Source organism: Bubalus kerabau, chromosome 1 (assembly GCF_029407905.1).
Source record: "Bubalus kerabau isolate K-KA32 ecotype Philippines breed swamp buffalo chromosome 1, PCC_UOA_SB_1v2, whole genome shotgun sequence".
Taxonomy (NCBI): Eukaryota; Metazoa; Chordata; class Mammalia; order Artiodactyla; family Bovidae; genus Bubalus; species Bubalus kerabau.
The window spans coordinates 187,158,283-187,438,501 of record NC_073624.1 but is presented as its reverse complement, the minus strand read 5'-3'; the positions used below and the strand labels follow the sequence as shown (position 1 = coordinate 187,438,501).

The 280,219-nt window shown below is 50.2% G+C and overlaps 11 protein-coding genes, 1 long non-coding RNA gene, 3 other non-coding genes and 1 pseudogene across 34 annotated transcripts in view; 6 read left to right on the top strand and 10 right to left on the bottom strand.

Moving 5' to 3' along the window:
• Positions 1 to 62,201: 62,201 nt before the first annotated feature.
• TINCR (TINCR ubiquitin domain containing) lies at positions 62,202 to 71,477 on the bottom strand. Its single transcript, XM_055566636.1, has 3 exons — positions 71,218 to 71,477; positions 68,123 to 68,234; positions 62,202 to 67,596 (listed from the first exon to the last, which is right to left on the bottom strand). Exons 1-2 carry the CDS (start codon positions 71,475 to 71,477, stop codon positions 68,231 to 68,233), a joined length of 264 nt encoding a protein of 87 aa, XP_055422611.1. The 3' UTR covers positions 62,202 to 67,596; positions 68,123 to 68,230.
• LOC129624931 (40S ribosomal protein S24-like) lies at positions 71,476 to 90,860 on the top strand (annotated as a pseudogene).
• Positions 90,861 to 92,922: 2,062 nt separating this feature from the next.
• SAFB2 (scaffold attachment factor B2) lies at positions 92,923 to 122,862 on the bottom strand. Its single transcript, XM_055546759.1, has 21 exons — positions 122,300 to 122,862; positions 121,107 to 121,191; positions 116,306 to 116,370; positions 116,014 to 116,217; positions 113,712 to 113,774; positions 112,987 to 113,014; positions 111,555 to 112,065; positions 111,077 to 111,126; positions 110,489 to 110,589; positions 107,770 to 107,919; positions 107,569 to 107,681; positions 103,963 to 104,093; positions 102,571 to 102,662; positions 99,787 to 99,923; positions 98,467 to 98,757; positions 97,427 to 97,567; positions 96,284 to 96,326; positions 95,279 to 95,409; positions 93,752 to 93,864; positions 93,564 to 93,630; positions 92,923 to 93,308 (listed from the first exon to the last, which is right to left on the bottom strand). The coding sequence occupies exons 1-21, from the start codon at positions 122,795 to 122,797 to the stop codon at positions 93,164 to 93,166; spliced, it is 3,159 nt and encodes a 1,052-aa protein (XP_055402734.1). The 5' UTR covers positions 122,798 to 122,862; the 3' UTR covers positions 92,923 to 93,163.
• SAFB (scaffold attachment factor B) lies at positions 122,757 to 184,094 on the top strand. Of its 7 annotated transcripts, none has more exons than XM_055546716.1 (37): positions 122,768 to 123,158; positions 126,260 to 126,344; positions 135,613 to 135,677; positions 135,758 to 135,962; positions 139,425 to 139,483; positions 141,971 to 141,998; positions 142,950 to 143,460; positions 143,884 to 143,933; positions 144,708 to 144,802; positions 146,524 to 146,673; positions 146,797 to 146,879; positions 147,185 to 147,324; positions 147,481 to 147,569; positions 149,677 to 149,783; positions 151,482 to 151,712; positions 152,816 to 152,953; positions 153,386 to 153,428; positions 157,774 to 157,858; positions 167,658 to 167,722; positions 167,803 to 168,013; positions 168,834 to 168,892; positions 171,338 to 171,365; positions 172,316 to 172,826; positions 173,250 to 173,299; positions 174,074 to 174,168; positions 175,820 to 175,969; positions 176,048 to 176,130; positions 176,436 to 176,575; positions 176,732 to 176,820; positions 178,427 to 178,533; positions 179,544 to 179,831; positions 180,669 to 180,806; positions 181,277 to 181,319; positions 182,726 to 182,844; positions 183,110 to 183,210; positions 183,574 to 183,625; positions 183,806 to 184,094. In XM_055546716.1, exons 1-37 carry the CDS (start codon positions 122,970 to 122,972, stop codon positions 183,906 to 183,908), a joined length of 4,785 nt encoding a protein of 1,594 aa, XP_055402691.1. In that variant the 5' UTR covers positions 122,768 to 122,969; the 3' UTR covers positions 183,909 to 184,094. The 7 variants fall into 7 exon arrangements, with proteins under 7 accessions (XP_055402715.1, XP_055402695.1, XP_055402691.1 ...); XM_055546707.1 differs by having other exon boundaries at positions 183,104 to 183,210; XM_055546720.1 differs by lacking the exon at positions 183,110 to 183,210 and having other exon boundaries at positions 122,763 to 123,158; positions 183,806 to 183,888.
• TRNAK-UUU (transfer RNA lysine (anticodon UUU)) lies at positions 128,747 to 128,819 on the bottom strand. The gene has a single exon. It is a non-coding gene; the product is annotated as a tRNA-Lys (tRNA).
• On the bottom strand, positions 141,865 to 153,922 carry LOC129627130 (uncharacterized). 2 transcript variants are annotated; one of them, XR_008702435.1, is made up of 3 exons: positions 153,697 to 153,922; positions 153,299 to 153,376; positions 141,865 to 142,544 (listed from the first exon to the last, which is right to left on the bottom strand). It is a non-coding gene; the product is annotated as an uncharacterized LOC129627130 (long non-coding RNA). The 2 variants fall into 2 exon arrangements; XR_008702434.1 differs by lacking the exon at positions 141,865 to 142,544 and having other exon boundaries at positions 147,780 to 153,376; positions 153,697 to 153,918.
• A 2,893-nt stretch (positions 184,095 to 186,987) lies between the features above and the next one.
• MICOS13 (mitochondrial contact site and cristae organizing system subunit 13) lies at positions 186,988 to 188,678 on the bottom strand. 2 transcript variants are annotated; one of them, XM_055546671.1, is made up of 4 exons: positions 188,512 to 188,678; positions 187,683 to 187,860; positions 187,468 to 187,519; positions 186,988 to 187,207 (listed from the first exon to the last, which is right to left on the bottom strand). In XM_055546671.1, the coding sequence occupies exons 1-4, from the start codon at positions 188,538 to 188,540 to the stop codon at positions 187,110 to 187,112; spliced, it is 357 nt and encodes a 118-aa protein (XP_055402646.1). In that variant the 5' UTR covers positions 188,541 to 188,678; the 3' UTR covers positions 186,988 to 187,109. The 2 variants fall into 2 exon arrangements, with proteins under 2 accessions (XP_055402646.1, XP_055402638.1); XM_055546663.1 differs by lacking the exon at positions 188,512 to 188,678 and adding an exon at positions 188,196 to 188,374.
• A 263-nt stretch (positions 188,679 to 188,941) lies between these two features.
• Positions 188,942 to 194,065, top strand: HSD11B1L (hydroxysteroid 11-beta dehydrogenase 1 like). Of its 10 annotated transcripts, none has more exons than XM_055546584.1 (8): positions 188,942 to 189,298; positions 190,981 to 191,067; positions 191,151 to 191,281; positions 191,914 to 192,025; positions 192,427 to 192,518; positions 192,753 to 192,915; positions 193,026 to 193,191; positions 193,294 to 194,065. In XM_055546584.1, exons 2-8 carry the CDS (start codon positions 190,995 to 190,997, stop codon positions 193,487 to 193,489), a joined length of 933 nt encoding a protein of 310 aa, XP_055402559.1. In that variant the 5' UTR covers positions 188,942 to 189,298; positions 190,981 to 190,994; the 3' UTR covers positions 193,490 to 194,065. The 10 variants fall into 10 exon arrangements, with proteins under 10 accessions (XP_055402559.1, XP_055402574.1, XP_055402600.1 ...); XM_055546599.1 differs by having other exon boundaries at positions 190,949 to 191,067; positions 192,822 to 192,915; XM_055546625.1 differs by having other exon boundaries at positions 190,949 to 191,067; positions 193,457 to 194,065.
• Positions 194,066 to 195,368: 1,303 nt separating this feature from the next.
• RPL36 (ribosomal protein L36) lies at positions 195,369 to 196,744 on the top strand. The gene is made up of 4 exons (XM_055546680.1): positions 195,369 to 195,508; positions 195,686 to 195,780; positions 196,401 to 196,535; positions 196,609 to 196,744. Exons 2-4 carry the CDS (start codon positions 195,688 to 195,690, stop codon positions 196,696 to 196,698), a joined length of 318 nt encoding a protein of 105 aa, XP_055402655.1. The 5' UTR covers positions 195,369 to 195,508; positions 195,686 to 195,687; the 3' UTR covers positions 196,699 to 196,744.
• A 125-nt stretch (positions 196,745 to 196,869) lies between these two features.
• LONP1 (lon peptidase 1, mitochondrial) lies at positions 196,870 to 215,391 on the bottom strand. 2 transcript variants are annotated; one of them, XR_008702389.1, is made up of 19 exons: positions 214,574 to 215,391; positions 210,592 to 210,680; positions 209,919 to 210,038; positions 208,305 to 208,536; positions 208,047 to 208,108; positions 207,732 to 207,861; positions 207,271 to 207,354; positions 206,287 to 206,507; positions 204,664 to 204,802; positions 203,960 to 204,138; positions 202,735 to 202,822; positions 202,222 to 202,344; positions 202,026 to 202,142; positions 199,836 to 199,976; positions 199,317 to 199,482; positions 198,426 to 198,646; positions 198,185 to 198,349; positions 197,318 to 197,410; positions 197,074 to 197,206 (listed from the first exon to the last, which is right to left on the bottom strand). XR_008702389.1 is itself a non-coding variant. In XM_055546557.1 (18 exons), the coding sequence occupies exons 1-18, from the start codon at positions 215,201 to 215,203 to the stop codon at positions 197,030 to 197,032; spliced, it is 3,084 nt and encodes a 1,027-aa protein (XP_055402532.1). In that variant the 5' UTR covers positions 215,204 to 215,386; the 3' UTR covers positions 196,870 to 197,029. The 2 variants fall into 2 exon arrangements, 1 of the variants encoding a protein (XP_055402532.1); XM_055546557.1 differs by lacking the exon at positions 197,318 to 197,410 and having other exon boundaries at positions 196,870 to 197,206; positions 214,574 to 215,386.
• A 27-nt stretch (positions 215,392 to 215,418) lies between these two features.
• On the top strand, positions 215,419 to 253,764 carry CATSPERD (cation channel sperm associated auxiliary subunit delta). Its single transcript, XM_055546695.1, has 23 exons — positions 215,419 to 216,078; positions 218,314 to 218,368; positions 220,293 to 220,369; positions 221,178 to 221,250; positions 223,163 to 223,277; positions 226,462 to 226,529; positions 227,983 to 228,096; positions 230,662 to 230,745; positions 231,862 to 232,012; positions 232,736 to 232,831; positions 234,513 to 234,595; positions 235,014 to 235,190; positions 237,495 to 237,608; positions 238,428 to 238,517; positions 239,208 to 239,266; positions 239,954 to 240,032; positions 240,504 to 240,556; positions 240,752 to 240,844; positions 243,682 to 243,756; positions 245,480 to 245,608; positions 246,975 to 247,158; positions 251,753 to 251,910; positions 253,219 to 253,764. Exons 1-23 carry the CDS (start codon positions 215,969 to 215,971, stop codon positions 253,454 to 253,456), a joined length of 2,475 nt encoding a protein of 824 aa, XP_055402670.1. The 5' UTR covers positions 215,419 to 215,968; the 3' UTR covers positions 253,457 to 253,764.
• A 1,596-nt stretch (positions 253,765 to 255,360) lies between these two features.
• LOC129642620 (small nucleolar RNA U2-30) lies at positions 255,361 to 255,432 on the bottom strand. The gene has a single exon (XR_008709874.1). It is a non-coding gene; the product is annotated as a small nucleolar RNA U2-30 (small nucleolar RNA).
• A 144-nt stretch (positions 255,433 to 255,576) lies between these two features.
• LOC129642622 (small nucleolar RNA U2-19) lies at positions 255,577 to 255,656 on the bottom strand. The gene has a single exon (XR_008709876.1). It is a non-coding gene; the product is annotated as a small nucleolar RNA U2-19 (small nucleolar RNA).
• A 1,562-nt stretch (positions 255,657 to 257,218) lies between these two features.
• On the bottom strand, positions 257,219 to 259,333 carry PRR22 (proline rich 22). Its single transcript, XM_055566635.1, has 3 exons — positions 259,185 to 259,333; positions 259,024 to 259,086; positions 257,219 to 258,638 (listed from the first exon to the last, which is right to left on the bottom strand). Exons 1-3 carry the CDS (start codon positions 259,312 to 259,314, stop codon positions 257,539 to 257,541), a joined length of 1,293 nt encoding a protein of 430 aa, XP_055422610.1. The 5' UTR covers positions 259,315 to 259,333; the 3' UTR covers positions 257,219 to 257,538.
• Positions 259,334 to 259,828: 495 nt separating this feature from the next.
• Positions 259,829 to 264,889, bottom strand: DUS3L (dihydrouridine synthase 3 like). 2 transcript variants are annotated; one of them, XM_055546532.1, is made up of 13 exons: positions 264,702 to 264,889; positions 263,654 to 263,942; positions 262,883 to 263,395; positions 262,480 to 262,521; positions 262,185 to 262,337; positions 261,861 to 261,977; positions 261,626 to 261,691; positions 261,438 to 261,548; positions 261,095 to 261,290; positions 260,871 to 260,946; positions 260,322 to 260,510; positions 260,103 to 260,231; positions 259,829 to 259,981 (listed from the first exon to the last, which is right to left on the bottom strand). In XM_055546532.1, the coding sequence occupies exons 1-13, from the start codon at positions 264,797 to 264,799 to the stop codon at positions 259,909 to 259,911; spliced, it is 2,052 nt and encodes a 683-aa protein (XP_055402507.1). In that variant the 5' UTR covers positions 264,800 to 264,889; the 3' UTR covers positions 259,829 to 259,908. The 2 variants fall into 2 exon arrangements, with proteins under 2 accessions (XP_055402507.1, XP_055402517.1); XM_055546542.1 differs by having other exon boundaries at positions 261,095 to 261,191; positions 264,702 to 264,888.
• An 8,963-nt stretch (positions 264,890 to 273,852) lies between these two features.
• NRTN (neurturin) overlaps positions 273,853 to 280,219 on the top strand; it is a 13,967-nt gene continuing 7,600 nt past the window's right edge. Inside the window, exon 1 of the mRNA XM_055566634.1 lies at positions 273,853 to 273,990. The gene's annotated coding sequence lies outside the window, so the exon portion shown is untranslated. The remainder of the gene's footprint in view (positions 273,991 to 280,219) is intronic.

The following is a 280,219-nucleotide window of genomic DNA, read 5'->3' as shown; positions in this document are numbered from 1 at the left end:
CCACCCCCAGCTTTGCATGTCCTGTCATCACATTTCCAAAATTTAAACTAACTTCTTAAAATGTGAAATATACACCTCCCCTGCATGTGTGCTAAGTAGCTTCAGTTGTGTCCGACTCTTTGCAACCGCTTGGACTGTAGCCCGCCAGGTTCCTCCATCCATGGGATTCTCCGGGCAAGAACACTGGAGGGGGTTGCTGTGTCCTCCTTCAGGGGATCTTCCCCACCCAGGGACTGGCAGGTGGGTACTTTACCATTAGCAACAGCTGGAAAGCCCCTAGTGATCCAGCAATTCCACACCTAGGGATTTGCTCAGGAGCAAGATTGAGAGCAACCTCACACTGGAAACCACCAAACTGTCCATCAACAGGCAAATGGATAAGCAAACCGTGGTCCATGTGAACCAAAGAACATTCCTCAGCCGTGCAGAGAAACGAAGCACTGAGACAGGCAAAGACATGGAAGCCAGAAAGAAGAATGCTACCCAGAAATTACAAACTAAAGCAGGGTGACCCAAATCAGATTGGCGGTTGCTTAAAAAGGGGCGGGGCTAGAGGTGGGGAAGAGAGGGAGTAGGGAGAAGTTACAAAGGGACCCAAGAGAAACTCTGGGGGTGATGTGCACCTGCCTGAAAACACATCCCACTCACATCTCGAGTGTTTGTATTTTACTGTACGGAAGCTATACCTCATGCGTAAGTAAGAAAGCTATGGTGTTTCGAGTAGTTATGTATGGATGTGAGAGTTGGATCATAAAGAAGGCTGAGCACCAAAGAATTGATGCTTTTGAACTGTGGGGCTGGAGAAGACTCTTGAGAGTCCTTGGAACAGCAGGGAGATCAAACCAGTCAATCCTAAAGGAAATCAACCCTGGATAGTCATTGGAACGATTGATGCTGACGCGGAAGCTCCAATACATTGGCCACCTGATGTGAAGAGCCAAGTCATTGGAAAAGACCCCGATGCTGGGAAAGATTGAGGGCAGGAGGAGAAAGGAACAACAGAGGATGAGATGGTTGGATGGCATCACCGACTCAATGGACACGAGTTTTGAGCAAGCTCCGGGAGATGGTGAAGGACAGGGAAGCCTGGTGTGCTGCAGCGCATGGGGTCACAAAGAGGCGGACATGACTGAGCCACTGAACAACAGCAACAAACCATAAAGCTATAAAGACGAATGAAATAACCAATAAAAACCAAAAAAAAAAAAAAAAAAGGGCAAGCACTTGGCCCAGAGTACAAGGGGCACGAGCCAGGCTGGAAACTTCCTGGGTGGCTATAATGGGGGAGGGGGAATTTAGGAGAAGTTTCCTGAGGCCACAGTCCAGGGCCACAAGCTTACCCCAGATCCCCATCCTCCCTACCCTCGACCTCCACAGCCTCCATCCCGGGAAAGGAGCCTTGCCAGCCCGCACTTCACCCAGGCCCCGGAAAATAATTTCTTAACGTTTTGCTCTCCGCCAACGAGACACAAGATTAATTACAGCCATAAACACACTGGGCGCCACCTAAATATTTCATAGATGTGTGCGTGCACGCGCACACACGCAGTCCTCTTGTTCTTTTATGTTTTGTTTTTAAAGGAGGCTGCCAGGGGACACATGGGGGAGTTTGCCCTCCCCTCCCCCTCACCTTCCATCCCCTCATGTCCTCTCCTGTCTTTCTTCATTCCTTCCCCTGCTGGAGGGGTCTCAAGGAGATCGGGAGAGTTTGCTCTGGGTTAAGTGGAGGAATGCATTTCCCTGGCTGCCTCCTTGCGAGGTGGTAGCTGTGTCAGGAAGATGTAGGGGGTGGCAATGGGCCTGGGCATGACCTTACACTTGGGAGGAGGGGAACTGGAGGCCCCCGTGTCATTACGGAAAGCGGCCATGAGTGCCCTCCCCCTTCCAAAAGTATCGATCAACACTCATTTATTCATTCAACAGATGTTTCTCGGGGCTGGAGAGTGTGGCAGTTTAGAACACAGACTTGAGATCAGAGAGATCTGGCCCAATTCAGCCTTGACAATTTCTTGGCTGTGTGATCTGGGGTGACTGTCTTCACCTCTCTGAGTCCCAGTTTCCCATTTGCAAGACAGAGAAAATAATAGTATCCTATATCATAGGGTTTCTTCAAAGTTTAAGTTAGATCTAAAATCCTTATAATGTTCTCACTGTGGGGCCAGGTATACAGTAGGTGCTCAATCAGTTTAGCTATCATGAGGAGGCTATATTACTGTCTGTTGAGCTCTGGGCTCTGTCCTGGGAGCTGGGGATGGAGCATCAAAGGAGACCAGTGGTTACCACCCGCCTCATGCTCAGAACTTACTCCTTCTTTTTTCAGCCCTGCACTTTCCATATGAAGGCTCAAAGCCATGAAATGGTTTGGTTAGGGACTCCATGCAGGGTATAACTGAAGGAACTCAGAAACGCCCCCAATGACCTCAAGACCTCTTTTTTTGTTGATGGGGAAACTGAAACACAGAGAAGGGCAAGGAGGGTTCCCACTCCTTCAAGTCTGAGCCCAGCCCTGGCTCTCAAGAGGGAGCCCAGGTAAGTTCCTATCACGTCCCTGCCCATCTCTGGCACTGCAGCATCAGGAGCTGCCTGCTTGCAATTTACCAAATGTGACAGTATCTTGGCTCCAGTGGTCTAGTCTGAGCCAAGACAGACCCAGGACAGACCCAGACCCCGCCCTCTCAGGGCTCATGTCTAGCGGGGAGAATGAGCAACAAGCAAGAAACACTATAAATAATTGTGTGGTGTGTTGGGAAATCAATGCGATGAAGAGAACAAAGAAGCAGGGAGAAGGTATAGTGTGTCAGGGTTGGAGGAGGGTGAAGTTACAAGGGGCTCACCGAAGAGCTGGTATCAGAGCTGACACTTGAGGGAGGTGAGGGACAGAGCCACGCTGGGTCTGGGGAACAGCATTCCAGGTAGAGGACACAGTCCATGCAAAGGCCCTGGGGCAGGACTGTGCCTGGTGTGTTGGAAGAACAGTAAGGAAGCACCTGTGTCTGGAGCGGAGTGAGCCAGGGGAGGGCAGGGAGGGACAGGAGCAGGTGAAGCAGGGCCTTGTGGGGCACTGGGAGGACTTGAGTTTTTAACCCAAGGAGGTGGGACCCTGGAGGACCAAGGGTGGAGGAGGGGAGGAGCCTGATAGGTGCCCACGGGCACCCTCTGGCGGCTGAGGGGAGGACAAACAGAGGTGAGAATGGAAACTGGAGGATTTTGAAAGAAAAGTTATGACCAACCTAGGCAGCATATTAAAAAGCAGAGACATTATTTTGCCAACAAAGGTCCGTCTAGTCAAGGCTATGGTTGTTCCAGTGGTCATGTATGGATGTGAGAGTTGGACTATAAAGAAAGCTGAGTGCCAAAGAATTGATGCTTTTGAACTGTGGTGTTGGAGAAGACTCTTGAGAGTCTCTTGGACTGCAAGGAGATCCAACCAGTCCATCCTAAAGGAAATCAGTCCTGAATATTCATTGGAAGGACTGATGTTGAAGCTGAAATTCCAGTACTTTGGCCATCTGATGCGAAGAACTGACTCATTGGAAAAGACCCTGATGCTGGGAAAGATTGAAGGTGGGAGGAGAAGGGGATGACAGAGGATGAGATGATTGGATGGCATCACTGACTCAATGGACATGAGTTTGAGTAAACTCCAGGAGTTGGTGATGAACAGGGAGGCCTAGGGTGCTGCAGTCCATAGGGTCGCAAAGAGTTGGACACGACTGAGACACTGAACCAACTGAACTGAAAAGGTGAGGGGAGGGAGGAGGGTGGAGGAGCTGAGATTTAGCCCAGGTGGCTTGGGAACGCATCTCTGAAGAGGTGAACTTTGAGTTGTAAGTGAGTGAGAAAATCTAGGGTTAGAAAGAGTATTCCAGGAAGAGACCACAGCCAGTGCAAAGGCTCTGAGGCAGGAACAAATGTGATCTGTGTGACGAACATAATGGAGATGGAGTGAGATGGGGGGAGGGATCTGGGAGGAGGATAAGATTCTGGACCAGGCAGAGCCCTGTGAGCTCCAGGGAGTTTCTGTTCTATTCTAAGGCAATGGGGATCCATGCCTTTGAGAAGGCAAAGGGCAGGAAAGGATGTATAATGTGGGAGACAGGATAATATGTCCACAAAGATGTCCTCATCTTAATGTAACCCATGAATGTGGTCCCTTACATAGTGTGGTGGGGTGAATACTGTCCTCCCCAAATTCATGTCCACCCAGAACCCCAGAATGTCACCTTATTTGGAAATCACCTTTCAGCAGATGTAATTAGTTAAGGATGAATGAAATCATCCTGCATCTATGGTGAACCCTAAATTCAATGACTGTTACCCATATAAAAAAGAATCGAGACTCAGCCATTAAAAAGAATGAAATCATGCCATTTGCAGCTATCTAGATGGACCAAGAGATGATCATACTGAGTCAGAGAAAGAAAAATATCATATGATATTACCTCTGTGCAGAATCTAAAATAATAATACAAACTTATTTACAAAACAGAAATAGACTTAGAGAACAAACATGATTACCGGGGGGGAAAGGAGAGGGAGAGGGACAGACTGGGAGCTTAGAATTGACATGCATACACTGCTTTATTAAAATAGATAACCAACAAGGACCTACTGTATAGCACACAGAACTCTCCTCAACACTCTGCTATAACCAAAATGGGAAAATAATTTGAAAAAGAATAGATACATGTATGGAGAAGGCAATGGCACCCCACTCCAGTACTCTTGCCTGGAGAATCTCATGGCCAGAGGAGCCTGGTAGGCTGCAGTCCACGGGGTCGCTAAGAGTCGGACATGACTGAGCGACTTCCCTTTCACTTTTCACTTTCATGCATTGGAGGAGGAAATGGCAACCCACACCAGTGTTCTTGCCTGGAGAATCCCAGGGACGGGAGAGCCTGGTGGGTTGCCATCTATGGGGTCGCACAGAGTCGGACACGACTGAAGCGACTTAGCAGCAGCAGCAGCAGCAGATACATGTATATATGTATCATTGAATCACTTTGTCGTACAGCTGAAACTAACACAACATTGTGAAACTAACACTCACAATGTGAGTGCTGATGTGTGCACAGGTACTCAGTCACTTCGGTCATGACTCTTTGTGACCCCATGAACTGTAGCCCGCCAGGCTCCTCTGTCCATGGAATTCTCCAGGCAAGAATACTGGAATGGGTTGCCATGCTCTCCTCCAGGGGATGTTCCTGACCCCAGGAATCGAACCCATATCTCCTGCATCTCCTGCATTGCAGGCAGGTTCTTTACGCACTGAGCCACCTGGGAAACCCCTTAATCAACTATACTGAAATGTAAAATTACAATTAATAAAACAAAAACAAAAAAAGAAGAGAGCATAGAGACCCAGACAGAAGACGGCCACGTGAAGATGGGAGACAGAGACTGGAAGAATGTTCCATCAAGGAACACCTTGTGTATTTTATGTGTATTTCACTACAGTAAAAATATTTTTATATTTAAGAAGGAACACTATGTTAGGGGGTACTGTGTTTTCTTTTGGGGTGAAGAAAATGTTTGGAACTAGAGAGAGGGGATACAATACTGGCAATATGTTAAACGCTACCAGATTGGTTAATTTTCTGTGATATAAATTTCACCTCAGTTTTAAAAAGGAAGAATAAAACAAAATAAAATAAAACCCCTTGCTTGGGGTGCCCTCCCTGATGACTTTCTGATGCAGATGCTTCCAGAGCTTTCTCTGCCTGTGTCATAGTCCTGCGGCTTGTGTCCCCAACATCAGTCCACAGCTGCTCACAGAGCTGATCTCATCCTTTTTCACGGCTTTCTCCCCTTATCCAAGGAGCAGGAGTCATCCACCCCTGTGGTGGGCTTCTGGCAGTTTCCAGTCATCTGCCCTTCAATGCCAAAGTGCGGGTGAGTGGACATCGCTCTCTGTCACTTTGGAATGGGGGCAGAGACTGTTTTTGTTGTGGTGGTGGTGGGTTTTTTCCTTTTTTTGGTCATACCACATGCTTTGTGAGATCTTAGTTTCCCCACCAGGGATCAAACCCACAGTGGAAGCTCAGAGTCTTAAACACTGGACCACCAGGGACGTGCCGAGTTTGGCTTATTTTGAATTTCACTGGACGCCGCCCACCCCTCCCTCTGTTTCCAGGCTGTTTGTTCCTTATCCTTCTGCCCTCGAGTCAGAGTGGGTGGCCAGGGCTCTCTTCCTTGGCCTCCATGCCTCCACTCTGCTCCCCTCCAACCATTTCCTAGAGGGATCTATTGACACATAAAGGGGACCACAACCCTCTCCTGCTCAGCATCCTCCCAGGGCTCCCTCAGTTCAGTTCAGTCGCTCAGTTGTGTCTGACTCTTTGCGACCCCATGGACTGCAGCACTTCAGGCCCCCCTGTCCATCACCAACTCCCAGAGTTTACTCAAACTCATGTCCATTGAGTCGGTGATGCCATCCAACCATCTCATCCTCTGTTGTCCCCTTCTTCTCCCACCCTCAATCTTTCCCAGCATCAGGGTCTTTACAAATGAGTCAGTTCTTCACATCACGTAGCCAAAGTATTGGAGTTTCAGCTTCAGCATCAGTCCTTCCAACGAATATTCAGGACTGATTTCCTTTAGGATGGACTGGTTGGATCTCCTTGCAGTCCAAGGGTCTCTCAAGAATCTTCTCCAAAACCACAGTTCAAAAGCATCAATTCTTTGGTGCTCAGCTTTCTTCACAGTCCAACTCTCACAACCATACATGACCACTGGAAAAACTATACCTTTGACTAGATGGACCTTTGTTGGCAAAGTAATGGCAAAGCTTTTTAATATGCTGTCTAGGTTGGTCATAGCTTTTCTTCCAAGGAGCAACTGTTTTATAATTTCAAGGCTGCAGTCACCAACTGCAGTGATTTTGGAGCCCAAAATATAAAGTCTCTCACTGTTTCCATTGTTTCCCCATCTATTTGCCATGAAGTGATGGGACCAGATGCCATCATGATCTTAGTTTTCTGAATGTTGAGCTTTAAGCCAACTTTTTCATTCTCCTCTTTCACTTTCATCAAGAGGCTCTTTAGTTTGTCTTCATTTTCTGCCATAAGGATGGTGTCATCTGCATATCTGAGGTTATTGATATTTCTCCCGGCAATCTTGATTCCAGCTTGTACTTCATCCAGCCCAGCGTTTCTCATGATCTACTCTGCATATAAGTTAAATAAGCAGGATGACAATATACAGCCTTGACATACATTTCCGGATTTGGAACTCCTTATGGCACCCCACTCCGGTACTCCTGCCTGGAGAATCCCGTGGATGGAGGAGCCTGGTAGGCTGCGGTCCATGGGGTCGCTGAGGGTCGGACATGACTGAGCGACTTTACTTTCACTTTTCACTTTCACGCACTGGAGAAGGAAATGGCAACCCACTCCAGTGATCTTGCCTGGAGAATCCCAGGGAAGGGGGAGCCTGGTGGGCTGCCGTCTATGGGGTCACACAGAGTCGGACACGACTGAAGTGACTTAGCAGCAGCAGTAGCAGTGCCCCTTGAATAAAATGCAGTCCTCCTCACCGTCAGTCCTCCCCGCAGCAGCCAGAGGGCGCCCTTGAGCACCTGTCAGACCCCACCCCTTCTCCAATCTTGGCCCTCCAGGGTCCAACCTCTCCCCGGGTAAAAAGCCCAAGTTTTCCCAGTAACCCACAAGGCTCTGCACCACCTGCCTGGTCCCTCACTGCCCTCCACTCCTCCCTCTGGATCACTCTACTCCACACAGGCTCCTCGCTGTTCCTCCAGCACGGCAGGCCGGGTCCTGCCCCAGGGCCTTTGCACATGCCAGCACCTCTCTGCCTGGAGGACTCCTCCCATTCACCTCCTTCTCCAGGCAAACTCCTGATTTTTGAAATCATAGCTCTAGCCTCATTTCCTTCTTCCAGACTCACTGAGTGGGGAGAGGGAGGTGAGGGGTCTGGGGGAGAAAATGGGACTCTCCAGGGGAGAAAGCAGGCAGAGATGGGAGAGGAGTGGGTGAGGAGCCAGGCTTGGGGAAGGTGAGTTAGAGGCTGAAAAGGATGCTGGGGTGGGAGCTGGGGCAGCTGGTTTCCCTTTCGTGGAGCCTCCATTTTCCCACCAAGGCACTGGCTCTTACACATCAACACTCGCCAGAGACGCGGGAAATATTTTCTCTCTGCTGACACTTTTGGCAAAATACAAATCCTCCAGTTTTTTTCCGTGCAAAAAACATGTCCATCAAAACCGTCCCCGCAGTGCCTGCAGGAGAGAGAGACCGCTGGATTTGGTCCGAGGACTGCGGAAAGGGTTCAGGGAGAGAAATATGCAGAGGGCCTCATCATCTCTCTCTGCAGCCAGAGGGCGGCATAAAAGCAGTGAGAACAGAAGTCAAATAGTCCCTCCGCCCCCACCCCCTCCCCCTTTTGCTGAGTGCTTGGTCAGGGCTGAAAGCTCCACTATCTGTAGTCGCTCCATGGGTCTTTAATGCCACAGCTGTTAGCTCCACTTTTCAGATGAGAAAGCTGAGCCAGAGGGGGGAATACACCTCCCCAAGGTCACACAGCAGAGCCAGGATTTGAATGCATAGGCCACTCTACTGCTCAGGGATGCCTAGAAGAGCTCCTTCCCAGAAGGCAGAAGGGAAGAAAGCAACAGAGCTCAAAGGATCAGCATATGCAAAGGTTTCAAAGCAGGTTCCATTCAACAGCTCCAGCTGTAGCCAGCAGCCCTCAGTTAAATCAGCCTGCGACTGTGCGGAGCCTAGAGGGAGGTGTACAAGTTGGGTCCCTCAGCCACAGTGGTGATGAGGACAGGGTGTTCCTGGTGTCCCCTAACTGGCTGGTCACATATTCCTTGACTGCCTGCATTACCTTTGTTGCATCCTAGTCCCCACAAACCCCTAAATCAGGGGTGAGTGTGAGAGCAGCAGCTGTGCATCCCTAAGTAAGTTGCTTAACCTCTCTGTGCAAGTTTCCCTATTGGTTAAAATAGACATAAAAAATAATCCCTAACTCCAAATTAAAACCGTGACTGTCCCCCAAACACTTGGCACACAGTAAGTGCTTATAAATGTGGAATATATTTAGGTAAGTGGTTTCTGACCAATGACTGGGGTGGGAGAGGACATCTTCCTCCCTCCCACCCACCCGCCCACCCACTTCAGGGAAAGGTGCGACCTCTAGAAAGACAGCAGGAAGGAGGCTTTGGTCCCGGAATCCCAGCTGCCGCCTGTTCCCGCGGAGAGGGACTGACTTTTCTAGAATGTTGCCCCTCCTCCCTGGTTCCATCCGGAGCCAGCACTGCCGCATAAATCCCGCTTTACGGCTGTTATTGACGGGGAGCGGGGAGAACAACCCTAGCAAGGCCCAATTAATTTTCCCGTCTGGCATCTGTGCCGGGTGAATTTCTGAGCTCCTGGAGGGAGGGGGGCAGAGCCAGCTGGGGATAGGCCAGGCTGAGGACAAGGTCGTGGGCAGGCCAGGGTGTTCTAGATTCTCCCCACCCCAAGGGGCACTGTTCAGAGAGCTCCAGATTCTGGGTCCCAGGCTTTGGTCTGGAAGGCAGGATAGGTGGTCGTTGTTCAGTCACTGTTGTGTCTGACTCTTTTGCGACTCCATGGACTGCAGCCTGCCAGGTTGCCCTGTCCTCCACTATCTCCTCGAGTTTGCTCAAGTTCATGTCCATTGAGTTGGTGATGCCATCCAACCGTCTCATTCCTCTGCCACCCTCAACCCTGAATATTCATTGGAAGGACTGATGCTAATAAAGCTGAAGCTCCAATCCGTTGGCCGCCTGATGTAAAGAGCCAGCTCACTGGAAAAGACCCTGATGCTGGGAAAGACTGAAGGCCAAGAAGAAGCGGTAGGAGTTCTCTCTAAATTCAGAGTAAATGCTGCAATTTTTAACTAGAATGAAAATGAGGGCTTCACCCAAGAGACCCTTGAGCAAAAACTCACAAGAGGTAAAAGGAGTCATGTAGGTTTCTGTTGAGACATCTTGCCAGCAGAGACCATAGCTGGTACTAATGTCCTGGGGCAGGACCATGCCTGGTGTCTTGAAGGAACAGCCAGGAGGCCCACGTGTCTGGAGCTGAGTAGGCAAGGAGAGAAGGAGCTGAGGGCAGGGAGGGGACGGGGCAGGTGGGGCTTGTGGGCCCTGGGCGAGGATTGGGCTTTTACCCACAAGGAGGTGGGAGCCGTGGAGGACTGTGGGCAGAGGAGGGGCGGAGCCTGACTGTGGTGCTCACAGGCGCCCTCTGGCTGCTGTGTGGGGAACAGTTGGGGATCTACAGTGAAAAACAAAGCTCAATTGTTAACTTCTGCCTGTCCTGCGCCCCAGGCTGTGAGCGGGAGGCCTCCCTGCTCTTTAAAAGGAAAATCAGGGGACTTCCCTGGGGCTTCCTAGATGGCTCAGAGGTAAAGAATCCATCTGTCAATGTAGGAGACGCAGGTTCAATCCCTGGGTCTGGAATGACCCCCTGGAGTAGGAAATGGCAACCAGCTCCAGTATTCCTGCCTGAAAAATTCCATGAACAGAGGAGCCTGGTGGGCTATAGTCCATGGGGGGGTCCCAAAGAATCTCACACGACTGAGCAGGGAACTAAGATCCTTCATGTCATGATGTGTGGCCAAAATAAATATTTTTTTTTTTTAGCAAAAGGAAAACGAGTATATGTAAGAAGGTATTAAAGCACTCTTACTCAAACTTTCTGTGATGATAGAAATGGTCTGTATCTGTCGTGTCTGACGTGGGAACCACCAAGGTTTGGTGTGGCTTCTGAGCAGCTAAGGTGTGCACTGAGATGTGTTCAGTGCAACTGTGGGACTACATTTTAATTATCTAAATTTACTTTAAAATTGTGGCAAAATACACAAAAAAATTACCATTTTAGCCACTTTTAAGTGCAGGGCTCAGTGGCATTAAGTACATTTACATCATCATGTGACCATCCCTGTCATCCATCTCCTGGACTTCCTCATCTTCCCAGACTGAAACTCTGTCCCCATGAAACACCGAAGCTCCACCCCTCCCCCAGCCCCTGCCCCCACCATCTACTTCCTGTGTCTATGGGTCTGGCTCCTTCCTCTAGGTCCTCACATTAGTGGGATTGTCACTGACTTGTTTGAGCATCATGGCCTCAGGTTTCACCCATGTTGTAGCAGGTGTCAGAATCTTTTTTTTTTTCTTTTCTAACTTTTACAATGTTGTGTTAGTTTCTGCCATACATCAACTCGAATCAGCCATAATTATACATATATCCCCTCTCCCTTGAGCCTCCCTCCCCTCTCCCCATCCCACCCTTCTAGGTCATCACTGAATGCCAGCCTGGGCTCCCTGTGTTATACAGCAGCTTCTCACCAGCTATCCATCTTACACATGAGAGTGTATATGTGTTGGTGCTGCTTCCTCCATTCACTCTTTTTAAGGTAGAATAACAGTCCATTGTACGGATGGACCACAACTTGTGTATGCATTCATTTGCTGACGGACACTGGGGCTGCGCCCTAATGCTGCCGTCAACAGGGACGTACAAGTATCTCTTTGAAATTAAAATTTGAAAGTAAAATTTTAATTTTAAAATTAAAATTGAAAGTAAAATTTCCATCAAATTTTACTTTATTTTGATTAATTTAAATAGCCATGGGTAACTAGTGGCTACTGTTTTAGACCAGTGTGACTCTAAAAGGATTCCAAAACGACTTTAAGAGAATGAATTTTCTCTCTTCAGTGTCATTCAATACCCTGTCTGAGCCAACAAACGATGATTTATAATCCACCCATACTTATTATGATCCCACACTACAACCTCTTGTCCAAAGTGGGACACAGCCCAACAGCTCTGGAAATAACAGAAAGAGCCGATGCCCAGGATGCAGTTTCCTAGGCCTACTGCCTTCTCTGCCCCAGGGGCAGGTGGCCTGGACCCCACAGTTCTAGGGATGGTGGGCATTATGTCCTTAGCCACCCTTTCTGGCTATTGCTACCCAGTCAGCCCTGCCTGCAAGAGCCCCAGTGCAGCCACACCCCACCCTATGACCCTGAACCTCATTAGAGTGGTACTCACAGAGGCTGGATGGTAAATATAGAGTTCCCTGGATATTACATGATATGCAGAAGAGCCCTGCAGGAAATGCCTAAGTGAAAATGTATCAGTCAGCTATTGCTATGTAACAAAGTACCCACAAACATAGCAGCTTCAAAGAACATAACTACTATCTCACAATTCCTCTGAGTCAGGAACCCAGGCATGACTTAGCTGCAGTTTTGGTGTCCCTGGGTCAACAGTTCACCAGAGGCTCAGCTGGGAGAAGGATCAGCTTCTAAGCTCCTTCAGTTGTTGGCAGGACTCATTTCCTCATGGCTGTGAGCTTGAGGTCCCTGACTCCTTGCTGACTGTCAGGTGGATGTCGCTCTCAGCTTTGAGAGGCCACCCACAGTTCCTTGCCACATGATCCCATTCATAGACTATACTCAAAATGTCTGTTTTCCAGGAAGAGAAAAAAAGAGTGGCAAGTCTGCTAGCAGGAAAAAAATCTTAAATAAGAAGCATAATCACTGAAGTGACATCCTGCCACCTCTGCCGCACTCTATCACTTAGAAACAGGTCACAATACCTACCCACACACAAAGGGAGGGGGCTGCACAAAGGTATGGGCACCAGGAGGCAGAAACCATGAGAACCAGCTTAGGGTCTGTCTGCCATAGGAAGCAAGAGAAGCTGCAATGGCTCTGGGCCCTGAGGGGTTTCTGGGAGAGAAAGAAGGAAAGAAGGAGCTGAAGGTAAGAGAAGATTGTGAAGACTGGGAGAAAAACATTACATTCCACACACAGTTTTGGTGTCCCTTTTTTGCCCAGTCTTGCATGCAAAATACACACAGCCTTGAGATCTCTTAGAGCAGTACCAATGCTCCCAGCTTGGTGTCATATGTGCTGTGAAGGGTGAGAGGGACGCATAGGACCCTGGGGGAGCCCAGAGAAGGTCCCCGATCCATGATGGGAGGGTCATCAAAGGTTTCTTTGAGGAGGCAGTCTCAGTGCTAGCCCCCAAGGATGAGACAGAGGCAATGGGTGAGTTCGGAGAGTGTATTCTGGGAGCAGAGACCAGCAAGAAGAAAGGTCTGGAAGCCTGAAAGACAGCAGAGTATCACCGTCATGGAAAGAGGTGGATGGATGAGCCATCACTGCCTCTAAGGGAGGTAATGCCAAACCCATTGTATAGATAGGGAGACTGAGGCTCAGAGAGGTGAAATTGCTGTCTCTAGGTCACAAGACTGGGAAGAGGAGCAGTCTCATTTGTCAAAAGGTTATTCGAGGTCCTTCTGTGCTATCACACCCCATCTCTGAGATCCCCTTTATAACCTCCAGATTAAAAACAATAACAATAGTACCAGCATTTATTGAGCACTTTCCTATGTGCTAAATACTACTGTAAATGTTCTATATACGTCAAGAGTCAGCCTGGGGTCAAATGGTGACCCAACACCTGTTTTGCAGGTTTTTAAATGGTTGGGGAAAAAAATAAAAGGATAATATTTTGAGACACACGAAAATGACATGAAATTCAAATTTCAGTGTCTATAAATAAAGTTTTATTGGCACACAGCCACTCCATTCATTTACAAGTCATCTATGGTTGCTTTGAATAACAATGGCAGAGTGGATTATATGGCCCACAGAGCTGAAAACGTTGACCTTCTGGCCCTTTACAGTAAAAGTTCCTGCTGTTCATGTATTAACTCCTGGTAACAGCCCTATGAGCTAGATACTATTGCCTTCCTTGTTTATACAGATAGGAAAACTAAGGCACACAGGGCCAAGGGGCTTGCCTAAGGTCACAGTGGATGAGTGGCCAAGCAGGGATTTGAACCCAAGTCTGTTAGATTCCCTGTACAGTGCTCTCGGCTCTGCACCAAACCTAGCCATGCCCTCTAACTCAGCTCTTGACACTTGGGGATTGGAAGTATCTGGTTCTAGCTCTTTCTGTCCCCAGTCTGGGGAGGGGGTGGCAATCAGCAAGCACCCAGGGCAAGCTTCCTGATTCCACCCACCAGTTGGGACTATCCAATGCGTGCTAAGTCACCCCAGTCATGTCTGACTCTTTGCAACCCCGTGGACTGTAGCCCACCAGGTTCCTCTGTCCATAGAATTCTCTAAGCAAGAATGTTGGAGTGGGTTTCCATAGAATTCTCTAGGCAAGAATATTGGAGTGGGTTTCCATGCCTTCCTCCAGGGGATCTTCCTGACTATCCAGAAAGACAGCCAATTCAGAGCAAATCAATTAAACAAACTCCATGCTGGCTGCTGCCCTGTTTTTCTGACCTCAGCCAAAAGGCTCACATTCTGGCCTCGGCTGACCCAGGCAGAGCTCAGAAGGAGCTGCAGGATCAGGAATCCCTACACAGAACTCTGACCTGGTCCCCCAGGGGCTGTGATATGGGATTGTGTAATCTGACCCCCCTCCCAGGAAGGTAGGGAGAGGGGACTGCACGAACAAACACCGGGAAAGGATACCCTGTGAAAGGAGAGTCTGTTCTGTAGATGATGAGCTTCTCAGTGTGACCGAGAGTGTGAGGGGAGCAGAGGGAGAAGAAGGCTATAATTTGCTCATTTGACCTGTCAATCAAGTGATGAAGGTTGCTGTTTCTTTGTCGCATGCTATTTGAGAGATCTGACACCTGAAAAAGGAGTGTCATAATGCAGGCTCTTCCTGCTGGGCTGAAACCTGGAACAATATGAAGTGAGACATCTTACTGCAGACTTCTTGTTAGGCCCTCTATGCAGAGCCTGAGAACAGAGCAATGCAAAGAAAGCAGAACAGAGGCAGAAATGAGCTGCTGGGTTCAACCACACCTGAAGCTCATATCCACCTGGTCTTTCCACGTATGATCTGGGCATTTATTTATGTATATGGCTTATGCATCGTAACTAATAATGCTCTCATTAAATATTACCTGACCTCCACCTTCTGGATGATGGAAAATTAGATTATTATTCAGCAAATTCCAACTGATCCCTAAATTCTGCAGGAATATACTTTCCTGACCCACTGATAGTGTGTTGAATCTGAGCCGAGGGACTAAGAAGGACTGCATGCTTCAGCACACCCTCTTGTGCTACTGCATTTAGCCATGACATAAGTATGTCGTGCTGAGTTGTGCTGTGCTGTGCTCAGTCGTGCCTGACTCTGTGGCTCCTTGGACTGTAGCCTGCCAGGCTCCTCTGTCCATGGACTTCCCAGGCAAGGATACTGGAGTGGGCCGCCATTTCCTACTCCAGGAGAACATGTCTTAAGTAGTCATTAATCCAAAGAAGATAAACACATGGACCAGATCTGGATACAGTTCACAGATTAGTACTGAGCCCAGCTGACCTACAGAAATGCAAATAAGAAATAAATGCTTGCCGCTGTACGTCAAAGAAATTCTGTGGATGTTTGTCACGCAGCAACAGCTGACTATTACATGAGCACATGATAGGATTGCACTTCCTGGCTTCTCTGGTTGTTGGATAGGGTGGGGCTATATGACAAGTTCTGGCAGACAGACCTGTGACCTGCGTCACTTTCAGGCCAGAGCATTTGTTGCTAGTAAGGGACCCTCCAGAGTTCTCTTTCTCTCTGACACAGAGGCTAACAATATTCCACATGCGGCTGCTCCATCAGCCTGCATTCTTGAGTCAGGCGACATGAGGCAGGCCCCCGGTCCAAAAAAACCACGGTGAACATACAACGTGAGTGAAGACTAAATCTTAGATGTCATTGACCTCTGAGACCTAGGGGCTGTTTGTTACTGCAGCAAAACCAAGCTTGCTCTAATACAAAAAGAATGGAAGTTTTTTTTGATAGTTTGGGCAGAAAGAGGTGATGCAGATTCTAGATAAAAGGGAAGACTCCAGGTAATGATGATCAAGACTTTCCTATGGTCCAGGTACTACACTCAGCACTTTTACGAAGTGATTTCATTTAACCCACTTACTGAGGACTTCCCTGGTGGTCCAGTGGTTAGGACTTAACCTCCCAATGCAGGGGTTGCAGGTTTGATCCCTGATTGGGGAGCTAAGATTCCACATGCCTTGAGGCCAAGACACAAAAACATAAAACAGGAAATACTGTAACAAATTCAATCAAGACTTTAAAAATGGTCCACATTAAAAAAAAAAATCTAAAAAAGAGAAAAACTCACATACCCGGGCTACTAGGTAAGAACTGATACTGTTTCTGTTTTACAGACTAACACACTAGACTCAGGAAGGAACATCACTTGCTTAAGGTCACCCAACCAGGACAAGGTGGAACCAGAATTGGCCCCTAAACCCATCTGACTCAAGTGCCTGTTTCTCGAATCTGGCTCCCTCCAGGGCACGATGCTCTGAGCCTCTGCAGCCATGTGGTTCATCATCTCCATCAGGGAGACTTAAGGCCCTGAGAGAAGCCACGTGTCCACAGGCCCTGAAGTTGCTCCAATTTCAACAAACCAACAAAACCCAGTACTTCCACAGGGCAGCCTCCTGGAGCCACCACCCAATGCTTTCAGCTCCTTCCACAGTCTCACCATGGTCATACCCCAGGTACCTGTGGCTCTGTCTTCAGTGAGACGCTAAATGTGGTTGCCTCTCTTCCAAGCATGTTGTAAGCACGTGATACAGAGCCAGCCACAGAAGGCTTGGATGCTTCCACGGCACCAACAATGCGATGTGAGTGGCAGTGTTTCTCGGCTCATGTTGATGTCTTGGGAAAGCACCGTCTTTCATTTCTTCCCTCCATAGCTTTCCTCACCTTCAAACACCCCCTGCCGTGTACTTATTGACTCCCATGGACTCTGAGATGCCATAAAGAGAAAACCCACTCTTGTTTTATATCCCGCTAAGGATGAAAACAGCCCTGCCGATGAAATCATGGCACAGGGGGTGGGAGAAGACACATCCTGATTTCAGAGAAGTTAAAAACAGGAAAATTGAGCATGTTAGACTCAGTGAAATGTGATGAGTTCATTGTTTGGTGACTGTCTCTTCTGCTAGACCCAGGAGGCAGGAAGTCATTAGTAATGGACAGTGTTGAGCTTCTGGCGCTTAAAACAGGGCCTGGTACCCAGAAGGTGCTCGATAAACATTGGTTGAGTGGATAAATGAGTGGATGACTTGGTTGATAAGATGCTGAGGAGTTTTCAAGCACGCTCTAGTTTTATCCTCACCATGAAGCCATCGCCAATCTCTGTGCATTTTATGGAGGAGAAACCAAAGGCCCATAAAGGGATGATGACTTGTCTAAGTCATGTGGTGAGATTCACCTTCCAGCCCTGAGGCCAGACTCCCGTCCCTGCCCACTGATTCCCCATCAGAGCATCCAGGCCAGCCCAGGGCCAACTTCACCCCAACATCTTTCCCCAGAACCTGTTTTGTTAAAACCTAATCATGCCTGCCCGACGAAAAGTCGACATCGAAATTACTGCCGAGCCCTTGACTCAGGGTAATTAAGAGCGTTTTGGGACGCCTTGCTTGATTAAAAGCAGATCATCCGTTCAGAATGAAAATTCAGAAGGCAAATTGCTTTTGTTGCTGCCACGATGCTATTTTAAACCCACGCGGCGCACGAGCTAATAACGGCCCGTCACTCGTCACTCGGGCTGTCGGCCTGTGCTGGACCCATTTGCATGGTTCTTGACGGCTGTTTACAGTCATCACCCACCCCACGCCCTCACCGATCCTGGCACCCGAGCCTGGAGGGACTGTGTCTGAGCACCAGACCTAGTGGGATCTGGGCCACCCTTGACATCACCCCGAAACCTGCCCCCGACTCGGGCACGCCTAGGTTTGTGTGGTCCCCCACCCCACCCCCATCCACACTGGCCACCACAAGCCTAACCCTCTCCTGCCTGGATCCCAGCTTCTGCTCCTCCCTGGCTCCCTACCTCCCATCCACACCCCCCACAAAGGGCTCCTAAAATCTGATCCAGCTCCTCACTCTCCATCTTCACCCCACTAGCCTCCCCAGACTCTTCTAATCTCAGCTCAGAAGTCACCTCGAACTTCAGGCTGCCAGCTCAGGGACCTTCTCTGGCTCTTTCAGCTGCCTGCACAACCCCCCATCAGAGCGCGCATCACCCGGGTGGTAACTGTCCGGTCATATGTCCATTGCCTTGTCTGAACTGTGAGCTCTGGGAGGACAGACTGAGGTCTGTGTTGGTCACCACTGTGTCCCCAGAACACAGCTCTTTGTGATCCCATGGACTGCGGCACTGCAGGCTTCCCTGTCCTTCCCTGTCTCCCGGAGTTTGCTCAAATTCATGTCCACTGAGTCAGTGATGCTATCTAACCAATCATGCTCTGTTGCCCCTCCTTCTTCTGCCCTCAATCTTTCCCAGCCTCAGTGTTTTTTCCAGTGAGTCGGCTCTTCACATCAGGTGGCCAGTATTGGAGCTTCAGCTTCAGCATCAGTCTTTTCAATGAATATTCAGGGTTGATCTCCTTTAGGATTGACTGGTTTGATCTCCTTGCGGTCCAAGGGACTCTCAAGAGTCTTCTCCAGCACCACAGTCTGAAAGTACAATTCAAAGAGCACTAAGGAGGGGGAGGTAAATACTGAAGGAATGAATGGGGCAAGAAGTGCTAGGTACCCTGTGGATCTCAAGACACCAGGCCCTCAAACAGCCCCCAGCTCTGCTCTGAAGCTCACCATCTAGCGGCCTGGAGCCTTCACTCCTGTTGCGTTGACCCCTCCTTCCCCAACCAGGGACGTGAGCCCACAATCAGAGCCTAGCTAGAAGTCGACTCCTTCCCAATTATTTCTCTGTCAGAGGAAGGGTCGGCCCCATAGTCTAGCTCCCTCCCCAGTGGACAAAGGGTCCAGGTCACAGCAGATGGGAATTCCATCAACCCCCAGGGTAAGGGAGGGGTGGAAGCACCCCCTCGTCAGAGGCTGATGTCAGAGGTGGGGAGGGTGCAGTTCCAATCAAGGAGGAGTGAGAGCCGGAGTGAGAGCTCCAATGGGAAGGCCCTCTTTGCAGTCTCACCTTGGGTCAGGGGGCAAGCAGTCTCCCGAGTCACTTTGTGACCAGCTACAGGGAGCATCATAATTACAACTTGACAATAGTGCCATAAGATTCAGAGGACCAGTGGACAACATCTGTCAATGTTTTGAAACCATGGGCATGTGCTCTGGGAAAGTCACTTCGAAGAATGAACAAGGGAAAGAAAACAGGGACTTCCCTGGCAGTCTAGTGGTTAGGACTCGGCGCTTCCATCACAGGGGCCATGGGTTTGATCTCTGGTCAGGGAACTAAGATCCTACAAGCCATACGTGTCCAGAAAAATAATAATTATAGTGATAGAAAGCAGAGGTTTTCATCTGGGGGCAATCTGGTCCCCCAGGGGCATTTATCTGGAGACATCTGGGGGTGTCACAAGTAAGGGTGCTGTTGGCATTGAGTGGGTGGGAGCCAGGGACCAGCCAAAAGACCCCCTTGCTGTCTCCCTGGTGTCCCCGCAGCTCCTGGGGCAGCTGAGTCCCATGGGTTGGGTCCCTTGGGGATGCAGGAGACTGTAGCTGAAGCTTAACTTCCCTATTGTGGCCGCTGAAAGGCGAGCAGGTGTTGGCAGCTTTGCTGAGGAGGCCCCTCTCTGCCACCTTTGTGCCTCAAGCTGGTCGAATCCTCGCTCGAACTGGCCTCCATTCAACTCGCTGAATTCCACAATCCGCCTTCACCGGCCACGTTCTTCGCCTGAAAATCCCTCATTCTGCCTGCCCGGCCAGCCCGGAATGCAGGCGTCTTTGTTCATCTTTTCTTGGCCTCCTCTGCCGTTAATCGCTTCCTCCCTGAGCTGCTGCAACAGGGGGGGAGAAGGGAGGGCAAGAATAAATAAATATAAAGGAAAAAAATAAAAGAGATTCGCCGGGTGTTCGGCTGAGGTTTGCATTGAAGGAGATTCTCTCGCCTGGCACTTTGAGATATTGACAAAGACGGGCGGGGCCCTGGGCGGTGCGCACTGGGCCCAGGCGGCTGCATTGAGATATTCACAAAAACAAATTCATCGGGACTGTCTTTATGATGGTCTGGCTGCCAGACGTTCATTAACTCGTGCCAGGGTGACCGCCTTCAAGGCTCCCTCATCAGACCCAGAGATGGAAGGAAGGCTGGAGGGCGGGGTGGCGGGGGGAGGTTGGCGGGTGGTGGTGGTATGAGCCCAAAGTTGAAGCAAGGAGTGGGTCGCAGAGACCACCTGGGAGCAGAGACCACCTCTCTCTTTCACTTGCTCTGTGACCTCAAGGAATCCGCTTGCTGTCTCTGGGCCTTGTCAGTAATTGGACTTCTATGGTCCCTCTGGGGAGGGATGTAGGATCTCAGGGTTACTCAGAGGATACAAGAAGCTTGCCAAAGATGATGCCAGCTGTTCAGAGGTGAGCTCCTGGTACAGGGCTCCTCATCAGAAGAAGAAAGAGAGGAAAGGTCCCAGAGACTGGTCAGGGTGTCTGGACGGAGGACGAAAGCCATCATTCCAACATCAGCCTCGGGCTGATCCCCAGAGGGCCTCAGGAGACTTGCCTCCCCTCTCTGGGCCTTTTCGATAATAATAATCCATCTTAGGTATGTTGACTAATTCAGTTATTCAGACCAAAATGTTGGCTGAGCTCCTTCTGTGTGCTGGTCTGTGCACGGAGTGCTGGGGACACTGCAGTGACCGAGGCAGATGCGTGCAGCCCTCCTGGGGTTCACAGACGGTCACATGACCAGGCAGCTGCGGTCCCAGGATGATGAGGGCTTTGACTGAGGACACGGAAGTGCTGTCAGATATACCCTGAGAAACCCAAGTAATCGGAGACCACTTCCTAGACCACTGTCCTGCTGGGTCTTCTGAAAGCTAGAGGTGGTGGCCAGACTTAAAGCCCACACTAGCTTCATTGCAGATGTGTGGCCAAGCCTGGCCGAGGCTGTTTCTGTCTCTGAGCCTCTCCACTGCCCAGTGTGAAGGGCGATCATTTCTCAGATGAGAAAACGGAGGCTGCTCAGTGGCAAGCATGGCAGGGTCAAGGTCACACGGTGAGTGGGGCAGGGCTGGGATCAGAGATCAGAAGACCAACTCCCACTGCCCTTCTATACACACACCCTTTACACGGAGACTTTTCGGAATAAAGCGAGCTTTCAGCGATGTTTCCAGGGGAAAGGGCTTGTATCTGCGGAAAGGCTGTTCGGAGTTGCCTGATATATGAGTTTCCTTGACTGCTGTAACCAATGACCATGAACTTTGTGTGATGCCTAGTAAAGCCCCACAGATTTATTATCTGACAGTCCTGGAAGTCAGAAGTCCTTCGTGGATCTTGCTGGGCTAAAATCAAGACGTGGGCAGGGCCAATTCCTTCTGGAGGCCCCGTGAGAGAATCAGCTTCCTGTCTTTTCCATTTTCTAGAGGTACCCGCAGTTTTTGGCTTGTGGCCCCTTCCTCCATCTTCAAAGTGCTTCACTCCAGCCTCTGCTTCCATTGTCCTATCTCCTGGCTCCGACCCTGACCCTCTGCTTCCCTCCTCTAAGGACCTTTAGGATGGTACTAGATCACTCAGATAATTCAGACTCATCCTCCATCTCAGGGTCCTTACCTTAGTCCCCTCTGCAGAGTCCCTTTTGCCACACAAGGCATCATTACCACAGGTTTTGGAAATTAGAAGATTGGCTTCCCTGGTGGTCCAGTGGCTAAGACTCTGAGCTCCCAGTGCCAGGGGCCCAGGTTCAATCTGTGGTCAGGAAACTAGATCCCAGATGCTGCAACTAAGAGTTTGCAAGCTGCAACTGAAGATCCCACAGGCCATAGTGAAGACCCGAGATCTTGAGTGCCGCAACCAAGACCCAGCACAGCCAAATGTATACTTTAAAAATAGAAATTAGGATGTGGATGTGTCTGGGGAACTGTGATTCTGCCTGTCATGCCCACCCTCCAGGGGTCACAGCCTGAGGGGTCAGAATGGAGAATCTGAGCAAAGTCTTGGGGCAGGGGGCCTCAGTTTACCCATCTGTCAATTGGGGGTCATTCACAGACCTTGACTCTGAGGGTGGTTGGAAAGTTTGGTTCAAGCATTTGACACTAAATATGGGCTTCCCTGATGGCTCAGTGGTAAAGAATCTGCCTGCCAATGCAGAAGACCTGGGTTCAATCCCTGGATCAGGAAGATCCCCTGGAGAAGGAAATGGTAACCCACTCCAGCATTATGCCTGGAGAATCCCATGGACAAAGAAGCCTGGTGGGCTACAGTCCATGGGGTCACAAAGAGTCGGACACAACTGAGCAACTAAACAACAACAATTCAGCAGCAGCCAAGACTGAGCATGACCACTGGACCCAGGGGCGTGATACTGGATGTTAAACACGGAGGAAAACTAGCAAAATGCTGATGGGATGGAGCACGGTGGGGCAAGGGAAAGCTTCTCTGAGGAGAGGCTCTGTGAGCAAAGAGGCATATAGAAAAACAGGGAAAGAGTATTTCAGGATGTAGAAACAGCAAGTGCAAAGGCCCTGAGGCAGGTGGGGACCTCAAGTCCTTGAGAATCAAAGAAGAGACAGCAGAGACTGGAGTGGGTTTCCTGGAAGATGTGGGGCTACAAACTGGGTACAGACTGGGAGTTTGGGGCTTCCCTGGTGGCTCAGTGCTAAAGCAACTGCCTGCCAATGCAAGAGACACGGGTTCAATCCCTGATCCTTAAAGATCCCACATACCTCAGAGCAACTAAGCCCATGTGTCACAACTACTAAGCCTGTGCCCTAGAGCCCGGGGAACTACAGCTATCGAAGCCCATACACCCTAGAGCCTATGCTCCACAACAAGAGACGCCACCACAAGAAGAAGCCCGCGGAACACAACAAAGAGTAGCCTCCTGCTCACTGCAACTAGAGAAAAGTCTGCACAGCAAACGAAGACCCAGTACAGCCCAAAATCAATATATAAAATTATTTTTTTAAAAATATCAGGAGTCTGGCCAGCCTAAAGGGAGGGAATGGAGCAGGGCAAGGGCAACTGGTGGATAGAATGCCACCCAGCCTGCCTGTGTTCGACTCCCAGCTCTGCCAGTCTCGTGCTGTGTGACCTTGTGCAAGTCACTTTCCCTTTCTGGGCCTCGTCTCCCCATCTGTCAAACAGGGATAATGGTAATGGCAACAGCACAGACATGTCTGAGGATGAAGTAAATGTATCAGTGACATGCTCTGGGCTTGGAGCACACAGAGGTCAAAGGCTCATTGACTTCAAGGAAAAACTCACCCCTGGAAGACCCCACAGCCACTTTTGTCCCAGCCTCAGGTTTTATGTTCTTCGATGACACATGTCCACGTCCCTAGGCAGAGAGTCTTGCTCTTGTCAGGAAATGGCCATCACCAGAGCTTGACTGCGCTCCCCTCCCACCCCCTCCCCAGGATCCACTCACGTGGGGGTTCGGGGGGAGGGGGTGCAGAAGCCCCAACGAGGGGGCAGAATTCATCATAGTGCCATTTGTGGGAAGCACCTTGGTTGTTGCAAGTGATGTAGTAACAGGAAAAATTGTACTGCTTCCCAGGGAACAAAAGGGAGGCAATTCACATCAAGCTTTTGTTTCTTATTTTAAGAAAAAGTACAGAGGGACTTCCCTGGTGGTCCAGTGGTTAAGACTCGGTGCTCCCAATGCAGGGGACCTGGGTTCCATCCCTGGTCAGGCAATTAGATAATGGCTACCCACTCCAGTATTCCTGGGGCTTCCCTGGTGACTCAGATAGTGAAGAATCCACCTGCAATGCAGGAGACCCGGGTTTGATCCCCGGGTCAGGAAGATCCCCTGCAGAAGGAAATGGCAACCCACTCCGGTATTCTTGCCTGGGAAATCCCATGAATGGGGTAGCCTGGAGGGCTACAGACCATGGGATCGCAAACAGTCTGACACGACTGAGCGACTAACACACACACACACACACACACACACACACACACGCGCGCGTGCAACTAACACCAGGTGTGGCCAAATAAAAACATACATATATGATATTTTTTTTTAAAAAAAAGGAAAGAGTGCACAATATAGTCCCATTGTCCTTGGACCTTGGTCCCAGGTTTGAGCCAGAAACTTCATTTTAAGGAATGATGTCTCTTTGGACAGGGTCTTCAAACCCCCACCCCCAACCCCCCAAGTCCCATAGGTTTTCTCTCCTTGAGGCACTTCCCATATCTTGCGTCCTGACATCACGCATGGGTCATCCTTCTAGCTTCACCTCTGGGCCTGCCTTGTGCACAGAAGGGACACAGAAATGCTGGTTCCATGGAACTGAGCTGCTGTGAGGGGGCGTGCAGAGGTGGCAGGTGGGGAATCTGACTCTGTGCTGTCTTTCGGGTATTTCTTCCTTCAGGAAATATTTAGCCCACCTATACTGGGTGCTGGGAACACAGAGGAGAGCAAAACAGATTTTTTTTTTAAAAAGTTTGTCCTTGTGGAAGTATTTGGGCAAGCTGAAAAATAGGAACAGAGTGATGGGAGTTATTGGGGAGCTGCACAGGGCAATGGGACGTGACCCAGTGTGGGGAGGCATCAGGGAAGACTTCCTGGAGGAGGTGACTCAGCAAAGACCTGAAGGATGAGATGGGAGCAGTGAAAAGAAGGGATGTTGGGTGTAGCAAAAGCCTTGGGGTGGGGTGGGAAATGAGACTTCTTCAAGCAATTGGAGGGTGCATAAGGGATTCGGGGGACCAGGAAGGAGGTGGAAGGAGGTGGTGGGGGCTACAGTCATAACACAGTCATGGGGCAGAAAGGAAAGGACAGAGCGGAGAGAGGCTTTGGGGGAGAAGAGGCAAGACCTAGGGACTCACGGGCTGTGGTAGGAGGGAAAGTGAGGCAACACAAGGCTGATGGCTGGGTCTCCACCTTGGGGATGCAGGCACCGTGGGACGAGCTCAGAGATGGGGAAGCAAGAGGAAGGGTGGGTTTGCAGGGAAGATGCTGAGGCTAGACTGGCCCGAGGATGGAGGCGCTGGGAGAGGTCCAGGGAAGCTCAGAGTAGAAGGCAGTCCCGCAGGGAGGGGTCCAGTCTGAACAGCTGGCATCAGTGGTGTGCTGCTCCCCTTGCCAAGAAAGGGCCTGGTGGTCAGAAGAATATTCTATCCCTCCTGAGTGATTTGTTACCGTCACATGCACAACCTCATATGAAAAGAAGACCTGTGAGGCTCTCTGGGAAAACAAGATCATTTTTGGCTCCTACATGGCCCTGGTCAGACCCTGGCAACTCCTTCTTGATAAGACCTCCATGCTGAGCCCCAGGATGGCACCACCCCCCATCTTCTAAGGATCACCTGGCTGCTCCCCCATGCTGTTCCACCCTTGTCCTGGCTTCCACTCCACACTGAGAGCTCCAGCCAGAGCTACCCCGCTTCCCTCCCAGCCCCACAGCTGTCTCCACCACCTGGGAGAGAAACCACATCTCTTTGGTGCCCCACTGAGTTTCTGGACACCCAGAGGAAGAACAATCACATCCAGTAAATATTCAAGGAGAACAACGGTGATTGTCACCGTGTCTGGACTCCAGCCCCCACGAGCCTTGTAGATGTCCCCGGGCCTTCCTTTACTCATTCAACAAACACTGGCCTGGTGCCCCCTTTAACACAGGCTGTGCCCTGACTCCAGGACAAGATGCTAGGTTCTGCCCGACTCTGAGCCACAGTTTCTATGTCCATCCTCAGAGGAGGCTGGGCTCCCCCCTAGTCCTGATGCTAAATCCTAAAGTCCCACTGCAGAGCCTGGTTTTGCTGACCCACGCTGGTTAGGTCAGATCCATACAGCAGGGTTTCTGCCCCACCTTCACTCCTCAGAGCCCGCAGGACTAGAAGTGTCCCGGGGCCCAGGGTAGCGAGTGAGCGGGCTAGGGTTAAGGCCCTGGCAATGGATGGGCCTCAAACCTCTCTGCTCTTGGAGGCCCTGCCGGGCGCTCCATCTTCTTCCCAGCGGGGGCCGCATTAGCCGCTCAAAACCCATTCGGGGAAATTAGAGCAGAGGCCTCTGTGACAATCACGGGTCATTCTCGTCTCCGGCTCCCAGGCTCTCCTGCAGTGATGATAGCCCAGCAGCGGGTCTGGGCGGGGGGAAACAGAGGGACTGGGGGGTCCCAGCCGGCCGGCTCCAGCACAGGGCCTTTTCCAAGCCAGCCAGGGAAAGAAGAGTGCAAATCCTGGGCATTTTAAGGGAGTTGCTTCTGTGCTCCAGCACCCTCAATGGCTCCCAGCTGTCAAAGATTTCGGTCCAAATAGTCCAACCCAATAAATAACAGCAAGTTTCAGCAGCACCATTTCACCCTATTTCTGCCTACAGGGTTTGTGGATTCCCTTAAAGTCCTCCAGTCTCAGGGGCTGAAGAGGCAAAGTGGGGTCAGGTTCACAGTTTATTCAGAAGTAGGGTGAACTTCATCGACTCAGTGAACATGAGTTTGAGCAAACTCCGGGAGATAGTGAAGGAGAGGGAAGCCTAGTGGGCTGCAGTCTATGGGGTTGCAAATAGTTGGATACGATTGAGTGACTGAATAACAAGAATGGGTGGGCTTCAGGAATAGTTTGATCCAGCACCTGAACTAGTCATCAAGAATCAAAGTTTACTCCATCTTCTCACATCTAGTTCCAATATCTTCCCCAGACTTCTCAAGCTTTTCCACCCCCAGGTTTTTGCTCACACCCGGTTGGCCTGCTTCACCCCTCCCCAAACCAATCTTCCACCCATTCCTTGGCCCAAATGTCATGCCCACAGACAGCACAATAGTTCAGTCCCTGGAAAGGGCAGTCAGGAAGTCAGCTGCTATCCAGGCTAAGACTTCTTTGCCCTTCTCAAGGCCTCAGTTTCCCACCTGGAATATGAGAGCCTTGAGTCCAAGAATCCTTAAAATCTCTTTGAGCTCTGAGGTTCAGTGAGTCTGGGGCCCCCAAAGGAGGTAGGAGTTAATCACCAGGGATTAGTCCTCTTAGTGACGATTTGGGTCGTGATAATAACAGCCAAATTAGTGCATGCTTCCTGTGAGTAAGGGCCATCCTGGGTCTTTTGGTCTGTGATGAGGTGAGGTTTTAATCCTCACTTCCTATATGAAGTAGGTGCTAGTGTTGGCCCCACTTTACAGATGAGAAAACTGAGGCCCAGAGAGATCAACCTCTTGCTGAAGGTCACATGGCTGGCAGGTGATAGAGCCAAGACTTGACACCTACGGATCTCATTCCAGATTCTACAACCTCAGCCCCCATGCTACAGCACCTCTGGATATCCTGGCCAAAATTTCTAGATTCAGATCTTCAATTCAAGCAACCAGGAGGTGGGTAGAAAGTGGCCTTTTCGCTCATGAATCATCTCCAGGTTTGTAATACAGTCAGGGTGGTCAGTGGCGTCAGGAAGTCCCTCTTTCCACCGTGGTGGCAGATAAACTTCCCTCTCTTTCTGAACCTATGGAAACTCAAGTTCAGAAAAGAGAGGTAATTCTTCTAAGGTCTCCCAGCCAGACAGTGCTATGGTGTCTTATATCAGGCAAGATGGGCTGGTTATGTGGTTACAGCAACCCCATGGAGCCAGCCTCCAAGGTGGTCCCCTGGTCCTTCTGGAGTCTCTCACACCCTGAATCAGGGCTGACCCGTGTGGTTAATGGGACTTCTGAGTCCGAACCATAAAAGACTCTCCAGCTTCCTCTTTGCTCTCTCTGGGATCCCTCGCTATGGGAGAAGCCAGCCACCATATTGCGAGGAGGCTCAAGTAGGGCCTGGAGAGGAACTGAGTCCTCCCACCAATGGCCACAAGAGGGAGCCAGCTTGGAAGTGGCTCCTCTAGCCCCAGTTGAGCCTTCAGATGACGCAGCCCCAGCTGACGACTAGACTGCAATCTTGTGAAAGATTCTGAAGAAGAAAAAAAATCTGGCTAAGCTGTCCCCAGATTCCTGATCCACAAAACCACAAGCAGTAATTATTAGTTTTGAGGCACTAAATTTTCAAGGAATATACACAACCATAGCAATCAGAGCAAATCCAAAAATTGTAGTGTCTGTAAAAACAGCCAGGGCTTATTTATCACTCACACTATATGCCCAACACAGGTTGGCAAGGAGCCTCTGTGTCTACTGTATGTGGGCATCAAGGCAGGTGGGTGGGAAAAGGTGGTCTTGACGGGAGAGGATATGCAGAACTGCACACTTGCTTTTTTTCTTTTTTGGCCATGCCATGCAGCACGTGGGATCTTACTTCCCTGACTAGAGAATGAACCCATGCTTCCCGCATTGGGAGCTTGGAGTCTTAACCACTGAGCTACTAGGGAAGTCTTCTGCACACTTGCTTTTAAAAGGATCCCACCTGATTCCCTGGTGGTCCAGTGGTTAAGACTCCTACTTCCAATGTAGGAGACATGGGTTCAACCTCTGTTCAGGGAACTAAGATGCTACATGCCACTCGGCAAAAAATAAATAAATAAATAAAAGGCATTTCACCTGGAAGTTACACACAACAATTCTGTTCACATTTTCTTAGCCAAAGCAATTCATGGTGTCATGCCTCACTTCAAAAGTCCTGCATGTTAGGTTGCTAGGGCTACCATAATGAAGTACTACCAAATGAGTGACTCAAACAAGAGAAATTTATTATCTCATGGTTCTGGAGGCCAGAAGTTTGGGATCAAGGTCCTGGCAGGGTCATGCTCCCTCTGAAGGCTGTATGGAAAAGTCTGTTCCAGGTCTCCCTCCTGGCTTTCGGTGGTTTCTTTGCTTGTGGCAGCTGAACCCGTCTTCACGTGGTATTTTCCTGTGTGCATGTGTCTCTGTGTCTAAATGTCTCCTTTTTATAAGGACATCGTTTATATTAGATTAAGGACCCACCCTACTCCAGGATGACCTCATGTTAATTAATTACATCTGCAATGACCTTATTTCCAAATAAAATCACCTTCCTTGGTACCAGGGGGTTAGGACTTCAACATATGAATTTGAGGGCACGGAATCCAATCAGTAACAGCAGAGAAGTGCAGTCACATCATGTCCCAAGCAGGAGGCAAACTGAAGTCCTGCAAACAGCCTTAGTAACCACAACACATCCATTTACTGAGACCAACTATGTACTAAATCCTTCACCAGTCTCCCCACATATGCCTCCTTACCCATCTCTCAAACAACCCTGTCAAATAGAAATTCTCATCTCATTTTATGGTTGTGGAAACTGGGCTCAGAGATCCCAAGACACTTAACCTAATGTCACACAGCAAACCAGAGGCAACAGCAGAGAGAAGTCTGTTCCACCAGCTCACCAGTCCCCTTCCCACAGAGTCTGTGGGCTTCCTGAATTTCCTCCAGCCTCAACAGTCTGCCTGGTAAAGTGGGGCTTTGGATTTATGCTTGGATTTAGTGTGGAAGTAGAGTGGGCTTCAGGGAGGGTTTGATCCAGTATTATAACAGATAAGCAAGAATCCAGGTTTATTCCCTCTTTCTTCTGCTATATCCATCCTAAATCTGTTTCTTTTGGGGTTAAAGGGAAGCTGCTGACAGTAACACCTGGGATGGGGTACGGGGAAAGGAAGAGAGAGTAGATTTATGAATTAGGTTGCATTTTAAGCTATCCTGCTCTACTTATTTTCAACATACTAATCATCTATGCCCAATATTAATTTACTGTGAGCATTGTTTTATGTCTCTTTCTCCCCTCACTGGACAGTCAGCTCATAAAGACAGTTTGACTGTTTGGCTCTGTATTAAATCCTAAGTGCCCAAAACAGTGCCCAGCACTTAACAGGTACTCAGTAAATTTCCAGTGAATGAATTAAAAATGCAGGATTGTGTTTAAACAAATCACAAGTCCTTCTTGGGACTGAAAGCTGAGTTAGCCCCCCTGGAAGCATGGAGCATATGACCAAACAAAACTGGGGTTCTGTGAAGTAGCATCAAAGGGCTAGGTGTATATTTCCCTGACTTCTTTTCTGCAGGGCTGCTGGGTCCCTTTCCTAAAGACCCAGGTCTTGACAGGTGGCCCTCTCTACACAGCTCTCTGCAAGGTCATCACCTTACTCCCTCAGATCTCAAGGTCGTGGGGGCTCCCCACTGTTACCAGCCTGGATATTACACCAGGTTAAGGTTAGGAATTTCCCTTAACCTCACCATATCTCCAAAAATAGTACCTTTATTCAACTTACTGGTAATTACCCAAATTCAGAATGGCCAGCTATGTCCTGCTGGGACCCTATATCTCTCCGTTTTTCTCCCTGCTGTCAGTAAGGAGGTTCCTCCAGAAACTAAACATAGAGTTCCCAAATGGTCCAGCAGTCCCACTCCTGGACATATACCTGGACCAAACTCTAACTAGAAAATGTACATGCACCTCAATGTTCATAGCAGCACAATAGCCAAGACAGGTCCATTGACAGATATATGGATAAAGAAGATGTGATATATATGTATAAGGGGCTTCCCAGGCAGCACTAATAGTGAAGAACCCACTTACCAGCGCAGGAGACACAGAGACGCAGTTTAATCCCCGGGTTGGGAAGATCCTCTGGAAGAAGGTATGGCAACCCACTCTAGTATTCTTGCCTGGAAAATCCCATGACAGAGGAGCCTGGTGGGCCACAGTCCATGCAGTTGCAAAGAGCTTGACATGACTGAAGCAACTTAGTGTGTGTGTGTGCATGCACACACACACACACACACACACAATGGAATACTACTCAGCCATAAAAAAGAGTGAAATAATACCATCTGCAGCAACACAGATGGACCTACAGGTTACCATACTAAATAAAGGAAGTCAGAAAGAGAAAGACAAAGACAGTATGGTATCATTTATATGTGGAATCTAAAATATGACCCAAATGAACTTATGTGCGAAACAGAGACTGACAGAGAACAGGCTTATGGTTGCCAAGGAGGAGGGGGTGGGGGGGATGGAGGAGTTTGGGGTTAGCAGATGCAGACTATTACATAAAGAATGGATTAACAACAAGATGCTACTGTATCCTGTGATAAACCACAACGGAAAAGAATTTTAAAAGTTAAAAAAAATTTTTTTTGAGATGGATGATATCAGCCCCATTTTATAAATTTGAAGAATGAGGCCCTGAGAGGGGAATTGTCACAGGCCCCCTGGCTTTCATCTGTGGTCTCATCCTTTTCTTGTCTGTCTGACTTCTAGTATTTTCAGTAAATACTGTCCTCTCTGCCTTCAAAACCCTTCAGAATCTCTCTTCCTCTCTCCTCTGTCTTCACCTGGAAGACGTCATCATCACCTGCCTGGACCACCTGATCACTTCCCCCTCAGCACCCCCAGTCTGTCCTTCCTGCAGCAGCCATTAGAGGGCGCCTGCTCCAATGTCACCTCCTTGCTGAAGCCCCCTGCGGTTAATCTTAAGTGTCAATTACACTGGGCCACAGGGGGTGCCCAGATCTTTGGTTAAACGTTATTTCCGGGTGTGTCTGTGAGGATGTTTTCGGAGGAGAGAAGCATTTGAATTGGCAGACTGAGCATAGCACATGGCCCTCCCCATGGAGGGCCTGAACAGAACAAAAAGATAGAAGCAGGGAGAACTCACTCTCTGCCTGACCACCGCAGGAGCTGGATATCGTCTTCTCCTGCCCTCAGACTGGGTCTCCAGCTTGTGGATGGCCCATTACAGGACTTCTTGTTTCTATAATCACATGAGCCAAATCCTTTTAGTAATAAATCTCTTCCTAGATGTGTGATGTGTGTGTGCATGTATACATATGCATATATATACATACATATATATACATATATATATATATTGCTATTGCTAAGTCACTTCAGTCGTGTCCGACTCTGTGCAACCCCATAGACGGCAGCCCACCAGGCTTCCCTGTCCCTGGGATTCTCCAGGCAAGAACACTGGAATGGGTTGCCATTTCCTTCTCCAATGCATGAAAGTGAAAAGTGAAAGTGAAGTCACTCAGTCGTGTCCGACCCTCAGTGACCGCATGGACTGCATCCTTCCAGGCTCCTCCATCCATGGGATTTTCCAGGCAAGAGTACTGGAGTGGGGTGCCATTGCCTTCTCCGATATGTACATACATATATATATATATACACACACATATACATATACATATACATATTCTATTGGTTCTGTTTCTCTGGAGAAACCAGCCTCTGAAACTGCCTTCTTCTTCCTTGATTTACTCACCAAATCTTCCTCTTCCCCAGCTAGAAAATTTTTTTTCTGCACGTGGGATCTTAGTTCCCTGACCAGGGATTGAATTTGCTCCCCCTTACATCGGAAATGCAGAGTCTTAACCACTGGACTGCAAGGGGAAGTCCCCCCAACCCTCAACTAGAATTTAAATCTCCATCTTGGTGGCTGGATCCTCAATACCTACAACAGGGCTTGGCATACAGTAAGTGCTCAGAATATAACGGCTGGATTGAGTCACTGCCTCCAGGATCTCTGTAGCCCTGCAGAGGGACAGGTGAGGAACCCGGAGACCCATGTGATGGTGGAAGAAACTGAACAGAGCCACTTTTCCCTGGACTATTGTGCCATCAGCCACAGACCCGGAACTTGAGCCAGGGTCTCTCTGTTACCACAGCAAGCCTGGTCCCTCTGAGCTTTGGAACAACAGGGACACAGGGCTCAGAAGTGAAGAGGGGGCAGAGGGAAGGATCCTCCATGTATTAACCCAAAGCAGTGTTTCTCTGCCTTGGCACTGCTGACTTTTGAGTCTGGGTTGTTCTCTGTGGGGGGACCATCCTGGACACTGTGGGGGTGTGGAGCAGCCTCCCTGGGCCCCTACCCACTCAATGCCAGGAGCATCCCCCACTGTGACAAGTCCCAATGTCCCCAGACAACCAGTGTTCCCTGGAGGTGGGGCAGGATCATCCCTGGGTGGAACCACTGCCTTACAGAACTGGCTCCTTGCCCACCTGCCCGCTTCCCCCACTGCTGTATATATGTTCCCGCAGCGTTCACAGGCTGGGTGGGAGACCACGCATCCCAGGATGAGCTCTGCCTGGCAGGCAGAAGGCTTCACCCAGCCGCCCAGTCTCATCCAGACCCAGGGAAATTGGATTAACTCGCAGAAGCTCGCCAAGACGATCCGTCATGCCATCTGAAGGACAGCGTATTGATCTCCAGGTTGCAAAAAAATTAAATGATATCCCTTTTTGTTATTTAAAACGCTGCTTAAGCAATTCCGTAATGGAACAGCCCGGCCCAGGTCCAGGAACTCCCTGGCCGGCCGACCGCCTCTCCAGATTGGGTGGAGGACAGAAGAATGTGAACGCCGTCCTGTCTTCCCCTGGGTAATTGATGACCCTTGGAGAACAGCTCCATTTTGCCGGCGACTTGCACGGCTTTGATTTATTAAAGACACAACAATTATGAAAATAGCTGATTTATAATCAACTCGCCCAGGGTCCTAATTGATTTCTGGGGCAAAATTTAGAATTGGAGAGATTGACACCTCAAGTTGAGGGCCACCAGCCTTGGGGATGGGTTGTGATGGGGGACTGGCAGGGCCAAGAGGAAGATAGGACAGGAAGACAGTGGCCTGAGTTGGACTGCACTGTCATCTCGTGAAGTTTGGGGCTTCTGCTCAGCTTTGCCCGAGATATTCAAGCCCCGATGGACACCACCATTTTCAAATGGCTGAAGTGGTCCCTGGCCCCAACAGGGGGATGTGTGCCATATTGCCCATAAATCTCTCAGCCTGTCCTGTGTTTGAAGAGCCTGGCACCATGTCTGTAAATGAACCCAGAGTGTCCAGAACCTTCTCTTCCTCTAGACCCCTGTGCTGCTGCTGCTGCTGCTAAGTCGCTTCAGTCATGTCCGACTCTGTGTGACCCCATAGACGGCAGCCCACAAGGCTCCCCCGTCCTGGGATTCTCCAGGCAAGAACACTGGAGTGGGTTGCCATTTCCTCCTCCAATGCATGAAAGTGAAAAGTGAAAGTGAAGTCGCTCAGTCGTGTCCGACTCTTAGCGACCCCATGGACTGCAGCCTACCAGGCTCCTCCCTCCATGGGATTTTCCAGGCATGGATGGAGGAGCCTGGTAGACCCCTGTGCTAAGACTACCAAATTTGGCCAGGAAAACAACGGGAGACCCAGTGAAATATGAGTTTCAAACGAACAGCAGGTGAATTTTAGCATAAGCATACCCCATCCCATATTTAGGACATACTTATACTAGAGAGTTGTTCCTGAATCATCTGAAATTCAAACTTGACTGGATGTTTTGTGTTTTATCTGACAAGCTTGCTGTGACATTCGAGACCCCAGTTCTCAAGAATCCTACAGGGTCAAAAAGATACGTGCACCCCGATCAATGTTCCTTGCAGCACTATTCACAACAGTCAAGGCATGGAAGCAACCTAAATGTCAATCAGCAGATGAATGGATAAAGAAGATGTGGTACATATATAAAATGGAATATTATTCAGCCATAAAATGAAATAATGTCATTTGTGGCAGCATGGATGGACCTAGAGATTATCATACTAAGTGACATAAACCAGACAAATACCATAGCATATCACTTATATGTGGAATCTAAAAAAAAAATGATAAAAGACTTCCCTGGAGACCCAGTGGTTAAGACTCTGCCTGCCAATGCAGGCCACACGGGTTCAGTCCCTGATCTGGGAAGATTCCACATGCCGCACGGCAACTAAGCCTGTGCTCCACAACTCCTGAGCCTTCACTCTAGAGCCTGTGCTCTGCAAGAGAAGCTACTGCAATGAGAAGGCCTCGCGTCGCGACAGTGAGTGGAGCCCGCTCACCACAATGAAGACCAAAAACAAATAAATAAATACATTTTTAAAAATGAGATAAATGAACTTCTATATAAAACAAAAATAGACTCACAGACATAGAAAACAAACTTACGGTTACCCAAGGGAAGGGATGGGGGAGGGATGAATTAGGAGTATGAGATTAGCTGATGTACACACACCTCTGTACAGAAAATAGGCTTCCTGTATAGTGCCACAAACTATATTCAACATCAATATATATCAATGTATTTATTATCAATATAATACATTATAATGAAAAAGAATATATATGTATAACTGAATCACTTTGCTGTACACCAGAAACTAACACGACATTGTAAATCAACTAAACTTCAACTGAAAAAAAAAATCTCCCCCAGGGGCCCATTCACCTAATGGGGAGATTGAGGCAAAAAGATATTTAATATCTGCCCAAGATTACACGGTGTCTGACTCAAGAGTCAAACCAGACCCTGAGGTCTGAGCTGTCCAAAGCCTCCAAGATCTCATCTTGCTTTTGGAGGGAAGGAACAGCAGATTTTCTTTCTATTCAGAGACAGAGAATCCTGGTAGCCAGTCTGCCTTGCTATTGCTGTGTGACCTTGAAAAGAGAGCCTGGCCTCTCTGGGCCTCAGTCTCCAGCACTGGAAAATGGGCATAATCATGGAGTCTCCACCACAGGGTGCTGGGGAGATGAAAATGCTTTGTGGGTGACCACAGTGGATGAGCACCTGATACGCAGGAGGGGTCACTTGGGTCTCCCCATGTACTAATAAAGACAGAAAGAGGTAGAGACAGCAACAGACAGAGTCAGAGAGAGAAAGGCAGAGAGACTGACAGAGAGAGGGACGCACTCCATTTGGAGACGGGTGGACCCGGAGGGAGGGGACTGGGTCTGCAAATCAGAAGGCTCTAGCAGTTTCTGTAAGGGGAGGAAAGAGCAGAGCAGGAGCCTGAGCAATGCGCGATCCAGAGCTCAGGGGCCGGCAGCTGCCTGTGCCCACTCTCCGTGACGGCCCTGCTGAGCAGTTTTAAGTGTCGTTAAAGATAAAATAATTTTTCCCTCTCTGAGCCGTGTGATTGACATGATGGGCCCCGCCGACAGGAAGAAGGTCAGGCTTGAATGTAATCAGTTTTTTCCAGAGTGATGCATAAACATGACGGCACAGCAACTAGGAGAGGGGAAGGAACCTGAGGTTGTCCCCAAACCCTCTGGGCTCTAGCCGCAGGGCACGATGGGGCCACAGGGCCAGTGAGGGCCAGGGAGACTTCCTGGAGGAGGCACAGCTACCACTGGGATCGGAAAGGAAGGCATCCCAGGCAAGGAAGACTACAGAAACAGAGGTGTGGGGTTTGGACATGTCTCATCATACATCTTCCTGCCCCCACCTGATCTCAATTCATTAATCCTAACTTTAAACTCCATGGCTCCCAGACACCCACTCCACCTCAGGGTTTAAATCCTGGCTCTTCACCTTATTTGCCATGTGATCTAGGGCATGTCACCTCCTCCTCCCAGCCCCAATTTCCTACTCTGTAAAACAGAATCACTGTAGGGCTGCCTCACCCAGTGGATACGATAAGAACTCAAAGAAAGGAACAAGAGTATCAATCCTTTCAGCTGCAAGCAACAGGAAAACCCAACTTAACTTGGTCCAACATTAGGAAACATTTTTCATCTTATACAACAAATCATTAAGGTCTTTCCTCAAAAGGCACCTCTTCCAAGAGCCTTCACTCAACAATCCCTGTGCTGATTTTTAATATCCTCCTTTATTTTTCTCTCTAGTACTAATAATTTCCTGAAAGTATGTATTTGTTCATTATCTGATCCTTCCTTCTCCAAATGTCAACTCCCCAAGGACAAGAATTTTCATCTGTTTTGTTCACAGGTTCCCCACAGCACACAGAAGGTGCTCATTAAATGCTTGCTAAATAAATGAATGACCTCTTCATCCAAGGAGGATTTAGTTATTCAAGAACAGAGTCCTATCTCTTCCTAAGGATATCGACCATGTTGTTCCTCACGGTCCAAACTCATTGCAAAGCACCAACCATCACAATCTTGTTCTAGCAGCAGGAAGGAAGAAAGGTGGAAGGACAGAAGAGTCCTTCTCCACTGGACTGTCTCCTATGTGGAGCCTTCCATGAAGATCTTCCCCAAAGCTCCTTGGCCAGGACTCATTCCCATGGCCACACCTAGCTAGCTAGCTAGCTGGGGGTGGGGGGTGGGGCGGGGAGGAGGTTGGGAAATGGAGTCATTATCAGAGAGCCAGATGATTTCAAGTTGTGGTGTTGGAGAAGACTCTTGAGAGTCCCTTGAACTCAAAGAAATCAAACCAGTCAATTCTAAAGGAAATCAACCCTGAAGATTCATTGAAAGGACTGATACTGAAGCTCCAAAACTTTGGCTACCCGATGCCAAGGCCTGACTCATTGGAAAAGATCCTGATGCTGGGAAAAATTGAAGGCAAAAGTAGAAGAGGGCAGCAGAGAATGAAATGGTTAAATAACATCACCAACTCAACAGACATGAATCTGAGCAAACTCCGGGAGACCGTGAAAGATAGGCGAGCCTGGCGTCCTGCAGTCCGTGGGGTCGCAAAGAGTTGGGCGTGACTTAGCGACTGAACAACAACAACGTTCCTCTTCTACCACCTCTAGCAATCCAGGTGCGGAAAGACCGGAGGATGGACGTCAGGAGACAGGCAACGAGGAACACACTCCTGACCCTCACATCTGCTCATGCCAGTGATTACCTGTTAGTTTTCTCTGGTTCCTGTATTTTACCCAATTACCACAAACTCTGTGAAACACAGAAAAACAAATGTATTCTCTTACCGTGCTGAAGGTCAGAAGGCCCACGTGGGTCTCACCGAGCTAAAATCAAGGTGTGGGCAGGGCTTGTTCCCAAGAGCGGCCCTAGGGATCCATCTCTTGCCTTTTCCAGCTTCAGGAGGCCTCTGGCATCCTCTGGGCCCTGGTTCCTTCTGCCATCTTCAGAGCCAGCAATGGCGGCTCACGTCCTTCACACGCTGCCATCTCTCTACTTCTCCGTGTCCCCTCCTGCCTCTTCCACGTCTAAGAACTGCACTGGCTCCACCTGGACTTGGCTTCCCTGGTGGCTCGGATGGTAAAGAACCCACCTGCCCATGCAGGAGACGCGGGTTCTATCCCTGGGTGGGGAAGATCCCCTGGAGGCGTGCACGGCAACCCACTCCAGCATTCTTGCCTGGAGAATCCCATGGACAGAGGAGCCTGGGAGGCTACAGTCCATGGCATTGCAAAGACTCGGACATGACTGAGCACGCACAGCACGCACACAGAGACGCACGCACGCACACATGGGCGCACGCACGCATGGACGTACAGACGTACGCATACACGCACACACAGGCGCTCTCTCGTCCATGTGTGTTCATTTGCTCAGCCAAGCCCAACTGTTTGCGACCCCATGGACTGTAGCCCACCAGACCGCACTGTCCATGGACTCTTCCAGGCAAGAATACTGGAGTGGGGTGCCATTTCCTCCTCCACTCTCTCTTAAGGTCTCTTAAAGAAAGACTGGCAACCTTCACGCCATGAGCAACCTTAATTCCCCTTCGTATGTATGTATGGAGGGGTCCCCTTGTGGCTCAGATGGTAAAGAATTCACCTGCAATGCGGGAGACCTGGGTTGGGAAGAGCCCCTGGAGAAGCGAAAGGCTACCCACTCCAGTATTCTGGCCTGGAGAATTCCATGGACTGTACAGTCCATGGGGTCGCAAAGAGTCGGACACAACTTGAGCAACTTCCACTTTCTTTTCATGTATGTACGGATTTGCCACATTATGGAGATGACAACCTTCAACCTCCTGGACCTTCACCCTCCTAGTCCTCCCCAGCTCCTCCTCACAGCCTCCACAAAAGAGAAAATATCACTGTACTCACTGCCCAGATCAGAACATTCAGACCCCGAAGACTGAACAGCTTGCCCACGGTGCCTTTAAGTCTTGCAAATTTCAAAAGCTGGAATTTGGACCCAGGTGTGTGTGATTGCAAGGCCCGGGCTTTCTTCAGCCACGATATTGTTTGTAACCACAGCTGTGGCTTGTATTACTAGTATCATTGTGGTTATCATTAGGTGAGCCCCCCAACGCCAGCTCCAGCCTGCCAGGTCCATGCTGACCCTCTAGAGAAGAGAGTTACAAACAAGGCACAGGGAGGTTGAAGGGCATCTCAAGGTCACCCAGTGGGTGACAAAGCCAAAACTTAAGCCCCAGGCAAGCCCCCTTCTTGTCTGGCTAAGAACTACTGTCCTCCTTACCTCTGGGGAGAAAGTTACTGCCTAACAGAGGCCACGGAGAACCCAGCTTGGGTTTGGGGGCAGCACCAGGGGCTCATAAGCTCTTTTCTCTTTCTAGTGGGAGGCTGGGGCGGCAGCGGTCATGGGGGATGCGGGCCAAGTGCTGAGTCTGCAACATGACATATCTCCGCGAAAGCCACCAGCCACGTGGCCATGGAGGCCCAGCGTCCTGAGGACGATCAATCTCCCCCTGCCCCATCCCTCTCACTGGCTGCCACCCTCCCACCTCCATCCTGGCGCCCTCTGTCTCTCCCTCTCCCTGTCTCTGCCCAGCCTCCTTCATCCTGGAGGAGGCAAGGTTCCAAGGCCATCCAGGCGAGGAAAGTCAGCCCCCCATCATGGAAACACTCAGAGGCAGGAATCACCAGCCAGAAAAAGAACAGAGCACAGGAGCCCAAATTGCGGGGTCCATGGATCAGGGGTCCCCGCCTCAGCTCCTCCTCTAAAGCTGGACCAGCTAATTCATCTTGTGTGTGTGTGCTCAGTCGTATACTTCTCTTTGCAACCCCATGGACTGTAGCCCACCAAGCTCCTCTGTCCCTGGAATTTTCTAGGCAAGAATACTGGAGCAGTTTCCCACTTCCTACTCCAAGCGATCTTCCTGACCCAGGGATCGAACCCACGTCTCCTGCACTGGCAAGCAGATTATTCACCACTAGTGCTACCTGGGAATCCCTAATTCATCTTGCTGTGCCTCAGTTTCCTTGTCTGCAAAATGGATTTGAGATAAAGACCGAATCATAGAACTGACCTGAGGGTTATGTGAACTATGACGAGTACTTTGGTTACTGACAGTAGATAAACCCTGTGAGGAGCTAGATGAAATTTCAAGGGAGTCTGGAAAGGCTTCCTGGAAGAGGCAACATTTGATCTGGGCCTTAAAATACAAGGAGATTTTGAAGGGAGAAGTGGAAGGGAGAGGGAAGGCATGGTGAGTGGCGGAAAGAGTTGGGACTTCCTACAGGTAATAGGGAGCCATAGAAAGTTCTCCAGCAGAAAGAGAGCAGCAATGCAGCTATGATTTTAGAAAGATGAACCCAGCAGCAGATCAGCATGGATCTAAAGACCTAACCCTCAAGGCAGAGCCCATCAGTCACCCCCCACCTCAGCCTCCCTGGCCAGGGTGCCTGGGGCTGAGTAGTGACTCAATGAGGCATCTGAGGTGGGGGGAATAAGATAAATATGTGGATGCTCACAGAGGCACAGAGAGGGTTACTGAAGTGCCCACAGGACAGGCAAGTTCCAGGGCTGGAATTTGAACCCAGGCAGTCTAGCTCCAAGGCCCCCATCGTTAAGCCCTCTGCAGAAAGGGCTTCTACCTGCGGTGCCACAGGGCCCAGCCCTAAAGCAGCTTACTCGGCCGCTCTTGTCCCCATCATCTCCCAGATGCTAGAAGTGGATTCCCTCCTCTGTCACCCTCAGCAGCACCTGGACCCCCCAGCCTCCAGGCCCAACCAAAGCATTTCTGCAGTTGGAGAGGTTCTGCTGATCTCTCTCTCACTCGCTCTCTCTCTTTCTCTCTCTCTCTCTCTCTCTCTCTCTCTCGCTCTCACACACACACACACACCACTTGCTTGGTGCCCATTATGCACTGAATTGCATCTCCCCAAAATTAATATGTTGAAATCCTAACCCCTAGGACCTCAGAATGTGACTGTATTTGGAGATGGGTCTTTAAAGAGGTAATTAAGTTAAAATGAGGTCATTAAGGTGGGTCCTAATCCAATAGGACTGGTGTCCTTATAAGAAGAGATTAGGACACAGACATGTACAGGGGAGGAGGGGCATGTGAGGACACGGGGGAAGACAGCCATCGGTGAGCCAAGGAGAAGAACCCAGTCCTGCTGACACCTTGTCTCAGGCTTGTCTCCAGCATCCAGAACTGTGAGAAAATAAATTTCTGTTGTTGAAGCCACTCCCTCTGCAATGCTTTGTTATGGCAGCCCCAGTAAATGCATACACTGCACATGAGACCAACTTCTCCACCTCAACGTCTTCAACAGTCAGGGCCCTTTGGTTTGCAAATAACAAAACAAACAGACACTTTGGTTTAAGCAAAAAGAGAGCTATTGTAACAAAATATATGGCTTCAGGCACAGTTTGATCCAGGTGCTCAAATTATGATAAGATCATCTGCTTTCCTCTCTATTAGTTCCATTCACCTGGAGATGCTTCCTACATGGTGACTAGATAGCTTCCAGGAAGACCACCTTTCTATTAGCACAGCAACCCCTGAAGAAAAGAGCATCATTTCCCCTTTAATTCCAGCACATGTTCAGGAGTTCATTCTGATTGGCTAACTTGGGTCATGGTGGGAGGCCCTGAGCTGATCACTGAAGCCAGAGGTTCAGAGACCTGATTGGCCAGCCCTGGGTGTTGTTGTTTGGATTTGGGATTTCTGTTTGTTTTGCAGGGGTGGGTGGGTGGTTGGGGTATTGGTTTTTCAACTGTGCTGGATCTTAACTGGCATGTGGACTCGAATCCTCACTGAGGCATGAAGCATCTTTAGTTGCATCATGCAAACTCTTGGCTGCAGCATGAGAACTCTTACTTGTGGCATGCAGGATCTAGTTCCCTGACCGGGACTGGGCCCCCTGAATTGGGAGCTCAGAGTCTTCGTCACTGGACCACCAGGGAAGTCCCCAGTGTTCTTGACTGGGCTCCCCCAGAAAAAGACCCTGAGGCAAGGGTAGGGGGTTGCTGTGTGGGCAACTGGGACCCCCTGTGAGTCTTTAGGATACTGTGCAGAGCATCTCTTGGAGTTATCTCACCAGAAAGACAGGGGAGCTGCAGTATTTATCCACCAACTTCCTATCCATAAAGGCAAAGGGCTGCAATAACTCTCTGTCTTAGCTCCAACAGCCACAAAACACCTTCAGAGACATGGTTTCAGGTGTTCACAGTAAGCAGGCTTTGCATGAGCTCAAGAGGATATGGGTGGGGCTGCGGCACCGTCACAGCCTCCCTCCCTGGAGCCCTGCCTGAACCTCATGAGCCAAAAGCAAGACAGGAGAGGTCCCCCCAGGACCATCCAAGACACTGTTCCACAAGAAGGAAGGATGCAGAAGAGGCTGAAAAGCCAAAAATGGTCTAAATGGGGCCAGTTTTCCTTCATTCTTCCCATGAATCTCCTATGTTCCCACTGCCTGCTTCTTGACATTTCCCTCAAATTTTCCAAGACCCTTGAGCCATTTATCAGTCCAAAGAGGATTCTCTCTCTCTCTCTCTCACTCTGTCAAACATTAGAGAAGGGACCAGGTGGCGGGATGGATGGCCATTCCTGCTGTTAGTCCTGTGGCTGCCACAAGGTGGCGCTGCTGAACAATGGTCTTGAACAGTCTTGTCAGCTTTTCCAGATCCCTGCTAAGCCATGTCCTTGCACTGGACCCAGTGGAACCCCAACTCGGTTCCCCAAGGTTAGAGCCAAATAGCTTACACTCATGAATGAGTTCAGGCCTCCATCCCCAAGCGAGAGCCTAGGACACCAGGACAGGGGGAATGAATGAAGCAGGACTTCCAGCCCTCATCACACTCTTTATTAGAACCAACAAGTTTCTTCCCCCAGCTCCCCTCCCACTTGCTTTATAACAAAATCCCTACTGGGACACCACTGAGTGTTCCTTCCCTGCCTTTATATCTCCCTTGGGGCCACCTCGACCCATTAGAGAGAAACTCAGAAGGGAAGGAAAAGGAATATCAATTCGTTTGCTCCCATGAGTTCCACCTCATCCCCACATGCCCACTCAACACATCAAGGAATTTTGGAAGAGGTGTATTATTAGTCAGCTACTGCTGTGTAACAAGTTGCCACAAACACAGCAGCTTAAACCAACAACCATTTATTACAATTTCTGGGGGTCAAGAGCCCTGACATGGTTTAGCTGGTCCTGCACCCCAGGGTTTCCTGCAAGGTTACAATCGAGGTGCCAGCTGAGGCCACAGTCATCTCTAGATTTGACTGGAACAGAGTCTGTTTCCAAGTTCAACAGGACTTGCACGCTGCTGTTCACTCTCTTGAAACCCAACTGCCATGCACATAACCCCAGGTTGGTTTGCCAGAAGAGCATCCCTGGAAGAAAGCCCACTTGTCCCAGCCAACAGCCAGCTGATCCCCAAATGAAAGAGCCCAGCCAAGATCTGCAGAGCTGCCTGCAAGCCTGAGATGAGTGCAGAGGCAGGAATGAGCCTGGTTGCAATTAGAAGAATCACCGGGCTAATCTGCAGACTCGTGAACCAAAATAAACGCTTAGTGCTCTCAGCTGTCGGATTAGGGGCTGGTTTGACAGATCCTATCTGCTATAGCATCGTCATCACCATTCCCCCACGACTGTGAGCATCCACTTAAATACAAGCAAAACGAGGAGAAATCAGTCGACTGACTCTCTCTAAATAAAGAAGTTCTACTTCATGGAGTTTAGCTGTCTCGACTCTACAAAGGAAATGTGGCTGGCAGCTTTTCCTGATGGAAAAATGTGAAGTTCCACCTCACCAGCCATCCAGTACCCTCCTTTTCCATCCACCTTCCCAGGAAGGCTCAAGAGGGAGGGGAGGCTCTTCCAGGCTTGCAGGCTGGACCAGGGACTGGCCAGGGGCTCTCAGGACCCTTTGGCTGCCCTAATGGGACCCCTCCCTGCCATCCTACTCCTGACTGCTTGCTACAGAGGTTTCCTAAGGATCTGTTAGCCTTTCCTTTCCAAAACCCAAGATCCTGTCAAGAGGAAGGAAGAATCTCTGTTGGATGAGGGTGGCAGAATTGGCTTTGGGAAGCCTCAGACCTCAGCACTGGTAGTTAAAGAGAGACACACACCGTGTTCCAAACTTGGCCTTGACCTTGAGCTTGTCATTGTCCAGGAACACTCAGTAAATGGATAATGTCTCCTGCCCACTCCCCTGACCCGTCCCTAAGTCCCCTGGACCTCCTCCAAGATCTGCCGCTGGCAGCACTGCTAAGGCCTGGCTCCAGCACCTCCAATCTACTGGTCAATGCTGCAGACATCCCTGGAGCTAAAATATGGCTGATATCACCCCAGGAAGCAAGGCTTCTCAGCTGAATAGCTCAGTGACCAAGAGCAAAAACTCTAGAATTAGGATTTCCCTGGTGGCGCGGTGGATAAGAATCTGCCTGCCAATGCAGGGGACGTGGGTTCAATCCCAGTTCCAAGAAGATTCCACATGTCATGGAGCAACAAAGAGTGGCTCTCCGCAACTAGAGAAAGCCTGTGTGCAGCAACACAGACATAGTGCAACCAAAAATAAATGGAAAAATAAAAAAAAAAAAAACTTGAGAATTAGAGCCATGTAGACAAAAAAACCCTTATGGCAGAAAGTGAAGAGGAACTAAAAAGCCTCTTGATGAAAGTGAAAGAGGAGAGTGAAAAAGTTGGCTTAAAGCTCAACATTCAGAAAACGAAAATCATGGCATCTGGTCCCATCACTTCATGGGAAATAGATGAGGAAACAGTGGAAACAGTGTCAGGCTTTATGTTTTTGGGCTCCAAAATCACTGCAGATGGTGATTGCAGCCATGAAATTAAAAGACGCTTACTCCTTGGAAGGAAAGTTATGACCAACCTAGATAGCATATTCAAAAGCAGAGACATTACTTTGCCAACAAAGGTCCATCTAGTCAAGGCTATGGTTTTTCCAGTAGTCATGTATGGATGTGAGAGTTGGACTGTAAAGAAAGCTGAGCACCTAAGAATTGATGCTTTTGAACTGTGGTGTTGGAGAAGACTCTTGAGAGTCCCTTGGAGTGCAAGGAGATCCAACCAGTCCATCCTAAAGGAGACCAGTCCTGGGTGTTCATTGGAAGGACTGATGCTGATGCTGAAACTCCAATACTTTGGCCACCTGATGTGAAGAATTGACTCATTGGAAAAGACTCTGATTCTGGGAGGGATTGGGGGCAGGAGGAGAAGGGGACAACAGAAGAAGAGATGGCTGGATGGCATCACTGACTCAATGGACATGAGTTTGAGTGAACTCTGGGAGTTGGTGATGGATAGGAAGGCCTGGCGTGCTGCGATTCATGGGGTCGCAAAGAGTCGGACACGACTGAGTAACTGAACTGAACTGAACTGAGAAAGCTTAGAAAAAAGGATGGAGTGATGAACATTCCACACGGGAGTCCTATGCAAGTGTGTAAAAGACTAAGGTCTCCCATGACAGGATCACCAAGATACTTTGTGATGATAAAAAAGCAAGCATCATGGATACAGAGTTTTTGTTTGGGGTGATAAAAAAAGAAATTCTGTGGATGGATGGAAGGTGGTGTTGGCTGCCCACTCAGCCAACAAGAGCAATAGAGCCACTCAGTGGTGCCCTTAACCATGATTCAGATGGTAAATTTTATGTCATGGATGTTTTGCCACAATTGAAAAGTGGGGTAGGGGAAGGAAAGGTTTTGTCTCTCAAGGGTTGATCCCCTCTCTGTGCTTTCCACCCTGCAGCCCTTCACAGTCAGCTTAGAAGCAGTGGCAGGAACCAGTTTAGAGAAACCAAGACACAGAGAGGGCAGGGAATTGCCCAAAACCACACAGCAATGAGGATGCTCAGCCAGAACATAAGAGACTCCAACAGAGCCCGAATGAATGAAACAGTTCCCCAAGATCCCTCTCTAGGGAACAGCTGATTTTGCTTTAAGCTTCTGCGGGGTGGCGGGGAAGCCAAATGAGAAGGAAGTTTTGTTTTTTTTTTTCCTGGCGAGAGCCACGGGAATCCCTCCCTGGAGAGAAGTGCCGGCTGGTAAGTCTCTGATCACAAGATTAGGTGATTTCATTATTGTCTGCAAAGCTCTCGGGAGGGTTGGCACTTACAGATAATCGCCCATGATACTGGGCCCCCGAGTCGTCAAGGATTGCTGGCCAAGGTGTCAAGGACAGGAGGGTGCTTGAAAATGGCCCCATTCATTACCTTCATACAGAGGAGGGGGCTAAGGAGCCAAAGGAGGGGGAACCTACCCTTCCTTCGGGAACTGAGCCCTGAAAGAGCTAGAGGTCTGCGTCCAGCCACCTCCCCCTATCTGCCCCCCACAAGAGTCTGCTGAATCCTCAGAACCACTTGGCAGGGTTGGAATGGGGGGAGGGTTTCACCAAGGTTCAGTGCCAGGGGCAGCCCATACCATTAACGTGACATAGCCAGACAAGATACTCCCCCATAGCCAGCCATGGCAAAAGCTGAGTCAAGTCCTCTCCGCCCCCAGCCCTCCAGGGCTCCCAGGTCCCTGGGTAAAAGCCCAAGTCCTCACAACACACGCAGTCCTCCGCACCTACCCTCACCTCTTCCCTCTGCCCCCCTCGCTCCCTCCAGCCCAGCCCCCTAGCACTTGGCAGATGCTCAGAAACACACACACACACACACACACACAATGAAAGAACCCGATGCAGAACTAATGGGCACCTGGAATGCCTCTAGACTCTGAAAGGAACTTCTAGTCCAGAGCCTCTGTTTGCATTCCTCTCTGAATGACAAGGTCACTACCTCCCAAGGCTCCCTTTTCATTCCTGGTCATTAGCAAGGGCCTCTGCAAAATCCAGGCTGAGTTTTGTGCCCTGAAGTGTGTGTGTGTGTGTGTGTGTCTGTGTGTCTGTGTGTCTGTGTATCTGTGTTGAGGGATGAAGGAGTGAAATGAGGTCACGAGTGGAAAATCTGAAATTTTTACAGGATGGTCACTGTTTTGAATACTTGGAAAGCCTTCTGAGGCCTTGGGGGTGAGGTTGGTCCAGACCGACTTTCTCTTTCTCACTCTCTCACACACACAGTCTGTCTGTCTCTCTCTATTTCTCTCTCTCTCTCTCTCTCCTTTTCTCTTTGTGTCTCTGTGTTTCTGTTTCTGGGTCCCTGTGCTGTTCAAAGTCACACAGATACCGACACAGCTTCTCAGTCCCGAAAGAAAATTGCTGGCCACCCCAGCTGCAGAATAATTGAATCAGTGGGCGGCCAGGATTGAATCAAGTGTGAGGGGGTGAAACGGGGAGGCTGGGGAAGGGGGTGCACTTAGCGTTGAGCAGCGGGAGCACAGCCCTGGCGAGGAGGGGCCATGAATTCTCAAGAGCAGTCTCCCCCACAACCACCTCCACACCCACTCCGTTCCACCCAAGACAATCTGAGCCCTGAAAGAGCTAGAGATCTGTGCCCAGCCACCTTCCGGCCCCCCAACACACAGAGTCTGCTGAATCCTCACACCACTTGGCAGGTTGGGATGGGGGTGGTTTCACCAAGGTTCAGTGTCAGGGGCAGCCCACACCATCAACATGGGATTCAATACCATTCATTCATTCCTCCACATAATCCCTCATCCCCCATCCACCCACCCATAGCCCCACGCATCCTTCCATCCATCTCTCACCCCACCCAAGCACCCAGCCACCCTCCATCCCCCACCCTGCATGCCCCACTCACTCACCCACCCATTCATCCATCCATTCCCCCACCCACCCACTCACAGATCAACCATTCTACCAACACTTATTAAGCTTCTGCAGAGCCCTGCCTTTCTGTTCTGGGTCCTTTCTGTGCTGGATAAAAATGACAGCTGAGGACTTCCCTGGAGATCCAGTGGTTAAGAATCCACCTGCCAGTTCAGGGGACACAGGTTCCATCCCTGGTTCGGGAGGATTCCACATGCCTCGGGGCAACTAAGCCCCTGCGTCACAACGGCTGAGTCCGCAAGCTGCAGCTACTGAAGCCCACATGCTCTACTGTTGGCACAGAGCAATGAAGACCCAGCATAGCCAAAAATAAATAAATGTTTTTTAAAAAATGACAGCTGAGGCCCCTGCTCAATTGAGGAGCTTAGTGTCTAGCTGCGAAGATGGATGTTAAACAAATAATTGAACCACTCCATCATGGAAATTTTGACAGTTCCTGGAGACACCCTCAGGCTGGCATATAAGAGGTTGGGGCTGTGGAAGGGCTCCCAGGGCGAACAGTGTGACAGGCAGAGGGAACAGCATAAGCAAAGGAGAAGCCAGTGTCCAATGTCTTGATCAAGGGCAGGGCATGTGAAGTCGACCTGGGACAGAAAGTAAGGACCATGGATGAGATGTGGGTTGGAGGGGAAGTTACTGGCCCCAGATTGAGTGCTGTTGGGACATGTCCTGGGCAGATGGACAGGAATCAAAAGCAGGGGACAGGAAGGCAGAGGAGATGAGCAAATAAAGCCAGAGAAGTGAGAGAGAAACCAGGGGTGGTGAGTGTCAAAGCCGCTTTGCCCAGATGGAGAACTTAAGGTCCAGGGATGGTGGGGCCCCGCCCCCAGTCCAGTCTCCACCAATGACCACCATGTCCCTTCTTCACGTGGGACAGTTGCAGAGGCTCTGAGGACCACTGACAGAGAACTTCAATAGCTGGTTTCTTATTTACTTGGCTGTGCCTGGTCTTAGTTACAGCACTCAGGATCTTTGACCTTCACTGCAGCATGTAAACACTTAGTTGCAGCACGTGGGATCTGGTTCCCTGATCAGGATCGAACCCAGGCCCCCTGCGTTGGGAGCATGGAGTCTTAGCCACTGGACCACCAGGGAATTCCTCAGTAGCTGGTTTCTGATCTCAGCCCTGCCAGCCCTCACTGGCTAAGCCACACACCTAATCTAGCAGCCTCCACATTCTCAGCTGTAAAATGGGAACCTTTCAAGCATTCCATGAGGCCTTGGGAAAACACTGAGGCCAAGGTGACCACAGCAAGAAGCTACTGTGTCCTCTCCAGGGGTCCCCAACCTCCAGGACCTAATACCTGATATCTGAGGTGGAGCTGATGTAATAATAATAGAAATAAAGTGCACGATAAATGTAATACACCTGAAACATCCAGAAACCATCCCCCCACCCCGTTCCCTGGTCCATGGAAAAATTGCCTTCCACGAAACTGGTCCCTGGTGCCAAAAAAGTTGGGGACCACTACTCTCCACCATAACTAGCATGGCCCCTGCATCATTCATTCATTCATTCAACAAATGTTTACTGAGCACCCAGACACTGTTCTGGGTGCTGAGGATACAGCTGTGAGCATGACAGACTCAGTTCCTCTCTCCTCGAGGAGCTGACGTCAAAGTAGAGCAAGACTCGGACTTCCCTGGCGGGTTAGTGGTTAGGACTCTACACTGTCACTGCACGGAGTGAGAATTCAATCCCTACTTGGGGGAACTAAGATCCCACATGCCATGAAGCTTAGTTAAAAAAAAAAAAAAGAAAAGTCATGTAAGACAGAGAATGAGATATCAGTGCCAAATTCCAGGAGGCAGTGAGAATTCTAAAGCAGAGAAGGAATGGGACAGAAACGGTCAGGGGAAATGCCTTATGTCTGGAGTAGTCAAGGAAGGCTTCCCAGAGGAGGTGACATGTTAGTGGAGACTGTGAGAGGAAGTGTTGGTCTGGCCAAGAGTTATTTTTTTAACGTGTATTTATTTATTTGGCTGTGCCGGGTCTTAGTTGCAGCATGCAGCATCTTCATTGTGGCGGCGGAATCTAATGTCTTGACCAGGAATCAAACCCCAGACCCCCTTGTATTGGAAGCTTGGAGTTTTAACCACTGGACCACCAGGGAAGTCCCTGGCCAAGGGTTTTTGGAAAAATGTTCCAGACATCAGGAATAGCAAGTGCAAACGCCCTGAGGCAGGACCAAGCATGGCATTTTAAGAATCAGCTCCATTTTGTACCTCGAGTGGAGGGAGAGAGAGAAAAGAGTCATGACCCCTGGCCCCATCCATCCCTGGCATGGCTTGTTTCTCCTCTGTTGCAGTCCATACCAAGTGCCTTGCTATACATTTAAAAAAAAAAAATCTTGCTTATTTTCTTTGTCTCTAATTGTCAGCTTTATAAGGATGAGGACTTCTTTCCTCTGGGCTTCCTATTTCCTGCTCTGCTTCCAGAGGCTAAAATAGTGCCAGACACACAGCAGTCAATGTGAGATGTTGAATGGATGAGTGAATGAATGAACAGGCATAATCCCCATCGGAACGGCCAGATGGGAAGACAATCAGAGCCTCCGTCCACTTCAAGAGGCCCTGTTAGGAGGTCGGAGCTGAGAGATGTGGGGTCAGGGCCTCCCTTGATTACTGAGATTCTAATTAACTCCAGGGCTGAGAGGGCTGCCCTGCTTAGAGGAATTAGAGATAAGTTAGCATCCAAGTGTTTGAGCAGTGGCTCTAACGGGGGCGGGCGGACAGGCAGCTCCTCCTCTCCCCCCAGCAGCCAGCTGGCCGGGGAGGCGGGTGCTGAAAGAGGTCATTTGCATAGGCAGGTAATTGGTTTTGCAAATAAATCTGGTTCTTGAAATTTGTAGATTAGCAATAATACGTCTCCAGATGAGAGAGAAAGGTCACGGATGAATAAAACAACAATTAAACTTTCGGGAGATTATTAAACTAAACAGAAGCCTGGCACGGGGTGGCCGAGGGAATAGAGAGCAAGGCTGGGAAGGTGGAAAGGGTCTGGAGTTGTAGGTCGGGGTGGGGTGGGGGCGTCTGCAGCCCCCAAGCAGCTAACAGATGCTCTTGACTTCCTGCCTTCTGGGAGCACATTCTATATGTCCAGTTCTGGGCACGGTGGAATATACCCAGGACAGTTATTAGGATCCCATTTCTCAGTAGAGAAAACTGAGGTCTGGGGAGGGAGAGGAGATGCCAAGGCTGCACAAGGCAGGATTCAAACCCAAGACTAGCTTTGTAATGTCATGGGTGACAGTGAGCCTCATCTCACAGGGGACAGGAAGAGAGAGGGTGGACCGCCTCTCTCTGCTGCCTTTTGGCTGTAACCAGTATCAGCCCTTCCCCCTATTGGGGCCTCAGTCTTTCCACTCCTCTAAAATTGGGACTGAGAGCATTTTACGTGATTTTAAATTTGCAAATGCTTTTGTACTTGCGTGGCAATTAAATGTGGCACGGCAGCTAATGGACTGGGCACTGTGCCCAGTGTGATGGGGGTGTCCCTCTGGTCATCCTGGGTTCCTGGCTGCAAGCAACAGAAATGTGTTCCAGGAAACAGAAGCAGAACCAAAATTTACAGATAACTCTCGGTGTGGAGGGGAAAGCTGGAGAAAGAGGCTCAGCCAGAGAGAGAAGAAATGGGAGCTCAGCAGGTAATGCTACCGTATTTGGCCACCCACTAGTTTGTGACCTTGGGGGAATCACCTTTCCTCCTCGAGACCTCAGTTTCCATAGCTTTAAAAGAGGGAATCGTTGTACCTGCTTTAGTCATGCAATGCAGTCATTCAAAATGTTTCCCGAGCCCTGACTGAGCACCAGGCTCTGTCCTGGGCATCAGGAATGCACCTGTGAGAACAAGAGGCAGAGATCTCTGCTCTTAAAGTTCAAAGCCTAATGAAGGAGACAGACAATGAGCAAAGAAATGTGGAAAGTCTCTATTTGGCTTCACAGAGTGCTAAGTGTTAGAGAAGAAACTAGGGCAGGAAAGGCATACAGAAGGAACGAGAATTGGGGAGGGAGGGCGGGGTGCAATTTGGAACAGGATGTGCAAGGAAAGCCTCTGAGAAGGTGAGACTTGAGCAGAGAGCTGAATAGGGGAGAGGACTTCCAAGCATGAGGGGAAGCGCACATGCAAAGGCCCTGGGGCAGGACTGTGCATGGTGTGTTGGCGGAACAGCGAGAGACCTGTGTCTGGAGCAGAATGAGCCAGGGGGACAGAGGCAGGAGGTGAAGCAGAGAAGGCTTGGGGCAAGTCCCGACAGTCAAGGGCACCTCCCTGCTAGGGTTGCCGCAACAGTGACAGATGTTCACTCCTCCTTCCCAACCCATTTGGTTATGGGCTGGTCCCCACATTTCATGCTCTACTTTCTCCTTTAGAAATAGAACCCACCCAGGTTAAAAACTACATTTCCCAGCTGCCCCTGAAGCTCAAAGGGACCATTTGACTATGTGGTGGACAATAGGGTGTGAGCATAAACGATGTGTGTAACTTCCAGATTGGAACTTCAAAAGACAAGGACAGCCCTTCCTTTAGCCCTATCCTCTTGTCTGCCCTCATCTGGAAGGGGGCTGTGATGGCAGGGGCTAGAGCAGCCACTGTGGTCCACGAGACGGAAGCTTGGCTGAGGAGGTAGAACATGGGTAGAAGCCTGGACTCCCGGTGATTGCAGAGCCAGCACCATGACCTAGGCTGATGCGGACTAGGTGAGGACAGCCTGTGAGGACAGGCTGCATTTAAACCATGGCTTCCTCTTTGAAGTCATGGTCATGGTTCCATAGATCCCAAATAATCAAGAGTTCTGAGCACTGCCACTACCCACATGGCATTCCCCAGACTTCCTCTCTTCTTGCTGACACTTGTTGTTGTCTTGCTCAGTCATGATCAATTGTTTGCAACCCCATGGACTGTAGCCCTAGGCTCCTCTATCCATGGGATTTTGCAAACAAGAATACTGGAGTGGATTGCCATTTTCTTCTTCAGGGAACCTTCCTGACCCAAGGATCAACCCACGTCTTCTGCGTTGGCAGATTCTTTACTGCTGAGGCACCAGGGAAGACTTAAATTATATATGCCAGGCACTGTGCTTAGAGATTTACAGATATTATTTCCAAACTTAATGTGTGCTCAGTCATGTCCAACTCTTTGTGGCCCCATGAACTGTAGCCCACCAGGATCCTCTGTCCATAGGATTCTCCACAGCAAGAATACTAAAGCCGGTAGCCATGCCCTCCTCCAGGGGATCTTCCAGACCCAGGGATCAAACCCACTTCTCTTATGTCTCCTGCATTGGCAGCTGGGTACTTTACCACTAGCGCCAACTGGGAAGCCAGAAGCTGACACTGCTCTGCTGCAAATCACCCTTCACTCACCCTCCTCCTCCCAGCTTCCCTCTGACTCTGCTCTTCAGTTTAGTTCAGTCGCTCAGTTGTGTCCAATTCTTTGCGACCCCATGAATCACAGCATGCCAGGCCTCCCTGTCCATCACCAACTCCTGGAGTTCACTCAAACCCATGTCCATCAGATCGGTGATGCCATCCAGCTATCTCATCCTCTGTCATCCCCTTCTCCTCCTGCCCCCAATCCCTCCCAGCATCAGAGTCTTTTCCAATGAGTCAACTCTTCACATGAGGTGCCCAAAGTATTGGAGTTTGAGCTTCAGCATCAGTCCTTCCAATGAACACCCAGGACTGATCTCCTTTAGAATGGACTGGTTGGATCTCCTTGCAGTCCAAGGGACTCTCAAGAGTCTTCTCCAACACCACAGTTCAAAAGCGTCAGTTCTTCGGCACTCAGCTTTCTTCACAGTCCAACTCTCGCATCCATACATGACCACTGGAAAAACCATAGCCTTGACTAGACAGACCTTTGTTGGCAAAGTAATGTCTCTGCTTTTGAATATGCTATCTAGGTTGGTCATAACTTTCCTTCCAAGGAGTAAGCGGCTTTTAATTTCATGGCTGCAATCACCATCTACAGTGATTTTGGAGCCCCCAAAATAAAGTCTGACACTGTTTCCACTGTTTCCCCATCTATTTGCCATGAAGTGATGGGACCAGATGCCATGATCTTTGTTTTCTGAATGTTGAGCTTTAAGCCAACTTTTTCAGTCTCCTCTTCCACTTTCATCAAGAGGCTTTTTAGTTCCTCTTCACTTTCTGCCATAAGGGTGGTGTCATCTGCATATCTGAGGTTATTGATATCTCTCCCAGCAATCTTGATCCCAGCTTGTGCTTCTTCCAGCCCAGCGTTTCTCATGATGTACTCTGCATATAATTTAAATAAGCAGGGTGACAATATACAGCCTTGACGTACTCCTTTTCCTATTTGGAACCAGTCTGTTGTTCCATGTCCAGTTCTAACTGTTGCTTCCTGACCTGCATATAGGTTTCTCAAGAGGTAGGTCAGGTGGTCTGGTATTCCTATCTCTTTCAGAATTTTCCACAGTTTATTGTGATCCACACAGTCAAAGGCTTTGACATAGTCAATAAAGCAGAAATAGATGTTTTTCTGGAACTCTCTTGCTTTTTCGATGATCCAGCTGATGTTGGCAATTTGATCTCTAGTTCCTCTGCCTTTTCTAAAACCAGCTTGAACATCTGGAAGTTCACGGTTCACTGAACTTCAGTATTGCTGAAGCCTGGCCTCTCACAACCAAGCTGTGCCATGACAAATGCGCCACCTTGTGGCCAGCCTGAAAACTGCCCTTCTTGGCTTCTCTGGAAATCCTAAGCATCTGAGGCTGCCCACTGGTTTTCCAACAGACTTAGTTTTCTTCCAAGATATATTCGTGAATGTCCACTTTTCCGTACATCCTCTTCACCTTCATATCTCCCCCTCTCTTCCAAATTATCACAGCTCCACCAAAACTTTTGACCTGTAAGTCCTATGTCTATGGCATTTCTGTGTCTATGGCATTTCTGTAGGGCAAAAGGAGACCAGAGAGGGTGAGTAACATGGAGAGGTCACACAGCTCAGATATCCTGTCCAAAGGGAGCAGAAAAATCAACCTAATTGAGAGAGGATGGACACTGACCTTCTGGCCTGGGAACAGAGGACAGTGGGAACCCACTGAGTGCCCACCTAGGTAAAGCCTCTATCAAGCTGGCTGATTTCATTCTTTCATTCATTCCAGAAACATTTATCAGGCAACTGTTGTGTACCAGGTTCTATTTCAGACATCGGGACCAAAACCCATTCATTCTCTCCCTCTCCGCGCTCACGGGTTAGTGTCCGAGCTGTGAGGAAGGAGCCCAGAAGAGGCTCCTGAGCTGGACTGGAGCCTCAGGCTTCCTGGAGGAGGTGACATGTAAGCTGAGATGAGAAAAATGAGGAGGGAAAGGCAAGGGGATCCACATGAAGGGCACAGCAGGAGCAAAGGCTCAGAGCCCTGAGAGCATCCAGACCAGGGGAAGATGAAGCCAGAGAGGCAATGAGGGTGAAATACCCGGGACGTGGGAGCAAGGGCAAGGGGGCGCCATGGAGGATTTAGAGCAGGGGAGGAGTGTGGCCAAATTTGCCTTTAATGAAGGTCCCGGAGAGGAGGGCCCGGAGGGGCCAAGCCTGGAGGCCAGTCCAGGCCCGAGGGGGTGCAGGACGAGCTGCGCCTCCCGTGTCACATCCCCCTGCAGCCTCGCGCTGCGAACTCGGACGCGAGCAGGAAGGAGAGCCGGGAGAGGGTACCTGGCAGTCAAAAGCCCAGCGGCTAATGAGCCCGGTGCGGTGCGGGCTATTTTTAGCAGCCGCTCCTCAGGACGCCTAATCGCTCAGGCCTGCTCCCGCCAGGCTGCCATGGAAACGCTCAGCCCCGCCGCCGCCGGGAGCTGGGTCCCCGGTCCCGGCCTGCGCTGCCCGCCCCCCAGCTCCTGGCCAGGACGCGGGCGCTGTGGGGGCGATTGCCGCCGCCGCCAGGAGGAACCCGCCCTGCCCTCTCGCACCGCCGCTGTGTGACTCAGGCACACTTGGTGCCATCTCTGGGCCTCAGAGGGTGATGGGGGTCAGCGTTGGAGCTGGAGGCTGAGCCTCAGGTTCGAATCCCTGCTGAGCTCGCAGCTAGTGGTTGGGGCATGACCTCAGGCTTGTATTGGAACCTCATCTTTAAAACGTGACCCACATGACTGAAAGTCAGCACTCACATGACTGCAAGACCCGGAGGCCTGGATCTTGAAGCTCAGTACCTGGCCCCAGAGACTTCAGCAAGGCCTGAGCACCTAGTGTATACAAACATTGCCCTAAGCTTTCCAAGCATTCATTTTATTTCTTTAATCCAGAGGCATTTCCCCAGATTGTGATTCTTACTGATGGAGCTGTTGCTACAGAGAGGTTAAGTGGTCTGCCTAAGGTCACACAACAGGCACGTGGTGGAGTCAGGATTTGAACCTAGGCCAGCTGGCTCTGGAATTCCAGCACTAAACCACTCATCAAACTACACATATATTCAAACTGGAATGAGGTGGGGGGTGTTCTTATCCCTCAAGGAAGGCTTCATGCATGGTGGCCTCTCAAGCAGGGGGAACCTGGTTTTCACCACCTACCTTGCCGGACGGGAAGCCAGAGATGAGGGGCTTCACTCCTTCAGGGGACAAATGGAGACACTGAGGCACAGGCAGAGAGCATGGGTCTCTCCCACCCACTGCGAAGAGCTTTTATGGAGGACTGTGGGCATGTGGCCCAGGGCAGCCTGCCAGCAACTGACACCCAAAGCTATTTTGGGCCGTGTCACTCATTCAAGTTGATGGGGACAGGCTGGGTGTCAGGAAGGAGGGGTCCAAGCTAGGGAAGGGAGAACAAAGCCCTGACTTGGGCCAGGACATGGAGGAGGGGCAGAGCGGGGGAGGAGGAGAGTAAACAAGAGCATGCCTCCTGATCTTCTGTGCCTCAGTTTCCCCATCTGTAAAATGGGATGTTGACCATCACAGTCCCCACCTCCTAGGGGCTGTCAACATGAAAAGAATATCCAGTGTAGGGTCCAATCCACCTATACTTACTATCTGGATGTCTTGTTCCATGTGAGTTTTTTTTTTTTTTACACTGCTTTGGATTCTTAAAATATGCTTAAAATGGTATTTACCTTGCTGGCTGTGTCTGTGGGTGCCTCCTTCAGTTTTGCATCGGAGGTGAGGGAGACGCTCATCTCTGTTTGGTGACAATCATGTAAGTTGCTCAGAACTGTTCTGGGTGCATCGTGAGCACCCAAGCACACCGCCAAAGAGTGTGGCTAACATTGATGGAGGGCTGAACACTACAGTGAGGAATGTCACGTGATCCCAGTGTCAGGTGCTGGCTGGCTCTGCCCTGGGACCTTAGGCTTTGATGGGCCCACCTGGAAGATGATGTAAGCGCCTGTATCAACCCCAATACTAGTGTCAATTCTGATCCGAGGGACAGAGGGAGGAGGGAAGGAAAGAACCATCCTGAGGCATGCACACAATGGCCCTGAGCTGGAATCCCCATGCCTCCTTCCCGTCATCCTGCAGGGCCCCGTGCCTGCCATGGGCGCTGCCTCCATCTTCCTCCGAGGCCACACGCTACAAGGAGGTGCCAGAGGGCTGGCCCAGCAGCCCAGAGCCACGCCCCTCCCCCAGCCTGGCTATAATTAGCCCCAGGATGAATTAAACATGAGGCCAGCCCATCTTGGGCGACATCATTGTTCTGACACTATAATGGTTCCTGGGCGAGAGGCAGAGGATAAGGCTGCTGTGTGAAGCGAGGGGAGGCGGGGAGATACATACCACCCACAGGCACCGGCGTGGTCCATAGGGCGTGCCGTGTGCCCACGTGTGTCCTGCGCTCAACAGTCAGAGGGCAGCAGTGCCCCTTGGGCCTTGAGAAGGCTGAGGACTCAGGGGACCCAGCTGAAGGGTCTGACACCTGCCACCCAGCATCACATCTTTCTGGGGACCCATTACTCCAGTTTCCTGTTAACATGCCTGAGTTTCCACCATTAAAATTTCTATCAGCCTCTCTCACCTGTGTGAGCATGAACACCTGCCCAGGGCAGAGCTCTGGAAGGGGGCAAGGAGAGGCACCCAGATGCGGGGGCTTATGAGGTCAAGAGTCCTCACGCCTGCTCCTTCCGCTCTGAACCTCAGTCTTCTCATCTGGTGTAATGGACCTCTTGTGGCAAGAGGAGGCCTTCAGGTAGGGGGACAGGTGGCAGGCTCTCACTCTGGGGGTCACCTCTCCTGGTCCCAGCCCTGTACCTGCTAAATTAATTCCCTAGACCCTGGACCCCAGGAAGTAATGAAATGTCCACCAAATGAAGCCAGCCAGAAAGTGATGGGCTCCTTTAAATATTTCTGCAGCAGGAGAAGGAGGTGGGAGATGGGGAAGAGACAGAGTGGGGGTTGGGAGCTTCAGTGCCCCCAGTCCGAGGGCACATCCTCCCTGTACCCTGCCGGGCCCCCTCTCTCTGGCCCCCACCCCTCAACCACTCATTCTGGCATCCCCACCTTTGCCCAGGCCAGTTCCCCACACCAGCCCTGCTGTGACCTTGCCTTTCTCACCTTCCATCCAGACTCATTTTCCTTAATATAATTTTACCTATTTACTTATGGCCGTGCTGGGTCTTCATTGCCGTGCGGGCTTTTCTCTAGTTGCAGCAAGTGCGGGCTACTCTCCAGTTGTAGTGTGAGAGCTTTTCATTGTGATGGCTTCTCTTGTTGCAGAGCACCAGCCCTAGGGCTCATGGGCTTCGTCACATGGGCTCAGTAGTTCCAGCTCCTGAGTTCCAGAGCGCAGGCTCAATAGTTGTGGCCCCCCAGGCTCAGTTGCTCCACAGCCTGTGGGATCTTCCCAGATCAGGGATGGAATCCGTGTCTCCTGCACTGGCAGATGGATTCTTTACCACTGAGCCACCATGGAAGCCCTCATCTTCCATTCTGAGGAGGAATCCGTCCCTGACTCCATCGCCAGGACCAGCCACGTGACCTGGGGAAGGCCAGTTTGCCTGTTGGGGATGGTTTCCCTTCTGGCCAGTTTGGGACAGTGGACACAGGAGGCAGTTCATGACACAGTGTCAGAGTTTGTCCCCTCCCTGGTGTGAGAGTCAGGTTACTGGCTCTCTCTCTCAGCCTCAGCTTCCTTCCCTCTAAAACGGGAGGATGATGCTAGTGCTTAGGGGTGAGAGGAGGAACCAAAGAGCCCAGTGTCCCCCCATGACTGAGATCTGACCTGAGCTCAGCTACGCAGGGTTCAAAGGAGGACACAGCGAATCCCCAGATGGGCAGGGGATTGGGGAGGGCCATGGTAGAGTGGGTGAAGTCTCAATTTGGGGGTTCACAAAGAAAGCCTCCTGCAGACAAGTGCCCTGTGGTTTTGTGGGTGAGGTTGTTTGGTTTGGTTGGCTTTTGTTATTTTTATCTTTTGACTGCACAGGGTCTTTGTTGTGGGCACATGCCGCCTTCTCTAGTTGTGGCATGAGGGCTCTAGAGCTCACAGGCTCAGCAGTTGCTGCATGATCTAGTTCCCTGACCAGGAATCAAACCCGGGCCCCCTGTATTGGGAGCTCAAGAGTTTTAGCCACTGGACCCTCAGGGAAGTCCCCTGCCCTGAGTTTTGAAGATAAGGCAGATTCACACAAAGGAAGAAGGGGGCATTCCTGGTTTGGGGAGCAACTGAGGCGAATGCTTGGAGGCAGAAAGCAAAAAGTAGCAAGGAGTGGGCTCAAGTGGAACCTGAAGTAGCTCACAGAACAGCCTGTCAGGGCTTTGCAGGACAAGATCTCAAGTCCCACTCCAGGGTATTCCATGGAGCCCAGAGCACAGATCATAGAGCTAGAAAGCTCCAGCAAAATGAACTTTCAAGGTGGCTCAGTGGTAAAAAAAAAAAAAAAAAAAAAAAAAATCTACCTACAATGCAGGTAGACACAGGTTCAATTCCTGGGTTGCGAAGAACCCCTGGAGAAGAAAACAGCAAGTCTAGCACCATCTCCTCTCTGCCCGCCCGCCTCCTTCTAGCAACCCCGCTACCAGAGCTATTGTGAGGAGAAGGTGAGCTAAGAAGGGTGTATAAGCTCTCAGCACAGGCTCAGTGCTCACAGTGGTTGCCATGGTTCCAACCAGAACCACGTAGATCACTTTTTAACAGTTATATATTTCCTTCAATGTATATCCCCCCAAATTTATATACTATCTACTCTGCTGAAAAAATATATTATCTGTGTTTTCACGATAGGATATAAAGGTGCATTTTTTAAACAAATATATTTTGTTGGAAAAGAATGAGAAGGAAGTGTAGAGAAAAAATGATGGAGCGAATGAGGGAAGCCTGGAGCTGGGAGCCACTCGAGTAATAGATTTCTCAGCCTGTTCCTGGGCCTAGTAATTAATCCTGAGGGGCTAATTAAGTTCCAGCCTCCACTCCAGCCACTCAGCGGCCTCCTTCCTGGCCTTCCCTCTCCCCCGGGGAGGCCCAGCCTGGCCCACCCCTGCCAGGGCCTCCCTCCTGCAGAACTGCCAGGCCCCCAGACCCCTGGGCTTAATCATCTGGAATTAAGGTTTAATCAGAGGCCTTTACTGCAGGGAGGGGAGGCTGGGTGGGAGGGAGGCCTCCCAGGTGCAGTAGCGCCTGGAAAAGGGTGAGGTGAGTGTGAAGGCCGGAGCTATTGCGCGCAGTCAGAGCCTGTCAATATTTAACACTTAGATACTTTGTTCATTGTAGATGTTTTTGCATTTGAGTTTTCTTTCCAATGTTACATTAAAATCGTATTTATCCAGATGACTGAGTTTGACATCTCCTCTAAAGTTTTTTTCCCCACTTTTATTGAGAAATAATTGACATACATCAATGCATAAGTTTAAGGCCATGATGGTTCGATTTACACATATTGCAAAATGATCATCACAATAGGTTCAACTCACATCCATCTTTTCATATAGATTCAACAGAAAGAAAATAAAGAAAAGGATAAAGGGAAACATTTTTTTCTCCTTGTGATGAGAACTCTTAGGATTTATTCTCTCTTTTTCTATTTTCATGGCTTGTGGGATCTCAGTGTCCTGACCAGGGATCAAATGTGAACTCCCTGCAGTGGAAACATGGAGTCCTAATCACCAGACATACAGGAAGACCCTGGATTTCTTGCTCTCTTAACAAGTTTCTTATATATCATACAGCAGTGTTAGCTAAAGTCATCGAGTACATTACATCACTGGTACTTGTTTCTCTTATAACCGGAAGTTTGTACCTTTTGCCTACCTTCCTCCAAGCCTCCTAAGTTTTGTGTGAAGGCCAGGGGCTTGCTGTCTTAACCCTAATCCCTGTCACGGCTGCTTCATGGCACCAGTAGCTCCTCCCTATCCCGAGCTCATTTGAGCCTCACCACTATAATTAAAAGACGCTTACTCCTTGGAAGGAAAGTTATGACCAACCTAGACAGCATTATTAAAAAGCAGAGACATTACTTTGCCAGCAAAGGTCCGTCTAGTCAAGGCTATGGTTTTTCCTGTGGTCATGTATGGATGGGAGAGTTGGACTATAAAGAAAGCTGAGCACTGAAGAATCAATGCTTTTGAACTGTAGTGTTGGAGAAGACTCTTGAGAGACCCTTGGACTGCAAGGAGATCCAACCAGTCCATCCTAAAGGAAATCAGTCCTGGGTGTTCATTGGAAGGACTGATGTTGAAGCTGAAACTCCAATACTTTGGCCACCTGATGCGAAGAGCTGACTCATTGGAAAAGACCCTGATGCTGGGAAAGATTGAGGGCAGGAGGAGAAGGGGACAACTGAGGATGAGATGGTTGGATGGCATCACCAACTCGATGGACATGGGTTTGAGTGGACTCTGGGAGTTGGTGATGGACAGAGAGGCCTGGCGTGCTGTGGTTCATGGGGTCGCAAAGAGTCGGACACGACTGAGCGACTGAACTGAACTATGAGAGGGTGTCCTACTATTGGACTGAGTTTATGGATGAGAAACTGAGGCCCAGAAGGTCAAGTCATTAGGCTCATTGTTGTTGCTGTTTAGTCACTAAGTTGTGTCTGACTCTTTCGCATCCCCAAGGACTGTAGCCCCCCAAGCTCCTCTGTCCATGGGATTCTCCAGGCAAGCATACTGGAATGGGGTACCATTTCCTTCTCCAAGTGATCTTCCCCACCCAGGGATCGAACCTGCATTTCCTCCATTGGCAAGCGGATTCTTTACCTCTGAGCCACCTGGGAAGTCCATTAACCTCAGGCACTCAGCTGGAGTGCCTGGATCCAGAGGCAGTACAACCAGCCTTCGCCAGTCAGAGCTCTTGTTCTTGCTAAGCCCACCACATCCCATCCATCTAGGAGGAAAAGCCCACACCCTCCCCACCAGGTCCTGCCCTGTCTCCTCCCAGCCGGCCCCCCTCCCGCTCCCCTCCCCCTCACTCTGCTCCCACCACATGGGCCTCATTACTGTTCCTCCCACACTAGGCATGGCCCTGCCTCAGGGCCTTTGCACTGCATGTTCCCTCTGCCTGGAACGCTCTTCCCCCCATCATCACTCACCTGGACCAGCGCAGTTGCCTCCACCCTGGGGTCCTGGCTCCCAAACCCAGCCCCCACAGTCGGGCCTCCCAGAAGCAGCCACTGGAGGGCGCCTATGAGCACCTGAGTCAGGCCTCGCCCCTCCTCCGCGCACAGCCCTCCAGGGTCCCGCTTCCCTTAGTGTAAAAGCCCAAGTTCTCCCCTCCGCCCCTGCTTCTATACGACCTCCCCCAAGGGCAATGAGATCCGCGGACCGCTGTGGCCTTCCGAAGTGGCCTGGCCGAGCCAGGCTTTGCAAACCAGCTCCATCTGGCTCCATGCCTTCTGGGCTTCTCCCCCTCGGCCAGCTGCCTCCCAACCTCTAATAAACTCCCGAGAAGTGCTGGGCAGCCGCGACAGTGAGGACACTCTTTATCTGTCCAGATCAGGCCGGCTCGGTGCAGCAGTCAATAATTAATTCTGAATTTCCCCCATTTATCAAAGTGGCAGGAGCCAGAGTGCCTGGAATCCCAATCCCCAGGCTCTGTGCCCTGCAGCCACCTGGAGCTAGACCCAGTGGTGGCAGAAACCAGGGCGGGGGACCCTTATGGAGCCTGAGAAGGGAGGGTGTCCTTGGCTCCCACTCCCTTACTCTGGGTTATTAAATGCTGCACAATTCAGCAGTGACCAGACCAGACCTCATCCCAGCCTTCTTGGTGCCCAGAGGCTAGTGGGGAAAATAACACATTGAATGAATAATAATATAAATAATTAATGCTACAAAGGAAGAGAACAGGATACTTTGTGAATGCAAAACCAGGGGACGCGGTTGTTCAGAGCCTCCCCAAGGAAGTGACATTGAACCTGCAAAGCGGAGAGTGAAAGGTGAGAGGTGGGGAGAGGGTCTTCCAAATGCAGCAACAGCGCATGCAAAGGTCCTGTGGCCAGAAAGAGTTTCTCCCACTCAGAGGTCAGCAACGTGGTTAAGTGGGACTGGAGCTCACAGCACAAGCGTAAGGTCAGTGCCAGGTCTGGAGCCATCACGGTGAGGCCAACAGCAGCCAGGGGCCATCAGGGGAAGAGGCGGGAAGTTTCTCTGATGTTCCAGGGGATGGCAATGAGGCTGCTTCCACCCCAGGTGAGTCAGACAGCAGCCTGGGCAGGTGACTGTGACTTTTTGTTTTCTTTTTTCTTAGAACTGTTTTTCCGTTAGAGGATTCTTTCAAACCCATTTTGGCTTGGGGATGAGTCAGGATCTCTCTGCCTACAGATAGCCCAGACTGTGCAAGCAGCTTCTGGCCCAGCCACCTTAAACACCTCCCTCCCTCCTTGGGCAGGTTTGGAGACTGAGGCCCACAGAGGAACAAGGACCACCCAAGGTCATTCAGAAGAGGACTGGGGGGAAGCTCAGAGGAGGGGTTTCCAGGGTCCCAGGAGCACCGCCCTGTGGCTTCTGTCTCCTCTGCTGGATCTATAACTCCAAGACGGCCAACAGCTGGGTGTCCCGGTCACCATGCTGTCCTCAGTGCCTGCAAACAGGAGGTGCTTCATCCACAATTACAGAATGGGCAGTCTCAGCAGCTTTTGGAAACACCCCAGAGGTTGCGCTCAGAGGATCGGCAGGAAAGGGTATCCTTTCTGAGAGTGGATACGAGAGACAGATACAGGAATATGGAGAGAGAAAGAGACAGAGAAACTGCCAGAGACATGGAGAGAGAGAGAGACAGCAATGGAGACAGATAGACTCGGAATGAGATAGTGGAGAGGCAGAGATCAAGAGACACAGAGAAAGAAGTGATAAATGGGAGGCAGATACATGCAGAAGAGACTGAGTGGATGGAGACACAGGTTGGGGGCAGGCAGGGAGGCAGCAGGATCAGGACCACCACTCAGTGTTATAGGATACTTTGTGTGAATTTCAAAAAGATTCCCCTTCCTGAGGCCCTCTGACCCCAGCTGGATGTTTTTGTGCAGTGAACAGCCTGCCCCGCCATCTAAGGCAGCCAAAGCAAGCTCTGTGTTGGTATCTCCAGCAGCCAGCACCAGACCAGGCACACAGAGCATGCTCAACATGTGCCCGTTGAAGTAATGGACAAAGTTAGATAACGCCAGAATCCAGTCTGGAGTCCCAGAGAGAGAAGGGAAGGGAGGAAGGCAGAACAAAACCGAAGTGGGAAGTCCGGGCACCTGAAGTTTCTGGCTGAGCCACAGATGCCTCCTCTGGGAACCACCTGGGTTTACCTGCCACCCAGGAAAATTCCCCTCCAACTTCTGGGAGCACAAAGCGAGTGGGCAGCCAAGGTGGGAGGTGGCCCCTCCCCGGGACGCCGCGGGCCCCAGCGAGAGATAGTGACTGCCAAGTCTCACCCGAAACTCCTCACAGCCCAGACTTGCTTCTGGGGTGGAGCCAGGAACCTGAGAGGCTCTGAGGCGGGGACCAGGCTTCCCCTATTTTCACAGCCCAGAGATGGGAGGGGGCTGGCTTGGGGTCACCCAGAATAGGAGTCAAGGGAAAAGCATTCCTGGAGATGGAAGAGGGAAGAGAAAAGGATGTGCTTAGGGCTGAACTGTCGATGGAAGGTGAAGCTCAAGGCCAAGTTAGGGAGATTGAACTTGGCTGTGTGTCCAAACACTTAATCTGTTATTCTATACACACTCAATTCGGTCCCTCTGTACCTAGTCCCAGCCTGAGTGATCCTGGGTGACTTAGAGGTGACTCCTAAGACTGGGAGGACAAATAGACCTCCCTGTTCTGTGGGTCAGGAGTGAGCCAGGCGGGCTGGAGGCTTAGGACCCAGAGGCCAACTGGGAGAGGGCTGCTGAACCCAATGGAGATTGGGCGTTAGTGCCAGGACCTTGAAAATGTAGGACTACGTCAGGTGAAAAAGACCTGAAAGCACTTCCTGGGCAGAAAATACAAGTCTGGAGGTGTGTATAAATCAGACAAGTGTTCGACTTCCCTGGTGGTACAGTGGATAAGAATCCACCTGCCAATGCAGGCGATATGGGTTCGATCCCTGGGCCAGGAAGATTCCACATGCTGCAGAGCAACTAAGCCAATGTGCCACAGCTACTGAAACCTGTGTGCCTAGAGCCTGTGCTCCACAACAAGAGAAGCCACTGCAGTGAGAAGCCTGTGAACCGCAACAAAGAGTGGTGCCCATTCACCACCACTGGAGAAAGCCTGAGCACAGCCATTAAGACCCAGTGCAACCAAAACCAAAAAATCATCATCAGAAAAGTGCTGGGAACGATCCAGAGTGTACAATGCTGCTGCTGTATGCAAAAGGGTCAGGGTTGGACCAGAGAGAAAGATCAGACCTTAGACGGATCAGAAATGGCTGCATGACGAAGGGGGCATGAGAGCTGGGACTTTGAAGGATGAAGAGGAGTTTGCAAATAGAAACAGTAAGGCATGCAAACTGAGCAGAGAGGCTGTGGCCCGAATTCAAAGAACATGATGATGGCATAGCAGGAGAAATGACTTGAGGAGTAAGATCAATAGATGTCAGATTTCTCCAGATCCAAGCAGACTGCCATTCAAGGCCAAGAAACCCAAGGAGAATTCCCCCTGGCTTCTCCAAGCTGTATTAGGCCTGCTCCAACCACTGTTATCTCTCCTCGTGGGTCACAGGTACTGTCCACTTTGGTCTATGGCAGCACTTGGTGGGGATGCTTTCCACAAGTGGTGCTGGGATCTCAGGCCAGGCTTGGCCCTCTCTGTGCCTCAGTTTTCCCATCTGGAAAATGGGAATGTCAGAAGCCACTTTTGCTGTTTGTGTTCATCTCAGGACTGGGAGGACTCCAACAAACACTGTGAAGGGAGTAAAGAGATAACAGGAAGAAAGAGAGAGAGAGAACAATGGAAGGGAAAAGACTTGCACCCCTCCTCCAGGCCAATACCAAGAGACAGGTCCAACATTATTATTTTAGAACACGGTGGAGCTGTCGAGGATTAAGAAATGAGTGATGATTTGCATGCGATTTGCATACTGTTTGTTAAATGTCAAAAAAGGCCTGAAAATGCTTTCTCCCACCCCCACCTCAGTCAAGAAGCAGGAAACTCTCCCCCTTCTTCTATCAGGGACCTGTGCATGGGCTAGGGACCCTTCAGTTCAAGGATGGCCAGGGTAGCAGACCTGAGGAGAATGGGGTGACCTTGGATGCTCCATCTGTAAAATGGGTCATAATCCTCACCACCACTGACAATCCTTTCAGTTGGCAGACTAGAGTAAGTGGAGGCCAGGCACAGACCTTGGGACATCGTGAGAACCAAAGAATGGAGCTGGGATGACTATTAAAAGCCCCACTTTCCTGCTGGGTCCTGGGGGTGGGGTGGGGGATGGGGAGTAGGCAGGTCCCTCAGCGTTTGTGTGACCCACTGAGGCTGAAAGCAGGCAGGAGCAGGGGCCTGAGCTGCCTGGCCCCAGCAGGAGGAACGCCGGTCCCGGAGAGGCTTGTCTGAGGGGAGCCTAGCGGAGCCCCGCAGGCCTGGTGTTGTCCCCAGCCAGTGGAAGACAAAGTCCGATCTGAGCGCTACTCTCCCCGTGGCCATGATTTATTATCCATCTGTCCCTACTCTGGGCCCTGCAGCCAACAAAACTCTTAATTAAAACATTATTTCTTTCCAGACTCCTGAGCCTCTGCCCTGTAATGCCAGCACCCAGGGCGTGAATGCAGCCCTCTAGGGTGCACGTGAATGGGCTACCCCAGGCGGTGGGTGGACTGCACAGAGGACCCAATGCCCTGTGGCCAAAGATCAGAAATACACTTGAGTTCCCGCGTTCTACTTGGAGGGCCTTTTTTCTTTTTTCTGTCCCCACACTGCAGCTTGCGGGATCTTAATTCCCCAACCAGGGATTGAACCCTGGCTGGAAGCACAGCAGAAGCAGAGTCCTAACCACTGGACCACAGGGAGTTCCCCACCCAGAGGGTCTTGTACCCAGAATTCCTACAATGCACTGCCTGGAATAGTCCGGATCACCCCCATGATTAGCAACAATGTCTCAGTGCTCTGCCAGGCACAGACCCCCACCCCCAACTCCCACCCATTCAACCAGAAGACCCTGTGCTGCAAGTGAAGGACGCCGACAAGGGACGGGCCTGGGTACAACATGCGGAGAGGTTTGGGGGAGGGGCACAGTGCGACACTGGAGTGCTAAGGGCTGGGGTACTCCACTTTCAGTCATTTGAGATTTCATGAGTAACCAGCCACACCCACCAGCTGAGGCTGTTCACAGTAGAGGGGGATTTTGGGGGCCCCAAAGAAGACAAGGTGCTCACTGGCTGGGAAGAAGGAAATCCAAGATTTCCTGGAGGAGGCTGCAATCCCCGGTGGACTGGAGCTGAAGACAGGGGTGCAAAAAGTGCTTCCAGCAAGGGGCACAGCTTGGGCAGAGGCATGCCTGAGAGAATGTTCAAGGCAGGAGCTGGTGATGCCCACAAGCTCCCCTCCTCTCCGCTCTATGCTTTTCCACGTGTGACATCCTCTGGCTGCCTCCCAAGATGACACTGTGGATCCCCCTGGGCACTTGAAGCTCCAAGGTGGGGGCCATGGCCTCAGGATCACACAGCGTAACTGGAAGGCTGGCTGCCCTGGAGCAGCAATGTCCTCATTCGGTGTCAAGGACTAGGGCTCCGTCAGAAAGGTCCCAGGTGGTGAGCAGCAGCTGGGCAGGCCAGTGTTTCAGCATCTATCCTGGGAGCCCAGAACCTTGGAACAGCAGGAGGGAGGGAATAAGACAATTTCAATCCAGGCCCCAATAAAAGGATGAAAGACCAGCTCTCTGACCAGTCTTCCTTCTTACCTTTCCCCTAATACCTGCCTCCAGCTCCTCCCCTTCCATCACCCTGGTAGCCAGGGTAGCTTGGCACTTGGAGCCACCTGTTGGCAGTCACAGGAATTGCAGGCAAAGAGTGCAACTACACCAAACATGCCAACCAAAGCCCACTCTTTCAATGGCAGGAGAGGGAGTAACAGAACCCAGAGCACATGAGCAATTTGCCCAAGGACACACAGCAAGTCAGGGCAGCATTACTCAGGGCCACGTGTTAGTTCAAAGGGAAGTGAGAATGAGGCCAGTGACCCTACCCCAGGGTCTAGAAGTGTAGGAATATGGAGAGGAGTGATGGTCATCAGAGAGATGAGTTCCTTTTCGTCTCTGGGCCTCAGTTTACCTATCTATGGTCTCCATTATCTCCAAGGTCCCTTCCATGTCCCAAGTACTAGAGAGGCTTACCCTGAGTGAGGTCAAGGCTCCCAGGAGATTCCCCTCCCCATCCCAGCCTGCTCCTTCAGCCAGCACCCTTGGTCCCCTCGGCCATGGCTCCACGTCCTCCAACCCAGGTTACCTGCAGGAGGGATACAAAAAGACACAGGTTACAGGCCAATGTAGCCCTCACCTTGGCACTTATGGCCTCCTTGTTTGCTTGGTATCCAGCCAGTGCATCTTTCTGCATCTGCCATGACTCCCTTCCACCCTAGAGATCCTCTCTCTTGCTTCCAGGAGCCACTAGGACTCCAGGAAGATGTTCTGAGCATCCTCTTCCTCAACTCCAGAAATCATACAGTCAATAAACATTTGTTGAGCACCTACTGTGTGCCAGGCACTGAACTGGGGAGACAGCAGTGAATAGGATGGACAATAATGCCCTCACAGAGTTTACAGTCTAGTGGGGGAGATGGGGTGAAAAGAATTAATATTATATTAGCAAAAATAATCAGTGAAATATAGACAAGTCAGTTCCAGGGAGGAAGATAAAGCAGGTGTTGGTGGGATGCAGTTTTAAACAGGTGGTCAAGGAAAATTACACTGAGGATAAGTGTACAGGATAAGATTACACTGAGGATAATCTACACTGAACTAAGCCCTGAAGGAGCTGAGGGAGGGAAGTGGAAAGCATTCCAGGTAGAGGGAACAGCAGTGCAAAGGTCCTGAGGTAGGACCACACCTAGAGAGTTGGAGGAGCAGCAAGTTGACTGTCTTAGTTCAGCTGCCACCATCATTCTCCATCACCAGACCTCCCCCCTCCACCAGTCTATCCTTCCTGCAGAGGGCGCCTGTGAGCACCCGAGTCAGGCCACACCCCTCCTCTGCCCATAGCCCTCCAGGGCTCCCATCTCCCTGGGGGGTCAAAGCCCAAGTCCTCCCCATTGCCCACAAGGTCCTGCATGACCTGCCCCAGCCCCTCCTTGCCCTCCCCTCCTCCCTCTCTCCCCCTCGCTCACTTTGCCTCAGGCACAGGGGCCTCCTCAATGTTCCTCCAACATACCAGGTCTTGCCTGAGGGCATTTGCATATGTTGTGCCCTCTGCCTCCTGCCTACTCTTGTTCTCTGTTTAATCAGCTCCTTCACATGGTACTCTGAAATGTCACCTTCTCTGAGACACCTCCCCTGGCCACTGTTGATAAAGCAGCAACACCTCCATCACTCTTGACCTTCCTGCAACTATCCACAGCACTTATTACAGCCTGATGTTTTAATCACATATTTATTTGGTTCCTTGTCTGTCTCTCCCACTAGACTGACTGGGCTCCATGAGGGCAAGCCTAGTCTGGGTCCCTACTGAATGCCAGTGCCCAGCACATGACCTGGCATACAGTAGGCAATTAATGAATGCTTATTATATATTGAACATTGATTGTGCAGGCATTTGTGCATCATTCAGCTGCTAGGCTTTGTCTGGCCACTGCCAGGAACATCCTCTCCCAGCGCACCTCCATCTCCTCCTACCCCGAGGCCCTCCCTCGAGAGGTCCTGGAGAGGCAAGCCCTCCTACGGCATCTTGAGCCTTCAGGACTGTCATCTGAGACTACTGCTCTCAAAATATATCCCCCAGGGACTTTACTGATGGTCCAGTGGCTAAAACTCTGAGCTCCCAATGCAGGGGGCCTGGGTTCGATCCCTGGTCAGGGAACTTGATTCCACATGCTGCAACTAAGAGTCTGCATGCTGCAACTGAAAGATCACACATGTCACAGTGAAAATCAAAGATCTCAAGTGCTGCAACTAAGACCCAGTGCGGTCAAATAAATATTTTTAAAAAGCCACCCTGGGCTTGGTGGATCAAGCCTCTAGGGGCCCAGCAAGCATCACCCCCATAAATTCCAAGATTACACAGAAAGTTCCAGTTCCTCCCCCATCCAGCATGTCTATCCTGGGCTCTGGGACCAGCCCCTGCCCATCTCCTCTATCTCACTGTCCATCTAGCCAAGCATCAGCCTTCACCATTTCCCAAAGCTGCCCCAGGGCTCTGCATGTGCTGTTCCCACGGCCCTTCTGCCCAACCTCCACCCTCCTTGAATTGGGAGACCCACTCATCTCAGGTCACCTTGGCCAGGGGACCTCTCTGGATATCCCCAGATGGCCAGATCAGAGCATGGGCAGCAAGGGCAGCAGGAGTTTGTGGGGAAGACAGGAGTAGTGGGGGAAATGGATGAACAGAGAAGGAAGAGAGACATACATACATACATAGAGAAAAACAGCAGAGACAGAAATGAATAGAGACACAGAGAAACAGAGACAGGAAGAAGGAAAGGAAATGAAATTTAACAGGGACAGCATCCCCCAGAGAGGGACTAACAGAAAACAGAAAGATCAAGAGAAATGCAGGGGAGGCTTCAGAGAGGCAGAGTGATAAAAGAAGAAAGCCCGCAGGGGGATCGAGCAGCCCTCATGACCCTTCTTGGCACCTGGCTCCCTCCATCCGTCCTTCCCAGCGGGTTCCCACAATAGCCAGTGCTTGGAGGGGAGAATGGGGGCGGCAAACACAGGGGTGAGAAGGGCCCGTAGTCACCCTCCCCAGCAACCACCATCCCACTCCACCCTATCCCAGCCAAGCTCTCTCCTCGCCTCCCCCCAGCTTGACCCACTTCCCAACTTCCCACCGCACTGGCGATGCCAGCCAGGCCCTGGGATGCCCTGCTATCTTCCCCTAGCACCCCCAGCCAGGACCCCAGCCAGGCCCAGCAGTGCCCCCCCAGGCCCCATCCATCCTGACCCACCTCCCACCCAACCCGGGATGCCAGCCAGGCTCTCAGTTCCTTGCCATCTCCCCCATAGGCGTGACTCACCCGTCGCCTGGGACCCAGCCAGGCCCCCTGTTCTCTCCCCAGCCCTGACCCACCACCTCCCATCTTCCACCCCAACCAGGCCCACCAGTGCCCCGCAGGCCCCGTCAATACTGACCCACCTCCCAACCCATCACTCCAGTTCCCCGTCGTCTCCCCGGAGCCCTGACTCACCCCTCACCCGGAACTCCTGCCAGGGCCACCTGACCCCCGCCCCCAGGCCCCCGCCCCAGTTCCCAGGTCGCCGCCCCAGCCCCCGGCCACCTGGGGTCGCTGACGAGCAGCAGCACCGAGCCGTCCTGTAGGCGCACGTCGCGCACCGTCTGGTGGTCGTCCAGCCGCCGCGCGTTGTAGTAGAAGGTGCGCTTCCAGGAGCTCACTCCCTGGCCCACGAGCTGGGCGCGCAGGTCGCTGAGCGTGTCCCGCGGCCGCACAGTGAGCGGCAGCAGCAGCGCCTCGTCCGCCAGGTGCACCTTGATGTGGTAGCGCTTCCAGCGAGACAGGCCCCGCCGCAGCCCCTCCATGGCCCGCACCGGGCGCTCGGACCCGGCTTGGGGCCCCGCGCGCGCGCGCCCGCCCTCCGCACCCACCCGACCGGCCAGGCCGCCCGCCCCCGCCGCGGCCGCGCCCCGCCCCGCCCTCCTGGGCACGCCCGGCGCGCAGGCTGGAGGCCCCGCGAGGGCGGGGCGCGGCGGGAGACTCGCCGGCCCCGAGCCCTCACCCTCAGACGTCCCTCGGTTTACGCCGAGATGTATTAAGTGCCTACTGCGCGCCAGGCAGATGGAGGCGCCCAGGGAACCAGGGAATGAAATGTACAGAAAACAGCCGCATCATAAAGATCACTATGTAAATGCACACTGCATCCGATCGTGGGAAGTGCCAGGCAGGGACCAGAGCTCCAGACTGGCCGGCTATTTCAGAGATCAAGGTCAAGGGAGGCCCCTCTGTGGAGGTGGCATTTGAATGGAGATCTGACGGAGGAGTGAGCCAGCCAAGCAAAAGGTCACAATCAAGAGTGCTTACTGCATGCTGAGCTGGGGAACAGCCCGTGCAAAAGCCCTGGGGCAAGACCCTGCCTAGTGTCTTGGAGGAACAATGAGGAGGCCAGTGGGGCTGGAGCAGAGTGAGCTAAGCGGGCGGGGGGACGGTGAGGTGGGGGGAATGCAGCAGGTCGTGCAGGGCCTTGAGGGTCCACAAGCAGGACTTGGGCTTTTACCCCAAGGGAGATGGGAGCCCTGGAGGGAAGTGACTGAGGTTTGTATTTGTATCTGACTCTCATTTAGTCCCTTATTTCCTTGATGATACATTCGACCAGTATTTATTCTGTGTCCAGGCTGGGTGAGTGATGCTGTGCACCAGAGAAATCTCAATTTAGAGCTATGCCTTCAAGGGTCACCCAACTGAAGGTCAGGGACACAGAGCTGGACACACAGATTCCCAGTGCTATGCGGTCAGGGTTTGAGTGGTAGAAGAGACCCCAAGCTGGAAAAGGCCAGTAGGGATAGATGGCTTTCCAAATGGGTGGGCATGGAGCACTAGGGCTTTGGCATATGAGTAGGAGTTCAACACTCCCGCCAAGGAGTTACCTGTCCATGATCAACAACTATTTAGTTGTGCGCCTAGTGAGGAGAAGCAAGAGTCAAGGCTTGTGGCCAGTGACGGTCAGGGGAGGCTTGTAAGCAGGAAATCACCTACTCCCAGTTCCATACAGTCTTCCCCCACCCTGGCAACCCCTTTCTCAGGCTCCACCAGCCTCTCCAGTCTTATCCAAGCACCCTCTTCCTGAAAGCCTTCCTTGATTGCTGCTTGCCCCCATCCATCGCCATACCTGCCAGGACAGGACTGACCAGTTCTGGGTGTCCAGAATGTTGACTTGACCTCAGAGAGGCTGTCTGTACTTAGAAGCCAGTTACTGTGGAGCCTCCTGGGTGAGTGACCAAAAGCAGTGACCAAAAGCCGGGGAGGGAGGCTGAAATCAGAACAGGGCAGTGGACAGATGGAGAGTTCTGAGCCCGACCCTGACCCTTGCATGTTTCTTAGGAAGGAACTTAACCTCTCTGGGCCTCAATGTTGCCATCTGTCCAATGGGATTGTTACAAGGAATGAATTACTGCACGTAAGCACTTTGAAATGTTCCTGAAGCATAGTCACTGGCTAATTGGCTATGCGGAAAGAATCGTCAAGTGCAATTAAACTCCTCAAGGAAAAGCAAATAAAAATAGCAAACAGGAAAGAGAGAGAGAAAAAAAAAAAAACCCTGCTCAGTGACAGATGGCCTTCTAAATACTTGATTTTAAAAAAGAAAAGAAAGCTTCCCTGAATTCTCACATGGCACTATTATCTCCCATTATACAGATAAGTAAAGTGAGGCTTGGGCTTCCCAGGTGAAGGTAGTGGTAAAAAACCCATCTGCTAATGCAGGAGATGTGGGAGACACGAGTTCAATCCCTGAGTCGGAAAGATCCCCTGAAGAAGGAAATTGCTACTCACTCCAGTGTTCTTGCCTGGAAAACCCCATGGACAGAGGAGCCTGAGCTCTACAGTCCATGGGGTTGTAAAAAGTCAGACATGACTCAGTGACTGAACAACAACAACAACAAAGTGAGACTCAGACAGGGTAATTTCCTTGAGGATACACGGAGGAAAATGGCAGAGCCAGGATTTGAACCCTAGCCACCTGGCTTCAGCCATCATGCTATTGTCCACTTTCTATGCAGCTTCTTAGACAACCATCAGGTTTCAGATGGCGAATTTAAAGGTGGCTAAGAGCAAATTTAATTGGATGGGGCAAGCAGCAGTGGCCACAGGACAGGTCAATCCTCATCCCAATTCCCAAGAAGGGCAGTACTAAAGAATGTGCTAACCATTGGACAATTGCACCCATCTCCCACGCTAGTAAGGACATGCTTAAAATCTTGCATGCTAGGCTTCAGCATTATGTGAACCAAGAACTTCCAGATGTCCAAACTGGGTTTAGAAAAAGAAGAGGAACCAGAGATAAAATTGCCAGCATTTGCTGGATCATAGAGAAAGCTAGGAAATTCCAGGAAAACATCTACCTCTGTTTCATGGACTATGCTAAAGCCTTTGACTGTGTGTGTTAACAAACTGTGGAAAGCTCTTAAAAAGATGGGACTACCAGAGCATCTTACCTGTCTCCTGAGAAACCTGTATGGGGGTCAAGAAGCAACAGTTAGAATCCTGCATGGAACAACTGATTGGTTCAAGATTGAGAAAGGAGTACGACAGGGCTGTCTGCTGTCACCCTGTTTGTTTAACCTATACACTGAGCACATCATGAGAAATGCCAGGTTGGATGAGTTATAAGCTGGAATCGAGATAGATGGGAGAAACATCAACAACCTCAGATATGCAAATGATAGCACTCTAATGGCAGAAAGTGGAGGAACCAAAGAGCCTCTTGATGAGGGTGAAGGAGGAGCGTGAAAGAACTGGCTTAAAACTAAATATTAAAAAAAGTAAGATCATGGCATCCAGCCCTGTTACTTCAGGACAAACAGAAGGGGAAAAGGTGGAAGTAGTGACAGATTAAATAAGTTAAATAAGCAGGGTGACAATATACAGCCTTGACATACTCCTTTTCCTATTTGGAACCAGTCTGTTGTTCCATGTCCAGTTCTAACTGTTGCTTCCTGACCTGCATATAGGTTTCTCAAGAGGCAGGTCAGGTGGTCTTGTATTCCCATCTCTTTCAGAAATTAAAAGATGCTTACTCCTTGGAAGGAAAGTTATGACCAACCTAGATAGCATATTGAAAAGCAGAGACATTACTTTGCCAACAAAGGTCTGTCTAGTCAAGGCTATGGTTTTTCCTGTGGTCATGTATGGATGTGAGAGTTGGACTGTGAAGAAGGCTGAGCGCCAAAGAATTGATGCTTTTGAACTGTGGAGTTGGAGAAGACTCTTGAGAGTCCCTTGGACTGCAAGGAGATCCAACCAGTCCATTCTGAAGGAGATCAGCCCTGGGATTTCTTTGAAAGGAATGATGCTAAAGCTGAAACTCCAGTACTTTGGGCACCTCATGCGAAGAGTTGACTCATTGGAAAAGACTCTGATGCTGGGAGGGATTGGGGGCAGGAGGAGAAGGGGACGACAGAGGATGAGATGGCTGGATGGCATCACTGACTCCATGGACGTGAGTCTGAGTGAACTCTGGGAGTTGGTGATGGACAGGGAGGCCTGGCGTGCTGCGATTCATGGGGTCGCAAAGAGTCGGACACGACTGAGCGACTGAACTGAGTGACAGATTTCCTCTGCTTGGGCTCTAAAATCACTGCGGATGGTGACCGCAGCCATGAAATCAGAAGACGATTGCTTCGCGGCAGGAAAGCTATGACAAACCTAGACGGTGTGTTGAAAAGCAGCAGTGTGTTGTGTCAGCATCTGCTGACAAAGGTGCGTATAATCAAGGCTATGGTTTTCCCAGTGGTCATGTATGGCTGTGAGAGCTGGACCGTAAAGAAGGCAGAATGCCAAAGAATTGATGCTTTTGAACTGTGGTGCTGGAGAAGACTCCTGAAAGTCCCTTAGACAGGAAGGAGATCAAACCAGTCAATCTTAAGGGAAATCAACCCTGAATACTCATTGGAAGGGCTGAAGCTGAAGCTCCAGTATTTTGGTCATCTGATATGAACAGCCGACTCATTGGAAAAGTCCCTGATGCTGGGAGAGATTGAGGGCAAGAGGAGAAGAGGGTGTTAGAGGATGAGATGGGAAGATGGCATCACTGGGAAACAGGGAAGGACGGGGAAGCCTAGCGTGCTGCGGTCCATGGGGTCGCAAAGAGCTGGACACAACTGGGCAACTGAACAACAACAAGAAGAGGAAATTTAATTCCAGATGGATCATCCCCCACCCAGCAAAAAACGAGAGAGAGAGACAGAGAAACTATTAAACTATTAGAAGAAAACATGGAAGGTTAATAATAATCGCAGTGTGTTGAAGCATGACATTACACCTTTAATGATTTAAAAGATTAATAACTGACTACATACAAATATAGAATTCCTATACACACACACAAAAACTAGAAGGGTCAATAGATTAAGTCAGAGAAACTTTTCCAAGACATGATAGACAATACAACGATTTCCTTAATATGTAAAGAGCTTTCGGAAGTCAATGAGGACCAAAAATCCAATAAAAGAGGCAAATGATATGAACAGTTTCTGAAAAGGGAATACAAATGTCTTCTAAGCATATAAAAGGGAGTTCATTCTCATTTGTCATAAGCTAAATATAAAATAAAACTACCACAAAATACTTTAAAAAATATCTATCAGGTTGCTAATGATGAAAAAGTTTGATAATTCACCATGTTGCTGGGGTTTGGGGAAAAGAGCAGTCTCATGCACTGGGGGTGCATGTTCTAATCTCTCTGATTATATGTGTGAAATGTTCTAATCTCTCTGATAATAGCTATTAAAATGAGAAACTGCTGTATCCCTTCTGGGAATCTACCCAGGTGCCCAAGGACAGATTATAGCACAGCACACAGGCTGAGCAATTTACATGTAATCCACAAGGAATCCTGAGGCTGGTCTCACTGAGCAAAGGAGGGAAACTGAGGCCCAGAGGAGGGAGAGAATGAGGGTGCAGAATGCTGGTCGCACTGTCTCAGGCAGGGGTGGGGTGGGGCTGACTTTACCTGTGGTGCTGGTCACCACAGCCCCAGCCACCTCCCTTGTCAGGCCAGCCTCCAAGTTTCAGGCAACACACCTGTCGGTGTGCAGAACAGACCAGAGCAGAACCAGAGATGCTCAGCTTTAACATATGGAGGCCGAGCCGGCCACGCCGAGCCCTGCAAGTGCTGGGTGCCAGTTCCAATTAATTCTGACTTTCTCATTAAGCCATTAGGAAAAGCCAGGTGGCCTCAGGCGGTAGGCCCTCGGCCTTGGCCTCTGGATTAGAGGGATCATGGTTTCTGCCTCGAGACACTGTATTATCTGTCATGGGCAATTATGGGAGACCGGGGCAGGCAGTGCCAAGCCTGGTGAATCCCTGAGTTCTAGAACCTGGGCAGATCTGAATTGTGGAATCTCTGAAATCATGGACACCCAGAATCTAAGACTGCCTGGCATTCTAGATCTTCAGAATAATCTCCCCTCTTCCTGAACGTTCTAGAATCCTAGTGGGAATTCTCTGGCGGTCCAGTGGTTAGAACTCCACATTTTGTTCACTCCCAGAGCCTGGGTTCAATCTCTGGTCAGGGAACTAAGATCTCCCAAGCTGCACCATGTGGACAAAAAAATAGAATCCTAGAACCAGGATCCTGAGTGGCAATCAACACATCACTCTGCCTGTCTTGGCAGGGAGAGGAATACGTGGGCAGTCAGAGGCAGAGGCCTGAGTGTGGATGGAGGCCTGCACCCCACCAGTTCTGCAGGTAGATAGGGGGGGAGAATGCTGTGCTAGCTTGCCCCAGCCTGTGACATAGTCACTGAACTTGGCATGGCCAACTTACGGAATCACAAATACTTAGCCTCTTGTGACACAGATTTCTTGGCGAAACTTTTCCCTTGGGTCAGAGGGTCTCTCAAACTGGAAGCCCAGGGGCTGAATCTGTTGTTTCTGTTGTTTCTGATGTTGTTTGGTTATTTTGGCCCACATAATGTTTACAAGAACTGGTGAATGAATTTTTTCCATATAAGAGCTCCAGTGCATACAGCGGAATACTACTCAGCCATAAAAGGAATGAAATTATGCCATTTTGCAGCAACAATGGATGGACCTAGAGATGATTATATACTAAGTGGTGATGTAAGTCAGACAAAGACAAATACCACATGGTTTCACTTATATGTGGAATCTAAACAAGTGAACATATCTACAAAATAGAAAGAGACTCACAGACACAGAACACAGATCTATGGCTGCCAAGGGGGAGAGGGGATACAGGAGGCATGGAATGGGAGTTTGGGATTCAGTTCAGTTCAGTCGCTCAGTCGTGTCCGACTCTTTGCGACCCCATGAATCGCAGCACACCAGGCCTCCCTGTCCATCTCCACTCCCAGAGTTCACTCAGACTCACGTCCATGGAGTCAGTGATGCCATCCAGCCATCTCATCCTCTGTCGTCCCCTTCTCCTCCTGCCCCCAATCCCTCCTAGCATCAGAGTCTTTTCCAATGAGTCAACTCTTCGCATGAGGTGCCCAAAGTACTGGAGTTTCAGCTTTAGCATCAGTCCTTCCAAAGAAGTCCCAGGGCTGATCTCCTTTAGAATGGACTGGTTGGATCTCCTTGCAGTCCAAGGGACTCTCAAGAGTCTTCTCCAACACCACAGTTCAAAAGCATCAATTCTTCGGCGCTCAGCCTTCTTCACAGTCCAACTCTCACATCCATACATGACCACAGGAAAAACCATAGCCTTGACTAGACGGACCTTTGTTGGCAAAGTAATGTCTCTGCTTTTCAGTATGCTATCTAGGTTGGTCATAACTTTCCTTCCAAGGAGTAAGCGTCTTTTAATTTCATGGCTGCAGTCACCATCTGCAGTGATTTTGGAGCCCAGAAAAATAAAGTCTGACACTGTTTCCACTGTTTCCCCATCTATTTCCCATGAAGTGATGGGACCAGATGCCATGATCTTTGTTTTCTGAATGTTGAGCTTTAAGCCAACTTTTTCACTCTCCACTTTCACTTTCATCAAGAGGCTTTTCAGTTCTTCACTTTCTGCTATAAGGGTGGTGTCATCTGCATATCTGAGGTTATTGATCAGATGCAAGTTATTATAGAGAATGGATAAATGACAAGGCTCTACTGAATAGCACAGGGAACCATATTCAACTATGCATGAACATGCTCAGTTGCTAAGTCATGTCTGACTCTTTGGGACTCCATGGACTGTAGCCTCCCAGGCTCCTCTGTCCATGGGATTTTCCAGGCAAGAATACTGGAGTGGGTTGCCATTTCCTCCTCTAGGAGATCTTCCCACTCCAGGAAACAAACCCATGTGTCCTGCATCTCCTCGCATTGGGCAGGCAGATTCTTTACCACCGAGTCACCTGGGAAGCCCATATTCAACTATATCCTGCGATAAACCATAATGGAAAAGAATATTAAAAAGAAACATGTATAACTGAGTCACTTCGCTGTACTGCAGAAATTAACACAACTTTGTAAATCAACTATACTTTGATTAAAAATGAAAAAAAAAAAAAAAAAAGACACTCTAAGGACTTCCCAGGTGGTCCATGGCTGAGACTCCTTTCTCCCAATGCCAAGGGCTGGGGTTTGATCCCTGGTCAGGGAACTAGATCCCACATGCTGCAACAGAAGATTCCACATGATGCAACAAAGATTGAAGATCCCAAAGATCTTAATGTGCTGCAGGAAGAGTCAATGCAGCTTTATTTGAGTCTTTAAGACGACCCTCAGATCCCTAGTGGTGAGTGGAGAATTCTCAGGGGATCCCACTGACCCACAGGTTAATGGATGTGCTTGTAGATATAAGGATCAAAGAGATGGTTTCTGAAACTTACTGAGTCCTTAGGCTGTGTGCCAGGCAGGGTTCAAAGAGCTTCACAAACCGTAACTCAATCACTGGACAACAAATCTATGAGGCTGCTATCATATCAGACCCATTATACAGATGAGGAAACCGGGTCCACAGCATGAAAAGCAGCACCAAGTAAGTGCTTGGGTTTAGCAGAACCTAAAATTTGCTCAGTCGCCTCTGTGGACACCCATTCTTGTCTCTCCAGAGAGCGTTGCTTCTGGCATCCCAGGAGATTTTCCTGAATGTTTTGGTTCTCCAGTTTCTTGGGTGACTCCATGAAGAACTGCTGGGAAAGATGAGGGGAGAGGAGAGTGTGGCAAGTTTCTGGGTTCCTGGAAATATCAGACACACAGAGACACCCCCCCAGCCTCTGACACATACACATACACACACACACACCACATACCTTGAGACAACATGAGACCGAGACTGGCTGGATACACACTCCCAAGATAAAACCAGACACACCCATTTCAAAACACTTGTGCACACACACACACCCAGACCAATGAAAACACACCCCGGGACAAGCAGTGCTATGCACAGGAGATATGCACAGGACCTTGGCATGGGGGTGGCAAGGTTACAGGGATTCTGGACATCCTTGATTCCTGTGAAGCCCCGCTGCAGCCTTCATCTCCATCTCCACCCTGGGGTCGGGCCTCCCGCTAACGTGCCAGTGGACCAGTAAGGGAACCGCAGGCAGAGAGAATGGGACTGGGGCTTGCCAAGAGGCCAGGTAGGGACAACCGCGGGGCAGAGTGTGGCTCTCTGGCACCATCCAGTGGCTATGTGGTGGGGGGGCAGGGGTCGCAGCAGCCCCTGAGGTTCAATATCTTTGAGTCTCCGAGTCCCTCTGCATCTGCTTTTGTCTCTGTCTGGATCTGTGTGTCTCTCTCTGCGTCTCAGTCTGTCTGTCTTCTCTGTGCATTGCTGTCTCTTTTTCCTTCTGAGTCTGTCTGTCTCTGTTTCTCTGAAGCTCTGTTCCTTCTTCATCTCTCCATCTTTTTTTCTCTCTCCCACTCTTCCCGCTCCCCCCTCCCCCAACCGCTCTTCCATGAATTAGCCGCCTCTCTCATTAGCCCGCAGCTGTGACTCAGTCCAGGTTGGGCATGAACTACCAACCTTATCAGCTCTGCTAGCCAGCGTGCTCCTACCACCTACGTTCAGGTCTTTGGAGTAGGGGTGGGCGGACCTCATGCCTGGAGTCTGCAGGAGGTTCCCCCTGCTGTTACCTTTGTCCAGATAACTTGGCCATGAGCCCACCTTGGCTTGCCCCTTCTCCAGGACTGGCTGCTGCCAGTTCCCTAGAGACAGAAAGTGCTAGTTTCCTTTCTGGGATAACAGACACCTTTATCCCTACTAGGAGCCTGAGGATCCCTTCAACTGCTAAAGCCTGCCATCCCCACCCCCAGTGCCCTCAAATTGCCTGTGTCTGCTGGCCTGATCCCTGACCCCACTGGGACCTCACAGGTCACTCTGAACCCAACTCACACACATTCCTGCTTGCTAGGTTCCTCCCAGATTGCCGCACCCATTCCTTCCCAGGGGCTCCTGCACATTCTGTTCCCTCTCCTGGGATGTCCTTCCAGTCAGCTCCTTCAGGAAGCCAGGCTCACTCCACCTCCTGCTTGAAACATTCCCCATGGGCTCCACAGAGAAATCTGTCTCGGTCATGGTCACTGCTGTGTCCCTAGCACAGAGCCTGGCACACAGGAAATGCCCTGGAAGCCAATGCTAAACAGAAGAGCTCTCTCCGGCTTCCTTGGTGGCTCGGTGGTAAAGAATCTGACTGCCAATGCCAGGAGACCTAGGTTCCATCCCTGCGTCCAGAAGATCCCCTGGAGAAGGAAATGGCAACCCACTCCAATAATTTTGCCTAGGAAATCCCATGGACAGAGGAGCCTGGCAGGCTACAGTCCTTGGGGTTGCAGAGAGTCGGACACGAGTGAGCGACTATGTCAAGCCCAGGTCACATCTTGTGTTGCTGAGGGTGTGGGCCTTGACCTAACAGACTGCATTTCACCTTATGTCCTGTTTTCCCAGGGACAGGGGGCGAGGAGACTTTTTCTGGGCTGCCTGTGAAATTTGCCCTGCTGGGTCTCATTTCAGCCGAGTCTGTAAATATTCAGTCTGCCGGGGCCGGCAGGGGAAGCTTCAGTGTGTTTTACGAGCCTCCCCGTGGGGGCCCAGCGCAAAGTTTCTGTGGCTGGCTATGTGGGGCGCCCGGCAGTTTCATGGCTGGCTGGCACGAGGTGGGTCTGACTGAGATTGGAGGCAGCCGCGAGGCATCATCAGCGGCTGCTGGCACTTAACCCCTCAGCGTGCGGCTTTCAGACACCTGAACAGGGCCCCTTCTTTGAAAAACTGCTAACGCAAGGTTATAGATCACAGCTGTGGTGGGCATGGGGGCAGATCCAACCCCCTCCCCAAGACTGCAAGGAGGCAGAAGGCCCCAATTTAGACCTGTCTCTTCTAGAAGAATTGACTGCAACCACAATCACTGGCTAAGCACCCACAGATGCTGGGTCCTGTGCAAAGCACTTTATTTTTGACTGTTTAAAAAAATACTTTTATTTTAGAGACTTCCCTGGTGGTTCAGTCACTAAGACTCCATGCTCCCAATGCAGGGGGCCCCGGTTCAACCCCTGGTCAGGGAACCAGATCCCGCATGCCTCAGCTAAGAGTTTGCATATACCTACTAAGACCTGGTACAACCTAATAAAAGAAAATAATAATAATTTTATTTATTTTTGACTGTGCTGGGCCTTTGTTGGTTGATGCACAGGCTTTCTGCTAGTTGCGGCGAGTGGGGGCTACTCTTTAGTTGTGACGCACGGGCTTCTCGTTGCGGGGGCTTCTCTTGTTGTGGAGCACAGGCTCTAGAGTGCTGGCTTCTGTAGTTTCTTCTCCTGGACTCTAGAGCACGGGCTCAACAGTTGTGGCGCAAGGGCTTAGTTGCTCCGCAGCATGTGGGATCTCCCCAGGTCAAGGATCAAACCCATGTCTCCTGCACTGGCAGGCAGATTCTTTACCACTGAGCCACCAGGGAAGCCTGCAAAGCACTTTAAATGCATCAGCTCCTTGCATCCTCAGAAATCCCCTAGCCCGTTTTACAATGAGAAAACTCAGGGACTTCCCTGGAGATCCAGTAGTTAAGACTCTGTGCTCCCAATGCAGGGGGCACAGGTTCCATCTCTGGTTGGGGAGGATCTTATATACTGCATGGCATGGCCAAAAAAAAAGACAGCAGGAAAAAACTCAGGCGTTCAAGGTAACTGGTTCCAGGTCATCCAGGTGGCAAAGGGTAGAGCTGGGATAACATTCTCCAGCATGGCTTGGTCTCACATTAAGTCACCCAGCCTTCACGGAGGCCTCCCTGACAAGGACCATGGTGAGGAGCCCCTGGAAGCCACTTCTCAACAGTCAGTCTCCCAGGGGTCAATGGGTCAGTTGGGGCTGGGAACCTGCATTTTAAAGAAGCCCCTCCCTGGGAATTCCCTAGAGGTCCAGTGGTTAGAACTCAGCGCTTTTGCTGCCATGGCCCAGGTTCTCCCTGGTCAGGGAACTAAGATCCCACAAGCCACCATGGTGGTGTGACTAAAAAATAAATAAGCCCATCCCTCCACCGCCAGGTAACTCCTACTAGAGGTGTTCCTTGGACCTTCCTCAGGAATAGCCGCAGCCTTACTACTGCACGTGTCCGAACATGCCAGGTTCCCTCCCAATCTCAGTGGAGATGGTCTGCCACCTGGTGTTGACTGAAGACACTACAAGGCTTGGTGTCCCCGTCAGACATTCTAAGCTAGCATTCTGCTGGGCCCCAGAAGACCCAAAAGGCCAGACCAGAAATGAAAACACGAAGACAGAGGATTTTAAGGATTTTTTTTTAATGTAGACCATTTTTGGAGAAGGCAATGGCAACCCACTCCAGTACTCTTGCCTGGGAAATCCCATGGACGGAGGAGCCTGGTAGGCTACAGTCCATGGGGTCGCGAAGAGTCAGACATGACTGAGCGACTTCACTTTCACTTTTCACTTTCATTCACTAGAGAAGGAAATGGCAACCCACTTCTTGCCTGGAGAATCCCAGGGACGGGGGAGCCTGGTGGGCTGCCGTCTATGGGGTCACACAGAGTCGGACACGACTGATGTGACTTAGCAGCAGCAGCAGACCATTTTTAAAGTCTTTATTGAATTTGTTACAATATTGCTTTGTTTTATGTTTTGGTTTCTTGCCTGTGAGGCATGTGGGATCTCAGCTCCCTAACCAGGGATCGCACCCACATCCCCTGCATTGGAAGGCAGAGTCTTAACCACTGGACTACCAGGGAAGTCCATAAGATACAGGATTATTGTGTCCTTTCTCTCTTTCTCCTCTGCATAGATTCGATAAGAATTTACTTTGTGTCTACCATGCTGGCTCCTTGGAAGAAAAGCTATGACAAACCTAGATAGTATATTAAAAAAGAGAGACATCACTGTGATGACAAAGATCTATATAGTCAAAGCTATGGTTTTCCCAGTAGTCACGTATGGATGTGAGAGTTCGACCATGAAGAAGGCTAAGGACCGAAGAATGAATACTTTCAAACTGTGGAGCTGGAGAAGACTCTTGAGAGTCCCTTAGACAGTAAGGAGATCAAACTAGCCAATCCTAAAGAAAATCAACCCTGATTATTCATTGGAAGGACTGATGCTGAAGCTGAATCGCCAATACTTTGACCACCTGACGTGAAGAGCTGACTCATTTGAAAGGACCCTGAAGCTGGGGAAGATTGAAGGCAGGAGGAAAAGGGGACAACAGAGAATGAGTTGGTTGAATGAGAATGAGTTGACAGAGAACGAGTCAATGGCATAATTGACTCAATGAACATGAGTTTGAGCAAACTCTGGGAGACAGTGACGGACAGGGAAGCCTGGTATGCTGCAGTCCATGGGGTCACAGAGAGTCGGACAAGACTTAGAACAACAACAACCGCGTTCTGGGTGTATTAGTTAGACATGGATGTGTTACCCATGTCTTTATTTTGTTGTTTCTGATGCTTTGACATCTGGGGCTTCAGCCCCTCCCAGGACCAGCTAATTCCCAGAGACAGCAAACAAGTCACCCTAGGGTGCCTTTCACATGCAAACCAGCCGACTCAGAGCTCACATCCCAACTGGCTCCTCTCACACTCGGCATCACTATCCCCCTGCCCTAATCACCCCAGGGTCAGTGCCAGGCAGCTTTTTCTCGCGTCTGTCATGTCCCTTTGTGACCCTAGGCCATAGCCTACCAGGCTCTTCTCTCCATGGGGTTCGCCAGGTAAGAATACTGGAGTGGGTTGCCATTTCCTCTAAACAGGAATCAAACCTGGATCTCCCACATCACTGGCAGATTCTTCACCATCTGAGTCATCAGGCCACAAGCCTGAGGCCACAGGTAGCCACTGTCTCCCTTCCTTGGTCAGTACTCATGCCTGTGAACCTCCGCCCCCAACACAGATTCCCATCCCAGTGGGACAGGCAAAATAACGCCCTCTCCCCCTACCCAAAGAAGTCCACATCAGAGATCCCTTCCTGACTGTGATCATGTACCAGGAAGGGAGGGAGACCCTACCAGGGCCCGAGAGTGGGCTCTTGTCTAACATTCAGAAGTAAATTGTCTGAGGAGACACACGGGCTGACAAAGCAAGAGACTTTGTTGGGAAGGGGGCGCCCGGGTGGGGGTGGAAAACAGCAAATAAAGGAACCCAGGAGAACTGCTCTGCTACGTGGCTCGAAGGCTCAGGGTTTATGGTAATGAGGTTGGTTTCTGAGTTGCCTCTGGCCAGTCATCTTGTTTGGCCCACATTTAGTCTGAGTCACCAGGCTTAGAGCTTCTCTGGTAGCTCGGTGGTAAAGAATCCACCTGCCAATTCAGGAGATGAAAGAGACTTGGGTTCGATCCCTGAATTGGGAAGATCCCCTGGAGGAGGAATTGGCATCTCACACCAGTATTCTTGCCTGGAAAATTCTCTTAACAGAGGGGCCTGGCGGGCTACAGTCCAGGGGGTCACAAAGAGTTGGACACAACTGAGTGACTGAGCACACACACACACACCCCTGGTTCTTCCGGGTGGTGTGTGCATCTCTTGTTCAAGATGGATTCAAGCATGAAGGATTCTGGGAGGTTGGTAGGACATATTATGGGCTGGCATCTCCTCCCTCCTTTTGGCCCCTCTCAAATTCTTCTGGTTAGTTTTCAGAGGCAGCACCACTTTGCTTTTCAGGACCTGCTGTTTCGAGGCAATTCAGGCAAGCAGGCCTGGCCAAGGCTCATGATTTCAGAAATTGTCCCCTAATAGTCAGAGGGAGATGTGACTGTGGAAAAAGGATGAAAAATATGCTGCATTCCTGGCTCTGAAGCTGGAGGAAGGGGCCAGGATGCAAGGAGTGTGGGTGGCTTGGAGAAGCTGGAAAAGGCAGGGAATCAGATCGCTCTCCTAGTGCCTTGGAAAGAAACAGCTCTGCAGGCACCTTGAATTGGAGGACTTCAGGCCTCCAGACTTTGAGGTGAGAGGTTTATGTGAATTTGTTATGACAGCCAGAGGAAACACACACCTAATTCTCTTGCAGGTATTGTGTGAAACTCTCAAATCATAAAATCAGTGCAATACTGGGAATTCCCTGGTAATGAGTGTTTAGAACTCAGCACACTCATTGCTGAGGCCCCAGGTTTGATCCCTGATCAGGGAACTAAGATTCCCACAAGCTGCATGCCAAGGCCCGCACCCCGCAATCCCCCCCGCCAAAAAAAATCAGCGCAGTACTCTGGGGAGAGAAGATGCTGAGAAACTGGCATCTTGCTGAGCCAATGAGGCCTCTGGCTCATAAGGCTGGACCTGACATAGTCACCCACCAGAATCTGCCCAGCGACCTGGGGTGGAGGCATCATGCCCATTTGAGAAATGACAACTCTGAGAGCTCCAGAGAGGGTAAGTCACTTTCCCAAGGACACACAGTTGACAAAAGAAGAAGAGTCTGAGATGTGAACCCACTGGCCTCACCATCCTGTGATCTTGTGACCAACGAGGGAGGGATGGGCTAACCTCTGGAGGGTTGGGGAGGGGCAGCACTGGGAGGTCTCAGTGGAGACCCCGCCCCTCGATCTGCAAACCAGTGAAAAAGCACCATATCCCCAGGAACCAACAACTCTGTGCCTGTGTTTTTAAAAACTCAAAAGTCCTTTTTAGAACACTGCATGTGAAAATATTTAACGAAGAGGAATGCGTGCAATTTGAGACTGGCAATCATTGTGCAGGCTGGGGAATTCCTGCAAAGTGAGAAAATTTAACCTAGGAGCTGTTTTGAAATGTAATGAAATCTTTATGAATACAGAATTTAGCGGTTGATGGAGTTGACACATTTTTGTAAATGTGGAGACATGTGATAAGGTATTCATTCTGATTCTGCAGTTTTCTCTTTGCATTTTCGGAGCTGATCATTTCTGCCCTCTTTCTCTCCGGGCCTCAGAAAACATTTTATGGGTCTCCCGGAGAACATGAGTACCTTAGGCCCTATTCCTGTAGGCCTCCCAGTGCCTGTTAACATTTATTGAGCACTTAACATTTTCTAGGAGCTTTTTACGTCTATTAACTAATTTAATCTTGGCAAAGACCCTCTATAACAAATACTGTCCTATTCTCAGTTAACAAAGCCAAAACAGAGAGGAACTAGTAACTCTTATGGGCAGACAGGTAGGTTGGATTCCAAGTCTGTCTCCCAAGCCTAATGCCGTGGTTCTCATTCCTATGACACCCAACCGCCCCTATCCTGACCTTTAAAACATTTTTTAAAAATCGTGGCAAAATATATGTAACACAAAAATTTGCCTTTGTATGGACAGGTGCACATTGCTATATTTAAAGTGGATAACCAACAAAGACCTACTGTATAGCACAGGGAACTCTGCTCAATGTTATATGGCAGCCTGAATAGGAGGGGAGTTTGGGGGAGAATGGAGGAGGGCATGGCAACCCACTCCAGTATTCTTGCCTGGAAAATCCCATGGACAGAGGAGCCTGGTGGGCAATGGTCCATAGAATCGCAGAGTCAGACACAACTGAAGTGACTTAGCACGCATGCCTGGTTACCATTAAATACATATGGCTGCGTCCTTCTGCTGTTCACCTGAAACTATCAAAAACACCATTACTCAGCTATACCCCAATAAAAAATAGACAGTTTAATTAAAAACTCTTGCCATCCTATACATGTACCTGTGTTCACAGCAACACTATTTACAGTATCTATGACACAGAATCAATCTAAAAGTCCATCGACAGAGGAATGGATAAAGATGTGGTACATATATACAATGGAATATTACTCAGCTGTAAAAAGAATGAATAATGCCAATAAAAGAATGAAATAATGCCATTTGCAGCAATATAGATTGATTATTATGGAGAAGGCAATGGCACCCCACTCCAGTACTCTTGCTTGGAAAAATCCCATGGGTGGAGGAGCCTGGTGGGCTGCAGTCCATTAAGTCGCTAAGAGGCGGACACGACTGAGCGACTTCACTTTCACTTTTCACTTTCATGCATTGGAGAAGGAAATGGCAACCCACTCTGGTGTTCTTGCCTGGAGAACCCCAGGAACCGGGGACCCTGGAGGGCTGCCATCTATGGGGTCACACAGAGTCGGACACGACTGAAGCGACTTAGCAGCAGCAGCAGCAGAGATTATTATACTAAGTCAGACAAAAAATGAAAATATCATATCACTTATATATGGAATCTAAAATATGACATGCATGTATCTATATAACAGAAATAGATTCACAGACGTAGAGAGCAGACTTATGGTTGCCAAGGGGGAGGGGGATGAGGGAGGGAAGGATTGGGAATCTGGCATTAGCAAACTAGCATATATATATAAGATGGATAAACTACAAGGTCCTACTCTATAGCACAGGGAACTATACTCAATATCCTGTGATAAACCACAATGGAAAAGAATATAACTGAGCGACTAAACAACAAGCAACAACAACATTCCACTGTATGGCTGGACCACAATTTGCTTATCCACACTACTAACACACTCATTGGTGGTGGTGGTCAGTCACTTCAGTTGTGTCCAACTCTTTGCTACCCACTGGACTGTAGCCTGCCAGGCTCCTCTGTCCATGGAATTCTCCAGGCAAGAATACTGGAGTGGGTTCCCATTTCCTTCTCCAGGGGATCTTCCCCACCCAGGGATCGAATTCCCGTCTTCTGTGGCTCCTGCATTGGCAGGCAGATACTTTACCACTAAAGATAAAGATACTTTACCATTAAGCCACCAAGGAAGGCCTAGCACACCCAACAGAATGGCTATTATTTAAAACAAGAAACACACTCAGAAAACAAGTGGTGAAGATGGGAGACACACTCGGAACTCTCGTGCAGGGCTGGTGGGAATGTTAAGATGGGGCAGCCGCGATGGAAAACAGCCTGGCAGTTCCTCAAAAGTTAAATGTCTAGAATTACCATAGGAGCAAGGAATTTCACTCCCAGGTATACATTCAGGATAGTAGAAAACAGGTGTGCAGAGACATCCAGGCACACTCATCTTCACAGCAGCACAAGTGACAGCAGCCGAAAGGTGGACACAGCCTAAGTGTCCCAGGTTCTTTTTTTTTTTTTGGCCACACTGCATATCATGCTGGATCTTAGTTCCCCACCCAGGGTTAGAATGTGCACCCCCTCCATTTGAAGCATGGGATCTTAACTACTGGACTGCCAGGGAAGTCCCTGCAGATTCTTTTTACAACAAGTCTTTTCTTCCACCTCCCTTTTGTCTTCAGAAATAAAAATCAGAGCTAATATGACTTGTGTGCTCCATTGCTTCAGTGGTGTCTGACTCTTTGCAACCCCATGGACTGTAGCCTGCCAGGCTCCTCTGTCCAAGGGATTTTCAAGGCAAGAATACCATGGGTCGCCATTTCCTTCTCCAGGGACTCTTCCTGACCAAGGAATCGAACCTGTGTGTCTTGCGTCTATCTCCTGCATTGGCAGGCAGGTGCTTTACCACTAGTGCCACCTGGGAAGCCCATTATGACTTAACCACATACAGTTAAAAAAACAACAAAACAGCAGCCCAACCATATGATGCTCTATCAGATATAAACAGAAGAAATAAAAAGAAAATAATGTCTGATAAATACTAATTCAGCCTGTGAATGCTGGGCACCAGTCCTGGTTACACTGAGCACAGGATGAAGTGCTCAGACATGTGGGCCTATTGAGACAGCTCATCTGAGGCAGAAGCAGCAGGGGGGATGTTTAGACCCTGCAGGTCTGTTCACAGAAACGGTGAACAACTCTTTGTAAGGTTCTGGACTAAATGACAAGCCATTTTCCTCAATTTTCCCAGAAGTTGCGCTCCTGAAAAATCTGTGTTCTCTTTGAAAACTGTGACCTCTTTTCCCTGCCAAATTCACATGTTGATGTCCTGGCCCCTAGGACCTCAGGAAGTGACTGTACTTGAAGACAAGACCTGCACCGGGGTTGCTGTTGTTCAGTTGCTCAGTAGTGTCTGACCCCACGCACTGCAGCACGCCAGACTTTCCTGTCCTTCACTATCTCCTGGAGTTTGCTCAAATTCATGTCCACAGAAGTAATCAAGTTAAAATGAGGTCATTAGGGTGGGTGCTAATCCAACATGACTGTGAGCTTATAAAAAGGGGAATTTGGACACACAAGCACGTATACACACACACACACACACACACACACACACACAGGGAGAAGGCTGCATGAAGGACGCAGAGAGACATTTACAAGTCAAGAGATGCCAATGATTAGAAACTTCCCTGGTGGTCCAGTGGTTAAGACTTTGCCTCCCAATGCAGAGGGTGTGGGTTCCATCCCTGGTTGGGGAGCTAAGATCCCACATGCCTCTTTGGACAAAAAAATAAAACATAAAAAAAAGTATTGTTTTTTTTTTTTCTCCCTGGCTGCTTGAAGATCAGCTGCCATCGTGAATGACACAGTAACTATCTGGACCAGGAAGTTCATGACCAACCAACTACTTTGGCAGAAACAAATGGTCATAGATGTTCTTCACCCTGGAAAGGCAACAGTACCTGAAACAGAAATTTGGGGAAAACTGGCCAAAATGTGCCAGACCACACCAGATGTCATCTTTGTATTTGGATTGTGAATCCATTTTGGTGGTGGCAAGACAACTGGCTTTGGAATGATTTATGATTCCTTGGATTATGCGAAGAGCGAGCCCAAACACAGGCTTACAAAAACATGGCCTAAATGAGAAGAAAAAGACCTCAAGAAAACAGCCAAAGGAACTCAAGAACAGAATGAAGAAAGTCAGGGGGACTACAAAGGCTGATGTTGGTGCTGGCAAAAAAAAGGAGTAAAGATTCTGCAGTGGCTGTATCTGTGGTGACTGCGCAGATTTTTCTTGAGAGAATAAACTAAGACCTTTTACAAAAAACACACAAAACAGTAATCAATTCAATAAAGACTTAGAAAAAAAAGATGCCAAAGATTGCCAGCGACCATCAAAGTCTGATGACCACCGGAGTCAGGGGGCTTCACAGCTGGCACTAATGGTAAAGAACCTGTCTGCCAATTCAGAAAATACGAGACACAGGTTTGATCCTTCAGTCAGGAAGATCCCCTAGAGAAAGGAATGGTTACCCACTCCAGTACTGCCTGGAGAAGTCCAAGGACAGAGGAGGCTGGTGGGCTACAGTCGATGGGGACACTGTGTTGCCAAGACTCAGACATGACTGAGTGACTAAAGCTTTCACTTTCACTGGACTGGATTGGAGTCTGGGAAAGGGCCTGTAACAGAACCCCCTCAACAGCCTTAGAAGAAACCAGCTGCGCTGACACCTTGATTTTGGACTCCTGGCCTCTACAACTGGAAGAGAATAAATGTTTACATCACCTATCCTGTAGTGTATCCAAGTAACATGGAGTCTGGTGTTAGGTCTGGGTAATGAGGAAGGGGCCTGTCTTTCCTCACAGGCTGTGGGGTGATACTGGCCCACACTCTCCACACTTCCTGGGGCCCCCTCGGGAGCACCAGTTCTGAACTTTAGGACTTGCTCCTACCTTTTGACAAGATCTGTGAACAGGTGACACCTCCAGGTCCCAATCCCAATCTGGCTTCTCCCGGCCAACTCTGAACCCCCTGGACCCTGGTTTCCAGACTAGTTTGTGGGGTGCAATGAAGCTCTCCGTGCAGGAGGAAATATGCCACACTGGGCCCCAGTGCAGCATGGAGATGGCATCCTGTCAACTTGTCATTGGAAAATGACTCTAAAAGCCCCCGTGGTGAGGAAGGTGTTGATTTGGGCAATTCAGACAGACAGGGACCGCCAGATGCGGGCTTCAAGGCAAGCTGGGTCGGGTTTTCAGATTGCTCTTTTAAACCCTTGCTTCACCAACCCAGCAGGAACACAGGGGACTCCAGGAGAATTGGCAATTGTTCTGGGGCCAGTGGGTGGCTGTCCTAGTTACAGAGAAAGGGGAGGGGAAGGAGGGAATCATGTTCCCAGCAGGCTGCACACAGGTTAACTCATCACTCGCCAGTCCAGACCACACAGGCCCAGGGCTGGGACTCAGGGAAGCAGCTCTCCCTCTCTCCTCCAAGCCCTGCACAGGTCCCCCAGGGTCAGCCTTATGGCCACCAGGTCATCTCATCCCTGCCTGAGAAGGGCAGGGCCAGCGATCCTTCCAGAGACACGCCTCGCTGTGGTGTCACACCGCAGGGGCCCAGATGGAGCTGGGAGAAGCTCGTGAACAACCTCTTTGGCGTCAGGGGTTTTCAATGAAGGTTGCTGCTGTGAGTGTGCTAAGTCATGTCTAATTCTTTGAGACCCCATGGACTGTAGCCCGCCAGACTCCTCTGTCCATGGGATTTCCCAGGCAAGAATACTGTAGTGGGTTGCCATTTCCTTCTCCAGGGGATCTTCCCGACCCAGGGATCGAACCTGTGTCTCCTGAATTGCAGGCAGATTCTTTATCACTGCGTTGCCAGGAAAGCCCTTAATTAAGATCACTGCTATTTATAATCACAAATGAGATTTCACCAATGAACTTGCATTTCCAGGAAAACGGGTGGATCCAGTACCGCTGGGCTCGTGCCAAGCAAGGGTTGCCCAACCCTGCCCCTCAGCCAGACCCACAAATCGCACAGATCCGTCAGGTAAAGTGACTGGTCCCAGGGGCCCCGGATGAACACACCCTCCCCATTGGTGAAGAACTCCTAATTCCTTCCCAGCTCTGCCACCTAAGGGCTCTAGAACTCTCGTGAGCAATGTGACCCCTGCACCCATTTCCTTCACTGTAAGATGGGGACAGGAGCTGTGAGAATTCAGGAATGTGAGCTGGCCTCTGCTTTCCGAACAGTGATGCCGCTGAGGGCTGACCCTCTTCTCTGCTCTGTAATCACCGATACATATACACGGGTGAGAACCATAAACTTTTATTAATGGAAAATGGAATGCCTCATTAACAGAAACCTTGTCTTAAAAATGGCAGAACAAGAACACATTTATTAAAAAAAAAAGTGAATTCACATTGGATTGAGCTACAACACGGTGGCAGGATTTGCTTCTGCTTCTTAAAAGATTCCACAAGTTCAAGGTAACTCCGCTAAGAGTTCAACAGTACGTCTGTCCGCCTACCAGGACGCGTGGACGGGTGGGGTCTAGTAGCTGCGGGTGAAGTGGGGGTACTGGTGGGGGTGGGGGTCTCTGTCGCCCCGGTCCTGGCCAGCCAGTCCGTCGCTGTCGAGGCCTCCGGCAGGCACCACATCACCTTGGGTGTGCCCGCTGTGTGCAAAGCCGCCTCGCCTAGGAACAAAGGCACGCATGTGTTCTCACCGTGTCACCTCCCAACAGCAGGCTAAGAGCCCCCTGGCTTTTTCCAGAGGAGAAAATTCACAACCACAGGTTGCCTTCTGGGGAGGACTGTTAGTTGCATAAGTTGTCAAGGGCTGCTATGGGAGTGTTTTCAAAACACTCAACCAGAAAGCTGATCAAGGATGCAGAAAGTGAGAGGAACTGAGGAGCGAGAAGAAATCAGCTTTATGGGCAGATAAAACTTACCCCGATATTCCACCCCGATCTGACATGTGCCCGGGGCCCGAGGGTCCAGACAGGCCCCTCTCACCACCTGGAAGAGAAGGAAGAGTCTGCTAACACCCCCTTCTCAGAAGCCCTAGGAAAGCTGGGGGAACCCTGGCCGCCCCTGCCCAGAAGCCCTACCAGACCTGCAGGCGGGGGTCAGCCAATACCTTGCCACCGCGAGTGCTCCCGGCCCGCTGTGTCCACGTCCACTGTGCCCGGCCAGGTGCGCTCCTGATGTTCCTCCAGCCTCTGGCTGTGCTCCGACCAGTCACGGCCACCCCTTTGCCAAAACAAAAGGCAGACACACAAAGGTCCCACTATGCCTCCAGGGAGAGGTTGTGGCTGTGGTTGGGCGATTGTGCCCTCCTGTCAAGAGTTTCTGAGAGAAGTGGGCAAAGAACAGGAAGCGACACTTCCCCAGAGAAACACATGTGGCCAGTAAGCACATGAGTAGGTCTTCAGCACAGCTAACGTCACAAACACCTCACCCGTCAGGATGGCTACTATCAAAGAGACAGATGACGGTGGCAAGTGCAGGTGAGGACATACAGACACAGGGATCCTCACGCCGGGCTGCTGGCAATGTGAAACGGTGCAGCCCCATTGGAAAATAGCACAGTGGTCCCTTGAAACATTAAATGTAGAATGGCCATGTGACCCAGCGATTCCACTCCAAGGTGTCTGAGACCGGTAAACCTGCACTTACACAAAAACTTGTACACCAACCACCCCAAAGTGGAGACCACCAAAGTGTCCATCAACTAACTCATGAACAGATACAAAAAATGTGGTCCCTCCATAAACTGGGAGATTCATCAGCCTGGAAAAGGAGAAAAGCCCAGACATTCTCTCCAACACGGATGCACCTTGAGAACATGATGCTCACTGAGAGAAGCAGACACAGACAGACAGTGTGTGATTCTACTGATGGGAAACATCTAGAACAGACCAATCCAGAGAGAGAGACAGTGGGTTAGTGGTTGCCAGGGAGATGGGGAGGGTCTGCTGATGGGGGTTTCTTTGGGGGGTGATGTAAATGCTCTGAAATGGGTCGTAGGGATGGATGCATGGCTCCATGGATCAACTGAAAGCCATCCAACTGTGCTGTCGACAACGAACTGCACAGTGCACCCTGAAACAGCTGTTTCAGACAGAAACCCTGGGAGCTGACGATCCAAACCCAGTCCCCACGTGCAGGTGCAGCCACCTGGTCCCAGGCTGTGATAGCCGCCCGGTCCCACGGTGACACGGCTCCACACAGCCTGCTGCCAGAGCACGAGCTCGCCCCTTTACACTGAAGACAGTGGCTGAACAGCCTAAGAGAACTCGGTGTTAAGCAGGTCACTATCTATCCAACTGGCACCCTAGTCTCTGATCAACATCCGAAACACCCCTAGAGATGTGGCGGAGACTTCTGGTGATTGTGACACCAGCCTGACAAGACACCTAGACAACTCTGGAGCACAGGGCCGACTGAAGCTTCTCTACTATTGACAGGGGACAAGCCTTAGATGGCCTCAGGACTACCTGCTTCAGCAGCCAGGCCTGCGATAGGGACCTTCACACCTAGGGCTGACACTGTTCCAGGTGACCTGGCGGGCACATACACCTGGATCCCTTGCACAGAAGCCAAGCTGGGACCAAGTGAGGGCAGTGATGCCCCCAGGGAGGCTTGGCGTGGCCTGCCCGCTAACCTGGGTGGAGGTGGCGGCCCCCGGCCCTCGCTCATCCTCTTGTCGGAGCCGTAGCCGCCCCAGCCGTCTCGGGAGTCGCGGGCGTGGCGCTCTGGTGGTCCTCCATGGCTGTGGCGCTCGTCTGAGTAGTGCTGGAAGGCGCAAGAGGGACAGGGCGACTCCAGCCTCATGGTTCCTGGATAGGCCTGTGGCAGGCCCACCCTCTGGGTCTGGTCAACCTGCAGACCCTGCCACCCAAGAGGACCTGCCCAGGCCCCTTCTGACACTTCTTGATCCCTTCTTCACTTGAGAACCCCGAGGACCCCTAACGCCCTATCACTGATGCACATGAAGGACCAGCAGAGGTCCCCTGGCCCTGTGAGCAAGGAGAGTCCCAGGCTCTGGGTCCACCAAGGCATCACTCAGACCTGTCTTCCCTGAAGACGACAAACACCTGCACCTTGCTGGTGACAGGAAGCTCCCCCTACACCACTAGGGCAGGCCAGCGCCCTCAGACCCCTAGCTCAGTACTGTGGAGGCCTGGAAGCCAGCAATGCTGCTGGGAGTGGTTCAATGCCCCTGGCCAACCAAGTCAGTGCTCTGGAAGCCAGCACATCTTGGGAGCAAGAGATGCTATGTATTCTTTCACCACCCCCTCTGCCCCCCGACCCCATTTAAACAGCCACTACTCTGACGCTGCCACCACCTTTCTCGTGGGGGTGGCATCAGCTCTCCTCTGAGCTGACACCCTAGGGCACCCGCAGGCCCTCAGACAGAGGCACCCACCCCAGTACCTGACAGGGATGCCCTAAAACACAGGCTAAATGACCCCGGCAGCCTGCTAAGCCCGTTTGGGACGTCCCACGTGTCTAGACTGGAAGGCATTCTACATAAGCAGACAATCAATCCTCTTTATTCACTTCCCATTGAATAAGATGAAAAACAAGCCCTATGTATTTAATGTCCACGTCTGCCCACTGCACAGAAGCAGCCACGCTCTCAGCCTGAGGTCTGGCTTTTACTCACCTGCCCATCTCGCTCTCCCATCACTGACCTTGAACCTTCCCTCCTGCAAAACAGAAGTATCTCATTCCAGTGGCAGCTGACGGCTCTCTCTGATACTGCTGCAGACCACATGGAAGAGTCCAACAACTGGGGTACCTTATCCTCTTTCACCACATGAGAACAGTTAATTAACTGACAGGCCTGAAAAAAGAGCTGGCTGGCAGCTCCCTGGGGGTAGGAGTGAAGTCGGAGCCTAAGAAAGTGGGGAGGAAGGTTTTACTGAACTTAAGTCCCTCACAGGGATCTCAGAAGTAGAGATCCAACCCACGAAGCCAATGCCAAATTAATCTGTGGCCTGGTGACAAACTGGGTAATAAGAAAGCCTTGGTGGTCTTAACCTCTGGTATGATCTGACCCATGCGACTAACACATTGGAAACCAAGTCCGGCCATGATTAAATAAATGAGTGGTATCTCAGCCTGTCTTCACCCCCATCTCCCTTCGCTCATGGAGGAGCTAATGAGCAGTGAAATGGCTCAAGGATATGCAGCCTGGGCGAGCGCAATGAGAAACTTAAAGAGAGAATGCTTAAACTGGAAAACCAAGGGCTGCCTTTCTAATAAATGAGATAGTCTTCATTAAAGAGGCACTGGCAAAAAAAATTACACCCCCAGACCCTTAAAACACAAAGCAGGCCTGAGAGGGCCACTGCCACACCCTGCAGTCAGCCCCCTTGGTGCCAGCTGGCTCAGGCCCCATACGGGTCAGTGACCCCTGCAGATGTCTCCAGTGGGTCACGGCCTTTCTCTAAACCACTTCCTCATCCTTAAGAACAAGGAGGCGGGGCCATGGCCTCCCCTCCTCAAAGACCTGTGCTCTAGTGCAACTTCTGCCGGGGGAGGGGCAAGAAGGAAAAGTGGCCACGGAGACCCCAGGGAGCTTCGCAACCCAGAGCCTGGGACCCGCCCATCGTAAGAGGACAGTGCACGAAACACACACCATGAGGCCTTCCCCATAGTCAAAGCGAAAATGCCCTAAGGGACCACCAATTCCCACATCCCGCTCAAGGTCTGTCTCTAAATTCCACATATGGCAGTCACTAGGAACCTCCAGCATGAGAAGAGATGGAGACCCACCCCTGCTGGAGAGGGGTGGGGCACCGACCTGTCAGCTACATGCTCCTGGTACCGGCCCCGGTCACGGTAGTCGAAGTGGTGGAAACGGTGATCAGGCCGAGGGAAGTCCGGGCGGTACCTGTCCTCCATGGCCATGCGCTTTCCTTCTGGCCAATAGGCGTCATCTCGCCTGTTTTTCATTTTAAAAAAGATGCAAATTTCACTTATGAGAGAATGAGCAGAAAAAAAAAGAGGGTGGAGGTAGAATGCTCTCTCCAGACACAGTATCGTTTAAAATGTCCTGCAGGGCTAATCTCTAAACATTCAGTCATTATCGCTTTGACTTGATATATTAAAAACCCCAAACTACCAAAAGGCACCCTGGCATTCTCATTTGACAGTCCTGAAAGAAGAACCACTGTGAACTAATTGTATCACAAGGCTGTTAATACCTTGATCCCCACAAGAGCTCAAATGCAAGTGAAATGAAATATTTGATTCTCCAGAAACAATATTCTGAGTTACCACATTTCCAACTCGTCATCTATGGTAACCCGAACTTCCCTCCGCGCTTTTCAGAAGCAAAGGGAATTAGATCAGGTGACAGCGAACTACACACAATTTGGGATGGTCTCCAGTTATCTTCTTCCTGATTTTTACTAGAAAATTAGGCTCAAAGGTGGTGGCGTGATGGAAGACAGTCAGTTAAGCAGCTCAGAGAAGGCGGAGAGAGAGAAACCTCCTTTCTTAGAGGTAAGGCAACCTTTTCCACAGCACCGACTCTGTGCCTCTCACTCCAGGAGGACATGTGAGCCCGAAGGAGATGGCAGGGAACACAGCCTAACACATGCCTGCCTGTATGTCTCCTCCCCACTAGACAGTGTCAAGCTCCCCCAGGAACCACAGCGCCACCGAAAGGACTGCCAAGGCAAGAGCATCACCAAGCCTCCAGCAAGTGGCAGCTCTGGAGATACTCTATTAGCTGCGGAGGCGGCAGCTACGAGCTCTGCCCAGGTGTCCATCTTCAGCATTCCTGACTCCCCACACCAAGGTGGACGCAGCCACTCCCCACTCTGGCTGCGGCCTTACCGCCCAATGTCGTAGGGCCTCCTGACCACCGACCGCCGCTCCTGCTCATAGCGTAGCTGCTCCTGCTGGTGCCGCAGCTCCTCACGCTCACGCTGGATACGTTCCTGCTCACGCCGGCGCTCCCGTTCCACGCGCTCCCGCTCCCGCTCCAGCCGTTCGCGCTCCAGGCGCTCCCGCTCCAGGCGCTGCCACTGGCGGTCAAGCTGCTCGCGTTCCCGCTCCAGCCGCGCCTTCTCCTTGCCCTCATGGAAGGCTTCCAGGCGCTGCTCCCGCTCCCGCTGCTCACGCTCTCTGCAGACACAGGAAGGCCACCCTGACTTTTCCACATGGTGGCGCCCAGTCCACATGGTGGCACTGAGGTCCTCGGAGGGAGCCTGGACACATCAAGCTCCTGGATGTGACCTGGCTCCCCCCTCACAGGCTCCAACCTGCCCCTTGAACTGCTCTGATCGTCCAGAAACCCCAAACTCCATCCTTTCCCCTTCTCTAACTAGCAAAACCAGGGTGAGCTGGGAGGGAGGGATGATGGCGAGTGGACACAGAGCCTCAGGTCCAGACCAGTAGGACCTGCTCAAAGAGCACCAGAATGAAACCACAGGTAAACAAGGGCAGAAAAGTAAAAAAAGCAAAGGATAACCGCTACCCTGAAGTTCCTGAGCAGATAAAACCCTGGAGACACGGATGACAGCCACTCTCCCTGAGAGGCAACTCATGCTCCTTTTTGTCACCCCTTCCCTCTCCGAGGGTGTACATTTAACATGTGGCATTTTGAAAGGGACCTAAGGTGGTGTGGGGACAGGAGAAAGCCAGGCACCAGTGAAGGAATCACAGGTCTTGCCCCTTGGCCACCACACATAGGAGCTGGCGAGGGAGCTGGGTATGCCCCCCTGCTCTCCTCACTCGCTCCCAGGGTGCCAGGGAAGGCTCTACACCAAGGGCAAGCCAGCTAGAAGTGAAACATCTTCAAATGGGTCAAGAAACTCTGACTTTCTAAAGCCCACATGCAGAAGCTGAAGTCACACTATTTTAGAAAAGCAAACTGGAGAAGCTGGTGATCCAGTTTGGTGGGGAAGACGGAGGTCTCAACCCCAGAGACCCTCCTCTGTCAAAGCCACAGGTGGCCTGGGTACGCGTGCTACCTGGGCCAAGGCACAACTTCAGCCAGAGGAGATGCTGCTAAGCAGAAACAGGCTTGGATGACTGTGCTGGGACAACTACGTCGTGGGGTGGGCGGGTGCAGCACAGACAGCAGGAGGCCAGCAAGCCCAGGCGGCTGGCTTGGGAGGAAGGGCAATCCCCCTGAGAAGAGACCCCGCTCACCGCCGCCTCTCTGTCTCTCGGATCTCCCGCTCCCGCTGCCTCTGGCGCTCTCGCTCCCTCTGTTCTTTGATTTTATCAAACGACAGGATGTCTCTCTTCTCCTTGCTTTCCGACTTGCGATCCTGACTCTTTGAGCTCTGTGGACCAAAACTGGCTTATGAATGTCAGGGAACTGATGATGAGAAACATACGAGGCAAGTGAAATTAGCATGTCTGGACTAGACTGAGAACCTTGGGTCCCCTGGGGTTTACAGGGAGGCCCCAGCATGGGTTGCCTCACACTGCCTGAGTTTGGATGCTACAGCCTTGCTTTCAAATCTTGCAAAGGGCATTAATGAAAGAGAAGGGGTAGGGTAAAACCTCAGCAAGCAGTTTCTCTGGAATCGCAGAGCCAAGCTCTCTGCATTATCTACAGCAAAACCAGGCTCCCCAGAGGCACAGGGCAGGCGCACAAGCCAGGGCAGCAATCACTCTGCTCAGTGGGGTCACCCCTCGACTGCTGGTTCAGGGCTCAGGCAGGAGGCCTCCATACAGAGCAAGCCAAAGGCCTACAAGTGTAAACCAGCACTCCAGATAAAGCAGAGTACTGTGGGCACTTCTGTGCTCTTCCATTTCTGGGAGAAGGCAGGAAACACTGACAAATGACTTCCATTCTGAGGCTTTCCAAGGCTTGGGTTCCCACACTGGCCACAAGCCAGCCTCTCCTGGAGGGTTTCGTGTAACTCAGAACCCAGGGCCTCCTGTGGACCCATTGCCTCACAATTCCCAGGGAAGGAGCCTGGGACACATTTTTTAAAAAGGTCCTCAGCAGTCTTTTCTTAACTGGCTCACAGAGGGGCAAAATATCAATGAAAAACAAAGCAATCCAAAAGAAAGTCAAAGGTCATAACCAAACATTTTACTGAAGAGGGAAAAAAAAGGAGGGGACACAGAGACCTGTCCACGCTCATTACAAGGACACGTTCACAACCCCAAACACAGCAATGATCTGCACGGAGGGCAGAACTGGGAGTCTGAGCACACACTGCAGGCTGGAGAAGGGAAGGACAGACGGCCTGCATCCTGAGGTACAGACATCATCTGCTGGGAAGGGTGGTGTGGCAGTGGCAGGGGGAGAGGTGTGTGTCTCACAATGGGTTCCCAGGTCCACAGCCTGCCCTAGTCACTTCTTAGTGGCCTGGCACATGCCAGTGTCCTCCATAACCTTTCTGAAGGGCAGTCAATGAGCATCTACCACAACAAACAATGTGTCTGCAGCTCTGGACCTGCCCTGACAAATAGTATACCCACAAATGCTGCATCCAGAGGGGACGTGGAGACAGCCAGTGTCTGCCAGCAGGGGACTTGGTCAAAATGACCGCAGTATATCCACAGCTCAGTAATAAAGCTTTACGTGGAAAAGGACACCCCCCCACACACACACCTGGATGGATTTCAGGGATACTATGCTGAGGGCAAAGACCAATCTCAAGGTCATGGTTGTATGATTTCATTCACACACATTCTCAGGACACCATGCTGGTGACAAAAAACTGCTTGCAGGCTTCCAGCATTGGGGATGGACTGGTGGGGTGGGGCAACGTTAGGGGGGTGTCCAGGAGGACATCTTTGTGCTGAGGGACCAGGTATACGTGTGGACTGGAGCAGCGGGACTCAAGTCTACACTGGTGACAGTGTCCTGGTGCTGCCCCACTTCCACAGCTAACTGGGACAGAGCCACCGGGCAGGTGCTTGGGACCTCTGTACCATCTCTGACAACTTCCTAACCATCTATAATCACTTCGAAACTTGAACTTTAAAGCCGACCTTTTTGTCTCATACATAAAGCTCCACAAGACAGCACCAATGTGCACAGCACCAAGTCCCAGGAGCGCAGGCCCCATGGCGCTGTGCGTGTAGATATGCAAGTGGCGGGTGCACTGGCCGCTGAGAGGGGCCCATGCAGAGTGGAGGCTTCCACTTTGCTTACCTCATCTCTTTCTGGACTAGTTGTATTTCTCATCAAGTTTACATTTTTATTTGTTTAACATCAGAGTTATCTGGCTGGTGAGATTATTGGCCTTCCTTGGTTTTTCTCTGTATTTTATGATTCTCCTCAGGGGAACACAGCATTGGGAACTGCCGCTTTATGGACCCCAAGTGCTCATTTCAAAATTAAGCCTCAACATCATAAAGTGCTCTTGGGTGAACACTGCTAGCTCTATACTCACTAAAAGGGAACTGCTCTCCTCGCTAATGTTTTAGTTAGAACCTTCAGCTGGGAAGCAAAGGGTTCAGTTTGCCAGAGTAGAAAAAGTAAAACAAGAAGCAATAAGCTTGTCCTGTGGTGCAGGACACATAGGCAACAGAGCTCACTCTCTGATTGTGGAAGAGAGGCAGGTGGGCTCAACTTGTCTTTTTGGTTAATTTAATAAAAAACTAGAAAAACAGCTACAGAAAATGAGCAGAACCTGCCTTCCAGCCTGACGAGCCCTAGGCCTTGCCCATTCTATCCAGTTCATGAATCAGCTCTCCTGGAAGATTAGGTATAGAGCAATAGGATTGGCAAAGGGTCAACACGTTTACGGGCTACCAACATAGTTAGGGATTGTTTCAGAGGAAGTTTCAGAACTTAATCCGTGTCTGTGCACAGTCTAGTTATTAATAGCAACATGTCTCCTAAGTACTTCAAAGAACCTTAACATTTCAAGGGTGAAACAACGCTGTTCTCCTAACACAAATTAATGTGGTTGTTAAACCATCACTGGAACCGGCTGGACTCGAGAGGGCAGGGGCAATACTCACTCTCTCCTTTGACCTGCTTGTGGTTTTCACACTGATGACAGGCTCCCCTTTGGATTTATCCATCACAACAGTTCGTTCCATTCCTCTGCTTCCTTCAGGAAAAAACACACCGTCTATGAGCGCATGTCGACACCCTCCCTCCCCGACCACAGGTGGGCCCCAGGCTGACTGGGGGCTCTGGACACACCTTCCACGGACTGCTGTTAAGCTCTGGAGCCTTGGTGCCCCCACTCGCCTCTCCGATGTGATAAAAAGCGCTGCTGACATGGCAACATTGGGTGTGAGGTGGCTAGTGTCCCCCGACTGGCCTTTACTCATCTGGGGTGATCTGTTCGAATCTTACGGCATAAATGAGGATCAAAGTGCATTCTGCAATATGGGTGCAAACATTTGCCACCTGCGGGCTTCCTTCACCCCCACACTAAACCCCAGCAGCTTCAAGGTGAACCCACTCGGACGTGTGTTCCGCCCACACATCTTGGGGAGCTCTGCACAACCCAGGGCCCCATATTCCAAGTCATATGCTGTCTGCGGGCTCATGCGCCCTGCCAGATGGGTGAGCTTCCCTCATTCATCTCCCACAATGAAGGCTTCCAAACTGATTTTCCCTCAACGACACAATTAGCAGGCTCTAACCACCCCAACAATTACTGATTTAGGGACATTTACAATACTTGAGGAACGTCTTAAAAAACATGCCTGTCTTTAAACTGCTGGCAAAGTATCCCAAACACTTGAGATGTAACTTGTAATGTGCTGTACCAAATTCCTAGGCTCCAGCTGGCTGGGTTTTATTTGTTTTAATGGGGGGGGGGGGGCGGGGGGGGGAGGGTGCACACGTTGGTTTTATTTTTTCAACAAAGTGCTCTGTGGACTCATGTAAACCCGAAGGTCAGAGCACGATCAACTTTGATAAAATGACAACAGAGGTGACGTGCCCCAAGTGTGGCTGCTGCAATGGTGCAATGGACGTACATCCTCTGAGGTTTCCGTTTTCTGTTTTTTTCTTCTTTTTTTTAAAACTATATCTAGTGTTAACATAAATGCAGGAAAAACTTGATGAGAGAAGAGCAGAATCTCACGGAATCAGTCACAGGAACCCAGGACACCTGGCTCTTGCAAATCCCACACTTTATTCTGCCAGAGACTCAGGGAAAGCAAATACCCAGGTCACTGAGCCACCAATAAACACAGACCCTGACCAGGAAAGCTCTGGATCTCTGATGCTGCAAACTCCCTTCAGCCACTTCATCACCGAGGCTCTGGTGCTCTCAGCGCCTCCTGTACACAGCTCAGCTCAGCAAAGGGCACCTGCTGGGCCCTCGCTCCACACGCCTACTCGCCACCCTTGTCATCTCTTCCCGTCCTGTCAACACATAACAGACTCATCACCTGATTTCGTGACTCTGGACCGATTTTCAGGTCCTGATTTCAGCTCGTTTTCATCTTTCTCTTCCTTTTTAATGTCTTCAGGTTCTTTTTCCTCCTTTTTCTCCATCTTCTCTTCCTTCTTAATGATGGTTCTGTGTACAAAGAAACAAAGTTACCACACCTGAGCTCCTGAGAGTCCCTCAGGGGCAGGTCATACTTCCACACACAGCAAACCTGCCCGCTGGCAGTCAAAGGGGTAGAATTATTTGAAAACCATGGGAAAGATAATACCCTCTTCAGATACAGCCCCTTCCCACTGAAGTTCCCTGCTACACCTAGAAACCTGCTGGATGACACTGAAGGCTCACAGAGTGTTTTTCCCCAAGGCTAAATGCACCAGTACATCAACAGACCCACAAGCAGACACAAGAAACATTCCAACTGTATAAAAAAGCCTGTTAAAGACTAATTTCAAATGCTTCCTTTTGTATTTGTGGAATATTATTTTTATCTTTTGTAGGAAAAAAACACTTTTCCCACTAAGTAGAGTGTAAAACCGAATGGAGGTTCAGCACAAGGATGGGTGGTGCCTGCCGCATGGAGCAGCGGCTCCCACCCAGACCACCTGCATACCACACTCTGGGGGAGGCACAATGCCATGTGATGTGCCAGCAAACATGAAAACCATTAGTGCTATTTCAGCTGAAGGCAATTTCCTGCTAAGCAGTCAAACACATCACGGCTGCCATTCAAACATGTCTCCCATATCCTCTACTGGTGTTTGTCTCAGTCCACGCTTACTGAGTGCCCGCTGCATGCTAGGGTCCAGGCTGGGAAAACCAGGCCCCATGAGGTCTGCTAACAGGCACCCCCTGCCCTCTCTTCCCACCAACCAGGCAGAGTGTGGGAGGCCCGAGGAGTCCTCTCCCAGGTGCCCCTCAGCTCACCCTTCCCTCCTCCTAAACTTCACGCATGAAGCTGTCATCTTTAATTGGAACCATTCACTCTAAATGCTTGTAATGTACAACACAAAACACTATAGATACAGCTCAAGTCTGCACCCTGAGACAGCCACCACGGATGCCTTTACTGTCAATCACGTGGCTCCACCTCTGCTGGCTTTACTGCATGTCCCTATAACCATGATGCCCTCCAGCGATGCTCTAGGTTTCTTAAGAATGACACGGCAGGATGGTCCTTGTGCTGCTCTATCACACCTCCCAACCCATGCTCTGCCCATCAAGCTGTGTAGACACACCGCACAGATGTGGGTCTTTTCACCTGCTGCACCCCAGTCCTCTGTTATTCACCTGGTTCTCCTCTGACAGACTAGAGATTGCTTCCTAGTCACTATGTGACTGCAAGAGAAGTCCCCAGGAAGCACCTTTGACATGCTTCTTCCACTCTTGGTGTGGGAACCCTCTCCCTCCCAGCAGACCTAAAAAACATCTTGAAAGGAGATGCCTCCTACTTCTTCCAAACTCACATGCCACCTCCTAGACACAAAGGGACTTCTCAGTATCACAAAGTTAAATGATTTCTTTTCTTCTATTTTTTTTTGGTTGCGCTGTGTGTCTTGTGGGATCTTAGTTCCCCGGCCAGGGACTAAACCTGGGGCCATTGGCAGTAAAAACACAAGAGTCCTACCCACTGGACCAAGGAATTTCCTAAAAAGCAATTTCTAAAACACTAGATGCAATATACACCAAAAGTGTCAGCCCTGGGTAGTGGGATTATACTTGACACCTGAGTGTACTTTCTAAATGGCAATTTCATAAAAACTCATCCAAGACCAGCCCCCTCTTCAGGAAAAGCTTCTCTATGTCCCTTAGGCTGATTACCAAACCTAGAAATTCTCAAAACGAGAGGTCAACAAGGGTGTCCACTGAAGAAAGAGTAAGATTAAAATCAAATTATAAAATGCTCCTACATCACCTATGTGAGAGCAGTCTGGTTTCAAACAACTTAAGTTTGTCACCCAGTTAAGTGCCCCTATACAGGGGGAAGAGCCCCTGCTTGCCACAGGCCCATTCCACTCCTTTCCCAGCTGCGCCTCCTTCCACGCAGAGCACAGGCCTCACAGCATCATTCCATTGGTTGTGGAATCCACCTGACAAGGGCTCACTAAGGGGGCTTGCACTCCCTTCCTTGCCCCCGTGGCTTCCCGTGTTCTACCAGAATTGGTTTTCAGCACCAGTGACAGGATGTGTCTCTTAGGAGAAGTTGCTGATAAAATTACCATCTCACCCCTAATACAAAAAGGCTCACCTGACATGCATTTCTCCAGGGTTTATGAATTCCAATTTGGCTATTTCATTTCCAATGAAGATCAACAGAACATCTTTAAAAACTAAGTTTAACTTATGAATATAATTTTGCCCCTAAGCATGTTTACTTAACCATAAATTTTCTTAAATGAAAAAAAAAGGAGAAGAATAGAATTGCAGAAGACTGACATTCTCAGCAAAGGATTCAACTTTTAGAGTGTAAGTGGACCTAGAAATGAACATAAATTGTGCTGCCAATACAAACTCACGGCAGATACTCTACCTTCTGAGAAAGGCACCCTGTCAGGCACATCAACAGTCTACCTCCTCAAAAGACATAAACCTACTCTTTTGATAAAAGTATCAACAGGGAATGCCTGCTTTGAAAGATCTGTCCTTGTTTTCATCTTGATTAAAGATGCAGATCACCTCCTTTATAAAAATAGTACCTCAGACCTGCAGTTCCCAAACTATAGTTCAAGGTACACCAGGATGGGTCAACTCACAAGTGCCCTGGGATATTTTAAATTCTGAAGACAAATATTCGCTATATGTCAGATGCGAGGTGAACTAGGAGCTTTTGGTAACTCATCTCAATATGAAATCAGGCTATACTCCTTTGGGTAACACTGGCTTTGCAAAGCTGGGCTTCTGCAGTTACTGTGATAAAATATAAGAACTGCACAAAAATCAATGTGGATCAGGAAGGATTTCAAAGTTTGCAAGGCCGTGCAACAGCTCAGAATGTCAAGAATGAAGTAAAAATATAGCTGACTCTTGAACAATGTGGGGTTTGGGGTGCTGATCCATCACCTAGTCGAAAATCAACTTTTAACTTCATAATCAGCCCTTCCTATCCACATGGTTCCACATTTGCAGTTTCAATCAACTCTGGCCCCACAGTGCTGTCGTTATTTACTCCTGAAAAGGCTCCCCATGTAAGTGGACCCACTCAGTTCAAATTTGCCTTGCCAAAAGGTCTTTCAGTCTGTTATTTGTTTCAACAGATAACTAACTTATTTGAACATAAATCTCTATGCTGTGCTCAATTGTGTCTGACTCTTTGCAACCCCATGAACTGCATGCAGCCTGCCAGGCTCCTGCGTCCATGGGAATTTCCAAGCAAGAATACTGGAGTGGTTTGTTACTTCCTCCTCCAGGGGATCTTCCTGACCCAGGGATCAAACCCTCATCTCCTGCATTGGCAGGCGGATTTTTTATCACAGCAAATCGCTGGCTCAGTGATTTGAACATGAATATTAAGACGCAAGAACTACCTGAGATTTAAATGAGGAGCTGATGACCCTGCGGCTGCCACTTGGTGTCCTCCCAAAAGAAAGGTTTTTAAAAAGCACCTTACTTTTCAACTTTGATCTCCACTGAATGATGTTTGTCAACACTAGACAATTTTTCCTTCTTCACTTCGCACTCTTTTCTGTCAGACAGCTTTTTCCCAGAAGGTTCGTTTTTGGCCTAAAACATAACATAGATAGAAATGGCTCAGGGACCAGGTCTTCTGGCCTGTGAATCCTGCAAGTTCCAGCGGCAAGGACGGCCTTACCTTCTCAACAGAGATCATCCTTCCATGAAGCTCAGTTCTGTGGAGATGGCTGATACACTTTGTGGCCTCGTCAGATGTTGACATGGTGACAAACCCATAGCACCGGGCCCCAGGACTGCGGGCATTGGTCACCACTTTGGCTCCAACAACCTTCATGAGAAAGGGTACTCTAATTTTCTCATAAAAATAACCACACTATGTGTCAAAAATTACCTGCAATTAATTGATCATCAGAATTATTTCTACTTGTTTGCACTTTTCTGAAACTGTTGTTCCTTGCAAGGATTTATTAAAGTACTTCTAATTAATCCTGACCTATCAAAATACAATTGCTTTTGATACAAGATCAACTCTCACAGTGACAATATAAATAAGAAAAGCTAAAGACAGACATCAGTAACCACAACTTCAGTAACCTCGAGACAAATGAAACTAGAAATACAACAAGATGCAGCAAAAGAAGTTCTAAGGGAAAAGTTCATTGCAATGAATGCCCACATCAAGACACAAGAAAAAACTCTAATAATGAAAGGAATCAGAATGCAAACTAGTCACATATACCAGATACAGCTAATTAGCCATATATCATCAAAAACACGTAATGCAAAGTCAAGCAGATAAAACAAGTACAAGCCACCCCCCCACCAAAAAAAAAAAAGGGGGCACAAAGCAAGATGACAGATTTAAAGCCCACTATACCAATGTGTCAAATGTAAATATTCCCAAAGGACATTCAAAATGAGGGTTGGGACACACAGAGAGCCTGAGACACGTAAGCCTGGGCTTTGGCTCTGACCTCCTCTGACTCAGCTGGTCAATGAGAGCAAGTTCGCCCCTCTCTGGACCTCCTGTATCCAGCTGTAAGATGATGAGGGGACCCATGCTTCCTAGGGTCCCAGCACACCCTGACATTCATGGTTTTCCACATAGGGATAGAGAACCACTGCCCAGCCTGCAAAGGGAAGCCCCGATATGTCCAAAGCACCCCATACAGGGCCAAAAGGGAAACAGCCTTTGCTGAGAGGGACACAGATGTCAGTTCTCACATCAGAGATGAAGTTCTGCCTTCTCCCCTCTCCTCAAGGTGAGGGGCTGGGTCATTTGAGCATTCCATCCAACTAATTAGCCATGCCAAGGCATCACTTCTGATGGCAGGTAAGCCCAAGTGAGAAAAGACACCACAGAAAGCGCCCAGTTCCCTGTCGGTGCCCCTTCCCCAATTCCTGCCCCCAGCCATCAAGCTTCTTGAAGATCAAGCCTCTGTCTGCACACCCAGTTCCAGGGCCCAGTTCCACTGCAGGGCCTTCCTGAGTCCTGTTGCCCTGGTCCAACGGCCAGGCACACTCAACACTCAGGTCTGGGCCTAAACATCACATCCTCAGTGATAATCACTGAGTCCACCTTCCAAGTCTAAAATAGGTCCTTCCACCATACAATGATGGCAGACGGTAATCTTCAATATACTTAAAAATACATACATATGACATGTTGCAGTAAGTTATTTTCCAGCAGATGTTAAGACCTAGAACAATGCCTTGTTATCTGTTTCAGCTTTACAATCAGTGCAAGTCGTTCAGTCATGTCTCTTTGAGACCTCATGCAATTTTCCAGGACAGAATACTGGAGTGGGTAGCCTTTCCCTTCTCCAGGGCATCTTCCCAGCACAGGGATTGAACCCAGGTCTCCCTCATTACAGACGGATTCTTTACCAGCTAAGCCACAAAGGAAGCCCAAGAACACTGGAATGGGTAGCCTATCCTTTCTCCAGTGGATCTTCCCAACCCAGGAATCAAATCAGAGTCTCCTGCATTGCAGGTGGATTCTTTACCAACTGAATCATCAAGAGAAGCCCAGTGCCTGACTGTAAATAAGTGAATAAATAGGTTTTGGCATAGTAGCATTCTACGTCCTTCCAAATGCTTCTTCAGGGTCTTGTCCGCTTCAGTCCTTAATTTCTCATCAAAGAACAAAGTCCTGAGCAAAGGAATGATGACCGGGCAGCCAGGATGGCACAGCGACCTGGAAGCCCTGCCACTTCCTGCTGCTGAGTGGTACTCTGCTGACTTCTCCCACCCACCACGGACCCCCAGGAGACCGCTTCATTAGCTAATTCCACGACAACAGAATCGTTCTTGAACGTTCCTCAGAAGTTTCTGAATTGTAATATTTTCTTCCTGCCTCCGTGACCAGGAGTTGATTTATTTTTAAGCCACCATCCTGTTCAAATTCTCCAACTATGTTCTTAAGATGTTAGAAGATATATGGAAACCAACTCTTCACTTACTGTTAAGGGGGAAAAACTCAGCATGCCAGCTGCCAGTGTCTTTTTCTAGTTGCTCCACGGCACGTGGAATCTTCCCAGATCAGGGATCGAACCTGTGTCCCCTGCATTGGCAGGAAGATTCCTAACCACTAGACCACCAGGGAAGTCCCAGTTTCCAGTTTGGTATTGGCTAAAAGACAGTTTGTTCAAGAGATGCTGGAAAGCACAGCAGGGACACGGAGACTGTAGTTTTACACACCTTCTCTGAGCAGCACCTACAAGCTGTCTGCTCCGCCTGTCATCCACTCTCAACCAGGAGACAAGGTTTACTACCCACAACTGGTTAGGTTCCACTCACCTCCAAGTTTTTGTTCTTGTCTATTTCTTTTCCCCCAACTGGAAATGAGAACCTATATGCCAAGCCCAGGTGGGTGGCAGCACATTAGGGGAGCGTACCTTTCCATATTTGCTGAAGAGGTTCTTCAGATCTGTTGCCCGAGTTGTGGAAGACAGTCCACTGACCCACAGATTCCTTCCAGAGCTATTGCTGATTCGACCTGCAGGAGGGAGATGATTATGCTTGGCCTCCTGAGACTGCAGCCCTGTCTTAAACCCTAATGCAATCCAACCTTGATTCCTCTGACTCAAGAATTTAATTACTGCCAACACATGGGACAGAAAATGAAAAATCTAGATCACAAAAACTGAATCACACCTATGTCAGTTACAAAGTGAAATGGCATTCAATGATCAGCTCATGACCAAGATAGCAGTTTCTAAAATTCTATCATTTTACAAGTAGGAAAATACTTGTCCTATAAAAGGACTTTCACCATTCCATAAATGAGTCTCAACAAAAACATACATTCAGAAGCTCACCAACATTTAAAAATTAGTCTCTCAAGATACAATTAGCTAGCTGATTAATTCTCGTAATCCATAATAAAACCAAGTACTAGATCCAAATTGTGGATTCCTGCAGACCCCTCCCTCCCAAAATAAGAGATCCGAAGGTGACTCCCTGACATGTAAGTTGAATCATACCTTTTTCATCTTTAACGATTGGCTTTATATCTTTTTCTTCCTTAAAAGAGCTAGAGATAAAAGTTAGTATTACTCGTACAGAAAAAATAAAAGAGAACTAAATCAAAAGTATGGTATGTGCTAAGACTGAATACCTACCAGAAAATTAGTCGGAAATAAAATTTTAACAGGCACCTTTGCAAGCTTATATTGGAAATCTCACCTCCCCCCAATACAATGTCAAGATTCTTAAAAATCAATTCTATTTAGCTGACGATAACACTTAACAATTTAAGAGCACAACCATAGCAGGTTGAGGAAAACAAAAGGAATTGAAATCACCCATTAAAAATACACAAAGAGAAATCAAACATTCTTTAGAGGTAAACTACAATTGCATCAGTCTGGCTGGCCAATTGCAGAAAAACAGCTCATGTGTGTCATTAAACGACCAATGAAAAGGAGATAGCGTCTGGTCTAAAACTGAGAAAAAACAAACCTCATTTTCTGATCAGCGCCCTCACTGGCTGAGGACTCTTTAGGAGCCGGAGGGACTTCATTACAAGCTTCAAAAGCAAACTTCTTCACGTCTTCTTTGCTATCCCCGGGGTCCGGGCTTGAGGCTTCCGGGGGCGCTTCCGCGGCCTCCTCGCTACAGGCTTCCGTGTGCTCTGAGGCTTTACTACTCTGCTCAATTGGCTTCTCTAGCCCTACAGGCTCACAGTCCGTCCTCTCGTCATCGCCTGTCTGCTCCACGGGCTCCCTTTTCACTACCGCTAACAGGGTGTCTGCCTTGCTCGACTGAGCGTGTGCTGTTGACTCGTTGGCCAAATCTAAATCACCCTCCTCCGGATGGGCGCTGTCAAAAAGGTCCTCTTCCTCCGCAAGTTTTCTGTCTGGCCCCACGCTACTTGTTTCCTGTGCAAATGGCTGCTCCAGCTCGGAACCTTCTTCTTTTACTGGCTCAGATTTACAAGTTTCCCCCAAAATGTCGAGTATTTTCTCATTTTCTACGGATTTAACAGGAATAGAATGGCACAAGGTTTAATTACCAGGGAAATAAAGCAATCACAAATGCGGAACTGGCACGGCGGCCACACTAACACGAAGAGAACTGCTAGCTACACAGAGATTGGAAAACCCGCGGGTACACACACTCAACACTGGTTACACTACCTGCACTCCGACCGACTAGAGAGTAAGCCTCTACGCTACATGGAAGAGAAAAGGCCCCCACAGATTTAAACACCTACAACAGTGTGACAGCTTCTCGACAGTCTCGTTCATGTTTTTGTTCAAGTATGGGTCTTCTCCTTATTTTTCCAGTGTCCAAGGTGCTGAATTGAAAGCGATCACCATTCAAGGACAGCTCGACCTTCAAATTTCTTTGAATTTCTTTTAACAGAACAGTCCAATAGGAAAACCAGAAATTTCCGCCGGAGGAGACCAATGCAGTCCAGAAGGGGACCAACACGTTGGGAATTTTCGTGGAGAAACTCTGGTTCCTCTTCTGGAATTCAGTCACTTCTCAGGCAATCAGTGCCCTGACCATCGCTTTGTCCTACCTTCACTGCATTAATCTAAACGACTGCAGGAAATAATACAAGATCTGCTTCATGTGTAGAAACACATGGAAGAATCATCGGGGAAGGTGGGGCAGGGGAAGTACTTAAATGCCACTCTACATGGTTAGAGAGATGAAAGTCATCACTACATCTCACTTAACATATCTGACCTCCAGAAACCAGAACAGCACTTCCATAGATCTGGTGATACGAATGGGTTTCCAATCTCTGATCCTTGTACGATCTGGATTGTCCACCATTAAAATAATTCATAATACCATAAAAAAGCTTAAAATATATAAACAGCTTTAAAAGGAAAGTGGGAAGACTTTCAAACCATAACTGTTGTGTTTCTCTTATCAGTACCTGGCTCCAACAGAGGTTCTTCAATATCCTATTGAGAAAAAGAAAAGACAAAACTCACAGAGCACTTTAATGTTAGCCCGTCCAATCCCCCCTTGTAGTTAGGCCTCTGCAATTGGCAACAACTTCCCAGTCCAGGCAGAGATCACACAGATGACTGCTTTAGACACCACACGAGATGTGAGAAAAATCTCTCTCCCAACATGGAACTTTATGTGTAACTGGAACGTGTCAACAAAACCATTTCTCCACCCTGCTGGACAGCTCTCCCTAACTCCACCCTGGACTGAAGACACTAGCTCTTGCGCTTTGGGAGTCCGGCCCACCTATTTCTGCAGCCCTCCACCTCGCTTCCACCTTATTTTGTCCATCCTTGCAACAGGCCCCAAAGTCTTCTTTACCCTTTCAACTGGCTAATTTGACTGGCTCACCAGACCTCAACTCTGACAGAGAAACTCCTCTGGGAAGCCCTCTAGTGTTTGTGTAACCCAATCACCTGCACTTCTCCCTTCTGGTTACATTCTCGTTGGTCATTAACACCATGCCCACTAGGCTGCAAACCCTGACCCTGACAATTTAGCTCACCCACTTATGCTAAGCATCCCGCAGGACCAAAGTGCAATGGGTTGTTTACACACACACACGCACGCTCACTCATTCTTTTTCACTGTGGAAAATTCACCACTCATGTCAGGTTTCTAGCCATGCAGAACCAGACAGTAACCTACCGGAGGCACTCTGAAGTCCAATGATGAAGCATCCAAAGTGTTCTCCAAGCCTTCGCCATCAACCTGAAAGAAAAAACACCAAGACCTCTTTGCAGAGACAGAATTATGAGTGCCAAGGCCTACACCTCACCACTTTCCAGGCCACCTACAGATCTGTTTTCTTCACAATGCCAAAAACCATCTGCAAACCCACTGCTGGATCCCAGTGGCTGCCCCTTAGCCATAGGGGATATGTCCCCAAAGTCCAGTGGCTATCTAAAACTTCAGACAGCATCATGTTTGTCCATACCAACGGACAGGGAGTACACACACCATGGATACACTGGACAAAAGCATGATTTCTGTCCGGGTGAGGATGGCGCAAGGTTTCATCATGCTATTCCAAATGGCGTGTAATTCAGAACGTAAGAATTGTTCATTTCATCTAATATTTTTAGACCCCAGTTGACCACAGGTAACTGAAACCTCAGAAAGCAAAACCATGGGTAAAGGGGGGACGATGTTACTCTGTTGATCACCTGCCTCCCTGTTTCTAGGCCCGCTCCAGGATCAGGCAGCCCCAGCATCTCTGACAATGGCTCACGGCAGCGGGCACTCTGGCAGCATCAACTGAACAAGTGAGCAGATTCATTCTCCAGGCAGTTTCCCCACACTGGTGGTCAGCATACACTACCCAGCCTCAGATTTCTGAAGCTGACTCAAAGGGAAAGTGAACTTCACATTCCTCTGATTTTACTTGGTAGCAATTATTTTAAAATAACAATAACCTGGCACTTTCGCCTAGTGTACTTTAAAACAAATATTTAACTTGTTTTCTTTTTATTATCTACTATACTAAACAAAGGGTTTCCCTGGTAGTTCAGCTGGTATAGAATCCGCCTGCAATGCAGGAGACACTGGTTCAATTTCTGGGTCAGGAAGATAACGTGGAGAAGAGACAGGCTACCCACTCCAGTATTCTTAGGCTTCTTTGGTGGCTTAGATGATAAAGAATCCACCTGCAATGTGGGAGACCTGGGTTCGATCCCTGGGTTGGGAAGATCCCCTGGAGGAGGGCATGGCAACCTACTCCAGTATTCTTGTCTAGAGAATCTCCATGGACAGGGGAGCCTGGCGGGCTACAGTCCATGGGGTCGCAAAGATACGACTGAGTGACTAAGCACAGCACAGCATACTAAAGGAAAACTAGTATCTTAAAGGTTATTAAATTTGAAAGCTTTCTAATTTTTTAAGTGAAATACAAAAATATCCCTCCTTAAAGATTTTTTTCTTAGGTTTGAAACTTTTTTGGGGGCAGGGTGGGAAAGGCAAGTCATGCAGCATGCGGGATCTTAATTCCCCAATCACATACTGAACCCATGCCCCCTGCTCTAGGAGTACAGGGTCCTAACCAATGGACCACCAGGAAAACCCCAGGTTTGAAACTTATGACCAGGATGTTTCCATTAACCAAGAAGTCAAGTCTATGCTATGGAAATAATTAACACACAATATGATCATACAGAGAGAATAAACCAAAACTCTATGCTAACCTATGTCAAGCTGTGGCAACATGTGGAATCTGTGACTTTTGACCTTAAAGGTTTAAAGCTCAGTCCTATAAGGGTACTTCTTTTCCAGTTTAAAGCTAGAATGCCTTAAATAAAACCAAACTAAGACTGCTGGGCATGCCAAAGTGGTGAGGTTAAACCGGCAACCAGTTCCAGGAGGACCACCACGAAATTTTATGCCAAAAAGACAAAGTGAAAAGCTGGCACTATGATGTTGCTTAAGAGAATTAAAGTCTTCCCTCATACACAGGAAGTTTAACAGTGGATCCCTTTAACTGGAGGGATTCTTCTAGGCGACCAAGACTTTTCTTCACTGTATTTCACATCCTTTAATTAACAACTGTCAACTCATACATGGAATACATATTTAAACTATCAACAGGATTATCTGCATGGTGAGATTATGAACTGTTACTGTTTTCTTATCTTTCTATAGTTTTTTTAAACTTCTTTTCTTTTCAAAGAAAATACTTTTAACAACAGTGTCAGACTTTTGACTTATGCTAAGAATGTGTCCCCTACCTAATTACAGAAATATTCTCCAGCATTACAGAAAAGTTATCCATTAGTTAACATCTGATCTGTGTTGAGTTTAAATGGATGCAATTTAACGCCAAGATTTAGACACCAAATGGTGATTTAGCTGCGTGTTATTTAACCAACCATCAGCGTGTTCCGTCTTGGCTGAAGCGCACACAAACAGTGAGGAGCCCCAGGGCTGTAGCGTGTTGCACCGCAACTGCGTTACCTACAGCGTGTCCTGTGAACTGAGCCGGGAGCTCCCTCAGCTGCGTGGCCACGTAGTCTTTGCTCTCACAAAGGGATTCCAGGATGCTGTCAGTGCCATCCTCCCCGAAGTCTGGAGCAGCGCTGTTCTCAACTTCGGTTTCTTCTAACACATTAACGTCCATCATGTCAATACTCTGCAAACCCTCCAAACTTGCTTCCATATCCTCCTGTAACGAGGGACGACGAAAGGCGTCAACTACCAGGTGGACTGGGATGCAGAGCTCCTGCCGCCCCCTCTGTTGTCATGGCATCTACCTGCCCATCTCTGGAATCTTCTTCCAGGCCATTGTCTTCAGTGCCTTCCTCTTCTGCCTTTTGTTCTAATAACAGAAAAATTGTTCAGTCAGAGAGCACTTGGGTTCTGGCCTTGTAATTAGCTTCTGCAGGACGACGCAGCTCAGTCTTGGTGAGAACATGATACAAGGAAGCTGAATGTGACTGTTCGTCTATCATGTACAGTTTTGTCTCAACTGGAACATAAGATCTAGAATTTCTGTAATACCATCAAAGTATTTTGATTCTGCACAAAATAGCCAAAGCTTCAAAAGATTTCCAAACCACTTCAAACTAACACAAACATCCTCAAACAAAAATGAGCAAAGGATAAAAACAGGCATTTCCCAATGAGTAAATTAAAAAAGTCATGTCCATACAGCACCCAAAGAACTACACCCTAAGAGTGTGTGCCTGACAACAGACCTGTGAGTTCCCCTTCGCTCCACCCCATTGCATCAAGCCTCTGGCTTTCTGACATTCTTCAGCCCAGAAGCTTTTTTCCACTCAAGGCAAAAAGGCAAAGGCTACCATAAAGTCTATTTTCACCCTGGGCTCTGCGAATGCAAAAGGACTATTGAGAGTGATGCCAGGTATTCCCAATGGGGCTGGAAGGGAAAGAAAGTGGAAACTCTTAGAAGGAAAGTAAAATCTTTGGGCTCCCTGTTATCAACAGCTTTAAAAATGTACATACCTATATGGCAGAAAGTGAAGAGGAACTCAAAAGCCTCTTGATGAAAGTGAAAGTGGAGAGTGAAAAAGTTGGCTTAAAGCTCAACATTCAGAAAATGAAGATCATGACATCCGGTCCCACCACTTCATGGGAAATAGATGGGGAAACAGTGGAAACAGTGTCAGACTTTATTTTTCTAGGCTCCAAAATCACTACAGATGGTAACTGCAACCATGAAATTAAAAGACGCTTACTCCTTGGAAGGAAAGTTATGACCAACCTAGATAGCATATTCAAAAGCAGAGACATTACTTTGCCAACAAAGGTTCGTCTAGTCAAGGCTATGGTTTTTCCAGTGGTCATGTATGGATGTGAGAGTTGGACTGTGAAGAGAGCTGAGTGCCGAAGAATTGATGCTTTTGAACTGTGCTGTTGGAGAAGACTCCTGAGAGTCCCTTGGACTGCAAGGAGATCCAACCAGTCCATTCTGAAGGAGATCAGCCCTGGGATTTCTTTGGAAGGAATGATGCTAAGGCTGAAACTCCAGTACTTTGGCCACCTCATGCGAAGAGTTGACTCATTGGAAAAGACTCTGATGCAGGGAGGAATTGGGGGCAGGAGGAGAAGGGGGCGACACAGGATGAGACGGCTGGATGGCATCACTGACTCGACGGACATGAGTCTGAGTGAACTCCGGGAGTTGGTGAGGGACAGGGAGGCCTGGCGTGCTGCGATTCATGGGGTCACAAAGAGTCGGACACGACTGAGCGACTGATCTGATCTGATCTGATCTGATATTCTAGAATTCCCCTTAGGACATGCAAAACAAAGGTGACCTGTTCTAAAGGGCATATACGGACTAATATCCCGAAGAAAAGCAAACCATGGCATGTATGTTTACATGTGGGAGGCCAGTATGGGGGGGTCAGTGGGGATGTGGGCTGCAACAGGGTGATGCCTGGAGACATTTTTAGTGTTACGACGGGCAGTGCTACAGGCATGTAGTGGGCAGCGGCAAAGGATGCTGCCCAGCACACGGTAACACAAAGGATAGCACCCTACCACAAAGTTCAAACTATCAACATTGCTGAGTCTGCAAAATGCTGTGGCATACCACAGTTTTGCAACTTAAGAAGCCTCAGTCTTTATTTTATAGATGTTTAGTTGATTTACAATGTTGTGCTAATTTCTACTGTAAAATAATTCAGTTATACACACACATATATTCTTTTTCACATCCTTTCCATTATGCCTTATTACAGGATACTGAATACAGCTGCCTGCACTATACAGTATGACCTTGTTGTTGATCCAACCTATACATGGTAGTTTGCACCCGCTGATCCCAAACCACCACTCCATCGCTCTCCCTACACACCCCACCCTCCACAACCATAACTCTATGTTTGTGAGTGTGAAGAAACCTCAATCGTTGATTAAAGATGCCAACTGCAATATCCTAAATATTTCATTTCCCATTATTATCAATGATTACTCAAGAAATGTGGTTTTATTACACACTCCGCTCTTCACATTATTTAATACCCCTCACAATGCTAGCAGGTTTATTATCTGCATTTGACAGGAGAATTTGGTTCTGCTCCAAAGCTGGGACTCAAAAACTGAGCTGTCCCACCTCCCATTATATCTGAACTGGGTATATCCTTTTGAAACACACTATTTAAAATGCTTGATAACCGCACCCAATTTCTCAAGCCTCAAACAGTAGCTTGAAGTGCCCATGAAGAAGGTAAACGGGAGAGAGGCAGACCAAAAAAACCTCACCAGAAAGCACCCTAAGTGGGAGTGACAAAGATAAACGCTGGGCACACAGGCTGCACCCCAATCCCAAGGGATGGGTCTTGACTAAAAACTGAAGGGTGGGGGAACAGAATAGGGGAATGGCACAGACTATCCAATTTTAATCCCAAATGTAACCTAATGTAGAATGATCTTTCAAAACACACCCAGTTTTCAGCAATTCTGCCCATTTAGATGAGCTGGGGAAAAGGACTCAAGTTCTGACTTGCAATGAAACTTTCAAAGTTCAGCTTCCTTTCACTTTTGAAAGGCAGTGGTTACTCACGAATTCCCAGAATCAGTCCAACTTTGTGGCGGACTCTGGAAATCCACTGGCTGATGCCTAGTAACCTTGAGGCCCTAATTTTCAACCAGGACACCATGAGGACCTAGCGCTTCGTATAACTAACCACATGCCCAGACCCCTCTGGAGAACACACTAGCTCTACAACCTGGGGGAGCTCTTCTCTGCCCCAGGATCTTGGGCTTTGGGGACTTCTGTGAAAAAGAAAGGTACCAGTGCCTTTCTGACCCCAACCTGTACTGGTACACTCACTTTACACCAAAAGTAATTATTATCAAGGCTTCCCTGACACAATGCTAACTCCAAGTAGCTTTGAGCTGACCTATGCTTTAACCCATTCAGACACGTATTGGAAGCAGTCAACTAAGTTTTTCTAATGATTCAAAGATTCCTTATAGGAGCCAAAATCATTCTGATGAATAAGCCTAACCTCACAGTTTAAAATGAGCACCTACACACAAAAAAGTTTAAACTTTCAGCTATTCAAAACCAAACTTTTAGATATGGGTAACTTAACAGAAAAGTACAAACAGGCTATCTGTATGTTTCCTGCTGTAGACCCATCCCTCATGATTGGTTTGTTTCAACAGTCCATGTCTACTGCTGAAATACAGTTTCACAAGCACTGAAAAGATACCAGTGTTTTAAACGTAAACCCCTTTAAACGTAACCTAACTCAAAAATTTAACCTTTCAAAACACGTGCATAAGATTTAAACAGTTCACTGAGTTGTGGAAAAGTCATCCTGTTAGAAAAAGCTGTGAAAAATATAAATAGAAGTTGCGGAAAAGACAAAGTCTTTTCTTTTTACTTTCTGAGCAGCTGTATCCCACTGCCTGAAATTAGCACTTTTTTAGGTGAATGGGACATGGACAGCTGTAAAAACTTTCGTGCAGCACCCTTCAAGACAACGAGCCCATCGTATGGGAGTTGCAAATTATACCATCCTTATCACAGTAAACTCTGAAAATGAGAACCACTGTTAATGAGGTTCCCAAGCTTTTGCTGTTAACCATAAAAAGGAAAGGAGCACTGATACATGTTATACCATGGATAAACCTTAAAAACACGATGCTCCGTGAAGGATGCCAGACATGAAAGGTCACATGCTGTATGATTCTACTTACATGAAATGTTTAGAATGCGCAAATCCTTAGAGACAAAACCTCAATTAGATACTGCTGGGGGCAGGGGGATGTGGGAGCTGACTGCTAATGGGGGATAGGTGATTCTTCTTGAGATGATGAAAATCTTCTAGAACTAAGAGTAGTGATGACCTCATAATCTTGTGAATATACTAAAAAGCACAGCATTATACACTTTAAACACGTGAATTTTACATGAATTATATTTAGATTTGAAAACAAAATATCACACTAGTAAAACATGCAAATGTTCCAACAACCTATTTTGGACCCTAAAGAAGTTGGGTTCTATTGGGTCTCTGCCTGCTGTCATTTTCCTTGGTTTAAGTCCTATTTTTTGAACCAGGAAGACAAGTAGGTGCATCTGGTTGCTCAGGTCAGCCGGGGCAGCTTTTAAGACTGTGCCTTACACTATTTCTTTTTTAATCCTAGAAACCAAAGCTGTAATGTTTTCAATTGTTGTTCAGTCATGAAGACAAGTTCGACTCTTGAGATCCCATGGAATGCAGCCTGCCAGGCTCCTCTGTCCATGGGATTTTCCAGGCAAGAATACTGGAGTGGGTTGCCATTTCCCTCCGCCAAAGGATCTTCCTGAGTCAGGGGTCGAACCCACATCTCCTGCGTGGGCAGGCGGGTTCTTTACCGATGAGCCACGGGTCTTTTACTTGGCACCTACAAATCCTCCTCAGCACCCTGACAGTTACACGTTAGGTGCTGGAAAAGCAACCTGTTAGATGGAGGACCGTGAGGGCCAAAGGAGCTCTTCTGACTTGAAGGGCTAGAAAAATGCTAAAAAAACAGTTCTCTATATAAGCTCTCTTGCTGTAGCTACCCCAAGCAGCAATAAGTTAAAGTGGATACCTTTCACGAATCTCTTTGTCTTCTTGCTTGTGGCTTCCAAGGCAATGCCAATTTCATCAGGATCCTGCCCTTCTTCCTTAACCGCCTGTTGGGAAGAGACAAAGTTGACAACACTGTTAAGAGCTGTGGGGCACACACTGCTCTGTCTCTGTAACAATTTCCCAGCAACAAAGGCAACCCTTCCCTGCAAAGAGCAACTCTGTTTCTGCCACCTGGGCTGCCAGGTCCCCAGGCAGTAGGTGAACCCAGTACCACTTGATTCTCTCTGGGCCCTTCACCCAAAAGAGCCTGGGGCTCACAGTCAGGGTTGATGGAGTTCCAAAATGGTCCCTAACCTCCACACTGTCTCAACTTGAAGTCAACAATGTAACAAACAGGTTACACTTGGTCTGGCAGTGGGCAAAGAGCTGAGCACTGCAAAAGGCCACCTTTGACCCAGGGCAGGGAAGAACAGAGAACATCCTGGGTAGTGGGGGAGGTTGGTGGTTCACGGCAACAGTGTCTTCTTACCCGTGCTTCGGGACTCCCTGGTGAATTCACCAGGTTCCTACCCTCAAGAGCCTGATTCCATGAGAGATGACCACCCGCCATACCCAATTCTGTGTTCAACGCTGAGAAGTGGGACAATGAACACAGGATGGTGCGATACAGGAAGTCACGGACTTGGAGCAAGTCTTCACTTGGGGGGGGGGGGTGCGGAGCGAGACATCTCAAGACAGACCCCAAAATGACAACAAAGCGCCAGCCAGATGGAGACCTGGGAGAGAAGCCGCCAGGTGCAGGGCACGGTGAACGCAAACGTCCTGGGGCAAAAACGGGCACATCTCCCCTTCCCGGGCAATGTCAAAGGTTCTTCAATCATCCGTTCCGTAGGGGAGAAAACTGAGGCGCTGGTAGGGAACAGCACCTGTCCAAGGTCACACAACCCTGGGGAAAATCCAGGGGCTACCCTACGACTAAGACGGGCTTTCCCAACACTGAGATGACTGAATGGAAGGAGGCGACAAGGCACAGAGAGGGGCGGTGTCGGGCCAAGGTCACACAGCCGACCCGCGGTTCCTGACAGTTCAGACCGGAGTTCGCAACGCGAGATGCAGGCCGGGGGCGCCTCGCAGTAGGGAGTCGCAGTGACAGGCCCGCGCGGGGGCGTTACTCAGTCTCTGGCGGCACCCCAGGGCCCCGGGCCGCCTCACCTTCTTGAGCCGCTCCATCAGGACGCTCTTGTTGCCGCCCGTGTCCAGGTTCCGCTTCTTCAGCTCCGCCCGCAGGTCGATCACCCGCAGGTCGCTGAGTCGCCGCGTCCCGACCTCTGAGACGCCCGAGACGACAGCGGCCGTGCCAGAACCCGAGTCGCTGGACCCTGCTAGAGTCTCCGCCATCCCGGGTGTGCTGTCCACGCCAACTACTTCCCACACCGCCGGCGGCTGTAGCGGCTCTGAGCACAAAATGGCGCCGCCAGAGAGGAAAACGCACTCGCTTCCTCCCGCCCCCTTTTCCGGCCGCGCACGCGCGCCGCCCGAATAGGCGTTCTTGGCCGCTGTCTGACGCTCGCGCATCGACCAACCGCAGGCCCTCGGCAACAGTGCGCAGGCGCTGTAACTGCTGTATGCAAGCGTCTTGGCAGTTCGCGGTGGGAGGCCGGCGAGACGTAAGGCGCCTTGTACCTCACTCACAGGGCTCTCACTGCGCATGAGCAGAAGCGGCCCCGGGCGTTGAACCCGCGCCGGGTACGCCTGCGCAGAAGAGAGGAGCGCCGTAGCCGTCGGAACGGTTCTCTTACTGGCGGCACAAGTTCGTCCTGAGAGCTGCGGTAAACCCGGCCCAGTTCTGTGTGAAGTGGTAGGCAGAGCCAGGGCCCCTAGAATGGCGGAGTCTCTGTCCGGCTTAGGCGATTCTGGTGCGGCGGGCGCAGCGGCTCTGAGCTCCGCCTCGTCGGAGACTGGGACGCGGCGCCTCACCGACCTTAGGGTGATCGATTTGCGGGCGGAGCTGAAGAAACGGAACCTGGATTCGAGCGGCAACAAGAGCGCTTTGATGGAACGGCTTAGAAAGGTAGAGCTGGGACCCTGGGGTGTGTGGGAGGTGGGCCGGGGAACCCCGGCGGCCGCGACGAGGGGCCTCCTGGCCTCAAGGTCCCGTCCCGCCCGCCCCCCCCCCCCTCCCCGGCCCGGTCCCGTTTGCGGCCTGCCGGGGGCCTGGCGCTCCGGGCCTCTTCACGCTTCTCTCAGGCCCGAGCGGGATCGCCGAGCCCCGGCGGGCCCAAGTTCAAAGCCCAGCGCTGCATCGGAGAGAGAACAAGAAAATCTCGACGCGAACGGGGGAAGTTCGAGGTGGCGGGTGACATCGACCGAGGGCTTGTGTTATCCGCATCAGCCCCTGCTTTTTAGGGCTTCCTTCGGCTGCTTTCGTCCCGATCTCTGAGAGTGGACGCGGAACCTGAAATCCTCGCTCCGCCCGGGGAGTCAGGGAATTCGGCCAACGTCCCTCGGCCGGGGAGGGGAGGTCGAGATTTGAACCCAGGCCGGGCGATTTTCTGAGCGTGTGCTGGTTGCGGGGGCCTCCTCTAGAGCGATAGATGCTGCTTGATCCGTTAGGGCCTAGAAGTCTAGAATAGGGGGTTACTTTACGAAGTAACCTTATTAAGAGGGTATTGGGAGCGGGGTTGAGGGAGAATGGCTCGGCGACTCAGCCTGGCAGGAAAAGTGCTGCTTGTAATAAAGACCAGAAATGAAACCTACAGTTAGACTTGAAGAAAATCTAAGGGCTCTGCCAGTCTCTTGACCCGATCTTGAGCGTGAACGACATTTATTTTAACCCTCTCTGGGTCTGTTTCTCCTTGTGTCCAAAAGAGAGAAATATTAATTCTTAATCGTTAGAGTTAAGGAAGGTGGCCCAAAATGTGCTTGGCATGCTACCTATAGCATATAAACATTCAAAGTGCGATTGCTGTCACAATTAACTTTTCTCTCTGTATGCACTGTGTGGTATTTGCAATCTGGGTGTTACTGATCCCTGCCTTGGGGGTTTCTGAGGGATGCGTTGGAAAGCCGAGAGTTAGGTGTGCTTTTCTGCACTCCCTGTTCTATGTGATTCTGGTGGCTTCTTTCTTTCACTGTCTCTTGTCTTGGGACGTCTCTGTGATTTCTAACTACTCCTTGTCACCTATCCTCCCGCCCCGCCCCCTACTCCCCCAAGCAGTGCAGTTTGTGACTCATTCTACCCTCTCCTGCCTCCCAAACAACAGAGGATCGGGTTTTTGTTTGTTAATTGCTGTTTAGAGGAAGTGGGGATTATTTCCTATTATCCAGATAAGGAAACTCAGGATGGAGAGTGGTGAGTTACTTGCCCTAAGTCAGTAGTGCCTTTGTAACTCGAGTGTGTGTGTCTTTCGCTATGGACGCTAACTCCCTCTAAGCAAACAGGGCAGGCAGTTCACCCGTAGAAATGTTACCTGAAGAAGATGCAAGGAGGGGAGAGTTGGCACCCAGGGACCTGTGATCCATGGTATTACTAGCCATAGGGCCTCCTGTCAGTAAAGGAAAATTGGTGGCGGGAGGGTGGTGGGAGTGGGAGGCTTTAGCCATTATTCCCCCAGATAGTCCACAAGCCTTCGATGCTGATAGGGTGGCATTGAACCTTCCTGTCAGGCTGTTGGTTGAAGCTGTTATGATCTTCCACCAGCATCTCTGAGGGGAAAAACCCATTCCTTCTTCCTCTCCTCTTCAGTTTCTTAGGGATGTGCTCAAAAATGCACAAACGCCACTGGCGTATATACCCATCTGCCATCTTACGTGAGCAAGTCTGGAAGTACTGGAGCTCTTCTCTTCTTCTTCTGCCACCTGTTGTTTTGTCCCTTCTTTGGTTTGTGTATTTATTTATTCTTTTAGGAAGAACAAAAGAGGGAAAGGTGGAGGTAACAACACACAAAGAGTAGTTTGGCCAGGCCTGTAAGGATGACTCATAGCCTGTAGTCCCCCAGGGTCCACCCTGTCAACACTGTACCTGGACGAGATGACCTGAGGGGCAGACTGGGCCACCTGTCTGAGGTAGTTGTTGCATTCTCCTGCTGGTGGTCCAGAATCTTTTGTTTCTAGAAAGAGGGTAGGGACTTTCTGTTTGAACCCTCCTTCAGGCCAGGACATAACTCCAAATCTTCTTTCTGGCTCTAACTTCAGAGAGAAGGGAGAGGTTTTTTTTTCTCTTAGTACGGTTTAGGTGTGGAGCCCCCAAGCCTCATTTTGAACATTACCAAGCTAGAATACTCCTGAGAATCTTTGAGACTTCTGAAACTATTTACAAATAGAGCTCCATTTGAAATGGATTTAAACAGAACATGGGCTCCCAGGACTATGCAGTAAAGAAAGGGTTTTCAAAAATCTGATTTTGAAGCCTGGTGTCTGGGTATATCAGCATTGACAGGCTTGGTCGGTGTTCCTTTGATTGATTGATTGATTGATTTGTGGCTTTTTTTTTTTCCCTCCTCTGAGTGCCTCCTTGGTGGCCTACACAGTGCTGAGCATAAGTGGGAGCTAGTCAAGTTAAGGACAGGCTCTTGGGATGAGAAGCGGGACTTGCCAAGAGATCCTTATAATTTTCTGTTCAATGAAGCAGGTTCCCTGGTGGTTGAGAGCAAGACCTCGGGAATCTGACAGAGAGATGAATGAGGGATGTTGTAGTCCGTGTCCCATCCCATGCCATGTCCCATATTCTGTCCAGATGGTGCTAGTGCGGGTGTTGAAAAGGGATCAGGGAGAGAGATGAACAGTACAGTGTTGAATAATGTCATAGGTAGTTTGGCCCAGGAATAGGGTCAATCAGATTGTGGTGATAATATTAAAAATAAGTCAGATGTCTGGTGAGTGCTTGCTTTATGTGACTAACAAGAATTTTCACAACAGCTTTCCAGGGTAAGAACTTTAATTAGTTCCTCATGCCAGAGTGAAAAACAAACTCGCAACAATTAAGTAAGCCTGCCTGAGACGGGGCAGCCAAAGTACGGTAGAATCTGTCTACCTCTGGGGCCCTTGCTGCAGCAGAAAGATGGAATGAATAGGTGGGGAGAGGCCCTTTCCAGATCAGTCCCGGAAGCTTCTGTGGAAGTCAAGTCTGTGTGCTGCCTTTTTGGGTGAACTTTTCTTTTCCCTTCCCTTTAGGCAATTGAAGATGAGGGAGGTAATCCTGATGAAATTGAAATTACCTCTGAAGGAAATAAGAAGACATCAAAGAGATCCAGCAAAGGTATGGAGGGTGATGCTAGGAACTTCTTTCAATCTGGCTTCCTCTGCTAATGTGCCTGTGGGCTGCCCTGTGAATCTTTGATGGACCTTGAATGAAGGTGTGCATTTTCTTTCAAGATCTCTCCAGTGTATTTTTGTTTCCATGGGCTTTGGGAAGTCTCAGCATGGAAGAGGTACTGACACCTTTACTTATTTTTTCTGTAGGTTTCTCGGCAGCTGTTGCTTATCCAGAGTCTTAACCGTCTTGAGGTAGAGAGTGTTTAGGAGTACTTGAGTCTCAGACCTATTGCTCTGACTTGTGGAAAATAACTTGCCTTTTAAATACCGCCTGGCCAAAACAGAGTTGTCACTTTTACAGATGCTGCCTTCGAAACTGCCTACCTCATAAAAGCCAGATTCCACATGGCATTAATGACCCTCACCATTGCCCCAGATGGTCCCTTCCCGCTTCCGCCCCTACCACCTTCCTCTATTACATCCACCTGCAGTCAGGTCCCAGACGTGTGGTTTACTCCACCCACTCCTTTTGCCCATCTGTCTGCATTTGAGTCCTAGTTCATCAAGAGACAACTTCTGATCTCACCAGTAGCAAGTCTTCTCTCCTTAGGTCCTCTGCACTGCCCTGGCCTGAGTTTCAGGTTGTTGAGGACAGAAGCTGTGTCTTCCTTGTTTTCCTACTTAGTATTTGCTCATGAATTACTTCCTAATTGAATTCAATGACATCCAACTACTGTTTTAGGAAAGAATCAGCTAAAACTGGGCATTTGGGCTATCCTGAAAGTTCTCTAGGTAATTGGAGGTTTTGTTGCTCAGGCCCCAAAACAAAATGAAATACTTTCACCTGGCCAGTGGTGCAGACCTGGGTGTGAAATGTCTGAGAGGCAGGCACCAATGTCGACCAGGTTGTGTGGTGTATTAGCTCTGGGAGAAGAGCAGTCAGTGACCTCACTTTGAAATGAAGTCACTGTGTGGTCCACAGTTAATCGTGCATTTTTCAATTTGCCCAAGTCAATGTTTTTTCCAAAGCAGAGTACTTAAAAAATCAACAGAGAGCACAATATTGTAATTATCCTTCAATTAAAAATAAATAAATTAAGGGAAAAAAATTCAACAGATAGACTATTTTGGGGCAGAGGAGAAATAGAGCCTGTGGAGCTCCTTTTTTGCATTCTTTTTCTCTAACAAAAAAAGAAATCCTTGTGTTAAAAGTTTTTAGGAACACAGATAAGCATTAAATAAAGGAGGCAATCCATTATTAAGATTATGGGCATATTTTCCCAGACTTCTGTGTGTCTAAAGTCACCTAAAAACAAATATAGAAGGATTTTCACACACCTGTGTACCTTTGTCTTTCCTTAAAAAACTGTTCCTACTCCCCACAGTATTCTTTACTTTTTTTACTTAGCCTGTAAAGGGCATTTTCAATAGTGCTGAAAATAAAAACCTCATTTATTTAACAGTGAATAATCATTCTTTGTATGATTGTACCACAGTTGAGCTCCTCAGTCTTATTACTAGACTATTTGTTCCAGTTTTCAGCATGGCCGTGAACCAGAATTACTTCTGCTGAAGGAATATGTTTTTGTTAACTAGAAAAGTAGAATTCTTGGCTCAAAAAATATGTGCATTTTATTTTAAAAATAGTTCTTAACAAATAGTTCTCCAACAGGCTATACTGGTTAATAACTAGCAACATCAGGGAATGGCAGAGGGTGCCTGTTTCTCTAAATTCTCACTTAATGCTGAATATTATATCTTTTTAATGTTGCCTCATATATAGAAGAAAAATATCTCATTGTATGAATTTCTCCACAGCTAAAGTTTTTATTTATATTTCTTCACAGGTTAAACAGTTTCTGATAATCGACTGCCTTTATTTTCTGAATTGCTTTTTCATGCCTGTTGCCTATTTTTCTGCTGGGTTGTTAGTCTTACTGACTTTTGATAGTGCTTTCTCTCTATAAAATGTTACAATTGTTTTTTCCCAGTTTGTTATTTGACTTAACTACTTTGTGGTGTTTTGGTCTTTAGAATTTTAATCTTTAATACAGGCAATGCAGTCAACCTATATGGTTTCTAAATTTTATGAAAGTCGCTCAGTCGTGTCTGACTCTTTGTGACTCCATACAGTCTGTGGAATTCTCTAGGCCAGGATACTGGAGTGGGTAGCCTTTCCCTTCTCCAGGGCATCTTCCCAACCCAGGGATCAAACCCAGGTCTCCCTCATTGCAGGTGATTCTTTACCAGCTGAGCCACAAGGGAAGCCCAAGAATACTGGAATGGGTAGCCTATCCCTTCTCCAGTGGATCTTCCCAACCCAGGAATTGAACTGAGGTCTCCTGCATTGCAGGTGGATTCTTTACCAATTGAGCTATTGGGGAAGCCCCACAATAGAGGACAGCACGCCTGCACAGGGACTTGAACCCTGGACCCTCAGATTAAAAGTCTGATACTCTACCTACTGAGCTATCCAGGCTCCTATTTTAGGAGCTGTCCAGGCACCTAGATTTTTTCTTGTATATTGAAAGACTGTCCTTTGCTTTAAAATTGCTTTTTAAAAAGTCTGCATTATGGAGTAGTATTTACTGTTTTATTTTGAGTTCGTTTGGAATTTATTTTTGCATGTGATGTGAAGTAAGTAGGGATCAAAATATGGATTTTTAAAAATATATATATTATTTATTTATTTGGCTGTACCGGTCTTAGTTGTAGCATGTAGGATCTAGTTATCTGACCAACAATTGAACCTGCATTGGGAGCATGGCGTGTTAGCCCCTGGACCACCAGAGAAGTTTCAATATGGGATTTCTATTAAATTTCTTGTGCCCTTGCCCAATCAATCATACTACCTACCTGTCCCTCAGGGGAAAAAAAAAGTGATTACTTTGACCATAGATGATTAGTTTTGCCTGTGTTAAAACTTCATCTAGAACCATTCAATATAAAGTTGGGCAGGTGCATGCCACTTGTGGTAATCTTAGTTTCCTGACCAGGGATTGAACCCAAGCCCTCAGTAGTGAGAACATGTAATTCTAATCACAGGACTGCCAGAGAATTTTCAGTACAAACTCTTCTGTGTCTGGTGTCTTAGCTTGGAGTAATTATATTTTGCAGTTAAGATTTTAGCTGAAAATAGAGGTGTTTTTTTTGTTTTTCCTGCCCTGTTTGAATAAATTCAAAATTATTTGAAATCTGGTTGTTTTAATCAGAATCCTGGAAAGCATGAAAAGTGGAAGTGTTAGTTGATCGGTGCAACCCCATGGACTGTGGCTGGCCAGGCTTCTCTGTCCATGGGATTTCCCAGGCAAGAATACTGGAGTGGGTAGCCATTCTCTTCTCCAGGGGATCTTCCCCACCCAGGGATCAAACCCCAGTCTCCTGCACTATCAGGCAGACTAGAAAGCATACCTCAGGTAATTTCAGCATTCCTACAAAGTAGTTTTACACCAGTACTTTGTTTAGCTCTTCTAGACTCTTTTGAAATAATTAGCAACAAAGTAATTTAACTAGAAGAGCAAAGTCAACATGTTTGCTTTTTAAACTATTGCCTGATTGTGTGTTGCAAGCACGCATGCTAAGTCACTTCACTTGTGTTCGACTCTTTGTGATCCAGTGGACTGCAGCCTGCCAAGCTCCTCTGTCCATGGGATTCTGCAGGCGGGATTACTGAAGTGGGTTGCCATGCCCTCCTCCAGGGTGTCTTCCTGACTCAGGGATCAAACCCACATCTCTTACATCTCTTGCATTGCAGGTGGACTCTTTACCTCTAAGCCACTGGATTATTGGGTTGTTTTGTTTCTTTTGACATGATATCCCTTCTTTCTTTTTTAAAAATGACTATCAAATACATTTTAATTATTGGCAAAATTTTGAATAGATTCTTTACAAGAAAATATAAATGGCCAATGACCACATCAAAAATTGCTTATCATTAGTTAACAAAGAAATGAAAATTAAAGTGATTTGAAATACTAGAAAACAACTGTTTAAAAGATATAGAAAAACAAACTTCCATACCTACTTCCACCTACTCCTGTAGAATATGTAAAATGATGCAGCTATTTTGGGAGAAAAATTGGCACATACAAAACTAAAAATTCATCTAAAATGTTAATACAACCCAAATTATTCAGCTCCTGTATCATTAGCCAAAATAAATGAAAGTGTAGATCCACAAAATGATTTGAACATGAATGTACAGTATATCTTTTTTTAGGAGACATAATTTCATGCTTAGAAATGATGTAAGAATAATACAAGAAATTCTCATAAATCCTCACCCAGATTCCCCAGATGATGTCATTTTTACATTTGTTTTAACCTTTTCTTTCTCAACGGAGAGAGGGAGGACAGAATAGAGGGATGGAGGGAGGAAGAAAAGGATAAAACAAGTGCAATATATATATTTTTCCTTTTCTGCTGAACTACTTGAGAATAAGTTACAAGTACATGTGCCCCTTTGTCCCTACATTCTATAGTATTTTCTAAAAACAAGAAAATTGCATAACTATATATGTAGCTATCGAAATTAATATTGATATAATACTGTTTTCTAGTCTTATTTAGATTTAGTCATTTAGGGTCTTGCATTGTCTTCAATTATCATGTCCTCTTGATCTCCTTTAATCTGCAGCATTTCCCAAGACTTTCTTTGTGTTTGTAACAGTACTATTTTTTTTTTTTTTAAGTACAGACCACCTATTTTGAAACCTGTTTTTCAATTTGGGTTTTATTGGGGCGTTTTGTTGGGGGGGAGGTTTCCTCTCATGATTAGGTTCAAATTATATTCTTTTATCAGAAATACCACCGGAAGTGTGATTTTTCTGTTTCCCTCCTAGGGGCACATCCTGACAATTTGTGCAAGTGACTTAAGGGTATTGGTTGGGTTTCTCCACAGAAAAGTTTGTAATTGTATCTGCGGGGACGGTACCATATTCTGTGCAGTGCAGCCAAATTTTTTTTTAAAGAAACTGTAAAGAAAAATAAATTTAGCTACTTGAAAGTTTTAAAGTTTTAAGTCTTTCCTAATAAAACATACCATAAATAGATACAATTGGGAGAAAATACTGCAATGCACTAATATCTAGAAAGCATGAAATATTCCTACAAATTAATAAAGAAAATAGACAATCCAGTAGAGAAAGGACAGAGATGATGAATAGGCAGGTCACAGATGAAAGGAAAACAAACAAGGCGTATGTTCAAAAAAAATTTCCTTAAAGCAAATAAAAAGAGATAATAATTTTTGCCTATTACACTGGTAAAAATTTACATAATTCTCAATATCCCACATTGACCAGGGGGTGAGGAAATGGGAAGTCACTGGAAATGGTAAATTAACAAAGCTGCTTTCGGGACAGGGGTGACTAAACTAAGGAACTCTATAGCATGAAATAAATGATGGGGCTGAATCAATGTATAAGGGCAAGACTTTTCCAAGGCCTTTATTGAGTAACAGACTATATACACAATATGATTCCATACATAGCAAGTTCATTTCCTTTTGAATGGTATATGTGTAAATCTGAAAGAAAATGGTTTCAAGGACCACCAAACTGCTGTCAATGGTTACCTCTTAGAAGTGCAATGGAGAGAAGGGAGAATAACTTGGTCATGTATTTATTTAGGAGGGTAGATCTTTTATTAGTAAACTAAAATTTACCATGAAGTGGTATGAATCTTTTAATGAGTTCAGTTGAGTTCAATAGGTCAGTTGTGTCCGACTCTTTGCGACCCCATGGACTGCAGCATGCCAGGCCTCCCTGTCCATCACCAACTCCCGGAGTTTACTCAAACTCATGTCCATTGAGTTGGTGATGCCATCCAACTGTGTCATCCTCTGTTGTCCCCTTCTCCTCCTACCTTCAGTTCTTCCCAGCATCAGGGTCTTTTCAAATGAGTCAGCTCTTTGCATCAGGTGGCCAAAGTATTGGAGTTTCAGCTTCAACATCAGTCCTGAACGTTCACACATTGAACGTTCAGGACTGATTTCCTTCAGAATGGACTGATTGGATCTCCTTGCAGTCCAAGGGACTCTCAAGAGTCTTCTCCAACACCACAGTTCAAATGCATTGATTCTTCAGCGCTCAGCTTTCTTTATCTGCCAACTCTCACATCCATACATGACTACCGGAAAAACCATAGCCTTGACTAGATGGACCTTTGTTTGCAAAGTAATGTCTCTGCTTTTTAATATGCTGTCTAGGTTAGTCATAACTTTTCTTCCAAGGAGTAAGCGTCTTTTTATTTCATGGCCGCAGTCAACATCTGCAGTGATTTTGGAGCCCAAAAAAATAAAGTCTGCCACTGTTTCCCCTGTTTCTCCATCTATTTGCCATGAAGTGATGGGACCGGATGCCATGATCTTAGATTTCTAAATGTTAAGCTTTAAGCCAACTTTTTCACTCTCCTCTTTCACTTTGATCAAGAGGCTCTTTAGTTCTTCTTCACTTTCTGCCATAAGGGTGGTGTCATCTGCATATCTGAGGTTATTGGTATTTCTCCCAGCAATCTTGATTCTGGCTTGTGCTTCCTCCAGCCCAGAGTTTCTCATGATGTACTCTGCATATAAGTTAAATAAGCAGGGTGACAATATACCGCCTTGACGTACTCCTTTTCCTATTTGCAACCAGTCTGTTGTTCCATGTCCAGTTCTAACTGTTGCTTCCTGACCTGCATACAGATTTCTCAAGAGGTAGGTCAGGTGGTCTGGTATTCCCCATCTCTTGAAGAATTTTCCATAGTTTATTGTGATCCACACAGTCAAAGGCTTTGGCATAGTCAGTAAAGCAGAAATAGATGTTTTCCTGGAATTCTCCTTCTTTTTCTGTGATCCAGCAGATGTTGGCAATTTGATCTCTGGTTCCTCTGCCTTTTCTAAAACTTGAACATCTGGAAGTTCACAGTTAACGTATTGTTGAAGCCTGGCGTGGAGAATTTTGAGCATTACTTTGCTAGCATGTGAAATGAGTGCAATTGTATGGTAGTTTGAGCCTTCTTTGGCATTGCCTTTCTTTGGAATTGGAATGAAAACTGACCTTTTCTAGTCCTGTGGCCACTGCTAAGTTGTGTGTATGAATGTATTTGTGTAATCAAACAAATTTTGAAAAATATTCACCTGCTCACATCCAGCCAGTCACACGGGGTACTGGGGGTTAATCCCAGCAGAAGAGAAGGTTGTGGGTGAGAGGTTATGGAGACAAACACCATGCAGTCCTTTGGTTTGGAGATTGCAAATGTGGGAGGCCTTTTTACTCTTTGGAGGAAGAATTTGAGGGGTGCCTTTTCTCTTAGTACCAAAAACAGTTGCTTTCGTTTCTGCCACAGTGGTATTTCTCATTCACATTAATTTTGGATTCATTGAGACACATTGTTTTTCATCTTTGAAAAGCAGGGTATCTTTGCCAAATAGTGATTGTTGGTTAGCATCCCAATGGGGGTGTGCTTTCCATAGTGAAGAGGGGATGTTCTTAGGACTGCACGTCCTCTTGGCATTGCTTGTTAGGGCATTTCTTACCTGGGAGAATTCTCCCCTGGGAGGGCTTCAGGCTGCAATGTACCTGTGTGCACTGGTTGTGGTGAGATCTGGATCTGCCTGATGAAAACCTGCTGCCTTTCTTGTGAAAGGGAGAAAGACAGTAGAAAGGGTGGCAAGTTTCTGGTAGTCTACTTAGATTTTTCCTACTAACTCAATGGAATTGGGCAAAAGCCAATGTGCATATTCTAGAATGGTACGAGTCTGTGGAAATGTTGCTGGTGTATCTTCGTAGCATATTTATAAAGACCACTGGGTTGAGTTCCAGATGTTTTTGAAAGCTTAGGTGCGTTTTGCCATAGGAATATTATACAGTGGCACTGAGACGCCCAGCCAGCACGAGACTGTTTACACATAGTGTGTTGTATACTAGTATTAGTGTCACAATTCCTTGTGTTCCTAAATAAACTCTTTCTGAAAACATGAGTGAAATATAGAATATGGAAAAATCAAGTACATATAGTGTAAGAAAATTCTCAAGTGTAAATTTTGGTATAAATGATTTAGGGTTGAGCTTTTTCTCTCCCTCTATCCCCCCCGCCACATTTTACACATTCTATGTACACTTAAGTTTAATCGTTAAATATAGGTGGATTAATGTCTAGTACTTTTATATTACTTGAAAAGTACTTAGTGACCTTAAAAAATCGATCTTCACTTTGCGGGGAAATGATGATATCTCCATATAATGCTATGAAAGAATATAGAAACATGTTCACAAAATACTAAGTGCAAAGATTATAAAATGGCAGTACCATTTTCAAAACCAGCGTATGTGTATGTATGTAGCCCAGTATGGGAAGATACCCATCCCCCACTGTAGGACAGCTCCACTGCTCACTCTAGATGGTAAAATGCTGAAAGGCTTTTACTTTCTTTTTGCTTTTCTGTGTTTTCCTTTTATGTGATTGTCTCTGGGAAAACACATTTCACATTCCTTAACTAAAAAGCAGCACTTTGTGGTTTTGTTTTTTTCTTTGTTTTGATTTTTGTGTGTTTTTTGTTTGTTTTGGTTTTGTTTGTTTTTTGCCATGCAGCTTGTGGGATCTTAATTCCCTGACCAGGTTTTAAACCTGAGCCATAGGCAGTGAAAGCACAGAATGCTAACCACTGGAGTGCTGGGGAATTCCCCACAGCAGCATGTTTGTATGAGATACTCTTCTCCCCATAACCAAAGCCACTTAACAAGAAGGGCAGGCCTGGAAAAGGTCTGGTTGCCTTCACCTTATTAAGAAGCCTTTTCCATCTCCTCAAACTTCCAGTTGATAAGAACAGAACCACTTCTAATAGCTCCAGTGCCAGCTCTAATATTTTGGCCACCTGATGAGCTGAGCCAACTCATTGGAAATGACTGATTTGGGAAAGATTGAGGTCAAGAGGAAAAGAGGGTGGCAGAGGATGAGATGGTTAGATAGCATCACTGACTCAGTGGATGTGAGTTTGAACAGACTCCAGGAGATAGTGAAGGACAGGGGAGACTGGCATGCTGTAGTCCACGGGGTGCTAAAGAGTCAGACACGACTTAGCAACTAAACAACAACTTCTACTAGGGGTAGATTGGCCCTACCATTCCTGGATTACTGTGTTTCTAAATGGAGAAGAGCCATTTAGAAGGCCATGGAGAAGGGTGTTTTAGGTTGTCATCTTTCTTCAGTGCTTAGGGCATATAAAAATGAAAGTTGTCACTTCTGGAAAATGCATATCATTGATCTCATGCCATAAACTATTCCTTCAGGCCGCAAACCAGAAGAAGAGGGTTTGGAAGATAACGGGCTAGAGGAAAATTCTGGGGATGGACAGGTATGTGAACCTCGTCAGTGATCAGCTCCGTGCATGGACCAGTGACCATCATCTGATGCTTGTATTTTTCTTTGTCACAGGAGGATGTTGAGACCAGTTTGGAGAACTTACAGGTCATCGACATAATGGATATAAGTGTGTTGGATGAAGCAGAGATTGATAATGGGAGCATTGCAGACTGTGTGGAAGATGATGATAACCTCCAGGAGTCCCTGTCTGACAGTAGAGAGCTAGTAGAGGGGGAGATGCAAGAGCTTCCGGAGCAACTTCAAGAACATGCTGTAGGTACCTTGGCAGGGTCTCCAGGATGTATCCTAGGTGTCATAATTCCTCAAATAGCCTAACAGATGATAAGCTTTATATTTGGAATTATGTTCTTTTAATGCCATTTCAGTACACTTGACTTATCCATTCACATGTAAAAAATTAGATGAGTTTGAAAAGCACACTTTGTTTCATTGAAAAATGGTGTCTTGTGAGGAGTAATTGTATCTGCTCTCCATTTGAATAGTGTAGCATTAAGCTACATATACAATTCATACACCACATTATGTCAGACCTGTTAATTTAGTGGATTATGTTATTTCTGTGAGGATGAATGTTTCTCAGGTAGATAGAAAAGACAATGAAAAATGGAAACTAGGAGACTTCTTTGTAGGAATGTCTAGGGGTTGGTCCTAGGCAGCACCTCATTTTCATAGCTGCCTCAGTTCTTTTATGGAGTGTCTCATGAGTGCTATGGGAGAAACGAGACCATGTGCTCCGCCAGTCCATCCATCCACGTATCGGATTCCTTGAAATGTGTTTGCATTTCTTTTGGAACTGATCTCAGTACCCTTCACAGTAGCAGGTTGTTGTCTTTGAATGGCTGTGGCAGGGATGCGGTGGCGCAGGTTATTTGGACACAGATAGGGAGGGTATGCAGTTGTTTATCTTTTCATGAGTCTCAGTCACTAGCTTCCTAAGAAGGAACACCAAAAAATGAAACTGTGAAACCCTTCCTAGTGACTGCTTCTTTAAGGCTGTTTTATTCCCTGTGATTAGAAAATAATATATTCAGTAACAAAAGCCTGAAAACTCATAAATGTCTGTCAGTAAAGGTTAAATTTTAGAAAAGGCAGAGGAACCAGAGATCAAATTCCCAACATCCACTGGATCATCAAAAAAGCAAGAGAGTTCCAGAAAAACATCTATTTCTGCTTTATTGACTATGCCAAAGCCTTTGACTGTGTGGATCACAATAAACTGTGGAAAATTCTGAAAGAGATGGGAATACCAGACCACCTGACCTGCCTCTTGAGAAACCTATATACAGGTCAGGAAGCAACAGTTAGAACTGGACATGGAACAACAGACTGGTTGCAAATAGGAAAAGGAGTACGTCAAGGCTGTATATTGTCACCCTGCTTATTTAACTTATATGCAGAGTACATCATGAGAAACGCTGGGCTGGAAGAGGCACAAGCTGGAATCAAGATTGCCGGGAGAAATATCAATAACCTCAGATATGCAGATGACACCACCCTTATAGCAGAAAGTGAAGAGGAACTCAAAAACCTCTTGATGAAAGTGAAAGTGGAGAGTGAAAAAGTTGGCTTAAAGCTCAACATTCAGAAAACGAAGATCATGGCATCTGGTCCCATCACTTCATGGGAAATAGATGGGGAAACAGTGGAAACAGTGTCAGACTTTATTTTTTGGCCTCCAAAATCACTGCAGATGGTGATTGCAGCCATGAAATTAAAAGCCACTTACTCCTTGGAAGGAAGATGACCAACCTAGATAGCATATTGAAAAGCAGAGACGTTACTTTGCCAACAAAGGTCCGGCTAGTCAAGGCTATGGTTTTTCCTGTGGTCATGTATGGATGTGAGAGTTGGACTGTGAAGAAGGCTGAGCGCCGAAGAATTGATGCTTTTGAACCGTGGTGTTGGAGAAGACTCCTGAGAGTCCCTTGGACTGCAAGGAGATCCAGCCAGTCCATTCTGAAGGAGATCAGCCCTGGGATTTCTTTGGAAGGAATGATGCTAAAGCTGAAACTCCAGTACTTTGGGCACCTCATGCGAAGAGTTGACTCATTGGAAAAGACCCTGATGTTGGGAGGGATTGGGGGCAGGAGGAGAAGGAGACGACAGAGGATGAGATGGCTGGATGGCATCACTGACTTGATAGACGTGAGTCTGAGTGAACTCTGGGAGTTGGTGATGGACAGGGAGGCCTGGCGTGCTGCGATTCATGGGGTCGCAAAGAGTTGGACACGACTGAGCGACTGAACTGAACTGAAAGGTTAAATAACTATGGTTTAGTGGAACCAGTTGTTTAAGCGGTAACAGCATTGACTAGAGGCTGGTCACTTAACTTGCTATGTGACCTTGGATAATTCACTTAATCTCTCTGAGCCTCATTTGCAAAAATAGGTTTGAGGAAGTCTAATTAGATGAATGTTTATTGCTAACTTAAAGCAGAAGTCATCAAGCTGGCCCAAGAGTTATTGGAACACAGCCACACTTATTTGTGACAGTTGTCTATGGCTGACTTCTGAGAACAGTAGCAGAGTAGAGTAGTTATGACAGAGACTGTCTGGCTTACAAAACCTAAAATATTTACTATCTGGCCCTTGACCTCGGTTTAGAGCAGTGTCTAGTGTATAGCAAACACAGTAGGGCTTTTGCTACTATTACTAAGACATTTATTATGACTTCCAGTAATACAGTGACTATTCCTATATACCATATCAGTGAACTAAGCTTCTTTGTGTGAACTAAAATGATAATCTCTAAGATGGATGCAAAAGTAAGGCAGGAACCAGAATAATGTGCTATTAATCAGGTAGACAGAAGAAGGGGAGATGGTCTTTGACACGAGTGTGTGTCCATGCCCTTAGGAGCATGCATAGAATATCCTGAGATGATTGTGTCAGGGGAAGGAAGGAGTGGTGCAAAATCTTAGTCATGTAAAGGTAATAACAGTACATGCTCATAAAATATTTGAAAAATATCCTCCCCCCCCCAAATAAACTTAACATTCTGGACTTGATAGCAAACAGTCTAATTTATTGAGTCACACAACAATGATTTTATGAACCCCCTTTCTGTGTTGAGGAATCCCTCACCTCACTGGACAGAGCCCAGCTCATACCAGTGATTCTTCCCCTGCAGGTGGGGCAGTGATGGGTCACCTGGGGTTTGCCAGTCCTGTGCTCCTGTCCCCTACATTCAGTTTGAAAGTTGATGATGCTGGGAGGCAGGAGTCCCAGAGATGCCATTCCCATGCGGGCCATAGCCGCCCCAGGGGCAGCAGTCCCAGCAGTGGAGGCATCCTGGCTTTGGGAAGTCATGTTGGCCATGAAGTCCAAGAACACCCTCTGCAATGTGATTCTAGACATTGTTCCTGGAAGAGCAGCCCCAACCCTGGTGTTCCGTTCTATTGGGAGAACGTATGTACTACCCAGCTGTACTTTTTTGCTTGACTTAGACTTTTGTTTTTCTTTGTTTGACTTGTGTCTTGAGAACCCCCACTGATACCATTTAAGTGGGTCTCCTAGACTGTCTGCAGGTATATGTTTATGTACAACATTTCTCTCAGTTGAAGTGGAATCACAATGTAATGCTGTTTTGATTCGTGCTCTGTGTTTAGAATGTCACCTTAAGTGACTTTTCATGGCTGTAACTGTTCATTGTATAGATGTAGTTATGTTACCTTATTATTGATGTCATGAGTTTTGTTCTCCATTTGTTTTACAGGTAGAGGACAAAGAAAGTATAAACAATTTAGACACTTTATCACCTGACTTCACTGTATTACAGGTAAATTGTATGTCTCAATAATTTTAGAATCAAAGGTTAGACTACAGTTTTTGGAGACTACTTCTGATATCTTACGGCAATCCCAACTAAAAGTTACCGGAAGGTCTGTTTCCTTTTTTGGCCTCTGAAGAGGGGGCTTTGCTTTCAACTTTCCCCGAATAAAATGTGTTAGTGAAAAGGGCTTGTCATCTCGGCTCCCCCACCAGCACTGTGGACCCATGCAGCTAAGACCCAGGCCATTTGGGAGACTCTTGTTAATATGATGGCTAGGAGGACAGCCTGTGGGATCTGTCCTGGAGGGCCTCCTCTGCAGCAGAAATACTCTTAGGTGAGAAATGAGATTGCAAGGGGTGGGCACCCCCTCCCCAGGAGAGATAAATGGGGCACAGATGAGGGTGCAGGAGGGTGAGGAAGGCCTGACACTGACATCGCAGCTGGGAAAGGTGGATTCTCAGGGTTCCTGGTTCTCCATTTGGGAACTTCTCAGAAAGTACACAGATTTCTCTTGATGACTATAGCATCTTAGTTGTTTGACTGCCACCTATGTAAAAGTTAAATGTTAGATGAGAACAAATGAGATGTGCACTGACTTTCAGGTGTAGTTTGCATAAATGTGGATCTTGAGTTTCCTTTTACTTTTTCTGTCAGCCTTTGTAGGTATAAATTGTTGGAATAAATCTGAGTATCTGATTTCCAGGAGAAGGTTTTGTGAGGAAATGAAAATACAGTCAGCTTATTCCAGTCCTTGTTTTTTGTTTAAATAATGTCACCTGTGCTGATTAATTGGAAACTATCTTTCAGACAAGATCTTCATTCACTTCTTCCAGGCGGGGGCCAGGTGTGTTATTAGTGAGCCAGAAGTCAGATTCAAGGAGGGTGCAAATGTCAAGAAATCTTGGTGAAACCCAGTTGATGTCTCTCCAGAGTTGATGTCTCCTCAGGTGACACAACCTGTTCCTAACATAGGAAGGAAAGGAGGAGTGGGGCTTGTCATTTTCTTGAGTGTCTCCTCAGTTCAGAGACTCCTGTGTATATTGTCTGGTCAGGACAGTACACACAGCCGGTCTCAGAGACAATGGGAATGTATACATTTCCGTCTAGGGAAAGTTAAGAGAATCATTCTGCCTAAAATGGTTGTTTCCTTCTGTGTAGAATCTTTAATTCCCAGCATGAAATGAAAAAAAAATTTTGATTACAAATGAAACTGTTAGGAAAATGACCCGTTTCCTAGGGCCCCCAAGACTGGCAGGTCAGTGCCCGATGGACTGTGCAGACCGTTCATGTGCATGTAGCTTGTGCCGTCTCAGGCATGAGGAGAAAGCTTGGTTGCCATCCTCCCTGTGTAAACAGAGCGGTGGGTAGATACAGACTGATAGACTCAGTTCTCACACTCATTGCTCAGATCTTGGCTCTGCTGTGTGTCCTTGAGTGAATTTGTCAACCACAGTGTGCCTGTCTCCTAATCTGGGAAAAGAAGGATGATACTAATAGAACCATCCTGCTAGGGCTGTGTGATGATTGGTTAATATATGTGTATGTAAGGTGGAATTTCTGCCTGGAACCTAGACAGTGCTTAGCAATGTGTGCTAGAGTTCCAGAATATTGTCACTTATGCAGAGGGAATGTAGGTTGCAGGAACCACATTCCACACTGAGAGAAAATCCCTGCCTGTAGTTGGGCAGCCTCTCTGTGAGGAAGTGGTCCATGCACTAAATGCTTAGGCATGTCTAGGACTTGGCCTGCTTTGGAAAGAGGTTCAGATGAGCCTGTTTAGCAGGGAGGTGGAATAGGGGTAGTAAAACCAAACTCTCTTGTTGGTGAGGAGTAGCAATGGTGTGACTTCACAGGGGTTCCTGGGGGTTGTTGAGGAATTCGAGCTGGTCTGGTGGATGGGTGGTTGGAAGAGATAAGGAGGCATGTGTGATACTGTAGGGCTCTGATTGACCAAGTGGGCAGGGACGGTAAGAACACTGTGCAAAGTAAGAACAGGGGTCAAGCCACCCATGCCTTCTTTCCCTCCATCTTTTGAGTTTTTGGAAACGAATGCTATGTTAATTATGTGAAAAACAATTTCCTAATATATGTTAGGCATTCTTTTAGAAACTCAATGTAGAAAAATGAAAGCACTGATCTCCAGGCATATAAGACAGTTTAGAAGGACAGATAAGCATGTGACGGGTTCATCACCGTTAAACATGATACTGTTGCCAGGCACTGGGAACTGCAGAAGCAGACGAGAGTAATGATGGACAGCAATCCCCCTGAGATGAGCCTGGGACGTGGGGCCTGGGGCTAAGGTGGATGAAGTGGGGTGGCAGCTCTCCTGCAGGCTTTTGCCTGGTAAAAGCAGGTTCCTCCACCTGTTGCATTTGTGAGGCTCCTTGTTTGTGTTTTTAAAAATTCCCTTCTTAGTTACTACACTTTAGGGTGTGAATAAACTCTAGGTTTCATCCATCTGGCACAATTTATTTATGTTTTTTGTTTCAGGAAATCGAAGAGCCATCCATGGAGCCAGGTACTGTTAAATGAAAAACTTAGCATCGCGGGGTTTGGAGTCATTCTAATTTTCCACCTTCTCTAATTTGGAATCTTTAATTTTAAAAAGTTACCTTACTGTAGTATACATTGTTTTAAAGGTTTACGATCCAGAACATACCAGGATCATAGAGATTGGAAACCCAGCCATATCACCAGATCTGTGAAAGTGGCTGATTTCTCATTTTGTAGAACGTATTGGTGAGATGAGATTATCTCATGCCTTTTTAAAGGAACACAGCACTTAAACAGATATAGAGAGTTTGGATGCCTCTCAAAAGCCAATACCTCTTTACCCCACAAAGCAGATCTTGTGATATTAGGCAGTGTGTTAATTTTGTGGTTTTTAATTCAGGCAGTGCAGGCAGTGGTAGGGAGATACCTTTTAAAACATTAAGACATAACTGGATTCCAGAAGAAGAAAAGGTTTCTTCATGAGAATTCCAAACAAACACTATTCACTTTCTGGACTACAAATATCTCAGAGCACCGATGGAAGAGATTCTGGTTTTCATGTCGGACTGTTCTGTTAAAAGAAATTCAAAGAAATTTGGAAATTGAGCTCTGTTCAGTGAATGGTGATACACTGAGTTAAGCAACTTGGACTTTGGAAGCTAAATTTGGAAGAGTCATATATACACGCCGACAGAATGAAGACTGTCAAGAATCAGCCAGAAGGTGTTGGGGGTTAAATAAGTCTCTGGGATGCATTCATTTCTCTTCCATGTAGCGTAGAGGCTTATTCTGTAGTCGGTCGGAGTGCAGGTAGTGTAACCAGTGTTGAGTGTGTGTACCCGCGGGTTTTCCAATCTCTGTGTAGCTAGCAGTTCTCTTCGTGTTAGTGTGGCCGCCGTGCCAGTTCCGCATTTGTGATTGCTTTATTTCCCTGGTAATTAAACCTTGTGCCATTCTATTCCTGTTAAATCCGTAGAAAATGAGAAAATACTCGACATTTTGGGGGAAACTTGTAAATCTGAGCCAGTAAAAGAAGAAGGTTCCGAGCTGGAGCAGCCATTTGCACAGGAAACAAGTAGCGTGGGGCCAGACAGAAAACTTGCGGAGGAAGAGGACCTTTTTGACAGCGCCCATCCGGAGGAGGGTGATTTAGATTTGGCCAACGAGTCAACAGCACACGCTCAGTCGAGCAAGGCAGACACCCTGTTAGCGGTAGTGAAAAGGGAGCCCGTGGAGCAGACAGGCGATGACGAGAGGACGGACTGTGAGCCTGTAGGGCTAGAGAAGCCAATTGAGCAGAGTAGTAAAGCCTCAGAGCACACGGAAGCCTGTAGCGAGGAGGCCGCGGAAGCGCCCCCGGAAGCCTCAAGCCCGGACCCCGGGGATAGCAAAGAAGACGTGAAGAAGTTTGCTTTTGAAGCTTGTAATGAAGTCCCTCCGGCTCCTAAAGAGTCCTCAGCCAGTGAGGGCGCTGATCAGAAAATGAGGTTTGTTTTTTCTCAGTTTTAGACCAGACGCTATCTCCTTTTCATTGGTCGTTTAATGACACACATGAGCTGTTTTTCTGCAATTGGCCAGCCAGACTGATGCAATTGTAGTTTACCTCTAAAGAATGTTTGATTTCTCTTTGTTTATTTTAAGCTGATTACATAATCTTTTTTCTTTTCTCAACCTATCATGGTTGTTTTCTCTAATTCTTCCTAATTATCTTTAGCCCAGCAGAATTAATTAACTCCTGTGGGTCTGAAATCTTATGGTTAGGTCAGATTTCCAATACACCTTTGTAGGGGTATCATTTTTTTCAGAACTAAATTTCGGGTAGGTATGCAACCTCAGCACATATTTTATAATTTTGAGTTAGTTTCCTCTCTGCTTCTTCCTTCTGGAGTGACATTGTCTTTTGTCTCTAGTTCTGTCGAAGATGACTCGGATACAAAAAAGCTTTCCAAAGAGGAGAAGGGTAAGTCAGCAAGGTGGCACCCCCGGGAGCGATGGTTCTAGTTGGCTCTAGCCGTCACACACCCATTTACACCTCACAGGCCTGTGAGCCTGTCTCAAAGCCTTTCTCCACTCTGGCCACCTGCTTCCTCACTGTGCGGGTTCTGGGTTGCAGGGCGGAATTGTCACTTTGATTTGATTTGGACACTTGATTTTGCCAGAGTCCTTTGAGCTCCTCCATCCTGACTTTCTGATTTGTGAACTTCTTGGACACAGTGACACACGCAGATGGAGAAAATGCTTTGAGTTTTCAGATACTGGGGTTTGGTGGGCCCCTGGTGTGGCAGATTTATCGACACCAGAGCCCTTTATTAATGTGCTGATTGAGAAATAGTTTTGCTGGCTGCTCCAGACTCATCCTTAATCGGTGTTCAAAGAAGGCCAGAAGCTGGGGAGAGGATGTATCTCAGGCTCCACAGTGACAGCTCCTGTCTTACATTCCAAAGTCACCTCACTGGGATGGGTGATGCCATCTGGTAGCTGATGGCTACACCAGCCACGGGCCCAGTGGGCCCTGACCAGTCATTAAGGGACATTGCCACTGGTTCTGTCCACCCTGTGGGCAGCCCTAGAACTCATGTCAGGACAGCAGGCTGGCCTCCAGCCCCAGCCTTCTCTGTACTGCTGGCCTCTAGAGCAAGTAGGGAGAGTGTCTGGTTGGGAATGACTCTAAGATACTTAAGACTCAGGATTTTGTCTGTATCTTGTTTTTGACCGGAACTTTCTTTTAAAATAGGTCGTAGCAGTTGTGGAAGGAATTTCTGGGTTAGTGGACTTTCTTCTACCACCAGAGCTGCAGATTTGAAGAATCTTTTCAGCAAATATGGGAAGGTAAGACCAGGGGAGGAGACTTGTGAGCTCATGCAGTATGGCCTCTATGTGGCAAATCATTGTCCCTGGCAGTGAGAGCTTGGAACACCTTGCAGTTCTTTGAACTCGCAGGTGCGTAGGCCTATGCTGGGTCCACCTCCACTCAAAGAGATGTGAGGCCAGTGGGAGTTCCCAGAGCCCACATCCACTTTGTATTTCTTTTGCTTCCCTGGCCTCCAAGCCACCAAGTCATTTGATAGTTTCCTGAGTCCGTTTCTCTGGCTTCCAGCCTTAAACCTAGGGAGGGAAGAATGTGGCGTGGGGAGTTCTGAGCAAAGGTACAGTCTGCCTTCTTCTGAGATGGTGATGATTACAGAACACCATGAAGCTGTAGAGAAATTTTACGAACAAGGCCTGTGGACCCGACCCCTATGGGCAGCCTTAGGCCCCAGCTCTGCCACATCAGGACAAGTTGCTGGTCCCATGGGAGCCTTGTTTCCGTACGTGGGGTTCACAGAGTTGCAGGAGCCCAGTCTTTGCTCCCTGTTTTCACCCCGTCCTGGATACCTCTGCCTGTGTCTATTCTGCCACACCTGCTTGTTTCGCTCTGTCCCTTGGCATGAAAAGGTGGGCATGATGCCCAGGTGGACAGCCCCCCCCAGCACACACACACACACACACACACATTGAGTGCTGCCTTTCCTTCCTCCTTTTTCCACCTCCTCCTTCCAGTGCTTCTTGGACTCTTCTCCAGATAAGCTGCCGCACCCTTACTTCAATCAGTTTTTGACAAGTCAGACTTAGCACAGGCCTTGGGCCTTCATTCCCAGGATTAAAAAATGATAATGGAGAAAACCAACATCGTTTACCTTGGCTGTTTATGTTGAGGAACTAACAAGGAAAACTAAACTTGACTTAACTTAAAATTAAACTTGCTTCTCATAGACACTCATGAAACCCTGGCCTGTGTAACTCCGTAGGGCCCATCTCTTGATTCTGCAGTGGCCATTGGAGCAGACATCTGCTCCCTGCAGGGAAGTTTCCGTCTGGAACCTGCAGTGTCTTGGGTATACTGCAGGCTTATTGCAGCTTGAATAGGGCACCAGGCCCCTTGGAAGCCTTCCTTTGGGGCTAAGACTCCATGTGGCAAAATGAAGACGAATACCAGCCACTATTCCTGGCTTCAGTGGGACCTCTTCTGAGCTGTGGGCCTTCTGCCATTAAAGGGTGTCCCTAGCATCAGCTTGCTGCTGTGGTTGGGCCAGTTAACTAACATCTAGCATGTACATCTAGCATCTAGGATGTATCTGTAGCACCTTAAACATCTCCTTAAATTTTGTTTTGTGAGTATGGTGGGCTCTGCATTCCAGAGTGCTCTTTGTAAACCTGTCCTGTGTCCCTCTCCTTCTGTAGGTGTGTCTTCCTACTTCACTGTCCGTCTGACTGACTGCATATTCAGAAACATTCCTTTCAAGGTTTACATTATTAACGGAATTCTGACAGGACACTGCCTTCAGCTTCACTCCTCTCTCCACCTTGCTGTCATCCTAGTCCTCTAGAGAAACAGTCAGAATGGAGTAGGAGCAGTCAGGCCACAGCATTACCCTCCCCAGCCTTTAAGTACCACTTGTTGTCAACCTGTTCTCAGTGTCTCTGAGGAGTGGGGTGAACTAGCATGAACCACAATTGGGGTCTGTGTGGGGTCTTCATGTCTGAGCTATACTTGTGTGTTTTCCTTCAAGGTGGTGGGCGCCAAAGTTGTGACCAATGCCCGGAGTCCTGGAGCACGCTGCTACGGCTTCGTTACCATGTCCACAGTGGAAGAGGCCACAAAATGCATCAACCACCTGCACAAAACAGAGCTCCATGGGAAGATGATCTCAGTGGAAAAAGTAAGGGGCCATTTTCTTCCCGGGATAAAAAGTAAGGGGCCATTTTCTTCCTGTGATGTGACCATGTTACAAAATCAGTTAATACTCCCAACTGATTCTTTTTCACCTGATTCTCTTTCCCAGGTGATAAATGAACCTGCTGGGAAGAAAACTTCTGAGAGAAGAGAAGGGGAGAGGAAAAAAGAGAAGTCTAGCAGTGCTGACAGGTATGAGTCTTCTCGAGGGGATTATGGCCAAGATGACCTTTCTCTTGATGTCTTGTTCCTCACTTTTCCATGGGTGGGAAAGGCTGTGAGGCTTTTACCCCCTTGCCTTCTGTGCACTTGTTGGAGGATTTTCCCTCCAGTCCTCAGAGGTGTCTCGAGTTCCTCTCCTAGGCTGCATGTTCTCCGTCCTGTGGTTGCCTCCGAGGCAGCCCCATCCTCACTCAGTGCTCATTGCAGGAGTCTTGGCTGGGTTGTTCCCTCAGTGTTTCATCTCACACATATCTGTATCTGCATGCCATTTACAGATCTGCCAACCTCAAGAGGGAAGAGAAGGCTGACAGAAAAGATGACGCTAAAAAGGGTGAAGACGGGAGTGGAGAGAAGAGTGAAGACCAGGATGATCAGAAACCTGGCTCTTCAGAGCGCTCTCGAGCCACAAAGTCAGGTAGCTGACCAGTGGGTGTGAGAGATTGCACCCTGGCTTCTGTTCCTGGCTGGTGTGGTTAATGGGCAACACAAACTACATTTGTTTTCCTTGAAGTTGAGTAGTTTTCTCTCAATACGAGGTGTCCCTTCTTACCTGACTCCTTTCTTCCTATAGGAAGCCGAGGAACTGAGCGGACAGTGGTGATGGATAAATCTAAAGGTGTGCCTGTTATCAGTGTCAAAACCTTGGGATCCAAAGAGCGAGTGAGTCTTCTTTTCCTGCCTGGGTTATTTATTTCCTTTGACAGTTGTGTGTTTTAGGGGATTCTTGAGTGTAATTTGAGAAAAGCTTGTCAGTCTTCTGAAAACGGAGGGTTTTTCTGAACTTTAAAATTGAGAAGGTTTAAAGGCTTTCCTTCATAGTTTTGGTAAGAATTACTGCCCTTTAAAAAAAAAAAAAAAACTCTTTCGAAATTCATTTATGGATGTGATTAGCTTTATTTGCCTGCATCTGGGCACAGCAGTCCACGTTCATTGCCGGCCTCAGGTTTCAGCAGCTCTCCATTGTGCGTTCGTAACCCACACTTGCCAGAGCCGGCCCTCTGGCTGCCTCTGCGCCCAATCTCCATCTTACTCATTCCGTGCATTGTCTCCGTGCAGACGCTCCATAGAGCCACAGAATCCACAGAGTCCCCATCTTAGGTTCTTACCACTTCACTCTGCCTGCTGTTTTAGGGTCACGGGCAGCTCTGGATGTTCATAATTCAATTCTTGACAGCCTTACAACTAGGATGGATGTGGGCCCAGGTCCCCAAGACTACCCACATTTCCAGAGCCATTCAGGGTCCACTGGGCTCAGCACGTAGTTGTAGTTATGCCTAAGGTTGGCTCCAGTGATGCAGGGAGGTCACACAGCCAGGCAGGTGGGGAAAGCCCCAGACAGAGTCTGGAGGGAACTCTCCTGGCTCCCTGTGGTCTCCTTCCCGAGATGGCTCCCCAAGCAGGGACAGTGCAGCAGCACAAGGGTCATGCTTCTGCCCAGGGAGCCCCGTTACAGCCTCAGTTCCCAGGCTTTTTACTGAGGCTAGTCACATACGTACCTTCTCCTGACTCCCAGAAGGAAAGCAGTTGTTCAGCATAAACCATCGTTTGCATGGTCAGGGCACAGTGAGCCATCTTTGCCAGTTAACTGTTGGCTCTTGCTGCTGCTGCTAAGTCGCTTCAGTCGTGTCCAACTCTGCGGGACCCCATAGATGGCAGCCCACCAGGCTCCCCCGTCCCTGGGATTCTCCAAGCAAGAACACTGGAGTGGGTTGCCATTTCCTTCTCCAGTGCATGTAAGTGAAAAGTGAAAGTGAAGTCGCTCAGTCGTGGCCGACTCTTAGTGACCCCATGGACTGCAGCCCACCAGGCTCCTCCATCCATGGGATTTTCCAGGCAAGAGGACTGGAGTGGGGTGCCATTGCCTTCGGGTACTCTAAATACCAAGGTTCCCACCACTAGCCTCAGGCCTGCCATGTTAACCTGTGCTGGCCTGATGACCAGCCATTTAACTTAAGCTCATGAATGTTGTGGACTAGTTACAAGCTGAGAGTTCTGTTACGGCATTTCATTATTGCACTGTGTTTCTACCACTGTTTTACTGTGTCAGTGTTTTCCCCTTTGTTGTTGTTCTTTAGTTTTTAAGTCATGTCTGGCTGTTTGGGATACCATGGGTTGTAGCCCACCAGGCTCCTCTGTCCATGGGACTCTCCAGGCAAGAGTACTGGAGTGGGTTGCCATTTCCTTTCCAGGGGATCTTCCCGACCCAGGGATGGAATCTGCATCTACTGCATTGGCAGGCAGTTTACCACTGAGACCTGAGAAGCTGGATTTCCACCCAGGTCTCCTGAATTGCAGGCAAATTCTTTAACTACTTTATAGTAAATGATGTAAAATGGCAAAATAGAAATGTACATTCAAGGGCTAAGAACCACCTCAAAAATGAATGCACTCGGCAATCCTTAGACTTAACAGTAGCGGCCTCCTCAATTGGGCATCACTGCGTGTTTAATATTGAAGAATGTGTTTTGAATGGAAAAGAGAAAGTGAAAGGAAGTTTGTTTGTTTCTAATATATGGATTCTTTCTGAGAAAATCCTGTTTTGTGTGTTGACTACTGAAAGTACTCGATGGGTCCCACTTTAGAATTAAATGGTAATGAGTCTGTGACTCTGGATTTTAGTGAGCCAAGGTGAGGTTCTCTGGAGAGAAACAGTGTTAACCTGATTGTTTCATTCACTCTTCAGCTTCATTTCTGATCTTGTATGCTTAGGCCAGGACACATTTGATTTCTTCCTACCTTAACTATTCAATGCTTCTTGGTAAACCAGGTATCCAAGAGTCAGGATCGAAAATCGGGCAGCATAGAAAAGCAGTCTGTTGGTTCCTTTGATAAAGTCAAAGAATCCAAGAAGTCTAGAGAATCAGAGTCATGCAGGTGAGTCAGGATCTAGGAATGATGGCTGGTTTGGGTGTTGCCCTAGACTGGTGATAACTCTATTCTGGGAGGATTTTTTTCATGTCCCGGAGGGCGGAATGTTGCTTTAAACCTTTGCTCCTTGGCTTTATCTTCAGATGTCCTGTGTACAGGCTTTCTTCTTGTGATTTTTTTTCAAACTATCTTCTCAGGTAGATATTCTCAAGATTCTGGGAGGTAGCAATGACAAGGAGATGGAATGCCTTCCTGGAGCTAGTTAACACAACATACCAAGTTTGCTGCAGAACCCATCAATAGGGAAAAAACAGTGGCACAGACCCAGTCAGAAAACTGAGAGGTCCCACCCTTCAATAAGCCCAATACAAGATCCTCATAATTTTAAAAAACTAAACACAAATCCTGTCAATTATATTGAGCAACAGTTAATGTTTTTTGTAAAAAAAAAAAAATTAAAACCATTAGTAAAAACTCTAGTAGAAGAGTGAGAAAGTAGAAGTGAGAAAGTAGAAGAGAGAGTAGAAAAGTGAGAATTTTCTCCTGAACAAGCAAAGGCAACAAGCAAAGAAAAAATAATGTTTTGGTAAAGAAATTGACAAATAGTTCACTAGAAATGATGTAATTGGCAAATAGATCAGTGTGCATGTGGGAACTTAACATGATAAAAGTGACATTTCCTATAGTGAGACAAGGACAATCTCTCTCCAAAATGGCTTCAGGTCATGTGGCTGGCTTACATCACTGACACAGTGTCAACATAAACTGCTGGCTGCACATAAAATTAAAAATTAAAGCTATCCTCATGATGCAAAAGTAAGTGAATTTATGAACTTGAGCTTTTGAAAGGACTGACAATTTATAATGGTGAAGTAGACTAAATTTAAATTTCACTTCAGTGCACTGAGAGACCAAAGAGAAGGTCCAGAGATGTGTGACAGATGGGAGTAAAGATGATTTGAAATAAATAAGCAAAAATTAATCTGATAGCAAGAATGACAGAAGGGGCTTTTCAGCCTTACCAGGGATCAGGAACATGCAGATGAAAAGTGCAGTGAGACTGGTTTTCCATCTGTGGGTTTGATGGGAATTACAGTAGGGGAGATGGTGCTTGTGGTGGTAGGAGAGGCGTGTTCAGGGGCAAGTCAGCCTGGAGAGTGTTCCAGACCCAGTAACACCACAGCCCCCCTACCTGAACCTGTGTGGACGATAATGGGGGTGGGGCAGCCATGTCCCTGAGGCTGGGAACAGCCAGAAGGCTGACATCTGCAAGTGGTCATGTGGACCCCCACCTCCCCACTCAACGGGCTCCTTCCCAAAAGCATAGTGCACCTGAACAGATGGTGCTGTATGGGGTTCAGGCCATGGTACCTGAAGCAAGGCAGCCACATAATAAAGAGAAGATTAGACATTCCTGCTGGTACAATTCTGTGTCTGCAAACACAAAGATGAACAGATCACCTGGCAGCTGTGCAGTCAGGAGGAGACTGTGATAGGCACCATCAGTGTCACCTGCAAAAGGCCTGTCAAGTGTCCCTCGCGTGAAGGGGGGTCCTGCACAGCCTGCCTCCACCAGCGGTTGGCCCTTGCTTGTTACCAAGTGTACCTTCAGGGCTAGGCTCCCCCCGTCCTGATCCCACTCCGGGGCGCTGCCCGCACTGCTGCAGCTCATGAGCCCTTGCAGCCTCTACTCTTCGCCTGCAGGGTGCGAGAGCTCGGTGATCGAGAGCAGTACGCACAGGCAGCGCTGGAGCGGCAGGAGCACGAGGAGCTGCTATTCGCCCGAGAGAGGCTGGCCTTCCAGAGACGCCTCCTGGAGAGGGAGCGCATGGAGCGGGAGCGGCTGGAGCGCAAGCGCATGCGCGTGGAGCTCCTGCGGCGGCGCCAGCAAGACCTACACTATGAGCAGGAGCGGAGGCCCTATGACGATGGGCGGTAAGCCACACTGCACCTCGCTGCGACCTCTTAGGTGTCCCGTGGAATTTAGAACTGTGCCTTGCTCTCCAGAGCCTTGTTAACAGCTTTTTATTTAAAAAGCACGAGTATTTGCTACAGCTCAACTTGATACTCTGTACTTTATTTGGAAACCTGAGATGGTTTGATGTTGATGGAGAAACGGTGAAAGTTGTGCTTATTAAATCATTAGGTTCGAGTCCCAGTACAGGCTGTCCCCCCAGCCCCCCGAGGAAGTTCAGACCCCCACAGCAGCACATAACACAGGGTGCTGGTCAGGTGATCAGGGACCAAAATGTACCTCCTGGGCACCTTCCATGCTTTGAAATCATTGTCGTTATTCGTGTTGGTTCATTCTATTAATAAGGTTTATTTTAATTCCCCAGACATACTGTTTTGACACACAAATACTAAAACACTAACCACCAGTGAAAGGCCTGTTTGAGACCTTGCTGTGAGGAGTCTGGGGCAATAATCCTAGGGCTGATCCTATGAGAGCTTTTCCACATGGATGGTGACTTGGGGGAGACTGCATGGTGTGCGTTTGTTCGTTTTAATCTGTCCCTGTGTAATGTAACATCGAGACTTCTGTAAAGGGTTTTTAAGATGTCTTAGGATTTTTGTGCATTTTACAAAATATTGATGGGAGAGTTTGTGAAGATCATAGAATGTTTTTGAACAGTTATATCTCAAGTGCTACTAGTCCTCTGCACTGGGTGTTTCCTGGGTCATGTCTGCATGGGGCAACTGTCCTAGTAGACTGGCTGACCCTTGTGGCTGTGAGCGGTTCCCAGAGGAGATCTGACACCCACTTCTCTGATCCCCTTCTGTAAGGAGACCTAACTTCTCTGTGGGGGACTTGGGCATGTTGGGTAAGAGAATAGAGCCCTTCAGTCACATCCCATATCACCCTTCCAGGCACTCGCAACTCAAGTGGCAGAGAATGGCCTCTATGGACACAGTTAGTTCTCGTTCTGTGAAGTGATGGGGCAGTTGGACAGTTGAGGGTTTAGTTTACCAGCTTCCACAGAGGTCGTCCATTAGGAAGGGGAAATGCACGTCCTCCTTTCTTGCTTCTCCTCTAGGCGAGATGATGTTTACTGGCCAGAAGCTAAGCGGACAGCCCTGGATGAGCGCTACCATTCTGACTTCGACCACCAGGACTGCTTCCACAACTTTGATCACAGGGACCAGAGCTGCTACCCTGATCACCTAGTTGACAGGTCAGCCACTGACCCTGCCCACCTGATGCATGTCTTTGTCCTGGTTCATTCTCTCTCTTTTTTAACCTGGACCATTTTCAAAGTCTTTATTGAATTTTTACAATATTTACCTTTTGGGTTTTTTGGTATTGAGGCATGTGGGTGTTAGCTTCCCAACCAAGGAACCCCCCGCCCTTCATTAGAAGGTTAAGCCTTGACTACCCGACTACAGGGACATTCCAGTCCTGGCTCATTCTTTTTTTGGTCCAAGCTCAATCTTAATGACGAAAAGCTCCAGCGGCCCTTCTGGGTTATAGGTTTCTAGGTTGCAAGCCCACTCGAACCAGCAGTTTGTTTGTGAATTACCTGGGTTCAACTCGGGAAATGTCTTCCATTCGGGAATCTGACTCCCTGTCTTTCTCCTTATGCTTCCATTTGAATTCCCTTTTTCAGGAGAGAAGGTTCAAGGTCAATCATGGAAGAAAGAGAAGAACAGGTAAGTTAGGAGCTGTGATTGTAGCCAGTACAGTCAATTCTTCAATTCTGTGTATGCCTCCTGGAAACTGAGGCGCAGGGAGGGGACGGTATCTGTCATACGGCCCTGGGAGCAGCGCTCTGAGGCCCCCCGGCTGGAGAGGGTGCAGGGCACAGCGAGGGGCGGTGTCAGTCCTGGGTCTCACAGCCCGGCCCCGCGGTCCCTGGCAGTTAGGGCCGGGGAAGTTCCTCAGCCTCTGGCGCCACCCCGGGGCCCCGGGCCGCCTCACCTTACAGCCGTTCTATCAGGACACTCTTGTTGCCGCCCTTGTCCAGGTTCCCCTCCGCCCGCAGGTCGCCAAGCCGTCGCGTCCCGATTTCCGAGACGAACGCGGCCATTCCAAAGTCGGTGGCCCCTACCAGAGTACCATCCTAGGTGTCTTGTCTCCACCAACTACTCCCCACCGCCAGCAGCTGTAGCGGCTCTAGCACAAAATGGCGCCGCCTGAGAGGAAAAGGCACTCCATTCCTCCCGCCCCGCTTTTTCCGGCCGCGCCTGCGCGACGGCCTGATCAAACTTAACAGCTCTGGCGGCAGGCCACAGCCGGCAGGCGGTGTGACCGCGGTACGCATGCGCCTCGGCCTTTCGCGGCGGGAGGCTGGCGAGTAGTAGTGCGCCGGCGTGCGTCCCTCCCAGGGCTGCCACCGCGCATGGGCAGACGCGGCCGGGAGCGTCGAACCCGCGCCGGATACGCCTGCGCAGAAGCGAGTCGCACAGGGGCGGCCGGAGCGGTTCCCTCGCAGGCGGCGCCATTTTGTGCTGAAAGCCGAGGTAAACCCGGCCGGGTTCTCTGTGAAGTAGTCGGCGGAGCCAGGGTCCCTGGAATGGCGGAGTCTCTGTCCGGCTTAGGCGATTCTGGTGCGGCGGGCGCAGCGGCTCTGAGCTCCGCCTCGTCGGAGACCGGGACGCGGCGCCTCACCGACCTTAGGGTGATCGATCTGCGGGCGGAGCTGAAAAAACGGAACCTGGATTCGAGCGGCAACAAGAGCGCTTTGATGGAACGGCTTAGAAAGGTAGAGCTGGGACCCTGCGGTGTGTGGGAGGTGGGCCGGGGAACCCCGGCGGCCGCTTCGGGGGGCCTCCTGGCCCCGGGGTCCGTTTGCGGCCTTCCCCGGGCCTGCCCCCGCTTCTCTTGAGGCCCGAGCGGGATCGCCGAGCCCCGGCGGGCCCAAGTTCAAAGCCCAGCGCTTCATCGGAGCGAGAACAGGAAAATCTCGACGCGAACGGGGGAAGTTCGAGGTGGCGGGTGACATGGGCCGAGGGCTTGTGTTATCCGCATCAGCCCCTGCTTTTTAGGGTTTCCTTCGGCTGCTTTCATCCCAATGTCTAAAAGTGAATGCGGAACCTGAAATCCTCGCTCCGCCGGGGGAGTCAGGGGACTCGGCCAAGGTCACTCGGCCGGGGAGGGGAGGTCGAGATTTGAACCCTGGCCGGGCGATTTTCTGAACGTGTGCTGGTTGCGGGGGCCTCCTCTGGGGCGAGAGATGCTGCCTAATCCGTTAGGGCCTAGAAGCCGAGAATAGGGGGGGTACTTTACGAAGTAACCGTATTAAAAGGGTATTTTATTGGGAGCGGGGTTGGGGGGAATGGCTTAGGGATTTGTCAGCACGGGCTCGGGGGCTCAGCCTGGAAGGGAAAGTGCTGTTTGTAATAAAGACCAGAAATGAAACCTACAGTTAGACTTAAGAACCTAAGGACTCTGCCAGTCTCCGTGACTCGATCTTGAGCGTGGAAGACATTTTAACTCTCTCTAGGCCTGTTTCTCCTTGTGTCCAAAAGAAAGAATTCTTTCGCGTTCGGATTAAGTAAGATGGCATAAAATGGGCTTGGCGTGCTGCCTGATACATGTGAACGCTTGAGGGGCAATCGCTGCCACAATTGACTGTTCTCTCTGTATCACTGTTTGGTGGGGGTGGTTTAGTCGGTAAATCGTGTCCGACTCTTGCGATCCCATGGACTGTGCCCGCCAGGCTCTTATGTCCATGGGATTCTCCAGGCAAGAATATTGGAGTGGGTTGCTATTTCCTTCTCCAGGGGATCTTCCCTACCCAGGAATGGAACCTGGGACTCCTGCATTGCAGGCACAGGATTTAACAACTGAGCTATGAGGAAAGCCCTAAACTCTTATAACAACTAGAGGTACCACTGTTTGGTATTTGCAGACTGGGGATTCTGACCCCTTCTTGCCAGGTGGGATTTTGAGGGATGCGTTTGAAAAGTAGGGAGTTAAGAATTTGTGCTCTTCCGCTTTCCTTGTGCTGTCTGATTCTGGTGAATTCTTTGTTTTACCGTCTCTCAACTCTTGTCCCAGGACTTCTCCTCTTGTGATCTCTAAGCCTTGTCACCTATCCTCCCCCCACCTTACTTCCCCAAGCAGTACAGTTTGTGACTCATTCCACCTTCTCTTGCCTCACAAACAGAGGATCAGGGTTTTATTTATTAATTTCTGTTTAGAGGAAGTGAGGGTAATTTTCTATTATCCGGTTGAGGAAGTTCAGGCTTGAGAGTGATGAGTTATTATGCCCCGAGTCAGTGGGGCATTTGTAACTCTAGTGTGTGTTTCTTTCACTGTGGATACTGACTCCCGTCTAACACGACAGGGCAGGCAGTTCACCACTGAAGTGTTTACCTGGAGAGTATGCAAGGAGGGGATGGTTGGCACCCAGGGACCTGTGATCCGTGTTACTAGCTTCAGGGCCTCCTGTCAACAAAGCCAAATTGGAGGGCTTTAGCCATTATTCCCCCAGATAATCCACAGGCCTTTGATGCTGATAGAGCATTGAACCTCCCTGTCAGGTTGGTGGTTGACACTGGTATGATCTCCACTAGGATCTCTGAGAGGAAAAATCCATCCCTTCTTGCTCTTCTATTAGGGATGTGCTCAAAATACACAAACACCATCAGTGTATACACCCATCTGCCACTCTGTCGGAGCAAGTCTGGAAGTAACTGGAATTCTTCTATTCTACTTCTGTCACAGAGTGTTTTGTCTCTTTTCTGGTTTATTTATTTTTGTAGAAAAGCAAAACAGGGAAAGGTGGAGACGACAGTCTTAATTTGGCAAGGCCTATAAGGATGACTCATAGCCTACGGTCCCCCTGGGGACGACCCTGTAAACACTACACCTAGAGACCATCTGAGAGGCAGAGTGGTTCACTTTCTGTCCGAGGTAGTTGTTTTCTGCTGCTGGTGGTCCGGAATCTTTTGTCTCCAGGCAGAGGGTAAGACACTTTCTGTTTGAGCCTTTCTTCATGCCAGGGCATAACTCCAAATCTTTCTTCTGGCTCTGGCTTCAGAGAAGAGGTTTTCTTTGTTCCTGGTACAGGTTAGGTGTGGAGCCCCCAAGCTTCATTCTGAACTTAGACTTTACCAAGCTAGAATACTCCTGAGAATCTTTGAGACTTCTGAAACTACTTACAAACAAAACAGCATTTGAAACTGATTTAAAAATAGAACATGGGTTCCCAAGACTATTCAGGAGAGAAAAGGTTTCCAAAAGTTAAAATCTGAGGCCTGGTGTCTGGGGATATCAGCATTGACAGGCTCAGTACATCTTCTTTTGTTTGTTTGTTTTGTGGCGGTTGGGGGTTTTTTGTTTCTTTCCTCCTGAGTGCCTCCTTAGTGGCCTGCACGGTGCTGAGCCAGCCTGGGAGCTGCTTAACTGAGCAACACAGTCTTGGGATGGGAGGCGGCACTCACTCAAAAATCCTTAGGGTTCTGTGTCCAATGAAGCAGGTCCCCTAGTGGTTGAGAGAAAGACCTTAGGAGTCAGAGATTCGTGAGGGATGAGGTAGTGCAATGTCCCACCATTGCACATCCCATATTCTGTCCAGATGGTGCTAATTCAGGCGTGGAATTGAGAGGGGATCAGGGAGGGTCTAATAACACATTGCTGAGTGACGTCATAGGTAATTAGCGAGTTTGCTTCTCCCTTTCTGAGTTCTTTTGGACCCAGGATTAGGATTTGTCAGATTGTGGTGATAATATTAAAAATAAGTCAGATGTCTGGTGAGTGCTTGCTTTATGTGACTAACAAGAATTTTCACAACAGCTTTCCAGGGTAAGAACTTTAATTAGTTCCTCATGCCAGAGTGAAAAACAAACTCGGAACAATTAAGTAAGCCTGCCTGAGACGGGGCAGCCAAAGTACGGTAGAATCTGTCTACCTCTGGGGCCCTTGCTGCAGCAGAAAGATGGAATGAATAGGTGGGGAGAGGCCCTTTCCAGATCAGTCCCCGAAGCTTCTGTGGAAGTCAAGTCTGTGTGCTGCCTTTTTGGGTGAACTTTTCTTTTCCCTTCCCTTTAGGCAATTGAAGATGAGGGAGGTAATCCTGATGAAATTGAAATTACCTCTGAAGGAAATAAGAAGACATCAAAGAGATCCAGCAAAGGTATGGAGGGTGATGCTAGGAACTTCTTTCAATCTGGCTTCCTCTGCTAATGTGCCTGTGGGCTGCCCTGTGAATCTTTGATGGACCTTGAATGAAGGTGTGCATTTTCTTTCAAGATCTCTCCAGTGTATTTTTGTTTCCATGGGCTTTGGGAAGTCTCAGCATGGAAGAGGTACTGACACCTTTACTTATTTTTTCTGTAGGTTTCTCGGCAGCTGTTGCTTATCCAGAGTCTTAACCGTCTTGAGGTAGAGAGTGTTTAGGAGTACTTGAGTCTCAGACCTATTGCTCTGACTTGTGGAAAATAACTTGCCTTTTAAATACCGCCTGGCCAAAACAGAGTTGTCACTTTTACAGATGCTGCCTTCGAAACTGCCTACCTCATAAAAGCCAGAGTCCACATGGCATTAATGACCCTCACCATTGCCCCAGATGGTCCCTTCCCACTTCCGCCCCTACCACCTTCCTCTATTACATCCACCTGCAGTCAGGTCCCAGACGTGTGGTTTACTCCACCCACTCCTCTTGCCCATCTGTCTGCATTTGAGTCCTAGTTCATCAAGAGACAACTTCTGATCTCACCAGTAGCAAGTCTTCTCTCCTTAGGTCCTCTGCACTGCCCTGGCCTGAGTTTCAATGCTGACATCATCCTGCCTTGTATCTTAATTAGGTTGTTGAGGACAGGGTTTGCTTCTTCATTGTCTTCTTTCCTACTAGTATTTACTCAATAAATTGAATTCCTAATTGAATTCAGTGACATTCAACTACGGTTTAAGAAAGAATCAGCTAAAACCGGGCAGTTGGGCCATCCTGAAAGTTCTCTGGGTAATTGAAAGTTTTATTCCTCAGGCCCCGAAATGAAATATTTTTACCTGGCCAGTGGTGAAGACCTGGGTGTGAAATGTCTGAGAGGCAGGCACCAATATGGACCACGCTTTGGTATATTAGTTCTGGGAGAATAGCAGTCAGTGTCATCACTTGGATGACGTCACTTGTGTGGCCCACGGTTTGTTGTACATTTTGACTTTGCCTAAGTCGATGTTTTTGCCAGGACAGAGTACTGAAAAATCAGAGAAAAACATTTATTGGGGCGGGTGGAGGGGGCGGGCGGGCAGAGGATATAGCCTGTGGAGTTTGTTTGTTTGTTTTTAAGAAAAAGAAATCCTTGTGTTAGGGTTTTTAGGAACACAAATTTGCATTAAATAAAGGAGACAATCCATTATTAAAAGTAGGCATATTTTCCCAGACTTTTCTGTTTGTCTACCGTTACCTAAAAACAAATGCGGAAAGATGTAACCAGAAACCAGTGTAGTTTTATCTTTCCATTAAAAAAAAATTCATACTACACACAACATCCTTTAATTTACTTTTTTCAATAATGCAGAAAATAAAAAGACCTCATTCTTTTAATGGTTTAAGTATTCGTCCTTTGTATTACAGTTGGGCTCCTCAGTTTTATCACTAGACTATTTGTTCCGGTTTTCAGCATGTCCATGTGCCAGTTACCTCTGCTGAAGCAATATATTTTTGTTAAGTGAGAGAAGTAGAATTCTGGGGTCAAAAGATATGTACATTTATTTTTAAAATAGTTACTAGCAAGTGGCTTTCCAACAGGCTCTACTGGTTAATAACTACCAACATGGACAGGTACCTGTTACTTTGAATTCTTGCTTAATGCTAAATATTATTTTCCTTGTATTTGTCTGAATTTCTCCACAGGTAAAGTGTCCATTTACACTCCTTCACAGATTAGAAAATTTCTGATAATTGGCTATCTATATTTTCTCAATTGTCTCTTCATGCCCTTTGCTCATTTTGATGCTTGTCTCACTTTTGAGAGTGCTTGCTCTGTAAAATGTCAATTGTTTTTTTCCCAGTCTTTCATTTGACTTAACTAGTTTGTTTTGACTTAATTAATTTGTGATGTTTTTGTCTTTCAAGTTTTAATCTTTAATACAGGCAATGCCGTTAACCTGTTTTATTTGGTTTTAGATTTTATATTGTATTTTAAAAAGCAGTCCTTTGCTTTAAAATTACTTTTTTAAGAAATCTGCATTGCAGAGTAGTATTTATAGTTTTATTTTGAGTTCATTTGGAATTTACTTTTGTATATGATGTGAAGTTAAATAGTGATCAGAATAATGGGATTTTTAAAATATTTATTACTTATTTATTTGGATGTACCAGGTCCTTATTGCAGCATGTGGGATCTAGTTCCCTGAACAGGGATCGATCCTGGGTCCCCCGCATTGAGGGTGTGGAGTCTTAGCCACTGGACCTCCAGGGAAGTCCCAGTGTGATACATTTCTGCTAAATCCCTAGTGCTCTTGCCCAGTCATAATCCCTGCTTGTCCCTCAGGTGGGGAGCGGAGGGAGAATAGTTACTTTGACCGTAGATGATTAGTTTTGCCTGTTCTGAGACTTTATGGGAAGTAGAACCATTCAAAGCAAAAAAACTGGGCATGGGTTTTTGCACTGTGTGGCTTCTGGAATCTTAGTTCTCTGACCAGGGATTAAGCCTAGGCCCTAGGCAGTGAGCTCATAGAGTCCTAACCACTGGACTGCCAGGAATTCCCAATACAAACTCTTTTCTGTCTGGTTTCTTAGATGCTTGCAGTCATTCTATTCTGAAGTTTTACAGTACTTTTTGATATTCAATAGGACTAGTTTATAAGTTCTCTTGAATTATTTTACAACTGCCTTATTAAATTTTATTAAGATTTTTACTGAAAATAAGAGGTTTTTCTTCTGTTCAGTTTGAACAAACTCAAAATACTTTGAAATCTGATGGTTTTAATCAGAATCCTAGAAAGCTTCCAAACTAGTTTTATACCAAAACTTTGTTTAATAGATCATTTAAAGTAATTTAACTAGAAAAGCAAAGCAATGGCACCCCACTCCAGTACTCTTGCCTGGAAAATCCCATGGACAGAGGAGCCTGGTAGTCTGCAGTCCATGGGGTTGCTAAGAGTTGGACACGACTGAGTGACTTCACTTTCACTTTTCACTTTCCTGCATTGGAGAAGTAAATGGCAACCCACTCCAGTGTTCTTACCTGGAGAATCCCAGGGAAAGGGGAGCCTGGTGGGCTGCCGTCTCTGGGGTCACACAGAGTTGGACACGACTGAAGCGACTTAGCAGTAGCAGCAGCATATTTTTAAGCAATCAGATACATTTTAATAATTGGCAAAATTTTGACTAGATGCTTCACAAGAGAATATAAGTAAATGGCCACTGACCACATCAACTGACCACATAACAAAATTGTTATGTTTAGCTATCAAGGAAATGAAAATTAAAATGATTAGAAATACTAGAAAACAACTATTAAAATGGCAAAGACATAGAAAAACAAACTTCCCATACACTGCTGTGGAATATATAAAATGATACAATTATTTTGGGAGAAAAATTGACACATAAAAGTTTTTAAAAATTCAACTAAAATATTAATACATCCTAAATTATTCCGTTCCTGTGTCTTTAGCCAAAATAAATGAAAGCATGGATCCACAAAAACTTAGAATATGAATGTACAGTGTATCTTTTTTTGGGAGACATAATTTCATGCTTAGAAAAGATACAAGAAAAATACAAGAAATTTTCATAAATTCTCACCCAGATTCCCGAAATGCTATCATTTTAATACATTTGTCTTATCCTTTTCTTTCTAGAGAGAGGGAGGGGAGGGGAGGAGGGAGAAAGAAAAGGATAAAACAAATGTAATACATATGTATTTTTTCCTTTTCCCCTGAACTGTTTCAGAATAAGTTGCAAGTATGTGCCTCTTTGCTCCTATATACTACAGTATTTTCTAAAAGCAAGGATATTACATAACTATGTACGTAGTTAACCAAAATCAAGAAATTAATATTGGAACAATGCTGTTATCTAAGCTTAGACCTTATTTAATCATTTATTCCAGTAATGTTCTTCATAACTCAGAAGAAAGAAATTCTAGGGTCTTTTGCTTTCAGTTGTCATGGCACATCTTTTTGCTGTCCTTTAATCTACAACGGTTCCCAAGCCTTTGTTTGTATTTGTGACATTACCATTTTCTGAAGAGCACAGGCCACTTATTTTGAAGCCTGTTTTTCAGTTTGGGTTTATTGCGGGGTATTTCTGGTGTTTTTTTTCCTCCCCTCATGATTAGGTTCAAATCACACACTTTTGTCAGAAATACCACTGGAAGTGTTATTTTTCCTCTGTTGTTATTTGTCCTCCTTAGAGGCACAGCCTGACAATTCGGGCAGGTACCTCGAGGTGGTATTGGTTGGGTGTTTCTCCACAGGAGAGTCTGTAATTGTATCTATAGGGAGGATATTCAGAGACTTAAAAATACCACCTTTCACCCTCCACTAGTGTCAGCATTCCACTGAGTTGTCCAGTGGTGATTTTCTAAATTCATCATTCCATCTCTAGTGCTGGATTTCTGCCATAAGAGCTAGTAGCTTGCACTTCTCCCCCACTTATCAGTGTGAACTTAGAGATTCCTATTCAGTAGGTGATAAGCCTTTGTGATTATTATTTATTTTGATGTTCAGATTCTCCCTATGAGACTCCTGCAAGCTGGCCCCAGTATCTTCTTAACATGTTCACATCACTCTTTGAACACTTTCTGGCACAAGAGGGTGCTCAGTGTCTGTTCACTTTGCCTGCCCTGCACTGGGAATCAGCCATCTCTTCCAGGCGCCCTTCTTCGTTTTTGCAGAGTGCTAGTGTACTCTTTGCTGAAGTGAAAGTTGCTCAGTCGTGTCCAGCTTTTTGCAGTCCTATGGACTGTAGCCTGCCAGGCTCCTCCGTCCATGGAATTCTCCAGGCCAGAATACTGGTCTGGGTGGCTGTTCCCTTCTCCAGGGATCTTCCCAACCCAGGGATGGAACCCAGGTCTCCTGCGTTGCAGGCAGATTCTTTACCATCTGAGCCACCAGGGAAGCCCATAGAAGCGAGTGGGTTGCCATGCCCTCCTCCAGGGGATCTTCCCAACCCAGGGCTTGAACCCAGGTCTCCCACATTGCAGGCAGATTCTTTACCAACTGAGCCACCAGGGAACCCCAAGACTACTGGATTGGGTAACCTATCCCTTCTCCAGGGGATCTTCCCAATCCAGGAAATGAACTGGGGTCTCCTGAATTGCAGGCGAGGCTTTACCATGGAAGCCCTACTCTTTGCTGCTACTACTGCTGAGTCGTTTCAGTTGTGTCCAACTCTGTGAGACCCCATAGACGGCAGCCCACCAGGCTCCCCATCCCTGGGATTCTCCAGGCAAGAACACTGGAGTGGGTTGCCATTTCCTTCTCCAGTGCATGAAAGTGAAAGTGAAGTTGCTCAGTCGTGTCCGACTCCTAGCGATCCCATGGACTGCAGCCCACCAGGCCCCTCCGTCCATGGGATTTTCCAGGCAAGAGTACTAGAGTGGGGTGCCATTGCATTGACTTTGCTGCAGGTGTCAAATTCTTGGTCACTGCTGGGTCTCTAAGGTCCTTTAGTCTTCATGTACCTCATGAAATTAAATACTAGTGAAGCAATCCAAAATGAGCCATTGACAGCTTAAGAAATGTTGGGGGGTGGGAATGGCTAATATGAACAATGCACTTGCAAAACTTGCTAACTGGTTTTAATTGTCTGCTTTGTTTTTGATATGCCAATGAAACATCATTTTCAAGTCAAAGACTTAAGGTATTGCCACAGGACATTAAAAATAGATACAGTATTCTCAAGTAATAGGTAAAGCTACAAGGAACTATTTAAGTAGTGTGACATAACTAATTTTGAGAAAGTTTTCCTAGATATGATGACTTGATAGCATAAGGTTCTCAATTCCCCTCAAAGTAACCTAAAAGACCTTTGAGATTTGTCTGTTCTAATATTCATCAAAAAGAAAATACAGAAGAATAACTCAAATTGAAAAACTGTTGCATTCTTGCTCTCATTTTAATGGTAAAATATTAAGATTTTCTTAATGAAAGATACCATAAATAGATATAATTGGGAGAAAATTTTACAGCATATAAACATCCACAAAGCATTCAATATTCCTACGAATTAATAAGAAAATAGCCAATTGAGTTCAGAAAAGAGACCTCCCGGGTGGCTCAGACGGTAATGAATCTGCCTGCAATGCAGGAGACCTGGGTTTAGTCCCTGGGTTGGGAAGATCCCTGGAGAAGGAAATGGCAACCCACTCCAGTATTCTTTCCTGGGAAATCCCATGGACAGAGGAGCCTGGCAGTCTACAGTCCACGAGGTCACATGAGTCAGACACAGCTAAGCAGCTAACACTTCCCCTTCATTTTCATGAATAAACAGGTCACAGATAAAAGAAAAAACAAGGCCTATATACAAAAAAGAAAAATTCTTGAAGGAAAGCAAATAAAAATAATAATCACAATATCATTTTTGCCAATTACACTGGTAAACAGGTACATAATTCTCAATATTCCACATTGACAAGGGTGTGAGGAAGTGAGTAGGTATTGGAAATGGTAAATTAATAAAGCTGCTTTCTGGACAGGGGTGACCAAACTGAAACTAACCGTGGAGGTGAGTCAACGTATAGGGCAAGACAATTTTCCAAGGCCTTTATTAACAGAAGCAAGTTACAGAATATATATATATATATACAGTGTGATTCCTTTACATAACAAGTTCATTTCCACTTGAATGGTATTTGTGTAAATCCACAAGATGTTTTCAGGGGCCACCAAGCTGACAACAATGGTTACCTCTTAGAAGTGCAACAGGGAGAAGGGAAAAGAACTTTTTACATGAAATACATGAATTTTTCATATATTTATGAGGGTGGATCTTTTACTGCTGCTGCTGCTAAGTCACTTCATTCGTGTCCGACTCGGTGCAACCCCATGGACTGCAGCCTTCCAGGCTCCTCCGTCCATGGGATTTTCCAGGCAAGAGGACTGGAGTGGGGTTCCATTGCCTTCTCTGGATCTTTTACTAGTAAAGTGAAATTTACTGTGAAGTGGTGAGAATCTTCTAATGAGTATACTTGTGTGAATGTATTTGTGTAATCAAATTTTTTTAAATACCTGCCCACATGCAGCCAGCTACACTGGGTCCTGGGGGAGTTCCCAGCAGGAGTCTGCGGAGAGGTCTAACAGTTGAATTGGACATTCTCCCTGAAGTAGAAGCTTAATGGGGGAAAGAAATGGAAATCCCAGGCAAGGGGGCTGGGAGAAAGTTTCGGAGACAAGAACTGTGAGGCTGCATGGGTCTGTGGTTTGGAGATTGCAAATGTGGGAGGCCTTTTTACTCTTTGGAGGAAGAATTTGAGGGGTGCCTTTTCTCTTAGTAGTACCAAAAACAGTTGCTTTAGTTTTTGCCACAGTGGTATTTCTCATTCACATTAATTTTGGATTCATTGAGACACATTGTTTTTCATCTTTGGAAAGCAGGGTATCTTTGCCAAATAGTGATTGTTGGTTAGCATCCCGATGGGGGTGTGCTTTCCATAGTGAAGAGTGGATGTTCTTAGGACTGCACGTCCTCTTGACATTGCTTGTTAGGGCATTTCTTACCTGGGAGAATTCTCCCCTGGGAGGGCTTCAGGCTGCAGTGTACCTGTGTGTACTAGTTGAAGTGAGATCTGGATCTGCCTGATGAAAACCTGCTGCCTTTCTTGTGAAAGGGAGAAAGACAGTAGAAAGGGTGGCAAGTTTCTGGTAGTCTACTTAGATTTTTCCTACTAACTCAATGGAATTGGGCAAAAGCCAATGTGCATATTCTAGAATGGTACGAGTCTGTGGAAATGTTGCTGGTGTATCTTCGTAGCATATTTATAAAGACCACTGGGTTGAGTTCCAGACATTTTTGAAGCTCAAGGCATGTTTTGCCATAGGATACTGAGGTTCCCAGCCAACTACTAAGGCTGTTTGCAATTAAAATATTTCTGGGGGGATAAAAAATTCGGAAAACATGAGTGAAGTTAGAATATGGAAAAATCAAGTAACACATGGTATAAGAAAATTCTAAAGTCTGAATTATGGTACAAATGATTGTTGTTAATCCTTAAGTCATCCTGTTTCTTTGCAACCCCATAGAATGCACCAAGTCAGGCTTGCTTGTCCTTCACTATCTCCCAGAGTTTGGTCAAATCCTTGTCCAGTGAGTCAGTGATGCTGTCAAATGATCTCATGCTCTGCCGCCCTCTTCTCCTTTGCCCTCAGTCTTTACCAGCTTTTCCAATGAGTTGGCTCTTCACATCAGGTGGCCAAGGTATTGGAGCTTTAGCATCAGTCCTTCCAGTGATTATTCAGGCTTGATTCCCTTTAGGATTGACTGGTTTGATCTCCTTGCAGTCCAAGGACATCTCAAGAGTCTTCTCCAGCACCACAGTTCAAAAGCATCATTTTTTCGGCCCTCAGTCTGCTTTATGGTGCAACTCTCAGTTCTGTATGTACATGACTACTGGAAAAAACCATAGCTTTTACTAATTGGACCTTTGTGTGCAAAGTGATGTCTTACTAGATAAATACTTAGTACCTAAGAGATTCATCTTTAATTGGGAGAAAAATGGTGCTTCCCAGGTGGCTCAGTGGTAAAGAATCCACTTGCCAATAGACGCAGACATAGAGGGTAAAGGAGAAGAGGAAAACAGTGAGATGAAGGGAGAGAGTAGCATGGAAGCATATACACTAATGTATGTAAATAGATTGCTGCTGGGAATTTACTGTATGACTCAAGGAACTCAAACTGAGGCTCTGTAATAACCTAGATGGGAGGGGACATATGTACACCTGTGGTTAATTCATGTTAATGTATGATAGAAATCAAAATGGTAAAGCAATCATCAGTCAATTAAAAATAAATATTAAAAAAAAAAAAGAATCCACCTGCCAGTGCAGGAGATGCGGGTTCAGTCTCAGTTGGGAAGATCCCCTGAAGTAGGAAATGGCAACCCACTCAAGTATCCTTCCCTGAAGATCACATGGACAGAGAGGCTTGGTGGCCTCAGTCCATAGGGTCGCACACGACTGTGGACATACTCACACAAACCATATAATGCTATGAAAGAATATAGAAAGCTATTCACAAGGTAGTAAGTGAAAGGATTATAAAATGGCAGCACAATTTTTAAAAGAGTATTTGTATGTTCGTAGCACAGTATGGAAGGATATCCCTGGCCCACTGTATGATAGCTCCAGGACTAACTTTTAGATGGTAAAATTCTGAAAGGCATTTACTTTCTTTTTGCTTTTCTGTGTTTTCCTTTTATGTAGTTGTCTCTGGGTAAAGATGTTCCACGTTCCACCAAAAAGCAGCAAATATGATCTTTTTGATTTTTTTGGTTTGTGTGGCTTTTTGTTAGTTTGGGTTTTGTTTGGTTTTTGTAATGCCAGGCTTGTGGGATCTTAGTTCACCTACCAAGTTTTGAACCTGAAACATCTGTAGTAAAACACAGATGCTAACGACTGGAATTCCAGGGAATTCCCCACAGCAGCACATTTGTATGAGATACTCTTCTCCCCATAACCAAAGCCACTTAACATGACGGGCAGGCCTGGAAAAAGTGTGGTTGCTTCCACCTTATTAAGAATCCATTTCTAGTGCCTCATACTTGCACAGCTAGTTAATAAGAACAGAACCACTTCTACTAGGGGTTGTAGGGAACTCCCTTATCCAGATTGGATATAACTATTCCTGGATTACTGTGTTCTTAAACGGAGAAGTCCCACAGGTGTTTTAGGTTGTCTTTCTGTAGTGCTTAGGGTGTATAAAAGTGAAACTTGTCACTTCGGAAAAATACATATCTTTGATCTCACACTATAAATTATTCCTCCAGGGCGCAAACCAGAAGAAGAGGGTGTGGAAGATAATGGGCTAGAGGAAAATTCTGGGGATGGACAGGTACGTGAACCTCGTCAGTGATCAGCTCCGTACGTGGACCAGGGCTTGTCATCTGATGCTTGTATTTTTCTTTATCACAGGAGGATGTTGAGACCAGTTTGGAGAACTTACAGGACATTGACATGATGGATATCAGTGTGTTGGATGAAGCAGAGATTGATAACGGGAGTGTTGCAGACTGTGTGGAAGATGATGATGCTGAAAACCTCCAGGAGTCCCTGTCTGACAGTAGAGAGCTTGTGGAGGGGGAGATGAAAGAGCTTCCAGAACAGCTTCAAGAACATGCTGTAGGTACCTCGGCACGGTCTCTAGGATATACCCTAAATGTAAAAATTCCTCAAACAGCGTAACAGATAGTAACTAAATTTAGAATTATGTTCTTTTAATGCCATTTCAGTACAATATTTGGCTCATCCATTCACATCACAGATGAGTCTGAAAAGGCACACTTTGCTTCATTGAAAAATGGTGTCTTGTGAGGAATAATTGTATCTGCTCTCCATTTGAATAGTGCGACATTAAGCATCTTGAGGACACTATTCTAGCCTTCTTGTTATAGGAGATTACTCTGTGATGTAATAGCTGTGATGTCTGAAATACCAAAACAGTTGGAAAGTTGGTCTTTTGCTGTCATTGGATTGGTACCCCCCCTAGTCAGTCTTCGAATACTGTGGCCTTGTTTTTAAAGCCTTAGCTTTTATTGTGTTAGGATGAAATCCAGGGCACAATACAATTATGATGAGTATTAGTTACTGAATTCTGTCTGCCAGACATTAGGCATTAGTTCCTTTCATCCTGTTAACCACAGATATATAGCTGCTATTTTGCCCATTTTTCATTTGGAAAAATAGGGGGGTAAAAAGGTACAGGGTAAATATCTCCAGGCAGTAGCTCATGAGAATAAGAATGAAAGCCAAGGTAATTCCAGATTCGATACACTTAACTCATACACTGCGTTTTCTCATGCCGTTAATTCAGTGGATTGTTATTTCCAAAAGGATGAATGTTTCTCAGGTAGACAGAAAAGGCGATTAAAAAATAGAAGCCCTGAGACATCTTTGAAGGCATTTCTGTTATTGTAAATTTTGTTCTCCGTTTATTTTACAGGTAGAGGATAAAGAAAGTATAAACAATTTAGATACTTCATCATCTGACTTCACTATATTACAGGTAAATTGTTGTATGGCTCAATAATTTTAAAATGAAAGGTTATACTACAGTTTCTGGAATCCACTTCTGATACAGTCCCCACTAAAAGTCACTGCAAGGTCTGTTTCCTTTTTTGGCCTACTAGAGGGAGTTGTGCTTTCAACTTTCCTGAATAGAACGTGCCTGTTGAGAACTGCTCATTGTTTCGGCTTGGGACTTTTGGGGGGCTCTTGTTAGTTTGATGAGTAACAGATCAAACCATGGGGGTCTGTCCCGGAGGGCCTCCTCTGCAGCAGAGGTACTCCTAGGTGAGACATGAGACTGCAAAGGCAGCGCCCCTTCCCCAGGACAGAAGAATGGGGCTCGGACAACGGTGCAGGAGGGTGCGGTGGGGTGGCCACAGCACTGACGTCATAGCTGGGAAAGATAGGTTCTGATTTTCCTTTTGGGAAGTTTGTCCTCAAAAAGTACACAGAGTTCTCTTGATTGTAGCATCTTGGCTATCACACACAGGTTAAACTACCACCTGTGTTAAAAGTTAAATGAGAACAAATAAGATGTGGGTAAACTTTTAGGTATAGTTTGCACTAATATGGATCTTAAGTTTCCTTTTACTTTTTCTGTCAGCCGATGTTGGTTTAAACTGTTGAAATAAACCTGACTATCTGATTTTCAGAACGGTTTTGAGGAAATGAAAAAAAGGCTTATGCCAGTCCTTGTTTTTTTTATTGTTTTAATAATGTAACTTATGCTGATTAATTGGAAACCATCTTTCAGAAACCACCTTCATTTCTTTCTGCCAGACAGGCCGGGTGTGTTATTAGTGAGCCACAAGCCAGCCTCCAGGAGGGTACAGATCGCAAGAGAACTTGGTGAAACTTGGTTCACCATTCGGATTGATGTCTCTCCAGCTGCAGAGACAAAGCCTGTTCTGACTCAGAAAGGAAAGGAGGAGCAGGCTTATTTTCTTGAGTGTCTCCTCAGGTTTAACAGTCCTGTGTACATTGTCTGGTCAGGACAGTACATACAGCCCCTTTCAGAGACAAATAGGAATGTATATGTTTTTGTCTAGGGAAAGTTAAGACAGAATCGTTCTGCCTAAAATGATTGTTTCCTTCCGTGTAGAATCTTTAATTCCCAGCATGAAATGGGGAAAAAAAAAAACTTGATTACCAGTAAATGAAATTGTTATAAAAGTGACCCATTTTCTAGGGCTCCCCAGGATGGCAGGTCACTGCCCAATGGACTGTGCCAGCCATTCATGTGCATGTAACTTACACGCTAAGCACCTGTGGTGTCTCATGCACGAGGAGAGAGGTTGGTTGCCATCCTCCCTGTGTATAAACAGAACGATGGGTGGGCCTGACTGATAAAGGGACTCAAGTCACACAGCCATGGCTCAGATCTTGGCTCTGCTGTATGTCCTTGAGCAAATTTGTGAACCACAGTGTGCCTGACTCCTGATCTTTGAAAAGAAGGATGGTACTAATAGAACCAACCTGCTAGGGCTGTGTGGTGATTGGTTAATATATGTCTATGTAAAGTGCTTAAATTTCTGCCTGGAACCTAGACTGCTTATCAGAATTGTCTAGAATTCTAGAATGTTGTCCCTTAAACAAAGAGAACACAGGGGCCAGTGACCACACGTTGTAAGTCCCTTCCTTTAGTTGGGCAGGCTTTCTGTGAGCACATGGTCCCTGCACTAAATGTGTAGGACTTGGCCTGATGTGGGGTGAGGTACAGATGAGCCTGTTGCGGAGGAGGTAGGAATGGGGGTAGTAAAATCAAGCGCTGATGTTGGTGAGGGGTAACAGTGGTATGACTTGACAACAGCTTCCTGGGAAGGGCTTGAAGGATGTTGAAGAATTAGATCTGGCTTGCTGGATTGTTGATTGGAAGAGATAAGGAAGAAGGTACATGGGATACTGTAGGGACTCGATTGACCAGGTAGGTGGGCATGTGTGTGTTGTGAGTCCACTGTGCACAGGTAGAACATGGGTCAAGTCACCCATGCCTTCTTCCCTTTGATCTTTGGAATTTTTGGAAACTAATACTGCATTAGTGAGAAATGATTATCTGGTATAATGTGTCTGGTATTCTGCTAGACAATAAAAGTATAAAACTAAAGCACAGCTATCCAGGCATTTAAGACAGTTGAAAAAGACAGCCATGTGATGGGTTCCTCACCATTAAAAGTGATAATGTTGCCAGGCGCTGGGAAATGCAGTAAAGCACAGGACTACAGTAAACACGGAAACAGTTCCCTGGGTCCGAGGTGGATGAAGTGCGGTACCAACTCCCCTGCAGGCTCTTGCCTGAAACAAGCAGGTTCCTTCGCCTGTTGCATTTGTGAGGTTCCTTGTCTGTGTTTTTAAAAATTCCCTTCTTAGTTGTTATACTTTGGGGTGTAAATAAATTCTAAGTTTCATCCATCTGGCACAATTTTATTTATGTTTTTTGTTGCAGGAAATTGAAGAACCGTCCTTGGAGCCAGGTACTGTTAAATGAAAAACTTAGCAACGGGGTTTGGAATCATTCTAGTTTTCCGCCTTCTCTGTTTGAATTCTTTAATATTAAAGTTATCTTACTATAGTATACATTGTTTTAAAGGTTTACGATCCAAAATATACCAGGATCATAGAGATTGGAAACCCAGCCATATCACCAGATCTGTGAAAGTGGCTGATTTCTCATTTTGTAAAACGTATTGGTGAGATGAGACTATCTCATGCCTTTTTAAATGAACATGGCACTTAAACAGATACAGAGAGAGTTTGGATGCCTCTCAAAAGATAATACCTCTGTACTCCACAAAACAGATCTTGTGATATTGGGCAGTGTGTTAATTTTGTGGTTTTTAATTCAGGCAGTGCAGGCCAGTGGTAGGGAGATAACATTTTAAAGCATTGAGACATAACTGGATTCCAGAAGAAGAAAAAGTTTCTTCATAAGAATTCCAAACAAATACTATTCACTTTCTGGACTACAAATATCTCAGAGCACCGGTGGAAGAGATTCTGGTTTTCATGTCGGACTGTTCTGTTAAAAGAAATTCAAAGAAATTTGGAAATTGAGCTCTGTTCAGTGAATGGTGATACACTGAGTTAAGCAACTTGGACTTTGGAAGCTAAATTTGGAAGAGTCATATATACACGCCGACAGAATGAAGACTGTCAAGAATCAGCCAGAAGGTGTTGGGGGTTAAATAAGTCTCTGGGATGCATTCATTTCTCTTCCATGTAGCGTAGAGGCTTATTCTGTAGTCGGTCGGAGTGCAGGTAGTGTAACCAGTGTTGAGTGTGTGTACCCGCGGGTTTTCCAATCTCTGTGTAGCTAGCAGTTCTCTTCGTGTTAGTGTGGCCGCCGTGCCAGTTCCGCATTTGTGATTGCTTTATTTCCCTGGTAATTAAACCTTGTGCCATTCTATTCCTGTTAAATCCGTAGAAAATGAGAAAATACTCGACATTTTGGGGGAAACTTGTAAATCTGAGCCAGTAAAAGAAGAAGGTTCCGAGCTGGAGCAGCCATTTGCACAGGAAACAAGTAGCGTGGGGCCAGACAGAAAACTTGCGGAGGAAGAGGACCTTTTTGACAGCGCCCATCCGGAGGAGGGTGATTTAGATTTGGCCAACGAGTCAACAGCACACGCTCAGTCGAGCAAGGCAGACACCCTGTTAGCGGTAGTGAAAAGGGAGCCCGTGGAGCAGACAGGCGATGACGAGAGGACGGACTGTGAGCCTGTAGGGCTAGAGAAGCCAATTGAGCAGAGTAGTAAAGCCTCAGAGCACACGGAAGCCTGTAGCGAGGAGGCCGCGGAAGCGCCCCCGGAAGCCTCAAGCCCGGACCCCGGGGATAGCAAAGAAGACGTGAAGAAGTTTGCTTTTGAAGCTTGTAATGAAGTCCCTCCGGCTCCTAAAGAGTCCTCAGCCAGTGAGGGCGCTGATCAGAAAATGAGGTTTGTTTTTTCTCAGTTTTAGACCAGACGCTATCTCCTTTTCATTGGTCGTTTAATGACACACATGAGCTGTTTTTCTGCAATTGGCCAGCCAGACTGATGCAATTGTAGTTTACCTCTAAAGAATGTTTGATTTCTCTTTGTTTATTTTAAGCTGATTACATAATCTTTTTTCTTTTCTCAACCTATCATGGTTGTTTTCTCTAAGTCTTCCTAATTATCTTTAGCCCAGCAGAATTAATTAACTCCTGTGGGTCTGAAATCTTATGGTTAGGTCAGATTTCCAATACACCTTTGTAGGGGTATCATTTTTTTCAGAACTAAATTTCGGGTAGGTATGCAACCTCAGCACATATTTTATAATTTTGAGTTAGTTTCCTCTCTGCTTCTTCCTTCTGGAGTGACATTGTCTTTTGTCTCTAGTTCTGTCGAAGATGACTCGGATACAAAAAAGCTTTCCAAAGAGGAGAAGGGTAAGTCAGCAAGGTGGCACCCCCGGGAGCGATGGTTCTAGTTGGCTCTAGCCGTCACACACCCATTTACACCTCACAGGCCTGTGAGCCTGTCTCAAAGCCTTTCTCCACTCTGGCCACCTGCTTCCTCACTGTGCGGGTTCTGGGTTGCAGGGCGGAATTGTCACTTTGATTTGATTTGGACACTTGATTTTGCCAGAGTCCTTTGAGCTCCTCCATCCTGACTTTCTGATTTGTGAACTTCTTGGACACAGTGACACACGCAGATGGAGAAAATGCTTTGAGTTTTCAGATACTGGGGTTTGGTGGGCCCCTGGTGTGGCAGATTTATCGACACCAGAGCCCTTTATTAATGTGCTGATTGAGAAATAGTTTTGCTGGCTGCTCCAGACTCATCCTTAATCGGTGTTCAAAGAAGGCCAGAAGCTGGGGAGAGGATGTATCTCAGGCTCCACAGTGACAGCTCCTGTCTTACATTCCAAAGTCACCTCACTGGGATGGGTGATGCCATCTGGTAGCTGATGGCTACACCAGCCACGGGCCCAGTGGGCCCTGACCAGTCATTAAGGGACATTGCCACTGGTTCTGTCCACCCTGTGGGCAGCCCTAGAACTCATGTCAGGACAGCAGGCTGGCCTCCAGCCCCAGCCTTCTCTGTACTGCTGGCCTCTAGAGCAAGCAGGGAGAGTGTCTGGTTGGGAATGACTCTAAGATACTTAAGACTCAGGATTTTGTCTGTATCTTGTTTTTGACCGGAACTTTCTTTTAAAATAGGTCGTAGCAGTTGTGGAAGGAATTTCTGGGTTAGTGGACTTTCTTCTACCACCAGAGCTACAGATTTGAAGAATCTTTTCAGCAAGTACGGGAAGGTAAGAGCCAACGAAGCTGCTTGCGAGCTCATGCAATATGGCCTCTAAGTGTAGATCATTGTCTCCTGCAATGAGGACTTTAACACCATGTGGTTCTTTGAACTCGTAGGTTTGCAGGCCTATGGCCGGTCCACCCTCACTTAAAGAGATGTGAGGCCAGCGGGAGTTCCCAGAGCCCACGTCCACTTTGTATATCTTGTGCTTCCCTGGCTCCAATCCACCGTATCATTTGATAACTTAATGAGTCCATATCTGGCCTTAAACCTATCAGGGGATTGCTGTTAGGTGGGGAGGACAGGGCAGCCCATTGTTTTGAGTCATAGTGATTAGAGAAGCTGTAGATAAGTGTTGTGAACAAAAGATCTTTGAACTAGACCCCTGTGAGCAGCTGTAGGCCTCAGCTCTGCAGCACAGAGTGGTGTGCCTGGGGCATGTTGCCAGACCCATGTGAGTCTTGTCTCTTACACTTGGGGCTCTCAGAGCTGTGGCAGCCCCGCCTCTGCTCCGTGTTTTCCCCGCTAGGCAGAGTAACTGTAGCCACCTCTGCCACAGCTGCCTGTCTCCCTCTCTCCCTCCTCTGCCCAGAAAAGGTGGACATGATGCCCAGGTGGGGCCCCCACACATACACATTGAGTGCTGCCTCTTCTTCCTTTCTCCCCCAGCCCCTTCCTCCCAGTGCTTCCTGGACTCACCTCCAGATAAGCTGCCATGCCCACACCTCCTTGTCTTCAGTCTGCTTTGCCAAGTAAGATTTAGCACAGGCCCTCATTCACAGTTAGGATTCAGAAATGATAACGGAGAAAACCAACATCTTTGATCTTGGCTGTTGATGTTCAGGAACTAACAAGGAAAACAAAGCTTGACATGTTCCTCACAGTAACTCAAAACTTTCTGGACATCTGCATTACGGAGTGGGACCCTTCTCTTGATTCTCCAGTGGCCCTCAGAGCAGATGTCTGCTCTGCAGGGAAGTGTCCATCTGGAGCCTACAGTGTCTTGGGTACACTGCAGGCTTAATGTGGATTGAATAGGGGCCAGACTCCTGGGAATCCGTACTTTGGGGCTCAGATTTCATGTGGCACAATAAAGATGAATATCAGTGATGGCCTCTGACACACTGGGACTTCTCCTGAGCCATGGGCCTTCTCTCGTAAATGGGCGTCCCCAGCCTCAGTTTGCTGCTGCTGTTGGGTCAGTTAACTACCATCTAGCATGTCAGGATGTATCTGTAGCATCTGAAACATACCCATGAATTTTGTTTTGTGAGTAATAGGGTGGGCTCTGCGTTCCAGAGTGCTCTTTGTAAACCCCTCCTATGTCCCTCTCCTTCTGTAGGTATGTCTTCTTACTGGCTGGCTGCATATTTAGAAACATTTCCCTTCAAGGTTTCCATAGCATTAATGGAATTCTGGCAGAATGCTGCCTTCAGCTTCATTCTCCTCTCTCCACCTCACTGTCATCCTGGTCCCCTAGAGAAACAGCCATAATGGAGTAGGAGCAGCCAGGTTGGATGTGGATTGCCCTCCACATCCTTTACCTGCCACTTGTTGTCCACCTGTTCTTGGCATCTCTTGGAAGTGGCATGAACCACAGTGTAGGGGTCTATGTGGGGGCTTCGTGTCTGAGATGTACATGTGTGTTTTCCTTCAAGGTGGTGGGCGCCAAAGTTGTGACCAATGCCCGGAGTCCTGGAGCACGCTGCTACGGCTTCGTTACCATGTCCACGGCAGAAGAGGCCACAAAATGCATCAACCACCTGCACAAAACAGAGCTCCATGGGAAGATGATCTCAGTGGAAAAAGTAAGGGGCCATTTTCCTCCTGGGATCTAGCCACGTTAGGAAATAATGTAATACTTCTATCTGATTCTCTTTTTTTAGGCGAAAAATGAACCTGCTGGGAAGAAAAGCTCTGAGAGAAGAGAAGGGGAGGGGAAAAAAGAAAAATCCAGCAATACTGACAGGTATGAGTCTTCTTGAGTGGATTATGGCCAAGATGACCTTTCTCTTGATGTCTTGTTCTTCACTTTTCCATGGGTGGGAAAGGCTGTGAGGCTTTTACCCCCTTGCCTTCTGTGCACTTGTTGGAGGATTTTCCCTCCAGTCCTCAGAGGTGTCTCGAGTTCCTCTCCTAGGCTGCATGTTCTCCGTCCTGTGGTTGCCTCCGAGGCAGCCCCATCCTCACTCAGTGCTCATTGCAGGAGTCTTGGCTGGGTTGTTCCCTCAGTGTTTCATCTCACACATATCTGTATCTGCATGCCATTTACAGATCTGCCAACCTCAAGAGGGAAGAGAAGGCTGACAGAAAAGATGACGCTAAAAAGGGTGAAGACGGGAGTGGAGAGAAGAGTGAAGACCAGGATGATCAGAAACCTGGCTCTTCAGAGCGCTCTCGAGCCACAAAGTCAGGTAGCTGACCAGTGGGTGTGAGAGATTGCACCCTGGCTTCAGTTCCTGGCTGGTGTGGTTAATGGGCAACACAAACTACATTTGTTTTCCTTGAAGTTGAGTAGTTTTCTCTCAATACGAGGTGTCCCTTCTTACCTGACTCCTTTCTTCCTATAGGAAGCCGAGGAACTGAGCGGACAGTGGTGATGGATAAATCTAAAGGTGTGCCTGTTATCAGTGTCAAAACCTTGGGATCCAAAGAGCGAGTGAGTCTTCTTTTCCTGCCTGGGTTATTTATTTCCTTTGACAGTTGTGTGTTTTAGGGGGATTCTTGAGTGTAATTTGAGAAAAGCTTGTCAGTCTTCTGAAAACGGAGGGTTTTTCTGAACTTTAAAATTGAGAAGGTTTAAAGGCTTTCCTTCATAGTTTTGGTAAGAATTACTGCCCTTTAAAAAAAAAAAAAAAACTCTTTCGAAATTCATTTATGGATGTGATTAGCTTTATTTGCCTGCATCTGGGCACAGCAGTCCACGTTCATTGCCGGCCTCAGGTTTCAGCAGCTCTCCATTGTGCGTTCGTAACCCACACTTGCCAGAGCCGGCCCTCTGGCTGCCTCTGCGCCCAATCTCCATCTTACTCATTCCGTGCATTGTCTCCGTGCAGACGCTCCATAGAGCCACAGAATCCAGAGTCCCCATCTTAGGTTCTTACTACTTCACTCTGCCTGCTGTTTTAGGGTCACGGGCAGCTCTGGATGTTCATAATTCAATTCTTGACAGCCTTACAACTAGGATGGATGTGGGCCCAGGTCCCCAAGACTACCCACATTTCCAGAGCCATTCAGGGTCCACTGGGCTCAGCACGTAGTTGTAGTTATGCCTAAGGTTGGCTCCAGTGATGCAGGGAGGTCACACAGCCAGGCAGGTGGGGAAAGCCCCAGACAGAGTCTGGAGGGAACTCTCCTGGCTCCCTGTGGTCTCCTTCCCGAGATGGCTCCCCAAGCAGGGACAGTGCAGCAGCACAAGGGTCATGCTTCTGCCCAGGGAGCCCTGTTACAGCCTCAGTTCCCAGGCTTTTTACTGAGGCTAGTCACATACGTACCTTCTCCTGACTCCCAGAAGGAAAGCAGTTGTTCAGCATAAACCATCGTTTGCATGGTCAGGGCACAGTGAGCCATCTTTGCCAGTTAACTGTTGGCGAGGGTACTGTGAATTCCTGGGTTCCCACCACTAGCCTCAGGCCTGCCATGTTAACCTGTGCTGGCCAGATGACCAGCCATTTAATTTAAGCTCAAGAATGTTGTGGACCAGTTACAAGCTGAGAGTTCTGTTATGGCATTTCATATCTGCACTGTGTTCAAATATTTTACTGTATCAGATCATTTCTCCCTTCTTTCTAACAAAAGATGTCAAATGGAAAAATCGAAATGTGGATTCAAGGGCTAAGATGAATAGATATCAAAAATTAATGCCCTCGGCACAAATAAGGAATCCTCAGACATGGCATAAGTGGCCTTGATTGGGCACCACTGGCTGTTTAATATTAAAGAATGTGTTTTGGATGCACTTGACAAAATGAAAAAAAGTTTGTGTTTTTTTTGTTTTTTGTTTTTTTTTAATCTTAAATGAAGTTTCTGAGAAAATCCTCTTTTCAATGTTGACTACTGAAGTTAGGCAATGGATTCCAGTTTAGCTTGGTAGTGAGTCTATGAGTCTGGATTTTGGTGAGCCAAGGTGAGGTTTCTCCAGAGAGAATACAGTGTTACCTGATTATTTCATTTGCTGTTCAGCTTCATTTCTGATCTTGGATGCTTGGACCTGGACACAGTTGATTCTTCCTGGTTTAACTTGTCAATGCTTCTTGGTGAACCAGGTGTCTAAGAGCCAGGATCGCAAATCGGCCAGCAGAGAGAAGCGGTCTGTTGTGTCCTTTGATGAAGTCAAAGAGTCGAGGAAGTCGAGAGACTCGGAGTCTCGCAGGTGAGTTGGGATCCAGGGATGTTGACTGATTTGGGCGACACACATACCAGCCAGAAGTACAGTTTTGGTGAAGTAACTGGCAAATAGATGAGTGAAATCGACCCTCATGCATGTTTACTTTAACATGATAAAAATATTTATCAGACATTTCCCAGTATTGAGAGAAGGACAGGCTCTCTCCTCAGTGGCTTCAGGTCACTGGTCTGTGCCTTTGGAGCATCTTTTGAGTCTCTGGCTCCCATTACTGATGCCCATGTCAACATAAACTGCTGGCTGCACAGAAACATAAAAGTTAAATTCATCTGTATGATGCAAAAGTAAATCTATTTGAGTTTGACCTTTTGAAATGACTAAAAATTTATAAAGGAGTCAACTAAATTAAAATTTCCCTTCTCAGCACTGAAAGACCAAAGATGTGTGGCAGATAGGAATAAAGGTGATTTGAAATAAATAAACAAAAATTAGCCTGATAGCAAGGTTGACAGAAGTGGCTCAGCAGGGTAATAAAACATCATTGAGTCTTACCAGGGATCAGGACCATGCAGATGAATGCACTGGAAGAGGTGATCCCGGCCTTTCCACTTCATGGACTCCTTCCCAAAAGCCTGGTGTTACTATCTTTTGGATGGGGATGCACAGGGTCCAAGACATGGTCCCTGAAGCAAGGAAATCACAGAAATGTTTGTCCTTGACACAAACAGAAAACAAGACTAGATAAGGCATTTCTGCTGGTACTATTCCCTGTCAGTAAACAGAGCAGAGAATGGACAGGAGATTGGAGGGAAGTAGATGTTGGGCATCATCAGTATCTCTGCAAAAGTTGGGCTGTCAGCTTCTCAGCCTAGTGCCGGGAGGGAGGGTGGGTCCTGTACAACCTGCTGACTCCACCATCCTCTGGCACTTGCTTGTTACTAAATTTATCTGCAGTTCAAGGCCCTCCCCCCCCCAATCCCACCAGGGGGCACTGCTGCAGCTCAGGGATCCCTGCAGCCTCTACTCTTTGCTTGCAGGTTGCGTGAGCATAGCGAGCGTGAGCAGTCCATGCAGGCAGAGCTGGAGCGGCAGGAACGCAAGAAGCTGCTCATTGCCCGCGAGAGGCTGGCCTTCCACAGACACCGCCTAGAGAGGGAGCGCATGGAGCGGGAGCGGCTGGAGCGGGAGCGCCGGCGGGTGGAGCATGAGCGCCGTCGCGAGCAGGAGCGCATCCACCACGAGCGAGAGGAGCTGCGGCGCCAGCAGGAGCTGCGTTATGAGCAGGAGCGGCGGCCCGCCGTCCGCAGGCCCTATGACTATGGGCGGTAAGCCATGCCACAGCACACTGCCACCCCTAAGGTGGCCCGTGGCGTTTAGAACTCGGCCATGTTCCCCAGAACCCTGTTAATGAGTGATTTTTGTTTAAAAAGAAGCACAAGGGAAAAAAAAAAGCATATGAGGATTTGCTATAGCTCAACTTGATATTCTGTACTTTATATGGAAACCTGAGGTGGTTTGAGATTGTTGGAGAAACAGTGGGTGAAAGTGGTTCTTATTAAATCATTAGGTTTGAGTACCAGCACAGATAGACACACACACACACACACACACACACACACACACACACACACACACACACACACTTGCCAGGCTTTGACACACACACACACACACACTTTCCAGGCTTTGAAATCATTGCAGTGATATAAATGGTTTTGAACCGGTACATTGCAAGTGCTCCTAATAGTCCTCTGCACTGGGTGTCTCCTGAGTCAGATCTGCATGGGGCAGGACAGTTAGTGCACTAACTGTCCTAATAGCCTTGCCAACCCTTGTGACCATGAGCGGTTCCCAGAAGGGATCTGACATCCACTTCACTGATCCCCTCCTGTAAGGAGACCTGAGCTTTCTTTCTCTTTGGGGGATTCAGGTATGTTGGATAAGAGAATGGAGCTTTTCAGTCACATTCCACATCACCCCTCCAGGCACTCTCACCTCTAGTAGCAGAGAATAGACTCTATGGATAAAGTTAGTTCTCATTCTTTGAAGTGATGGGGCAGTTGGACTGTTGAGGGTTTAGTTTTACCAGCTTCCACAGAGATCATCCATTAAGGAGGAGAAATGTATGCCCACCTTTCTTGCTTCCCGCCCCCCTACCCCAGGCGAGATGATGTGTACTGGCCGGAAGCTAAGCGGGCAGCCCTGGATGAGCGCTACCACTCTGACTTCAACCGTCAGGACCGCTTCCACGACTTTGACCACAGGGACCGGGGCCGCTACCCTGACCACTCCGTTGACAGGTCAGCTACTCACCCTGGCCACTAAATTCATGGGGTTTTGTTGTTTGTTTTTTTTTTGCCCTGGTTCATTCTGTTCTGTGTGTGTGTGTGGACCATTTTTAAAGTCTTGAATTTGTTAAAATGGTGTATCTGTTTTATGTTTTGGTTTTATTGCTCCATGACATGTGGGATCTTAGCTCCTCAACCAAAGATGGAACCCCCATCCTCTTGATTGAAAGCCTAAGTCTTAACCACTGGACCACAGGGACATTCCCTGTCCTGTTATTGTTTTTTTTGGTCCATTCATAATGAAGATCTCAAGTGGCACTTGTAGGTCTCAAGCCCAGTTGAACCAGCAGTGTGTGTGTGTGTGTGTGTGTGTGTGTGTGTGTGTGTGAATTACCTGAGTTCAACTTGGGAAATGTTTTCCATTTGGGGATCTGTCCAACCTATGTTCCACCTCATGATTTCATTTGAATTGCCTTGTTCAGGAGAGAAGGTTCAAGGTCAATCATGGGAGAAAGAGAAGGACAGGTAAGGCAGAAGCTGTGATTTTAGCCTATTTTCCCTGTACAGTTGATTCTCTCTTTTTTGACATGCCTGCTTCCTCCTCCACCCAAGTTAGAGTGATGAGGAGTAAGGGAGTGTGGCACCTGCAGCCTGTGGAACAACAGCGTGAAGGAATAGCTTGTACTTTGTGCTGGCCCAGAATTCAAGCAGGTATTCTGAAGCCTCGTATAGCCTTGACCCTGAGGTTCTATACATCTTTGTGACTACATGGGTACTAAAATGCTGGAGAGCTTTGCGTGAGCCTGCCAGGGTCTGTTGGAACATTGGTGTGACCCACGGTGCTGGCCAGATGTGACGCCTCATGTGGGCTCCAGTGCACCTGGAGTGTCAGTGGTTGCCCACGCATTTTTTCTTTAGCAGAATTAACACATTACAAAACAAATGCGGTTTTTTCCTTTTTTTTTTTTTTTTTTCTCTTATATTTAGCTTGAGAAACTCTCCAGAGAGCCTTGACTTTTTAGTGGGTTCCTTGGAGAATGGAAAAGATGAGGGAAGGTATGGTCAAGGCGTTACTCGGCAGACAGAGTCGCCACCCTGGGGGTTGGTGCTCTCTCTTACCATAGCATCTTGATATACTGTCCACCTCCCTCCAAGCCTGAGAACGTGGCTGGGAGTGGCCAAGCTCCTGAGGCCTTTCCTGCTGCCTCAGGAGCAGTTCTTGACCCTCTCCCGATTCCTGTTTCTCTCCTCCCAGAGGTACGTCTCACACACAGCTGAATGTACCCCTGGTGTCCTGGGTTTCCTGTGATGGACACGTTGAGCAGCAACATGGTGGTTACATGTCCCTCTGGGATCCAGAGCAGGGTCACGTCCTGGTGCTCCCACTCCTCCTGAGCCTGTTTCTCCAGCTGTGTAAGGGAGCAGGGGGTGTTAAATAAAATGACTTGCGTATGTCTATCCAGTCCTGCCATGCTGCTCTTGAACATGGATGGCTTCTGTCATCTGATTTAGACAGTGCCCTCCTGAAATCAAAAGGCTGTTTATCCCTGGTGACTCCATGATTATATTCTGCATGCAGGCACCTGGCACATCGTGATCATTTCCTGCTGTGGGTCAGCCACTTGACCCCTCCACCCTTTGGTCCATGGGTGCCTGAATCTCTGCCTTCTGGCTAGGGAGCACCTAATTCAGTCTTGGGCTCCACGAGCACTTCTGCCCAGGATGTGAGCAGATTTCCAGAGTGCAGCTGTGTCATGCCAGCTGAAGGCCTCTAGACCCCAGAAGATGTATACAGTGCCTGTTGGCACTGCCTCAGACCTACAGGGGCTTCTGTCTTGAGTTATCGTCCTTGTTGTTATTAACTTGTTGCCCAGAGGCCGTGGGATCCAGGGTTGTACTAAAATCTTTCATCTTGGCCCATTCACATCCAGCATTACCCTGAACGCCACGGAGGACCAGAGCGCCATGGTCGCGACTCCCGTGATGGCTGGGGCGGCTACGGCTCCGACAAGAGGATGAGCGAGGGCCGGGGGCTCCCTCCTCCACCCAGGTTTGTGACCCATGTCCCATGGTCCCCACCAGGGCCTCACATTCAGCTGGCCTAATTGATGTATCCAGCTGAGGACTCCTGGTCTTGGAGATAAGCTGTTTCCAGTCTCTCTGGACAGCCTTGGACCAAGTGCCAGTTCCATTCCCTGCAGCCCTCCATTGCTCAGAGGGCTGGGATCACAAAATGCCAAACTCAGTGTTGTTGCTGTCCTGGAAGGCCAAGGTGGGGGCAATCCAAATCAGAGGTGTCTTTCTCCAAGGGGCAGACGAGAGTGGGGGGACCACGGCCGCAGAATAGAGGAGGACCGTGCGTGGCAGGGCGCTGCTGACGGAGGCCTGATGGACAGGGACCACAGGAGGTGGCAAGGTGAGGGCCGGTTCTCAGCAGTTGCAGTGTCTGTGCAGAAGCACCAGGCAGCTAGAGGCGCCCCTGCTCCTGAGGGTGGGAGCAGCACTCTGTTTTTCCCACCTCTTTCTGCACTGGGTGGGTGGGTGGGTGGGCCTGGGGGCTCCTGAGTGGGTGGGAGGGGTGCTGTGGGTGCCATAGCGCTCTCTCTCTCTGCCTCGACTTAGCGAGGACCATGGGTATGTGTGACCCATGTGCTCACATATGCACCAGGAACCTGGGTCTTAAGACAGGGACTGGAGCCCTGAGTCTGAGCCCTGTGTCCTCTGAACTCCGTGTCCTGTGCCCCAGGGCACTGTGTGAAGAGTATTTCTTGTTTTGCAGGTGGTGAGAGGAGTATGTCTGGTCACATGATGAACCGGGGAGGCATGTCCGGGTAAGGATTGTCATCATTGGTCTCGTTTTTGCCTGTAGGCTCTGGCGGGTGTCACTGCTGCTCACAGGGTGTACCTTTGACCCTTGGTGGTGCCACCCCAGAGGGAAGAAAGCCCCAAAGAGACTGGGCACAGGGCAGAGCCCACTGAGGGAAAACAAACACAATCTGCTTTTGTTCCAGGCGCGGCAGCTTTGCCCCTGGGGGGGCCTCTCGGGGCCACGTGATCCCGCGAGGTGGCTTTGGGAGCAGACCCACCGACGCCCACTTCACTCGCCGCTATTAAGTGCTTGGGCTCCTGTGTTACGCGTCACGTGGCAACAAGAATATGTTCTGTTAAGGTTCCCTTAAACTGTGTACAATAATTTTTTTTTAATCTCCTGCCATATTGTAGCTCAATACAATGTGAAATTGTTTTTGTTTTTGTTTTTGGTTTTTTGTAATAAATGTGTTTCTGTTCCAGTACCCTTTATTTAAAGCATTGTGTGTGTTTTTTTTTTACCTCAAGTAAAATGAAATTACACTCATCGATGTTAAGCCACAGGTCTTCTTTCAGGGAAGGAGGCTGGAAGGGGGCAGCTTTCAGGGACTTGGATTTTCCAGAAGCACTTTGCCAGCAGCACACCCAACATGAGCCCAGGCCCAGAGTTCAGAGGACTGTCTGGGCTGTGCATCTCAGCCATCTGGCTCTCCTTGGGGGCCTAGTGTTTATTCCCATCGCCTGCATTCTCCCTCTATATATGAGATGCTTGCCCCATGTGGGTTTTGTGTGGTAAAAATACACATGAAATTTACTATTTTAACTATTTAAGGGTATAATTCAGTGGCATTGTGTATATTCTCTGCGTCATACATCTGTTCCCACTGTCTATCTCTAGAACTTCCTCTTCCCAAACTACAACTCTGTCCCCATCAAGCACTTATTCCCCAGCACCCTGGCTCCCACCACCTACTTTTTGTCTCTGAAATGACTCCTCTAGTGAGATTGTGTCCTACTGTGAACGACAGATGACCACATGTTCTGTGACAGGAGCAGAAGGGCTCTTGGACACCAGGTGATAAAGTAGGCCTGGGCGGGGTGGGCAGGGCCCAAGTGTAAGGGGAGTTGTCAGGATGGAGGAGTGGGGAGGGGTCTCACTCCACGCAAGGTACAAGTATGTTCAGGGATCAGGGGCTGCCTGGACTCCAGGGGTGACCAGGTTTACTGCAGAATGCAGTGTGTAATGGGGCAGTGCCACCTCCCTAGGTCAACTATGTGCCTTGTCTCCAGGGGCCCTGGGTCTGTGTGGATGGGGCTGGGGCCACCCGACTCCACTTTTCTAGGGGAATTCAGTGGTCAGAGCCCTGCTTCTTGGCTCCCTTTCTCACACTCAGGTAGGGTCTGGCCTGGCCCTCTTTGGAGGCTGAGATGTACCAACAACCAAAGCTGACTAGGCCCATTCCCCCAGGCCCACAGTCAAGGGAAGACAAACACGGGACAGGCCTTTTCACCTGTTGGCTGAATACACCTCCACCAGACCAGGCACATCCCTGTCATAATTCCTCCATATTGACTGGGCAAGAGGGACCTGGCAGACAGGACTCAGTTAAGCTTCACACAAGAGAGCACCTGGAGTCACCCAGGCGGGTCCTGTTATTGGAAGTGTCCTTACAAGGGAAATGGAGGCAGAGGGGCAAGATGGAGACATGACAGAGGAAGACAACCCTGCTGGCTGTGAGGGTGGGGTAAGGGGCAATGGCCTCTAGAAGTTGGTCAAGACAGAAAACACCCCACGCCCCACAGTCTGCCAAAGGAAGCATTATATACTTGGCTTCCAGCCTGCTAAGACCCACGCTGGACTTCCAGCTACATAGGGCAATTGCGTCCCCTGAAGACAGCTGCCAACACCAGAAGACATTGGTGGGTAAGGCGCCACTGGTATTTGGGGGGTTGGAGGCAGGGACACTGCTGGACACCGTGCCTGGGGTGACCCCAACACAGATTCATCCTTCCTGGATGTCGGTGATGCCGAGTTGAGGAAATGTGCCCCGAGGCGATGGACACTGACAGGGCACTGAGAAGCACTGGAGGAAGCGGGTAGGGGAGCCTTCCTGGAGAAGGCATCTAAGCCAGGGGAGATGGCCTAGCGAGGGGCCGAACAACGGGAAAGGCAGCTGTGTTCTGGGAACTGAGGGCTTCCGGTGTGTCCCAGAAGGACAGAGGGGAGGTGGGGGAGCCACAGGTGTGAGCAAGGTCCATAATGGAATCAGACATGGTCTATGGGGAGCAGATGGAGGGAGTGGCCCCAGAGGTGGGGCCAGCAGGGAGCTGGTCACTGGCAAAAAATACAAGTCAAAGGAGAGGAATCTGGGTCTGATGACGAGGGCATAGAGAGGTTAAGAGCAGCACCAGTCTCCAGGCTGTCAGATCATGACCAGGTGGCACAGGTCATGCAGGGCTCCCCTTTCCCAAGCACAAAGTCCTCCCCACCCATTCCTGGCTGAGTGCATGAACAGACGTGCAGTTTCCTATGCTCAGGTAAGCCTAGGAGACACCCTGGCCTCTGAGCTCTGCCTCCCGCATGTGTAACACTGCTCTGCCATCCTGGCTCACAGTCCTGAGTGAGCTCCATCCCCTAGAGTGACATGAACCCAAGAACTCTTGGGGACAGACAATCCTGTGCCAGCTCAGGGCACCAGTCGTTACCCAGGCCTGCTCCCTGCTCCCAGGGTAGCTTCATAAGCCGGCAGCTGGCTCCCACCCACATCCACCTCCTACCCTGTCAGGGGCAGAGGTCTTCTCCTGCTGCCACCATGGTGGGATGCCTTCTGTGGCTGGGTGCTGGGGACCTCACAGGGAGCATCTCAAGGGTTCACCCTCCCCAGAGCTCCAGCTGGATGGGGAGACATGTGGGTCACCAGGCAGCTGATCCAGAGTAGGCATGGGGTGTCAGAGGCGGCTTCCCAGGGGAGCAGGATGTGCTCCCCAGCAATCCTCAGGTTGTGGGGAAAGGGGGGAATGGGAGTGGACACAAGGTGAGGGGCAGGGACTTGACTAGACATGCAGATCAGGGAGCTGAGCAGGGAGGAGAACCAGTAGCTGTGGGGACTGCCGGCCATGTGGATCAGCCCTTGCCCCCAGACTGCCCCACCCTGTGCTCAGCCCTCCAGAAACCAAGGAGACCCCAGACCCAGATGGGCCCTCAGCATGTTCTGAACCCTGAGCCCAAGGGCTATTGTCTGTTCCCACTCCCCATACCAGGTCGAGGGCCCACTGGTGGGCAGGGTCCAGGTACAAAGGAGTGGACCTTGGCCTTCGATCAAGGTCAGGCCCCCAGGAGCCAGAAGCCCATTTCCCGGGGGTCGGTCCAGTACATGGATTCAGAAACACTTCCAAGTCCTTTATTGGGCCAGCAAGACCAGGAGCTGCCCAGTTGGGTCCCAGTCTGGTGTTTGTGGCGCCCCTGCCCCCCTGTTCCCGCCTGGGGCAGACAGCTTCTCTGACAGGCTACTTGGCTTGCTCCTTCAGGTATTCCCAGCCCTGCTTGGAGTACTCCCAGGCCTTGGAGGGGGCCACGGACAGGGCTGACATCATGGTGATGATGCCTGTGGGGAGGAAGGGCCAGGCACTTTGAGCAGAGACTTTTAGAGGTACCACTACCAGCTGTCAGTTCCACACAGGGAAACAAATGGAGGTCACACATTGCTCCCCACTCCCTGGAATCTCCACCCCCTTGTCTCTTTTAGCTCTTGGGGAGGGAGGTTGTACAAAGAGCAGGAAAGCTAGTGATGAAAATGAATGGCCAGGAAGGGATATAGGAGGTATCTGGGGCCCCTCCCCTGCCTGCAGATGGACCAGGGCCTACCTGAATTCCAAGAGTCGCGAATGTGAAAGTTAAACTTTGGAGGGGCTGGGAGCTGGGGAGAGAAAGGGAGAAGGGGCTGGTGAAAGAAGACCTGGCAGGCCCAGCCTCCCTCACAGGCCAGGAGAGCAGCATCCAGTGCCGAGGATGCCAAGCAGGGCTGAAGGACCCGAGATTACATCCCTCCCAGGCACAGCCTCAATACCAGCTCAGAGTACCTGTGGTAACTTAAGGCCTGTCTGCTCACACACATACTGGCTGAACTGGTACACGGCATTGGGGACCACCTCCTCGGCTTTCTGAAGGACCGCCTGACTCTTGTCACTGGACCCCAGCAGCTCCTGGTCGTACACGAGGTAGACAGCACCCCCAGCCACACTGCCCTTGATGAGGAACCTGCAGGCAAAGAAAGGAACCACAGTAGCTCAACAAACACTGCTGGCCACCTCCCAGGTCTAGGCCTGCAAGGGTGAGGGTGGGGTTAGACTCCTAGGGGAAGGGTGCCCACAGTCCAAAGAGGGACACACCTGAAGCCAGGCAGCTAATGGGGGAAGCGCGGGGCATCTTGGGAGCCCAGAGGCGGGCCTGACACACAGCACTTAATTTAGAGCGTGCAGGAATATTCAGCGCCATTTAACTGGTACACTGAAGCATGGAGAGGGACGGGGTCACTCGAGATCCTGCAGAGGCCAGGGAAAAGTTAAGGCTTAGGACGTCTGACCACCTTCTACCTTCCAGTTCCCGTGGAATGCTCCGAGAGGAACCCGCGGGAGGTTTCTAAGTGTCCATTTAACCTCGCAACAAATGCGTGCGGTACTCCCATATTACAGAGCCGGCAACTGAGACTCCGAGGGCTCTAGCATACAGAGTGCGAAGGCAAGGACTCGCTAGGAAGCAGGAAGTGGAGAAGCTCCACCCTGTCTCAACAGACACGGGAGACCTGACACAACGGGCAGCAAAGAGGCGATCGGGAGCAAACCAGATGTCGGGTGCCCACAGAAGGGAACATCTTCGGGGGCTTGAGGCCCGCCCGGTGACCCCACGAACCTCATCAGCGACCAAACTCGGGGTACCATGATCGCTCGGCTCCGCGCGCAAGGACACTCGGTTCGCCCGCCGCTTCCGGTTGCGGCACCGCAGGGGCCTCTGGGACGCGTAGTCTCTTGTCAGCCGCAAAGGCTTCCGGAAGTCGGAGTCTCGGCTCCGAGAAACCAAAGATGGGCTGCGGTCCGACTGCAAAAAACGTCTCCGCGAAGATTAGTCCTCAAGGGCCGGCCACCGCAAGGCTGTCTGGGAAAAGTAGTCGGCACTTCCCGTGAGGCGCGTCTAGCTGCCAAGCCTCCTGGGAAATGCAGTCGGGCGCAGCACGGCCCTGGTGACGTGAGGGAAATAGAAGTCAGGTGTCTTGAGTGAGGCCTGAGAGAGAGCCACAACCCAGGAGATCCACCCGCGCGAGGGACTAAGGGCTCAGGCCTAGGAAGAGAGTGTCTGCCTGCCGGTTGTCACGGCAACACGAGGGCGGAATTGCCTGATAGGCGGGGCTTTGGCCACGTGATCCGGTCGGGGTTGGGGCTTCCTTAAGGGGTGGGGTCAGGGAAAGAGCTAGGCCGGAGGCTGTTGCCTGGCAACGCCTGGAGCTGAGTTCTCCCTCGCAACACACAATCTAGCCCCTCCCCCCGAGGAGGGCGGTTCGGAGTCACGTGACTCAGACCCTACGCAGGGGGGTGTGGTCCGAGCCCCGGAGACACGGACGTAAAGTGAGGCTGGAGGGGCGCGCGCGTGGCTCCTAAGCCCGGACCCCGGCCCCTCTGGACGTTGGGAGAAACAAACCTGAGTGAGTGAATGCGCGGTTGGGAACGTGCAAGTGGGTCGCACGCCCCCTTTGTCTAGAGGAGAAACTGAGGCCCAGCGATGTCAGGAAGCCAGTGGGTTCTGCGAGGATCTGGGTTCTCCTTTTTCTCCCCCATCACATCCTAGCTATTTCATCCACCCATTCATCCATTCACCCCCGCCTCCCGCCCACCCAGCTTGCCAGGTAACCCCTGCGGGGCTGCTGTGATCAGGGCCTGGTTAAGGAGAGGGTTGAGCTGAGGGGCTTCAAGGCTTTCCCTGGAAGTGGGGAGAGGTGGGAGAGCGTTTTTTGCTGAGAGGATGCTGGCATAACTGGGTTAAGGCGAGGAGTTCACTTCTCTGAGAATTGATAGATTTATGGATGGGAAGTGGGGGAGATGAGGATGGACAGGAAGGCAGGGGCCAGACCTGCTGGGTCTCCATTCGGGGAAGTGGTGAACCCTGGAAGGGTTTGAAGCAGCAAGAGACATGCCAAATTTTTTTGGACAGAGATCCCTATGCCCTGTAATCTTTGCCCCATGCAGTTCAGAGGATAAAAACCCCAAGATGGAATGGGCCTGTGCCCTTTTCAGGGGAAACCCATGACCACCTGAACTTTAATTAGCTGGCTTTTCTCTCTTATGCCTTCTACCTGAGATACAAGTAAATCGACTCCCACAGATGAAGTCACATCTTAACCCTGATGACATGGACACCTCCATCTCCAAGCCAGTCCTGAGTGTCCACTTCCTTCTGGGTGTCTCCAGATAGAGCTGTCTTCCTGGGCTCCCCCACTTCTCACCTCCCAGTATTCCTCATATCACTCTGGATCAGTCTATCTATTGAGCACCTGCTACAAGTCTGGCAGTTTGGGGCACTGAAGATCAAAAGTGAGCAAAACAGGGACTTCCCTAGTGGTCTAGGGTTTAAGACTCTGCGCTTCCACTGCAGGGGGCTTGGATTCTATCCCTGGTCGGGGAGCTAAAATCCCACATGTGGCATGACACGTGGCCAAAACATTAAAAAAAAAAAAAAAAGTGAGCAAAACAGAAACAGGTTTCCTTTTCCTTTCTGCCCTCATGGAAGTGAGTCTAAGGGGAAGGAGGGAGCCTGAACAGGTAATAAATTATCAAGATCATTTCAGGGGATGACAAGTGCTGAGAAGGAGATGAATGTTGTACAGGTAAGGAACAGAGGAGGATCAGGAAGAGAGGTGCTGTAGAGAAGGAGGCCAGGCAAGCGCCCTCTGAGGAGGTGGTGGTTGCCGCGAGACTTGAAACAGAGAGCCACTGGGTTGTACTTGGGAAGAGCATCCTCGCAGAGGGAGCAGCCGGTGCAGAGGCCCTGAGGCAGGATGGTGACTGGCTGGTTCCTGTCATCAGTGACGAGGCTAGTATGGCCAAGCAGAGTGAATGAGAGGGGCTGATCCAAGCAGGGTCTTTTTGGTCACCCACCTTTTGTCCTAAGTGAAACAGGCAGGGTTTTCAGCAGGTAAGATTGCTGCAGTGGCTCAGGTGAGCTGGATGATGACCTGGACCAGGTTGTGGCTATGGGGACAGAAAAAAGGGGCCAGGGCTGGGGGCGTCATCACTTGCTATTTGAACAAAGACACCATTGGGGAAATGGGTGTGACTGGGGTTTAACTCTGGGCCAGGCCTATGTGGGCTGCCCTCTCTCCCACTGCAGACCCAGGGAGGGCCATGAAGGTGCTGCTCCTTACAGGGCTGGGAGCCCTGTTCTTTGCCTATTACTGGGATGACAACTTTGACCCAGGTAAGTGCCCGGGTGTGGGGGAGGGAGGGATGGTCTGGCTATCCTGTCCATCCCCCACGCTGACCATCCCTGCTCGCCGCCAGCCAGCCTCCAAGGAGCCCGTGTGCTACTGACCGGAGTCAGTGCCGGCATAGGGGAAGAGCTGGCGTATCACTACGCGCGCCTGGGCTCCCACCTCGTGCTCACTGCCCACACCGAAGCTCTGCTGCAGCAGGTGAGACACTCCATCTGAAGTAGGGGTGGGGAGTGGGGAACAGGGATTGAGTTTGAACCCCTGCAATCATCCGGGCTTCCTGTGTGACCTTGGGCAAGTCACCTAATCTCTCTGAGCCTTAGTTTCCTTATTTGCAACTCAGAGACAAGAAAAGTACCTTCTCCTGGGTTCTGGTGTGGGACTGAAGCAGTAAGATAATTGTAAAGCGAGGAGTTTTTCTCACTGAAGGAGAGTAATGATAGTGAACAAAGGCTGTGCTGACAGCTCAGGTTCTCAAGGACAAAAGTGAGGTGGGTAGACATTTCTTAGCAACAGCCCAGTATTGCTTCAGGGAAATATACATCTCCTGGGGACAAACCTTCCAAAACTTCAAGAGGCCAGCAATCTCAAGATTTATTTGAAATCTCCTGAGTTTTAAATTTTGAAGGTTGAACAAGCAAAAATGTCCCCCATTCTGGCCCGTGAGCTGCCAGATTGCTATCCCAGTGTTAAAGCTTTGGGGATGATGTTAAATGGAACCCGAGGCTCACTGAAGGGGAGGGGAGGCTTCAAGCTGGGGCCGTCATGGAGCCGACAGGTGGAGGGGGACCAGCTGGGGTGGAGGGGCCCACGGGCAGCTCTGGCCCCCCCAGGTGGTAGGGAACTGCCGGAAGCTGGGCGCTCCCAAGGTCTTCTACATCGCTGCGGACATGGCCTCCCCTGAGGTGCCCGAGCGCGTGGTGCAGTTTGCGCTGGACAAGCTGGGTGAGGGGCGGGGCCTGGAGTCTGGGACCTTGGTCTAGGCTTTAGGGTCAAGACCCAAATTGGGGCGGGGGTGTGGTAGTAACAGCCGCCTGAGGGTGGAGATTTATGGCTCCGGGGGCGTGGCTAGGGGGTGGAGCCTCATGGCATCCAGTGGGTGGAACCCATCCAGCGGGTGGAACTCTGGACCCAGCCCATTGAATGAGGGTTGAGGCCCGGTTAAGGAGTAGAACGGGTTCTCTTTGATCTTAGTTGTGGCACTACCTGGGTCAGAACTCACAGAGTCCATGCTCTAGCCGGAGCTTCGCTAGTTCAGGGGTCAGGGCTCGGGGCGGTGTCTCATAGGGCCGGGGGGTACGGAGCCTCAAGGACTAGCTCCAGGCTGACGGGCCTCTCCGGGCCAGGAGGGCTGGACTACCTGGTGCTGAACCACCTCGGCGCCGCCCCAGCAGGCACGCGGGTCCGCAGCTCCCAGTCGACACGTTGGCTCATGCAGGTACTCCGCCCCTCCGCGGTCCCTGCTCCGCCCCCTCGTGGCCCTGGCCCCGCCCTCCCGCCAGACTCCACCGTCTCCCCGTTCCCATCAGGCCCTGCCCCTCGGGGCTCCAGACCCCGCCTCCCCTGGTTCTAGGCTCCGCCCTCTTGGCCTTGGCTCCGTTCCCCGGCCAATGCTCCCACACTTTCATCGGAGCGCAGTCTCAGTCCTCAAGCCCCGCCCCTACCTACCAAGGCCTTCGCCCCTTCCCCATCTGGGCTTGGATTCCTCCTCCGCCTGGTGACTCGCAGTCGCCACCTCCAGATGAACTTCCTAAGTTATGTGCAATTGACTTCTTCGGCGCTGCCAAGCCTGACTGACAGCAAGGGCTCCCTGGTGGTGGTATCCTCATTGCTCGGTGCGTGTACGTGGGGCGGGGCGTGGGGAAGCCACAAGGGCTGATGCAGGAGAGCCTGTAGCGGGCAGGAAGGCTTCAGCCGCTCAGCCACTGCCCTCCCGCGCCCCCAGGCCGGGTGCCCACTTCCTTCTCCAGCCCCTACTCGGCAGCCAAGTTCGCGCTGGACAGCTTCTTCAGTTCTCTGCGGCGGGAGCTGGACGTGCAGGAAGTGAACGTGGCCATTACCATGTGTGTTCTGGGTCTCCGAGATCGTGCCTCAGCCGCCGAAGGAGTCAGGTGAGGTCCAGGACACAAGGCGGGGCCAGGCTGGCCTGGGAAGGGCTGTGGCCGGGCTGCTCAGCCCCAGCCGCAGTCCCCATCATACCCTCCCGTCCCCAGGGGCATCACGAGGGTCAGGGCGGCTCCAGGGCCCAAGGCAGCCCTGGCCGTAATCCGCGGAGGCGCCACGCGTGCCTCCGGGGTCTTCTACCCGTGGCGCTTCCACCTGCTCTGCCTGCTCCGCAGTTGGATGCCACACTCAAGGGCCTGGTTCGTCCGCCAGGAGCTCAATATAACGACGCCCGCTGCTGCCTGAGCCTCTGGGCTTGAAGCCCCTTCATCTTCCCAGAAGACCCTCCAGCCAACCGTCATGGAGCTGGGACACACACTGAAGACACTTCTGAGCAGGTGGTCAAGGGCCAAGAGAGTCATCAAGACACAAAAAAGTAAACCCGAGAAAAACTACCAGCACTTGAAAACAAGCAGAACTCGGAGTGTACCAGGCATCTTGTCACAAAGTCGGAAGTCAATTACCTCAGTCTTCTTAGCTGTTACTGGTGATACGAGAGTTGCTTCCATTTTGCAGATGGACAAACTGAGGCTCAGAGAGGTGATGTGACTTGTCCTAGAGCCCCGGCCCCATCAAACAGATCATACCACCACTGAGCCACCCTTGGAGCCCGCTCTATCTGTGACCTGAATCCACTGCCTCCCACTTTGTTCTTTCCACTCAGTCAGCCTCAGAGCATCCTCCAACCCTTTCCCCAAGCAAGGGAGCCCCTGAAGCTCTCGAGTTGCTCTTGGGGTCTGAGGAGAGGGAGGAGTAAAGGAACATGTTCTAGGCTAGGTCCAGCCTCCCATTTGATAATAATAAAATCCTTCTTCCCTTGCACATCCGCTGTTCAGGTTCCTCCAGTTTGTTTGTGGCAGGAGGTGGAGAGGGATGTCTATGATATATTTATGTCAGAACGCTCAACTTCATTTCACAGATGGAGAAATGGAGTCTTCAAGACAGGTGGACCTCATCCAAGAAGTCAGGGATGGAAGGGAAGGGAACCGCTTGTGGGCCAAAGGCGTTATTTGCAGCACTAAGCACGTGATTTATGCCCCAGTAATGATCACCTGCATCAAGCGCTATGCACTTGACATTCGTGACCTCATGGCATTTTCACAACCGGAGGTCAGTGGTATCATTATTATCATTTTATGGATGAGGAAACAGAGAGGGGAAGTTGGTGGCAGAAGCTGAGATTCCTACAACAGACTATCTCTCTTTAAGGCCATGTGTGCATCTGCCCACCACTGATATTTACATTAATACATTTAAAATGGAGACTTTCCTTAGAATGGTAAACCAGCACTGCTTGCATAGAGAAAAAGTAACTGTAAAGATTAAAACTGTAGCATGAAAACAGTGTTATAAAATGCAAGCTACTGTTGGTTCTCCAAGGCGCCAAGATCAGCGGATGTTTGAAAGGGTAAGCCCCAAACAGATCAGCCCCAAACTGATACTGACTCTTGGAGATAAACAGGATTGAAAGATAAAAACGAGGGGGGGAAAAGGTTTTGTTCCCACCATGCCTCCTATCTCTGCCCCTAAAATTACACCAGGTGGCGCCAGTGGCAAAGAACCCACCTACCAATGGAGGAGACCCGAGACGAGGGTTCGATCCCTGGGAAGATCCCCTGGAGGAGGAAATGGCAACCCACTCCAGTATTCTTGCCTAGAGAATTCCATGGACAGAGGAGCCTGGCGGGCTACAGTCCTTAGGGTCCCACAGAATCGAACACGACTGAAGCGACCTAGCACACATGCACATATCAAGTGCCACCGGGGGACTATATCACAACACTTTCCTTAGCGCTAGTCCAGAACTTGGCTTCATGTATCGTAAAACCAATTCCTCCGTTAGTGGAAGATTTATTTTGTGCCAGGTGTCATTATATCTTGCTCAGTTCGGAATAGGTACTATTTTTGTCATCCTTCTATAAATGGAGAAATTCTGGTAGTAGGAGGTGGAGTCCCTGGCGCTGGGCCAGCCGGGTGGCTGCAGAGGTAGGATTCCAACTCTCAACCCACCTGCAGAGGGAAGCACCGTCGCAATAGTCACGCCCACCCAGTCCGACTAAAGATTAAAGCTCGCTGGGGTAAATTAGCTGGCTCTGGGAGTCTATTCGCGCATGCTCAGAGAGCCCGCAGGGACTCCTCCAATCCGCCAGGGGGAGTCCGAGCCATTCTTGCCTCTCTGGCCCGCTCCGCCCGCGAGCTGGTAGATATCCCAGAGTTCCGCTCGTTGGAGGTCCTTCCGCCGCGGCAGCCATTGTAGAACAACAGGTTAGTGGACTCTCTCGCGAGTAGCATCCGTTGCCATCCGGACCCTGGGGGTCCCAGGCAACTCAAGGGATGGCTGAGTGCAGCGAGCGAGCCCGTGGGAGCCGAAGCGCGGGGTTCCAGGCGGTGGGGACCCAGCCGGAGCTCACCCACATCCCTTCTCCCCTCTTCTGTCCGCAGCCATGGCTCTGCGCTACCCCATGGCCGTGGGCCTCAACAAGGGTCACAAGGTGACCAAGAACGTGGGCAAGCCGAGGCACAGCCGCCGCCGCGGGGTGAGTACTAGGGCGCGCGGTTAGGGGGTAGGAAGCCTCCCGGACGGAGGGCAGGGCCTGGGCAGAGGCTCCCGGAGCTCCGTCGGGGTATCGAGGACCGGGGGAACCCTGGTGTTTTAAGCAGGGGAAAAAAGAATGTGCGGCTGGCCAGAGGAGAGAATGGAAATGCTGGTTACCCTCCTGTGTGTTCCCCTTTGCTGCGGATGCCCACCGGGGCCACGTAGCAGGACCCTCCCTCACGCCGTGGATTCGGAAGCTGGGGCGGGAGCGACTTGGGGGCGGGTTTTGACACATGAGCAGGAGTTTGCCGAGTAGGAAGGTGCCTGGATCCGGGTTGAAACGCGGAGGCAAAGTGGATTCCTTGGTTTTCATGTTGAGGAATCGTGGCCTCGAAGGGAGAGTGTGTGTGTGTGTGTATGTTTCTTGGTTAAGCGGGCCCAACTGCACCTTGCCCAGCCTGTGTGCAGGGCGAGTGTTCAGGGTGCCAAGACAGGCCGTGCAAAGGGCCGGGCGTGACGCGCCGCTTTGATGCCGATGAGATTGGGGAGGTGGAGGGGATCTGGCCTTACGTCGTCGGCAGATCCCTGAAGCCCTGGCCCTGACGCCCCTGTTTCGCGCAGCGTCTCACCAAACACACCAAGTTCGTGCGGGACATGATCCGGGAGGTGTGTGGCTTCGCCCCTTACGAGCGACGAGCCATGGAGCTGCTCAAGGTCTCCAAGGACAAGCGGGCCCTCAAGTTCATCAAGAAGAGGGTAGGTGGGATTCCCGTGCGGGGGCCCGGTCTGGGACTCGGGGCTCAGGCTCACGGCCCTCCTTGCCCGGCAGGTGGGGACACATATCCGCGCGAAGAGGAAGAGAGAAGAGCTGAGCAACGTCTTGGCCGCAATGAGGAAAGCGGCAGCCAAGAAGGACTGAGCCCTTCTTCTCTGTTCACAATCACAATAAATCTTGCCCAAAATTCGGCGTTTCTCTGCTGCCATTGGAAATTGAAGGGTAGTTCACGTTGAGAATTGGGGGGAGGGTCCCACCCCCTGGAGCATCCCGGTGAGGTGGTGGTGGGCAACAAAAGAGGCCACAAACAAGCAGTACTGGAAACGGTTTTTAATCATAATTAAATACACTGATTGAATCATAGTAGGATCGGGCTTCCAATCTTCCCCCAAGCTTCCTGGGGCTCAGGTACCCAGAGCCCCTCCCGGGGTGCAGTTCCGGCTGGGGCCAGGCCCAGCAGTACCAAGGGCTGCTGTCACCGCTCCACCGCCAGGGCCTCGGCCCTTTCCTCTGGAAAGGCGATGTCAAAGATCTCGCGGTAGTGCTCCACGAAGTGCACCTCCAGGCCCTCGGTGATGAAGGCAGCCAGGTCATAGAAGTCCTTCTTGTTCTCAGCTGGCAGGACGATGCAGGTCACCCCAGCACGCTTGGCCTGGGAGGGAGGGGGTGGCGGTCAGTGTGGAGGAAAGAGAGGGCTGGGCAGGGAGCCAGACTCCTGGTGCCCGCCCTGCCTTGCATAGGTGAGGAAACAGGCCCCAGGTACCATCGCCAGCCTCCACTCGGGCAGACTGGGGAGCAGGGCTCAGGCTTCTGCTCAGGTGCTCGCAGCCCAGAGGTTCCCATACCACAGGTGGGCCTGGAAATACATGCAGTGTGATGTACGTGGTTTCTTAGGTCAATCACCGCACCCACTGCTTTACATTTTGAGGTTTGGCACCTAAAAGTGCATAAGAGCTGAAAGTTCCCACACTACGACCTGCTCCTCAGCCTGACTGCTCCTTGGGGGATGGGGGTTCCCATATGCTGCTTTAAGGATTAGTGGCCCATGGAAGCTCCCACTCTACAGGTGAGGAAAGAAGGCCCACACACCCTGCCTAGGGTGTCTCCCTCGCCAGAGCCTCTGGGGACCAGTCTCTTTGAGATAACAGGGTGGAGCATATGAGGGCCAGAACCAGGGTGCCACAGTGAGGTGTGTGGGTGCTCAGAGACAGTGGGGCTCTGTTAGGAACCCCTCAGTCCAACCTACACACCTGGGGAGACTCCAGGCTCTGGGCTCTTGTCCATCTGCACTGCCGGAGCCCAGGTCCCTGCCACTGTCTCCTGCAGCCACATTCTTACTGCTCAGCCACTGGGCAGAGATGGAGACCCCAGTCTCAACCTCAAGGAAGGAGCTGAGATGGGCTGGATCAGCCACAGGGGGGCAAGGGGTGGGGAGTCAGGTTGTCAGCTCAATAGAGGCTCCAGGCCAGGCAACCCTGGGTCCAATCTCAAGCCCAAAGAGCCTTACTTTTCCCATCTAAACTCAGCCTGTCCCCCTGCCTTTTCCCCTGGAGGTGGCCCAGCCCTGAGGGATGGCTGTGACGGCCCTATGTTGTCCGGGTCTCTCTTGCTGAGCCGGTGCAACACTCACCGCGATGGTCTTCTCCTTGATGCCGCCCACAGGCAACACTTTGCCTGTGAGGGAGACCTCGCCCGTCATGGCCAGGTTCTGCCGCACTGGCCGGTCCAAAGCCAGGGAGAGCAGGGCCGTGACGATGGTGCAGCCGGCACTCGGGCCGTCCTTGGGGGTGGCACCCTGCGGGGAGACAGGCAGGTGAGCAGGCAGCCTGGCAGACATGTGACCCAGGGCAGGGGATCAGGGTGGGCCTCACCTCAGGCACGTGCAAGTGGATGTGCGAGGTCACCAGGAACTTGTTGGAGGAGTCGTGCTGCATCAGGAAGGCCCTGGCGAAAGTGTAGGCGATGCGGGCGCTCTCCTTCATCACCTCCCCCAGCTGGCCAGTCACCTCCAGGCTCCCATCCTTGTCCCCCTTGTCACTGTCTCTGTCCCTCGGCCGTCTCAGGGACGTCTCAACAAACAGCGTGGAGCCTCCTGGGGACCCAAGGGCAGAGCCATGAACCGGGGCAGCCCCAGACTCCAGGACAGCTGCCCCCACCACCTGCTCAGCCATTCCCAGTAAAGTTCCTTAACCAGCTCATCCTGGCCTAGAACCTCCTCACTCCTCCATGCTCACACTGTCCCTGCAGCCACCTCCTTGGGGCAGCAGGTGGAGCTGCACGAATGGACCCAGTTACACGAAAACCTGAAGACTTCTGTGCTGGGCCTCCCAGAGTACTTGCCTGCAGCACAGAGCCTGCAGGCTCAGAAGCACGGTTCTCTCAGTATAGCCCAAATCAGCAGACTCCATGCCCTCAGCCTACTTCCTCTGACACCCACCCACTGCCTGCCTGCAGACATGCATCTCAGCTACACAAGCCCCTGAGCTGCTCTCCCACCACCTTGCAGCTCCCAGACCTCAGGGCCAGTGGGCTCAGTGAGGTCACTTGGACAGGGTTCCCTGAACCCTCTACCCAGAGCTGCCTCTCCTGCAGTGAGGAGCTCTCCTTCAGGCAAACCTGAAAAACAAACTCAAAGCTCCTGGTGCTGCTGCCGCCTCAAAGTCCCTGAACCAGCCCTGCGCACTCCTACCAGCAGGGAAGGGTGTTCAGAGCACCCCATGGTGAACGTGCCCACCTCTCCTGGGGGTGCAGAGGCCACTCACCCATGGCCGTCCAGGCCAGGCCCATGACCACGCCAGGCGGCGTCACGTCGTACATGCGTTCCACTGTGAACACCGGCTTCCCCACGAAGTCCTGCAGGTTCTCGGGCGTCACCTCCACAAACTCAGCCTCACCGCTGACAATCTTGTAGGCAGACTTCCGTAACACCTGCGTGGGCACAGTGGGCTGGGGGGTGGCCAGGCCACAGGACCCTGCCGTCCCCAACCTGACCCCAGCTCACCTCCACTCACTTTTTAACTTTTTACAGTTTGTAAAGCACACATGACCTAAAACCATCTGAAGCATTTGTAAGCAGACAGCTCGGTGGCAAAAGTGCACGGGGGCTCATGTCCAACCACCCTTCCAGAACCCTCTGATCATTAAGCACTCACTCCCCGTTCCCCACCCCCAGCCCTGACCCTACCATCTGCTTCCTGTCTGTGGCTGTGACTCCTCTGGGCACCCACTGTGGCATGTGTCCCGTCTGGCTGGGCCCACTTTAGCCATCATGGGCAGCTCACCTTCTCCACCTGCTTCTGCAGGTTGCGGACACCGCTCTCCCGGCAGTACTGCTTGATGAGGAGGGTCAGCACGTCGGATGACAGCTTGGCCTTGCTCTCGTCCAGGCCACAGAGGGCACGGGCCTGAGGAACCAGGTACCGCTACAGGGAGGAGGAGAGCCGCTGTCAGGGGCCCAAGGGCCTCTCTGGGACCCCCCGCCCAGCCTTCCAAGACCCCTGGCTGTGTAGATGCGGTCACCGAGGTATACCCTGGGCCTGCCCTGAGGAGCCCCTGTCCACTGGGAGTCATCCAGCAATGACAGGGTGTCAGGGAGGCTGCTCCAGGAGGCCATGCCTAAGCTAAGACCCAAAGGGTGAGGAATCAGTGAGGCCAGGACGTGAGGTGCAGGCAGCAATCCCTGCAGGTGCCAGGATCCTGAACAGAGGGCTTGGGACCTGCAGGCACTGGCCTGCCACCTCCGCATGCTCCCAAGGCTCCAGCCTCTGCTCCTGCTGCATCCTCTGTCCAGATCTGACTCCTGCCCTCCCTCCAGGTGTCATCGTAGGTGCCTCTTCCTCCAGGAAGGCCTCCTTGATCCCCTAGACTTGCTCCTCATACAGAGACTGGTTAGTAGCTGCTGCCCAGTACAGGAAGGGATGGGGAGCAGGTCACAGGCTCCAAGGTCACTCCTGCCACACAGCAGTGGCCGGAGTCCTGAGCAGTCCTGAGCACTGACCACAGGCCTGATGCATCCCATAGTCCTCATCTTCCTCCGCCAGGGCCCTGAAGGAAGCCCTCCAACCACTCCACCAAGCCTGCCCCTCCTCTGTCCCGTCAAGTCTCCAGGCTGGGGGGGAGTCCAGCACCCCTGCCACCACCTCAGCCAAGAGCTCTTTTTCTCGCCGCCCACTCTGCCAGGGGACACAGAGACTGGGAGCCAGCTCCGGTCACACCTGCAGAAGGCTCAAGGGGACGAGTCCACTCAAGTCCATTCTAGAAAGAGAACACTCCGTGAGGAATACAGTCCTCTGGAAAGGAAGCCCAGCTTTCCTGACTGTAGGCTAGCGAAGCCGCCGCACCCCGGGCACCAGAAGGGGAAGGACCCCCACCCAGGAAAAGCTTCCTACACAGGTGCAGGCAGAGGCCCAAACCTCGGGTGAGCCTGGGACCAGGAAAAGGCCAGGCAGGCGGTCACAGAACTGGGAACCACAGCCTCCCTGTAAAGCCCACAACTGCGAGTGACTGGGCCTGGACACCAGCCACATGTGTGACATTAAAGGCGGGGGCCTCCTATCAGAGCTGAACTCAGGACCCCAAGATGGGGTGGGGCCCTGAGGCCACGGGTAGGGCTGTGCTGTGTTCAGCACTGTGCTTGCAGAGGTGTCTCCTGCTCTTGTTCTACGGCTTGCGGTGTTGGGACATGAGAATTCCCACACAAGCGCTTCCAAGACCCATGGGGCTTCCCAAGTGACAGGGACAAGAAGAGCAGCCCTTCTTATTCAGGAAAAGCCCCTTCCAGAACACTAAGAATAACAAGGTGATTATTAGCATAGCTGGCTAGGGGCCAGAAGAACCAACCGAGAGACTGGAAGGACAGTTTCTGCCCCCAGGGAGGGGAGGGCGCTGGGGTGCTAATCACACACAACCAAGGATCCGATCAATAACCCAAGAAATGGGCCCTTCCCCACACCTTGCCCCAATGTCTCTTTTTTGGCTGTTCCCTGGTTGAATCCTTTATAATAAACTGGTAACAGTGAATAAACCCATTTCCTGAATTCTGTAGGCTGTTCCAGCAAATTATCAAACCGAGGAGCAGATGGTGGGAACCCCTGACTGACACCTGGTCAGTCTGAGGTAGGAGAGGCTGGGGACTTGGGGCCTGCATCCAGGCCGGGGGCTGTGCTCTGCTCTGAGTGCTGACCCTGGGTCTCATGCTATTCCTGGATGCCGAGTCAAGACCACATTGACTCACGCCCCTCAGTGGGAACCGGCAGGTGCAGGGACCCCGACCCCAGCGCCTCAGTGTCAGAGGTGTGACTGGCAGGAACGATTCACACCAGCCTCATCTGCTTCTCGTCATCCCGCCCCATCCCATCTGTCCCTCTGGCACGAGAGCCCCTGAGCAGTACCCTGAGCTCTAGCTAAGGGCCTGGCCCCAAGGGAGCACCTGGCTATTTCCTGAGCCTAGGACCAGGCTGTGGGTGTCTCACCTCAGCAATGGCGAGCTTCTCCTGGGCCACGTAGCCTGACACATTGATCATCTCCATGCGGTCCCGCAGTGGCTCGGGGATGGTCTCGGTGATGTTGGCCGTGCAGATGAACAGCACCTGGGGGTGGGGCCGTGAGGTGTGGGGGGACAGGGTGCCCATCCCTCCCCGCTGGCCCAGCCCTGGGCGGGACACGCACCTTGGACAAGTCCACGGGCACGTCCAGGTAGTGGTCCAGGAAGTTTGCATTCTGCTCAGGGTCCAGCAGCTCAAGCAGCGCAGATGAGGGGTCGCCCTGGTAGCCCCGGCCGATCTTGTCCACCTGAAGGGGTGGAAGTGGGTGGGGGTATTGGCCCCTGTCCTGCCCGAGTGCCTGCTCACCAGACACCCCAATGGGAGGCAGACCCAGGGGTCAGGGCTGGGGAAGGCCAGAGCAGAAGGAAGAGCAGGGGGGCTGGCATGACCGTGAGGCTGTGGCAGGGACAGCACCCTCCAGGGCCGGGCAGGGGCAGTGTCAGGAGACAGCCTGGGAGCAGCAAGGCCACCCCATGACTGGCGCCATGGAAACTGCAGGGGCCATGATTTCACCTTGAACACAGATTCCATCTGCCCAGGGCCATCCGGAGCTGGGGGCCAGGAAGGCCCAGGGCCCACGTCCAGCCTCAGGAAGGGGTGTGCGCCCAGCCAGGCTCGCCCACCCAGCCCCACACACCTCGTCTATCAGGACCAGGGGGTTCTCCGTCTTTGTCTTCTTCAGACACTGGATGATCTTGCCCGGCATGGCGCCCACGTACGTCCGCCTGGGGAAGAGGGCAAGGCAGGGTGGTGGGTGCCCCAGCATCTGGGCTAGCCACACCAGCGCCTGAGGCCCAGCTCCCTGGAGCTCCAGGACGCCCATGTGAGACACATGGGCCCCCTCGAGAGCTGCCCAGAGGGGAGACACACAGCGTAGGGGGCCCAGCAGAAGATAAATGCTTCTGTGCTGTGCAGGTGGGCAGAGCACTAGATCACCCCTCCCCCAGCTCAGGCAGGAAGCGCAGGGAACAGGTTCACAGCCAAGTCTCACTCATTCCCCTAGATAGCAAAACCCAGCCTGCATGGCCTGACTCAGCAGAAGGAGAGAGTGGGGAGCAGCTGGGGCCTGTGGCAGCAACGTCTCCAATGCCTGGGTCCCCAGGGTCCCCAGGCCCAGGGCCCAGCTGGCACATGCTTTCAGGAGGACTGCTGCCAGGAAGACCTGCGGGTCCCAATGTCCAGTACTGTCCGTGTTTTTAGAAAAACCAGAAAAGTAATTTAGATACAGATTTAACCCTTCTTTGAACACCACCGGATAAAGGTATGCTCCAAGTTAGCTCGGAGCAGACACTCATGTATCTGTTGTGCTTGCGTCTCACTGAGCCAGGCTTTTCGGAGACCCACCCTCTGCAGAGGCCAACAGGGCGGGAAGCCCTGGAACGCAACACCCTGAACGTCCCACTGAAGGGTGCCATGCACGGACCAGGTGGCTGTAAGAGCCCGCACACAGGGAACGCCAGCCCCCTCTCTGCGCCTGACAAGGGAGCAAAGAACCAAGACAGGCCCTGAGTCTTCACCTGGGAGACCTCCCACTCTAGTGCCTGGGCCTGGCCATGACACAGCTCCCGAACTTCAGCCAGTGCTGTGGGGAGCTGAGCTGGTGGGATGCAAGCTGGAGCAATGCAGCTGTCTACTGACAGCCTGGCCGAGAGGCTCTCCCAGTGACTGAGAAACCAAGATTTTGAGCTCTGTTTGAGCACCTTGATCGAGCTGGGCCTGGAGTCAGTCAGCACCTTTTCAGTTACCTACTCCTGTGTGTAGTTTGTTGCTTGTCCCCATCATGATACCAGAGCAGGAACAGACCCAGGAAAAGGCAGGCTGACAGGAGGAGGTGAGCTCTGGGGAGTGGGGGGCAGACCTACCTGTGCCCCTTGATCTCAGCCACGTCTGTCATGCCTCCAACACTGAAGCGGAAGTACTCCCGGTTCAGGGCACGGGCGATGGAGCGGGCGATGCTGGTCTTGCCCACGCCCGGGGGGCCATAGAAGCAGAGGATCTTGCCCTGGGTGGAGCCCCGGAGCTGGCTGACGGCAATGAACTCCTGCGTGCAGAGGCAACTGTATGAGACAGTGCCAGACTTTCTGAAGGGCAAGGGGCCCCACCTGGCCTGAGGCTCCCCATGGCTAGGCACCTGGGGCTGCGGGAAGGGACAGCGCCTGGCCTGGAGGAGCCAAGCTGGCCAGACTGTGATTTGTCACAGGGACGGACAGCCTGTGGCACCAACAGGACGAGCAGGCACCAGGGGACGTGGGGACTGGCTGGGGGGTGACCCCGATGCCGGGCCCACCAGCCCTCAGCCACATGCCTCTGCCCCATTTCCTCCGCTCAGGAGCACGATCTTTATCCCCCCTGGTGGATGTGGGCCCCCGGCGGCCCCTGGCACCTCTAAGCCACTCCAACACTGGTGCCTCAGGCCCCTGGTGACGCCACTCCAGCCCTGCCACGGCCAAGCCCCTCCCAGAGCCTAGACTCACAGGGGACTCCTCGAGGTCTCCCCAGCTGCACGGGGAGTCCTGGGTCCCAGCAGGAGGCCCCGGCGAGGGCGGGGCGGGGGGCGGGGCCTCACCAGGATGCGCTTCTTGACGTCCTCCATGCCGTAGTGGTCCTCCTCCAGCACAGCCTGGGCCCGCGCCAGATCTAGGTTCTCGTCGCTGTGCTTGCCCCACGGGATGGACGTCAGCCAGTCCAGGTAGTTGCGGGTGACGCTACCACGGGACAGGTGAGAGCAGATGAGCGGGCCCTGCGTGCCGCCTGCCTCCCCAGCTGCACACCCAGGTGCTGGGACCCAGGCACCCAACACTGGAACTGCACAGCCTGCGCTGGACAGGCCGCCCGCCTCACCTACGGCTCCAGGCAGGCACCGTGTGTGTCATACCAGGAAGGTCTGTACTAACCCTGCCTCAGCAGGTGATAAAGTACTTCTTAATTAAAGCATGTAACATACTTGTTTTTTTAGACAGAATGCAACTGCATACTTAAACTACAGTACGCGGTAAACATAACTTTTACATTCAACAGGGAAACCAACAAAATTCACATGACTCACTTTCCTGCCGTGAACCAAGCCTGCGGTGTCCTGAGGTCTGCCTGTGTGGGCACAGCTCCTGGCCCAGAGGCTCAGTGAGCATGGGGATGGCTCAGAGTCCCACAGCTCAGGAGGGGCCAGCGATGAGAACAACCTGACCCAGACCAAGTGGGGAAACTGAGGCCTGGAGCTGTGACCTGGGGACAGAGGAACCCCTCTCAAGGGGCCTGAGGAGCAGGCAGGAAGGGCAGTCAGAGGAGGACCCAGACAACAGAAGCAGAGGTGGGAGAGACGCTCTGAAGGAGGATGGGCTGGGAGCGAGGAATGTTTCCGAGAAGCTGGAAGAGGCTAGAAACAATTCCCCCGAGGCCTCCAGGAGGAACCCATCCTTCTCATCACACCAGAAATGAGGGTCTCTGCCTCCAGACCCGAAGAGAAGTCGATGCTGTCTGGGGCACTACGTGTGTGGTCCACCCTGATGTGAATGTGGGGAATGTACTGCTGCCCCAGGGAGAGAAGCTGGGAGTCTCTCTGGTGTACAGGCCTGCGGCATCGGGAAACCAGGGAGTCCCAGGGTCCCTGAGCAAGAGAGCAGACCCCACCAGACACCCTGATCAGACAGGGGCCTAACACAGCAGCCCGGGAAGCCAGCCCCTCTGAGAAGCTGTCCCACACAGCTGTCCCAGAGCAGCGCCCAGGCAGTCAGAAGCATCACATGGTGCCCTGACCCCTTAGCCGCTACCCTGACCCCCAGCCAGCGTGCACAGAAGGCCAGCCAGGCAAGACCAGGAAGACACTCGTTTTCTGACTCTCAAAGCTGCCAGAGAAGACCAGGGGACAGAAGGTCAGGGGAGGGGCTGGCCTTGGGGCACTGGCCCTGGGGACTCCTGGTCCTGACGGGTGGCACAGGCTTGCAGCCCAACGTCCCTGGCTTCAAATCCGTCCCCATCTACTAGCCCAGGGGCGGGGGCACTGATATAACTTCTCCAAGCCGCAATTCCTTCATCTGTGAAACAAGAGTGACAAGAGACCCAGCCCCCACAGGAACCACACGAGAGGACTGAACATGTGTGGTGACAAGAACATGCCCGAGGGCCCCCACTGTCCTGGCCTTCCAGGGTCAAATCCTGGCCCCCCACGCCAGGCCCCTCGGCACTTGCTCACTTGAACTCGGAAGAATGGTTGTCCAGCAGGCCCAGCTTGCTCAGCTCCTCGTCCACCACGTCCATGACGTGCTTGGGGACCACGAGCTCCTTGAGCCGCTCACGGAACTTCTCCTCGATGGCGTCCTTGTCATCCTTCTCCAGGCCTAGCTCCTTCTTGATGATCTTCAGCTGCTCCTGCAGCAGGTACTTGCGGTGTGTCTGCTTGATCTTCTCCTCCACCTAGGGGGCCCAGGCCACTGTCAGACCAGAGGAGGGGGCCGAGGCCTGAGTGGGCCTGCCACATCCTCGGGACCCAGGAGACAAACCTGGGACACTCAGCCTCCAATGGCCCTCACCGTCAACCTGGAGTCCCCCACACACGAGTCTCGCGATAAGTGACCCCAACTTCCAGGGGAGGAAGGGATCTGCCCTTCAATCCTGGTTACAATCAGGGAAAGCCGGACCTGATGCCAGCATGTCCCCGACACTCATCAAAGTGGTGGCACCCTCTCTCTAAAAGCTGACACAGCAGGACACAGCGCCTGCCCCAGGTCACGCTGCCTTGCACTTCTGCATATTGACAGCTGCCTCGTGGCTTTTCCAATGAAAGATGTAATACAACTTTTTTACCTAACATAGAATCAAGTGATATGATGGCCTATGTTGGAAATGAATCTAAAATAAGAGTATTTGCATAACTAATTCACTTTGGTGTATAGCAGAGACTAATATGTCACTGTAAGTCAACTATACTCCAGTAAAAATTTTTTAAAAAAACTGAACGATAAAAGTGACCTAAATCTGGCAAAGGTAAACGGACAGTCCGAGCAGCCAAGGTAGGCCTCCACCAGCCGAGTATGGGGAAAGTCACTTCAACCTTTCCCAGGCTGCATTCCAATTTCTGGGTTTCCCCCAGAGCTCCCTGGACAGTCAGGGGACCTCTCATTGCGCACAACTCCTGGCCGCAGTGTGATAGTGCCATGGGTTCGCAACCTCTGCTCACCTCCCGGCCCAGGCGCTGCTGCAGCTTGCTCAGTTCAAACTCCTTCTTGAGAAGGGACAGGGCCTTATACAGCCGCTTTGGAATCTGCCGAGAAAGGGAAGATCACGTGTGCAGGCCGAGGGTTGGGGGGCAGGGGAAGCAGGGCACAAGAAGTATGAGCTCTGGCAGGTGGACAGGCCACGGCTCTCCAAATCCAAGAGGCCTGCCCCCTCGGTCCCAGGGCTCCAGCCAGGCCTGCAGGGACCAGGACGTTGGCAGGGGCACTGCTTCTAATGTTGAGTCTGGGGACAACCCAAACACGCCACTGACTGAATGATGGGCACTGCCCAGGAGGACACCGCGCGGCTACTACCAAGAACCAGGGGTCAGAGGCAGATGGAAGGAGGTGGGCTAACGTGAAACCGCCCCACAGCAGGGCCCAAGAGCAGCAGCCAGTGGGGGAGGCCCCCGGCCGCACTCACGTTGGTCTCCTCCAGGACTTCCTGCAGCTCATGGGACTCGGCCCCCGTCAGCGCTGCGCCCATGTCGCTCAGGTAGATGGGGTTGTCCACCACCCTGTGGCCGGCCTGCATCATCTGCAGCACTGACTCCCTGCAAGGGACCCAGGCACTGCACCAGGGCACCGACCAACACTGCGGCCACCCCTCCTGACACGCCCTCCCATCTGCCAACAACTGAAGCATGAAGCCACTCCCCCGACCCGGGCTGCGTCAGGAGCCCCCAAGCAGGACACGCCCGGGCCAGCCCTGGCCTCCGGGAGAGTGCACGAGACCAACCTGTAGAGTGGGTTCAAGGCGATGATGTCCCTGATGGTCTTCACGATTTCTGCAGTCAGCGCCTAGTGAGCAGGGAAGCCCCGAGCGTGGGTCACCGGACCAGAGCGGGCTGCAGCCCCCGGCCCCTCCCCTCTGCCCTGGACCCAGATCCTTCACAGCAGCTGAAGCCCTGGCCCACTTCCCACCTGCCAGCCGCTGGCTCCTCCCAGGACTCCTGGGGGAACACGGCCCTCTGCCCCCCAACACCCCTGCACTCACCTTCACCTCCTCTGTGACCTGGAAGTCCTCGTGGACCACATTCTCCACCTCCACCATGAGCACCTCGCCGGCAGGGCTGGGACCAGGCCCCACCACCACCTCCAGCGGCCGCTTGGTGGCCCCGTCCTCTTCTGCCTCTTTCTTGCCCCGCTTGGGCTTCTTGCGCAGCTTCTGCTTGTTCTCACCCTCGGGCTCCTCAGGCTCCACCTCCAGCTGTCGGTTGATGTGAACCCTGAAGACAGGAGGAGGGGGTAAAGCCACCACCAAGGTGGGGTGGGGGGATTCTGCCTGCACGCTCCTCTGCAGTGTCCATGACTGAAGGGCCCACTGGGCCCAGACCCCTGCAGCCACCAGGCCTGAGGCTCGCTGCCATCTCAGAACCCAAGAACCTCCACCCTCGGACTCCAGCCGACCCATCCATTTCAACACCTACTGCCCTCGGGGAAAGAGGAAGCCAGTGGCAGCCCACCTCCAGGGTTCATTCAGGACTCTGCCTGCCCCTCCCCCAGCCTCCAGCGCACCCCTCAGTGGCTCCTGCACACCGTTCAGGTTCAAGGCTGCCTCCACCAAGAGGCTCTCCCTGACCTCTCAACGTGAAGTCCAGCCCTACCTGCACAATCACCCAGCACCGCCCTCCATCTTTGTTTCCCCCACAAAGCACCTGCCACCATCAGAATTCAGCTTGTGACCTGTTCTCCTCACTCGGGGTGAGCTCCCCAAGTTGGGTCCCTCACCTGCTGCTCCACCCCGAGGGCCCAGCAGACAACAGCCCAGGCGTCACTGCTGTGCTGCCTCCTTTCTACCTGCAGGCTAACTGACAACAGCACCCTCTTAAAGAGCAGGCCTGAGAGGTACCAGGGGTGCGGACTTAGCGCCCAGCAGATACCCGGGGTGCGCAGAGAAAAGGCGGTGGGGATTCGGTGAGCCCTGGGGCGGCCTGGCCTCAGAGGCCAGCAGCACTCATTCTATAAGGCACCGTGCAGGTGAGCAGGGCAGTGAGGAGCTGCCCGTGTCTTTATTAATTCTGGTTGCACCTTATTCTGTTTCTCCTGAGCCATGACTCCTCCCAGGAGACAAAGGTGCAGGCTCTTTCCTAAAACAGACTCTAAGAGACTCCTAACACGAAGACGGGCACGGGAATCAGTGCAGCCACCTGGACGGCCCACAGATGCGCTGCCAGCCCAGATTGTTTCCCGGATACGCTCTGTAGGGTGACAGAGAAAAGGGCTCCATGGGACTTCCCTGGTGTCCAGCGGCTAAGACTCCGCACTCCCGATGCAGGGGGCCTGGGTTCGATCCCTGGTCAGGTAACTAGATCCCAAATGCCATGCGGCACAGTCAAGAAAAACCCTAACCAACCAACCAAAAAACCCCGCAACCTGCCAAGTTGAATGGAGCTGCAGACATGGGCGCCACAGGGATGGCAGGCCAACACCCAGACGTGGGAGACACGGCAACGTGCCAGCTTCCGTTTTGTGGTGCTTTGTGGGCTAATAAGTACGAGAGATGGCTTCTCCCTGACCACCCAAAGTACTGCTTTAAGAGAAGGGCCCTGAGATTGGGGATGGGGACCCACCCCCAGCTGTGGCCACTCCTCCCGTCCCACCCCCGCACCTCCGGTGTCCCATGACGATCATGCGCAGCTTGTCCCCCAGGTCCTGCATTTCGTGGATCTGCACGAACGTCCCCGTGTGGTAGATCTCATCCAGGTTCTCGACCACGTCGGACTCATTGCTGAGGGAGAGGGACACGGGGCACATGGGCACAGGTGTTCTGGCTCTCTCACGAACAGAGAAACACCCATCCTGGCCTTGACCACCTGGCTCCCACTGGCACTCTGGGATGCAGGGTTACTGCACACAGGCAGACAGGGCCATATGGAACCTGGCCTTTGGTTCCATACTGCCTCTTTTGGAGCTGGCCTAGAACGTGCCTTCTGACTCCGAAGTGGAACTAAATCCTACCCAGAAGTGAGGTGGACGAGTCCTGAGCCCCCACACCTGCCCACCTAGCTCTGCTCTGAAGTGGCCTTCCTCTGGTCTGACACGGGGGATCATTGAGGTTAATTTCCCCCCACCTGAACTACACACAAGGCCCAGGGCTCAGGGCGGAATCTTAGCCCCATCTAAAAAAGGATGCTCAGCTCTTGGTCTTGTCCCCTGTAGCTTTTGCTAGGTTTGTTTCAGGTCAAGGGCCAGAGGTCTAGGCTACTCTACCGATCGGGCTCTGTGGGGAGCTACACTCCAGGGTGGTCTCAACAAAAGGGTGAGGGGGAAATTACACTTACTTGTCATCTTTCTTTAGAAAGACGCCAGCATACGGCTGGGCAAGGCGGACTTTCCTTCTTAGCAGCTCAACCAGCTTCTTATTTTTAACCTAGTATGACAACAACCCCAAAGTGAAACACAGGGTAGGTTTTTCTGGCTGATACTTTGACAGCAACGCTGGCATTTTCAGTGCTACACTCTGGAGATGCACTAATCTGATCCAGGGCTAACCTACATGGTCCAAGAACTCCTGAACCAGAAAGTAAAGAGAGGACGGGTGTGGAGAATGGAGTGGGGCAGTGCTGGCGAGCCGCACTCCTTAGTTTTTTTCCCTCTTGCTAAAAGGAAAACTCAAAGAAGATGAACAGCCAGAGCCAAGAAATTGATCTCACATCCCCTTCCCAGAGCTGGTTCTGCGGGGAAATGCCTTGGCTTGAAAGTCTAAACCCTCTGCTCTTGTCAGGAGGACAACGGTAAATGTGCATAACTCAACTGTGACACACTCCACAGGCTAATTTTCATGGACAGTTATCCCAATCCCATCTATATCCCATATATTGATCATCCGACCCCGCCCCCCTCAATCACAGCACATTCTCATGTTGTTTTATTAGGAGATAGAGGGCTCATGTTTCCCAGGAAACAGCTGCTGGGGAGGAGCACAGATGTCCTTAGGGTTCAGACGATTCCCTTCAAGCCCCTGTTCATTCCCAGGCCAGACCTGAACTCAACTTAATGGCCCTCAAACTTCGGCACAAATCAGAACCACCTGGAGGGTTTTTTTTTTTTTTTTTTTTTTTTTTTTTAGAACAGACGGCTGGGCCCCAACCTCTGAAGTATCTGATCTGCTGGGGGCTGGAATGGGCCTGGGATTCTGCATTTCAAGCGAGCTCCCAGGGGATGCTGCTGTTTTCAGGGACCAGACTTTAAGAAGCAGTGCTAGCTCACTCCATGACCACATGGTATGAGGATTCCTGACACTCTAAAGGCATTCTTTCCAGGATAAAGGCCCATGACATCCATCAGGAGGGTACCTGAGCCACCCAAACTTAAGAGTCACTGGCCTACACTCAGAGGCTACTGATAAGGAGAGGCTACTGATAAGGAGAGGCTACTGATAAGGAGACGCTAGTGGGGCAAGTTAGCCACAGACAGGGTCAACTTCAACATCAAGAGTAATCCCAACTTTGCTAACAAGTTCAGATTTACTTATTAAGTACTCTGGAAGCTCCCAATTTCTCCTCTGTTAAGAGCTGACTGCTGCATCTTTATTTTGACCACACTGCACAGGATTATCGGAGAAGGCAATGACAACCCACTCCAGTACTCTTGCCTGGGAAATCCCATGGATGGAGGAGCCTGGTAGGCTACAGTCCATGGGGTCTTGAAGAGTCGGACATGACTGAGTGACTTCACTTTCAAGCACTGGAGAAGGAAATGGCAATCCACTCCAGTGTTCTTGCCTGGAGAATCCCAGGGACGGGAGCCTGGTGGGCTGCCATCTATGGGGTCGCACAGAGTCGGACACGACTGAAGCGACTTAGCAGCAGCAGCACAGTATTATAGCTTCCTGACCAGGGATCAAACCTGTGCCCCCTGCATTGGAAGCACCTAGTCTTAACCACTGAACCACCAAGGAAGTCCCCTGACCCTTGCATCTTAACACCTGTCCCCTCCCTTTGGCAGGACTCCTTTTCCTTATTTGCAAGGTAACAGCAATAGAACTGGAAGAGAAAATGGCAACCCACTCTCAGTATTCTTGCCTGGAAAATCCCCTGGACAGAGAAGCCCAGCAGAGTACAGTCCATGGGGCAGCAGAGGGTGTGACACAACTGAGTGACTGAGTACAGCAATAAAAATACTCCATGTGCGTTCCACAAGCCAGCCTCATACCATCTGCATCAACTCCTATAACCCTCTTGGCTAGCCCTAGGTGGGCAGACAGGGTCTCTTGAAAGAATCTTATCCCTGCTTGGGCACTGGGGACAGGAGGCAGGTGCCACTTTGCAAGGCTGAGGGGACCATACCTGCCAAAGAGTCCTGGCCCCAGAGGCCTGGAGAGTAGAGGACAGCTGGCAGTGGGAGACAAGGATGAAAAAAAGACCCACAAGGGTCATCTCTGAGGTGTCAGAAGCACACCATGGAGGAAACAGCAGCCACTTCTTATGAAGGCGTATAAAGCACCATGTATGGTTCTAAGTCCCCTACATGTGACCTTATTTACCTCCCATCACAGCTCTAAGAAATGAGGGATTGCCCATTTCACGGAGGAGGCAATGGAGGCCCAGAGAACATCTTGCCCAAGGCTATCAAGCTGGGGGCAGAGGGACCAGGATATGAACCCCCAAGGTCTGGCCTTAGGGCCTGCCAGTAATCACTATTTAACATCAAAGAACGCCCTTGGAAGGGCAGCTCAGACGCACGTGATCAGCAGTTCCATGGTGGGGATGTCTTTCTGTCCCCTGCTTGCTGACTGAATGCTGTCCCTCTACTTTCCAAGGGATCCCTGAAATTTATGCAGCAAAGATGGGAGTGTGAGGGGAAGAGGGTGAATGCAGACACGGCTGACTCATTGTATGACCTTGCTTAGACAGTTAACAGATAACCTCCTCCACAGACTCGTTTTCACATCATTAAAGAAAAGATGGGGGTGGGTGGGGAAGAAAGCAGGCATTCAGGTTCTTCCTACTCTAAAAACTAAAGGTCTGGACTTCCCAGATGGTCCAGTGGTTAAAAATCCACCTGCCGATGCAGAAGACACAGGTTCAATCCCTGGTCCGGGAAGATCCCACATGTGGGGCAACTAAGCCCAAGAGCAACTACTGAGCCCACACTCTAGAGCCCGTGCTGTGCAACGAGAGAAGCCACTGCAGTGAGAAGCCTTCAAAAGGCAACAAAGCGTAGCCCCTACTTGACGCAACTAGAGAAAACCCAAGTGCAGCAACGAAGACCAAGCACAGCCAAAAAATAAATCAAACAAAAAAAGCTCAAGTTCCTTGCACTCTTGCTTTCTATTACATCACCCCCGTCCACTTGCCCCACCCCCTAAGCCATGGCTCTTACTGTCTCTTTCACCAGAACATAAGTTTCTGAGGCAGAGGGCTGTGTCTAACTTGTTCTGCTGAATCCTCAGCCTGCTGCATGGTAACAAGTCAAGAACACTCTGCCTGACTGCATTGCTCAGGCATGTCCAATTCTTTAGGACCCTATGAACTATATAGCCCAACAGGCTCCTCCGTTCATGGGATTCTCCAGGCAAGAATACTGGAGTGGATCCTCCAAGGGGATCTTCCCTATCCAGAGATTCAACTCACGTCTCCACGAGTGTAGGCGAATTCTTTACCGCTCCGAGGCACCCTGGACGCCCAAAGAACACTCTACTGAATGAATAAATCCCTGACAACATTCTCCTGCCACCTTCCTCCTAAAATTCCTCTACAATCTCTCGCTCAATCATTCTCTTTACTACTAATGACCTCCCGATACAGAATTAACTTACTACTCTTATTTATGCCTCTCTAATCCCCGCTGGAACCTAAGCTCCAAAAGCATGAATGTGTGCCCGTTTTGCTCATTGCTGTATCCCTTAGACTTACAACCGCACCTGGCCCATAACCTCAATGAACATATAATGAAGGTATGAGGAAGGCGGATAGCCCTGGAGGAAGAGTGTCACAAAACAGCTACGGAGACCCGCATAAAAGTAACTGAGCGGCAAAACTGTTCTGATCCTTCCCGGCACCAAATTTCTACGACTGGGAGTCTATTGGACAATCCTAAGCTCACTGGATTCAACTTTCCTGAAGGGATCTGAAAGGGGAAGGAATCTAGCTCAAGTTCATGGAGCTAGTGCTGAGAAAACGAGTACTCGAACTCCAGGCCTCGGAGAAGCTTCGCTCCTGGAAAAAGTTGCTGGGGTATGAAGGTGGTAAATGATCCCTCGGTCCAAACCGCGGCTTGCAGACATGGGGAAACGGAGGCCTAGGGCGGGGCGCTCATTACCTCAACAATCTTGATAAAGCGCGGGAACACCGGGTTGCGAGTAACGGCGATGAGCGGCAGGTGCGGGAATACGTCCGGGATCATCATCGGCGTCAGCGCCGTTATGACAGGGCCCTCCCCGCCGCCCGCGCTGCCTCCCACGCCCGAGGCCCCGTCCTCCGCGCCGCCCTCGGATGCATCCTCGCCTCCCGAGAAGGCGCCGCCGCCGCTGCGGTTGTTCGCTTCCCAAAGTCCCCGCCAGTGGCCCGCGGCCGCGGGGCTTTGGCCCCACAGAGCCCAGGGAGGCGAGGCCTCGCAGGCCCTCCGGCCTCTGGGCAACCAAGCTCTGGCCGCAGTTGGGACCCGCCCCCCGGCGGCGGCCAGTAGCGGCCGCCGAAGTGCCCAACACCTTGCAGCTCCCCACAGCCGCACACAGCCTGTGCCCCCCGCCATGGCCCGGCCATCCTGGCGGCGCGTAAGACTTGCGTCATTTCCGCGGGCCCGGCTGGGGCGCACGTGACGACCGGCGCGTGTCTGGGTGCCCGCGGGAGGGGTGGCCGGAAACGGATGGCTTCGGGGGCGGGACATGGAAGAGTGGAGGCGGGGCCTACACGGAGCAGAGCTAGAAACTTTCAAGATACCTCGTCGCATCCACGTTTTCCGATCTTCTAGCCAGCGTGTTTGAACTGTGGTGTTGGAGAAGACTCTTGAGAGTCCCTTGGACTGCAAAGGAGATCAAACCAGTCAGTCCTAAAGGAAGTCAGTCTTGAATATTCACTGGAAGGACTGATGCTGAAGCTGAAGCTCCAATACTTTGGCCACCTGATGCGAAGAACTGACTCATTGAAAAAGACCCTGATGCTGGGAAAGACTGAAGGCAGGAGGAGAAGGGGACGACAGAAGATGAGATGGTTGGATGGCATCACTGACTCGATGGACATGAGTTTGGGCAAGCTCCGGGAGTTGATGATGGACAGGGAAGCCTGGCGTGCTGCAGTCCATGGGGACTCGCAAAGAGTCCGACACGACTGAGCGACTGAACTGACCTGAGCCAGCGTGTTCAAGGCTCCTTCGAATCGCGGGGAGGGCTGTGGACACGCATGATGGCCCCTAGAGAGAGAAAACCGTGGCTGCAAGCGCAGCTTTGGGAACGAGTGGGCAGCCCAGTCCAAACAGGTTTAGGAACTTGGGTGATATGCGCATGCTCAGACTCGGGAAGCTTCACGATTGATGGATTCGGGTTTCCCGGGAGACGCTAAGGGCGTGCAGAAAAGGTAGATTGCCTATGGGCGGCCGTGTGCGCATGCCCAAGCGTTGGTTGCGGGGGGCGGGGGGGGCTTGTTGAGAAGGTCAGCTTCGGGCTTCCTGGGGAGCAAGGTGCGCATGCCCAGACTGTGAAACGACTCCCCGCGGCAGATGAGTCTGCGTATTGGAGGCAACGGCCGGAGCGAGATGCTGGTGTTAATGTTGGTGGTGGCGACCACCTTTCGGCTCTGCCCGCTGGTCAAAGCTCGGCCGCTGTGCCGGTGGGGCTGCCCTTCCGGGCCTGGGGTACCGTCAGTGGTCGGGGAGGGGGCAGACTCATCTCTGGGCGCAAACTAGGAAAGATGCTCCGCTCCCCAACCTCATTGAGGATTCCCAGTTTACTTGATACCCACTCTTCTCTCCCACCTCATGCCTTCCAGCCCATCACCAAGTCCTCCCATTGCCACTTAAAGACTTTAGCCTGATTCCGATGCCTTCAAGCCACCTCCGCCACCACTACCCCTGGGCTGTGCCTGGCAGCCAAAGAAGTTGTTTGTAAACGAATCTGACCTCGTAATTCCCCTTCCCTGTGGCACCCAGCATAAAAACCAATTTCCTTGCGCAGCCTTCATTTCCTCGCATGGTCTGGCCCAGGGTTCCTCAACAGCGCTGCTGACATCTAAGGCCAGATCACTCTCTGGGGTGGGACCGTCCTGTACATTGTAGAATGCTGAGCAGCGTCCCTGGCCTCCATCCACTCAATGCCAATAGTACCTCGTTCCCCAGACTTGACAGTCAATCAAATGTGTCTAGGCATCACCAAGGGTCCGCAGGGGATGTGACAACCACTGATGTCGCCCCTGCCCACCCCTGAATCACTGCTCCCAGCCACTGGTCCCTTGAGGAACAGGGGAGACTCGGCGCCCGCTTCTCCCTCTGCCTGGGACGCTTTGCTTCCAGATTTTCTCGTGACGTCTTCATTCAGTCACCAACTTAAATAGTACACTGCTTTATTTAAAGACCCCCCTCTCCCCTATAGACTTCCCTGGTGGTGCAGGTGGTAAAGCATCGGCCTACAATGCGGGAGACCCGGGTTCGATCCCTGGGTCGGGAAGATCCCCTGGAGAAGGAAATGGCAACCCACTCCAGCACTCTTGCCTGTAAAATCCCATGGCCAGAGGAGCATGGTAGACTACAGTCCATGGGGTCGCAAAAAGTCAGACAGGACTGAGCGACATCACTTCACTTCTCCCCTATAGCTGCTGCTTCCTATAAATCACTAACTTCTGTTACACTTATTTTTTCTTGTTTGTTGCTGTCACTAAGATATTAACTCCATGGGGTATTGACTGTTTGTCTTATTCACTCCTTGCCCCAAATGTTTTCATTTCAGTAAATGTTAGATTAGTAAATATCATACACAAGGTGCCACAGGCACTGGACAGATGCTAAAGCCCAGTTTCAACCCTCAGGGAATGCCTGCCAGTAATAAGCTGTACATTCAGAGGGCCCTGTTTGCCAATGAAGTAGAGAATGTGTATTTCTGGTACATACTCCCATTTGATCACTGCAACAAATTTCATAGCAGAGTGATTCCTTAACCTTACTTTATAGAAGTGAAAACATACGCCATAAAATTAAAGACACACTTGCTTTTAATAGGGCAGTGGGGAGTAGGACTTTTAGGTAAAACTTGCTAGCTGGATGTGTCTCAAAGTCTGCAAAGATTGGTAGCATCCAATCCTCCCATTTCCCCACACTGGTTCTCAAAGTGCAGTCCTGATACAGTAGCATCAGTGTTACCTGGGGATTTGATAGAACTGCAGATCCTTGAATCTGCTGAGACTCAACAGTGGAGCCCAGCAGTCTACAGTTTATCAGGACCTTCATGTGCTTCTAACTCACATGCACGACAGAACCTGCTGTAGATGGCAGAATCTTTTTTTTATTTAATTTTTGGCTGTGCTCGATCTTCGTTGCTGCAAGTGGGTTTTCTCTAGTTACTGAGAGTGGGGCCTACTTTTCATTGATGTGCACAGACTCCAGAGCATGGGCTCATATATGGGCTTAGTTGCTCCCTGGCATGTGGAATCTTCCCAACCCAGTGCTCAAACCCACATCCTCTGCACTGGCAGGCAGACTTCTAACCACTGGACCACCAGGGAAGTCCCAAGAACCTGCTGTAAACTGGACCAACATTCTCCCAGCCATCAACAACCTCCCATCCCCCTAGCCAAAAACCACCCCCTCAAAATCCAGGAGTAAGTATTCCTATTCTGGAGTCAGTCTGCAAATGACCCTTGATGAGCTCTGGGGAATTACGTCTCCATTCTTGCCTATATATAAGTCTCTTTCCAGGTGAGGAAGGCTCACTGTTTCATCAGATTCTCCAGGGGCTCCCTTAATCCTACAAGCTTCAAGAACTGGTACTGCACCATTAACCCAGAGGAAACCTGGTAGGAGTCACGCTGAATACTGAATAAATACTGACAGGTATTTTCTTGTCTCACCTCTAGTATTCGTACGTTGAGGACAGGAAAGGTGTTTCCTGTCGAAGAGAAAATACAAGGGGTATGTGTCTGGCAACCCACTCCAGTATTCTTCCCTGGAGAATTCCATGGACAGAGGAGCTTGGCAGGCTACATTCCATGGGTTGCAAACAGACACGACTAAGCAACTAACACCTTATGTGGCTCCTCGGGCTTCCCAGGTGGCTAAGTGGGTAAAGAATCCTTCTGCTGTATGAACTTCCCAGGTCGTGCAGTGGTAAAGAATCCACCTGCCAATGCTGGAGACACAAGAAACTTGGGTTCGATCCCTGGGTGGGGAAGCTCCCTTGGAGGAGGGCATGGCAACCCACTCCTGTATTCTTGCTTGGAGAATCCCCATGGACAGAGGAGCCTGGTGGGCTGCAGTCCGTGCAGTTGCAAAGAGTCTAGACATGACTGAAGCAACTGACCACGCACACACATGGCTCCATAGTTAACATTCATTCTTCACTTTTATTATTGGATCAGAATGAGTATTTCCTAGTATTTCTTGGGTGTCAGTGTTGTGGGCGGCATAGAATATTACTTTATCTAATCCTTACTATTGCCTTTTGAAGTAGGCAGTAACCTCTCCCATGTCACTAAAAAGCTATTAATAATTGAGATGAAGTAGACAGAACACAGGACTGAGCAACTTTCACTTTCTTTCACTTTCAGATAGAACGAGGGCTTCCTAAGTGGCGCTAGTGGTAAAGAACCTGCCTGCAAATGCAGGAGATATAAGAGGCATTGTTCAGTCTCTAGGTCAGGAAGATCCCCTGGAGGAGGGCATGGCAACCCACTCCAGTATTCTTGCCTGGAGAATCCCATGGACAGAGAAGCTACGATCCATAGGGTGGCAAAGAGTTGGACATGGCTTAGCCATGTTGAAGTGACTTAGCACAGCAGTACAAGACAACAAAGCCAGAAGCTGGAGTTGGGTTTAAAAAGATCATCCGAGTTTTTATTCAGTATTCTATCTGATTGGAGGGTTAGTTGTGTGTGTGTTTTTTTTAATATATATTTTTTAATCTATTTGACTGCACTAGGTCTTACTTGCAGCATGTGGAATCTTTTTTAGTTGAGGCATGAGGGATCGAGTTCCCTTCCCAGGGACTGAATCCCAGCCCCCCTGCATTGGGAGCACAGTCTTAGCCATAGACCACCTGACAGGAGGTTTTAAATGCAGACTGGCATGGTAGGCAAATTACTTTGTTTACATGATGTAAACAAAGCAGGAAAATTCCTTTCACCCACATGTGCCAAAATGCATGAAGAAAAAAATACTTTGTCAGCTCAAATGTGTTTCCCATTGACATCATGTTATCTCAGAAGTGATGTCAGCACTTGCTAAATAACCAAGTGATTATTTATTAGCAGATTTCTAACTTTTTTTGTCCTCTAACTTCTCAAATGATGAGTAATCTGTAAACAAATAGCATACACGAGGCAAAGTGATATGGATTATTGTCCTGTGAAACTTTTTAAAGTTCTAATGTTTTTTTAAAAGATTTCATTGTTGTTGTTGTGGGCCATTTTTAAAGTCTTTATTGAATTTGTTGTAATATTGCTTCTATTGTATGTTCTGGTTTTTTGGCCAAGAGGCATGTGGGAGCTTAGCTCCCCAACCTGGGATTGAACCTGCATCCCCTGCTTGGGAAGGCAGAGTCTTAACCACTGGACCTCCTTGGAAGTCCCTAAACTTTTTGTTTTTGACATAATTATAGATTCATAGCAAGGTACAAAAAGTGCCGAGACATCCCAGGTCCCTTTCACCCAGCTTCTCCCATTGGTGACCTCTAACAAAATCAGATGATAATATCAAATCAAGAAAATGACATAGATGTGGTCCACATGCACAACTCAGATTCTACCTTTACAAGTTCCATGTTGCCCACTAGGGAACTGTTTTCATCAGGTGTTTATTAGGATCAATAGGGATTAAAATTTTGTGATTCTCTTTCTAGGACCGCCTGTATTTTTCATCTGGGAAAACTCACTTGATTAAGCATCCTTGTAAGAAAAACCTAGCCCTATATCTAGGGTAAGATATCGTTCCCTTTTTATCAAACCATTACATTCACCCTTGTTCTTTAATTACACAAACATTAGGAAAAAAGACAGCTCAGTTCTCTGTTGCTAGATGCTAGCCTATAGGGAGTCCACAGTTGGGGTCCAACTGGAGAGAAAGAGGTGAAAAGATAAATAATTACAGTACAGCTTGTCACAGAAGCTTGATATAAGGCAGCTATGAAGAGTGCCATTCACAGTAGAAACAGAAACTCTAAAATACATAGGAATGAACTCAGTAACTCCTCTCTGTTTAAAACCATAAAATTCTTCCAGAGGGGGGCAAGAGAAAGAGATCTGGATAAGGCAACAATATACCATGTTCATGGATGGCCTTTGGCCTCTTAAAAGTTACCTGCCTAAGGGAACATACTATTTCTTTTTTTCTGTCACATTCCTGATATGAAAGCCTTTACTTTAGTGGGATGAGCTTGAAATAAAGGACAAACCTGAAGTTCACCCTCAGCAAAACAAGCTGGGACTTAATGTACATTTTATATAATTTTATTTTTGATGCAGTCACACTTTTCAACTAATGTTATTTCTAGAAGTCAAATAGCCATGCTATAGAGGTTTACTAATGCAAAAATAAACAGATGAGCAATAGCTAAATAGACAATGATGGAAAATGATAGGTAGACAGATAGATAAATAAATCTCTGGTTCCTTGTTAAGAAAGGAATTTTATTTGAATGGAACATTTTTTAAAATGCCTGACATTGTCTTTTTTTCTTTGCGTGGGTGAATTTTTCCTAATTGAAACCTTTTACTGTTTGTTTCAGAAGACAAATTTTTCTCACAAAGGACACCTTTGAGAGTAGTCTCATTCCGTTTTCCATCCCTACATCAATGCAGGTAGTTATGTTGTTGAACCATCTGGGAGATGCTTGAAATAGTAATACTTAGGGTTAGATATAGGGGCATCCCTGGTAACACGATGGTAAAGAATCTGCCTGCTAATGCAGGAGACACAGGTTTGATCCCTGGGTGGAAAAGATCCCCTGAAGGAGAAAATGGCACCCCACTCTAGTATTCTTGCCTGGGAAATCCCATGGACAAGAGGAGCCTGGCGGGTTTCAGTCCATGGGGTTGCCAAGAGTCCAGCACAACTGAAGTGACTGAACAGGCGCACAGGGCTAGATATAGCTGGGAAACACCGTGTGCATACTGCTCAGTGTTTGTTAGTTTGGGGACTTAAAGGCACTGAGGGTAATTTCTAATCTGGAAGGAGTGTTGATTCTATTCTGCCCTTACTACCAAAACAGATATTCTTTTTCCCTTAAAAAAGAATCAGATGTCTTCCAAGAGCTCTTTATAATTGGTTTTGTGATACATGACATGCACTGATTTTAGGACCTCCCCAAATTACTGTCAACCAAAACAGAAACACCTGTACCCTCTCAGTAACTATCTTGAGAAATCTGATGGTTGGCACTTATACTCCAGAGGGTTCTATCATCTGTTAAAATATTAATACCAGTTTTTCTGATAGCTAAGTGAAAGTCGCTCAGTTGTGTCCAACTCTTTGTGACCCCATGGACTGTACAGTCCACAGAATTCTCCAGGCCAGAATACTGGAGTGGGTAGCTGTTCCCTTCTCCAGGGGATCTTCCCAACCCAGGGATTGAACCCATGTCTCTACCAGCTGAGCCACCAGGGAAGCCCAAGATTACTGGAGTGGGTAGCCTATCCCTTCTCCAGCAGATCTTCCTGACCCAGAAATTGAACCAGGGTCTCCTGCATTGCAGGCAGATTCTTTACGAGCTGACCTACATGGGAAGTCCCAGTTTTTCTGATAAGTGACACATTGATCAGTTATGTTCATCATTCATTATTGATGCATTAGGCTTTATCCTCAGAAAAAGTCCTTTAAAAAATATTTATTTATGTACCATAATTTCCTGTAAGCATTCATCTGTTAATGGACATCTAGGATGCTTCCATGTCCTAGTTATTGTAAAAAGTGTTGCAACGAACATTGGGGTGCATGCGACTCTTTCAGTTATGCTTTCCTGAGGGTATATGCCCACTAGTGGGATTGTTGGGTCATATGGTAGTTCTATTCCTAGTTTTTAAAGGAACTGCCATTGTGGTACATATATACAACAGAATAATACTCAGCTATAAAAAAAAAGGAACACATTCAAGTCAGTCCTAATGAGGTAGACAACCCTAGACCCCCATTATACAAAGTGAAGTAAGTCAGAAAGAGAAAGACAAATATTGTATATTAATGCATGCTTATGGAATTTAGAAAGATAGTACTGATGAACCTATTTACAAGGCAGCAATGGAAATACAGACATAGAACAATATGTCGAGTCCTACTTGCAGCAGGTGGGATCTTTCATTGCAGCACATGGGCTTCTCTCTAGTTGCAGCAAGCAGGTTCTCTAGTTGTGGCCCACAGGCTTAGTTGCCCCATGGCATGTGGGATCTTAGCTTCCCCAACGAGGGATCAAACCTGGGTCTGCTGCATTGGAAGGCAGATTCTTCACCGCTGGACAGCAGGGAAGTCCCCTCAGAGGTTTTGATATGGGAAGAGATGGAGTGATTTGGGTATTCCCAGGGACACCCAACACTAATGCCAACCTCCCAGTTCTCCTTTCAGCTGACCCCCAGGACGCATAGTTCCCAGTATCTAGGACCCCAAACAATGCTCGCTGACCAAAACGTTCCTGGGATGCCTGTTTAGAAGTACTCCTTTCTGAAATTGATGTTTGAAAAGCTGCACGTACTGATATCGTGGTGTATATCCTGTTCTTAGGTTGGCACACCAGAAGTGACGTCAGCACATTTTGCTGGTTCGGTATTGCTGTTAGTAGTGAATCAAAAAGTCTATGTTTATGATTATGAAGCCAACTTCTGGACTGCATCTACAGGTATGCGTATTTTGTAATTTTTTTAATATTTATTTAGCTGCATTGGCTCTCAGTGGCCAAACTTGGGATCTTTGTGGCAGTGCACAGGCTTCTCTGTAGTTACGGTGCACAGGCTTAGTTGCTCTGCAGCAAGTGGAATCTAGTCCCCCAATCCAGGATCAAACCCACGTCCTCTGCATTGGAAGGCAGATTCTTAACTGTGGACCACCAGGGTAGTCCCTATATTTTGTATTTTTTAAAAACCTTGTTTGCGTTTGGCCAAAATCAAAGAAAAGTTTCGGAAGTTACAGACAATGCTTCTACTTGGACATCGGTCCCTGGACATTACGCTGTCCTCTTTTTTTTTGGCCATGCTCCACAGCTTGAGGGGTCTTAGTTCCCAGAGCAGGGATTGAACTGAGCCCCAGGCAGTGAAAGTGGCCAGTGCTAACCACTGGACCGCCAGGGAATTCCCTATGTGATCCTTTGTAATTCAGTGAGAGCTGGTCTAAGCCCCCATCCCACAGGTTGGGGACTGTTTCCATTGGGGATTGTGGTGACAAGCCACAGAAATGTGCTATCACTGACTGGAACAGTAAGAGGATTCAGTGGGAGTTGTGATGGCGAGGAAATCAGGGAGGACCGGGGAAGGCAGATGATGGGTCTGAGATGCCTGAGTGGGGCGCATATGCAGTCCCACAGATGTCACCTTCAGGACAGGAAACACTGGAGAAGCCCAGGCTTTAAGGACAGAGAAAGCGAGAACCCTGGTGGAGGAGGCAAGGAGACGGGGTCCAGTGAAGAAAAGGGAGATGGTACTTTCTAGAGAAGAGAAGCACAGACAGGGATGGCCCGTCCCTCGCGGGAAACAAGGACAGGGGCCCCCATTGGTGAGAGACGGGGCGGTACTTGGTTTCTCAGCCTCAGCCCTGCTGACACTGGGGTGCAGCACTCTCTGGGTGCTATGGGTGGGGGCAGCAGTTATGCTCCCAGCCACTGGATGCCAGGACCCCCCTCCAGCTGAGTCCTGACAAGAAGCACGTCCCCAGACAGCACCCAGTGTCCCCTGGGGGTTGAAATTCCCTTGGAGAACCACTGGGGTGGTATACCACCATCTTGCAATCTGTTATCCTTCTGCTCCACTTGTATTCCTGGTGGTGAAAGATTGTGGTCCCCGCTCCCTCCAACAAGATGGAGCCCTGCAGTCTGTCACCACAGCGCCTGCGGGGGAGCTTGCTAAGCTTCTGGCTGGAGAGTCAATCACAGCACCCCCCTCCCCGCTGGAGGGAAAGAGAAGCCCGGGAGAAGAGCCTTGCCCTGGTCTCTGGCTTACGTATCTCATCACTGTGTTCCAGGCTGTCCCTCCAGGAAGTGACTGATTGATGATGGTTAGTGATTGACGGCTGGAAGGTTTCAAGCCCGGTGGCTGAGGTGCCATGCAAACACAGCATGAATGGCCCACAGAGAATGTATAACCCAAGTGAAGCCAGGCGGCCTGGGGGCCAGGCTTAGGCTCATCTCATCAAAGGGTCACATTCAGCACAAACACTCATCTCCCTCCAAGACATCAGCTGGCCTACTCTTTTTTTTAAAAAATTTATTTATTTGGCTGCACCAGGTCTTAGTTGCCACATGTGAGATCGAACCTGGGCCCCTGCACTGGGAGTTCAGAGTCTTAGCCACTGGACCACCAGGGAAGTCCTTAGGCCCGTTTTTTAAAAAATCCATTTATCTGTCAACAAACACTCAAGCTGCTTCCATGTTTTAGTTATTGTGAATAATGCTGGTTTGAACATGTATATACTGCTTTTAATTTGGGGGAAGGTATGTACCTGGAAGTGGAATTGCTGGCTCATATTTTCCCGTTTTTGAGGACCCTCCACACTGGCCACACCATTTGGCATTCCCACCAGCAGTGCGCAAGGGTTCCAAGTTGTTCGCATTTGTCACGGACACGTCTTCCGATTCTGTCATGGTAGCTGTCCTAATGGGAGTGAGGTGGGGGTCTCACTGTGGTTTTGCTTTGCATTTCCCTAAGGACTGGTGATGCTGAGCATCTTTTCATACGCTTTTGGCCACATGTGTGTTTCCTTTGGAGCTGAAGCTTCTCCTTCAGAAACAAAGAATGCCTTGCTCAGAGAAAGGCGCCCTTCCTGCTATTTTGGGGGACAGTTTACCCCTCACCCCCAGATGACACTTGGCCATGTCAGGAGACATTTTTAGTTGTCTAGACTGGAGGAAATAAACTTCCCTGGTGGTCCAGTGGTGAAGACTTCAATTTCCAATGGAGGGGATGGGGATTTGATGCCTGGTTGGGAAGCTAAGATCCCACATGCTGCATGGCCAAAAAACATAAAACAGAAGAATATTGTAACAAATTCAATCAGGACTTTAAAAAATGATCCACATCAAAAAAAAAATCTTAAAAAAAGACTAGAGGAGAGTGACACTAGTCAAATAAGGCACTATATAATGATTTAGTAAGCTAAATAAGTCAGTAGAAGTGGAGAAGGCAATGGCACCCCACTCCAGTACTCTTGCCTGGAAAATCCCATGGACGGAGGAGCCTGGTGGGCTACAGTCCATGGGGTCGCTAGAGTCGGACACGACTGAATGACTTCACTTTCACTTTTCACTTTCATGCATTGGAGAAGGAAATGGCAACCCACTCCAGTGTTCTTGCCTGGAGAATCCCAGGGACAGGAAGCCTGGTGGGCTGCCATCTATGGGGTTGCACAGAGTTGGACACGACTAAAGCGACGTAGCAGCAGCCGCAGCAGAAGCAGGCAGCTGAAGCTCCAGTACTTTGGCCACCTCATGCGAAGAGCTGACTCATTGGAAAAGACCCTGATGCTGGGAAAGATTGAAGGCAAAAGGAGAACGGGGCAGCAGAGGATGAGATGGTTAGATAGCATCACTGACTCAATGGACATGACTTGGAGGAAACTCCAGCAAACTCCAGTGGAAGACCAAGGAGCCCAGTGTGCTGCAGTCCATGGGGTCAGATAGATTTGGACACAACTTAGCAACTGGACAACAACAACAGAAGCAGGATGCTGTGAAACCTGCCGCAGTGTCCAAGAGCCCCCTAACTGAGAAGTCTGGCCACAGATGTCAGTGGGGAAGGTGGGAAGCCCAGCTCTAACCTTCTCTCTCGGAACCTTCAGGGAACTCAAAGACCATCTCAGTTCCCTTTTACTTTCAGGCATACAACACCATGTGTCACATGTATCTGGGGACAACTGTTGCTACGGTGGAAATTCATTCTGCATGGTGAGCACCATATGTCGTTATCTCATTTTCTACTCTGCTGTGAGCAGAGATAAATAGGAATGGAAATAAGGACAGTGTAAGGCTTGAGGGCTGGGAGTGTGGTGGACTCAGGCTGTGTTATCTCACTGGGTTCAGAAGAGGACCTGAGAGATGGGAGGGGCTCATCTGGCTGACACACTGAATATATTCATCTTCTTTTTTTTTTAATGTGTTATTTTGAAATAATTATAGGTGTACAGGAAGTTGAAGAAATTATACAGAGTCCCATGTATCCCTCAGCTAGTTTCCCTGAGTGGTTACATCTTATATGACCAACTACAGTGATACAAACAGGAAATTGATAATCAGGGTACAACTGTGTCAAGTCAGAGAACTGCTACTGCCATCAAAATACTGAACTGGGGACTTCCTGGTGGTCCAGGGGTCAAGGCTGTGTGCTTCCACTGCAGGGGGCACAGGTTCAACCCCTGGCTGGGAAACTAAAGTGCCAAAAGCTGCAGGGCACAGCCGAAAAGTAAAAACAGCAACAGTAATAATAAAATAAAATGTTGAACCATTCCATGGCCCCAAAGCTCTCCATACCTCCCTACCCTGCCCTAGCGCCTGGCAAACACTAATGTTCTCCATCTCTCTAATTGTATCATTTCAAGAATGTTCTATAAATGAGGTCATACAATATGAAACCTTTGGAGACTAGCTTTTCTCAGCAAAATTCTCAGAAGACTCATCCAATTTGTTACATATATGTTACTAGTCTGTTCCTTTCCATTGCTGAGTAATTTTCCATGGCCTGGACGTACCAGAATTGGGTTGTTTCCACTTTTTGGCTTTTATAAATAAAATCACTAGAAACCTTCATGTAGCTTTTTGGTGTGGACACCAAGTTTCCATTTCTCTGGGAGAAATGCACAGGAATGTGATCATTGGCATCTGTCTCCCCACTCCCTTTTAATTAAAAAAAAAAACTTTTTATTTTTCTCGCTCATCTTTTTATTTTTCTCGCTCGCAGGATCTTAGTTCCCCAACCAGGGAGCAAACCCTCACCCCCTGCAATGGAAGAGCGGTGTCTTAACCACTGGACTTCCCAGGAAGTCCCTTTTTTTCCCCCTATTTTTTCTCTCCACCCACCCCCTTTTTAAATTGATGCAATTGACATACCACCCTGTGTAAATTTAAGGTATACAATGTGTTGATTTGCTACACTTACATATTGTGGTATGATTACCACCACATCATGTCATAAAATTATCATTTCTTTTTATGGTGGGAATAACCAAGACCTGGTTTCTTAGCAATTTTGAAGTTTCTAATCTAGTATTGTCTGTGATCACTATACTGTGCATTAAGACCTCCAGAACTTATCTACCTACTTAAAGAACATCTCCCCAGCTGCCACCCCATTCCACCTTTTATCTCCTTTTAAAGTAACTGTTTTATGTGTGTGTTCTTCCAGGATATAAGTAACTCGGTTTTTGCTTATTTGCGTGGAGATCAGGTATCTCAGGCCAACATCTATTTCTCAAACTCCCGAGGATACAGATTTCAGAAGTACGCCCAGGAAAGACGTGTATGTTCAGTGTGGTAAGAAAGCGAACAAACAGGGGCTTCCCTGGTGGCTCAGTGGTAAAGAATCCACCTGGCAACGCAGAAGGCATGGGTTCCTTGCAGTCCTAGGGACTCCCAGGAGTCTTCTCCAGCACCACAGTTCGAAAGCATCAATTCATCGGTGCTCAGCCTTCTTTACTGTCCAACTCTCACATCTATACATGACTACTGGAAAAACCATAGCTTTGACTATATGGACCTTTGTCAGCAAAGTGATGTCTCTGCTTTTTAGTATGCTGTCTAGGTTTGTCGTAGCTTTCCTTCCAAGGAGCAAGCATCTTTTAATTTCATGGTGTCTTTTCTTATCAGGGTGCTAATCCCACTCTGACCTCATCTAGATTTAATCACTACCCAAAGACCCTACCTCCAAATACTATCATTTTGGAGGTTCTTTGAATGTTTGTGTCCCCCCACTCCCCTCACCCCAGTTCATAGGTTGAATCCTAATGCCTGATGTGATCTGTATTAGAAGCCTTTGGGAGGTGCTTAGGTCGTGAGAGTGGAGCCCTCACGGATGGAATTAGTGCCCTTATGAAAGAGACTCCAGAAGGGCTTCCTGTGGTCCAGTGGTTAAGGATCCACCTTCCAGTGCAGGGAACGCAGGTTCAGTCCTTGGCTGGGGAACTAAGATCCCACATTTCATGGGGCAACTAAGCCTGTATGCTGCAACTACTGAGCCTTTGAGCTCTACAGCCAGTGCTCTGCAACTAGAGAAAGCCTGTGTGCTGGAAGGAAGACCCAGAGCAGCCAAAATATAAAAATTTTAAAAAGAGGCCCCAGAGAGCCAGCTCACCCCGTTCCTCCATATGAGGACACACCAAGAAGTCTGCAACCGAGGAAAAGGCCCTCACTTGACCATGCTGGTCCCTTGATCTTGGACTTCAAACAACAGCCTTTCTGTTGTTATAAGCCACCCAGTCTCTGATATTTTGTTGTAGCAGCCTGGACAGACTAAGACGGGGGTTGGGGTTTTAACCTATGAACTGGAGGAGGACACCATTTGGTCCATAACACTGTATATAATAGAAATACCGTCCCGCCTGCCCCACACACACACCCAAACACAACCAAGTAACAGAGGCTTAAATAAGATGGAAGTCTTTCTCTCTTACCTGAAAGATGTCCAGGGAGGGGTGGGGGAGCCAGGTGGGTTGCCATGGCAACTTGTCCCACTGACCATAGGTTGGGGTCCTTGGCCTCATGCTCCAACATGCCTGCCAGTGGGCACTTTGCTGCCCAGCCAAACATCAGGAATGAGGAACCGAGGCAGGAGTGAGGGATTTAGGCAGGCATCTCAGAGTCTGGGTCACACCACTTCCTCGAGCACCCCACACCACGCTGTCTTCATTCAAAGTTCTGCCCTAGATGCTGAAAGGTTGTTGCTGAGCCACGAAAGACGCCGGGATTCTTGGCCTCCAGGAGAGAAGAATTCAATCCGGAGCCAGAGACGAAGCTTGATTGCTCAGAGCTTTTGTGTAATAGAGTTTTATTAAAGTATAAAAGGGATAGAGAAAGCTTCTGACACAGACATCAGAAGGGGGCAGAAAGAGTACCCCCTTGCTACTGTTAGCAATGGAGTTATATACCTTTTAATTAGTTATTACAATGAATCAAAAGAATGTCTCAAGTTTGTGAAAATTTTACCAGACCCACTCCCACAATTTACATTTTAGGATAACAAGATTAGAATTTAACAATAGAAAGATCCTACCAGACCCACAGGGCTTCCCTGGTGGCTCAGAGGTTAAAGTGTCTGCCTGGAATGTGGGAGCAAGATCCCCTGGAGAAGGAAATGGCAACCCACTCCAGTACTCTTACCTGGAGAATCCCATGGAGGGAGGAGCCTGGTAGGCTACAGTCCATGGGGTCGCAAAGAGTCGGACATGACTGAGTGACTTCACTTTACCAGACCCACTCCCATGATATACATTCTAAGATATCAGGATTAGTCAGAAGGTTTTCAGGAAGGAGAAACTGTCCTCCAGCCAGATACATTACTGTTTAAACTGAATTGTGTTTAAAACAGAGTTTAAACTGAATTGTGTAATTGACTAAGACTAGCTCAGACTAGCAATCTGCCTGCAATGCGGGAAACCTGGGTTTGATCCCTGGGTCCGGAAGATCCCCTGGAGAAGGAAATGGCAACCTACTCCAGTACTCTTGCCTGGAAAATTCCATGGATGGAGGAGCCTGGTAGGCTACAGTCCATGGGATCGCAAAGAGTCGGGCACAACTGAGCAGCTTCACTGGTGGTGGACTGAAGGAATGTAGACGGACAAAAAGTTTGTCCTTTTCTCCTCCTTGAGAATTCCAGACCCCTTTCTCCTCCTTGAGGACCCTGGACTTCTTATCAATCTGCCTAGGAATTGACTTTCTCAATGCTACAGAGAGGAAACAGATCATAATTTAAAAAATCATAATAAAAAAGACTTTCCTTCCTTTTAGCTTACTAGCTAATCTAGAGTTAAGTTATATAGGAAGCACACTGATGATCTTATTTACATGCAGTATTCTGTTTGTCTCACAGGCAGAGCTAGTCGGGACCTTTGGGGGGATCTTCTCCTTTCACTCCCTGTCACAGGTTGGGCTGCTTCTTGTTGACGAACAGATGGTAAGTACCATTTGGACTGGGAAGAACCACTTTGGTGACCTTTACCCCAAAACAGGTTTTTGTCAAAACCCATGCACTTAGATTATCATATCTGAAATCCATCTAGCTTTTGATTCACCTGTCCATCCATGTATCCATCCACCCAGTCATCCACCCATCTACACATCCATCCACCTTTCTACCCATTCTCCCATTTACCTATTAATCCATCCCCCTACCCATCTACCTATCTACCCACCTACTCTTCCATCCATTCATCCATCTCCATTCATCCTTCCATTTATCTATTTATCCATCCACCTACCTCCCCACCTACTCACCCACCAAAACACTTATCTGTCCCTCCGTCCATCCATTAACCTGCTTATCCATCCATCCATCCACTCTCCCATTCATCCATCCACTCTCCCATTCATCCATCCACTCATCCATCCATCCATCTACTTACTCATCCATCTACCCTTCTACCCACCCACACACCACCACCCACCTTCATTATCTCATTCAGCCATGCACTCAGCAATACTTCAGTAGGAATATAAGATATGGTGCATGTGTCACTGGTGGCACCCGAGGCCATTTACATGCCTCGTGTCACCCCTTTTTTAATTGTTATTTTCACGTGGGTTCAGAAAATCGGGACATGGAAACCATGACCTCACAGGTATCATTTAGGATAAGACTAAGAAGAGGAATCAGTTCATGCAAAGTGCAGTTGAAGAAAAACTATTAAGTCCGGCAAAGATTAAAGTACAGTTGGTACCCCTGCTGCAAAATTCCTGAACAAAGTGTGCGGCTCTGAAATCTGGGGGAGGCCCAGGGATCAGGAAGCTCCCAGAGGCTGGGCTGCCGCCTGGTAGCTTAAGGGCCCTCCCTCTAATCACACGGTGGGGCCACCCCCCCATCCAGAGTCCCCTCAAGCACCTGCACACACTGCCAGGGTCCCGTCGTGAATAACAGACACTCCCCGAGTCTGGAAATCCTAAGAATGTAATGGTGGCTGAGGAATCAGGCTCTGGATACAACCTGTGGGCGGAGGGTGTTAACCACTGGATCACCAGGGGAGTATCCTTGGTGATTTCTTTTCTCGCTCAAGATTGAGTATTTTTCTTTCAGGCCATGTTCAGCTACTCTGACCATCCCTTGAACCGCAGCTTTGGGCTGCCCTTTGACTATGACAGGGCCCTTGACATCCTCATCGCCCCGGGCCAGAAAGGCATCCTTATCTTTTGGTCTGAGAAGAACCTGCTGGTTTCCCGAAACTCAGGTGAGCAAGGCCCAGCGTTGGGGCATGGCCAGTGCAAGTGGCTGTTTTTCCCTCTCCCTTGACTTTAGTGGACCATGACAAGCTGATTCTTACCTTGCCATCTTCATTGCAACCCCTGACCCCCACTTTACGCCACCTGGGACATTTAGGGCCTGTAGGCAGGTTCTGAAAGTCACCAGACCCCAAGGGCAGAGGGGCCACATCCAAGAACTGAGATCTTGTTTTGAAGCCTATGACACATGAGTCCCAGGAGAGAAGCAAAAGGCAGCCCCCTAGAAGAAGGTGCTGTCAGGGACCTCTGGGCACAACTGTGGCTGCCAGAGCACCTTCAATCACAGCATGCTTCCAAGTACCAGTTAGGCCACCTGAATATGGCTGTTTCCTTCCCATGCAAGAAAAGGGCTTAGGGCTGGCCTGGCCATGCAGGGGGCACCCACTCCAGAAAGAAAGTTCTGCCTGATTACATGTTTCCTGTACAGTAAGAGGCATCCTAAAGTTCATCTGGTATCCAGTCCATCCCTAAGAGTTCTCACATCGAGATTTAGGTGGGGTGGGGAGGTCACGTATTCGTAAACCTAATGTCTTCCATGAGATATTTTACAGTATTGCATCTCGTGGCTGCATTTTCCTTTGAGTCAAGAATCAAGGGGCTGTGTGGGTGGCAGGGGACCCTCTTGCCATCAAGTACACAGGTCTCTCTGGATTTACCCCGTTGTCTCCTAGGTCAGCTGGTCGAATCTGTCCAGGTGCGAGAAGGACAACGCATCTTGTATAATTCCATTGTCAAAGCCAACATCACCATCCACAGCGTTGCTGCCAGTATGTGCCTGACCCCCGGGTAGCTTTCTAGAAGCGCTTCAGACCTGACTTATTCACTCTTGACACACCGCCCCACCCCCACCGCCAGATCCCACCTGGCCAAAACAAACAGAACATGATTGTTACATGTTCTAGAACAACTCGGGGCAGAAACGTCTGTGCCCTTTCGCAATGAAATGGAATGTCAGTTGGATGTCGTTTGCTGGGGCTGCTCTAACAAACCTCCACAAAGTGGGTGAATTACTATGATTATTTTGGCCACTTCTCAGGGCCTGTGGGATCTTAGTTCCGAAACCAAGGATTGAACCCGAGCTCCCTGCAGTGGGAGCGCAGAGTCTTAACCGCTGTACCATCAGGGAAGTCCAAAACTGGGTGAATCAGAACAGCAGACAGGTACTGTTCCCCGGGGCTGCAGGTTCTTAGTTCGCGATCAGTGTGTTGGCAGGGCCGGGTTCTTGGGAGGCCTCTGTTCTTGGCTTGCAGGCGGCCATTTTCCCCCTCTGTCTCCTACCGTCTCCTGTGTGGTGTCTGTGTCCAAATTTCCCTTTTCTTAAAATATTTATTTATTTATTTGTGCCTCTGCTGGGTCCTCTTTGCCGTGCAGGCTTTTCTCTAGTTGTGGCAACTGGGGCTACTCTGTAGTCGTGGGGCTCAGGCTTCTCACGGCAGCGGCTTCTCTTGTGGAGCGAGGGCTCTGGATGTGTGGGCTCAGTAGTTGTGGTGCACGGGCTTAGGTGCTCCACGGCATGTGGGATCTTCCAGGCCAGGGATTGAACCCATGTCCGCTGCGTTGGCAGGTGAATTCTTAACCACTGGACAAGCAGGAAACACCCTTGTCTTTTTTAAACCGAATAAAAATACACATTGGATCTTGCTACCCTTTCTCATGAAAACTTTTAATGGGACTTTCCTTGTTGTTCAGTGGTTAAGACTGTGCTCCCAACGCAGGGTGGGCATGGGTTTGATCCTTGGCTGGGGAGCTAAGATCCTGCATGTCACACAGTGCAACAACAACAACAAAAGCCTTTTCAGAATATCTTGTGTTCCTCTGAACTCTGTATCTGCCAAAGATCAGAAACAACCTGTGCTCATCAGTGGAGCATTGGTTACATAAAGTTATGATTCATCTAAGTAACAGAATGCCAAAGGATCAACTACACTCATGTGTACGGAAGGAAATAAACATACATTTCCACGCTACTTCAATTAAGAATAAGTACATAGAGTAAAAAATACTCAACTTGTGCTATTAAAAAAAAGAAAAAAAATACAAAGCAGCTTAAAGGCTCCCAGAATATGATCCCCAAGTATATAAAGCTACTGAAAAGCATGTTTACTAAAATGCTAACAGTGGTACCTATGTCAGGGCTCAGCATACCGTGGCCCATGACCCACCATGGGTTTTAAATAAAGTTTTATTGGCACATAGTCCTGCCTATCCATTTACAAAGTGTCCATAAGCTGCTTTCCCGGGGCCAAATGCTTGTAACAGACATCACATGACCAGCAAAGTAGAGCATTCTTACCACCTGGTCCTTTACAGAAGAAACTTGCTGACCCCTGGTCCATATGATGGGACTTGGGGTAACTTTTTAAACTTTAATATTTAATATGTTTATACTTCTGTCCATGGAAACAACCCCTGTTTCAATTTTTATTCTGTCTTGTTGGCTTTCCCTAGATGAGAATGAACTGGCAGTTTTGACTGAAGAGAATAATTTATATTATGGCAGCCTGGGAATCCAGTCGAGTTCTCTGATCAAAGTGGGTAAAATCCCCATGTTACTCAGTTGTTAAGGACTAACAGTCTTGTTCTCAAACATCTGATCCTTTTTTTTTTTTAATCTGATCCTTTTTATAAAGAAATTGCTCTAGTTATTAAAATAGCAGTTAGTCATTTAATAGCAATAATGATAATATAACATGAATTTTAATTAATTTGACACCTGAAAAGTAGGTGTCTCAACAAAGGGTATCTAAGACTTTGCTTGGCCTTTTTGGTTTCTTGTTCAGTCGCTCAGTTGTGACTGACTCTTTGTGACCCCATGGACTGTGGCAGAGACCATGGGGTTTCTTAGAGTTTTGTTTTTGGCCTGCCTTCTGTAAATATGAATCATAAGGAAAGTTAAATCCTCAAAAAAGAATGAGAATGAGCTGATCTCAGAAGTCACTCTTCGCTTAGTTTGCAGACCAAAACATCTGGTCCCAAGAGGCGGTCCTGATGTTCACTGACGTGGGGATGCTGGAAATACTGACCCCGCTTCCTGACGTGCTCTTTCCAGCTTTCGATTTCCAGAAGTGCCGCCTGAATATCCAAGCCCTTCTCATGGATCCCCAACTCCAAGCTGGCGTCTGCAAAGTATGTGGTCGTGACTTGGGGTAGGGAGAAGGTCAGTTTCCAGAAAGATATTAGACCGTCCATTTCCAAAGGGCCTTTGGACCCACAGCAATCAGTGGAATGAGAAAAAAAAAGTGCCATTTAAAAAAATTTGTTTTTGGCTGTGCTGGGTCTTCCTAACTGCTTGGGCTTTTCTCTAGTTACGGCGAGCGGGGATGTCACTCCAGTTGCAGAGCACAGGCTCTAGGGTACTCAGGCTTCAGTAGCTGTAGCACGTGGGCTCAGCAGTTGCAGCTTCCGGGCTTTAGAGCACAGGCTCAATAATTGTGGTACACGGGCTTAGTTGCTCAGCAGCAGGTGGGATCTTCCTGGATCAGGGATCACACCCATGTTTCCTGCATTGGCAGGTAGATTCTTTACCACTGAAGCCACCAGGGAAGCCCAATCAAGCACATTTTGTCCAAAATATCCTTTTATGATGGTGCTCCTGGGGCTACTCTCCAGTTGCGCTCTCCTCACTGCGGTTGCCTGTCTTGTTGAGCACGGGCTGTGCAGCACGGGCTTCGGTAATTGTGCCACACAGTCTTAGTTGCTCCCTCAGGAGGTGGGATCTTCCTGAACCAGGGATAGAACACATGTTCCCTGCAGTTGGCAGGTGGATTCTTTACCACTGGACCACCAGGGAAGTCATTGATTCACTTTTAAAGAACAGAGTCTGGATGGTGAGACAGCCACTCAGTGCTGGAGGAACCTCCACCCTCACCACCACCACCCTCACCAGGAGACCAGGATGCACATGGGCAGCGATGAGTCCTGTTGCCAGGAAAGAACATTTCAGTTAACTGTGTCATCCCTTAACCCCAGGTCTGGAACCAGAAGCAACTTGTTGGTTCTCTTCCTAGGACACCAGGCAGCCTACACACGATCTCAAAAACCAGGTTAAAAAAAGACAAGATGCAATTTCTCCACTTCTCCTCCACACCTTCTCCTGAGTCAGCAAATAGCACAGGGAAAGGGTCTCCTCATAACATTATTCTGGTGAATATATGAAAACAAAATGATAGAATATTGCCCTGCGCTGATGCTCAGTGTTGGAAGAGACAGCCAGCCATGCCACCAACAGAAGATGGATCACCCACTGGCTCTCCCATCTCAATTCTGCCCTAATCTGATGGATCCAGCTGCCAATCTGCCAGAAAAGGCAGAGCATGGAGGAACAGGTGTTGAACCTCACCAGGGAAAATCCAGACGATGGGAAATCTACAGGTTCAATGGCATAGAGGGACTTTCATGGTGGTCCTGTGGCTAAGACCCCACCCTCCCAATGCAGGGGCTCTGGGTTCAATCCCTGGTCAGGGAACTAGATCCCACATGCAACAACTAAAGATCCCCTGTGCAGCAAGTTAGATTGAAGATCACATGTGCCACAACTAAGACCTGGCGCTGCTAGATACATTTTTTCCCCTTTTTTTAAAGATGCCTAGGAAAGAAACGAAAAAGAAAGGAAGGGAGGGAAAACTGTAGGTTGAAGAGACTGAAAAAGACAATGTTTACAAACAGAAAAACTAAGTTACATCATCTGGGAATGCATTGTGCTATGCTGTGGTGTCCGACTCTTTGTGACCGCCTAAACTGTAGCCCACCAGGCTCTTCTGGCCATGGGATTCTCCAGGCAAGAACACTGGAGCTGGTTGCCATTCCCTACTTACTCCACGGGATCTTCCCAACCTGGGATCGAACCCGAGTCTCATGTCTCCTGTATTAGCAGGTGGCTTCTTTACCACTGAGGACCTAGGGAAGCCCTAGGGATGTGCACTCGGCAATCATTCTAGGAAATGGGGAGGGAGGTTGGAAGGAGGTTCAGGATGGAGGGGACACATGTATACTTCTGTATACACATGTATACCTATCGGCATCGGTATGCCGTTACATACTGATGTATGGCAAAACCCATCACAATATTGTAAAGTAATTATTCTCCAGTTAAAATAAATAAAGACATAAAAATCATTCTAGGAAGAAACGCAAGTAAGCAATTACTGCAGAAGTCAGGCGGGGAGCAGGGCAGGCTACTTCAGGAGAGAAAAAGGGCTGTGACTAGGGAGACCTCCAGGGTCTTCCAGGGGTGCAGGGTCTAGTGGGGAGTGGCTTGAGTGACAGCCCAGGCTGCTGCACCTACCAGACTGAAAGGGTCCATCCCTAGGGACCCCCCACCTGCCACTGGTCACTTGCTCTGTATTTTGGGGAACAGAGGCTTGATTTAATTGATCCAAAGATTGATGGATTATTGTTTTTTCTTTTTAAACATAATTTATTTCTAACTAGGTGGAGCTTCTGCAAGGGGAATTTGAAAACAAAATGTACACCATTGACATGAACAGCCAGTTGGAGTTGACGGCCCTAATGATACCCCGGCCAGGCACGTTACCTGTCCCACTAGTAAGGATACTTTATCTGTTTGACAAGTGTCTCAACATCTTCCATCCTTGGCCTCATGTCTCGTGCCCACAGTTCCCAGGCTCTGGAAATTCCCTAGCATCCTCCCAGAGAGACACTGGCTCACGAAGCCCCCCGAGACTTCTCTTCCTCCAGACACCAGCATCCAGGTGTCTGGCCGTGGCTGTCCCTCTGCCCACCCTGCCTCCTTTCTCTGTACCTCTATGCTGGTCCTCCAACCCCCTTCGGAGCTGCCCCAGACCCTTTCCAAAAATGCCTTTTCCTCCCAGCTCAGTCAGCGTTGGCTTTCCCGCCTTCAGGGTATGCCTGAGAAAAAGAGGGCATCCCTGGACCTGAAACCCAGGTGTCCAAACCTGGACCCTTGGGTGCAAGCAATCAAGCTGAAAACAGGGGAGTGGTCCAGTGTAAGATTCCAGGGGATGTCCAGTCAGCTGGGACCAGGGCCCGAGAGAGGAGCCGGCCTGGCTGCCGGATCTTGCCCTGCGCTCTCACCCGTACCCCTCAAGCCCCCTCCCTGCACAGGACGAGCCTCTCCGGGCACGAGGGACCAGTCTGGGTCTTGCGGCACTTCAGCCCCAGGCTGTCCTCACAGAGGGCCTCAGAGCCACAGTTAGGGGGTGTGTATGACAAGGGGGGCATATCTGGGGATGGAACCTGCAGTAGTATTTGCGGAGCAAGCTGGGTCTTCAGTCCGAAGGGGCACTGGGGTCACTGGTGGTTGCGCCCCCAAGCGGCGCCCTTCTGCTCCTGCCAGCGCCCGTACAGCGCATGTGTTTCCCTTCCCGTTTCCGAACCCCCCAGGTAACGGTCAGCAACCCCCACTCCCTGGGGCTGCAAGCGGTCATCTGTGAGGACGGCTACACCTACGATGGCAACACCAAGCACAGACTGGTGAACTCGTTGTCCCGCACCCACCCCGCGTACCCTTCCCCCAACCCCCACCAAACCCTTGGGCTGAGGGGCTCGGCCTTGACCTGCAGATGTCAAGGGTCACCTGATGATGTCCCTCAAGGTCTGACCTCCATCCGTCATCCCTCCCTTACAAACACTCAGATAAGGTGCTGCAGAGTACGAAGAAGCCCCTGCCTCTTCCCCACCTAGGCAGGTGACAGTCCCCCAGAAGAGGGATGGGAGGAGGCATCAGGAGGCAAAACGGGCCGCAGGGAGGGGCTTGACTTAAATATGGGTCTGGGTGACCTTCAGGCCACAGCCAGGGTCACAGCAGGAAGTCTGGACTTGACCCCAGACCACAACAAACTCTTTGCACCAGACCTTGTCACATCATAGTTAAATAGGAGGGGAAACTGATTCACACCCCACTGTGGGTCCCCAGGACAGAGGCAGCAAGGGAATGAAGGAGCTTGGGAAGAAGGGCCATTTCCATGAGCTTCTAGAAGGAAATGAGAACCAGAGATGGGCTGGATGGCTCCCAAGCTCCTCCTCCCAACTCCCCTACACCCCTCCATCCCCACCACCCACCCACACCTGGTCCTGCCCTCCTCCTGAACCCCACTTCAGGACTACCCTGGGGCTGCCCCACAGTGGTAGCTGCATTTTGCATTTTCTCTCTTGGTTCCACAGAACATTTCCCTGAAGCAACAGCACCACCGGGGCAGGGCTGACCCCAACTTCACCTCCAGGTATGTCACCACCTGGGTGGTAGTGGCAGGTAGCCCCAGGGTCTCTGTAGGGTTCCCTTAGCAGGAGCTGGGGAAAACAGGACCAAGATCCAGGCTCCCCTAGTCCAAGGGCAGTAAAGCAAGAATGATTGAAAACTCTTTAGAGAAAGACAAATAGCATATGATGTGACTGACTTGTGGAAGTCTGAAATACGACACAGATGAACCTATCTACAAAACAGGAACAGACTCACAGACACAGAGGACAGACTTGCTGCTGAGTGGGGGAGGGTGGTCGGGAAGGAGGGATGGATCAGGAGTTTGGGGTTTAAAAGAAAGTTTGGATACAGAAGCTGTTAAAAGAATGATGTTAAAACATTATATGCAGCAAGGTGATAATACATTTGGGGCTCAGGTGTTCTTTTCAATAAGCTATTGTATATCAACTAAAAAAACTGACTCAAGAAGAGGTAGAAACTAGAGGGAGGGTGGTGCCACCATGTCTGAGCCCATGGTTCTTGGTCAATATTCTGGACTGAATGGAGAAAAGATGAATGAATGAATGGAACAATGAATGGATGGATGGGTGAGTGGGTGGGTGGGTGGATAGACAAATGGGTGGACAGATGGATAGATGAATGAATAGAAAAATGAATGGATGGGTCAGTGATGCTTTTTACAGTTACACATACTCCCATTGCCTTGTAGCATAAAGAGACCCACAATATCTACCATCACTCTGGACATCGCCAACAAAGAAATTTCATGTGTGGACCTCAAGCCACTGGTATGACCCAAACTTCTGCCATCTCATATTCTTTGTCTTTCGTGTTCAGACTAACGGCAGCAGGCCTTCACTAGCTTTCCCCAAGGGGCTGGCTGAGCTCACACTCAGGATCTGGAAATGGATGCCGTCCTGTCCCGGATGCCAAGGTGGCTGCCCCTCCCCTTCATCTTCTCCAGGGCTGTGCCTTAGGACTCACCATCCTCAGAGCAGGTGTACCAGCTGGGAGTTATCACATGGGGGATCTTCGTGGCACCCCATACCTGGTGCAGGTTTTTAGGGAATGACTCCGTGAGTCCCAGGCACCTGGTCACCGCATCTCCATCCAAGCTCAGGGTCTCCAGTTCCTGTTGGGTTGAGTGTGACCCCTCGTGGGCTTTCACCGGGGCCAGGCTATGGGCGTCCTCACTGACTTGGTTCAGCATCCCCATTCACCCCCTTCCTCTCCCCTGCCCCGTGTCTCCCCACCTGCAGACAGCACTCATCTCAGTGGGGTGCGACCTGGAGAAGAAGATCGTCATTCAGAAGTGAGTGTGTTGGGAGGGTGGAAGTGAGGGGTGGGGAGAGGAAAGTGGGGCTTGGGGACGGTATGAGACAGTCACCATTGCTTCACAGTTGCTAAAGGTGGGTGACACCGCTGTCTACTTTTGTGTATGTTTAACATTTCCTTAAGGAACAGCTCAATAAGGAATCCTAACAGAATAACTTTGAGTTTCCTGCAGGTGGCTGCCCCTCCCCGCCATGGACTTGGGTGATATTCAGCTGTTCTTTCTGTTCCTTCAGCCTCTGCTCATTCTCTTTCTCCCTTTTAATCCGTGAGTTCTTCATTTTGATTACAATTGCTGAGTTTTTGTGTTTAATAACCTGCTGAACATTTGGGGGAACTTTGCCTCCGGTTACCGCAGGGAATGCAGCCAAGGAAAGTATTAATGCTTTTATGTATTTCAGAAAGTTCACATGTTAAATGGAAATTGTTTTAACTGTGTAAGTATTTGAGTTTATGTAAGGACGTACACACTGTGCTAAAAGTCACATATGTCTCAGTTTGTGTGTAATATTAATATGCAACTTTGGGGTTAAAGTTTTTTCTTAAAAAATTAGTGGTTTACATTTTAAAAAAAAAGAACAATCACCAGCATGAAATTGCCACACAAAAAAAAGAAGAAAAGGGAACTTCTGTGGTGGCTAAGTGGTAAAGAATCCTCCTGCCAGTGCAGGAAACACAGGTTCGATCCCTGATCCAGGAACATCCCACATGCCAAGGAGCAACTAACCCCGTGCACCTCAGCTACTGAGCCCGTGATCTAGAGCCCGGGAGCCACAGCTACTGAAGCCTGCAAGTTCTAGCAGCCCCACTCTGCAACAAGAGAGGCCACTGTGATGACAAGCCCATGCATTGTAACTAGAGGGTAGTCCCTGCTCACCACAACTAGAGAAAGTCCACGCGCAGCTAGGAATAGGAAAATCCAGTGCAGCCAAAAATAAATAAATGATTAAAATTAGTGGCTTACATTTTAAAAAAGAAAAATCACCAGCATGAAATTTTAAAAAGAAAGAAAGAAAGAACCCTGAAGATTGGTCAGATCACCATAGTTTTCCCTTCAGGCGGTGGTGTGCTGGTCAATGGGCAACAGCGAGTTCTGGGTAGGTGGGACGCCTGGTTTGGTAGCTTTTGCAATTCTTATAGTATAAACGCTCCCACTGAGCCCATTGATCGCCACCAACATGTCTCTACTGCCCCACAAAATTCCTGAGGATTTTATGGCTAGCAAGAGCCAGCCTCAGCGCTTCACTGCAAAAGGGCACTAATAAACTCAAGGGATGATTTTACCACATTTTTCCCCCAAAATGGAAACGCTTTATTGAATCAGTCAATGATGTATTTAGAATATATTGCAGGACAGCATTTTCAAACAATCTTTTCAAACCTTGTGCCCTAAAGAGGGTCGGAACATTATTTGCCACATGTGTAATGAACAAAAGACTTGTATCCAGGATTTATAAAGAATTCCTATGAATCAAAAAAAGAAAAAAGAAATGACAAACGAAGAGAAAAATATGGGCAAAAGGCTTGAGCAGGCACTCCCAAAAAAAGGGTGGGGGAAAAGGCTGATCAATACATAAAAAGTGCAAGAAAGGTTGTCCACCTCAGTAAGAAAATGAAAACGAAAGTGATACACGTTAGAGAGGGTTATTCACCAGCACAGTGACAAAGCCTGGACGGTAGCAGTAGAACTTGAGGGTGGGAACCCCCTGGCAGCTTCGGGAACTTCCAGACATAGCTGGTGGTGTTTTTTCAGCTGCTTTAGAATGTATATCTTTCCACCAGCAATTCCACTCATGCACATTTGCACTGACCCAGGTTCCAGAATGTTCTCAGCAGCATTATTCTTAATAGCTCCAAGCTGGAAGCAAGCCAACTCAAATGGCCATTAACAGGAGGATGGATAAATCAAGTGCAAAAGTTCTGATCCAACAGAATGTCACAGCAGTGAAAAGGCACGAGACAGGGTTACCTGTATGGATCACACAGGCATGGAATCAGGAGGCGACGGCGCCCACTCCAGTGCTCTCGCCTGGAGAACCATGGACAGGGGAGCCTGGTGGGCTGCAGCCCATGGGGCGGCGAAGAGTCGGACACGACTGCGCGACTTCCCTTTCACTGTTCACTTTCATGCGTTGGAGAAGGTGATGGCACCCACTCCAGTGCTCTCGCCTGGAAAACCATGGACGGAGGAGCCTGGTGGGCTGCAGCCTATAGGGCGGCGAAGAGTCGGACACGACTGCGCGACTTCCCTTTCACTTTTCACTTTCATGCATTGGAGAAGGAAATGGCAACCCACTCCAGGGTTCTTGCCTGGAGAATCCCAGGGATGGCGGAGCCTGGTGGGCTGCTGTCTATGGGATCACACAGAGTCGGACACGACTGAAGAGACTCAGCAAAAGACAGAAAAGAACACATAGCATGATTCTATTCTTTAAAAAAAAAAAAAAATCCAGAATCGGGGATTCCCTGGTGGTCCTGTGGTTAGGACTCTGCACCACTGTGGAGAACAAGGGTTCGATCCCTGGTTGGGGAACTAAGATCCCACAAGGCACGCAACAGGGAAAAAAGAAAAAAAAATCTGGCAAAAATAGACTATAGTCGACCCCTGTATCTGTGGGTCCCTCATCCGCAGATTTAACCAACCGTGGATGGATTGTGTTTACCTTCTAGGTTAACTGAATCTTCAGCTGTGGAACAGGCAGATGTAAAACTCTCACATACAGAGGCCCCCACTACGGGACTTGAGCACCCGGGGATTTTGTTATTTGTGGCAGATCCTAGAACCAATCCCCCTGCTGATACCATATTGCTTAAGGATATATGCGCAGATGGTAATGGTACAAAGATAAAAAGGGAAAGCATCATCTCAAAAGTCAGGAAACCCAGCTCCCAGATTTCCAAGTGTAACATCGTTCTCCAACCCAAGGAATTAGGGCTCCTTGGCGAAATGGCTGAGCCTAGGCCAGGCAGGGAAGATGCTAGATGAGCCTGGAGCATCTTAGAGAGCCCCATCCAACCAATGGGGGCGATCCGTGTGTCAAAGGGAACGATTTCTCGGTCTTGCACGGGGTCAGGCGGCATCTCACCATCTTCTGTTGCCCACAGTGAACTTTCAGCATGTTACCACGGAGTCCTCGACCCTGTGGCCCTTCAGGACAACTACAGCTACATCATTGAGAGGTGAGCCCCGCCCCCCAACACACAGTCACACGCGTGCGCTCACACCCGTGACCGTTTGGTGTGCATGTGCCAAAGGCCAATTAATTTTTTTTAATTAATTAAATTTTTGGCCATTAGGAGCAGCATGCAGGATCTTAGTTCCCCGATCAAGGATCGAATCCGTGCCCCTGCAGTGGAAGCTCAGAGTCTTTATCTCTGGACCACCAGGGAAGTCCCAAGAATCATTCTTAAATCATAATGGAAAAGAAAAAAAAAATTTAAAGAAAAGGGAAAAAGAATCATTTAAAACTGATACCATGCCAATTGATATCTGGCCAGCAAGGAATCCGAGGGGGTGAGGAGACAGGCCAGGGGATGGGGCCGGGTCTGTGGGGGAACCAGTGTGATGTGTGGGGGTCCCTGGCCCAGGTCTGCCCAGGCTCTGCCGCCTGCTGAGCCAGCCTCAGACCCCTCCCCAGCCTGCCACCAGCTCGTGGAGCCCAGCCACTTGCTCGCCCCAACTAGTGGAGTTGGTCAGACAGTTAGCCAAGGCGGGGAATGGGGGTGGCTGGCCATGGTGAACCCTCTATGCAGGGTGGCACACAGAGCCGATTCCACACTAGTGCACACCGCCCATCCCCCTGGCATAGGAGGATACTGGTGTGTCTTATATGACCTGGCTCTCCCCACTGCAATACAAGCCAAGAGTCCATCCCCCATCCAAAGTCTCAAAGCTGAAGTCAAAACTGGTGCTGCCAGGGCTTCCCTTGTTGCTCAGTGTTAAAGAAACTGCCTGCTAATGTAGGAGACACAGATTCAATCCCTGATACCAGAAGATCCCACATGCCTCGGAGCAACTAAGCCCATGCACCACAGCTGCTGAGCCTGTGCTCTGGAGTCCAGGAACCACAACTACTGAGCCCACGTGCCAGAAGTCCTGAAGCCCGTGTGCTAGAGCCTGTGCTTCACATAAGAGAATTCTCACCGCAGTGAGAAGCCCGTGCACCGCAACTAGAGAGTAGCCCCCGCTCGCTGCATCTAGAGGAGCCCAAGCAGCAACAAAGACCCAGCACAGTCAATAATAATAATAATAATCAAACCGCCCCCCCCACACACACAAAAGCTATTAACAAACTGATGTTCCTCTGCTTACTGACCAATGAGGCTGCAGCCAGACCTCCTGGGGGCACGAGAGTGTATGAATCAAGGTCTCGCAAGAGAGCGAGAAGCCACAGGATGTGTGAGAGAGATAGACACACAGAGCAAGATAGAGACACACACAGAGTGACCGCCAGAGATTCACTTTAAGATTCACTCCTGACTATGGAGGTTCGGGGGAGGCTGAGGGGCTGGCAGCTCTGGCACAAGTTGCCGTTCTAGTTCAAGGCCATCTGCAGGCAGACTTCCTCCTCACTGGGGGAGGCCCTTTGTTCCACTCAGGCCCTCCGGCTGCACCCATTAGGGCAAGCACTGCTTTCTCAGCCCCAGAGAACAAGCTCACAGAAACATCCCGAAATGCATCTGCCCACAATCAAGTGCCACAGCAGAGCTCAGAGGACCTAGAAGGTCAACCACCACCCACGGGGGCATCCCAGGGGTCATGTTGACAATGGCTGTGAGTCCCCTGCTCAGACACCCCTCCACGGCTGTGGCCGGCCCCATCTGCAGAGAGGAAGCAGGGCGGTGGGTGGCTGGACATCTGGGCGCCTGGGGAAGCTCACCCATGTCTCTGTCCTTCCCACAGGGAAGCCTATGACCCCAACTTCCAGGGGCAGCAGGCCAAGGAAGACCTGGAGGTGCATTACCCCTATGAGAAGCTGGGCTGCCCCCTCCTCGCCTACTATGACATCCCGTGGAAGCCGGTGGTAGAGCTGTGAGACCCCCCCAGACCCCCCCAATCCCCCACCATCCTCCCCACCCCTCTGCCCAGGCTGCATCCTCACCCTTTTTTCCTCCACAGCTCCCAGCTTCGATACCTTTCCCCTTCCCTGTCTTAACTCGGTGGCTTTAACAAAACACACCAGGGACTGGACTGGTTTGTGGGCGTGGTAGTGGGGGCACACACGGGCACTGACTTTCTCACAGTCCTAGAGGCTGGAAGTCCAAGATCAAGGTGTCTTGCGGTGTCTCAACCTCTTCCCATGGCACCAGGGCCTACCCTTAGGACTTGCTCCATCTCGATCACCTCATTAAAGCTTCCAATTCCAAATATAGTCACATTTTGGGGGGTTAGGACTTCACATAGGAATTTGCGGGGGCACCTTTTAGGTGCACTCACTCTGGCCCCTTCCATGAATTCTGTCTTCTTTGATCTGATCCCACCCCCAACCTGCCCCCAACCTGCCCCCAACCTGCCCCCACTGAGGATCATTGAACTAAATTGTTGACAACTGAATGATGAAGTTGGTGATGGACAGGAAGGCCTGGCATGCTGCGGTTCATGGGGTCGCAGAGAGTCGGACACGACTGAGCGACTGAACTGAACTGAATGATGGTGGGGCCCTCAAACATGTGGAAACATTTAGGTTCATTAAAGCATCTCCAGAGGGACTTCTTTGGTGGTCCAGAGGTTAAGACGCCATACTTCCAGCACTTTCACTGCACAGGCTCGGGTTTGATCCCTGGGTCCGGAAGATCTCCTGGAGGAGGGCATGGCAACCCACTCCAGGATTCTTGCCTGGAGAATTCCATGGATAGAGGAGCCTGGCGGGCTACAGTACATAGGTTCGCAAAAAGTCGGACATGACTGAGGCAATTAACACTCAACTTTCCCATCAGAGGAGGGTGTAAGCCCCAGCCTGGCAGGAGACAAATGTGCATTCAAAAATAAGAATTGGGGGGCACGGGGGCATGGGGTTTGGCTGCACAGCTTGCAGGATCTTAGTTCCCCAACCAGGACTCAACCCTGGGTCCCCAGCAGTGGAAGCTCAGAGCCCTGACCACTGGACCATCAGGGAATTCCCTCAAAATTAAGGATTTAGAACAACTCTAATTCATCACCCTAGAATACCTGCAGGTGCCAGAATTAAATCAACACCTGCTCTCCCACCTTATCCTCACCCGGTCAGTGCCCGCTGTCCCTACCTGCCACTGGGAATCAGGGTTGAATGTCCCAGAGGCGTCAGCTTGGGGGTGGTGGTGGGAGAAGGCGTCCGCCCCCAGACGAGATGGTTTCACCAGCCCGGCATAGCTGGGCCCCCTGGCCTCCCACAGCCTCGCCTGTACGTGCCTTGTCCCAGGTGGCGCGAAGGCAAGTTCCAGGAGGTGGTGGAGGCCGAGTATGTCCTGCTGGAGATGAACGGGCTGTTCACCTACACGTACTCCCTGACGGCCGGCACGGCAGGCTGCAGTGCCCAGCCGCAGAACTGGACCACCATCACCCAGATGGCTGGCAACACAGCGCCCTTCTCCTGGGACCGTGAGGTAAGGCCTGCGCTCTTGAGTAGTCCCAGGGCAGGCGACTTCCGGTCATGCGCAGTGTGTGCTGGGAGCCGGCTCGACCTGTTCAGGCTGTTGCTAACCGAACACCAGAGACCCCAGGGGCTTTTAACAGCAGCATGGGTTTCTCACGGGTCTTGGAGGCTGAAGTTCAACATCAAGGTGCCAGCAGATTTGGGGTCTGGTTCATGGGTGACGCCTCCTGTGTCCTCACAGAGCAGAAGGGGTGGGGGAGCTCTTCCAGATGCCTTTGCGCCCAGGTATGTGTTCAGTCCTGTCCAACTCTGCAACCACGTGGACTGTGGCCCCGCTGCCGCCCGCCCCGCCCCCCTCTCCCCCCAGGGCTCCTCTGGGCCTGGGATTCTCCGGGAAAGAATACTGGAGTGGGTTGCCATTTCCTGCTCCAGGCCCAGGTCCCTTTATAAGGACACAGAACAACTGACTGGTTCAAAATTGGGAAAGGAGTACAACAAGGCTGTATATTGTCACCCCACCTATTTAACTTAAATGCAGAGTACATCATACGAAATGTCAGGCTGGATGAATCACAAGCTGGAACCAAAATTGCTGGGAGAAATATCAACAACATCAGATAGGCAGATGATACCACTCTGATGGCAGAAAGTGAAGAGAAACTAAAGAGCCTGTTGATGAGGGTGAGAGAGGAGAGTGAAAAAGCTGGCTTGAAACTCAACATTCAAAACACTAAGATCATGGCATCCGGTCCCATCACTTCATGGCAAATAGAAGGGGAAGAAGTGAAAGCAGTGACAGATCTTATTTTCTTGGGCTCCAAAATCACTAAGACAGTGATTGCAGCGGTGAAATTAAAAAGACACTTGCTCCCTGGAAGTAAAGCTGTGACAAACTTAGCGTATTAAAATGCAGAGACATAACTTTGCCGACAAAGGTCGGTATAGTCAAAGCTATGGTCTTTCCAGTAGTCATGTACAAACGTGACAGTTGGACCATATGGAAGGCTGAGGGCCAAAGAATTAGTGCTTTTGAACTGTGGTGTTGAAGACTTTTGAGAGTCCCTTGGACAGCAAGGAGATCAAACCAGTCAATCCCAAAGGAAATGAACCTTGAATATTCATTGGAAGGACTGTTGCTGAAGCTCCAATCCTTTGGCCACCTGATGCGAAGAGCCAACTCATTGGAAAAGACCCTGATGCTGGGAAAGATTGAAGGCAAAAGGAGAAGGAGGTGACAGAGGCTGAGATGGTTAGACAGCATCACCACTCAACGGACATGCATTTGAGCAAAGTCCGGAAGATAATGAAGGACAGAGGAACCTGGCTTGCTGCAGTCCATGGGGTTCCAAAGAATGGGACACGACTTAGTGACTGAACGACAAAATCTCCTTCAGGAGTACTCCACCACTATGACCTGCTGCCTCCCAAAGGCCCCGCCTCCTAATTCATCACCTTTGGGAGTATGTACAGTTCAACAGATGACCTCTAGTTGGTTGACACAAACATTTAGTCCCTGAATAGCTGGGGTGTTGGATGCTGGTAATGTAAGATGCACAAACCCTTTGGGAACCTCTACCACGGGAATGACCAGACGATCAGAGATGTCAGGACCAAGGCGTTCATGGGGCACACTGCTGATGACGTGCAAAACTCTGAAACCATCCAAATGCCCATTATGTAAGGGGCTGATTATATTTACGGTTCTGCTCAGCGATTGTTTCTATTATGCGCGTTGGTACACGACTGACAAAGAGGGGTCTGGTGATAGTGAAAGGAACACGTCGATTTTGTCCTGGTGCGGAAGGGGAGCTTGTGCGCAGTAGTTTCCAGCGCCATCCACCTTTCAACACCAAGGGCGCGAACACAGTGCAATGCTGCCACGTCACCAGCAGGGCGCGCGCGCTACTCGCATCTGAAGCCGGTTCCCGCGCCGACTCCGGGCTCCTTAAATTTGTATTTGTTTTCAGAGCCAGCAGCCTCACCCTTCCTCACTCCCCATTCCATCCAGTGAGTTTGAGAATTTATTTGGTTGGTGACATTGGGTGTTTTTTTTTTTTTAATCTTTCACATAACCTATAATGAATTTTTTTTTTTAATGTAAAAAGTACAACTCACAACTTGGGCGTTTTGTGCCTTCCAGATGTTACCCAAGCACCACCTCTCTGACCATTTCTTTAAAAAGTACAAGCCACACACATGTAACTTTATGTTTTCTGACTGTGCTGGTGTTTGCATTTTTTATTAGCCGTCTCATTCAAAGTGGCACACATTCCTTTAAGAGACTGTCCAGTTGCTTTTTTCCCATCAGCCCTGGTGGGCGATTTTGTAGAACCCCTAGGGTTTTTCTATCAAGATATAGTGGCAATGCCGCATTTCCAGCATGATCATTAGATGGGCAGTTATGTAGCTACTTAGCCAAATCATGGGGTGCAGCTGGCTATAAAAAATAATAATAATAATGAGTCTTTAGGCTAAGCAGCTGTCCCCCTTATTAAATTTCACATAGTTTTTATGTGATCCAGCTTTTTTTTCCCCCCTTTTACTCTCAAAAGATTTTTTAAATTTTTTCTTAATTGTTAGGCACTTCCCTGGTGGTCCAGTGGTTAAGATTATAAGCTCCCAATGCAGGGGGCTGGGGTTTAATCCCTGATCATGTCACCAGATCCTTCATACCTTAGTGGAGTGGGTTACCATGCCGTCCTGCAGGGGATCTTCCCCACCCAGGGATCAACCCGTGTTTCTAGCGTCTCCTGCATTGGCAGCTGGGTTCTTTACCACTAGCGCCACCTGGGAAGCCCCAACTAACAGCTGCTGCTGCTAAGTCGATTCAGTTGTGTCCAACTCTGTGCAACCCCATAGACGGCAGCCTGCCAGGCTCCCCATCCCTGGGATTCTCCAGGCAAGAACACTGGAGTGGGTTGCCATTTCCTTCTCCAATGCATGAAAGTGAAACGTGAAAGTGAAGTCACTCAGTCGTGTCCGACTCTTAGCGACCCCATGGACTACAGCCCACCAGGCTCCTCTGTCCATGGGATTTTCCAGGCAAGAGTACTGGAGTCGGGTGCCATCGCCTTCTCCACCACCTAACAGCAGGCACAGCCAAATAAATTTTTAAAATAATTTTAAAAATTTGTTTTAACTGTGGTCAAACATACATGGACAGAGGAGCCAGGTGGGCTGCAGTCCATGGGGTTGCAAAGAGTCGGATACGACTGAGCGACTAACACTTACACATAACATAAAATTGACCATTTTAAATATTTTTAAGTGCACAGCTCAGTGGCATTAAGCGCATTCACATTGTCCTGCAACCATCCCCACCATCTCCAGAACTTTCTCTTCTTCCCAAACTGAAACTCTGTCCCCATGAAACACTGACTCCTGTCCCCTCCCCCTGGCACCTGACCCTCACTATCTACTTCCTGTCTCTAAGGATCTGACTCCTCTAGGGGGTCTCACATGGGTAGGATCAGATGGTATTTGACCTTGTGTGTCTGGCTTATTTCACTGAGCATCACGTCCTCATAGTTCATCCATGTTGTAGAGGGTGTCAGAAACTCCTACAATACTCTATTAGTGTGTATGAACCGCACTTTGTTTATCCATCATCTGTCCATGGACATTTGGTTTGCTTCCACCTTTTGGCTGTTGTGAATGGTGCTGCTGTGAACTCAGGAGTGCAAGTATCTCTTTGAGACCTTGCTTTAGTTCTCTGGTGTCAATTCTTATGAAAGAAATAATCCCTTTATAGGGGCCTTACCCTCAGGACCTCATCAAATCTCTTTCCAATGCCCCACCTCCAAATACTATCCCACTAGGGGATGTTGCATCAACATAATGAATGGGGTTGGGGATTCACACATTCAGCGCGTGGGCTTCTCATCACAGTGGCGTCTTTTGTTACAGAACATGGGTTCTAGGGCACATGGACTTCAGTGGTTGCCATGTGCGGGTTTAGTTGCTCTGCCCATGCGTGCCACGGCTACTAAACCTGTGCTCTAAAGCCCAGGAGCTGCAACTACTGAGCCCACGAGCTAGACCTACTGAAGCCTGTGTGCTCTAGAGCCCAAGTTTCACAAGAGAGGCCGCTGCAATGAGAAGCCCTTGTACCACAATTAAAGAGTAGCCCCTGCTCTCTGAAACTAGAGAAAAGCCCAAGGGGCAACGAAGACCCAGCATAGCCAAAAATTAATAGATAAATAAATTAATTTTTTAAAAGACCTCATCTCCAAATAAGGACACTGCCCAAGGCCCTGAGGGTTAGGACTTCCCCATATGATTTGGGGAGGAATTCAACCCAGCTCATAACAAACACCAAGAGCACATGTATCAGACTCACCCCCAGACTCAGAGCTGCAAGGGACCCTGGGAAGAGGAGTTACTATGCCTGCAGCCCACCTCAAGCTTGGGCAGACCAGGAAGAAGGAGGGCAGGAAGACGGATCCACACTCACAAATTGGCTGGCCTGCCCAGCGGGCACCTGGCCCTAGACTCACAGCCACAGATGCTGGCGGATGGCGGTGTGCCATGGGGTGTGTCGGAGGGCTCCCACAGTCCTCCCCAACCCTCAGGGCCAGCGAGCACACCTTTGTCCTCCTCCCCAGAATTACATGAGCTGCCATGACCCCAACTACCATGAACCCTTGAGATGGCCTGACGTCCCATATCAGATCTTGGGAGGCCAAACAGAGAACAAGGTTGTTTTCGACCAAAGAAACGGCATCTACATCTTCTTCATTTCTATCGTGGATCCATCCTACAGGTGAGTGGATGAGGGGAGTCGCTGTGCACCAGGGGCCTCTGGGGAGACAGCTGGCGCTTCCAGGGCAGGTCCCACACGTGTGTGGGGCCCACTTTCTGCCACCCTTAGGCAGGTCCTGGATAAACCTGAATCCCCCAACAGCTCAGACCATCCCCGGGAAGAGTGATACTGTAAGTCGTGGATGGCATTTGTTCACTGGCTACGTAAATCTTTATTCAGAGACCACGGCAGGCCCTAAGGGGAATAACAATGCCCAGCAGCACCCCTATCCCTACCCTGGGGAATCAGAGTTACCCCCATGGCTATGTCTCATTGGTGGGCACAGACAGGCTCCCAAGCACTAACCCTCAGATATTCAGGGAGTCTGCAAGCCGGCGGACTTCCCACTGGTAACTTGAAATCAGCACCGGCCAAAGTATTAACGCCACGGAAACTGACACAGGTTATGGGCCTGGCCTCCCAGGCACCCCACCTCTGCCCTAAGAGCTGGGTATTATTAATATTCGCCACTGTGCTGGATCAAATCGTGAGCATCTCCCACTGGGAGGGGGAATGTGGGCGGCATTCTTTCCCCCATCACGTTTCCCCTCCAGATGGACACAAAAGCCACCCTCAAAAGCTTGGGGGGACCCTGCCTTCCCTAGGGGCCCCAGACCAGACCACCTCTGGGACGTCAGAGGTGGAAGGCTGGGGAGACCCTGGGGGCACCCAGTGAGGGGAAGGGGCCTGCCTGGGAGCCTCAGCCCCTCCCCTCCCCCCACCTGCCTCCTGCAGTTTCCCTGGCTACTCGCCCCCTGGGTCCCCTTTCCTGGGTGCCCTTCCCTCCATCCTGCTACCCCCACTTCAGGGATGCTGTGGCCCCCGTCACACCCCCACTGTGTGATGAACAGTTTCTTGGCCTCTTCTGCCCCACCCCCAAGGTAGCCTGGGCATGGAGGGGAGACCCCTTGTCCCCAGAGCAGGGGACCCCAGGGGCCCTGGGGAAAAATGTGACCTCTGCAAAATACAAAGAGGATGACAGATCAGAGGAGAGAGAAGTGGGTATGAATGGAACTCAGTGTCCAGAGTCACCATTCCAGGCCTAGCTGTCATTCCTGTGGGTTTTAAAATGTTTGCTGGGGAATTCCCTGGCAGTCCAGTGGTTAGGGTTCCTTGCTTTCACGGCCGAGGGCCCGGGTTCAATCCCTGGTTGGAGAATTAAGATCCCAAGGGCTGAGCAGAGCTGCCAAAACAAAAAAGCTTGCTGGGGTGAAGGGCGGGGCCCCTGAAGGCGGTGCCCCACAGACTCCGCCCACCCACCCCTCGCAGCTACTGTCGCCTGAAGACCACCTTCAGCGTCTACGTCTACGGGGCCTTCCCACTGTCCATCTTCCCGCCGGAGATCACCATTGTCCTGCTCACGGCGGCCACCTTGCTGTCCGTGTGGCTGGCTTACATGATCCCCCAGCTGCTGCACACCGAGCAGGGCCTCGAGGTCAACGGCTTCTGGGTCAGACTGTACCAAAGATGCAGGAAGTCTTGTGCATGTCTCTGGGGCAGGTGCTGAGCACCCGTGGAGGGTGGGAATGCCAGGGAGAGGGCAGAGTTGTTGTAAAGGGTTTGTGAAAATAGCCAGTGGCAGCATGTATCACTCGCGTTTTGTGGTTTTTCTACACCCATCAGCCTCCCTGGACATCCTGGCATCAGAGTCCCTCTTAACTATAGCACCTACATGTGTAAGGATATAAGGATAAGGGGGACAGCCCAAGTCCTAATGAACAGGAGCTTGGTGGGGACTTCCTGCTGGTCCAGTGGTTGGGACTTCACGCTGCAGGGGTTTGATCCCTGGTTTGGGAACTAAGATCCTGCAAGCCATTCAGCATGGCCAAAAAAAAAAAAACTAGTGAACAGGAGCTTGGAGAAATGAGCTCACCCAGGCATGTGGTGCGCTCATCTGCAAGCCCCTGAGATACATCAGACACATGATAAGTTCTGTTAGAGAAGGATGAGACCCGAGGGTCCATCTCTGTTGATAAACCCTGACGTATATACAAATGAACACATGTAGACTTGTGGGATGTCCATGAATAAGATTTGGAAGCATAGTACATATTTTATATGTACATGGGTTAGGCATACATATAGATACAGATGGTGTGCATATATATATGCAGAGAGATGTACACACATGTATATAGCATGGGTAAGGCATACACGTCAGAGAAGGCAATGGCACCCCACTCCAGTACTCTTGCCTGGAAAATCCCATGGATGGAGGAGACTGGCATGCTGCAGTCCATGGGGTCGCAAAGAGTCAGACACGACTGAGTGACTTCACTTTCACTTTTCACTTCTATGCATTGGAGAAGGAAATGGCAACCCACTCCAGTGTTCTTGCCTGGAGAATCCCAGGGACGGGGGAGCCTGGTTGGCTGCTGTCTATGGGGTCGCACAGAGTCGGACACGACTGAATGACTTAGCAGCAGCAAGGCATTCACATACATGTGTGTAGATAATGTGCATGTGTGTGTATGCATATTGTATATGTGTGGATATTGTGTGAATATTGCACACGTGTGTGATGTATATCTGCAATATGCATACATGTGTGTACATGTCTCACACATTCATGTAAACACATGCATATATATGTGGGTGATATGTCACACAAGTGTATAATACACACAATTACGTACATGTATGGATAAATACATGTGTACATAGATGTAAATAACACACACACCTATCTACAAGTACACATATACAAGCATATAAATGTGCACACGTGGATACATATATGGGCATGTATGCATGTATATATGCACTGTACACATAGATGTATATGTATGTTGGATCAGTCTGTCCCTCTGTTCAGCGGGCTTCCCTCTCCCACACATCCTTCAAATTCCAGATGGTGCGGGACACCGTCTCATTCTACTGAAAATTTTCTCGGTAACTTTTTTGATCACTCTTAGGTTAAAAGAACACATCCCATGGTCATTTACTTGCTTTCTGTTTGTTTTGGGCCATGGCTGGAGGCATGTGGGATCTTATTAACAGTTCCCTGTGGTGTGTGCGGTGCTAGTTGATCAGTCATGTGTGACTCTTTGCCACCTCATAGACTATAGCCCGCCAGACTCCTCTGTCCTGGATTCTCCAAGCAAGAATACTGGAGTGGGTTGCCATGCCCTCCTCCAGGGGATCTTCTCAACCCAGGGGTCGACCCCAGGTCTCCCACATTGCAGGCAGATTCTTTACTGTCTGAACCACCAGGAAAGCCCATGAATACTGGAGTGGGTAGCCTATTCTTTCTCCAGGTCATTTTCCTGACCCAAGAATCGAACTGGGATCTCCTGCATTGCAGGTGGATTCCTTACCAGCTGACCTACCAGGGAAGCCCTAATAGTCACCTGACCAGGGATCAAACCCATGCCCCCTGCAGTGGAAGCTTGGAGTCTTTTTTTTTTTATCTGAGCTCAGATCAAGTGTAGAAACCTTCATAGTTATATAAAGTTCTGCAGTAAAATCTTTTCATCATTGCTCAGAACTGATCAGCCTTTCATACAAGCACACCCACAACCAACTCTCACTTACCCACCAATAAGCCCCTTAATTATCCAGTCACCTATACACACACACACGCGCACCCACCCCTTCATACCCCTTATTTTAAATTATTCTTTTGCTTCTCAGAACTACAGAGATCATGCATCAGATACACTGGGTGGTCTTCTGATGCTCAGATTTGGCTACTTTCATCACTGATCCACTTCAGTAAGAGCAGATCTCAGAGAAGAAGCTTGGAGTCTTAACCACTCCCAGGGAAGCACCCCCTCCATGCCGTGGTCATTTAAATTGCCTAATACGGGGACTTCCCTTGCAGTCCAGTGGTTAGGACTTGGTATTTTCACTGACATGGGCCCAGGTTCAGGCCAGTCATTTTGTCCCACCATCAGGGGCTGAGTTGCTCTGCCCCATCCACCCTCCAGGCCTGATGGGGGGGGTCACGAGATGGGATGCGTGCTTCACTATCCTCAGTCCACATTAATCTTACAGAAAACCAAGCTCCTCCCCTCGCATCCACCTTGTTTGCCAGGGGCTCGCCATCACTGGGGGCACTTCATGTGTGTCTCAAAAACACCCGTTAATACTGCTGCAGGGAGGAGGGCTCCAAGGGAGGTGAGGGAAGTGAGCTCCTGGCTTCTCTCGGCCCATGTCCCATTCAGAGAAGAGTCAGGTAAGTGCAGGTGCAGACTTAGGGCTGCCCCCGCCTCCCTGAGCCTTGGAACAGGCTTCAGGGACACGAGTCCTGTAGGCTTGAGATGTGGTGCCACCACATGGCATCCCCCACCCCGGACATCTCCTGGATCCCAGTCAAGCCCCCCAGCTTCCCAGCAGAGTCCAAGAGTGAAAGCCCCTGAGACGCAGCCCTGAACCTGGGCCCTTACTCCTGCAGGGGAGGGAAGCAGGCGGGGCTGGCCCACTCCAGAGGTGTGCTCCATCTCTCCTTATTTGTTTTCTTGCTAAGTCGTGTCTGACTCTTTTGGAACCCCATGGACTGTAGCCTGCCACCCTCCTCTGTCCATGGGATTCTCCAGACAAGAATACAGGAGTGGGTTGCCATTTCCGTCTCTAGGGGATCTTGCCGACCCAGGGTCAAATGCTTGTTTTCTGCATTGACAGGTAGATTCTTTACCACTGAGCCACTAGGGAAGCCCCCAACTCTCCTTACCTCCTTGCACGTCACCCCCTTCAGGGTCACCTTGAGTATTTCAGAGGAGGGTATGGACAGCAGCTGCTCCAGACTCTCCAGTGGAAGGGCTGAAGAGAGCCTGGCCTGGGACCCACAGGGGTGGGAGCCATGTAGATGCAGCGGGAGGAGCCCAGGCAGGAGGGAACAGGTGTGAGAACTGAAATCCCAGGCTCCCCGTGCCTGCCACGTGCAGCTGGGTCCAATGAGGGGACGCAGCCCCTTGCCCATCTTGGAACAGGCACGCCCACCCAGGCCTCGGGCCTCACCTGGGCTGCAGGTGCACTCTGCATGCCCCATCACATGTGGGCCTGTTCTCAGCCACCCGTGTACCAGGCGGGCACCATCTCCTGCATCCCTGCCCGGCCCCCACCCTCAGGCCTCAGGTGCCGCTCCTCCAACCAGCACCTACCTCCACACCCCAGCTGTCTGCATGAACATGGGTGGGGGCCCGCTCCTTCACCATTGGCGACACCTGCCCTGCCAGGTGGGTGGAGGCTGACCCCAGCCCGCAGGCCTCTCTAAGGCCTTCCCCCCTCCCACTCATAGTGCTTCAGAGGGATGGTCGGGGATATGCAGGCCACTCCCTAACTCCCGCATTTGCTGTGTCTCCAGGCCAGTCCCTGCTCATCTCTGGGCAGCCCTGACTTTCCCAAACACAGAAGTGAAATTCTTGCAGTTCCCACCTCTCCAAAGTGCCGGCTGACGTGGATTCTCTGTGGCTAGATTTAGAATCCCAAATCTGAATCTAGGTCTCCCCCACTCTGCTCTGTAAGTCCAGCACCCTCGGGGTTCTGCAGGGCCTCACCCCATGGTCTGGGCCCACTGTACAACAGGGAGGATGTGGGGACAGCCCTGATGCCACTGGGCGGATACAGCACTGAGAGGTCAAATCCGCTTTAATGGGGGGTGGCTCCCAGGTCCTGCCGGGGCCCTGAGGAGGCAGCAGTCGTGGGACCCGTGGCCTGCTTGCCCTTGCTGCCCTGCCGCCCCTTCTTGGTGGTGGAACTGCCTGCCTTCCTCTTGCCAGGGGGCTCGGCCCTGGGGGCAGAGGCTGTGGTGTTGGCGGCAGGGGGCCCCGGACGGGGCAGCGGCTCCTCGTCCAGTGCCTTAAAGTTGAAGAAGTAGTCCACGTTGGAGACAGTGTCCAGGATCTCGGGCACGCTGTAGTCGAAGGACAGCAGCTCGTCCGGCAGGTGCAGCGAGCAGATGTCACCAGAGGAGTCGTCACCGCCGCCCCCGCTGTCGGGCAGGGCTGGCCCAGGCCCCAGGGGCTTGCGTGGGGCCCCTTCGGGCTCGGCACTGCCCGGCAGGCAGTCGAAGAGCTTCATTGCATCCTCCAGCAGCACCTTCTCGGGCAGCGCGAAGGCCTGGGCCACCTCGGGGGTCCTGGCCTCGCCCGCCCCCAGTGGGGCCACCTCGGCATTGGCTGCCTTGGGTTCAGCGGGGACGGGTGGGTACAGCGGGCTGGGGGGCGGCTCCTTGACTGGGAAGGTCAAGGGCTCCCCAGGCCCGTGCAGTTGGCTCAGGCGGCCCTTGAGGTGGCTGTAGGTGCCTGGGGGCAGTGCGGTCTCGGCGGGCAGCGTGATGAGCAGCGGGGGCAGCTTGCTCTCCTTGGGGGGTGGTGGTGGCGCCAGGCCCTCCTTGATCAAGGGCCGGGGCAGCTCCACAAAGCCGGGCGGCCCCCCGTCCCCCATGAAGCCCACGGTCTCGGGCCCCGGCCCCTCAGGCGGGAAGTACGGCAGGAGGTACTGGGGGCCCCCAGGGGGTGGTGGCTGGTAGTGGGGGTATGGTGGGGGCGGTGGGGGCGGCACCGGGGCCTTGAGGTAGTGCTGGGGCTCCAGGAGGTAAGTGCCTGGTGAGGTGGGGGCCCCAGCTGGCCCCCCATCGCCCACGGCCACCAGCTTGTACAGGGATGACTGGCCGAAGTCGGTGGCGGCCCACTCGATTCGGTAGATGCGGGGGTCAAAGAAGCACCCACAGGGCGCCATCTGGAAACCTGTGGCCAGGAGGGTGGCCCTCAGAGGGGCGGTCCTGGGACCTGCCTGGGGGGCACATCAGGGGGACACAGGACACGACCAACCCTGGGGTCCATTTGGGGGATGATGATATAGGCTTTGCCTCTGGGGGTTTATCTACCAGTCTGGGGACCCAGGATGTGCTTTGGGGGCTCATCGGGGGGGATGGGGGACTGGAGACACAGACCTGGCTTTGGGGACTGACTGAGGGACAAGAGTCATAGGGCTGCCTTACTGTCAAGGCCCCCTCGAGGGGATGAGGGACACTGGCCTTGCTTTGGAGTGAGAAGCCATCTAGAGTTAGGGGTGGGGATGGGATGGCCCCGCCCACTCCCCAGTCCTCAAGGGTTGGCCCGAGGCCAGTACCTGCTGGAGGGGTTGGGAACACCTCCTTCTCCGGGGTTGGGGGGTGGTACAGGTTGGAGGAACCTGTGGACAAAAGCAGGCAGGCAGGTGGGGTCCTGAGGCTGGCGGACAGAGCCCCAGTCCCTGCCCCCATGGCCGCGCCCCCCGCCACCGACTCATACCCACAGCGGACAGAGGCTCTGTGCAGGCAGGAGTGGGCTGGCTGTCCAGCCCATCAGTGGCATCCAGGCCCCGGGGACTGAAGCCTTCTTGGGGAGCTGTGGGTGCGTAGAAGGGTTTGGGGTGCTGCATAGGGAGGCGGGGGCCTGACCCAGGCGGGCCAGGAGGGCAGCAGGTGGGGAGCACAGGTGGCCCACCCAGAGAACAGGCTCAGAGTCCTGTGGAGTTCTGTTTGTCCGGTTACTCCGGGCAGCGGGTTCCAGGCTGTGGCCCGCCCACCAGTCGGGGTTCCGGGTAATGGCGAAATGGGGAGTGGGCAGGGGTGGACCAGGAAACCAAGGGAGCCAGAGACGGGCATCACAGAGGGTATGGTGGACCTTGGGTGAGGTCTGCTGCCTTCCACCTCTGCCAGCATGGCTTGCCCGTCAGCTCTGAGGCCCCTTCCTCCAGGCAGCCCACCCTGATCCACACTCAGGTAGGATGAGGCCCCATCTCATGGGCTCTGATAGCTTCTTTGTTGTCAAGGCCTTTTGGGAACCAGCAGTGGCCAGCACAGGGCTGGTGAATGAGTAAAGGGGTGAGGCGGGGCTGGGGGTGGGGATGGCAGGGGGCCAAGGGCAGCATCAGGGTCACAGAAAGGCCTGAGTTTTAGAAGAATAAAATTTATTGTCTTCTCATGCTTTAGGGGGCTCTCTGGGTACTCAGATGCCCCTCTGGCCCCTGTGGCTACTTGTAGGCATTGGCCTTGTGCTTGGGCAGGAAGACGAAGTTGGGCGGGACAGGTCCCAGCAGCATCTCACTGTGGGAGGGAGGCAGGCAGCCGGGGTCAGGCCTGGCGTGGGGCAGCCCCCAGTCCAGCTCACCCCAGACCCACCAGGTCGTCTATCCCCCTGCCCCCCAGGGCCTCAGTTCCTGGGCACCTGATGCGAATCCAGTCGGCTGCCTTCTGGCTGGCCATGAGCGTTTCCAGGTAGTCGCGGCCCAGGTAGTAGGGCGGCCGCTCGTTGATCCGCTGCGGGAGCCGCTCCAGCAGGCCCACAGGCACGTACCTGTGGGCGGGGGTGGCGGGAATGAGGTTGGGCTGGGGCTCCCCACACACTGCGCCTGGCCCACCCCACCGCCCCGCCGCCCCATCCCACCTGCACAGGAAGGAGAGCCACTCAAGGAGGAAGCGGCGCGTCTTCTCCACGCCCTGCGTGTCCGAGCCCCAGTGCTCCAGGCCGTAATGCGTGAAGTCCCGCAGGATGTCCAGGCGCTCGGACGACGAGATGTCCCAGTGCCTCTGCTCCTTGATCTCCGTGAACAGCCACGGCTTGAGCAGGGCGCCACTGGAGGCGGGCGGCAGGTGGAGGTCAGTGGGCCGCTGGGGAAACCCCGGCCCCCAACACCACGGTCCCTGGCCTCCCAGCTACACTCTCACACAACACTCAAAGCCAGAAAATTTGGGACTTTGCTGGTGGTCCAGTGGCTAAGACTCCATGCTCCCAATGCAGGGGATCTGGGTTTCATCCCTAGTCAGGGAACTACACCCGACATGCTCCAACTAAAAATCCCACATCCTATAATAAAGATCAAAGGTCCCACATGCTGCAACTAAGACCCGAAACAGCCAAATTAAAAAAAAAAAAAAGCCCGAGAGTTCCACGCTATGACACTAAGGCCACAGCTGCAGCCCGAGGCACACGCACCGCGCGATCATGACCCCTGCAACACCAGTCTGCAGGGCCCGGTTGGCATCTTCGTAGGACAAGATGTCTCCATTCCCTGAGGGACAGAGGCCGGGGTCTCAGGGAGCCACGTCGGGTAGGGGTGCCAGGGCATGAGGAGTTCTCGCCAGCTGGGAGCCCCCCATCGGGGCAGGGAGGGGCCCAGGTGAGGGGTGGGCCTGGGTGTGTGACCTGTGGGGACCCACCGAAAAGGGGCATGGGGCGGGCTGCTGCCACGCACTGCTCGATGTACTGCCAGTCGGCCAGCTTGGTGTAGCGCTGCTCCCGCGAGCGGCCATGGAGCTGGAGGAGAGGCGGCCGTGTGGGGAGGGAAGGAGGGGCCGGGGAAGCAGAGGACCAGAGAGAGAGAGAGAGAGACCCAGAGAACCCGGGAGAGACGGACTGAGAGAGAGAGAGACAGAGAGATGGACAGACGGAGACAAGAGATGGAGGGCAAGCCAGAGACCAGGAGAGAGGAGACAGGAGGGAGGGATAGTTAGAAAGGGAAGTGCCTCGGGACCCCGACGCCCACTGCGCCCCAAGACCCACCGTGACCAGAGCTGCCCCCCAGTCCCGCAGATCGGGCAACAGCCGGTGAGCCAGATTCACACGCTCCTGGACGCCCGTGCGCAGCTTCACGGTCAGCGGTACGTCCAGCACCTGTGGGAACGGGAGTGGTCAGCAGCAGGGCCTGGGGTCGGTCGGTGAGGGCTCTGGGTGGTCCTCTTGAGCAGTACCTGGTTCATACCACGGACGATCTGCTGGAACTTGGCCAAGCGGTTCATGAGGGCACAGCCCCCGCCCTGGGAGAGACAGGTGGCTGGAGCTCGGGAAGGCCGGACCCAGGCTGGGCCTGAGGCCAGCTCCCACCCTACCGCTGCCTTCCTTGTCCGGATGCAGAAAGCAAGGCACAGAGGCCCCCACAGATTCCGAGCAACTCCACCCTCACCCACTCAGCTGAATGTTGGGTACCTTCTTGAACACGAGATCAATGGGGCAGCCGACATTGATGTCCACGAAATCCACCTCGATGGTGCGGTTCAGCAGCTCGGCACATTTGGTCATGGTGTCAGGAAAGGCGCCCTCAAGCTGTGGCCGGGTGGGCAGGCAGGGAGTGAGGGGCCGTCCTGCCTGGCCCCGTGCCGAGGCTATCAGCTCCTCCAGGTGCGTCAGGCTGGCACATGGCCAGTAGCTGAGGCAGGGGGTCTGGGAGGTGATCCAGGAGAGCCTGACCCTGCACCTGACACGTGGCAGCCAAGAGCCCCTCCTCCTTCCCTTCCTCGGGGCGCCACCAACCTGGACACCAAAGATATCCTCGCAGGGGTGGCGTTTGAGCAGGGCCCACTCAGATGTCTGGCCCTGCAGCAGGTTGGTGCACACAGCCATCTCCCCGCAGGTCACGTCCGCCCCGAAGCGTTTACAGATCCGGCGGAAGGGCAGGTTGCCACACTGGGGACAGTGGAATGCACACATAAGGGCATGGCAGGCTAGGACCCCAGACATGGACCCAAGCCCCCAGGGCAGGGGGAGCAGTGGGTACTGCTGTGATGAGCACATTGCCAGCACCTGCCCACCCCGCTGTGGGTCCTACCGTGGTGAGTGGGGCCAGGTACAGCTTGCCACTGATGTCCAGCTGAAAGGGAAAAAAAGCACATTGAATTTCCACCTACGAATCTGACTTTCAAGGCCTCTCAAGCCTCAAGCCTTCCCATAGGCTTTGTCCTGCCCCAGTGAGCCTGGTTCCTTTTCACCTCCACACCTCTGCACAGGTCACCTAATCCCTCCAAGAGGAAAGTTCTTTTCTCCATGCTTTTCTCTGCTAGAGAGCTTCTACTCAACCATCAAAGCCCCAGTGCCAATGCCCTCCCTTCTAGGAAGCCTTTTCCACTGCCCCCCTCTGTTAGAGCCCGGACCCTCTGGAGCTGGGAGTGAGTGTCCAGCTCTGTCTGCCCCCGACGCTGCTAGTGTCCTCAGAGGGGGCCCATGACACATACCCGCCGCTTCTCATGGGGCCTCAACCTGACTACATCCTCATCTGTCAGGGGTCCGCAGGTCCTTAAAGGGCCACTGGGAGGGCCAACGGTGTCCGGTTCCTGGGGGGCCAGCTGGCTGTCAGAGTTGTCCTGCCCTGGGGCACCCTCGGCCTCCCTGCCCTCGGGGACAGTGGCTTCAGGGGTGGGGCCTGGCAGCGGGTCCCTGCTCAGCTGGCGCAGAGCCTGCTCTGCACGCTTGAAGTGGATCTTCCTTTTTCGCAGCTGCTGCTGCAGGGCCTTGTCCAGGCCGTTGCGGATGGGCGGGGCCTGGACCAACCCCTCCCTCACCAGATTCTGGCCCTCAGGCCCCAGATGCGCCCCGGCAAAGCGGCAGGTCACACCATAGGGGCACCTGCCGAAGGTTTCGAAGAGCACACAGCTGGGGCCAAGGTCAGCAGGCTTGGTCTCGAGGTAGTGGCCAACATCATGCAGGAAGCGGCAGCGGTCTCCATAGAAACACCTAGAAGCTGATTCCTGCAAGGAAACAGAGAGGCAATGAGGGAGGACAGAGAGACCTTGATGAAGGCAGTCAGGCAGCCTAGGTCTGAAACTCAGATCCCTCCCCTCCTGGCTGTGTGTCCTCAGACAAGGCAGAAACCTCACCAAGCCTCAGTTTCTTCACCTGGAAGATGGGAACAATAACGATACATCATAACGTCATGAAGACTGAACAGGGGGGCAGACAGGCTCACACTCAAGGCATCTGGGACGTTCGGTAACAGTGACGCACACCTGAACCAGAGAGGGGCAGAGCTTGTTCTTATCATAGTGGGTGGGCTTCACGTGAGGCCGGCACTTGTTCTGGCCCCGGGCCCTCTTCTGAGCCTGAAGCTGCTCCCCAGGTTCAGCTGCCTCCTCTGCCTGGCCATCCTCTGTCTGCCGGTCCTCCAGTCGGATCCGCTTGGCCTCAGGCTCAGCCAGGTCATTGCCAGCAGGGTCTACAGCCTCGGATTCCTGGCTGGGCTTCTCCTGCCCTTTGGCTTCCAAGAATTCGTGGAACTGCTCCTTGGTGGTGAGATATCTGCCAGCAGAGAGGCAGGAGAAAGGAGGGCTTGTAAAAGAAGTATCCTGCCTTGAGCTCAGATTCATGAACGCTAGAGAAAGGGGCTGAGAACACTTGCCCCTGTTTACATGCCTCTGTTGATGGGGTACTCCCTACTTAGAACTAGCCAGCTGCCAGCCGAGGAACACTTCAAGGCCGCAGGGAGGATCAGTTTTGTTCCTGGGTCCCCAGTGCCCAGACTGGAGAACTGAATGAAGTACAAATATCAGATGTGAACATCCCTGGCGACCTTAGGCTACAAGAAACTACAAGTCCCAGCGTGCTCTGCAACGGGTCCGCGGCCACCACATTTCCCAGCATGCCTTTCAGCCACCCCCCCCACCCCCCCCACCCCCCCACCCCCCCACCCCCCCACCCCCCCACCCCCACCCGACCCCAAGACCCAGCATGCCCCGCGGCACTCGCTTCAGACACAAGTCAAGTCCCTACCTGTAAGTGCGGCTGGCCAACAGTACACTTGCGCTATTCCCGCCATACGCTAGGCCTACAGTCCCCAGCATGCACTGCGGCCTCCGCCCCAGACCCCGCCCACCCCAGCATGCACCGTGGTCTCCCTTCGTGCATGTGACAGTTCCCAACGTGCGTGATCTCAGGTGCTCGCTGATCCTGCGAGCGGACGGAAGGCCGAAACAGAAGAGCCGGCGAGCTTCCAATGCTGGGCCGCTGCCCCAGCTCCCGGCAAGCACTGCTCGGGCCGCGCCTGACCCAGCGACTCACTGAGGTTTGATGGGCGCCACTCCCCGTTCCGGCTCGACGGCTCCTAGGTCGCCACCACAATCACTCTCTGCTGAAACTACTGCCGCTCCTTCCGCCATCGGCCCCCCTCACGCCCGCTTTGGAGTGCCGCGGAAAGGCCTTCCGGGTCGCGTGTGTGTCTTCCCCCGTCTTGCTGGTGAAGTGCGCGTGCCCAGGTCGCTCCAAGTGACGCAATTGTACGCGCGTCGACGTAATGGGGCGGAACCTAGGAGGCGCTGGGGGCTCGGGTCCCTTTTCTACCTCTGATCCCTTTGCGGGAAACGGAAATGTTCAATGAGTCTCTTGGGGCTCTCAAACTGGCTTCCCGCGGGCCACAGTCGGCTTACAGAACTATTTTGTTTTCCTGATGGAATTTTAAAACACTACTACTTTTATTTGGGGTGTTCTTTAAACGAGTAACTCGTTGAATGCCTATGTGTTACATGCTATCCTAGGCGCCAGCGAAGTGAAGTGAAGTGAAGTCGCTCAGTCGTGTCCAACTCTGCGACCCCATGGACTGTAGCCTACCAGGCTCCTCTGTCCATGGGATTTTCCAGGCAAAAGTACTGGAGTGGATTGCCATTTCTTTCTCCAGGGGATCTTCCCAACCCAGGGATTGAACCCGGGTCTCCCGCATTGTACACAGACACTTTACCATCTGAGCCACCAAGGAAGTAAGCAAAACAGCAATGAACAAAACAGACCAAAAAATCCTTATGCTTAGGAGCTTAGATAGAAGTGGTGAAGACAGTCAACATAATACATAAGTAAGGTATACTGTATATTGGACGGTAATGAAGCAGGGAAGAGGAAGTGGAAAAACCATTTCTGGTGGTTGCGGTTCTTAATAGAATGGTCAGGAAAAGCTTTTTCACTGAGGGGACATTTTAGTGATTTTGCAAGAGATGAGTGAGACAGACAGGAATATCAGAAGGAAAAGTGCTCCAAGTTGAGGGAACAGCCAGTACAAAGGCCCTGAGGCAAGACCCTGCCTGGTGTGTTAGACAAACAGTGAGCCCTCTGTAGTTGGAGCTGCGTGAGCAAGGGAGAGAGAGGGAGGAGGTGAGAACCGGGAGGTGAAGATCATGCAGGGCCCTCTAGGCTTTGGGGAGGGCTTGGGGATTTTATCCCAGGGAAGAGGGAGAACAAACGGCCCAAGGAGAGCAGAATCTAGTCCCCATTTTCCACAGTCCCCACCATTGCCTGTTGCACTCTCCTAAAGCTCCCTGTTCCTGGAAGAGCCTTGGTGCAGCACAAGCACCTCTGGGCTGTGGACTCAGCCTGCCAGTTTGGAATCCCAGCACTTCTGCTGACCAACTGGGAACATTGTCCTTAACTTTGTGCCTCAGTCTCCTCATCAGAAAAATGGGGCTGATAAAAATAGCAGTTTTAGAAATTATAGACTCAATAAATAACAGTCAGTTATTAAAGAGTACTATTGTTGCTACTGTGTGCTACTTCAGTTGTGTCCAGTGCTTTGCGACCCTATGGACAGTAGCCTGCCAGGCTCCTCTGTCCATGGGATTCTCCAGGCAAGAATACTGGAGTGGGTTGCCATGTCCTCCTCCAGGGGATCTTCCTGACTCAGGGATCCAACGTTGCTATTTCTTCATCACTATTATTTGCCTCGAATTATGTGAACACAGTGCAGGATGTCAATAACCAATTTCTTGGCCGCCCGTGCATTTTACCGCTAACCTTGACAAAAGCTTTCCTTGAACAGGGAAATGAGACAGAGACTGTATTCCTTGAGTGACAGAGGGACAAACTGAGGCCAGAGGAGGGAAAGGATTTGCCTGAGGCCGCAACAGGCTCAACACCAGCTTTTCTAAGACCTGGGAGAAAATGGAATGGAGGCGGGGGAGCAGCTTGTCTTCCATCTCTGGCCTCTGCCGCCCTCTATAGGACAAACTGGAAATAAAACTTGGAATCAGGGACTCTGGAAGAAACCACAGCAGTCCTTGGGAGACTCTGTCCCACTTACCCACCTCCAGGGACAGGAACTCACTTCTTATTGAGGTGCCTGCCCCATTGCCCTCTGAGGTTCTACCATCGTCTCCCGGGACATCATCCCACAGGCGTCCAGATCTCTCTGGGGAAACAGTTGTTCAGGTGGAGAACTGAGGCCCACAGGGGGTGACCTCAGGAATGGGACTCCCCTCTCTGGGCCTCAGCCTTCAAGAAGACCCTTCTTAGGGCTTCCTGGCTTTGCCCTGTGACAACAAGCCTTCTCTGTGTAAGGCGATCCAGAAAGCCTTCCTGTAGGGAGAGAAAGGGAGATTGTGGACTGGCAATTAATAACAATGTGCTGTGCTCTGCGTAGTCACTCAGTTATGTCCAACTCTTTGCGACCGCATGAACTGTAGCCTGCCAGGCACCCCTGTTCATGGGGATTCTCCAGGCAAGAATACTGAACTGGGTTGCCATTTCCTTCTCCAGGGGATCTTCCTGACCCAGGGATCAAACCTGGGTCTCCCGCATTGCAGGTGAATTCTTTACTGTCTGATCCACTAGGGAAGCCCAAGAATACTGGGGTGGGTAGCCTATCCCTATCTTCCTGACCCAGGAATTGAACCAGGGTCTCCTGCATCGCAGGCGGATTCTTTACCAGCTGAGCTGCCAGGGAATCCGTAATAACCATGATATGGGTATTAAAATAAGTGACACACTATTAATTGCTTGTTATTATTTTGTTATAATATTGCATTATTTTAATGGCATAGTACTAATCATTTACCAGTAGCTGCACAATTATTGAGCACTTACTGTATATTGGGCTCTGTTCTAAGCTCTTTTCATGTATTAGCTCCTTTATTCCTGTCTCTGACCTTGTGTGGAGGAAACAGACATTCATCCCAACTCTACCTGAATCAATGGCTTGCAGAGGTCCCAGGTCTGGGGACTGCCCCATTGCCTAGCCAGAGACCTGGGCATCAGCCTCTCCTCCCACCACAGCCTGTCAGTCCCCATGTCCAATCTGCTTTCTCTCCAGAGTCTCTTTCTAGCCTGTCCCCTTTCCCGGCAACTCCCCTTCCAGGCCTCAATCTCCCAACCTACCCCCAATAGCCCAGCCTCCCACAGCTCTTTCTAAAACCCAGATCTGACCATGACCCTCCCCTGCTCCCAATCCTGCCTTGGCTCCCTACTTCCCTAGTCCTAGACTATAGCCCCAAAGTTTCTGCATAGTCCAGCCCCTGCTACCTTCCCCAGCTTCATGCCTCTTCACCTCCTCACTCCCTGAACTCAAGTACCAAGTTAATGCCAGAACTCCCGTGAACTGGTCTTACCTCCCAGGCTTCCGATATGCGGTTCCCTCTCCCAGTAACAGTTTCCTGCACCCAGTCACCTTGGGTACCCCACTCACTCTTCTGTTCTCAGCGTCATCTTCTCTAGAAAAGGGAGGCATTGAGGATCTTCCCCTCATTAAACTAAGTCCAGAACTGGTGGGCATCAGTTCGGCTTCGGCTCCTCTGTGTCTTCAGCATGCATGTACTAGGCCTGGCACACAGTAGGGGTTCCCTGAACACTTGCTGAGTGATTGTATCTTGTCATTGCTAGGGAAACTGAGGCACTGGGGGCATACCTCCTCTGGCCCGGTGGGGTGTCCCACCCTCACTGAGGCTGTGGCAAGGAGCTGAGGACTTCCCAGGTGCCAGCCTGGAGAGTGTGGGGACACCGAGAAAGATGTTCCCACCACACTGAACTGGGCCTGAGTCATACAAATGCCTGACCTTGGTTGATCTGAGGAAGCAGGAGGGAGGCAGGTTGCCCTGGGGCCCCCGAGCAGGTGGGGAGACTGAGGCAATCCGGAGGGGGTGGAGCTGGGCCTGGGAAGGTGCCGCTGGCACTCTGCCCAGGCACTGGGGCTCCCCCTGCCTCTGTCCCTTCCTTTTATTCTTCCTGTTTCTGGCTTAGCCTTTTTTGCTTCTCTTTCTGTATTTCCTTCTCTCGGTGTGTCTATCTCATACCTTTCTCTGCCTCGCTCTTTTCCCCATATATTGGCTCTCCATCTCTCCCTCTCTTCATCTTTTGCTGCATCTGTCTCCATCTCTCTGCTGTTGTTGCCAGCCCCCATGATTGCCCTGCCTCCACTCTGTCTCTCTCTCCCTCCACTGTCTCCCCTGCCCTCTCTCTGTCCCTCTTGGCTGGTCGGATGGGGGAGGAAGCGCAGGGCAGGTGTGGCCCGGGCTCTTTGCCCGCTGCCGCCGGGCCGCCCCGGATTTGCGGCTTTCGCCTCCTTTATCTGGGGCTGCAGCTGCCCCTTATCTTCTGGCTTCAGGACACGAGACCAGGATTAGGGCAGCCTGGGCCAAGGACGCAAGGAGGCAGGGCCAGACTGGCGGGTGGCGAGGGCCAGGGTGCTGGGAGGTGTGTGCTGTGGGGTGCCTGTGAGCCTTAGCATCTGGGGCTGCCGTGCACATCTGAGTGTGTGTGTGTGCATTAGTGAGTGTGTACATACATCTGCAGAGCGTGACTGACTTTGGGGGGGTGTCTGTGTTTTGATGTGCATATTTATGAATCTGTGAGCGTGTGTATCTATTGTACGTGTGTGTGTGTGGATACACACTCAATGTCCACACATTTGTGGCTTTTTTGTGTGTGTGTGTGGGTTGTCTGTGATCTGCCATAAGGTTCTTGGCCCTGGCTCCACCTCTTAGGTGTCCCCCAACCCCAGGCCCAGGCCCCTTTGCCTCCCCAGCCCTCTGCCCCGCCCCCCAGCCTGATGGCTTTCCTGCATTGCCGACCTGGGACCCCCAGGGACAGGGCCTTCGACCTGTGACCTGGGGCTGCAAATGGCCCTGCGGGGACAGCTGGCGGCCCTGCTTTTTCCATCATCCTCTCCTGGAATCAGCCTGCTTCTTCCTGCCGCCCACAGGCCTCATGGGTCCCCATCCTGGCCAGTCCGGCTGGCTCCTTCCCTGGTCCCTGGGGCCCTTGCTCTGACCCCTGGCCAGGAGTGGGTGTCCAGCTGTGTTCTCGGTAGGAGCCGAGGCCTCTCTCTGCCCTCAGCATTGTCCAGCTCAGGGTGAGGGTAACTTTGATGAATCTAGAGCCCCAAAGCCTGGTTTCAGGGAGCTTCTTGGCTGGGCATCAGCAACCCTGTGCTGAAGAAACACGGGAACCATTTCACAAATGGGAAAACTGAGGCACAGCGAGCTCAGCCACCAGCATATTGGGGGAGATGGAGTAACACTCAGTGTGTGAGGAATCTCTGACTGGAGGGGTGGCTGGAGGGACAGAGAACACAGAAGGCACCAGGCCACCTCACTTACCATGGGCTGGTCCCTGGAGGGGTCCCCGAAATGCAGCCATGGGGCTGCAGGGCCTGGACCAGCTCCTGGAGTTAAGATGGAAATTTCTCTACCAGCCAAGTCTCTGCATCTTGGCCAACGGCCACCAGCCTAACCCTCTGCCTCAGCCTCTATCCAGGAACAGAACACTCCCCTGGGAAGCAGTGACCATCGGGTGGGGGTGGGGGGTGCAGAGGGCCCTCTGACCAGAAGGGACAGGGTTGGAGGAGCAGTGGGGGACAGTGGGTACATGTTTGGTAGTCATCCAGCCCCAGAGTTGAGCTGCTGTCTTACTGTGTGACCTGGGGCTGATGTCTTGACCTCTCTGATTCTCAGGTTTCACAACTGCCCCATGGGCTTACAGCACGCTGGGGAAGGGAAGGCCTCACCTGGAGCTACTTGGCGGAGATGTGCTGTGGAGGAGTCAGTAAAGGAGCGGAACTAATTTCCCAGTAAGCATGGGAGAGGAGGTGGCAATGGGCAGGTGTCTGGGCCTGGCTGCCCCTGCCTCAGCCTTGACCTTGGTGCCAGCCAGCTCAAATCAGTCACAGAGGTCACATGCCTTTGAGTGCCCCCTGCTCTTCACTGAGCTTCACCACCCTCCCAATCCGTGCACTGAAAGACCACAGTCCTTAGCCACGGGCTGACTTTTAGCGTGGGAGGTTCAAGGCTGGGTTCCACCCACCCCGCCCCACAGTAGCCCAGTCTGGAACAAGCAAGGTTTAAAAATAAAGCATTGTAAATATCCATGTTTCCTGCAAATAGAACCAACCCCTGAATCCCCTTGGCCTCACAGGCAGCCCGGCTCAGACAGCTCCCTTGACAGAGGTGGGGGGGCGTGTCATGTGTGCACCAGTTCCCGCTGCTGTGTGAGTCAGCCAGTGTGACAGGGTGTCTGTCACCACCTGTCCAGGGGGTGACAAAGCCTGTGGTTGGCGACAGAGAGTGGCCAGCGTGCTGGGTTGTATGAGGTGACATGCATTGATGTCAGAGGGGGTCACACCTGTGTCTGGTGCGATCACGTGGGGCCGGCCTTGAGGAGGGTCGGGGCTCTGGGGGCCTGAGTGTGACAGGGGCTGCCTCCTCCGTGTGTGTTTGGGTCAATGTGTGTGTCCCTGAGTGTGCAGGGGTCTCCTTCCAAGTGGGGAGCGTGACCGAGTCTCCCCACGGTGGTGGAAGGTGGGCATGAGTCCTACACCCCGGGGGCCCCGCCCTCAGCCCCGCCCCTCGACCCCGCCCCTGTCCCCCTGCCCACCCCAGAGGAAGAACCTGGTCTTTCAAGTCGCTGTTACCAGGGCAACCATTTTACGAGCGTCCACATGGTGGGCACATGTGTATGTCCTGCACCCCATGTGTCTGTACGCGCCTGCCCCTATGGCTCCCAGCCCAGGCTGGGAGGGAGGGAGTCCAGGCGGTGTGCGGTGAGCGGAGGCGGCCAAGGGGCCGCTGGTAACAGCTTAATGATGGCTGGCGGGGTGGGGGTGGGCTCCTGGTCTGGATACGGGTATGCAGATGGGCTGTACTTCCCGGACCGGCACGGTGTGTGCTTGTGCGCCTGAGTACGCATGACAACAGGGTCTCCTCGACTCCTGTGCGTTCATGGCTGTGGAGTGGGCACACGACGCTCGGCCTTGCGTGTGACTGTCAGAGGGTTAGGGCGTGTGTGTATGTGTAACAATCCACCAAGTGGACACGTGTGTGCAGGAGCAATCCTACTCCGTGCCGTGGAGTCCCGCTGGGGTTGCTCTGAGGGCCAGTGGGCTGCTAAGCACGTGAATAGCACGTGTGTCTGTGTCTCTACAGGGAACTCTGTGTGTGTGTGTGTGTGTGTGTGTGTGTGTGTGTAGGGATGGCGCTGTTCTAGAAGGGTGTGCGGGTATGCGTGAGAACAAACATGGCGCTGAGTGTGACCCTGCCTGGAATAAGGTTTGGGGGTCAGTGCCTCACCCTTCCTTCCCGGCCAGGGTGTGTGTGTGTGTCGCTGAGAGTGAGTCCTTAACGACACCAGTAGTGGCAGACGCGTGGACACTGCTCAGCAAGTGGCATGGTTACTTATACTTACCAATTCAATCCTTACTGCAACCCTTGCAGGATCTACTGCTAACACCCCGTGTTACAGACGGGGAAACCGAGGCACGGAGAGGCAAGCACAGATCCCTGTTCTTTGCATCCTGGACTGGAATCGGGCAGCTGCGGGGCTCCGGCTCTGACGCACACTCACCCTTTTTCCTTCCCCGACAAATTCAGAATCCAGGGGGCACCCAGCTCGCCCGTCCAGTGCTCCCCACACCCCCATGGCTGGGGGTGCCTGTGTGGTGGGGGTGGGGGTGGGGGGTCTCAAGACCTAATAGCCATACAAACACCAGGCAGCTGGAATCAGGGGAATGCAGACGGCCTGAGTCAGAGTGAGGAGGTACCAAGAAATCAGGCCGCGGGAGGCCGCGGGAGTGAGAACCAGAACCCTGCTGCAGGAACGCAGGCGGCGGCGAGGACCCAGAGGGCAGGAGCAGAGCGCTGGGGCAGGGGGCGGGACTCTGGGGCGGGTGTTTCACCGTAACTAGGCCGGGGTGGGGCGGGGCCATGGCGGATCAGCCCCCGCCCACCCTCCCAGCCCCGCCCCCTGAGCCCTTTGGAGCCGCTAGGGGGCGCATTGGGAACGCGGAGCCGTCGGGGAGGGTGCCGGGTGGGTTTGGGCTCGTTGGGCCGCGCTGGGCCTTGGTGCCCAGGGGAGCGCCGCAGGGAGCCAGGGGTGGGAAGATATCCCCCCGCGGGATCTGGCTCGGAGGCCAGACTAAGGAGAACTGCCACTTGATGAGAGGCTCTGTGGACAGCGGGTACCGTCCGACGTCGGTCTTAGGGTCTCATTTGCTATCTTCGGGGAAACTAGGTCCCAGGGGGGACCTTTAGCTTTCTGGAATGAGGACCTGGGAAGGGGCTGGGGGCCCCGCAATACCCAGTGAGGTGAGGAGGGAAATTGTGGGCCATGATTACCGTGTCGGGGGAGTGCTGTGGCTCTTAATTCCACGGAGGCGGATCTTGGGGGGGTCTGGACAAGTCTCGGATTTATGGAAGATGCGCCTTTGGGGTTCTTGAAGTGGGAGTGGGATATAGCTAACCTGGAGGGACGCTGTCCCGGGGGAAATACCCCGAGGGGCTCCCTTGGCGAGAAGACTTCTTGGGGCCTTGCGTTCCTGAAGGGGACCGAGCAGGACGTGGGAGGTGGGGGTGGGGGAGGGGTCTGGCAGTAAGACCGGTTCTCTGTGGAGTGGGGAACGCTAAGGTCGAGGGACTGGCATGGGGGGCACTGTGGCTCTTATCTCAGCAAGAGGCCCTTGGAGAGGGGCTTTACAAAGGTGCGCCGCCCGAGCCTCTGGGGTCAGCTGATATCGCCGTCCAGGGGGCTGCTGCTGTCCTTGCACCCTTGCCACCTGCGTTGTTCAGGTCCCCCTCTGGCTGGGCTGAACTGGGCGGGGGCGTCTCCCAGTCTCGGGAAATCCGAGCCACCGCCCCTGGCCCCGCCCCCGGCCCCGCCCCCCGGCCCCAAGCCGGCCGAGCCGTCCGCGGCGGGAGCGGCGGGAGCGGCGGAGGCGGCGGGAGAGCGCGCCGTGGAGCCGCTCGGAGCGCCTGGGCCCCTCGCGCCGCCGCCTCGGACCCCAGCGCCGCGCACTGAGGCCGCCCGCGCCGTCCGTGCGCCCCTGCGCCCCGCGCCCTCCGAGCCGCAGGCCGTCCAGGGCACCCCCTCAGCCCCAGCCTCCGCCGGGCCGGGATGGCCGCAGCCCGCGGCTGAGCGAGCCCGGGGGGGCCCCATGGGCCGGCCCGCGCCGCGACCCCCCCGCGGCCGCCCCCTCCGGCCCGGGCCCCCCCGGGCGCCGCGGGCCCAGGCGGCCCGGATGGCGGTCGCGGCGGCAGGGGCAGGGGCTGGGGCCGGCGCGGGCGGCAGGCGCGGCCGCCACTGACGGCTATTAGGGCGCCCGGAGCAGGTAAGCAAGGGCAGAAGGGGGGCCCGCAGAGGACTGGCGCGGGGGAAGGACTGGCCCCCGTGGACTGAGGTTGCGGGGGTGTCCAGGGACTCCCGGCAGACCAGTAGCTTCCCGCCTTGAGCCAAGAACAAGCGTGTGTATGAGGGTGGGGTCAAGAGGCGACAGGTCCGCGCGTGGTAGGGGGTCGGGAGGGCGATGTAAGTGCCTCTCTAAGCTAGCGTCTGGCCAGGGGAGGGGGTGGTCCCTGTCCGACGGGGCGGGCGCGCTTCTGCCTCCTCGGACCCCCTTGTATGCTTCTGGAGAGGGGGTGGAAACAGGAGCAGCCGGACACCCTTCCCCAGCCTTTAGGTGGGCGAGACCCAGACACCCCTTCGGCCTTGTGGTCTACAAGGGGCCGCGGGGGACAACCGGATCCCACGGACCCTGAGTGGGGGGCTGCCATCGCGGCCCAGCTGCACGCAGAAGTAAACATCTGTCAGTGGCGCGTTCCAGCCGCGTTCCCTGCGCGCCGCCGCCGCTGCCGCCGGGGACACGGTGTCCTCCGGTAAGGGCCCAGCTCTCTAGGCTCCTGGAGCCTTATGCAGCCGCAAGAGGGCGCGAAACCATTTTTTGGGGGGGGTCCCTTAAGGGCAAAGACCAAATTTGAAGAAAGGGCGGTCTTCCTTCCTCTTTTTACTAAAGACATCTCTTACTCAGGATGGTCCCAAAATTCTCCCAGAAAGTGTGGTTTGTCAGTTCACAGTCTTTAAGCGGAGGAGGCTGCAGACAGTGGGCAGATACGGGCTGGGACCAGAGACAGAAGTGGCTTCTCTCCTGGGGTGGGTGTCACCACAGTCCCCTCCCCAGGAAGCACCAGCATACATGTATCATGGTGCCACTGGCCTGGCTCAGTGGGTCTGTGGTTACCTGCAAGGCTGAGGCCAGCAGCCCAGATCTGGGGAGTAGAACTAGGGCCTATGTGGGGGGCATGAAACACCAGACCCCTGATTTTCCTCACTTGTGCCTGCCCACCCTGTCCAACATCCTTTTCTGTCTGTTGCATGACATTCTTTGTCTGTCTTTAAAAAAGCCCCAGGCTGAGGAAGCCCTAAAAGGGCATGACTGGTCTAGGCGGATGTCAGCTGGGGGACACTTTCAGTTTTGCCAGCTTTTCCCCGCCCCCAGCCCCTTGCTTTGGGCCTTTTGGACACCCCTCCCCACACCCTTCATTCTAGGACTGCTGAGGTTTGAGGTTCACAGCCACTCCCAGGCCTTACAGCCCACTCCCAGAGAGCTGCGAAGAGCTAGTTCCAAAGGTGCAGGGAAGAAACCAAATCACGCCTCCCTACAGCTGGGCACAGTGTCTGAAGTTCTACCATCACTGCTTGTCTCTCAGGTGATAGGCCTGTTTTCAGGGGGTGAGAAATGGATACAGCTTTCAAGAGTCTGGGACAAGAGAGGGAACCAGTTTGCAGCCAGGCAAAGAACACAACCAAGAGATCACTTCCACCAATGTGTACTGCCATGGTGTAGCTGACTCTGTTTGGGGTCAGGCTCCTGGGCTTTGTCCTTCCAGGAAGGCAAACTTGAATCCAAGGTGGAGGCCAGAGTGGGGAGCAAAGGCACTACCTCCGGGTAGGAGGGTCAGGGGAGACTTCCTAGAGGAGAGCCATTGGGGTTGGGGCTATGCAGGATGAGTAGGAGTTTTCTAAGTGGGACAGGTAAAAGCATCCAGCTAGTGGAAACTGCATATGCAAAGATCTGGAGGCAGGAAAGTGCATGGGTGGTTTTGGAAAATCCAGGGGCCTGAGTGTGGGAGGGAGAGATCGTTCTGAAAGGTTGAAAGAGAACTGGGCTGGGGCCTTCAAGGACAGATTCCTGGAGATGGGAGCTGGAGACACAGAGAGAGGAACAGGTCCTTTAATGCATCTGGCATCATCGGGTGCAGCCATCTTTGCTGAGAGGTTCTGGGATTCTTCTGCAGATGCAGCTTTCCTGGTCCCCCAAGGTGGGATAGGGGAGTCAAGGCCCATGAAGGGAGACAGGATCTTCCCTCTGCCCAGTGAATCAACTGAGCAGGCACAGTGGGAGGCTGGTTCTCCCCATTTCACATCTGAGAAAACTGAGGCTGGGCAAGCTGGAGGGATCTTTCCTTATGTGCCATGTAATTAATTCCTGAGCCCTAAGCTACCATGTGCCAAGCTGTGCACCAGGACGAAGCAGAAAATAAGACAGGCCCGGTGCCTGCTGCACTCATGAGGGGGAGGGTGGGGGGCAAGCCTGAGGCTCTCAAAACAGCCAGCCAGCCTCCTGGACTTTCAGGGTGTGTAACGGCCACCAAGGAAGCCTGAATAGGGCCTGGGACACTTTGGCATCGGTGTTCAGGAGCAGAAAGATCTTAACTTCCAATGCCAGAGGACTCAGGCTTTGTCTGGCCTTGGAAGAAATCCAGCAGGTGGCCCTCACTTCCCAGTGGGGGAAAGAAAGCCCAGAGCAAGGGCCCCACCATCCGTGCCTAAAGAGCTCAGTATGTCAGGACCCCAAGGCAGAATTTGAACTTGGGGACATGGAAAAGGTGACTCGGGTCCCCTGCTTCCCAGGACACCTGTGTTAGAGTTTGAGACATGTCAGAGGTCTGTGCCTTGGTTTCCCTTTCTGTCACAAGACCAGGTTTGTATGGCGTCCTCCTGGAGGACCCACGTCTCTCGCGCCACCCACTGGGCCCCATGCCAGCTGCTCAGCCGTGCCAGGCCTCATTAGGTTGATCCTGTTATTCTCCCCCGGGGAGGTCCCCCCCCAATGCCCGCCCCAGATGCCTGTAAGGCCTGTCCCAGGCCAGCTTGGCTAAGCCAGACCAGCCTGGTATGGTCGAGGTGGGAATTTTATGGGCCAGCCGCAGAAGGCCAGGCCAGAAAGAGTGGGTCGGAAAAGCAGGCAGCCCACCACATACACGCTCCCCGGCCCAGCCTCCCCAAGAACACGCCTGCACAGTGGCCAGTATAGGAAGTGGGCACTGGGCACTGGTGGGGAATAGGAGCCCCCCATCTCTCCTCATCTCCCCGTGCTGTTCCCTGGCTAAGTTTGCTCTGGTCACCCCGGTCCCTTTGAAAAGCTATCATCCTGTGTCTGAGCCTTTGCTCATGTGGTTCTCTCTGCCTAGAACACTGTTCCTAGATCTTCACATGGGCTCAGCACAAATCCTGCCTCCTCTGAGAAGCCCTCCTTGACCACTCAGCCTAAAAGCAACCCTGGTCACTATTGCTTCACCTTGTTTTATTTGGGGGCTGTTGTTGCACTGACAACCTCTACATTACCCTTTCTTTTTTATTGGGCTCTAATTTTATTTTTTTCTTTTATTTTTTAACTGGAGTATAATTGCTTTACGATGTTGTGTTAGTTTCTACTGCTTTCTTCCTTCTCTCTCCCTTCTTTCCTCCCTCCCTCCTTTCTCTCTTACTTTTCTAGCCACACAGCTTGTGACATCTTGGTTCCCCAACCAGGGATCAAACCTGGGGCCCCAGCAGTGAAAGTGCAAAGTCCTAACCCCTGGACTGCCAGGGAATTCCCTAAAATCTTTCTCTCTTTTTTATTATCCATCTCCCTTAATGGATGGTCTGAGCTTGGCCAGGGCAGAGTCCCAGGTTGGCCTTGGCCATCCCGTGTTCCCTGGCCGGCCCAGCACCTAGTAGGCACTCCATATGTGTTGAGTGAATGAGTTGGGGGCAGAACAGTGGGTCTTCTGTTTACTTGCTAGTTCTGCTCTGCTCTGTGTCTTTGAGAAAATACTCTCCTTCCCTGGACCTCAGTCCCTCCTAAACAGCAAGACCTTGCTTCTCTCCCACCTCCCCCAGCATTACCCTTGTTACAGGGGGTTGTGGAGACATTGAGAGAACAAGTTTAGAGTCAGACCCCAGTTCAACTGCAGCTCAGCCACTTAATTTCTGTGTGATCTTGAGCAAGTCACTTTACCTCTCCAAGCCTCAGTTTCCATGTGGTAAATGGGGCTAATAATAAGAACATCTTTTCCAGGGACTGTGCGGGGTGGGGCGGGGGGAAATAAACTTGTGGAAAGCACACAGCAGAGGTCTCGGCACTAAATAAACGGAACGGCCAGCACCACCAGGTGTTAATGTTATTATTCCTGTTCTGGTTGTACGAGGAAGGCCATGTGGCACAGTGTTCACGAATGTGGAACAGAGGGCACTGAGGCTGGAGCTTTGAAGGATGAGTAGGAGTTTGCCCAGCCACCTGAGTTCAAATTCTAGCTTGGCCATTCATGCTCTGTTTGACCCTGAGGAAGACACTTCAGTCTTTTGGACCTCAGTTTTTCTGTCTACACAATGGGGATAAAATGGTCCACACCTTTCTACGAAGGCAGTAAAAGATGTAAGCGCTTAGAACAGCAGCAATGGTGTTGTTCACTAGTGTTAGTATTAGCTATTTTTCTTTAATACTATTATCACAAAGCAACCAACACAGAAGTCCTCCCCGGAAGTCGACTCCTCAGCCTCACTTTGGCGAAGACAGACCCAGAGCCCCTTAGGATAAGCTCAGGACCCGAGACTTGATTCTCAGAGTAGCAGGGAGCCAGCGATGGTTCTAGCAATCGGCCAGCAGGCAGCTTCTGGGTTGGAGGAAAAAGAGGAGAGGCTGGGGTCCCACCTCTAGCCAGGCCTGGAAGGTTCTGCAGGGGGCATCTGTGCCTGCACCCTCCCATGAGGCCACCCCACAGGCTGGCCCCTGGCCCCCGCAGACGCGACATCAGAACCAGCTGTGCTAGCCAGATGTTCCTGGTTTATCCGCAGATGTGCGACGCTGGCTTCCGCCTGCCCCAGCCTCCCCATCCCCACCACAGGGTGGGGCTGGGCCCTGGGGCCCTCCGAGGGAGGGGGCACATTTTTGTGGGCTGTGGAATTTGTTTCTCGTTTTGCAGAACCATTGAATCTTGTCTGGAGAGGGGCCCAAGTCCCACCCGTTTCCCCATCATGAAATGGGGCCTCAGTTTCCCCATCAGTGGATCCCTAGGGAACTCCCAGGGGCCATCTGGGGTAAACAAAATGAGCAAGGCTGCCCAGGGGATGGGCCCAGCTGCCAGCCCCAGAGCTGGAAGACTGATGGAGGAAGCAGAGAAGGGTGTGCAAGCACATGCATCTGACACCCGGGCCCCGCTGCTGCCATAGGCCAGGCCTGCAGGGCTTCACAGAACAAAAATGGCCCTCCAGATGAGGATGTGTCCTGGGCAGCCCATTGTACAGATGGGAAACTGGGGCTCAGAGAAGGGGAGGAGCTTGCCATGTGGTCCAGCCAGGAAGAGGCAGAACATGGATGTGAGTTCAGCTGTCTGGACCCCAGGTGCCGCAGCATCCAGAAATACCCTTCTCCAGGGGCAGCCACTCCCACTACTGCCCACGTGGCTTCCCAGCCTGGCTTGTTCTGCCCATGGGTGGCAATGACAGCCCCACATGCAACCCGGTCATTCCTATAGTGTGGGGCGGACCCCCTCGGACCTTTCTGAAGTTGGGGAAACAGAGCTACAGGAAGACCAGAGACAGATCTGGGGGTGAGGTGCAAGGGGAGAACAGTGCTAGTGGAGGGAGGCACCACACGGGCAAAAGCCTGGTGACTGTGGATGGAATTCTCAATGTCCATCTTTGCCTTGAGGGGACCCAGCCCAGGCTGTCCCTCCAGAAGCTCCTCCTGTCCAGCAAAGACAGATATGGACCCACATACTATGTTGGCAGAGCTGGGCAAGGGGGAGGGACCTGCAGCTGTCGGGGGATGGTCAAGATAGGGAGCAGGCATGGCTTTCGGGAGGAGGGGCTATAGGAGCTGGGACTTTGAAGGATGAGTAGGAGTTTGCCTGATGGAGACAGGCATGCCTCCCCCAGACTAGAGAGATGAGTGTGTGGGCGGAGGGTTCCCCTCCCCTCCAACCTCTCCCTGGGAACAAGCATGAATCAGGTTCCTCCCTGAGGCCAGTGGTTCCGCAGGCTAAAGGCTGGTGACCCTGGGAACAGGTATGCCTGGTGGGTGTTCCCTGGGAAGCTCTGTGGAAAGGTGGAAACTTGGAGCATTGCCGGGACATCAAGATAACGAGCAGTGTTTCCTGGCACCATCAAAGAAGCTGCCAGGAACACCCTCACACCCTCACCCTAATTGTCTGCTCCTTGGATAATTAGAAAGATCCAGCTGGCTGTGTATCTACAGGCTGTTCATCACCCCTCTCTGAGCCTCCGTTTCCCCTCCCTCC

Bases quoted from the DNA above. Each gene is read 5' to 3' on its own strand.
- TINCR (XM_055566636.1), bottom strand. From the start codon at position 71,477: ATGGAGGGGCTGCGGCGGGGCCTGTCTCGCTGGAAGCGCTACCACATC.
- SAFB2 (XM_055546759.1), bottom strand. From the start codon at position 122,797: ATGCGCAGTGAGAGCCCTGTGAGTGAGGTACAAGGCGCCTTACGTCTC. The intron at 110,590-111,076 runs GTATGATTCAAC...TCCCTCCTGCAG, and splicing joins AATCGTTAAAGATGAAAAAG to GTCGAATCAGCAATAGCTCT. The intron at 107,682-107,769 runs GTAAGGCCGTCC...GTTATGTTTTAG, and splicing joins GGATGATCTCTGTTGAGAAG to GCCAAAAACGAACCTTCTGG.
- SAFB (XM_055546707.1), top strand. From the start codon at position 122,970: ATGGCGGAGTCTCTGTCCGGCTTAGGCGATTCTGGTGCGGCGGGCGCA. The intron at 123,159-126,259 runs GTAGAGCTGGGA...CCTTCCCTTTAG, and splicing joins TGATGGAACGGCTTAGAAAG to GCAATTGAAGATGAGGGAGG. The intron at 168,014-168,833 runs GTACCTCGGCAC...TTTTACAGGTAG, and splicing joins GCTTCAAGAACATGCTGTAG to AGGATAAAGAAAGTATAAAC.
- MICOS13 (XM_055546663.1), bottom strand. From the start codon at position 188,287: ATGGGAGTACCGCACGCATTTGTTGCGAGGTTAAATGGACACTTAGAA. The intron at 187,520-187,682 runs GTACTCTGAGCT...TTCTCTCCCCAG, and splicing joins CAGGCCTTAAGTTACCACAG to CTCCCAGCCCCTCCAAAGTT. The intron at 187,208-187,467 runs GTAGGCCCTGGT...TCCTCCCCACAG, and splicing joins TCGCGACTCTTGGAATTCAG to GCATCATCACCATGATGTCA.
- HSD11B1L (XM_055546578.1), top strand. From the start codon at position 190,953: ATGTGGGCTGCCCTCTCTCCCACTGCAGACCCAGGGAGGGCCATGAAG. The intron at 191,068-191,150 runs GTAAGTGCCCGG...GCTCGCCGCCAG, and splicing joins GGATGACAACTTTGACCCAG to CCAGCCTCCAAGGAGCCCGT. The intron at 192,026-192,426 runs GTGAGGGGCGGG...TCTCCGGGCCAG, and splicing joins GTTTGCGCTGGACAAGCTGG to GAGGGCTGGACTACCTGGTG.
- RPL36 (XM_055546680.1), top strand. From the start codon at position 195,688: ATGGCTCTGCGCTACCCCATGGCCGTGGGCCTCAACAAGGGTCACAAG. The intron at 195,781-196,400 runs GTGAGTACTAGG...TGTTTCGCGCAG, and splicing joins GGCACAGCCGCCGCCGCGGG to CGTCTCACCAAACACACCAA. The intron at 196,536-196,608 runs GTAGGTGGGATT...CTTGCCCGGCAG, and splicing joins TCAAGTTCATCAAGAAGAGG to GTGGGGACACATATCCGCGC.
- LONP1 (XM_055546557.1), bottom strand. From the start codon at position 215,203: ATGCGACGAGGTATCTTGAAAGTTTCTAGCTCTGCTCCGTGTAGGCCC. The intron at 210,681-214,573 runs GTAATGAGCGCC...TTGTCATACTAG, and splicing joins GCTTTATCAAGATTGTTGAG to GTTAAAAATAAGAAGCTGGT. The intron at 202,823-203,959 runs GTAGGTCTGCCC...CCTCTTCCCCAG, and splicing joins GCTGAGATCAAGGGGCACAG to GCGGACGTACGTGGGCGCCA.
- CATSPERD (XM_055546695.1), top strand. From the start codon at position 215,969: ATGAGTCTGCGTATTGGAGGCAACGGCCGGAGCGAGATGCTGGTGTTA. The intron at 232,013-232,735 runs GTGAGCAAGGCC...GTTGTCTCCTAG, and splicing joins GCTGGTTTCCCGAAACTCAG to GTCAGCTGGTCGAATCTGTC. The intron at 232,832-234,512 runs GTATGTGCCTGA...GGCTTTCCCTAG, and splicing joins CATCCACAGCGTTGCTGCCA to ATGAGAATGAACTGGCAGTT.
- PRR22 (XM_055566635.1), bottom strand. From the start codon at position 259,314: ATGCAGCACCCCAAACCCTTCTACGCACCCACAGCTCCCCAAGAAGGC. The intron at 259,087-259,184 runs GTATGAGTCGGT...TTTTGTCCACAG, and splicing joins AGAGCCTCTGTCCGCTGTGG to GTTCCTCCAACCTGTACCAC. The intron at 258,639-259,023 runs GTACTGGCCTCG...TCCTGGCCACAG, and splicing joins GTTCCCAACCCCTCCAGCAG to GTTTCCAGATGGCGCCCTGT.
- DUS3L (XM_055546532.1), bottom strand. From the start codon at position 264,799: ATGGCGGAAGGAGCGGCAGTAGTTTCAGCAGAGAGTGATTGTGGTGGC. The intron at 262,522-262,882 runs GTATGTGTCATG...TTTCCCTTTCAG, and splicing joins GGCCCCATGAGAAGCGGCGG to CTGGACATCAGTGGCAAGCT. The intron at 261,549-261,625 runs GTACTGCTCAAG...CCGTTCCCACAG, and splicing joins TCGTCCGTGGTATGAACCAG to GTGCTGGACGTACCGCTGAC.